This window comes from Ambystoma mexicanum, chromosome 7q, assembly GCF_040938575.1.
Source record: "Ambystoma mexicanum isolate Mex_15411 chromosome 7q, UKY_AmexF1_1, whole genome shotgun sequence".
Lineage (NCBI taxonomy): Eukaryota > Metazoa > Chordata > Amphibia > Caudata > Ambystomatidae > Ambystoma > Ambystoma mexicanum.
In genome coordinates this window covers 52,714,818-53,003,175 of record NC_090941.1, presented here as the reverse complement: position 1 = coordinate 53,003,175, position 288,358 = coordinate 52,714,818, and positions in this window count along the sequence as shown.

Below are 288,358 nucleotides of genomic sequence, written 5' to 3'. Positions count from 1 at the left end.
GTATGTGGGACAGTTGGCCACCGTTTCTGTGAGCCCTGCCATCTGGTAGTTGTCCATAGAATTAATGCAAGGACCAGATGGCCGGGCTGCTCTGGAGTCCAGATGGGCGTCAATTAGCCTGGATGCTTTTACAAACAGGTACCCCTCTGTCACTGTTGGTACACAGATTACAAGAAAGCTTAGTCACCTTCCTACAGATTACTATAGACAGGGCGTGAGGGACCTGTCTCTGCTCCACTTGGCTCTCGCTGTCCAATCCAGGCTCCATGGCGAAAATACCCCCTGCCACCCGGGGCTGTGCCCCATTTAATGTCCAAGCAGAGACTGGCCTGCTGGGGGCACTCTATCTTCAAGGACTGTGTCCGCTGATTGGTCCTTTGGTCACGCATGATGTTAATACTTTCTCACAGGTCAGATCCCAGCTTCTCTCAAACAACGCATTGGTTGTTCCACTTTTGAAAAAGCTTTCTTTAGACCCTCAAGTACTGGCTAATTTTCATTCCATTTTGCTTCTCCAATTTCGTATGAAGCTTTTTGAAGCCTTTGTCTGCCCTTTCTTGAATACTCTTTCTTCTTCTACACTTCCCAATCTGGTTTTCGTCCAGGATGTGGCACATGGGGAGCTGGTCTCTAACGTTGACGAAGTGGTTCGGCTGCACGACTCGGGTGGGGTTGGTGCTTTATTGTTACTTGACTTATCTGCCCCCTTTGATACCATTGACCATGCCGTCTTGCTGGTCCGGGCCGGCCTTTCTGTTGCTGTTCTTTCCTGGTTTTCTTCGTTTCTCTCTGACCAACAGTCAATTTCCCTCCCCCTTTTCACTCTGTGCCCACTGCCTTGACATGTGGAGTCCCTCAGGTTTCCTCCATCTTCCAGGTTTTGTTTAACATATGCATGCAACCTCTTACCAATCCTATTTGCTCTCATGGCTTCCAATGTTATTCTTAACAGATGACACAGATTCTGGTCCGTTTAGATCTCTCTCTTGTCGAGACAGCGACCACATTTAAGGCCTGCCTCAAAGCTGTGGGTTCATGGATGTGTAATAGCTAGCTCAAGTTGAATGGGGATAAAATTGAGGTGTTGGTGATGGGCCCTCCTTCCTCTAGTGCCTTTTGGACCCCCTCTTTTTGGCCATCTTTAGGGGTAAATAAATTAGCTTTTCTGTCTGCAGAATCTCAGATAAGTCCAGTATGTCAAAGTCAAAGGGGCTATCTTCAACTGAAAACCCCTAGTATGGTTCTTTGTTTACTCCTCTCTCAGTTACGTGCCCCTGTGGTGTCCTCACTTGTTATGTAATCCATGGACCACTGCAACGCCCTATTTCTGGCACAACCTCTCTACCTCTTATGGCACCTTCAGGTCCTGCAGAACTATGCAGCCAGAGTAGCCACTTCCACACCTAATTGGGCTCACATTACTCCAGTTCTGTACCATCTTCATTGGCTACCCATGGCCAAGCGCATTCAGGTCAAGGACTAATGTCTAGTTCATCATGCCTTTTATGGAACTGGGGCAGAATATCTACAGGCCAAATTCTGTCTGTACATTCCTGCTCGCACAATCCGCTTGGCGAATGCCTGATGTTAAATACTGACAAAACTGCCTTTTACATACAAATCCATTATACATCCATATAAAAGTGCTGAGTGCAAAATGCGCCATAAAGTCAATGCAGAACCATATTACTTCACCAAGGCAAATCGTAAATATTAGAAATGCCCGACTAAAGTGCTAAGAGTATAACGGATTCAAAATATTGCCAGGTGCACTTCAAAAAATTGTCAAGTTTCTGAGTTCCTTCCACTCTAATCACATTTTTAATTTTAGGCAGTTTGAGTTGTTTTCATGTTATTTTAACTCACTGTCCTATAAATCCATATTTCGACTGACATTTTTAACTTGGAAATGTTCTTTCTGAGTTCTTTAGTTGTCTATAGTTTACCCCTACTTGTTCACACTACAGCACCATTATGCAAAGCAAATAATTTATAGATAAATAATTGCATCACAAACCTCTGGCACTCTGTATCAGTGTGCCCCCTGCTGAAGGTGTGAAGTTGTGATATCTGTTGAGCCCATACAGGAAATATTGTGACAAAAGATTGTGAACATTTGCAATAATAAAGTTTACTTTTTCTGTTAGCAAATTCTTGCAGCTTTTCATGGCAGATATGAGAACTGTTTTTCCACAAATGTTTCACTATTCGGCTTCTTTTTCTTCCAATCCCCCCACGTAAAACAGGTTCACTCCATATGGCTCCACCAATACGATCTTTGGTTTTAAAAAGGCAATTGCCAAACGTACTGTGTAATATACAGTATGTATCCAGTCTACATATGTATATGTACTATTTGTTGCTTTACCATGTAAGCACTTGTCAGAATAAAAACAATTTCCATTACCCAATTGTCTATTTGATTCTTTAAGCTAATGTGTTATTTGTTTTTAACCCCTTAACTGCCAATGGTCCCCCGACGCTAAGCCCTTTTTTGGTGGTTTCGGTATGTCGCCATTCAATCTCTTGTAACCTTTTTGTTACATGTGATATCTCAGCCAAATTTGGCCCCCTTTCTTCCCACATGTAGGTGGCCATAACACCACAAAGGAATCCTAGTTTGCTGTATGGGAGTGATAGAAAATAACCAAAAAGGGAGCACATTTCGCATTTTTTCAGACAACGCCAATAAAATGATGTGCAAAAAAGCCTGTGGTGTTTTCCTTGTAAGAGCTAGGAACAAATGGTTTGCTGTGATGAATTCGCCATTTAGCAGGCTTTCAAGAACAGGATGCGTGGAAACCAAAAAAAAAAAAAAGCATGTTTATAAGGTTACCATCAGTTTTATGAGAGGTAGGTGATTTTACCCTTTTTTCCCCAATAGTCCATGAGTAGACGGAATGGAAGAGGATGGTAGGAAAGCTGAACGGGAAGAAAGTAAGGCATACAAAAGTAGACAAAATTGTAAGTTTAGGAAAGGGTAATTTGCGCAGGTATGGCAACAACTATGTAGGGAAAATTCCCATAGTTTGGGGAAAAACTGGAAAAATGACAGATAAAAAATGGTATGTGCTGGACATAGTTGGATCTGTAAGGTAAGGGATTCTGTGAATATTGGGAAAAGCAATGCCCCACAACATTCTCCTGACTTTTCCAGTTAGGAAATCACACATTTTTTGTATTGTTTCACAAAGTATGCAATACCACAAGCCAAAAACAGAGCAAACATACACAGGATTTTTATGCTGACGGCCTAAACCGACGTACTTAGCATGTGTAAATAAGGAAAACAAATGTGAGGAATGGCAAGCATACAATTTCTGAAAGAGCACTGGCAGACCTTTTGAAGGGTAGGTGACTTGTGCAGGTTACAAAAGCATACAGTGCCTAAATCAGAAACTAAATGTAAGTCACATTTGGGAAACAAAAGGGTTGTGTAACAAAGTGTAGTAGCAAATGTATGAAAACCAAAAGAAAACAAATGTCCTACCTTCTCACAGGTGTCCCAATGAATACGGTACCTCACATGTGGGGGTGCACCTACCTGGGCGCAAACGGAAAAGGCTAAATCACTGGTAACCCAAGTGTTTCGGGGGGGCGCAGATTTTGCAGGAATTTGCTCTTGTGCACAACCTAGAGATTTGGGCCTGGGGTGTCACAGCCACCAAGGAAAACAGAGAACCCCATGCATTTCTGAAAAGACTACTTCAGTGGGAACCCAGAGAGGTCTGACTTGCGCGAATTGACCTAGAATTTATTACCCAAAAGCATGGCAAGTCTGAAATTTAGGGAAAGAAACACAATTTTCAGACATTTCCCACCTGGAAACTACTGAAACATACCGCCAACATCACATGTCCTACCTTTCCACATTTCCACAGGTGTCCTGATGAAAACAGTACTTTAGGTGTGGGTACACCTACCTGGGTGAAAAAGAAAAAGTGCTGACCGTCCCCAAGTCCAACGTCAGTCCCAAAGAGCCCTGGCAGGGTCCCCATCCGTTCCCCGAGGGAAATTCTGTAATGCTGCCTAGCCAGAGCTCCAGGATGGTCGGAGGGTGATGTCCCTGGTGTGGATGACTCTACCATGTGGGTCCACCATCCCCAAGCACATTGGCACTCCCAGGGAGTCCCGGTAGGGCCTCCCTAACCTTTCCCGGAGGAAGAAGCTGTAACACAGGCCAACCAGAGCTTCAGGTTAGTTGGGGGTAATGTTCCTGGCCTTGGGCAGCTGTCTCCCATATGGGGCGACCATCTCCAGTGCAGCGGCTGTCCCAGAAAGCCCCGGCAGGGGTCCCCTTCCCTGAGGGAGTGGGACCCTGCCTGGGCTTCCTGGAACTGCTCCTAGGCTGGGGGACGGTCAACCCACATATGAGACAGCAACCCAAGGCCAGGGATATCACCCTGTCCATCCTAGAGCTCTGGCTGGGCTGCGTTACAGCTTTTCCCTCCGAGGAAGAATGGGGACCCTGCCGGGGCTCACCGGAACTGCCCCTGGACTTGAGGACAGTCAACCCAAATGGGAGATAGGTGCCCAAGCTGGGGACATCACCTCCAACCATCCTGGAATTCTGGTTGGCCTGCTTTACAGCTTTTCCCTCTGGGTAAGGACCTCGACTCTGCCAGGGTTCTCTGGAACCGCTGCTGGGCTTGGGGACGGTCAACCCACATGGGAGACAGCTGCTGAAGGCCAGGGATATCACCCCCAACCATCCTGGAATCGTAGCTGGCTGCGTTACAGAATTTCCCCAGGGGAACAGCCTCTCCACTTAGGGATGGTCGCCCCATATGCGGGACAGTTTCCCATGGCCAGCAACATTACCCCACAACTATCCTGGAGCTATGGCTGTCCTGCGTTACAGCTTCTCCCTCTGGGAAAAGTCACGGACGCTGCTGGGGCTCCTCGAGACTGCCGCTGTGCTTGGGAATGGTCGACCCACATGGGGGACAGCCGCTCAAGGCTGGGGACATCACCTCCGACCATCTTGGAGTTCTGGATGGCCTGTGTTACAGCTTTTCCCCACCACGGAGCCCCAGCAGTGTGCCAATACCTCCCTGGAGGGAAAAGCTGTAATCCAGCCCAGCCAAAACTCCAGGACGGCTGGAGGTGATGCCCCTGGTCTTTGGCATCTCTCTCCCATGTGCGTCCACCATCCCCAAGTGCAGCATCAGCCGCAGGGAGCCTGGCAGGGTCCCCTTCCAGGAGCAAAATTGTATAATGCAGGCCAGCCCAGAGCTCCAGGATTCTCAGGGGTGCTGTCCCTGGCCTTGGGCTCCTGTCCCTCATGTGGTTTGACCGTTCACAAACCCAGCAGCGGTTCCAGGGAGCCTCGGCAGGGTCCGCGTCCTTCCCATAGGGGGAAGCTGTAACGCAACCCAGCCAGAGCTCCAGCTGGCCTTGGGCATTAGTTTCCCATGTGGGTCTACCGTCCCCAAACACAGCCGCTGTCCCAGGGAGCCCTGACAGGGTCCCCGTCTCTTCCCGGAGGTAGAAGCTGTAACGCAGGCCAGCAGAGCTCCAGGAAGGTGAGGGGTGGGGGGTGTGATGTCCCTGGCCTTGGGTGGCTGTCTCCCATGTGGGTTGACCATCCCCAAGCCCAGCAGCAGTTTGGGGGAGCCCCGGTAGGGTCCTTGTCCTTTCCCAGAGGGAAAAGCTGTAACGCATGCCAACCAGAGCTACAGGACAGTCAGAGATGATGGCTCCAGCACCTGTCTCCCAGGTGGGTCAACTGTCCCCCCAAGTCCAGCGGTAGTTCGGGGGAGCCCGGCAGGGTCCCCATTCCTCCCGGGAGGTGAAATCTGTAACAGAGCACAGCCAGAGGTGCAGCCTGGGCTTGCGGACAGTCAACCCACCTGGGAGACAGCCGCTTCCAGGGAAACACCAATGTTTTGCTGGCATGGGGGGCAATTTGTGGCCTGACCCTGCATTTGTGTCCCAGCCCACCAAAATACCTCCTCTTACTGCCCACTCCCACTCACACCACCAACAATCCAGTCCCAACCACCCCACTGACAATGGGCCCTGACCGTAGAATAAAAAATCTACTCTCATAATGTTGCAAATCCTCACGTAAAAAAACATGTAAACAAAACAAAAAACATTCATTACCTATGGTCAGCCCAGCAAAAAAAAAACATAACTATCACGATCCGATCACCAACCACCTTTCAAGCTATCCCTGGTGGTCTAGTGACTTGACCCCCCAGTAAAAACACATTTGCCCCTTCCTAGGGGCAGATTGGCAGATTACACTGCCAATCCGCCCACAGGGAGGTCTAAAATACATGCCCCATTCATTTGGGGCAGGGGCACTCCCTCCTAATAAAAAACATCTCTGGTGCGCTAGTGGCCCCCACACCTCAGTGAATACACATTTGCCCCTTCCTTGGGGCAGATCCTAGGGAGGGCTACATGAGATGCCCCCATATCCATTTGGGTTGGGGGTGGGGGGCAACCCCCTTTACACTAAATACATCCATGGTGGTTTAGTGTCCCCCCTCCAACAAAAACATGTTTATTTTTTTTATTTTTGTTTTGCCCCTTCCCTATGGGCAGATGGGCACATTAATGTGCCCATCTGCCCCCAGGGTGGGGAAAACTTACTGCCCCATGCTTTGGGGGACCATTGCATACTTTTCTGCTGGCCCTCTAACCTCACCACAAATGGATGGGGGGGCATCACATGTACCCCTTCCTAGGGGCAGAAATGGATAGGGCACTACATGAGATGCCCCCTATCCATTTGGAGTCAGGGGAGGGCCACCCCCCTTTTCATTAGAAACATCACTGGTGGTGTAGGGTGCCCCATCCAAAAACATTTATTTTTCTTTTTTTTGCCTCTTCCTAGGGGCAGATGGGCACACTAGTGTGCCCATCTGCCCCTATGGTGGGTAAAACGTACTGCCCCATGATTTGGGAGATGTAGGGGAGCCGCTTACTATGGAAGCGGCTCCCTCACCACCCACTTCAAAAACAGATCCCTGGTTGGCCAGCGGCATTGCTGGGCGCAGTTCGAGCGATTCGCGCCGAGCAATGCTTCAAGGAAGGTGTCATTGGAAAGGGGAGAGTCTCCCCTTTCTAATGACACCGCCCTTGATCTCAACGGCGCAATGATGCCAGAGATCGAGCGAGAAGAACTGCAAACCTACCTTCTCTTTCACCGCCGCAGCCGAAAATGGCTGCAGAGGTGAAATTTACTTTCAGTTTCACGTCAGCGTGCATTACGCACGCTGACGTGAAACGGAAGGAAATCCAACCCCCGTGTTGTGAGGAGGAACCTCCTCCTCAAATAGCACAGGGGTTGGTTTTTAGTTTTGTGCGATTGCTGCTTTGCAGCGATCGCACAAACAGCAGTGCCAAAACGGATGACCAATCTCGTCCTTGGAACTGCAAACGTAATGCTAAGGACAAGATTGTGCGTTCTTGGGACTTAAGGGGTTAAAGTTATGTAGATTTTTATTAAGAATATTAGTGACCATAACACCAGTTAACAGTATAATTATAGGTTTATGGATTTTGGTTGAAAACCCCCCAAACTGGGAGAAATTACCCTCCACCACCTCAATTTCTTAAAATGCTTTATGCCACCAAAGGTAGATGGTGGGTTGGGGTCAGGCCATATTGGATTGTGTAAGAGGTGGGTGGTGGAGGGGAGACCTACCCCACGATCTGACATTTAGAAAAAGTAGGTACAAAACATTTGGAAAAAATGCAATTAGTTCGGGTTCAATTTAAACACATAGATCCATAATTATGCCAGTGGCTAAGATACCTTACAATATGGTCCAGTTAAATGGTTATAATACATCTTGAATATGATAAATATGTAAGAACCATGAACTGATAACTCGAGTAATATAATCAATGAAAATAAGGCCTACTTTAACAATATAAATTCTTTCATGGAATAGAAATGACTGAAAATATGAAACCGTCAATGAAAAGAATTACATACTGAGTACAACAATGAACTGAGTGACAGCATAAAAAAGGAGAGAACTGTGACCATGTTTCTAGGTGGCCACATGGGAATGGAGCTACGAGACCCTGGGCGGGGGTTGTACCTTCAGAAAAATAACAGCCAGTATATAAGACATTCCCAAGGCGTCTAGCCTATCAACATTATCCTTTGCCAGGTACCAGTCTGTAATTCAAGACCTGGTAGAGTTTTGAAGAATGAACAACTCTGCATTAGAAGTCAAAAGGTCTGTGGATATCGTCTTTGATCCCTCTAAAAGTACATTTGAATACACAGTCTGCAGGATGGACTGTGAAAAAGACCTACTTGAGCTTGAGGGTATGCAATTAAGTTGGCAGATGAGGAGGTTCAAGGTTGCAGAGTTATTGTGCAGCTGCCTGCAGGAGGCACCATGGTGAGGTCAGGCTGCGGCCATCACAGCGCTGCTTAACTTCAAGTTGTCAGCTGACAATTTATAACTGATACAAATCACTAGATCTGAAGATGATGAGTTACTTCGAAGAGCCAATCACTTTGTCACATACACACAAGGACTTGGGCACATTCATTAACACCCTTCCTTTTTCAGTTTTGAAAGGGGCAGGACTATACAGGGAGGCTTGGATTGAAGGCCTAGTGTGAGAGTTTGGAAACAAGCATTGCAGTAAAGAGTGGAGTAAAAGAGGATGAAGGAAGGCGAAGGGAGTGGAAGGAGAGTAAGACTTAAAGAGAGGTGGATCGGAGAGGAATGTGAAGATGTGTCAAAAGAAAGGAAAGGGGAGAGCAGCGTGAAGAGGGCAAAACTAGCAAGGGGGAAAGGGAGAGAGATGGGAGGTGAGACACCAGAGAAAGGAGGAAATTACTTGGAGAACAGTTTGAAAAGTACAGACAAAATTGGTGTAGGAATATGAGGTCCACCGATGGAGGAACATTTAGGGAGATGTACTGAGGAAGAAGTGCAGAAGGTGAACCCTAAAAACAAGGTAAATACTGTGGAAGAAGGACAGTGTCTGTTAAGAAGCATGCTAGCTGGCGCCGGGTTGTACATCCTAACCTAATAACTAGCCCATCAAAAGTAGAAAGGTGTTCTGGAAAGACGAGGAGTGCAGTACCCTAGGTAAACCAACTTGACTGTTGTTTAACTCTCAACACCAAGGTGACTGCTGCCCTCTATGGTTTCTGGCCCTGCCGATGCATCTGGACCTGGAAGGGCCTATCTTTGTCTTCAAGCTCAGGAGTGCCAGCGCATCTTCCAGCCCAGGACAGACAAATGGTCTTTCTGGCTAGGAGAGCAAACAAATCTTCATGCCTAATAGGGCCAATGCATCGTAAATCCTAGGAGGGTAAACCCATGCTCATATAGAGCACTAGAGGGGGACTAACTGAACCATTCACACTTGGCAATACAACTCTAGTTGAGTAATATTAGAATACGGAAAGTGACCACGGGAATAAAGTCCTCTAGAAGAAAGGGGGCCTTCTTACAGTGTTAGGAATGTCAGCAGAGGGAATGTTATGGGTGTGAAATGCAAACAAAGAACACTATGTTAGCTTAATTTCTGGTAGCCAGCAGAGCCGTACCTGGGGTCCGCGGACCTCTAGCTCTCGGAAGGACCTAACTCCTTCCGCGTCCCAAAGAAGTAGAGGGTCCACACAAGAGCAATTAGTTACTGCTGTTTATTAGAAGAAACAAGCAGGGACAAATTCATAGAGCGTAGGTTCCAGGCAACTACTCATCCGAGTCGGGCTCGCAGGCCCGTTTTCAACCTGAATGACGTAACAGTGGTGGTAGTTGTTGGGGCATGGGCTGTAGTTTTGGTTGCTATATGGTTGGTTGTTGCTGTGTGAGTGGTTTGCGCTTGTGGAGCAGGGCTTGTTATTAGCGCTCTCTCTAGGGCGTATTTTGATAGTTTTTTCTGAACCAACTTTGCCTCATCTGCCTTCCTGTCTTCCTCTTTCTGTTTCATCTTTTCTTGCCATAGTCTACAATGGTGAACTATAGTCAGTTGAATCTCTGTCCACGCCTTCGCTTCCATCCCCACCAACTTTTTTATTTGTCGTTGCACAGGTTTGGGCAGTCCCTGTATCAATATATGATAGAAGATAGCTAATGGTTTGTTCCACGGTTCCCGCGTTTCCAGGCACCAAATCTCCTGAATTTCTTGGATGTAATTAACACGATCCTCATGTTTGGGCATTTTGCATGTTATAATCGCCCCTATATCTGATGTGCCAGGGTATTGTACCCTCAATGTCTGCCATACCGCGTGCCTACAGTTTGCAAATAGCGACCCGTCGTGCGATGTGTAGCTGATTGTCACCCCGGGAAACCCTGCCCTCTTCCATATGTCATCTGCAGCGTCGCCCAAAATTTAAATCAAGAGGCCCTTGACGTCACCAACCTCTAGCCTGTGCCCTGCTGTCAATTTTTCCATTTCGTATATCCATTTCCCCACCCCTCCACTCAAGGAGGACAGCCTACACTTGACGTTCTCCCTGTCTGCATGCTTCCAAGGCACATATTGTGGCTTGTCCCTCTCCTTTCCAATAAGGGCATCTGCGTTTATTCGGCTATCTCCTACGGTGTGCGCTTATGCTGTGTTGTCTGTACATCTTCCATGTCATCCTCCATATCGGAAAATTCGTCAGGGAGGTCTATGATGTTGTGTGCATGAGACGTATCCCCTGTTCCCCTCTGTCCTTCCCATTGGCATAAATGACCCTTGTTGTGCGCTATCACTGACCCCTCCCTTTGGCGGACCGGGAGATCTCTGAGCCTGTTGACATATGGTGTGTGTGTCGCTGACGATGTTACTGTCTGCAGTGTTTCCTCCCTCCGTGCGCTTGTACCTTGCTGTCCTGTTGTTTTCCCTTCTTGTGTTCTGCATTCCCATGATGACGTTGTGCCTGTATGTGTGATGTAGAGTTTGCTGAGCCCCTCTCAGTTTACATCGCCTGGTCCTCTGCACGTTTCTTCCTCATCCTCATCACTGCAGAACCCCCCTGAAAATGTGAGCTTCGTGCATGGGCGTGGGTATCGTACTGTTACTGTTTGCAAATCTATATCCGCACACTTACCTGCATCTTCAGTATCCGCCCCTATCTTGTTTGCTGCCAGCAATTCACTACCTCGTGTACTCAATTTACTCCCCATTTCCCTTTCGTTTTCCTTTCGCGCTCGTTCACCTGGCCGCTCGTCCTGATTTTCCGCGTCCGCTCTGACCCTGCTTAGTTCCCTCATTATTGCGTCACTCACTTTGCTTAATGCCTTTGCATCCCGATCCCTCGTGCACTGGTCTCCACTACCCCTTGCTATTATGCTGTCTATTATCCGGCCTTCTTCATACTTACGTGTGCTCTGTGATATGATCTTTTTCTTCCAGAGTGTCATTTCTCTGTCAGCTTTGTCCCTCTCTTCTTCCCTTCTCCTATTTTCTCGCTGTTCCATACGTGCTGCCCTTCCTGTGATGCCCTGTATGAGTGCCTCCTCCCGCTCCCTCTCTTCTTTCGCTTTTTGCTCTAGTTCTATCCTCTCTCCTCTTTCCCTCCCTAGCTCCACCTTCCTCTCTAGTTCTTTTAGATCAAGCTGCTTAATGGGTATGTTTCTTTTCCTCTTTAGTTCTGCTATCTTCGCTTCTAAATTTGCTTCTTCCTCCCTCGTTGAGTTCCCTTTCTCTCTGTTGCTTACCTCTTTCTCCTTTCATGTTTCTTCTGCTTCCACTCTTTCTATTGCCTTGCTCGCCCCCTCCTCCTTCCCCGTTGTTGTCCCCTGTAGCTTTAAAACGACCTGTGCTGCTATCCATTCATCTGGCCCTATCCCTACTAACTCAAGCTGTGCTTTCCTTATGACGCCATCATCCACCTGTGTCCCCTCCATACCTACCGTGGTGGGTTGTATGTAGGGTTTGAATAACCCTCTGCGGCTGTCAACTCTCGGGGCTGGGCTGCTTCCTTTAATTCTCTCATCGGGTACAGACCCTCGTTCTCTTCCTCACTCTCCTCAGCACTGTCTGCAACTCCCCTGGGAGGGGCCTGAGGCAGAGCACACCCCTCTCCCTCACCATCCTTTACTTCTTGTACGCTCATCATCCCAGGGCCATATCCTTGAAACATTCTCCAAACCTGAAACATTTCCAAATGGTTCTCCAACATCTTCCCTTTATATGTGTTATGTGAGTATGCTAGCAATGAATGCTGAGTTTCCTTGCAAAAACAACCATTAGGCGGACAAGCAATTCTTATTCTTTCGTCTATTCCTTTAGTCCATTCTACACTGTACTTTACTATCTTATTTTTGTAGGTGGGCAAAGTTTTACAAATATATTGGAGTGGTGTTGTCAACGTGTGCTACCCCTGCTGGGTCCCTCCCACATAATATGTCATTTTCAATTCGTACCACTTTTACCTGGCCCCTAATTGGGGACTTTCGACTCTCCGCTGTTAGCAGGAAAGAAAACTGTGCATTAAAATCCTCTTAATTTCTTCAGCGTCTATTTCTCTGTTGTCTTGCACTGGGCTGCCGTCCTCCAACACGCCCCTCTGTGCTTCTAGGGCCCCCTTTGGCCCGTGGCATACGAGGTACCCTGTGACCCCAAACCCGCCCCACCCTTCTGGGGTAGCCGCTGCTCGGCATGCCCTTGCTACCATTCGAGCCCCTCCTCTCCTCTACTACCTCACAGCCTGCGCTGCGTATTCTTGTACCGTCCAACCCACACGGGTGGTACCGCTACCCGGCACACCCCCCTCGAGGACATGTCGGTGTTCTCCGTGCGTGGCCGCCTGCTCACCTGCACCCCGTCCTAGCCGTTAATCGTGGCTCCAATCCTTCATAAAAAAATGCAATGTCCTATGCAATACTCTATGGGTGACGTCACCGGCTGACCACAAACTACTACTTACATACAGTTTGGACATATAATACGCGCCACTTTTCCCTGTAAGAAAACCTCACAGTCCTCACAGCTGTCTTCCCACTACGCCTGGAGTAGAGTATACATTAATCACCTTTCTCAATATAGTTAGTCTGCACACGCTGCGTCGCCTTGCATGCGATACATTCCCTCACTTAACCAGCCAACTATCTTCCGCAATCTGAGGGAGACTCTAGCTACCTCCTGCGGGAATCCATCATCTATTCACCGAGCTAAAACACACAATTAATAGGAATCCTCATCTACTCATCGAACTACAACACCGACTCATAGGAATACCACACCCCCATACATTGTTCGCCATCCAGACCAATCAGAGCAGCCCTCTGTCCAACACGTGTGGACTCATTACCCCGCCCAATAGGCTCATCAACACAAGAAGGGACTACCTCCACTCCGTTCCCTACTAAAACTCACATGCCTTTCACCACTGATACACCAAATTTTGCGACAATGTAAAACCACCCGCCACCCTATTTACAATTCCTCCCCCCACCCGCCCCACACAATATTGCTTGTTGTGTGGTCCATACTCACATTAGGCTCACGTCTGCCGGTGCAGCTCGGCTGCGGGCACCCCTCCCTTTCGGCTCGCCACTTGTCATGACCCTTGCCCCTGGCCCTCACCGGCAAGTAATCCTTCCAGTTAGGGCCAGGTCAAAGGCCTTAAAACATCATCCAAGACTCTCTTGGAGTCAGTGCTGGCGCCTTTGGTGCCAGGCTCATGACCATCATGAAGACCAATATTAGAATGGTACTATTTACTTGGAACTATTTAACTTGGGGGGGCTTCAGCCAACATGGAGGCACACACACAGCTCAGTTACAAGGAACTGAGCTATGCGGTCTAGTCTTTTGGGTGTGGCAGGCCTGGGACTACTTTATCCGGACTACTTTGGGTGTGGCAGGCCTGGGACTATTTACCTGGACTACTTTACCTCAGACTATTTAAACCACACCCAAACAGCAGAACATGCTTTGCGTTATTCTGCTGTGGGCAGCGTGACGCTCACCGTGTCCAGTTCTTTGATGGCAGCTTACCTGAAACCAAGGACCTAAAGAGAGAGAAAGAACACTACGAAACTTACCTGGAACAGTATCCTGTCTTCAATCCATCGCTGACTTCAGTTCCACTCACCTGAAGGTACGAACTCCATCATCCGGCACCACATGCATCCTGGAATACCATAACCTGGAAAGAGGAGAAAGAAAGACAGCATTAGTAGCGTTTTCTCACGTTTCCTCCCGAATGAAGAAAGCCACACAATTCTTACCTGGGTAGTCATCTCCTGGTCAGTATCATTGCTGGAACATTACGGCACTCGGCGAGGAACATCGCAACCTGCAAGGAGAGAAAAGACTCAGGTTAGCAATATAGAAGGCAAAACAGCACCGTGCATCGTGCTTTACTCACCGGACAGCATCGCGCACACCACGCTTTCGCCTACCGGCCCATGTTCATTTTCAAACTGCATGACAACACCAAAATAACTTTACATACCTAAGAGGAAAGAAGTAAGACATTATTATTCGAACTAAGTGGAACATAAGAACTGCAGATAAACACTGTAAAGTAAAGCAGCAAACCTACAGAGTCGTAGCAGGCTTGGATTCCCACAGGGGGGCTTGCACCAGTGAAGTAACTTGGTCGCTGCTCGCCCCCCACATCTACGTGCCCCTGCCATGAGGAGCAGGACAGAGAATCCACCTCTTACAATAATAAGGTGAGGAGAAGGCCCAAGGGGGAGGAAGGAGTTGAGGCCAAGGGAGGTGGGAAAACATAAAGACAATCTGGTATTGAATCAGCTCTCCTATATTGCAGACCCATCTTTAACCAAAGGCCTTACCAAGGGACCGGGAGAGGGTTCCAGAGTGCAAATCATCCAACCAGGGCTGGGTGGCGTCCCGTGGATACCAGGTGAGCGTAACAGAACACAAAGCCTCAATAATATTATCCACCTGGGCGTCATGGAGACTTCAGAGACTGGCCAGTTAGTTCAGTTGTTGGGACAATTACGCGCTGAAGTACATTTAGCCAGGCAAGAAACCAACGCTCTTAGGAGGGATTTGATTGTTACTAAGGATCGTACCGACGAAATAAGTAGACAATTGCTCCAATCACAATGCAGGAGAGACCCCATTGCCAGGTAACATTCTGCCAGCACCTGTACCAACTTCTTCCACCAATCCAGTACAAATAGCACTTCCTGGGTCAGTTCCTTTAGCTCTACCTGAACGATTTACAGGTGACCCCAAGAAGTATGCAACTTTCATGAACCAGTGTCGTCTTCATTTCCTTTGTAGACCTGGGGCTTTTCCTAACGACCAAGCGCAGGTTGCTTTGTCTTGTCATATCTGAGTGGCAGTGCTGCGGATTGGTCGGTACCACTGGTAAGTCAGGATAACCCGTTGTTACATGACTTTGGGGGTTTCCAGATGGAAATGAAAAAACTCTTTGCTTGTCATACCCAAGGCCAAGCATTAGACAACGAACTTTTGTCACTCCGTCAAGGAAGTCAAGACTTGCTTACATATATAGCAACATTTAACAGACTAGTCGTTGAAGCTGGGTGGCCTGAGGAAAAAAGGACCACACTATTTCATCGGGGTCTACGAGGGGAACTAAAGGATGTCCTTGCTAAAGTGGTTAACCCACCTAAAGACTGTGGAGAATTCATCAACCTTGTGGTGCAATTAGATCACAGATTACAAGACCGAAAAGCGGACCGGATAAGGTTAGACACTCAAGCTGGGTATGTCCGGTCAAAGGATAATGTTCCACATACATTGGGAAACACGGTAGAACCCATGCAAATCGGAGGTGTACGGCCCCCTTTAACTAAAACTGAAAGAGACAAGAGAAGGCAACAACAATTATGCTTATATTGCGGAAAATCAGGCCACTTCCTCAAAGAATGTCCAGTAAAACCACCAAGGAGAACTGTTGGAGACACAGAGAAGGAAGATAATAACAAGGAGTCGGAAAACTACCAAGCCCGGCAAGCGTAGAGGTCCGCTTGTCGAGCGAGAAGCATGAGCCACAGACCTCACACTTTGCATTACCAGTAATTTTGATCAATCACCAACAACCATCTCGGGTGCATGCTGTCGAAGCATACATAGAGAGCGGAGCAGTTGGGAATTATGTAGACCAAGATCTGTCAGCAAAGATGGGGCTTCCCTTATGCTCTAAGTCGACTACTGAAAAAGTTACTACTGTTGATGGGACAGAAATAGCTTCCGGACCAGTAACCCAATGTACAGCAGCACTAACCCTACTGTTCCAGGATGGACCCCCAGAATCTATTGCATTCAATCTCATCAAAGCTCCTCAGTTGCGAGTAATTTTAGGGATACCATGGTTGGTAGCTCACAACCCTCTAATAGATTGGCGTGCCAAGAAGTTGGCCTTTTCCGATGATTGAGCTCGCACCTGTTATTACCAAGAAAAGGGGAAAACAGATTTATGTACATCTGCTACTCCCAGTACGGCAGAAATTGTACTAGGTGTGACTAGTACTCTACCAAATGAATACCAAGATTTTCAAGACGTGTTCCAGAAAGAACAAGTCAATAATCTACCACTGCACAGGCCCTACGATTGTCAGATCGACCTCATACCTGGTGCGCAAATTCCTTGTGGTCGAATCTATGCACTTACTGACCAAGAAAACCTCCATTTGAAATGTTATCTTGATCAGTACCTGGCAAATGGATTAATCCGCCCATCTAAATCACCGGCAGCCAGTCCCTTATTATTCGTACCAAAGAAGGAAGAAGATTTGAGGACTTGCATCGACTATCGTGCATTGAACCAGATCACAGTAAAAAAACGTTATCCACTGCCCCTTATTCCTGAATTATTGGATCAAGTCAAAGATGCCCAAATCTATACCAAACTGGACCTTAGGGGGGGCATACCATCTTGTTCGAGTGAAGAAAGTGGACGAATGGAAAACCGCCTTTCGTACCAAATACGGCTTGTATGATTACCAGGTAATGCCTTTTGGACTTTGCAGTGCTCCTGCTGCATTCCAGTAATTTATGAATGATGTTTTGCGGGAGTTAATCGACATTTTCGCCCTGGTCTACATTGATGACATTTTAGTGTATTCTGCTACAAAAGAAGACCATGTCAGGCATGTCCGCTCCGTCCTTACTAAACTCCGCCAACATAAACTGTATGCTAAACTTGAAAAATGCTCTTTTCATGTCACCGAAGTGGAGTTCCTTGGTTTTATCCTCATACCAAAAGGTATCAGAATGGATAGGCACAAGGTAGATGCCAGTCTTAACTGGCCGTCACCAACTTCATTTAAAGGAATCCAGAGTATGTTGGGCTTTGCAAACTTTTACCGCCGATTCATTCCAGATTTTTTCCAAATAGTGCATCCAATTACATCACTATTGAGAAAGAACAATAAAAAGTTCCATTGGACCGAAGAAGCAGAGAAGGCCTTTCAAGAGCTTAAGAAAAAATGCACTTCTGCTCCAGTTCTGTGGCATCCTCGCCCAGACCTCCCTTATATAGTTGAAGTAGATGCCTCTAGCATGGCTATGGGAGATGTTCTCTCACAAAGGGACCCAGGAACTGGCCAGTTACACCCTCTGGCCAGGAGTCCGAAACGGAAAGGCTAGTGCCTTGTCCCACATGGGTGTTGATGAAAAGGTATACATAACTCCAGATCCAGTAGCCAACATTCCAGAAGACAAACTCCTGGGTTTTATGACAACATTGACACAGGGTGAACTCCAAAACAAGATCCAACTCTTAATGGATCCCACTTTCTCACAAGAGTGGTGTACTCAAGGAGAACATTACACTATTAAAGACCAGTTACCATATTTTAGGAACCATCTATACTTGCCAAGTAAAGATTTACAAGAGAAGGTTATTTCGGGTTATCACGACTCCCCGATTGAAGGTCATCCTGGAATTGCCAAAACTCTAGCTAAAGTAAAACGAAACTATTGGTGGCCCACATGGCGTAAAGACATCATACAATTTATCCAATCTTGCGGTGTGTGTGCATAAAACAAGTCCCAAAAGCAGAAACCAGCTGGTCTTCTCCAACCATTGGAAATTCCTCCCGCACCATGGCACACACTGTCCCTTGATTTCATTACAGATCGACCTCCAAGTCAAGGATTCAACACCATCTTAGTCGTTGTAGACTTGTTCTATAAAATGGCACACTTTATTCCTTTTAAGGGTCTTCCAAATGCATCCAATTTAGCAAAAGTATTCCTGGAGGAAATCGTACAGCTACATGGCTTTCCATCGGTCTTGATCTCAGATCGAGGTAGGCAGTTTGTATCCAACTTCTGGAGGAAATGCTGTTCAATGGCCCAAATTGACATTCGACTATCCACAAGTCACCATCCTCAAACAGATGGCCAAACAGAAAAATCAAACCAAACCCTCGAGCAATACTTACGTTGCATGCTACATCAAGTGGAAAGAAATTGGAAGGACATTTTATGGATAGCTGAATATGCCTATAGTAATTCATTACACACCAGCACTGGACAAACCCCTTGCTACACTATATATGGTAGACATCCACGTACTTCAGAATTGGATCTCCCAACCCCTTTGGAAATGCCAGCGGTTAAAACCCTACATACGACTATTTGCCAAGCCTTCAAAGAAGCAGCAGAACATTTACTCCAAGCCAAGAACAGACAAAAGAAATTAGCTGACCAACATCGTAGTAAAGCCCCCGACTATCAAATTGGAGACAAGGTCTGGTTAGCATCAAAATATGTGCCCATAAAAGGGACTCAGACCTTTCGTCCCCGATATCTGGGACCTTATTCTATTGAATCCATAATAAATCCAGTGGCAGCTAAATTAGCACTACCACCCACTATGCAGATTCATCCTGTGTTTCACGTATCACTCCTGAAACCGGTACAACCCGGTACTCAGATTACAACACCACCAAAACCAGTATTAGTTGACGGAGAACCAGAGTTTGAAGTAAAGGATATCCTAGACTCAAAATACACCAGATTCAAACTATACTACTTAGTTGATTGGAAGGGATACGGCCCTCAAGACAGATCATGGGAACCTAGTGAATACATCCATGCACCTCGCCTGATTAAAAAGTTCCATCAGAATTACCCAGCCAAACCAGGACCAGGCAGAAGTGCCACCGTGAGAGGGGCCTTGGAGGGGCATTGGGGGGGGGGGTGCTGTCATGACCCTTGCCCCTGGCCCTCACTGGCAAGTCAGCCTTCCAGTTAGGGCCAGGTCAAAGGCCTTAAAACCTCATCCAAGACTCTCTTGGAGTCAGTCCTGGCCCCTTTGGCGCCAGGCTCATAACCATCATGAAGGCCAACATTAGAATGGAACTATTTACTTGGGACTATTTAACTTGGGGGGTTCAGCCAACAAAGTAGGCACACACATAGCTCAGTTACAAGGAACTGAGCTATGCGGTCTAGTCTTTTGGGTGTGCCAGGCCTGGGACTACTTTATCTGGACTATTTTTGGTGTGGCAGGCCTGGGACTATTTAACCTGGACTACTTTACCTGAGACTATTTAAACCACACCCAAACACAGAACATGCTTTGCGTTATTCTGCTGTGGGCAGCGTAACGCTCACCATGTCCAGTTCTTTGATGCTAGTTTACCTGAAACCAAGGACCTGCAGAGAACGAAAGAACACTACAAAACTTACCTGGAACAGTATCCTGTCTTCAATCCATCGCTGACTTCAGTTCCACTCACCTGAAGGTACGAACTCCATCATCCGGCACCGCATGCATCCTGGAATACCATAACCTGGAAAAAGGAGAAAGAAAGACAGCATTAGTAAGCGTTTACTCACGTTTCCTCCCGAATGAAGAAAGCCACACAATTCTTACCTGGGTAGTCATCTCCTGGTCAGTATCATTGCTGGAAAATTACGGCGCTCGGTGAGGAACATTGCAACCTGCAAGGAGAGAAAAGACACAGGTTAGCAATATAAAAGGCGAAACAGCGCTGCGCATCGCGCATTACTCACCGGACAGCATTGCGCACACCGCGCTTTTGCCTACCGGCCCATGCTCATCTTCAAACTACATGACAACACCAAAATACCTTTCCATACCTAAAAGGAAAGAAGCAAGACATTACTATTCAAACTAAAAGGAACATAAGAATTACATATAAAGACTGTAAAGCAGCAAACCTACAGAGTAGCAGCAGGCCTGGATTCCCACAGGGGGTCTTGCACCAGTGAAGTAACTTGGTCGCTGCTCGCCCCCCACATGTACGCGCCCGTGCCACGAGGAGCAGGACGGAGAATCCACCTCTTACAATATTAAGGTGAGGAGAAGGCCTAAGGAGGAGGAAGGAGTTGAGGCCAAGGGAGGTGGGAAAACATAAAGGCAATCTGGTATTGAATCAGCTCTCCTATATTGCAGACCCATCTTTAACCAGAGGACTTACCAAGGGACCGGGAGAGGGTTCGAGACTGCAAATCATCCAACCAGGGCTGGGTGGCGTCCCCGTGGATAACAGGTGAGCGTAACACCACTACCCTCTCCTGGACCGCATCTGTAGACTCACCAACCGCGGGTGGGAACATTTTGAAGTTGGCTCCCAACGACCAATCTCTGGTTGCACAGTCCGGTTGTCTCACAGTTCCACGATGGTCCTGCAATCCTCTAAGGGGTCAACGGCATAGGGGGGCGTGTTGCCGGGCCACCTTATCACAGACGATGTCGCTGGGGCCTCCAATGTGTTAGGGTAATTTCTGGTGGTCGACAGAGCCGTACCCGGGGTCCACGGACCTCCAGCTCTCGGAAGGCCCTAACTCCTTCTGCATCCCAAAAAAGTAGAGGGTCCACACAAGAGCAATAAGTTACTGCTGTTTATTAGCAGAAACAAGCAGGGACAATTGATGGAGCGTAGGTTACAGGCAACTTCTCATCTGAGTCGGGCTCGCAGGCCCGTTTTCTACCTGTGTGATGTAACAGTTTGCATCAAATGCAAAAGCTCATCCCCAAACCTATCGCCACTCCGGGTTGGTTCCCCGAGTGGTAGGTTCAGTATAGGACCATATAGTGAAACAGGTTATTGGTGGATCAGAGGTCAGGTAGTTCGCTTGGTTCGTCCCTAGAAATTGTTACTCCAAAAATGATACATGGAGAGGGTTAGTGATTGGTTATGTGGTATTGTCGTCAGTGGTTAGCCCCCCGTGTCCTAATTGGTCCATCAGCGAGCCCCCAAGCCTGGGACCATTGTTGGTCCCAGCCCGCGATGCACCTGGTGCTGGCAACAATGTATGACTATGTGTCAGTGAGAAACAATGGACAGGTTCTGCTGCTGCCATTAGAGTGCTCCTTTCCCATCGCTGCCTGTGTCTGAGTTGTTATGACTTTGTTGCAAGAGGGGTCCCAGACATGGGACACCAGTGCTTCTTCAGTCTTCTGGAATTGGCATTGTATCAGGTCGGCCTGGTCACGTGTTGGTAGACCATGACTGAGGCAGAATTACGGGGGTTTAATTTGTATTTTGCTTCAGAGAACCACAGCGTTGGCGGGTGTCACTTTGGCTTCGAGAGTGCGGTAAGTGGATTGCAACTTCGCGACTTTGGCTACGGTGGCTCCAGCCAGGGGCTGTTCTGTATGCTCAGCATCTTGTAGCTCTGTAGTGTCTATGAGCTGCTTCTGGCCTGTCAGCTCTGTTCTGAGACCTACTTAGGCTTGGGCTGTATATCATGGCATAATGTCTATAGGGCAAGGAGGTGTGGTGCATAGTGTAATTCCTTGTGCATCGGTCCATCTATAGGGTCTTGTCCTCAGGGTTAGTAGCATGAAGCCTCTGCAAGCATATACCCAAACTCTTCCGGCGTCTTGCGTTTCTGCGATGCGGTTGCTGGCCTATGTGGAAAATAATAACAATGCACGTCTGTGAGTGTGCATGGTGCGCTAATTCATAGCACTGAACGTGTTCTTCGTGTGGATTGGTGTGTGAATGATCCAGGTGTGCGACAGTACATTTGTTTTCTGTCTGTCGTGGCTATGTCGTCATGTCATCTTTAACGATGGGCGCTTAGGTTGCGAAGCGTTTAGTTGAGCTTGTCCATGCGATCGTTCCCAGCTCCGTCTTTGTTCCCGCTGCGTATCTTGTGCGGAATGCGGTCTGGTTTCGCAGGTGGAGCATGGTCACGGTGTGTGTTGGCATTCGGGGCAGTGGGCAGAGCTGCAAACTTGTGTGTCCGGTTGTTCTTTGGCCGTGACGTCCTCTTCCAAACTTTAGGCGTGGCTTGAGGGAAGGGACACTCCCATTTTTCCTCTTCAACTAGAAGAGAATACAAGGCTAGTAGTGCGGTGGTTGGTGTAAGGGTGAGGACAGAGAGAGTTGTTACTGCATAAAGATGAACTAAAAAGAAATGAAGTCACACATACTGGTTGTGTCTTAGTTCACTTCCTTAACTGGTGATGAGTTGCGGCAATGACAAAGAGCCTGCACTTGTCATTGATTGTGGTTGCCCTGGCTGAGCAGGTACAGGGTTAGTTGCATAGTCGAATGATGGCTCATTGGGATTCTGCAGGCCTGTATTGGGGGAGTATATGGGCTGTGCGTGAGCCTATGAGGACACAGGAAGTCCCCTAGCAGCATAGACATGAATGCACACAACAGAACACGTGATTCAAGGACGCATCGTCCGGTGTTGCCAGTTGTTACCTGGCAATTTGAGACATCATAAGGCGTTGACATGTCTGTTGCTTAGCTATGAAACAAGTTGAAGGCCTTAACTGCGGGCACTGTGGTCTGTGCTCTGCCCATCCCACATGCAGTGTAGCGACCGAAATAAACACTTGCACACACAAAGAAGGGAGCATGCCTTAGCACAATTTGCTGTTATTCTGAGAGGGTATTTTTCATTGTACCTTAAAAGGGATATTACAGACATTTGTCCCTGTGCACAAGGTGCCACATACCAAGGGCACGGAAATAGGGAAGCAACAGAAGCAAATTCAAATATAATAGGCATTGGGTTATTCATAGGTTATTAAATGGAAACCAAGATTCCAGAAGCATATGTTCGCAGTATATGGTCCTAATTATTTGAGTAAAAAGAAAGAGGCACTGTTTCATTGTCAAGGTCGGGCTGGACAACAATTTCTTAAAGCTACCTGAATGCATCGAGATGGGCAACTGACTCAGTTTGATATATGCATAGCCAAGATGGACAAGCATTACGAGGTGAAGGGGAATAACATTTTGGCTTGTTATTAATTTGACAACAGACAACAGAAACATTGTGAGACCATTGAGGAGTTTGTTACAACACTGTGAGGGTTGGTTATAAAGTGTTGTTTTGAACATTATCAGAAAGAGTATATTCGGGACAAGTTGATGATCAACAGGAGAGCAAGAGGTCCCCTCGTTGAATGGGAACTAGCCTACTCACACTGAAGCATCTATTTCTCATTAGAGAAATGGCCCTCCAACCTGGAGAGGCAGAAAGTTCCCCTCATCTAATGGGAATTAGCCTACTCAAACTGAAGCATCTATTTCCCATTAGAGAAACGGCCCTCCAACCTGGAGAGGCAGAAAGGTCCTCTTGTCTAATGGGAACTAGCCTACTCACAATTAAGCATCTATTTCCCATTAGAGAAATGGCCCTCTGACCTGGAGAAGCAGAAAGGTCCACTCGTTGAATGGGAACTAGCTTACTCACACTGAAGCAGCTATTCCCCATTAGAGAAATGGCCCTCCCACCTGGAGAGGCAGAAAGGTCCTCTTGTCTAATGGGAACTAGGCTACTCACAATGAAGCATCTATTTCCCATTACAGAAACGGCCCTCTGACCTGGAGAGGCGGAAAGGTTCTCTCGTCTAATGGGAGCTAGCCTACTCACAATTAAACATCTATTTCCCATTAGAGAATCAGCCCTCGGACCTGGAGAGGCAGAAAGGACCTCTCTTCTAATGGGAACTAACCTACTCACACTGAAGCATCTATTTCCCATTAGAGAAACAACCCTCCAACCTGGAGAGGCAGAAAGTTCCTCTTGTCTAATGGGAACTAGCCTACTCACACTGAAGCAGCTACTTCCCATTAGAGAAACGGCCCTCCGACTTGGAGAGGAAGAACAGTCCTCTCGTCTAATGGGAACTAGCCTACTCACACTGAAGCAGCTATTTCCCATTAGAGAAGCTGCCCTCTCACCTGTAGAGGCAGAAAGGTCCTCTCGTCTAATGGGAACTAGCCTACTCACACTGAAGAAACTATTTCCCATTAGAGAAATGGCCCTCCGAATTTGGGAGGCAGAAAGGTCCCCTTGTCTAATGGGAACTAGCCTACTCACACTGAAACAGCTATTTCCCATTTGAGAAACGACCCTCCAACCTGGAGAGGCAAAAAGGTCCTCTCGTTTAATGGGAACTGGCCGACTCACTCTGAAGCAGGTATTTCGCATTAGAGAAACGTCCCTCCAACCTGGAGAGGCAGAAAGGTCCTCTCGTCTAATGGGAACTAGCCTACTAACACTGAATCAGCTATTTCCCAATCGAGAAATGGCCCTCCCACCTGGAGAGGCAGAAGGGTCCTCTCGTCTAATGGGAATTAGCCTACCCACACTAAAGCATCTATTTCCCATTAGAGAAATGGCCCTCCAACCTGGAGGGGCAGAAAGGTCCTCTCATCTAGCATCTATTCCGCATTAGAGAAATGGCCCTCCGACCTGGATAGTCAGAAAGGTCCTCTCGTCTAATGGGAACTAGCCTTCTCGGTGAGAATAATCTAAAACCCATCATTATGCAGGACTTTAACACTAGGGGTAAAAAGGGACATTTCTCTAATGGGAACTAGCCTTCTCAGTGACAGTAATCTAAAACCCATTATAATGCAGGGCCTGACCACTAGACAAGTAAAAAGGGCCATTTCTCTAATGGGAACTAGCCTACTCACACTGAAGCAGCTATTTCCCATCTGAGAAATGACCCTAGCAACCTAAGGTCCATGTCTCAGATGGGAACTAGTATCCTAATAAGATACGCATTTCAGTGTTGCCAGGTCTGCTTATTTTAAGCAACTTTGGGCTTTTTTCTCACAAAGTGGCTTTTAATAATTGGAGGTCGCTTGGTGTTGTTTTTGTTTGCGTATTAGCCCAATGAAGAGCATACTGTTGCGCTTATTTTTATTATTTGTCAAAGTGCTGACATCACTAATTTCACACACCGCTGTGGCCCTGCCTCTTCATCATAACATGATCATTCTTAACTGAATCATTCAAAGTCTCTGTGGTGCCGGGGTGGTCACCTGGACGGTTTAGGGGACGAAGAGGCTTGCACTGTGTGGGCCGTTAGTGCAAGGAAGGGTCCCGATAGAATTACTTTGTTGATACATTTTGAATTCTGATAAGTGGATTGCCATGAGGGTGATAGCTCAAGCGTTGGCCTCTGACATGCGGCACACCTGACAGTTTTCAAAAGTCTTGGCAAAGCCACCACAGCCATTCATCCTTATGAGGTTGGTAACTTTTGCCATTAAATGGGGCGATAATATCAGCTGTATCAGTGCCTGATTTATAAAAGCGTTTCAATGGTGCAATTCCCCAAAAATAAAACACTTGGTAAATCAGTCCCATCTACTGCTTGTAGGCTGTAATGAAGGGCTAGTTAACAGCTTAAACGTATTGCTATCAAAGGGCGGTTTTACAGGTGCCATGAAGTAATTTCAGGTCAGAAAACACACCCCACCATTTCCCCTTCATCTCGGAAACATGCCAGAGAGATTGATGGGTAAGGGAGATAAATTGTGTGCTGATACAAAGAAATGGCATTCCAGGCGCCTGCCCCCTCTCATAAAACACCTGTGTGACAGTGACACCAGGGATGATGGTTAATCCCCCTCACTAACGTGAGAGGGGGGCTAGATTTATGCATTCATACTTCTGACACTACAGCAGCAAAGAAAAATAAACTTTACAAACAAAAAAGCTTGTTCAACAGAAAGCAGATAACATAAGAGTCAATCAAGGGGAAAAAACCCCAATCCAACATGGAGGCCAGGTCATGCCCTGTAGGTAACCAATGGACAGGGACCCGCCCCCATATAGGTCCTTTACTACAATCCCAACTCCTCTTCTTGCAGCTGCATCGCATCGGACGTCAACCCTGAAGATGAGACTTTGTAGCGCTGTATTGCTCGCCCAGAGTGCACTGACAGTCATTAATCACCAGTGCGATTACGGAGCCAATACTTTAAACGCAGGTAGACGCAATAACTTGCAACCACACACACTCTTAGAAAATAATGAGCACTTATACGGCTATTTATTCAAAGCTTGGAAGCAACAAGTGATAACATAGAAATAAATCACAGAAGAAACAGAGAGTTCAAAAGAAAATACATCACCGTGGGCGTAACTGGATCCCTCATCTCGCCAGAAGCGGCTGGAAGACCCCAATGACAGCCAGGCCAAGAGCACAACAGCCCACAGGTATGCCGGACGAAAGCGTCCTCCCTCCGGCTGAGGTCTCACCTGACCCCTAAGGGGTTCCGCATATATGCACTCCTCAAAAGAGGGTTGGCAATTTCTCGAACCTTCTGGCAACGCACTTGTGCATTGATGAGCAGCCGTTGGTTGCCAGCTGCGTCAACCGACATTAACCTCAAGGACCAAAGTGCTTCCCTCCTCTAAAAACAAGCACCACGGAAAACAGTCCCGTAACTCATAACAAGACATAACAAAGCTAGCTTTCCCAGCAGAAATGTCCTTGACTGCATACCAGGTTTGGAAAGCATGTTTTCTTCAGCATTGTGAATCTATCTCTCAGCAAAATGAGTACAGCTTTTCACTGCGGCATGAAGTAAATATCCATCATGGCTCTGAGTGCTCCCAGAATACACTGCGCACCAGCGCCATGTTTTAGCTCAAGCATAACAATTCCACCCTTGGATATTTATCTTCCATAGCCCAGTGGCAGAGGAGCCGGTCTCTGAAACCGACGAAATATTAAAACTAAGCTGGGAATGCATTGAATACAACAACAACAAGCTATTATGATAGCTAATATAATGCAAATACAAGCAAAAGCATAACGCAGTGTACCCCCAACATCAGGTATCCATGAAAATAACCAATCCCACCAATTCCCGGTATGATCTTGGGACATTTGAGAAATGAGATCCCTCAAACCTCGAATATGACTTTCAATGGATTGTGAATGGTCACTTAGATTGAAACAACACATACCTTCAACTGCGTTACAACCTAAATTATGCTTTAGCAATAGATCATCAACAGCAGCTCTGTTTTGCAAAGTTGCTTTTTTAATAACTTTGCTATCAAGGAGTAACTCTTCTAATGCTTGAGAAGCATGATTAAGTAAACATGCTAATTTGATCAAAGTTTTGTAACCCCCACCAGCTAAACCCCAAACTCCCACTAATGAAAAGGTTAATGCTAGAACCTCAGCTTCTGATAGCAAATGCACATGTGAATCACAATCGGGGGATAGACCCACAGACTCAAAAGTTGACCTTTTGCTTCGAGATATCGCTGGGTGTAAAGGGAACATCATTAGTCCTAATCGAGTTAAGGCACATGGACCTCCGGAAATGTTAGCTGGAATATAAGTGTATGTGATGTTGCCATATGAAAAGAGCCATCCTGTTGGAAGTTTCACATGATTCAGATGACTGGCAGCTATCACTGTATGATTACAAGACATAGGCCCTCATTACGACCCTTGCGGAAATCGGAAAACGATGGCGGAAATGCAATACCGCCATCGAATAGCGCTCGGTGCGACTATGACCCGTCACCGCAAAGTACGAAGCCATTAGCGACACCGTAGTGAACGCCAACGCTAACTGCACCAAGCACGCGCGCGCGCGCCATGCGAAACCGCAAACACCACCATGGCGCAACGGTACGCCAATTCCGACCCTAGCGGACATGTACCTAACGCCATCAGGCATGGCGTAATGTACCATTCCGCCATGGTGAGAAGTACGGCATCGCGAATCAACCGTAAACGGCCCCACTGAGTGCCTGTACACCGCTCCCTGCCCACAAAGTACAACTCCCCGTAGGTGCAATGAAGCCACAATGCAACCATTGAAATGTACAAGTCACCCATGCATGGCAACGAACAAAAGAAACACAAGAGGGGCCAATGGGAGCTGCAGGGCACAGATGGCACGAACACAGAAGCCATCCCAATGGACATGACCACAGTCCCCCACCAAGAAACGCACGCAAACACAGGCACCTGTGACCAGCCATATTCCGAGAATCACATCATTCCACCAGTCCACCTGGCTGACCGGCATCTGTTACACAAAACCCAATCCCCCGCCCCTGAGCATGACAACATTCAAACTGTCATATTGGCAGCCCCCATCCCTGACCTCACGGGCTTAGTAGGCAAACGCGCCCAGTACAGTACCACGCAACTAAACTCCGAAGCTGGAACCCAATGCAGATCTCCTCACAATACATCGCCCCCCAAATAGGCATATGCCACATCACTTGCAAAGAAAAACGCTACACGGGCCAAATCAGAATAGAAATTTAATGCACATCAAAGTCACCAAGCCCATACAGCCATCAGGCCATGAACTCCTAAACACCAATCACCATTGTGGGCTGCATCCGCAAGAAATGACCAGCCACTACTTGTGTGTCGTCCTGTTCCCTCATGGTACACAGAGCCACATTCACGTACGAAAAGGCAACATGGAAGCGCACAGAACCGCAGGGCCGTCCCAATGGGGAGGCACTAGTCCAGCCGAAAGGCCGAAATGTTGCTCCGAGCCACCAGTACAGCGTAAGGGCATGTGGGCCATTGGCGATCGTCCCATAAGATCGTAATGCTGCTCCACTGATTAACACGAAGCAGCAGGTGTCGGGAGTAAAACCCATCTGCATGAGTGGCATACAGATGGCAGTGGCAAAAGGGGAGGAGATACCTGTCAACCAAAAGAAAAGAAAAAGAACAGAATGGCCATCAGAACTACATTCCAACAACTCACTTCAATGATCACACGAAATCCACAGCCATATGCATGCTAGCCCACTCCAAAGGATCATCACCACCCCAAAACCACTTGCGACTCCTAACCATCTATATCGAGGTGCAAACACCATCACAAACGAGTGTACCTGTGCATGCGTCTGTCAAAACAGAATCCATCAGATGGGAATGTTAATGTGCATGGACACAAGTGTCTGAGGGCGTGTCGAGACAGGGAGGGCTCAACAAGGCCAGATAGACGATGGTCCCACCATGGCAGCCCTGCATCACATAGCGTAGGGGAGGCGGATAGATCCCAAGAAGCCCTGTACATGGCAAACTCTGTATCAAATCACCTGCCCATGCATCCATTCATCATTCCCTCATCCCGGAATCAAAACGCCTGAATAATTACTCACATAACATTAGAAACATCCATTGAGTCTGTGCGTTATGCAGCCTGCAAAATCCACAGTGCCCCAGCCCGTAATTCCGGTGTTGTGAAGTAACATGTATCTGGGAACGGCCGGCCTCATCGCCCACGTAGCAATTGCGCATCCCAAACTATTCATATCAATCATTGCTCCCTCGCCATGGGCCCTGTCTCAAGGACATTGAACAACAGAACGTTATATTTGCAGTCAGACCTGTGGGCATCTCCTCGCCGCTAGCTGGAAACCGAAAGCGCCGCCCTTGGAATTCCACATTTGCAACATCACGCCGAAAAGGCATCTGTGGCCGTTTGAAATCACTAATTATTCCATCGAGTGCGGCTGTGTGTGAAAATGGCAACTGCCTTCACCCACAAATGGGACGCCCCGCCCGTCATTGCAACTCGGTAAAGTGATGCATGAGGGCCCACCGTTACTCGAGTACTACGTTCCACTGACCCTTCACAAGTCTGTTCGCGACTGCACAGATAGTATGTGCAACAATGGGACCACAGCAGAATGAACATGTCAACCAATGTTACACGGCCATCGGGTACAAATACATGATTGCAATAGCAAGATGCCATTCCCAGATTTGCAGCGTTGTGCGCGGGACGTGCTCGGCCAAAGGGGAGAGCAGCTTGCACAGGTGGAATTAATCACCACAGGTGGAGGCCATACAGCCTGAAAACACATAAATTGCACAGCCAGTCTCCTCCCACAACCACACCGAAATGCTACCGGCAGGACTCGCGATGTTGGCCCTGGTGGACATGATAGCACTGCAACTACTCCAACTCCAAGAAGAAGACGAACACCAACTGCAACCGGCCGCACGAAGGAGACGCAGGAGGAGGAGGAGGGCAAGGCAGGGCCAGCAAGGGCCGCCAGCACAGCCACTACCACCACGCAGGCAGCCCGCAATCCCACGCCTCCGAACACATCCGTTCAACCTCACTGATGAGCAGATCCACACCCTCTACCGTCTGGACCGGGACACCATAGCCGCCATTGTGGACATGACACAGGCTGACCTTGTCAGCATGATAGATAGCCCAACCGCCATCCCACCCCTACTGAAGGTGGTGTCTGTACTCCACTTCCTGGCCACAGGCACCTACCAGCACACAGTCGGACAGTTGCATGGCATTTCTCAGCCACTGTTCTCACGGACACTATTGCAAGTGCTCGATGCCCTCCTGCAGCACGCAGACGACTACATCTCTCTACCACGCTCGGAGCAGGAAATTACCAACACAAAAGTGGGATTCCATGCACTTGCCGGCATACCGGGTTGCATTGGTGCCATCGACTGCACCCATGTGGAATTGGTCGTCCCACATGCAATGGAGGCCCAGTACCGCAACAGAAAACAATTTCATTCCCTGAATGTACAAATGGTGTGTGACTCCAACAGGATCATTACACATTGTTGTGCCCGATTCCCTGGATCTACCCATGATTCTATGGTCTTGAGGAACTCTACAATACCACGCTACATGGAGCGACACGCAGGGAACAGATCCTGGCTACTCGGTGAGTCTCATTACATGCATGATCATGTGGGGAATGTGATTTGGCAATGACCTGGCAGGAAGGGGGGGGGTGTGCGTACGTAGCAATGGCATTCCACATCATAGGTTTCTCGTCCACATACAGGTGATGCTGGATATCCACTGAAGAGATGGCTCCTCACACCAGTCCGGAACCCACGGGACCAGCATGAGGAGGACTACAACCATGCCCACTCACGTACCCGTGTAGTCATTGAACAGGCATTCGGCCTACTGAAGACTCGTTTCCGCTGCCTCAGCAGGTCGGGCGGGGCACTCCTGTACCGCCATGAGAAGGTTGCAAAGATGGTGATGGCATGTGTCATGCTCCACAACATGTGCGTACGTAGAAATGTGCCCATGCCCCCTGACGCAGAACTGCAAGCACCTGATGATGGTCATGATGAGGGTGGGGATGTGGCAGCACCTCATGGAGTCTGCGAGGCACCGGAGGCCCGTGACATTCGTCAGCATCTCATTGATGTATGCTTCTAGCACTCACGCCTGGTGGCTGATACATGGACACGGGACTCGTGGCACTGTGCGTGTCTGGGACATGCACAATATGGACTGTACGCCTATGATGGCCTAGTACACAAAAATCAATGTCCACACATCTCATTGGTTGATCGTGCACTTTATATGGCATATGTGATGTCATGTTGAACACCCTATCGACCCGCCACCCAAGTGAGCCCAACACACCCCCTCCACCCTCCTACCTCCCCCCCGAACCCCAGTGTCCAAAGATGCTCATTGTCAGTGGGCTGTCGCTATTGCAAGCCCCCTCTGCGGGTATCAGGGGCACCCCTGCCTGTGGAGCGCAGGTTCCTTCCAGATCTACGTTGGGGGCTGCCCTGGACGGAACTTGCAACGGATGATGTGTCTGCCTGCTCACGTCCATGCATGTCCCTAAGGGTTTGCGAGAGCTCAGTGAGCACACGGCGCACTGCGGCAAGTTCGGCACATACGTCTTTGGACGTCGCATGCAGTTCCCCCCTCAGGCTCTCGGTGCTTCTCTCCATTTGGACTCTCAGGCTCTCGGTGCTACCCTCCATTTGTGCCCTTAGCGTCTCTGTGCCTCTCTCCATTTCTGCCCTAAGTGTCTCAGTTGATGTTTCTATGTCTGCCTTAGTGCCCCCACATTCATCGGCATGGTCCTTGAGGAGCGTGGCCATTTGCTGCTGTTGCACGATTAACTTGTCGAGGGACTGTTGCCTCTGCTGGGCCATGCCCATTTGCGGGGGTGTCACAGAGGGGCTGTTGTCCTCATGTTGCCTTGCCACAGGGCTTGTGGGGGATGGCCAGTCGTTGTCTTGTGGGTGCCCCTGCGTGGTATCCTCATGTTGTACGGGATGGGACAGACAGGGGGATTGGGACAGGTCATGGATGGATCTGACTTCGACATCCCCGTCTTCTGTGTCGGAGCATGCTGCCATCAATGGGGTGTCACCTATGGTGCTGCTGCCACCAGAGGCAGTGCCTTCTGTGGCATCCATTGGGGGGACCTGTGGTGGTGGTGTTGTGGGCATGCTGGCTGCTGGGGTGCCTGTTGATGTTCCCTCCTCTGTGCTGCCACCTGATTTGTGCTGCTGCCGTGTCTTGATGCGTGCAGCTGAGGTGGAGGGTCTCTGGCCGTTGGTCTTGGCCCTCTTTGCAGGTGTGCTGGTAGGGGTGTCCTGTAGCTCGTCGTTTGGATCGGACCCTGTGGTGGAGTAAAGGAGGGCGAGGGTTAATGATGGGTCTGTGGGAATTGGAATGGCATTGTATCACATGCTCTGGGGTGGTACCTGAGGGTGATTTGGGTCGGGTCCTTGGAGGTGCTTTGATTTGTGTGTGGAGTGAGGGTGCAGTTGTTTGGCAGCCTGCAGTTAGGGTGTGCCTGCTGCACGTGTAGTGCGTGTATTAGGGGTTTTTAATTATTTATGTATTTATTGTGGGTTTTAACGTGCGCTATCAGGCCGATGTGTGTGGCCGTTCTCCTGGACATGTGTTTCTGTTGCACTATGTGGACGCATGGTACTTCACATGGATGGACTGTGTGGATTTGGCATTGTTTTATCTGGTACACCTACCTGAATCTTCGGATGTCTGCACTCCTTTCTCCATCCCTCCGACTCCCTCTATGCTCTCCATTCCGATGGTGGAGGCACAGATTTCTTCCCAGGGGGTCAACTTGATGGGTGATTCAGGACCTCCCCCGGTGGCTGTGGCAATGTTGCGGTTGGCAGAGAGTATGCTGCGGACGTCCCATCGCTTGCGGCATTGCTGTGGGGTGCGGGGTGCGGTCCCCACCGCACTTACCCGCTGTGCCACCAGAGCCCATATGGTCTTCTTGTTTGCAAGTGCCGTTCTGGTCATTTGCGTGGAGAAGACGACGGCAGCATTCTCCTGGAGGGTCTCTGTTAGCACGGTGAGTTCCTCGCGGGAGAAGTGGACCTGCCGCTTGCGGTCGCACGCTTTCTTCGCTACTTTTCCCATTTGTCTTGGTTTCGCTAGGGTGGGTGACGGGTTGGGGTGTGTTTCAGGGTAGTGATTTTGGTGGTTGTGTGGTTTTAGTGGTTTTATAGGTGTACGCCGGGATGTTTCACGTTCCGGCCCCATGTTTTAACTTCCGTTTCCGTATATTTCCGGTCACCGTACTTTCCGGTAGGCGCACACTGCGGTGACCGCTAAGAGGGGTGGCGGTATTGCACCTAGGGCGCCGTACGGCGGCGGTGTGGGCCGTTTTGGGGTCATTTCCGCCATCGCGGACTTTGCACTTCCGCCGTGGCGTGGTGCTCGTGCCCGATGGGTCGGAATGGGCCGCACTTTGCTCCTTCGTGCAATGGCGGAAACGCTATTTACGCTGTGGCGCTCCGGTCAGTCGCTTTCCGCAAGGGTCGTAATGAGGGCCATAGTGTTATTCACGCTGGTACATGTGCGTGGAACTCGCAAACACAATTGTTGCTCGAACACAGTGTGATTTTGCTGTTTGGTTAAATTGAGCTGTTGGCATTTGCCAATTTCTTTTGCATTGCATGTCATAAGGTAACACACATCGCCTTGGGTTATATTATAGGTTATAATACCTGTCAAATTTCTCCATTTGCTATCTGTTTCCTGGCAAAACCTGCAGTACTCATAGACGGAAAAAGATTGCCTGATATCGGAACCTTGAACCAAAGAATCATTGTGCGTGACGCCAAAAATATGCTTTAGAACCGGAACTGGCGTCGGCACTGCTACTAAGCACGTAGTCAATAAGGCTTCAGCATTGGGCACGTAAGTAAGGCAAAAGTGCGGAATGTTGAGCACCTGTTGTGCCAGGTATATCCACATATTCTCCGTTTGGGTGATTATGGGAGAATGTTTTCGCCGTCCTGCAGATCCCTCTCACATGACTGGCATCAATGTTGTTTTCACTTGCGCCTGACGTGTTTGCTGCATTTCACGAATCCATGTCTTCGGTCTGGCTGGCTTTTCGGCATCGGTATAAGGCTGCTTTTGGACATCATTACTCATCATTATCAGTTTCCCCTTGATCGCTGGCACAGATGTGACATTTTTCGTTGGTAGCAGCATGCCGTTTAACTCTCCCAAACAGAGTCCATTTAGTCCCACAATTACACCAGCCAGACACAGGATCTACAAGGCAAACCCAGAAAAGAGATATCAGTGTTGTACATCACTCTCTCAGGTAACATTAGTCTGCGGGCACATATTGCCATTTCTTTCTACCGGGCTCCATTACTAAAACTACTTGGTCTTTGCCTGATGCAATGACATCTGCGGGCACTGGTGGGCCACTTGGCCTTTCCACCCACACCTTCGCACCCAGTACCATACTGTCTGAAGAGCCAAAACCACGATCCCCACGGGTAGTTAACACTGTACGAGGCTCCCCCTTTTTAATCATGGACAACTTAACGGGAATGATAATCAATTGGGCCACCCGATCACCCTTGTGGATCAGTAACAATTGGTCCCCACTATTCATCAGGATGACTTTGATCTCGCCTTGGTAATCAGCATCAATTACCCCTCCCAATACTTGAACTCCTTTCAATGCTAAGCCAGATCTAGGGGCAATCCATCCCATTTGCTCTGGGGGAATGTGTACTCCAATCCCTGTTTCAATTACAACAATCCCTCTTGGGTCTAATCTGATTTCCTCATGGGAATGCAAGTCTACCCCTGCTGACTCTGGAATCGCCCGATAGGGAGCTAAAGAACCTGGGGTAATTTCCCAGTACAATAGGGTTTCTCTGACTGAATTGGGTTGAATCTGTAAAGCAGGCGTCATTAGCCGCATCAAAGGAGTTTCATGCTCATTCACAGGCCTATTCTTTAGCACTTGCACCGCATCAAACACACGATCACGCCAGCCTGCCAAATTGCCATCTCCAGATTTGCGCAGCTGTTCTTTCAACAACCCATTCATTCGTTCAATCAGCCCTGAAGCGGCAGGGTAATAAGGCACATGGTAGAGCCACTCAATGCTCTTTTCCTGACAATATTCCTGTATTAATTTGCCTTTGAAGTGTGACCAATTGTCACTTTGAATCTGCAAAGGCACTCGTTAATGCAATATGATCTGATCTAACAACCTAATGGTGTTCAGTTGTGTGGCCCGCTTGCACGGCAAAACCATCATATATCCTGAGTATGTATCCACAATAGTGCATGCATACTGACAACCTTTACTGATTGGCAGGGGACCGATATAATCAATCTGCCAAATTTGACCTGGTAGTTTTCCTCTTCGCAATGTACCCCGAACAATCTGAGGGATAGGCCTATGCTGTTGGTGTTGGCACACTGGACATTGCAAAATGATCGTTTTCACTACCTCTAAAGGAATACTGATTCCTCGAGCTTGTGCCCACCTGATAGTAGCCTTTTCTCCAAGGTTCCCACATTTCTGGTGAGCCCACTTGGCCAAATCCTCCAAACCGTCTTCCTGAGCCTCTGCATCCACAGATGAAATCTTGGTGTGTTCATGTGCAACAGAATTAAACCAACATTCTAATGAGTCTGTGGCACAATGCGCGTCCACATGATACACAGTGACTTCACTTTGTGATAACATTTCTGCAATATCTTGCCACAGTTCCTTTCCCCACAACTCTTTTGAATGAATCTTCCACCCATTCTTTTGCCAGGTTGACAACCACACCAGCAACCCATTCGCCACTGACCATGAATCCGTGTACACATGACATCGACCAGGGGTCTCTTGTTTCAATGCCAGGTAAACTGCGTAAAGCTCTGCAAACTGACTGCTCTTCCCTTTCCCTGACGTTGTCAAAATCTTTTTAGTCTTGGGATTGTACGACACTGCTTTCCAGTATCGCTCAGTTCCCACATATTGGGCTGAGCCATCCGTGAACCAGGCATGCTCTGTCTGCTCCACGGTCAAATCGCCGTACGGTACTCCCCATTTCACGGGAGACTCGCGTTTTTGAGGCACTTCCGGTGGTATGTAATCTGAGGGCGGTATGTTGGCTACTTGCTCATGTAATTTCGCACCTCCACCCTTCCCTGATTTGGCTCTGTCTCGAATGTACCATTTCCATTTAATTATGCTGGCTTCTTGAGCATGTCCTAGTCTATGTGTTTTAGGAGAACTCAGTACCCATTGCATAATTGGTATTTCTGGCCTCATCAATACATCATGGCCCACCGTCATCTGCTCGGTATCAACAAGGGCCCAATAACATGCTAGCAACTGCTTCTCAAACAGAGTGTATGAGTTACCAGCATCGGTAACTTACGACTCCAGAACCCCAATGGCACACGTTTCCTGTCCTGTTTCTGCCACACACTCCAGTTAGCATAATTGTCTTGTACAGGCACATTCAATTCCACTTCGCCTTCCTTCAATGGGCATAAATCAAGCACCTGCTGCACGGTGTCTTTCGCCAAATCAAATGCTTTCTGCTGCTCTTCCCCCCACTGAAACTCATATTTCTTTCGTGTCACTTTGTAGAGGGGGGCCAATATCTGCCCTAAATGGGGAATGTGCTGTCTCCAGAACCCAAACAGCCCTATAAACTGTCAAGCTTGCTTTTTGTTCATTGGAGTGCTGAACTCAAGAATTTTCTGTCGGGCCTTCGGCACCATTTCTCGATGCCCATTATGCCACTGAATCCCTAGGAATATCACTGTTTCAGCTGGGCCTTGAATTGTATTCGGGTTAATCTCCCACCCTTCCTTCTTCAATCCTTCCATAATGACATCTAACTGGTTTTGCACGCTGTGCTCATCCTTGCCCTGAATCAAAATATCATCAATGTAGTGAGAGATTTGTATGTCAGGTTTACATGGTATCTTGTCTAAGTGCTCTGCCACCAGCCGGTGACAGATAGTCGGGCTATGTATGTACCCCATAGGTAACCTTGTAAAGGTGTACTGACGCCCGCTCCAAGAAAATCCAAACTGCTCTTGACACTCTTGAGCAATTGGCACAGAGAAAAATGCATTGGCTAAATCTACCACTGCATTCCAAGTCCACTCAAACTTTTGGACATTCTCAATCAAGGTAATGGCATCTGGGACTGCGGGCACTAAGGGAGGAGTGTGTTTATTCAACTCACGGTAATCCACCGTCATCCTCCAAGACCCATCCCCCTTTTTAATAGGCCAGAGAGGATTGTTCCATGCGGTGGTGATAGGGCGTAACACACCCGCCTCCACATACTCTTTGATGGTGTCTGAAATGTCCTTGTGCCCCCCCCCCCAGGGTATTGCTTCATTGCTACCCGCTTGGTTGCCACAGGCACTTACACTGGGGGCATCTTCAATTTGCCTACGGTTGTGGGTGTGCAGGCCAATGCACTCACCCCAAACTGGTACGTTTTACCTCCAAGTCCCAAAGTCAACCCTTCCAGAATGTCAAAGCCAATTATATACTCAGGTATCGGGACAATCAACACTTGGTATTTCTGCCTATTCAAATTGCCTACTTTCATCTCCACTTTCGTTTGTACTGCGGGGGTCTCCTTTCCCCCGAGACCTGTAATAGTAAATTGTCTGCCTTTGAATCGTGCTGGATTGCCATGAATCAGAGAGGCCTCTGCCCCGGTGTCTATCAATGCTCGCACCCCTTGCGTATTTCCTGGCCCCCAAAAAATCTTAACATTAACATGGGGCCGCCTATCAACTTTTATGCGAGCAGGCGCTGCCGGAGCTTGGCCGTAGCCCTAGTCAAATTTCGAATGAGTGCGTCTTCACTCTGCTCTAGCATTGCACTCACCACCTTCCTCAAATCAGCGTATGTTGGCTGGTACGGGGAACGTGTCCCCATAGACCCTTCTTCTTGTTCTTCCTCAGGAGGAGCGGAAGGTGAGGTGTCCCCCTGTGGCTTGGTTACTACATGTTTCTTAACCTGTTTATAGCGCTCTTTGGCTGCAAGTCCTCTTTTTTTGTATAATTCATACATTACCCTAGTTTCAATGCCATCAATTTCTTCTCGTGGCACATCATCTTTTAACAAAGCCAGAAACATGTTCTTTCTGGACACTCGGGAGTCTCTACTATCTTGCCTCCTGCCTTCAGTTCTTCTCTCACTACGCCCCACTCTCTCCCATGGCTTGTCATCACTCTTGTCCCACTCCCATAAATCTGCCAATTGCCAAATGGCATCCACTACCTCATCAGTGGGTTTGCCCATCGTACCTACGAGCAAAGTCATAATGACACTTTTTTATGCGGGTGGTGCAGTTCTGATCACCATGTTTCTAGTTGAAACTGAGAGCGGCACGGCCACCATGTGTCCTGGAGCATCTACGTGAATTGCCTCTTTCATAGCATGCTCTCTGACCTTTTGAATTGCCTCTTTCAAAGTATACCACTTTGTTTCCTCACTAGGCCAGTCTGTGGTAATGGGGTATTTACGGTTACATGCTTGGGCTGCTAGGTGCAACAAAGACACCTGTGAATCGTGACCATTCTCATCAGGGGTCGGCCCTGCCCTTAAGACCTCCTGTACATTGGTGTCAGTTGACAAGGGTAGAAAACGCAGTGAGTCCGTGGAATCTACCAACAACCCCGCAGCGCCCCCATCTAGCAACCTCACCATCCATGTCAATAAAGGTTCCCCTGATTTTTGCCTCAAACGGGTAATAATTTCCCCAACCTCCTGCTGGGTGTAATCCTCCAGCGTGGTTAAATCCACAACCCTGCCTGTAGGATTCTGCGGGTGGGGCCCAGCTCTCCGTCTTCTAACTGGCTTAGCAGCCACTGTCTTCTACTTAATTTCCATTTTGGGGTCTGACTCATTTGCGGAACTACTCTCTGTACTGGTTGAGTCAAAAATATCACCATCCCAATTATCCGGGTCCCAGTCCACACCAGCGGTAGCGATTACAGCTGCCACCTTCCTTTGGTTGACCCCTCCCCGTCTTTTCCTATACTTATACCGGGCTACTCTGACTGCTGCCCTCTCAGCCACAGCCTGGTATGTGTCAGCCTTATCTTTAAAAAGTTTCATTTGAATCTGCTGCATTAACACAGTCTGCCTTTCTGCAGCCAGCTCTCTTTCCAATCGTAAAACCTCATTTTTCATTTCCAAATACCTTTGATGTATTTCCTATAGGCATGCAAGAGGACCCAACCTCGCCTACCTAGTGCAGCGCATTTTCTGCCCCATTCCACTGGAACTTGATGCAAGCACAACATTACATCAGACGGATCAGCATCTCCCAATCCCTGATCCCATGTTTCACTTAGCCCTGCGCTGCATGCCCACACCTGGGCCAATTTATCATGTGGGCTCTTAGTCCAGCCTGGAATGATAACATCAGAACATTCACCGCCAGTGGGAATGCTCTTTTTCCTGAATAAACTATTCATTACTGCAAAATGGTACAAAACCTCTTTATATCTATATTTTTTTTCTTTCCACACTGCAATCACTCACGCAAGCACGCACACACCAGCAAAGAAAAAAAAACAGCTTAACACAGTTCAACACTCACTGTCAAATTACTTTTGCTTGCAAGGTAAACAAAGCCTATCCTGGTTCTAACAGATTCTTTAGTATTTGGAACAATTCATCACAAATACCCTGCTCACAGCGTCAAAATGTATTGCTCACCGAGAGTGCACGGACAGTCATTAATCACCAGTGCAATTACGGAGCCAATACTTTAAACGCAGGTAGACGCAATAACCTGCAACCACACACTCTCTTAGAAAATAATGCGCACTTATACGGCTATTTATTCAAAGCTTGAAAGCAACAAGTGATGACATAGAAATAAATCACAGAAGAAACAGAGAGTTCAAAAGAAAATACATCACCGTGGGCGTAACTGGATCCCTCGTCTCGCCAGAAGCGGCTGGAAGACCCCAATGACAGCCAGGCCAAGAGCACAACAGCCCACAGGTATGCCGGACGAAAGCGTCCTCCCTCCAGCTGAGGTCTCACCTGACCGCTAAGGGGTTCCGCATATATGTACTCCTCAAAAAAGGGGTGGCAATTTCGCGAACCTTCTGGCAATGCACTTGCGCATTGATGAGCAGCCGTTGGTTGCCAGCTGGGTCAACCGACAGTAACCTCAAGGAGCAAAGTGCTTCCCTCCTCTAAAAACAAGCACCACGGAAAACAGTCCCGTAACTCATAACAAGACATAACAAAGCTAGCTTTCTCAGCAGAAATGTCCTTGACGGCATACCAGGTTTGGAAAGCATGTTTTCTTCAGCATCGTGAATCTAGCTCTCAGCAAAATGAGTACAGCTTTTCACTGCGGCATGAAGTAAATATCCATCATGGCTCTGAGTGCTCCCAGAATACACTGCGCACCAGCGCCATGTTTTAGCTCAAGCATAACAAGCACGGAGACAGGATCCATAGGATCCATGAGTAGTTCAAAGGATCTCAAACCCCCAGCATCTTGGAACTGTGTAGAACTCTTCCTGAACGGACCACCTCACCCTGAAGCTGTATGCATAACAAAAGACAAAGGGTGGGCCGGTGGGATAATACTCGCTTCCTTGTCTTTAATAGACTCTAAACCCCCTCTCACGTTAGTGAGGGGGATTAACCATTCTATGTCAAGACAGGAGGCTTCATATTATGCAAGTTTAAAGCCCTTGCATCACATTCATTGCAACATAATTTAATAAATACAAATACGTTTGTGATAAAATGTTTTGAATGTTGATTCCCTAGACCAATGAGCTGCTTTCAAAATGTGTTCAAAGCTACCCACAGAAAAGCCGCCTTAGAGGCGATAGCTACTCTAACTGAATGGGAACCAAAAGAGGAAGTGTCCACCCCCGCTTCTTTCATAACCCACTTAATCCATCTGGCTAAAGTGGCAGGAAACACAGGTTTTTGGGGTTTCCTATAGGAAATGACAAGCTGAGAGGTATTAGGAGGCCAAAGAGCCTCTGTCTTCAACTCAAAACATTTTAAGCATTGTATCACACACAGCTTAGAATCTTCTGGAAAAGCTGGATTAGAAATGGAGGACATCAAACACATAGTTCTCCTGGAAACAAAGAAGGTAACCTCCTATGGGGTGAACACCCTGTTATCCACATCCAAAACCCTAATATCAGAAACCCTCTTAATATAAACAAGGCATAATAACATGGTTAATTTGGAAAATAGTTGTTGCAAAGACGAATCTTCATTAGCAGGCCAAGAGCGAAACAGATCCAGCACCATATTAACATCTCATAAAATAGAATACCTAGCTTTAGGCGGATCCTTGATATGTATAGATTTGAGGGCTTTGCGCACCACGGAGTGTCTACACACCGCTACACCTTTAACCAACACATGCCCCGCTGAAATTGCAGATCTAAAACCATATATAGTTCTTTAAGCCTTGCCTTTCTTAAACAACTCCACTAAGAAATTAACCACTTCTACTGGAGGGGCAGGAACAGGATTGAAGTGTTGAGCCACAAACCAGCTTTCCCAGTGGTTCCATGCTGAAGAGTAACCTGACTTGGTAGAGGCCGGACAGGATTCCTTGATAATACAGATGAGTCTTGTGAAAGTCCCTGGTAGCACCAGGGGGATTTGAAATCTTCCAAACCATAAGGGAGAGATGCCCCTCGTGAGGAAGACCTGATGGGCCCGTTAGGAGTCGTGGGTTGAGAGGGAGAAGATGAGGAATATCCACTGCCAACTCCAACAGGGCTGGAAACCAGACCTGGGAAGGCCAAAACATGGTTACCAACATCAGTATCACCGCCTGTCTGCGCACTTGAACTAGGAGCCTGGCTATCATGGCAAAGGGAGGGAAGACATAGGAAAGTGGCCCGACCAATCCTGGAGGAACGCGTTGGTTGCTAGCGCCCTGCGATCCGGTCTCCAACTGTAGAACCGGGGAACTTGACAGTTGAGTCTCGAGGCAAAGAGATCCACCTGAATTGGGCCCCAGAGAGACAAGATCTTGGCAAAAAAAGCTTTGTACAACATCCAGCCTCTCCTGTCCTGGAGATGTCTGGAATTCCAGTCCGCAATAGCGTTGCTGACTCCCGGAAGATACTCCACTTTCAACACAATGTCCTGTTGCAGACAAAAATTCCAGAATTCCCTCGCTAGAACTGCTAGGGCCTTGGACCGAGTTCCACAGCAATTCCCCTGATCCTTAACAAGACTCTTGACTGTAAAGGAGCCCGCTAACAACTCCAGACAGTTGTTATGCAGCCTCTTTTCTAAAGTGGAACACTTTCCGCTCATGGACACTTGCCCTATTCTGGCACCCCAGCCCGCTCTGCTGGCATCTGACTCCAGGATGACATCCGAAGAGGGACCACAAATAGCTCTGCCATTCCAGACATACATGTGTCTGAGCCACCAAAGGAGTTCCAACCTGGCCTCGGGAGATAGAACCACTAACTGTGAAGGTGTTTGGCCTTGAGGCATTGTAACGCCCTGTAATGGAGGGGGACCGGAAAAATGGCCTGAATGGAGGCTGACAACATCCCCACAACCCTGGCAAGCTGCCTGAGAGAGAAACCCCACCTCTTGACGAGGAGACAGATTTCCTTCGGTATCTTGGAAAGCCTGCAGTCCATAAAGAGAAGGATGCACAGCTTGGAATCTATATTGAAGCCCAGAAATTGGATACATTGCATAGGTTGGAATATGGACTTCTTTACATTTATAACAAAGCCTAATGTTTGTAACAGAGACACTGTTAAACCCAGATGAATGTGAAGAATCTGAGAACTCTGAGCCAGAAGAAGCATGTTGTCTAGATACATTATTATGCAAATCCCTTTGGACCTGAGGTGAGAAATCACTGGCTTCATTAACTTTGTGAAGCACCATGGTGCTGACGAGAGTCCAAACATAAGGGAGGCAAACTGCCAAGTGTGAGACCCCCATTGGAACTGTAGAAACTCCTGATGGGGAGGAAAGACTGGGACTACAGGTACGTATCCTTGATGTCTATCTTGACTATCCAATCTGTTGGGAGAAGGGTGTCCCTGAGTAGGTGAATTCCCTTCATCTTGAAGCGATGATACACTTCAAATGAGTTAAGGGCTCGCAAGTTTATGACTGGGCGGAAACCCTCTTCGGGCTTCGGGACTAGAAATATCATGCCAGGAACTGGGGGGCTGTGAAGGAAGCCGGGACAACTTCTCCCTTGAAAATGAGGTCCCTGACCTCTGCATCTATCCATTTTTGCTTGTCTTTGTCGAACATGATTGGAAAGGGTAAGGAAAGCTGACAAGGGGGAGAATAAAACTGTCACACTCACCTTTTCTCCACGGGGGCTTTGCACGAAGCTGCACGAAGGGTGTCTGCACGCGCGTTGCACTAGGCTGAGTGATGATGCTTGTGTGGACTCCCTCACTATCACTTCCCAGGAAGCGTTTGCCTAAAATGTCGAAATGAGATGTTAGCCAGTCGTGAGGAGCGGGTTTAGTTCCCACCTCTCGTAACCTCCCAGTGCCCCTATCCGTTAATGCCTCACCTTGGGTTTTTAAATAGTGGGCTCTCCATGCGGATGCCTTCTTGTCTGCAGGTGCGGCGATCCGGAGAGTAGCTGCAGGCGCGGCCTTTCGGATGGACAGCTTCAGGTAAGGCCTCAATCACTGTTCTAACCCTGTTCTTTTCCTTTCCTTCTTCACAGGTGCCGATGGATCGTGATCCCAGGACAGGTGTGCGCTGTTGAAGATCGGGTACAGGAGCTGAGCAGACACAGTGAGCGTTACGCTGCAGGAGTGCAGAATAACGTGAAGCATGTTCTGTCTGTAGGGTGTGGTTTAAATAGCCTTGAAAGTAGTTCCAGGTAAAGTAGTCCCTCAGCCACACCCTGCACAAGTAAACCCAGGTAAAGTAGTCCCTCAGTTCCATTAGGCTGGGCTGTATGCCCCATGCAGTTTACCACCAGGGAAAACACTATGCCAACAGCACCAGGACTGAGTCCAGGAAGTTCCAAGGCAACCCTTAGGGGGTTATTAGGTCCTTATGGGTACCAGCAACCGGGGTAGGCCAGTCAGCTCCCTATGTCTGGGAGCATGCACCATGACAGCAGCCCCCCTCAAGGCCCCCCTAACGGTGGGTTCTCTCGTTGGTCCAGGTTTACTTGGATGATTATGATGGAATCTCTTTAGCAATCGCGGAGCATGAATGTGATCACTAGGTTCCCATGATCTTTCTTGTGGTCCATAGCCTTTCCAGTCTATTAGGTAAAACAGTTGTGACTTGATAATCTTTGAGTCCAGAATATCCTTAACTTCAAATTCATGTTCCCCGTTCACCATGCTTGGTTTTGCTGGTTCCTGTACTCGGGTCCCGGGCTGCACTGGTTTTAAAAGCGAGACGTGAAACATGGGATGAATCCGCATATGTGGAGGTAAGTCTAATTTCACAGCCACCGGATTAATGATGGCCTTCACGGTGTATGGAGCTAAATATCTCGGATTGAAGTTATGGGTTCCTTTCACTGGTATGTGCTTCGAGGCCAGCCAGACTTCATCCCCAACCTGAAACTGTGGAGCTTCACTTCAATGTACGTCTGCCGATTTCTTGTATCTTTCCTTAGCTGGCCTCAGATGGTCTGTCGCCTGTTTAAAGGCTTGAATGATGGTAGTATGAAAACTTCTTACAGCTGGCATTTCTAGAAGTTGAGGCGGGTCAAGATTGGAGGTTTGTGGATGCATCCCATATATTTCATAGAAAGGACTCTGCCCAGTGCTGGAGTATAAGGAATTGTTATGGGCATACTCGGTTATCCACAAAACATCTTTCCAACTAATTTCCGTTTGGTGTAAAATAAATCTTAGGTACTGTTCCAAAGTTTGGTTGGTCCTCTTAGTCTGACCATCGGTTTGGTGATGATGGCTAGTGGAAAGTCTTGCATCGATTTGAGTTAACTCGCAACATTTTTTCCAAAAACGTGAAATTAATTGACTGCCACGGTCTGAAATCAGGATAGAAGGACATCCATGTATTCGGGCACTGTGTTCAAGGAATTCCTTTGCCAGGATTGAAGCTGAGGGTAAGCCTTTTAATTGAATGAAATGGGCCATTTTGGAAAACAAATCTACTACCACTAAAATGGTGTTGAATCCATTAAAAGGAGGGAGATCAGTGATAAAATCAAGAGATAACGTATGCCAAGGTGTAGGTGGAATATCCAGAGGCTGTAGTAGGCCTGGAGCTCTCTTCTTTTGAGCCTTGTGTTGTGCACAAATACCACACGATAGTACAAACTGCTTGATGTCTTTGCGCCATGTTGGTGTAACGCTCACCTGAATCCCTCGGAGGCGCGGGTCTGGTCTGGGCGTTCTCCGAACCTTCCAGAGTCACTCGCAGGTCTTTGGCACCACGTTATTCTGCAATAGGGACTGGGTCCCTTTATGAGCATGAGCCTGGCGCCACTGGCGCCAGGACAAGGTCCAAAAGGCCCCTACGGGGGCCGGCTGGTGCCTGGAATGAGGATCATGACCCTGCTTCCAAGGATGTTGGGCTAGGTCTGACACCTTGGGGCCAATGGTCATGACAGCACCTTCCCTCAAGGCCCCTCCCAAATTGGTCTTCCCCGGAGGCTTTGGTTTGTTGGGGAAGGTCCGATGAAATTTTCTGATTAGACGAGGAGCATGGACATTTTCTGAAGGTTCCCAAGATCTCTCCTGGGGGCCATACCCTTTCCAATCAATCAGGTAATACAGTTTTGACTTGAAAAATTTAGAATCCAAGATGTTCTGAACCTCGTATTCGGTTTCTCCGTCTACTTGGATGGGCTCTGGAGGTTTAGTCAGACGGGTTCCGGGTTGCATAGGTTTCAGGAGTGAAACATGGAATACAGGGTGTATTTTTATTCGAGTGGGCAATTCTAATTTAACTGTCACAGGATTTATCACAGCCGTGATCGCGTAGGGTCCTAAGTACTTTGGGTTAAAGGTGCGTGGTCCTTTTAGAGATAGATGTTTAGTAGACAGCCAGACTTGGTCTCCTATTTGGTACTGAGGGGCCTCTTTCCGATGTTGATCAGCACCTTTCTTATAAGATTCTTTGGCTCGTTGAAGGTGTGCGATGGCTTCCTTAAATGTTTGAGTTATGGTCGCAGGAAGATGGTCCACAGCGGGTGTTCCTAGATCTTGAGGCGGATCTAAATTAGAGGTCCGAGGATGAACCCCATACAACAGGAAGAAAGGGGTTTTACCTGTTCCGGTATGTATTGAGTTGTTGTACGCATATTCAGCAATCCAAAGAATGTCCCTCCAAGTACCCTCTGATTGTTGTAACATGCAACGAAGATACTGTTCCAGAGTTTGGTTAGTCCTCTCAGTCTGTCCGTCAGTTTGAGGGTGGTGGCTGGTAGAGAGTCGCACGTCAATTTGTGCAAGACAACAACAACTCCTCCAGAAATGGGAAATGAATTGGCTCCCTCGATCAGAGATTAGGACTGAAGGGAACCCGTGCAAGCGAACGATGTTTTCAAGGAATTCTCGGGCAAAAAAGGAAGCTGTGGGTAATCCTTTCAGTGGAACAAAATGAGCCATCTTTGAAAAGAGATCGACAATTACTAGAATTGTATTATATCCGGAACAAGGGGGTAAATCCGTGATAAAATCCATTGAGAGGGTGTGCCAAGGGCACTGTGGAATGTCTATCGGATGCAGTAGCCCGGCTGGTTTTTCTCTCTGGCTCTTGTTTTGTGCACAAATGCCGCATGAGGCCACAAAGTCTTTGATATCCTTTCTCCAGGACGGCCACCAGAAATGCCTTTTAATTTTTTCGGAGGTTTTGGCTACACCCGGATGTCCCTCTATTAAGGCATCATGATAGCAGGTGATGACCTGTTTCTGTAAATCATCACACGGTAAATAAAGTCTGCCTTGGAAGTATAATAGATCTTGTTCTATCGTAAAATCCTTTCCTTTCTGCAGCCAAGTCAAGGAATCTTCGGGAGTTATTACTTGCTTGATCTTCTTTTTTATGTCGTCAAGAGACATTGGGCCTCATTACACGGTAGGCGGTGAGCCATGGCGCTAATAGCGCCATGGCTCATGTCGGCAAAATACCGGGACCGCCTTGGCGGAAAGGGGATTTACCGCCCCATCCCAAGGTTGGAGGGGCGGTAAATCCCCCTTCCGCCATTGCCCTTCCCCATTCCCATTTCTGCCCCATAGGGCTCTATGGGAATGGGGAAGGCGCTAATTACGGCACCGCAATTTTGCGGTGCCGTAATTAGCTCCGAGGTCCCTTAGCGGGTTGGTATTTAACGCCTGCAAAAAGCAGGCGTTAAAACTCCAACCCGCTAAGGGACCTCGTAGTAAGGCGGCAGGGATTTACCGGTACCGGTATTTTACCGGTGCCGGTAAATCCCTACCGCCTACCGTGTAATGAGGCCCATTGTGTTGATGACTCCCAAAATCTTTTGTTCGGGGATTATGGGTACTGGTTCTGGATTAGCTGCAAGTTCGTTAACACCTATTCGTGAAAGGGCATCCGCTTTTCCGTTTTTGACGCCCGGCCCAAACGTTATCACAAAATCATATTCCGCGAAAAATAAAGCCCAACGGAGTTGTCTTGAAGATTGGGCCTTGGCTGACTTCAAATATTGGAGATTACGATGATCAGTAATTACAGTGACAGTGTGCCGGGCTCCTAGGAGATAATGCCGCCAGGCCTTAAAGGCGGACTTGATTGCCAGAAGTTCCTTGTCCGTGATTGTGTAATTGATTTCCGGGGCCGAAAATTTGCGGGACCAAAACGCCACAGGGTGTAATTGGTGTGTTTCAGGATCTCTTTGTGACAAAACTGCCCCCATTGCAAGGCTAGATGCGTCGGTCTCGACGATATAAGGAAGGTCTGGACGAGGATGTTTCAGGACTGGAGCAGAAATAAATTTGGCTTTCAAATCTTGGAAGGCTTGTTCGGCCTCTGGAGTCCACTCGAATTTTTTGTTCTTTTTTAGGAGAGCCGTGATAGGTTGGACTATTCGAGAGAATTCGGGGATAAACCTTCGGTAAAAATTAGCAAAGCCCAACATGCTCTGTACTCCTTTTACCGAAGTCGGAGACGGCCATTTGGTGATAGTATCCACTTTTCTTGTGTCCATGTGAACACCGTTGGGTGATAAAATGAACCCCAAAAATTCGACTTCCTTTACATGAAAGGTACACTTTTCCAACTTAGCAAATAAACGATGGTGGCGAAGCTTCTGCAAAACTGCGGTGACATGTCGTCGGTGTTCAGCTTCAGAGGAGGAGTATACCAAGATGTCATCAATGTAGACGACTACACAAACATCAATAAGCTCTCGGAGAACGTCATTCATAAAGAACTGGAAGGCGGCCGGTGCATCACATAGTCCAAAAGGCATTACTTGATACTCGAATAATCCGTATTTTGTGCGAAAGGCCGTCTTCCATTCGTCCCCCTCCCTGATTCGTACCAAGTGGTAGGCTCCTCTGAGATCTAGTTTTGTGAAAATGCAGGCGCCCTTTACTTGGTCCAATAGTTCGGGAATCAGAGGCAGCGGGTACCTGTTTTTGACTGTAATCTGGTTCAGGGCGCGATAATCTATACACGTTCTCAGGTCACCTTCCTTTTTCGGGACGAAGAACAAAGCTGAAGAAGCTGGAGATTTTGAGGGACGAATAAATCCGTTAGCCAGGTACTGGTCCAAGTATTGTCTGAGGTGAAGATTTTCTGGCTCAGTAAGAGCATATATTCTACTGCACGGTGGAGTGGATCCGGGTATCAGGTCTATCTGGCAGTCGTATGACCTGTGCGGAGGCAAGGTGTTGGCCTGATCTTTCTGGAAGACATCACTAAACTCTTGATATTCAGGAGGCAATTGGAGGTTCTCGGAAGCGATGGCTGCCAGCCTGATGTCGGGCCGAGAATAACAAGTTTGGGCGCACTCTGGAAACCGGATTACCTTGGCTCGCCAGTCGATCGGAGGATTGTGTTTTTCCAACCGAGGAACTCCTAGAATTACTTGAAACTGCGGGGCCTTGATTACATCAAACACGATTCCTTCCCGATGTCCGTCCTGGCAGAGCAGCGTCACTTCCACGGTGGTGTGAGAGACTGGTCCGGAAACTATTTCTGTACCATCCACTGTAGTGATTACATCTTTTACCAATTTAGGACACAAAGGAAGATTCATCCTAGCTGCCATATCTTGATCCACGTAGTTACCGATTGATCCGCTATCAATGAATGCCTTAAGAGCATGCATACGATCTGGTTGGTCGGGGCTTATGAGGACCATAGGCAGTACGAAATGCGAGGTCAAGGAACTGGTTTTTACGCTCGGCAAGCGGACCTCTACGCTTGCCGGGTGAGGTCGTTTCCCGATTCTTGTTGTTTTGCATCCTTTTCGGAAGCTCCCAAGGCTTTCTTGACCGGTTTCACTGAACAATCTCGAAGGAAGTGTCCAGACTTCCCACAGTAGAGGCATAGCTGTAACTGTCTTCGCCTTTCTCGTTCCTTTTGAGTTAAAGGTCCTTTCACGATGCCTATCTGCATGAGTTCCACGGAATCATTTCCTTTAGCAGGGTTTTGAGTCTTTGAGAACGCCCTGGTTTCAAATCTGGAGCGATCGGCCTTTCTATTCTGTAGTTGATACTCTAATTGAACTACTAAGTCGATATAATCGGAGCACTCTTGCGGAGGATTTACCACCTGTGCTAAGACATCTTTAAGTTCTCCACGTAGCCCCCTGTGGAAAAGCGTGATCCTCTTGTCTTCAGGCCACCTGGTTTCAACCACCAGTCTGTTAAAAGATGCTATGTACGCCAGGAGATCTTGGTTACCTTGTCTTAGCGATAGGAGTTCATTGTCCAAGGCCTGCCCTTGTGAATGCCGTGCGAACAACTTTTCCATACTGGCCTGAAAGTCTTGGAAGTTTTGGAGGATCGGATCATCCTGTGTCACTAAAGGAATGGACCAATCAGCCGCATTGCCACTAAGATAAGAAAGTACGAACGCTACTTTAGCTTGGTCAGTTGGGAATGCAGCGGGTCTACACAAAAAGTGCAAGCGGCATTGGTTGATGAATACTGCGTAGCGTCTAGGATCACCTGAGAAACGTTCTGGTGGAGCCAGGGGCACGTTCCCTGGCAGATTAATCTGCACCGGATTGCTTGAGGTTGTATGTGGATAATTCCCTCCCGAGGTAGGCAAAGGTGCTTGCCCAGCTTGAATTTGTAGCAATTGCCTGGCCAGGTCGTCCGCTCGCTCTTTGGAAACGATCAATTCCCTTCGTAAGGCATTTGTTTCTTGACGAGATGCATGTACCTCGGCCCTCAGCTCCCCAAGCAATTGGGCCAATTGGTCTGTATCCGAGGTTTCCATTGCGCCTGGGTGGGATATTTGTGGTAGGCTTCGCGTTCTGTAACGCTCACCTGAATCCCTCGGAGGCGCGGGTCTGGTCTGGGCGTTCTCCGAACCTTCCAGAGTCACTCGCAGGTCTTTGGCACCACCCTGGAAGGGCCCCCTCCTTACTGTGATCTTAATCCGGAGAGTGAGATGTCTGCGGGCAGAGAGGAAACAGGGGTTAACGTCTGCCTGACGGGATTTCGGCCCTTTCCCCTTCCTGACACTCCTACGACTCCCCTAGGCCACACGTGCTCACCTTAGGTAAGTAAATGCGGCGCTCTCCATCCTGCGTCTGTGCAGGGGCGCTGTAGCCAGTTACTTCACTGGACGATAGTTAAGCCTTTTATTGCAGAGGTAGAGTCCAGAAGGCAAGACCGTCGTTAGCTGCACGAACGGTAAGTGCCTTATTTGAGTCTTTTATTGTCCTTTCAGAATCTTGCCTCTTTGCAGGTCCGGTATGTTGATCCGGTAAGTGGAAAAGTCCGGAGTTTTTTGCAGGCAAGCAAAAGGTTCATCTGAAGTTAAATGCACTTTTAAATGTCTTTTTCCCCTTTTCTTTCAGGTCGCGGTGCAACCGGCGATGAAGACTGATGCCGAAGGATCGTGCCGGAGGACCACTTGAGGCACGTGAGTAGAAATGGAGTCCTGAGCTCTAATAATGTCCTTCTTGTATTTTACAGGTGCGGACAAATGGCGCAGAACGGAGCTCGCGGAGACCGTGGCACAGGTAAGCAGATATCATGGAGTTATCGCTAACCTGTATTCTTTGTTGTTGCAGATGGCTGGAGAACGAAGAATCGCGGCACGGGGCCTTGGAAGGCGCCGACGGGTGGTAAGAGCAGCTCTGGTATTTTCTCGTGCTACTCTAATGTTCTCGTTTTCCTTTTCAGATGTCACGGAAGGCTGGAGCTGGATTTCAGGAAGGTAAGTTGAAGATTGTCCTGTTTTCAGGTGCAGAAGAAGAAGATCAGTTGGAGCCGACACGGTGAGCGTCCTGCTGCTATTGCAGAATAGCGCGAAGCACGTGAAACCAATCGGGTGTGGTTTAAATAGCCTTCAGTAGTGCTTAGGCGTCTTCTTCCACAGCCTCCAGAGGTAAGAAAAGAGTTCCAGTATGTGGTTCTTGGGAGTGGTGCTGGCCCCACCCAGCAGTTAAAGTAGTCTCAGCAGGATTGGATGAAGAGTTCATCCTGCAGGTAGGAAGGCAGCATGGTCTGCAGCAGGTAAGTCCACCCAAGCACCAATCCCTTTTATATGAGCCCGGCGCTTCCAGTGCCGGGACTGGGTCCCTTTATGAGCATGAGCCTGGCGCCACTGGCGCCAGGACAAGGTCCAAAAGGCCCCTACGGGGGCCGGCTGGTGCCTGGAATGAGGATCATGACCCTGCTTCAAAGGATGTTGGGCTAGGTCTGACACCTTGGGGCCAGTGGTCATGACAGTTGGCCACCAAAGGTGTCGCTTAATCTTGGCTTCGGTTTTAGCAATCCCTGGTTGGCCTTCTACCAATGATTTGTGGTAATTCGAGATGAACTTTTTCTGAAGTTCCTTGCTGGGTAGAGAGAGGTGTCCTTGAAAATATGGCAAATGATTTGAGACTGGGTGGTGAGTACTTTTGGTTGGCCATTCCTGCAGAGTGTTGGTATCGATGAGACGTGCGATTTCCTAATGGATGTCATCCAATATCAGAGACGTCCTTATGCCACGATTCTACTTCCAGGGATGATGGGTACTGGGTCTGGATTTGGGTATGTGTCATATACTCCTATACGGGACAGGGCATCCGCTTTTCCGTTTCGACAACCAGGTCGGTAAGTAATTACAAAGTAAAATTCCGCAAAAAACAACACCCATCGGAGTTGGCGCGAAGATTGTGCTTGTGCCATCTTTAGGTATTGTAGATTGCAGTGATCTGTGATTACCGTGATGGTGTGTCTTGCTGCCAAGAGATAATGCCGCCAAGCCTTGAAAGCTGCCTTGATGGCCAAAAGTTCCTTGTCCGTCACGTCGTAATTCAGTTCTGGTGCCGTGAATTTTTGTGACCAAAAGGCCACCGGGTGAAGTTGACCCATCTTGGGGTCTTTTTGGGAGAGGACCGCTCCCATTGCCAAGCTGGAAGCGTCGGTCTCAACCACGTACGGGAGATCTGGGCGAGGGTGTTTCAGGATTGGAGCTGAGATGAATTTTGTTTTAAGTTCTGGAAGGTCTTTTCCGCTTCTTCTGACCATTGAAAACGTTTATTCTTTCGCAGTAAAGATGTGATGGGATGCACTAGTTGCGAAAAGCCCGGAATAAATCGACAATAGAAGTTTGCGAAACTGAGCATACTCTGGACTCCTTTGATTGAAGTTGGAGAAGGCTAGTTGAGGATGGCATCAACTTTTCACGAATCCATACGCACACCACGAGGGGTTAGGATGAATCCAAGGAACTCGACCTCAGTAACATGGAAGAAGCATTTTTCTAATTTAACATATCATTTGTGTTGCCGGAGTTTATTAAGAACAGCACGGACGTGTTTCACATGTTCTTGTTCGGAAGGGGAGTACACCAGAATGTCGTCAATGTATACTACAACACAGACATCAATCAATTCTCGCAGGACGTCATTCATGAAATATTGAAACGCTGCTGGGCCGTTATAAAGGCCAAAGGGCATCATCTGGTATTCAAATAGCCCATATTTGGTACGGAAGGCGGTCTAACATTCGTCCCCTTTCTTAATTCGCACAAGATGGTACACCCCTCAGAGGTCTAACTTGGTGTAAATCCGAGCGTCTTTAACTTGATCCAATATTTCAGGAACCGAGGCACGGGGTACCGATTTTTAACAGTGACTTGGTTCAATGCGCGGTAGTCGATACAAGTCCTCATGTCTCCTTCTTTTTTCGGCACGAAGAACAAGGGTGAAGCCACTGGGGACTTGGACGGACGGATGAAACCGTTTGCCAGATATTGGTCTAGGTAGTTCTTTAAATGCAGGTTCTCAGGCTCAGTGAGCGCATAGATTCGGCCGCATGGGATCTGTGCGCCGGGTATAAGGTCGATCTGGCAGTCGTATGGTCTATGGGAGGGAAGTGTATTGGCTTGATCCTTCTGGAAGACATCCTGATAGTCTTGGTATACCTGGGGTAGCGGATTCGTTAGACTCATGATCGTTGTCACTTCTTTGGTCAAAGGTTCTTCTGCTTGATAGCATGTGTGAGCACATTCGACTGAGAAGGTCAGCCTCTTAGCACGCCAGTCGATGCAAGGATTGTGTGACTCTAGCCATGGCATTCCAAGAATTATCTGGAATTGTGGAGCCTTGATTAAATCAAACACAATGGCTTCTAAATGCCCATCTTGGCACAAAAGCGTCATCTCTGTCGTTGAATGTGTTACAGGACCTGAGGAAATCTCTGTTCCGTTGACAGTGGTGACTAAGTCAGTTGTTGCCTTCTCACAAAGAGGAAGATTCATCCTTGTAGCCAATTCCTAATCCATATAGTTACCAATGGCTCCGCTGTCGATGTATGCTCTGACTGCGTGCATCCGAGATGATTGTTGGTGACTGATGAGAATCATTGGCAAGGCTAGGTGCAAGGTCTGGGAGTCCTTCTTTTCGCTCGACAAATGGACCTCTTCGCTTGTCGGGCGTGGAAGTTTTCCGGAACTGGCACTGCCTCAACCTTGCCGGCAACCTCTACTGCCTTCTTGGGTGGTTTTACCGGGCACTCTCGAAGGAAGTGGCCGGCTGTTCCGCAATACAAGCACAACTGTTGCTGCATTCTTTTGTCTCTTTCAGCCTTGGATATCAGCCCTCGCACTCCTCCAATCTGCATGGGTTCTGACATGTCGCTGGTTTTAAAAGCATTTTCCTTTGGGCGCACAAACACCCGAGTATCCATTCTAGCTCAGTCAGCCTTACGGTTCTGCAGTTTGTGATCAAGCTGGACCACCAAGTCTATGTATTCAGCACAGTCTCTGGGTGGATTGACCACTTGAGCTAAAGCGGCTTTTAACTCGCCTCTCAATCCCCGGTAAAATAGCGTTGTTTTGTCATCCGGCCAACCGGTTTCCACTAGCAGTCTGTTGAAGGTTGCAATGTACGTTAACAGGTCTTGGTTCCCTTGACGTAGGGACAAGAGTTCATTATCTAATGCTTGACCTTGGGAGTGCAGGGCAAACAACTTCTCCATATCCTGTTGGAACCTCTAAAAGTCTCATACGAGGGGATCATCCCGATTGACTAGTGGTACCGACCAGTCCGCACAAAGGCCACCTTCAACTGGTCATTTGTAAAGGCTCCCGGCCTGCACAGGAAATGTAGACGGCACTGATTCATGATAACCACGTACCTTTTTGGGTCTCCTGCAAAGCGTTCAGGGGGTGCCAAAGCTACGGCTCCTGGCAGGACCAACTGTACTGGATTGCTTGGTGAAGTGGGAACTGTTGACCCTATTCCCGGTAGTGGTGTTTGCCCAGCCTGTGATTGGAGCAGTTGTCTGGCTAGGTCATTTGTACGATCCTTGGCTACGATCATTTCTCTCCTTAAAGCATTGGTTTCTTGCCGAGAAGACTGCAACTCAGCCCTGAGTTACCGCAAAAGCTGGGCTAGCTGATCAGACTCTCAGGTTTCCATGACGCACAGGTAGAGGTTTTGTGTAAGGCATCGCGTTCTGTATCGCTCACCTGGTCTCCACGGGGGCATCGCACAAAGCTGCACGAAGGGCGTCTGCACGCACGTTGCACTAGGCTGGGTGATGATGCTTGCACGCGTCTTCTCCCTCACTATCACTTCCTAGGAAGTGTTTGCCTAAAATGTCGAAATGAGATGTTAGCCAGCCGTGAGGAGCGGGTTTAGCTCCCACCTCCCGTAACTTCCTAGTGCCCCTCTCCGTTAATGCCTCACCTTGGGGTTTTGAATGGTGGGCTCTTTGTCCTGCAGTCTTTCACAGGGGCGCGGTATATTCAGCCTCTTCCCTGGATCAAGTTGCTTCACTGATCCTGCAGGGCTGTAGCGGAGTCTTGAATGGCTTGACTCGACAGGTAAGTCTCTATGCCAATAGATGCTTGGTATAGTTGCTTAATGTGCTAAATGTCCTTTTGCCCAAGTTCTCACTAGTGTTCTTAATGTCTTTCAGGTGCAGCATTTTTCTGATGAAGGTTTGTCTCCTCCTACGATGCTGAGCAGATTTCCTGCGGGTGAGTATTAGCGCAAGTGCATGGCGCTGAATGTCTTTAAATGGTTTCTTTCCCGTGCACGACTAACCTGCTGTTCTTTTCTTCTTCTGCAATGCAGGTGCGGCGTGGCTCCGGAGCGGCGATTGGAAGAACCGCTTCAATGGAATCCAAGAAGAAAACAGCCTCCGGGTAAGTATTGCCTCTCCATGCGGATGCCTTCTTGTCTGCAGGTGCGGCGATCTGGAGAGTAGCTGCAGGCGCGGCCTTTCGGATGGACAGCTTCAGGTAAGGCCTCAATCACTGTTCTAATCCTGTTATTTTCCTTTCCTTCTTCACAGGTGCCGATGGATCGTGATCCCAGGACAGGCGTGGGCTGTTGAAGATCGGGTACAGGAGCTGAGCAGACACAGTGAGCGCTACGCTGCAGGAGTGCAGAATAACGCGAAGCGTGTTTTGTCTGTAGGGTGTGGTTTAAAAAGCCTTGAAAGTAGTTCCAGGTACAGTAGTCCCTCAGCCACACCCTGCACAAGTAAACCCAGGTAAAGTAGTCCCTCAGTTCCATTAGGCTGGGCTGTATGCCCCATGCAGTTTACCACCAGGGAGAACACTATGAGCTTGGCGCCAATGGCAACCCTTAGGGGCTTTAGAGGTCCTTATGGGTGCCAGCGACCGTGGTAGGCCAGTCGGCTCCCGATGTTAGGGAGCATGCACCATGACAAAAACTCTATTTGAAATCCCCTCACCGTTTGCAGCACCCAGGTATCTGAGGTGAGTGCCTCCCATTGAGGAAAGAACTTGGCCAACCTGCCCCCTAAACCTCTGTGAGAAGAAACATTTAAAACATGTGGCTTTACCTGGAGCTGCCCTCGCTCTACCAGCACCTCTGCTGGTACGTCCTCTCCAGTTGAAACCCCTCTGGGGATAAAACTCGAGCAGAGGAGGAATTCTGTGCACCTCTTTATGCGTATTGTCGGGGCAGGTAGAGCCCTGGGAGAAACAGCCAGAGGAGCGGCCTCTACCTCTTCCAGCCCTATCAAAATCTTGGGGGCTTCTCTGTATTGACCTGATCCTTATACAAGGCCGTGAAAGTGCACACATAGGCAGATAGGTCATTGATGAAATGATCACCAAACAAGTTACCTTGGGCCTTAGGACCCGCCTCCCCTTCTGTCATGTCCGCCACATTGGAATCAAGACGCATAAGGAGTGCCTTACGCCACTCCTTAGAAATGGCAGTGTTAGCGTTGCCGAGCAGGCAAACCGTTCTCTGCATCCAGCCCCAAAAGGCTTGCACATCAATAGGGGAATTGGAAAGTGCAACCTCCTCTGCCAGTTCAAAAATCTGCGTTACCGACCCGAATACATCCAACAACTTGTCCTGGCAGCTCCTCCAGGCTTTATCCACCCCCTTCCTGGGTCTTTCCCCTTCTGGGACAGAAAAGAGACCATAGACTGGTCGATGTCAGGAGTAAATGCCACCTTGTCCGGAACCACAGGTCTAGGGCACTCAGAACGTAACTTGTTCCTGTCTTCTTTGGGTAAGGAGCATCTAACCCAATAATTCAAAAAGGCAGACACCGCACCCAAGGGGTGCCACTCCGCTGACCTTGTATGCTGAATCAGGGATGGGTCGAAGAACGGGATCACACTAAAATCCAAAAGGTGCCCTTGGGAAGGAACCATGGGGTCATCCTTTCTCTTGCACCTTTTTGGGGGAGAGTCTGAATCCTCTGAACTGTCCTCCGTCAAAATGGGGGCTGCAGGGGCATTTGCGGGAAGCTGAGAGTTACCCGACCAAGTGGGGACTGACTTGGGCTGATGGGACCCCTTCAACTTACGCTTCTAAACCCTTCCTGGGGGAGATACCTGACCAGGGGAGCTGGACGGACTGAGTTGTCCTTGTAAATGTTTGGATTTTCTTGTACACTTACGGGGAAGCAATACCGGTATCTCAGAACCCTCCTCAGGTGAAGGAAGAAAATCAGAAATCTTATTAATAAACATATCAAAGGCTGAGGCCAATGTAGAATTGAGATCCTGAAGGGCCGTATAAGGAAGTCTGTATCACTTGAGCCACAGAGGTCTGGTTGGGAAGAGATGGATCCCCTGAAGGCCTGTTAACTGCATCCTCCCCCAACATCTCACTTTTTTTGGAAGGCCTAACCTGTGTGCTGGCATCAGCGGAAGTTGGCCCCTCACACCCTCTAGTAACCATGTCGGCACAAGCACCCAATGTGGGAAACGGTAAAACAAAACACAAAATCACACTTGACAGAAACATATGTTTCAGTATGTATTTAACTGCAACCCAGCAGGCAAAGGGTTAATGGAGACTTGATGCATGGCCTACATGCTGCCGTAACAGAAAAAACTCTGAGCAGGCGAACTCCAGAAAGCTGCTCACCCCAGTAGGGTGTGACACTAGCAGTACACGAGGGAAATGCCTTGCAATATCACCAGGCAAAGCCTGAGGCTGAGAAGGCTCTGACACGGTAGCAGCGTGGAGGGCAGCCAACGCTGTAAAGTCCCTCTGAGGCAAGGGCTGAGCGTAACAGAATATCAATAATAAGCCTGCACGCATCGGGCCTGAATGATAGAATTAGTCAAACAGGCTTGCGCGGGTCTGGTCTGCACCACAGGAGTCCCCGCCTGAAGGCAGAGCCCGTCAAGTGTGGGACTGTTACCGCTGTGAAAAAATAAAGCGGCAGTCGCACGCTATACAGAAATACAATTTATTACAAATTAATTTATAACAAAGTAACCGCAATAACCCTTTACAACAATGGGGAATTCTAAAGAAAGGCAAGCATGAAGTGACTGCGTCACTAGTAATGGAAGAATATACAGTGCTACAATGGAACCAAGCACTGACAAACTACTGACTAGCCATAAAGTTCACAACTAGAAGGAGTGACTTAGCTGGTGGCCGCAGCAGCAAAGAAAAGGAGTTGTGATTGGAGTAAAGGACTTATACGGGGGCGGGTCCCTGCCCATTGGTTACCTACAGGGCATGACCTGGTCTCCATGTTGGATTGTTTTTTCCCCCCTTGATTGACTCTTAAATTATGTTTTCGATTGAACAACATTTTTTGTTTGTAAAGTTTCTTTTTTTCTTTGCTGCTGTGTTAGAGGTAAAGAATTAATGCATAATATGAAGCCCCCTGTCTTGACATAGAATTTGCACGAGGTACGGTGTGGGGGATGGATGCTTGCTCTGTGCAGGGGCCGGTGGTTCGAGGAAGGGAGCTTGGGACCTTCAGTTGCTGGCACGCAAACAGGGTAGTTGTTGGTCCCAGGGTTTGGGGTTGAGTTTGGAGGGTTTAAAATGGTCATATGATGCCACGAGTTCCATCGCGACATCCAGAGTAGAAGCTGTGTAGGTTTGTAATGGGGGCAGGGAAGGTGACGTTAGGAGGAACATGAGGCGATTTAAACAGCGCTAAATATTCAGAGTGGGATCATAATTTATTGAGTAGATTTGTGGGTCTCGTGTCCGGTTTGCTGGGGGTGCTGGCCGGAGTGGAAGTATCGTGGTGGAAGTGACATGCATTCTGGGACTTGTAGTTTGCCATTGGACGTGGGGGAGGTTTCGCCCACAGTGAGATTCATGTGGCTCGTGTGTTGTCATGTGATCTTGGGATGCAGTCTGTAATGTTGGGGTGGAACTCGATGGGACACTGTTGTCAAGGACCTTTGTGGTTCAGGCTGTGGGTGGCCTGCGGAGCTTGGAGGGTGCGTGGCATTGTTTTAGGCAGGGGAGTATTCAACATTGCAAGCGTGGGGAGCTAGCCACGAAAAAAGTCCTGCTACTTTCCCCCCAAATGCAGTGCACGCAATTCCATATGGTCTCATTTGTGCCCACAAACCTCCCACCCCTGCTACAATCGACTTTTTTAGTAACATTAGGTGTGATGTTTGCCCTTGTGCCTGGCCTCAGGCAGTGAGCGCGGGCGGGCCTGCTGGGTGCGCTGCGCGGGAAAGGCCGCAGCGCGAAGAATGACACAACTCGCTCGTGCGGTGCTTAAACCCAGACTGGCGCTCGCACGCCAGTTCCGGTGATTCCTTTATTTCTCCCGTGTCACGTGACCCTCTGCGTAAGGGCACGTGACACCACATTCCTCCCCAACTTGGAGGTATTTATACGGTAATTGACAACAACCATTGTAAACTGGTATGACCTACAAAGTACTACATAATCGTAATGCACCTGTTTTCATTCGCTGCTTTCGGGGTTCATCTTCGCGTGTGTGTCTGACGATAGACTCCGTCTACTACATACCCCTGGAGGCGGCACGACGGTTTGGGTTTCTCTCTCAGACGGTAGCGGGTGTTTCTTTCCTTGGGAATGTCATCTTTGGTGGCTTCTGCTTCGGTTCTCTCGTCTGGCAGGTATGATCTGTCCGGATCTCCTGATGTGGCCAGACCACCCAGTGGTGTCGGTCCTTGGGGTGTAGCCGGCATTTCTCCTCCGTCTCCTCTCGGGGGCGTTAACGGTTCTTCCCACATTTCTGGGGGTACTTTCCTGAAGTGTGACACATTCCTTGTCACGGTCTCTCCCCCTCGGGTGGCGGTAACCATGCTATGGTTGGTTGTCCTGACTGTCCATGGTCGCACTTCGAAGTTGAGGGACATTTTCTTGGGTGGTGCACGGTTCTTGACAATGACGGTGTCTCCTGGGGTCAGTTCTCGGTGGCAGGCTCTCCTGGCGATGCTCTCTTGTTCGTTTCGCATTAGCCGCCTGGCGTCAATTGCTGGGATGTCAGGTTCTGGGGCTGTCCAGTGGGGGTGTATGGGGAGTTCTGCTTGTATGGGTACCCCGAACATGAGGGATGCGGGGCTGATCCCGGTGGCTGAGTGCGGGGTTTGTCGGTGTGTTCTCAGAAACCGATATACTGTCTTCAGCCACGGGTGTTCTTGTTCTTTGGCAATTCTGATGACTTTGTTGAGCGACCCCATGAATCGCTCAGCATCTCCATTTGCTTGGGGCCATCTCGGGGTGATCCGCTGGTGTTTGACGTTCACTTCTTTAAAGTATTCGCATAGCTCCTGGCTGGTGAAAGAAGGTCCGTTGTCGCTTTTTACTTTCCTCGGAATTCCATGAGTAGCAAATATCTTCTCCAGTGCGAGGATGGTGGTTTCGGCGTTGGTAGAGGCTACATGCTCTACTTCCGGATATCTGCTAAACTCGTCGATTATCATGAGCAGGTAACCCTTGCCGGCAATGGTGCAGTGGTCCATGCTGACTGCGTCCCAGCGTGTGGAGCTCCTCGGGACACTGCTGATCGGTTCAGGGTTTTCGGGCCTCCTGGATGCTTGGCAGGCTGCGCAGGATTCTACTAATTTCACCACCCTTTGCTGCATGTTTGGCATCCACATCCTAGATTTAAGGTATGCGGTTGACTTTACGATCCCTTGGTGCCCGCTATGGGCTAACTTGAGAGCTCTCTCCTCCAGAGATTCTGGTAGTATGATTTGGTGCCCTTTTAACAGTACTCCTTCCGGGGCTATTGAGAGTTCGTGTCTGATCCCGAACAGCGCTCTGAGCTTGGTCTGCGCCGATGTTGTGCGTTGGGCTATTGACATGAGATAGTTTTTCCAATTCCCGGAATGGATGGCTGTGGCTGTGTGCTGTAGGACGGTGTCCTCCTCTGTCTCGCGCACCACTTCCTGCAGTGTTAGGGCTCGCGGCCTTGCGCAGGCAACTACGTGGCAGACATGCTCGTCGGTCTCCACAGCGTGGTGTTGTTCGCTGTCGGTAGCTGGCCTCGGGTGGCAGGACAGATAGTCTGCCGGGTTGTCCGATCCTGGGCGATACTCCACCTCGATGTTGTACGGCTGTAGCTGCAGCATCCATTTTTCAATGCGTGCAGGCGGGTGGGGGGCAGAGCCTCGGAAGATCGGGATCAAGGGTTTGTGATCTGTGAAGACTTTCGCCTGCTTGCCTAGCAGGTACACTTTGAAATGGCGGCATCCCCACAAGATGGCTAGGGCCTCCTTCTCTATGTGTGCGTAGTTTTGTTCGGGTTTTGTGAGTGCCCTGCTGGCAAATGCGATGGGGAACACTTTGCCTTCGTTATCTGTTTGGGTTAACACCGCCCCTAGGCCAACTGGGCTGGCATCGACGAGGCGTTCAGTCTGCCTTTCTATGTTGAAAAAGGCCATGGTGGTGGAGGCGGATAGAGTGTCCTTGATTTGTTGAAATGCTTGTTGATGGGCTGCGGTCCACTCCCACTTCTGGTCTTTCTTTGTCAGCTCCCTGAGCGGGCTCGCAATGCTTGCGAGGTCGGGGATGAAGCGTGCGCAGTAGGTTGCCATCCCCATGAAGCTTCTCACTTCGGAGGCTGATTGTGGTGCTTTGGAGTCCTTTATGTCCTGCACTTTCGACGGGTCGGGGGATACGCCTTCCGCGCTGAATATGTAGCCAAAAAAACATAGTTCGCTTCTGCTGAATTCACACTTCTCTGCGTTGAGTGTCAGGCCTGCTTCTTTGAGTCTTTTCAAGACTGCCGCTAGACGCCGATGGTGCTCACTTTTGTTTGGGGCGTATACGAGGATGTCGTCGCTGATGTTGGTGGTTCCTTCTAATCCAGTGATGACCTTGCGGATTTCATGTTGGAACACTTCTGCGGCCGAAGATATTCCAAAGTTGAGTCGTTTGTATCTCATCAAGCCGAGGTGAGACGAAAAGGTGGTAATGTATCTCGACTCCTTGGATAGCCTTAACTGGTGATAGCCTGATCTGAGGTCAAGTTTACTGAAGACTGTTGCTCCGGTGAGATCTACGATGAGTTCGTCGATCGTGGGGGTCACATGGCGTTCTCTTCCAATCGCTACGTTGGGAAGCCTAATATCTATGCATATTCTTACTGCGTTCGGCTGTTTGGGTTTTTGGGCTACGACCATGGGTGAGACCCACGGAGTCGGTCTGGATGTTTTCTCAATGATCCCTTCTTCTTCGAGCTTGGCCAGTTCTTTTTTTACTGCGCCTCTCAGGTGGAATGGGATCCGTCTGTGTCGAACTGCTTTCGGTTCAATGGTGGGGTCTATATGGAGCTTGATGGGTCTCCCCTTGAGGCACCCGATGCCCTGGAATAGCTTCCTGTGTCGTCTTAGTAGGTTGTTGAGTTCGTCATGTTGGAGGCCGAATGCAAAGTGTATTAGCTTTAGCTTCTCTGCTGTTTTGCAGCTCAGTAGCGTCTCGCAGCCGGCGTCCACTACGTATATGCGTGCACGGCAGTTGGTGTTCTCGTGGGCAAAGTTTGACTTGAACGACCCTCGCACGGGGAGGGGTTTCTTACATCCGTATGCATATAGTCTGACTTTCTTCTGTTGAAGGTCGGGTTTCGGGCGAAGTCTGTTGATTGCTGCCACTGGCATAACGTTTACTGTTGCGCCAGTGTCAATGACCACCTTTAGTGGTTCTCCGTTAGAGAGAACGGTGCACGACGTTCTTTTCCTCTGTCGTGACCGGTGTGGTTCTACTGCAGATATTAAGTGTATGCGATGTACTTGTCTGCTTCCCTTTTTCCGTCTTCCTTTGTCTCTCCTTTCGGGAGATGTGCTGCTGTCGCTGTCGTCGCTGATGCTCGAGTCTGGGGACCTCTGGGATTCGTCGACGGCTCTGGCTTTTCCTTTGCGTGCTTGTTGGCGGGAGGATTCTCTGGGCGCAAACTTTTTCCGGCGTTCTTGCGTCTGACGCGGAGCAGAGTCTTTGTCGGGTGGGTTCAGGCAGACTGCGGCAAAATGGTTGAGGCGATTGCATTTCTTGCACATGGATCCCCACGCGGGACATGAATCTCCTTTGTGCCACGGGCCTCCGCACCACTTACAGCTCTTGTCCCGCCCCTGTGACGGGTGGGGCCTCAGATCCTGCTTTGTGCGACTGTTTTGGCGTCTGGAGATGGCTGCTACGTCTTCTGTGGGTCCAGGGTTGTCCAGTGGTAATCTCTGGATTGGCGCTTCCATTACCGCTACCTGGTCCTCCGTCTGTTCTCGGAGGCGTGCCATTTCGAGGATGCGTGACAAGCGTATGTTTCTTTCAGACAGTATGGCTCTTCTCAATTTTTCAGAGGATATTCCGTTGATGATCTGGAGACGGATGGCAAATTCTTCGTCCGGGAACTCACAGCCTGCTGCCATTTCGCAAAGGCGAGCTTGAAATTTGTCTACTGTCTCTTTCTCCCGCTGCCTCGCCATGCAAAAGTGGAAGCGTTCGTAGTCTTGGTTAAGATCGGGTTTGAACATGGTGGTGAGTGCTGATCTCGCTGCGTCATAGTTGTCTGCTTTACCGCGGTTCGGTGTGGCGTTGAAGAGGCGCAGGGCCGCAGCTCCGATGTTGAGTAGGAGGAAAGTGCGCATCTTCTTCTGCGTGGTAATGTCTCTGGCTTCGAGGTGCATCTCAAACTGTTGAAGCCAGATTTCCCACCTGATGGCCGCACCCTTGGTGAATGGGTCGAATGGCGGCATGAATGTCGTCTGTGATGGGTCGGGGTGTTCATTGGAGAGATTCCTCCTGGAGGATGAGCCCATGCTGGTCCTCACGGGGCTGGTGCTTGGGCTGGACATGTTGGTACTCTGCGTGGCCTCCCTGGCGTTGGGGCGTAGGCCTTGGGTGGCGGTGTTCAAGGTGTCACTTAAAAGTCGCAGGGGCTAATGTAACTGGCATGTACGCAGCTTCGCAGTACCTGCTCTGGTCCGCCAGACTTTTCTCGGAGGTGCCGGAGGAGCGTTGAGTGGCCTTTCCTTGCTGCGTGTGGGAGCCCTTGTCATTAGCAATTGCAGGGCTTCAACCAACTTATGTGCAACGTTATACACGGCCGCGTGATGTCCACGGCGTGTGGTTGTGTCGGAGGCGGTGCGCCGTTGCAGGCGTTGGGGCGCGGCTCTGCTTGAGGAGTAGGCGCGGGTCCGCGTCGGGTTCGTAGTCGGCTTCGTCGCCAGTGTGATGTTTGCCCTTGTGCCCGGCCTCAGGCAGTGAGTGCGGGCGGGCCTGTTGGGCGCGCTGCGCGGGAAAGGCCGCAACACGAAGAATGACACGACTCGCTCGTGCGGTGCTTAAACCCGGACTGGCACTCGCACGCCAGTTCCGGTGATTCCTTTATTTCTCCCGTGTCACGTGACCCTCTGCGTAAGGGCACGTGACACCACATTAGGTGCAGATGGCATTTTAACACATGAAAAAAATGCAGCAAACTCATCTATTACAGCTTTGGCCAGGCCGTCTGTGGCAAAATACATGCATACCTCCAAATGTGCATATGGACTGCACCAACAGAAGTGACTTCACAGAAAAGTACATTTCAAGGAGTATCACCAGTCTTTGATACTTGGAGGCACCATGGAAGCGACTTTAGAATAAGTTGCCATAAGTAAGCCAAGTGGCAAATAACTTTGTGGCACAAAATACCTAAATTTCACTATTTAAGCATTAGGCCCCGAGCAGGGCGGGCATTACCACTTCAGGTAATGGCCTGGTACCCATAGTTACAGGCCCAAGCAAAGCAAGGGCCTTAACGAAGGCCCCGGGGAATTACTTGAAGTGGTAATGCCCCCCCTGCAATGGGCCTATTGCTACTAGTACCCCTGTCCGTAAAACCGGGGTACTAAGAGCATCTTGTTTCTGTTCCAAAATGCTCCGGCGTTTCAGAACAGAAAAAAAGAATTGTCAAAAAAATGCCCACCAGGGAAGGGAAAACAAAGTCTGTTTTCCCTTTCCATGGCGGCCATTGAAAATGTTTGTAAAAAGGTAAACAAACAAAATGGCCAGCGTGGAAAGGGAGAAAGGACTACAAGTAGTCCTTTCTCCCTTTCCATGGCGGCCATTCAAAAAAATAGGGAAAAATTTAAACAAAGGAAATGTCCGCCATGGAAAGGAGAGAAGTGACTATGTGTAGTTCCTCTTCCCTTTCCATGACGGCCTGTCGAGGATCGGGAGTGAATGCGCTGGGGACAGAAGTGTTCCCAGCGCGTCTGCTCCCGAAATGGAAAAAAAAGAACGTAAGTGGGGTTGGGGGGTGGGGAGGGGATTCTTTGTTTGGGGGGGAGCAGTGGGAGGGAACAACACTTACCTCGGGGGAAGATGGCAGCCTCCAGCTGTTTGGTGGCTCAGAGTGGGGATTACCCTGTTCCAAGCCTCCTCATTGACTGAGTGGCTGCCAACCCCCTGCCGGGGAAAGAAAGGAAGGAAGGTTATGGGGAGAGGGTTTCCCAGTCGGGTAACGTCCCAGCAAGGGCCAATGAGATTGAATGTGACAATCTCATTGTCCCTTGTCTCGTACTAATTAGGCAATATGCCCCGAGACTGCAGGCCATTACCGCATAAGGTAATGCCCCGGGCCCATAGTTACAGAAGGCAACGGGGGCATTACCTTATGCAGTAATGGCCCGCAGTCGAGGGGCATATTGCCATTAGTACTCCGACCCGTTAGACTGGGGCACTAATGTTTTTTTTCCCTGTCTCACAGCCGGAAAAACGAAATTAAAAAATGGAAAGAAATGTAGTGTAAGGAAAAAGGGCCTGATGGGCTGGAAAGGTCGTTCAGCAGGGGTGTTTTGCGCAAAAGAAAGGAAAGAACTGCAATTGCCATGAGCCTTGGGCGGCAGTTGCCGGAATGAGGCAGGTGCAGCCAACTGCTACTTAAGAGCTCCTTTGGTCCGTGCTGTCTGTTGGTGATTGTTGTTGTGGCACGTGCCGGAGGGAGCAGGTGCTCAGTTGGAGCACGCAAGGAATCTTGGCAGGCAGGACCGGGTCCAGCAGTGAGTTCATATGGACCGGGCAAGGTGGTGAAATGCTGCGACGCGCAGCAGCTCTTCCAGAGAGAGGAGCAGTGCACGGCAGGAGCCCGTTCAACGTGGGATATTCACTGCCTGGGGAGGTGCCGGTGAGGCCCCCCCAGGCCTCAGATAAGGGCCTGCATGAATGTTTCATGACTTTTGACGATGAGTTTTTGAGAGGATTGCATTCGTCCTATTCAGTAAACGCTTGCTATGAAGTACGCCCAACTGTGCTGATTTGGGTGCGGTTAGGAAACACACATGGTTTACCTTTTTGTTGAAACATATCCGCTTGTGAGAATAACGCAGGTATTTCCAGAACAGTGAAAGACACTCGGTAGGGTGAAAGCAGGGGTTTAAGCATATTGTGAAGTAACGCTATGTTTGTTCGTGGCTACTCCTTGTTTCATTTCATGTTGTATTAATTCATCACATTTCAAGTCCTGTTCTGTGTCACTAGGAGGATCATGAGCCGTGATAGGAGCATTAAGGCACACATTGGGGGCATTACTAAATAAGAAGTACTTGCCTGGAAATATCCTCCTTGGTTAATGAGTGTATATGTGTTACGTTACCATTAATCCATGCTTTATGCGCTTATGTTTGTGGCTATCTCAGGAAGTCTGCACAAGTGCAGGATGGAGAGTTGGTATTCTAAATAAGAAGGATATTAGTAGTAGGTGTCAGGAAGCAAGACAAGTTATGTTACATGTTCTTTGTTTGGTATGTTATCCAACTCCCCTTTTCCGATTACCCTAAACATGCCCTCCCTATCCACAACCTCTACCTAACCTGCGTCCTCTCTTCGGCTGTCTCTGGGTACCTGTGTGTATAACAATCAGGAGCCCGTGCCAACCAAGGTGGGAGTGGTCACTACATTTTGCTTCCGTGGCTATGAAGGAGTTGTGTATACTCCAGGGGTGTGACACGTAGTCCGTTTTCTCTTTCCGTGGCGTCCATAATAAACAAAGAAAATGCAGCGGCCTTTGAAGTACATTTAAAAAAAAAAGTAAACATAAAGAATGGCCGCCATGGAACAGGGAGAAGGGACTATACGTAGTCACTTCTCCCATTTCATTGCGGCCAGTGGCGGGAAGAACTCTGGGCGTGCTGAGCCCCGAGCCTTCTGGGGCAGGTAAGTCTCATTGACCCTCGTCGGGTACTAATGTTATATATGGAGCAACTCTATAGTTAGGCTTTTTTTAAATAGCAGCATGATATAGTAACATAAGCTCTGAAGTGAATCACTTACAGATCTGCAGATAAGACTGGGCCTCATTACGAGTCCGGCGGTAACCGCAGCGGTAAAACCACCTGGTTACCGCCGGACTCGTATTACCATTCCGCCTCCGTGATTTCCGGAATTACCGGGGCATTACAACCCCGGTTTTCTGGGAATCACGGAGGCGGAATGGTGTTAATCCCCATTCCCATCGAGTCCTATGGGACTCGATGGGAATGGGGATCATGGAAACACCGGCAGCATCTCGTAATGCTGCCGGTGTTTCCTCGTCCGCCTGCAGGCAGGCGGTGTTAAACCCGCCAGGTCAGACCTGGCGGGAACATCACCTCCCGCCTGCAGGGGTCAGACTTAGGCGGTCCGGAAACAACGGTGGCGGCGGGTTTACCGCCACCGTTATTTCCGGACCGCCTGGGTCGTAATGAGGTGATTAAATGATCTGCCCAGGATCACGCACTTTGGTTAAATGGTGAAACTGGGATGTGGACAATTTAAGCAACTGAGCACATCTTCACAGGTTTAGTTTATATAGATATGTATTAAGGTTTCCCTTTGCATTTCATGTGCTTCAACTAATACTTATTTATAGCAATGCCTTGGAAGCAAAGCACAATGCACAATAAACTATCCATTCATAAGTAACTTTACATTATATATATATCATCGAAATATATTGAGCAATAAGGAGCTGGCTTTAGTGCGAAGGGGATGTATTTCCTGCTACACTATTCAAAGAATAAATTACTATCCTCGCCCCATGGGTGACTACCTTTATTAATCAGTCTTTCCATGAGTCTTTCATACCTGAAAACATAAAAGAAGCATGGGTTACACCCTTGCTTAAAAAGGAAAATCTAGATCCAGCAGAGGCTGGCAACTGTCGGCCAATCACAAATGTTCCTTTTATCCTGAAGATTTTGGATAAAATTGCCTATAGTCAATATCAGATGTTTGTTGAAGAACAAGACATACTAGCTACACAACAGTCCTGATTTCGGCCCAATCATGGGACCGAGACTGCACTGCTGGATTTAAAATCTTATATTGCCGGCATAGTCGATGAGGGTAATACGGCTTTGCTACTGCTTTTGGATCTGTCCGCCGCATTTGATCTTGTTGCTCACCAACTTATGGCGGACAGGTTAATGTCAGTTGGCAAATGTACCAAAGAAGCAAGGACCTGGTTTAAATCTTTTCTAGTCCCACAAATTATGAGAGTAACTAAGGACAACGCCTTTTCCATTGCCTCTGCCCTGTTATGTGGTGTTCCTCAGGGGCCATGTTTATCACCCCAGCTATTTAATATTTACTCACGTCTTCTCTGTGCTCTTCTGTCGGCCATGGGCATATATTTTACCAATTATGCTGACGATACGCAGATGTTCATCAAACTCATTGGTGAGTATCAAAAAGATCTAGAGGGTATCAATCACATCTTTGTGAAAATTCCGAAGTGGATGGGCTTGAGCTCTTTGGCCCTTAATAATGCCAAAACTGAGTTGCTCATTTTGGGCACTCAGCAGTGGCTAAAGAAGCTGGATGTGAAATATGACAACTTCCTGATTGGTCAGCATGTTATTTACATATCAAAAAACGTAAAAACTCTTGGGGTATTTTTTTACCCTCAGCTGTCTTTCACCCGACAGACTAATTACCTTAAATCTTCATGCTATTTTTACATTCAACTCCTATCGCAGATCCGGCCCTATCTGTCCAGAGAACATCTTACATTGATAGCGGCTGCAATTGTGAACTGAAAGCTGGATTACTGTAATAGTCTTCTGATTGGTACATCCCAGGCCAATCTTAGAACATTGCAGGTGATCCAGAACAGCGCTGTACGAGCTGTGCTTGGACTTGGGCGTAATATGCATGTCTCCGTAGCTAGGCGCAGTCTGCACTGGCTGCCTGTTCAACAACGGCTGCATAACAAGGGGCTATCCATTGTGCATAAATGCTTACATGGCAAGGCCCCGTCATACCTTAAGACCAGGTTAAAAAAGAAACCTGTTGGTCGTTTATTACGATCAAATGGCAATATCTCTCTGATCCAACCCCTGTCTATTTTGAAGGGGTTTGGAGGAAGCTTTAACTCCTGGGCCCCACCCTATGGAATTCTATGCCAAAACATCTGGCCAATGGCAGTTCAGTAACCGTTTTTAAGAAACAACTGTCCTGTTTGATATAGGCCATGGGTAATGCTCCCTCTCTATTTGTTACTGATATTATCCCCATTGTGTCACATCTGTATAACATTTTATGACTCCTCTTTTTCCTTGTAGGGTGAGGTTGGCCCCCTAACATCTTGTCCTTCTCTAATTCCATGTTTTCTGTTGTCTGTCTCTTCTTTTCCGTCTCCTGTGTGCGCCCTGAGACCTTAGGATTAGTGGCGCAATATAAGAACACAGATAGATAGATAGTGTTATTCTCCCCATCCTGCATGCAAAGTCACAATAGCATCATGCAGATTAATGTGAGCCTAACAAATCCCCCTTGGGTAAAGCCATAGTAATTATTTCATAAAGACTGCAGCATTATGCACCCTTCTCACTGCTGATCACTCCCTCCCATGCACATTTCTGAAGGGACAAAAGTCCCTGCTAATAGCCCCCCTACCTCCCATCAGTGCCTAATTCCTCACAATCGAATGCTCTGTTTTCATAGAGCAGCGTGTGAGAGCCGCTCTGCAGGCCAGAACTTGTTGGGGCATTGTCCTGGCAGCAGGACACCTCACCTGTTCGGAAAGGATAAGGTGTCCTGCTGCCATGCCTACAGGCGTTCTCTCAGCGCGTAGGTGGGGGACAGTGCCACATGCTCTGGTTCAGGGCTGGCCATTCTTGAAGACCCCCTTGCTGGGCCAACGGTCTCTTCATCCCATTCCTGGCTGCTAGACTGCCGTGGCATCATCTAGAGGTTGGCCTGGCCTGCGGCTGGTGGCGCTGCTGGAGAGGGACCTTCTTCCCACATGGTAGCCGGCACTTACCAGAAGTGGGACACGTTCCTCGTTACCGACTCTTGTTCTCGTTGGACTGTTACCATTCCGTGGTCGTTTTTCGTGACTACCCACGGGTTCGATTCATATGGGAGTGCTAGCTTAACCCGGGGCTCTCCGTTCTTCACCTGTACCATGTCCCCTGGGGCGATATCACTGGTGATGGTTCTGCAGGTGCGGATTTCCCTTTCATTCCTATCTCTCCGGTCTTCCTCTATGCGCTGCTGGTCTGGCTCAGGGGCAGTCCAACTGTTGTGTACTGGCAGTCCAACTTGTGCTGGGAATCCAAACATTAGGTCGACTGGGCTGACCTGGGTGGATGAGTGTGGCGTATGCCGGTACATGTGCAGGAACTGATAGACTTCTGGCAACCACGTGTTCTGTTGCTCCTTCGCAATGCAGATCACTTGTTCAAAGATGCCATACAGCGTTCCACATCCCCATTTGCCTGAGGCCAGTATGGAGTGATATGATGGTGTTGAATGTTTAGGTTGTCTAGAAAGTTCTGCAGCTCTCACCATTTGAATGGGGGCCCGTTGTTGCTTTTGACTCTGTTAGGTATGCCATGCACTGCAAACATTTTCTCCAATGCTGTAATGACTGAGGCTGCGTCTGTTGATCAGACTTGTTTGACTTCGGGGTATCTCCTGAACTCATTGATGGCAACCAGAAGATATGCCTTGTTGGCTACCGGACAGAAGTCCAGACTGATCGCGTTCCACCTCTGTTGGCTTCGAGGGGGGCAGGCGATGGGTTCCGATGAGCTTGGTCGCTGCGTTGCATGGCTGACTGCACATGCGCTTACTAGTGCTATTACTTTTGCATGTATGTTAGGCAGCCACACTCTTGACTTGAGGAAGGCTTGAATCTTGGTGATGCCCTGATGCCCTTCATGAGCTAGCTGCAGGGCTCTTTCCTCCAATGCTAAGGGTAATACTTTTTGGTTCCTCAAAAACCTTGGCTTGGAAGGTTTGGTCTAACTTGGCGACATCTTATAGTAGTGAACAAACAAAGTAGTTGGTACAATCAATACATTAAGTCCATGGAGTCGCGTCTCACCAGGTCTGGGGTTTAGCCAAGTACAAGACCCCTTGCAAAATAGTGTAAGGTATAAGTAACCTGGAAAGAGACTGTGCCTAATTTTTGCAAATTAGTTTTATTTCTCAGAAAATTGCCCTTGTAGTTGATGACACGTGTTTCGGTCCTCCAAGGACCTTTTTCAAATCAGGGCTATTGATTAGTCTTAACATTATATAGTCAAAAAAAAGACAAAAAAATGAAAACATAAGCAAATAGTCACATTGGTAGGCATGTGTATATATCCAAAAATATAGATAATAAGATTAAGTATGCATTGAAAGAAAAAATCCATAAACACAAAAGTGCATGGATGTTAGAAATAAAAAGCCAGACAATAATTGGAAGGGGAATAGGGGTTGGAGAAAGCAGGGGTGAGATTCGGAGAAAAATAGATGCAAAGTCTTTGTTAGTTATGATACATGATGCATTTACAATAAAAACATTGTTATGGTCATTCATATTCTTTTATGTCACAGAATAAATGGAGAAGCGTGTTACCTTGTAGTCATGTAAGATGCCCCTGTCACATAATGTGAAAAATGAGCTTCCATATGTCAAAAGGGTAAATCCCTGTAAGTAAAAAATCATATCATAAACAAACTCTTATCTTACCCTAATATGAAAACTAGATAGTGAAAAGTGCACTTAGTATTCGGTTTCCAACTGTAAAATAAACGTAACCTGCATATGAAGTGTGCCAAAGTTGCACGTATTCTTAAATATCAAAGTCTGTTAAGTGAAAACTACACGTAAAAAAGTGTTCGCACTCCTAATAACTCAAGGTGCACTTTCGCATATGAAATTACACGTGGAAAAGCGTTTACACGTACGAAGACTCGCAATGCACTTTCGTGTGAAAAAAGACACGCATAAATGGAGTTGCTGGTCTGATCCGTAAAAGACATGCACATACGCGTGCGAAAAATATGTAATCATTAAAATAACTGGATCCTGATACTTTAAAGCAACCGGTAAGTAATAAGCGCACGTACGCGTGCACAAACTAGTGGGTGACAAAAGATAGTCGCATCTTAGCTAAACGTGTGAATGCTAAAACGCATGAAATCGTAGTGGTGGGTTGGCACGTATTCTATACTGGAGGCGCACAATCGCGTGCGCGATATTACATGTTAAAGCGTTTAAGTGAGTCTATGCAAGTAACAAACGCACGTTCGCGTCTGCGAAAATCGCATGAATCTTCGGATACGTGAAAAGTCAGACGCTCTCTTACCTGCTGTTCAGAATAAGCACGTACGATCGCAAAGTTGCTACAAGTCTCGAGGGGGCGCCATTATGCGTCCTCTCTGTCATTATATCTGTTGCTAAGGTAGCAGATACCACAGTCTGTCCTTTCTCCATGTTTAGTCACGTGTTCACTGGCGGCCATATTGTAATGGAGTAAACATACCATAAAGATATATGGTGAGTCACATAAAGTAAAGTAGTACGTTTGAAAAAAGGTCTGCACATCAAGGACTTTTAATGTTAATGTATTAGAAATGTCAGCAAAGCGGAATTGAAGAGAAATGCTTCTGTGTTAACATCTCGAATATTGTCATAGTCGGAAAGGCCTTAGTGTATGATAGTGTGAATGAGATGGAAAACATGTTTCTAAACACTATAGTTACAACTTATTTATTGTTATAAAAAGGACACCATTTCATTATCAGTGTTAAGTCGAAGTACTGTGGAGTTGCTATGGGCACTAAATATGCCCCAGCCCTAGCAAACCTCTTTATGGGACTTTTTGAGGATTCAGTTATATACAAGGATAAAGTGTATCAGAAAGATCTTGTATATTGGTGAAGATATATTGACGATGTGTTGATACTATGGAAAGGCACAGAATTAGAATTCACGGCCTTCCTAAACAGAATCAATGTTAACGAAATGGGTATCCAATTCACTGGTGTCTGCGATGCAAACAGCATTGATTTCTTGGACCTCACCATATATATTGAACAGAACCAGATAAGAACACGCACATTTCGTAAACCTCCGGAGGTCAACGCTACCTTACATGCTACTAGTTGCCATCATCGAACAACGATTCTTAACATACCAGCAGGAGAATTTACAAGAGCAAGAAGAAACTGTCAGACCAAAGAACACTTTGAGAAAGAATGCAGGCTTCTACAATCGAGATTTCTGGCAAGAGGATATTCAAAGAAATGTTTTACCAAGGCATGGATAAAAGTTTGCAACTAACACAGGAACAGACTCTGGCTGTTAAGAACAAAACTTTGGAGCCACCTACTATTGGATTCATCACTAAATTTGGAAACGATCATAAACATGTGAGAAAGATTTTGGCCAAACACTGGCATCTTTTGAAATTGGATGACCACATTCCCAAGTTTATTGACAACAAACCAAGAATCATCTTTAAGAGAGCACAGACACTAAAAAACAAACTAAGTCCTTCAGACTTACCAGACCTAACAGAGGGAACATCCAATTGGTTACAACCCACTAATGGCTTCAGGAAATGTGGAACATGCACCATTTGCAAACATGCACATGAAAAAACTGATTGTTTCAAGAGCAGCAACAATAAGACTATAAAAATCGAGCAACCCATAAATTGTAGGACGAAATATGTGGTTTACACGATTATATCTGTATGCAAATTAGTCTACATTGGGAGCACCATCAGGGCACTCAGGACTAGGGTGCGTGAACATCTTGCTAAAATTGGAAGCCAGGACCCTAGACTTCCTCTTGCTTGTCATTGGCAAGAGAAACATGAATTGGATAATAAAGCTGATATTAAGTTCATTGGCCTTCAAAAAGTAACCCTCGGAAGACGTGGAGGTGACAGAGAAAAGAGACTCAGACAAACTGAGGCGAAAATAATTTGCAAACTCAACTCCACAGTACTTGGACTTAACACTGATAATGAAATGGTGTCCTTTTTATAACAATAATTAAGTTGTAACTATAGTGTTTAGAAACATGTTTACCATCTCATTCACACTATCATACACTAAGGCCTTTCCGACTATGACAATATTCGACATGTTAACACAGAAGCATTTCTCTTCAATTCCGCTTTGCTGACATTTCTAATACATTAACATTAAAAGTCCTTGATGTGCAGACCTATTTTCAAACTTACTACTTTACTTTATGTAACTCACCATATATCTTTATGGTGTGTTCACTCCATTACAATATGGCCGCCAGTGAACACGCGACTAAACATGGAGAAAGGTCAGACTGTGGTAACTGCTACCTTAGCAACAGATATAATGACAGAGAGGACGCATAATGGCGCCCCCTCGAGACTTGTAGCAACTTTGCGATCATACGCGCTTATTCTGAACAGCAGGTAAGAGAGCGTCTGACTTTTCACGTATCCGAAGATTCATGCGATTTTCGCGCACGCGAACGTGCGTTTGTTACTTGCATAGACTCACTTAAACGCTTTAACATGTAATATCGCGCACGCGATTGTGCGCCTCCAGTATAGAATACTTGCCAACCCACCACTACGATTTCATTCGTTTTAGCATTTACGCGTTTAGCTAAGATGCGACTATCTTTTGTCACCCACTAGTTTGTGCACGCGTACGTGCACTTATTACTTACCGGTTGCTTTAACGTATCAGGATCCCGTTATTTTAATGATTACATATTTTTCGCACGCGTATGTGCGTGTCTTTTACGGATCAGACCAGCAACTCCATTTATGCGTGTCTTATTTCACGCGAAAGTGCATTGCGAGTCTTCGTACATGTAAACGCTTTTCCACGTGTAATTTTATACGCGAAAGTGCACCTTGAGTTATTAAGAGTGCGAACACTTTTTTACGTGTACTTTTCACTTAACAGACTTTGATATTTAAGAATAGTAAAACTTTGGCACACTTCATATGCAGGTTACGTTTATTTTACAGTTGGAAACCGAATACTAAGTGCACTTTTCACTATCTAGTTTTCATATTAGGGTAAGATAAGAGTTTGTTTATGATATGATTTTTTACTTACAGGGATTTACCCTTTTGACATATGGAAGCTCATTTTTCACATTATGTGACAAGGGCATCTTACATGACTACAAGGTAACACGATTCTCCATTTATTCTGTAACATGAAAGAATCTGAATGACCATAACAATGTTTTTATTGTAAATGCATCATTTATCATAACTAACAAAGACTTTGCATCTATTTTTCTCCGAATCTCACCCCTGCTTTCTCCAACCCCTATTCCCCTTCCAATTATTGTCTGGCTTTTTATTTCTAACATCCATGCACTTTTGTGTTTATGTATTTTTTCTTTCAATGCATACTTAATCTTATTATCTATATTTTTGGATATATACACATGTCTACCAATGTGACTATTTGCTTATGTTTTCATTTTTTTGTCTTTTTTATGACTATATAATGTTAAGACTAATCAATAGCCCTGATTTGAAAAAGGTCCTTGGAGGACCGAAACACGTGTCATCAACTACAAGGGCAATTTTCTGAGAAATAAAACTAATTTGCAAAAATTAGGCACAGTCTCTTTCCAGGTTACTTATACCTTACACTAATACTTTTCGGTGTCCCTTTAGTATGACTCTTTCTGTGGACACTGATAGCTTGTGTCGCCCCCCAGTAGGTGTTGCAGTATCTCTTGGGCTGCCGCCGTCCGGTTTGTTGCTCCAGCTAACAGATCCTTCCAGTTTCCTGACAGAATGGATGTCTTGACTCGCTGGAGACATGAGTTCTGGTCTGTTTCTTTGATGATCTGTTCCAGTTTCATTGGTTTTGGCCTGGTGCATGCGATTACGTGGCACACGTGCTCGTCTGCTTTCTGGGTGTCATCTTGTTCCACCGGCAATGCTGGCCGGAGGTGCTGGGTCAGGTAGTCCGCCGGGTTGTCGCTTCCTGAGTGGTTTGCTACATCGATGTTGAAGGGCTGAAGTTGTAGCATCCAGCGCTAAAGCCTGGCTAGTGGATGCAAGGCAGAACCCTTGAATATGGGGACAAGGGGTTTGTGGTCACGGTGCACTGTTGAGCGGTTCCCCAGCAAATATACCTGGAAGTGGCGGCACTCCCACATGATGGCCAGGGCTTCTCGCTCTGTATAGGCACACCTCTGTTCCGTGCTGGTCAGCGCCCGGTTGGCAAATGCTATGCAGTGTGTGTTCCCCTCTTGGTCTATTTGGATGAGCACGGCCCTTAGTTCTATCGGGCTGGCATCGACTAACAGTTCTGTTTTGCATGCAGTGTTGAAGAATGCCATCGTGGTGTTGGACAGCAGGGATGCTTTCATTTTATGGAATGCCTCTTCTTCTTCTGGCCCCCCAGGGCACGTCCTTCCATGTCAATTGTCGAAGTGGGGCTGCAATGGTTGCCTGGTCTGAGATGAAGTGGCTGCTATAGGATGCCATCCCATGAAGGTCCGCACTTCCAACACAGTGGCTGGTGGTTAGGCGTTCAGGACATCTGCGACTTTGGCCGGGTCGGGGGACACTCCTCTCGCGTTAAAGACATAGCCAAAGAATGAGAGTTCTGTTTTGCCATATTTGCATTTTTCGGCATGTACGGTGATGCCGGATTCCTCTAGGCACACCAGGACAGTGGCTAGCCGTGAGTTGTGCTTTTCTTCAGAGGCACCGTTAACCAGGATATCATCACTTACGTTTGTTGTCCCTGTCAGGTCTTGCAGAACTTTTCAAATCCCATGCTGGAAGACTTCTGCCACTGATGAGATGCCGAAGTTCAGCCGGCGGTATCATCTGAGTCCGAGGTCCGACTAAAAAGCTAGTTTATATCTGGATTCCTTCACCAGCTGGATTTGGTGTTAGCCAAAGCGGAGATCCAGCTTACTGAACATCATTGCCCCAGTTAGGTCGACAATCAGTTCATCGATTGTTGGCTTAATGTGACGTTCACACGCGATGGACAGATTTGGGAGTCTCATGTCAATACAAATCCAGACTGCATTTGGCTGCTTAGGTTTTTTTGTAACTACCATTGTGGAGAGCCAGTGGGTCTGTCCTGAGGTCTTTTCTATGATATGGAGGACATCCCATTTTTTTAGTTCCTCCTCGACGGCCACATGGAATGCCACCCTCCGATGCCGGACTGCTTTTGGCTCGATGGTTGGGTTAATGTGGAGCATCACTGTCCTGTTTTTCAGGCAGCCCATGCCCTTGAAGAGTTTCGGGTGTTTTTCAATGATGTTGTCTAGCTCTGGTTGTCAGAGCTGGAGGGTGAAATGGATGATCTGCAGTTTCTCCGCTGTTCTACAGCTTAGTAAAGTCTTGACGCCGGGTCCACTACATACAATCTGGTTCGGCAGGCTTCACTATTGTACACAATGTCCACCTAGAATGATGCTTTTACAGGGAGGGAGGTTTTACTCCCATATGCGTACAAGAAAACTGTCTTGCACTGCAACATGAGTTTCATGTGCATGGTCGAGAGTCTGGTGAGCGGTATGACGTTAGCTGTTGCTCCAGTGTCGATGATAACTCTGGTCGGCGTGCTGTTTATGAGCACCGAGCAGGTTGGCTGGAATTTCTGTGTCGTTCTCTTTGACTTTTTGTGTGGCACCACTGCCGAAATGATGGGTATCCTTTCAGTGCACTGTTTGCAATAACGCCCGTGTGCCGTCCCTCAGGCGATTCGCCCCCCCGAATCCCTGCTCGCTTCACTTTCACTGCTGCCTGTGCACGCTCTCTGCTCGGTTATTTTTGCTTTGCCTTTGTGATTTGCTTGCCGACTGACTCTTGGTCAATGTCGCTCTTGCAAGGGGGTTTCTGGGCCATCTCTTTAAGGGCCGGCGCTAAGGCTGACTGAGGCACAATTGTTGAGTTTTCCACACTACCGGCATGGGGCTATGACAACCGGGCAGGGTTCATCGCGTTGCCATGCTCCTCCACACCATTTGCATGATCTTTGATTGTGCGCTGACTGTGCTGGGAGAGTGGGGTTTCCCCCCGGTGGACGCCTTTTTGTGTCGACTGCTGCAATGGCCACTGTTCCTGGCACCACGTCCAATGTCAGATGACTGATAGCTGCTTCCATTGTGGCCAGCTGGGTTTCTGTTCACTCTCTCTGGCACCCGATCTCGAGAATGCGGTCAAATGCAATGTTTCTTTCAGATAGAATGTCTCTCCTTAGCTTCTCAGACAGGACTCTGTGGATGATCTGCTGTCTCACGGAGAATTCTTCATTGGGTAACTCACAGCCTATGGCCATTTCATGAATTCTCGAGTGGAAGTCGTTGATTGTTTCTGCAGGCCGTTGCTTTGCTAAACTCAGCTGAAACCACTCATAGTCGGGATTCTGTTGTGGACAGAATTTTCCATTCAGTGCATTTTTCGCAGTCTGGTAGTCGTCCTCCTGGCCCCTGGTTGGTAGTGTGTTGAAGAGCTGCAGTGCAAGCGTGCCTATATTTAGCATGAGGAGTGTGCGCTTCTCTTCCTCTATGATGATTCTCTTGGATTTGATGTGTAGCTCAAATTGTTGCAGCCAGAGTTCCCACCGAATGGCGGCCCGCTCCGCATATGGGTGAAATGGTTTCATGAACGCTCCTTGGGCAGAGTCGTGCCACATGTTTCTCTCAGGTCTTGCAGCCTGCAGGCTGGCGGCATTCTCCTGAGGCCTCGGGCTGGGTGAGATAGCAGCCTGCTGTCCTTCCAACATGATTTCTACTTGCAGGCTCCCCTCTTTAGTTTGTTGCCTGGCGCAGTTGTGGTTGTGGGCCTTTTTGTGGCGACTATCTAGTGCTGTTGTCCCTGTTTGGGTTAATGTATAGTGCGCTCCTCCCTTCTTGCTACTCTTGTGGGCATCAACGTTCCTGTGTTGTGGTGCACATAGGTATTTCTCACCTGGCCAGGGGGTGGCTTCCACCTGCTTTTTGCCTGGGCCAGGCGCTCTGCACCATACTCCTGTTCTGCATGTGTGCTTGTTTCAGGCTGCTGTGTGGGTGGTTTTTTTTTTTTGGGTGCAGTGCCGGGTTTTCAACACTAGGTGATGCGCTTCCAATGCTTCTGCTCCTTCACATTGCGGTGGGTACCGGGCCGTTTCCGCCTCGTCGCCGAATGTGGTGATCACTGTGTTAGGCCCAGGCGCCGGCTGGGCACAGCATGGAGTGTTGGGTGAGAACAAACAACACAGACCCACTGTTAGCTTCACCACTCCTGACTGTCCCGTTTACACGGGCAGTTGGGGCTTTTATTTCTTATCCTTGCGTCCTGACGTTGCAAAGTCAGGACGCCTCTGGGGCCTTTTCTCAGCATACCACAGATGGAGGCAGATAAGCTGAAGCCGGGAAGCTTACTGTGAGTTTAGTTACTAGAGATGTGCTGCCCAGGCCCATGTTTAATGCCTGCGGCAGAACCGGGGATGGTAATAGATTTCAGCTGGGAGCTGTGTTTATTGTCCGGTTGATTAAACCCGCACGTGTGCGTTGTAGCCAGTGCCTAATGGCATGTGCCACTAATTAGTGCTATGTAGGGAGGTAAAGTCTGGTCAATAAATCAAGTATCATTTTTGTGTTCATTATGTTTGGAAAGGCCCAAAAATAGAGACCCGTGATGCGGTGCATCACGTGCCTGTAATTGGCAGAGGGCATATGCAGTATGGTCTGCTCGATCAGCAGGCATTTGCAATGTGGCTTGCTGTTTAATTAAAGGGCCTTTATGCGTTGCTCCAGCCCGTGATTTTACTTGTGTACCACTGAGTAGCGTGATAACTAGTTGTCAATAAGAAGGCAAGCTGGTTGTAGTTGGCCCAAAATGAGTACACATGCCCAGGGACGTCATTTCACCGAAATGCCAGGGGTAGCAGAAGTGACATCACATGACCCTTGACCTCGGATTACATCACATGAAGTGCTGTCATTTGTCCCACACCCCAAAGTGACATCACGGGAAGCGATGGAACACAACCTTTCACCCCTTGACATAAGAGAAAGTGGCATCACAAAGCATTGTTCCTAAGCACACTTCGAAAAATATGGTCATGGTATCACTGTAATGAGAAATACATTTCATACAAGAATGGATAACCATATTTATCGTTAATATCATGTATAGGCCCATATTACCAAATTACTGTGAATGCAAGCAGATGTCGAAGGTTAAAGGATAATGATGTGTTATTATATAGGACTTACGCTTACATGCTTTATACAGAACAAATATACATACAATATCACCCAACCTGTGTTGGTATACATTTATCAATCTCAGATGAATGAAAGGCTGAGTTGGCTTTGCCCGGATTCGAACCAGCAACCTGCCGATCGCACCCACATCGCTGCAGCAAGCGCTCAAACCACTGCGCTATCTTACCGGCTATAGCTACCTTACCAGCTATAATAAAATGAGCAATTACATGGGCCTCATCAGGAGTCTGGCGGTAGCCCAGCGCAAATAGCGTTACTGCTACTCGGTCCAGCGCTCTTAGCGCCAGATCACGAGTTGCGGTTGGGTGGTTCTTGCCCATTCTCCAATGGGGTTGGTAATTGCACCGGCGGTAATAGCACTGAAAATGGGCAGTAAGTGAGAATTATTTCCTCCCAGCTTTTTGCTGGAGGTAAAACTCCAACTTACCGCCCGACTCGAGATTGGGCCAGCCCTTAAATGCGGCGGTAATAGCATTACCGCCGCATTTAAGGGCTACCGCCCAACTCGTGATGAGGGCCCATGTTCTCAACATCAGAAAGCAAATTACACTCTGTAGTGGATACCATTAAACTGGTAACAGATTAAACAGCAAGCCAGTTCATCTGCAGGTATGGTGCTGAAAGGGGCCCCTAGGGGACCCTGACGTCTATAGAAACAAGGCAAGTCACCACACACGATAGAGACGCCAGACACAAGGTTGGATTCCCAAAGCTAGGGTTGTATTGCAAAGCAAAAGTCTCAGTTGGCCAACTCGGTCTCACTCCCCGGTGTATCTCTAGACCTCGAGGGACGCAAGAGAGTGAATTACGTACATCAGTTACATATATACAAAATGCATATCAAACAATCAGCTATGACATGTATAACACCCCTCTTCATTGGGTTTCTTTGAACTTGGTGTGATGATGGACATCTCCGACCACTATGACACCATCAAACATCTATTCTAGTAACAATTTGCAATTTGTGAGTGCATAGGCATCTTTCGGTTATTGAATAGAACACAGCGCTTCTGTTCTTGGAAGCGAACTACATACAGGGCGGAGTTGCATTCCGGACCTTGCTATCTATCAGGTGCTATTTGTGTCCTGGAAGCCGACATGCTCTTAGTGGGCTCAGCAAAGGGGGGCTGTTAGAAAAGCATAATTCAAGCCTTTAGCGGTATTATTCTAACATATTCTACCATATAACAAGACTGTCTGGCAGCTGTGAAATGATTAAATGCCCTGCGGCTCTGCTTCAAGGCTACATTAAGGAGGGAGCCGGGCATTCTTCCTGGCGCTGCCTACGTTTGTGTTTCAGCGAAACTCTTGTTATCCTTTCGGCCCTGTGGCCTTGTCCTTTTCATATACAGACAATGTTCCACAGTCGAGCAGTGTAAGCGGAAAATATACTGCAAAGCAATAGGAACAGAAAGCAATGAGCAATGGTTAGAAAACAAAATGGCGATTCTTGTTACATCAAAATGGCCGTTCATTGGAAAACTCGGAAACCTATATTCTGTCGTATCGTGCATGAGACGGTTGGCCCACGGCCACCAAAATGCGTTTGCGGTCTCACATTGGATTTCTAGACTGACAGTGCAAAGTTGGCAACGTCATGTATGCGTGGATCTACTTTTCAGGCTTCAGAGTTTGGCCTCTCACGACATCCCATACTCTGGGCACTCGTTACCTCATACATGCCAACAAACACCCTGAACAGCATGCCATGCAGATAATAGGAAAGATAGACACATTACAACAAGGCATTAATTGTGGCACAATGAAATCAAGGGCCATTTTATGAGCTATGGTCAAACATTTCTACACTGTACACAAGCTTTTAGGCACAAGGATTTTGCCAAGTGACCGAGGACACTGAGATGGACGTCTTGTGATGATCATAACAGAGACAACAGCAGAAAAAACATGGTATAACTGCAACTTGCAAAAAGCAAAATACATATTCCGAAATGGATGCTTATTCTACTCTAAATGCTTTTTGGATGTTTTTTTTCTGCATAGTGAATTTGAGGTGTTTATGGCCAGACTAAATCAGTGACTCACCCCCTGAAGTGTGCCTGAAATGAACCTTTAAGGAGCCTTGCAATTAGTGTATAGAATGCCAGAAAGACAAATTACTTGTTATTCCTATTCTTTCTTATGTAGGGCCACGGTTCAAAATGGTACACTTGTGGAACACCCTGTTTTTTTTTAGCAAGCTTGAACAAGAAAGCTAGCCATTCAAGAAACAGTGGCTCTGCTCCCTCCTCTGTTCTGCACCTCGCACTTCTCCCCGCTTGCATGCACTTTCCTCCTTTTTCTCTTCTCCATGTACTTGCGCTTTCTCAATGTCACTGGGCCTAGTAAGATTGTTGTTTTTGTTTCTCCCTTGTTCCCCTCCCTTTGGCTGGATGCGCTCTGAAACACTTTTGTACGAGCATGATACAAATAAAATATCATATCATATCATAAAAAGCCACATGGTGCTGGCCCCATCCAAGGAGCTTCCATAAAACAAAAAAAGCATATTCTTTGTAGGGATAGCAAGGGAGATCACAGGGTAGCAAGGGAGACCTCAGGGGTTGCATGTGCGACCCCTAGATGATGTCCATGCACATGCCATTGTGTTCCAAATAATTGAAGATAATTATCCATTAATTGCCAGATCGGAGAGATAGCTGCTCTTTTAGTGGCAAGCTGCTTGAGCTCGAGCCATTTGCATATGTTGTTGAATGGGCCGTTTGTGTATGGTTTATCTAATAGTTGAATTTCCCATAGATTCCATATTAGGTTAATGGTTCTGTCCATATTGATGGTCGCCCAGCCCGCTGAGACCCCCACTGCAAGCCCAACCAGGCTCACAGGTAAGCATCTTAAAGAACCAGGCACTTAAACTTGGAGTAGTTAATTATGGACTAGGACCGGATTAGGCACAACCGCACTACTTCAGGCACTAAATGTTATTAATATTTGTAACCTCGCTTTGCACATCCCAGGTCCTTTACTGGGGACCAGGCATCTATGCATGCCCTCCGCCAACCACAACACTCCCCCAAGAAAGGCCATGTTAACTTTGAACAGCTCTTACAGCGACGCACACAGGCTATACTTATGTAATGACACCAAGATGTAGAACAAACACTTTGCACATGCCAGTTCCCTCACAGGGGACCACGAATCATGGCATGCCCTCACCCAATCAGAAGACTAGCCAAGCCAGGCTATGCAAAGCTTGGTAGAGCTTATAAAGTTAAGCTTAAACTTCACAATTAGGTAGGAAATGAAATTGCACTAGGACCAGCTCCCATGCCATAGGCGCCACCTATAGGGGAAAACAGACACAGTTTAATAAACAGCCTTCCCACATGCGTCAGTAAAGGCATTTTGCCCGCCAAGTACATATATGGCGTCCACTCCGTGGCCATGAACTATACAGATGTATCTCTGGACGCACATTGTGTCCTACAAACGTATTTACAATTTTAGCAATGTGCAAGTATGACCGAGCCCATCTACCGACCAAGCCCATCTACCGGGGTTTACTCTTATCACCTCTGACTTCCGGCACCTACAAGCACCACAGCAGGACAACAGATCAGAACTGTAGACAACCTCCACTCCACCCAGACACTAGACAGGGCCACACCCTAATTTTATATATTGATACAATCACGCTCAGTAACTTAATTCTGCCTGAGCCGCTGCTGGCCCATGATTCCTGATGGTCAACGCTTTCTCTTTAGCTTTGCTTACTAACAAACTGCTGAATAGCATGCTACATTGGGCGTCAGCTGGGACCGCCATCCCCTTTTTCCTAAACAGGACTATATTGGTAACCAGACCATACCGGGGCAAGAACAGGACAATGGACCCCGGACCTCTTTCCACTACCCTTCAGCAATGACTGCACCATCACACCACTCTGTAAGGTCATGAGCTTACCATTACATGTTTACGAAGCAACTAAAGGCCAGAACTCTATCCTCTTAGCTAAACAAAACCTTTTTTTCCATGGCGCATTCCATCTTGAACAACCAATATTGCTCATTTATGTATGTATTAACATGTTGAATCAATATGTTCCGATTTCGAAACACCTATGACTGTACATCACATATATGTATCTAAAACCATCTATTATGAATGAGTATATGTGCATTATGCTCGCCTGTTACCAAATATGATGCAACTGTTATCTTCACAACAATTTGGGAATCACTGATTCTGGTGTTCAATGTATGCACATACACATGTTACTCTGTCACTATATGAATCAGAGCCTTCAGAAACACCCCTGAGGGTCGAACCACATGTCGGTTGACTTCTCATAAATATAGCACCAACAAATGGGCTTAAATCCATCATTTTGCAAATACCTACTGTTTGAAAGATCTCAGTAACCCAGCGCTCAGCTGAACAGGGCTCAATATCTTTTTCGCAACATACCTTTTGGAGAAAGGAGGGCACTTTCTCATTGGAACCCCATCACTGGCAGCAGGATAACTTATCAAGGACCAAGATCAAGCGCAGTGATCTACCTTTTCTAGTGCCCCACAACTACTTCACAGTCTACAATTTGGTGGAGTTCCACTTTCTGCAACATCTTCATTGTCACCAATTTAAAACCACATTGGCTGTGAGAACGCTTTAATTCCAATACATGTGCATAGTATGGCAGCAGGAAATCCCTGCCGTCGCCTTTTCCAGCGGCAGAGCAAAGCAACCGTTCGGTTTGCACAGCAAATGTTCTCACCAGCAGGCTGGGTCCCCCTGGAAATCCCACTCCATTTAAAAGGATTTAAACTCCCAATCAGCTAGCTTTAGCAAACTATTGATTCTCTTAGAGCTGATGCACCAGGCCATAGTGATACACCCAATTCTCCAAGCCCACATTCTAAAGATTAGTTTCACTTTCCTATCCTTTTTTCAACATTAAAGAAGGATCCCCTGGGAGAGACCTCCTGTTTTGCAATTTTCAGGTTCCACATTGTTCCAGGGTTCTCAGCCTGCTGTAGAAGCAACCGCTGTGGCTCTGTGCCTTTATAGCAAGCCAGGAAGAAATCGAGAGGTCTTTCTCCAAACCGTGCCCCAATCCTCAGACAAAACATCAGCCTGGAGGATCCCTATGTCCCCAGTTTATACTGCCTTAATGCCCATGATGATGAGGCCTACAACCTCTCCCAGGGGCTGTCTTCAAATACCATATCTAACAGCGAGAGGATACTGCTGGCCTGTCTGCACAGGTTCCGAGATGAGAAGAGACCTGAAAACGAGAATTAACAGCACAGAGGCACAGCAGTGTAGAAGAAAAAACTGCCTGGAACGGGGCGATAGCCCCAAAACTGGAGAGGCGTTCATTGCTTCCAGGTCACCTTCAGAATCTAGCTCAGTTTCAGAAAAAGTGGTTGCATCCTTGGTTGTGTACATGTCCACTACAGCAGCTAACCTCACTCAGTATGAGAGGGATTTATTGGATAAGGTGTAGCCCCTCCTTGAGTTTCCCTGTAAGGAAAGTAGAGGAAGGCATAGGACCTGGTCCATGAGGGGATGCTGACCTTACACAAAATCATGCAGGCTACTGTTGACTCTGTTGATGCTAGTTTCTGTGGAATTAACACCAGGATGGTGCTCAGGTGGCAACCCTGGTTGAAGCTGTCGGATTCAGGCAAGAGGTGCAGACTAAAATCTGGGAGCTCCCCTTTGACGGTGTGCAGCTGCTCTGGAAAAGCAGTGAAAAGGTGCTCACCTCGTTTAAGACTGAGCCCAAGATGACCTCATCTGCAGGGTGTCGTTGGCGAGGCGATCATCATCATTGGCTGGCACACCAAGAGGTTGGGGCCATTCATCATCATCTACCTCCCACCAGTTTTCAGTCATAGTACCTGGCGTTCACAGCAAGGTTCGAGCATCACCAAGTTTAGCATGGCCAGAGCACTTTTCGTTCACCAAAAAGAGCCCACAGATGAGGTAATTAGGACAAGGAGGGCCAGCCTCAACACTCTAACCAGAGCTTTTTTTCCACTGGCCCTTCCAACCCACAACACGCTGTTGGGAGGAAGTGTCTCAAGCAATTTTAGATCTTGGTAGTTGATAACTGGTGTCAGACATTGTGGCAAGAGCCCATGATTTTGCATTTGATCAAAGACCTCTCCACCCCTTACACCACCAAGGGGGTGAGCAGTTCCTAAAGAACCCTGAGTTCTTGGAGTAAGTGGTGCAGATACTACTGAAAGGTGCCATCCTGGTGATCCCAGAGGGAGAGAGGAGATAGGTTGTCTACTACAGCTACTTCATCATTGAAAAGAGAGACAAAGGCACAGGTCCGTCATGGATCCCATGTGCACCCTGAACAAGTTAGTTATGGGAAAAACATTCAAGATGGTAACGCTACAGGAATCAATCCTGCTGGTCTGGCAAGGAGCATTTCTCTGTGTCCTGGACCTAAAGGATCCTTATTTCCATTTTCCCATCCTATAAAAGCCCCCAAGAGTCCTATGGTTTGAGTTCCTGGGTGCACATTACCAATTCAAAATTCTTCCATTTGGACTCAGGTCAGCGCCCAGGTCTGGCCTGGAGGTAATTCCAGCACCCCACCTTCATAAACTGCCAGTAGTACCGGCACCGGTAATACCGGCAAACTCTGAGTCCTATGGGACTCCATGGAAGGGGGAGCAACTGCCATTACTGGCACTTGGAATCCGCCAGTGATTCCTTCAGACCAAGTGCCAGTAACGGTATTACCGTTTGGTGGTTTCCCGCCAGATTTACCTGCGGGATACCACCAAACATCTAATGAGGCCCAATGTATTGCTGCTGAGGACTAACCCTAGCTTCATCCCTAAAGTGATGTCAAGTTTTCACATCAGCTAGATCATCTCTCTGCCCGTGTTCTTTCAGAATCTGGCCAGTACAACGGGCAGGGCATTACACATGGAGGATGCCAAGATAGCTCTGAAGTTTCACCTAGCCAGCACTGAATCCTTCACACAGTTGTCGCAACTGCTGATTGCCTACTTTGATCAGAACAAGGGTCAGGCCACATCGAAGTAAGGCACTGCTCAAATGGATTATTTATTGCATCAATTTCTGCTCTGAAATGGCCAATCTGCCATTTCCCGGGTGGGTCACAGCACACCCAACATGGGGCAAGGCACAACATGCACCTTGTTTGCTAACACCCCCCTCCAAGACATCTGCAGTGTAGCCACATGGAGGAGTGTGCATACTCTCAGCCAGCGTGGCCGAATACTATTTGGTGCAAACTGATGCTTGCATTCAACGGCTGTCCAAGATGGGCCTGTCGGCCAGGCAGTGCTGAAAAACCTATTCAGTAAGGGGTTTCATACCCTCCACCCAAACTACGGAAGCAATTGTTGTGTTTTACCCTCTCTTCCTCCTGCATTGTGTTCTCTCTTTCCATGCACTTGCATAGCTTCCTTATTGGCTGCTTGCTATTCTGCATTCTAAAGTATGTTTATCTAGAAAAAGATCCAATACCGTGGTGGATATGTTACTGGCTTGTAAGTGTAGATCCCCAGTGTTGGTGCTTTTTAGAGATTTACATGTCTGCCCTCCTAGGAGATTAGGGTTATTGTCGTAGTTATAGAAAGTGCATAAAGAATCTGAAAGTGAAATTGTCATCTGTAGAATATGTTCTGGCAGCACTGGTTGTGTCACAGTGGCCTGACCGTGCATGAGTTCTTAAATGAGTAGCAGCCTGCTAAGCTTTTGATTTTAAATATATGTATCTACAATGGAATATTTGGGGGTTCCGGGCCTACGGGTGGGAATATTCCTAGGTATGTTTATCTATAAACGCCCAATACTGTGGATTTGAGGAGTCACAGCTGCCGCTACCTTTCTCCTTTCTTCTCACTAGGAAAAATGGGATTCATGGGGGTTCCCGTCCTACTGGTGGGAATATTCTTAAGTATGTGTATCTATAAACGCCCAAAACTGTGGATTTGAGCAGTCACAGCTGCCTCTACCTTTCTCCTTTCTTCTCACTAACCCTCCCCTTCAACCCCTGTATTTTCTAAAGTGACTCTGCCAAAATGGAAGATGTTGTGCTACATAAGACCACATTCAATTACATTACATTAGGAGGCGCATGAACATCTACTGAAATAATTTTGGAGATAGAATGTGGTACTTTAAATGAGATGCTGGAAGCACTGAGGGCAAAGAGAGAGAATACCTTGTTGCTGATGTTTGAGGACGCAGGTCTCCTGGGCAGGGACCGTTGAGTAGAATATCCTGTCACCCCACGCCAAAGTGCTCCCCACTTTTCCCCACTTTTCCATGATTCCAGATATGATGCCCCCGAGCCAAATTGTCATCCCGTCGTTCATCTCTGCTGGTGGTGCCCTGGGAAACTGCACAGAAATACCTTTTTGGAGAACTGTCCATGGTCCTGGATTAACTGGTCCATGGTAATCAGGTAACCCTTTGCTGCTCACATAGCAACACATTCACTGATGCAAACAGGAGATGGCATCTCAACCTGAGAAGCAAACAAATGTCTTTGAAGAGAGGGGAGGGGTGGTGGAGGTTTTTGTCTTTCAGTTGAAGTTTCTTGGAGCTGTTTCTGCTATTTTGAGATTTACGTTTAGCTATCTGCTGAGCTTTGATAGCCTTAAAAGCTAGAGACAGCTTCTGAGAAGGATTGGACAGTGTCTGTCATCATTTGGCTGTAGTCATATTTTTTTGGAATGTATTGCAGAACATAGCACTTACAGTTAACTATGACATTTTGATAAAAACATCAGATTTCACATCAAAGTTCCATTAGTCTCTGGTATGCACAAGTGTGAATCGCAACTGTGTTAGCTTCTTTTGGGGCTTGAGATACATTTTTGCTTGCTATTTAACATTTAACATTTTCTTGAAGTCAAAGAAGGTTTCAAACAAAAACGTAAAATAGTTACAAAGAAGAAATATACTCATTGCAAAAGGATATGTTTAGCTTGCACTTTTGAAACCTGTAAAAAGTTGTGAGCATGCCTACTTTTAAAACGTGCAGCAAATTCCTGGGGGAAAACAGCAGTCAGGAGGACCTCAAGGATCATTCAGAAAGCTAAAGATTTACCTGATTCCAGACAGTGGTTTACCTTCAGGTGACCCTTCCACACTGCCAAACCTGTAAAGAAGAAAAGGCAAGACAAGGGCAGACTTGGCAAGTGGCGTGGATGAATAAAGGGCAGAAATCAGTTGACTGCAGGCCTACAGGACATGACCAATTTGTGACAAATCATGTGAGAGGTTGAGACCCTAACAAATAGCAAGCACTGTTGTAAATGATCATCAACATTGGATACAAAGTATCTGCATAACTGAAGGGGTGGTTGAGCTTGTCAGTGTTCAGTCAGTAGCACTTGGGTTCCTGTAGAGCAGTTAACTATAGATTAGTGCCTTTAGTTATTCAAAAGGCAGAAGGGTCCTAGTTGCATCCTTTCCCACCACATGTTTATCTGATCCAGTTCTTGTGCCTCATTAGGGGTTCAGAGTCCTGTGATGGGCGTACCTCTCCATCTGTCCCTTCTGTACCCTTTTCTTATGTTCTGAGCCAGCAGTCATTGGAAACTCAACAGTTGGTTGTGTTCTCCACTTACCAATTCTCCATGGGACCCAGAGAGATCTATCATACCATCAAGGTGGTGAATGTCTCCAGAGGACTTCATGCCACTTCTATGGCGGAGTACGAGGGACCTTACAATACCCTACCATTGATGAACACTTGTCACTTTTCTTGGTCAAAAATGCCATATCAGCTGAGCAAGTATTTGTTCCAGTTTTTAACTATGATTAATTTGGTAAAGACCTGACAAGGCACGTTGGGATGTGGAAATGTAGGATTACATATGGAGTATGTTAAAGGATCGATGGATTTGAAGAGGGAAAATGGAACGGTCCCTTTCCCAGACCCCCATACAAACTATGGCAAATGACGGCATGATCCAAGCACCCGCAGGGGGATGAGTTTGACCTTCTGTCTGCTGCCCCGGACGTCAAGGTCCACCGTGGCCACGCCCCACCTCCACAAGCCAGCCACACCCCATCCAGAGCACGAGGTGGGAAACAAGGTGGAGCTGAGGCCGACGATATGGACCAGCTCGACTAAAATGTCACCAACCAATACCGCCATCATTAGAGATGACATGACGACCTAGCCACGATGGATGGAAACACACATGCTGCCAGGCACCTGGATCAGACACACACCAACCCACATGAAGAACACACTCAGTGCTATGACTCAGCGGACCGCACACACTCACAGGCATGCATCGTTCTTATTTTTCACATAGGCCAACTACTGCATTGCAGAAACGTAAGATGCCAGAAGAGCTCGTGTACATGCTTGCAGAAGCTTCATGCTACTAAAACCCTGAAGATAAGACCCTGTAGATGGACTGATGTATAATGAACCACTCTGCACCCTCACGACCCTTGCCTTATGGCCACATATAACCAAGCCAAAGGTAGGCTGCAAACCAGAGGCCCATAGCCGAAACAGCTCAGACGGAGCTACAAGGTGCTGATCATGCAGCACAACCCTGACTGGAGCCCCACAGCCAAGATCGCAAAGTTGCATTCAACATGTCACGCTCTCGACGCCACTGCTAAAGACTCCCCGGAGCAGGAATACAAATCAAATCCCCGTAATTCTGCCTCAGCCACAGTCTCTCAACACGTGACCAGGCCGACCTGATATGATGCCAAGCTCTACGGACTAAAGAAGCTCTGGGGTCTCACGTCCGGGACCCAGCCTGCAACAAAGAAGTAACAAGTTGGACACCAGCAGCAATGGGAAAGGAGCACTCTAACAGCAAGTAGCAAGTTCTATCCATTGTCCTCCACTGACACATAGTCACACATTGTTGCCAGCACCAGATACATCGCAAGCTGGGAACAACAATGGTCCCAGGCTTCGGGGCGCGCAGATGGACCAATCAGGACACGAGGGGCTAACCACTGACGGCACCACAACATAACCAATCACTAACTCTCTTCATGTCATTATTTTCATGTAGCAATTCTTAGGGACGACCCAAGCGTATCACCTGACATCTTCTCTACCAAAACCTTTCCGTCTATACTGTCCTATACTGACCCTACCACTCGGGGAACCAACCTGGGGTAGCGTTAGGTTTGGGGATGAGTTTTCACAGATGACACACATTGTGGCATCACCCAGCTAGAAAAAGGGCCTGCGAGCCCATTTTGGATGAGAAGTTCCTGGGTACCTACGCTCCATGAACCTGTCCCTGCCTGTTTCTATGCAATAAAGAGCAGTAACCCGTTGCTCTTGTGTGTGCCTTCTACTCCTTTGGGGCCTTCCCATCTCTGGGGGTCCGAATTACCCCAACATGTTGGAGGCACTGCTGAGATAGATCACAGCGAGACCGTTTGCATGAAGGTGGACCGGCAATGTAGCCCCCTCTGCCGTTGCCCCCTTTGGAGAACTGCAGGACCATCGCAGAACTGCGAGATGACCGGACGGCGCAATCCGGAGATTGGCCATCGGGAGCCGACTTCAGAAAAAGAAGACACAGTTAGACCTGGCGGGTAAAGGACCAGACGAATGGATAGCAGCACAGGTGTTATTGAAACTACGGGGGACGGTGACAGAATAAGAGGAGGAGGTGATTCAGAAAATAGACAAGACAGAGGTAGAACACACTCAGAGAGAGAGTGAGGTGAGTTACCAGGGAAGCAGGGAACATAGCAGAGGAAGCAGTGGCAGTGCTGTAACGCTCACCTGGTATCCATGGGGACGTCACTCAGCCTGTTCTGAGCTCTTACGACCTCAAACCCTTCCCTGAAGTCTACTTGACTGAAGACTGGGCCTGAAACACAGGATTGGTAGAGTTTAACTCCCTATTGTCTCTGTGTGCTTGAACCCCTTCTTCCCCGGGGTCCAACCCTTCCCTTTGATCCACAGCTCACCTTGTTTTCTTGGAAAGTGTGCTCTCCGTCCTGCTTTCAGTGCAGGGGCGCGTTGATTGATGCGGGCTCGTTGCTGCCTAGTTACTTCACTGGCAAGAGTCCGACAGGCAAGTATAATGAGTCTTTGAACAGTTCTCTAACTTCGTTCCTTTCCTTCCTTAGATGATGGCCAGCGTCCGGGGATGGCGACATGCTCCTGAGATGAGTAGAGCTGAAGGTGAGTGAGCGCACGATGCGCGATGCAACCCTTTCGTATTTGTATTGAACTGAGTTCTTTTTCTGTGTCTTTTAGGTGCCGTGACATTTTCGGTGTGGATGCCAGTTATGAAGAAGAAATGCGGTGAGTAAGCGCGGTATGCGGCGCCTCTAGATGTTTCCACGCTAACCTGGAGTGTCTTTTCCCTCTTGCAGATGGATGAGAAGTTCCGGAGACAGAGTTCCCCCAGAGTGGCTGGGATTCAGGTAAGCGTTTGACGCTCGTACAGTCTTTAAAAATAAACGAAGATTTGCTGAATGCTTACTAATGCCTTTTTTCGGTTCTTTTCCCTTTTCCTTAGGAAGCGGCTTGCCGGGATGGGAATGACACCGCCGAAAATGCCCGCAGAACAGAAGGAGCGATGAATGATGGGCAGGAGCGCCGCAAGGTAAAGCTGTTCCTAACGGTGTTCTTGTTCTTGCAGGAGCTGGGCGCAGAAGAAAGATGCAGGCCTACTGGAGACCGATCCGAACACGGTGAGTGTCACGCTGCAGGTGCAGAAAACGCAAAGCATGTTTCTCAGCCTGGGCGTGGCTTAAATAGTCTCTGGGTATCCCAGGTGTCTCTGGGCTGAACCACACCCAAAAGACTAGACTGCACATGCAGTTCTGGGAACCAAACTATGTGGGGGCATCCATCTTGTCCCCATCAATGCACTACAAGTTCAATCCCCAATTTTATCCTATGGGAGTGAGTGAGTCTGGTGCCACAAGCACCAAGTCTGTCTTCAAGTGGGTCTTTGGAGGGATGGAGAGGCCCTTGAGGGCCATGTAGGTGATTGTGGCCTGGCTCCAGCCTGACATCTTGGAGGGGTGGGGACATGAGGGGCAGGAATCATGACAGCACTCCCCCCCAAGGCCCCTCTCAAGGTGGCTCTCCTGTCTGGTCCTGGTTTGTTTGGATGATTTTGATGAAATCGTCTAAGCAAGCGAGGTCGAGGTGCATGGATGTACTCACAAGGCTCCCATGTCCTGTCTTGTAGACCATACCCCTTCCAGTCTACTAAGTAGTATAATTTGGATCTGACGACCTTTGAATCCAGGATGTCCTTTACTTTGAATTCTGGCTCCCCGGCGACTACTACTGGCTGCGGTGGCATTGCTACCCGGGTCCCAGGTTGAACAGGTTTAAGGAGAGACACGTGAAACACAGGATGAATCTACATGTTTGACGGCAAAGCTAGTCTGACCGCCACACGATTTATCACGGAGGTGACGGTGAATGGACGCAGGTATCTTGGATGGAAAGTTCTGGTTCCTTTAATGGACACGAGTTTAGACGCCAGCCAGACATTGTCTCCCACTTGGTAGTTGGGGGCCTTTGCTCGGTGTTGATCAGCAAACTTCTTTTGGCGATTCTTAGCTTGAAGTAGGTGTTCAGCTGCCCTTTTAAAGGTTTGAGAAATGGTCGTCTGCAAGGTTTTGACTGCTGGCATTTCCACGGTTGTAGGAACGTCCAACTCAGAAGTACGTGGGTGCCTGTCATACATGGTATAAAAGGGTGTCTGCCCAGTGCTGGTGTGTAGGGAATTATTATAAGCATATTCAGCTATCCATAATAGGTCGAACCAGCTTCCTTCAGCTTGGTGTAACATGCAATGCAGATATTGCTTGAGCATCTGAAATGTCCTCTCAGTTTGACCATCCGTTTGGGGATAGTGACTGGTGGATAGCCGGATGTCGATCTGGGCCATGGAGCAGCATTTTCTCCAGAAGTTAGATATGAATTGAGTATCTGGTCTGAGACCAAAACTGAAGGAAACCCATGGAGCCGTACGATGCCTTCAAGAAATACCTTTGCCAGAGTGGAAGCATTTGGGAGCCCCTTAAGAGGAATGAAATGTGCCATTTTTGAAAATAGGTCCACAACCACAAGAATAGTGTTAAACCCTTGACTGGGTGGTAAGTCAGTAATAAAATCGAGGGACAATGTGTGCCAGGGTGCTGGTGGGATTTCCAATGGTTGTAATAGCCCAGTCAGTTTCTGCTTGGATGACTTGTTTTGAGCATGCACTCCACAAGATAGGATGAATTGGATAATGTCTTTACGCCACGTGGGCCACCAATAATTTTGTTTTACCTTGGCTAGGGTTTTAACGAATCCGGGGTGGCCCTCGATCAAGGAATCATGATAACCGGACATGACTTGTTCTCGTAGTTCTTGGTTCGGTAAGAATAAACGATTCCTGAAGTAGGGCAACTGATCTTTTATCATGTAATGTTCTCCTTGTGCACTCCACGCTTGTAATTGCTCCGGACTCATCAGGTTTTTGGATTTCTTTGTGTAATTCTTTCTGAGTTATGATTGCTGTGATTCCTAGGAGCTTGTCACTCGGGATGATTGCTATTGGGTTCAGGGGTCTGATACCCTTGCTCTTCCACCCCCCATACGGGAAAGGGCATCGGCCTTCCCGTTATTCACCCCTGGTCGAAATGTAATCACGTAGTCATATTCAGCAAAAAAAAGAGCCAAACATAGTTGTCTTGAGGATTGGGCCTTTGCTGTTTTTAGGTACTGGAGGTTCCGGTGGTCAGTTATTACGGTGATTGTGTGTCTGGCGCCATAGAGGTAGTGCCACCATGCCTTAAAGGCTGACTTAATGGCCAGGAGTTCTTTGACTGTGATATCGTAATTGAGTTCAGGGGGAGTGAAATTACGCGACCAGAAGACAACAGGGTGTAACTGGCCCGTTTCGGGGTCCTTTTGTGAGAGGACGACTCCCATAGCCATGCTTGAGGCGTCCATTTCCACCAGGTATGGGAGATCAGGGCGAGGGTGGCGTAAGATTGGGGCAGATGTGAATCTTGCTTTGAGTTCCTGGAAAGCTTACTCGGCTTCTGTTGTCCACTGGAACTTTTTGTTGCTTTTCCTTAGCAATGACGTGATGGGATGCACGATTTGCGAAAATCCTGGGATGAACCGACGGTAGAAGTTTGCAAAACCCAGCATACTTTGAACCCCCTTGAATGAATTTGGGGATGGCCAGTTCAGGATAGCATCTACCTTGTGTACATCCATTCGGGCTGAGAATAAAGCCCAGGAATTCCACCACAGAGATGTGGAATGAGCACTTTTCGAGCTTGGCGTAGAGCTGGTGTTGACGGAGTTTCTCCAGTATGGATCGGACGTGTTTAACGTGGTCCTGCTTTGATGCGGAATATACTAGAATATCGTCGATGTACACTAGAGCACAGACATCAGTCAATTCCCGTAGGACATCGTTCATGAAGTATTGAAATGTTGCAGGCGCGTTGTAAAGGCCAAAGGGCATTACCTGATATTCGTACAAGCCGTATTTGGTGCGAAAAGCAGTTTTCCATTCGTCCCCCTGTTTTACGCGAACAAGGTGATATGCCCCCCTCAGGTCTAGTTTTGTGTAGATTTGAGCATCTTTGACTTGATCAAGCAATTCAGGGATCAGTGACAGGGGGTAGCGGTTCTTTACGGTAATCTGGTTTAGTGCGCGATAGTCAATGCACGTTCTCAAGTCCCCCTCCTTTTTCGGTACGAAGAATAGAGGACTTGCTGCTGGAGACTTCCAGGGACGGATGAACCCGTTGGCCAGGTATTGGTCAAGATAGGCCTTCAGGTGCTGGTTTTCTGGTTCCATGAGTGCGTAAATTCACCCACAAGGGATTTGTGCGCCGGGTATCAGGTCGATTTGGCAATCGTATGGTCTATGTGGTGGCAGGGTATTGGCCTGTTCTTTCTGAAAGACATCTTGAAAGTCTTGGTATTCACTTGGTAGGGTGCCGATTGCCACAGTCGCATGCATGGAGGTTCTGGTGTCTATTGGTTGTTTCTCTTGGTGATAACATGTGTGGGCGCAAGTCTCGGGAAAGGCCAATTCTTTTGCTCGCCAATCGATTCGAGGATTGTGAGCTACCAACCATGGCATTCCCAAAATCAACCGGAACTGTGGGGCCTTAATGAGGTCGAAAAACGATAGATTCTTGGTGTCCATCCTGGCACAGAAGGGTTAAAGCTGCAGTGCATTGGGATACTGGACCAGAAGCTATTTCCGTGCCGTCGACAGTGGTAACAGGGTGGGCGGTTGATTTAGGGCGTAACGGAAGCCACATCTTTGCTGCAAGATCCTGGTTGATGTAATTCCCAACGGCTCCACTGTCAATGTATGCTCTTACTGCGTGCATCCGAGATGGTTGTTGGTGATTGATCAAGACCACAGATAGTGCAAAATCGGAGGTCTGTAGTTCACTTCCTTCGCTCCACAAGTGGACCCCTACACTTGCCGGGCTGGGGAGTTTTCCGATTCCTTGATGGTATCTTCCTTGTCCGTGGCCCCTACCGTCCTCCTCGGTGGCTTCACAGGGCACTCTTTAAGGAAATTACCTGACCTTCCACAGTACAGACATAACTGCTGCTGCCTCCTTTTATCCCTTTCCGCTTTAGTCAAGGGGGATCTGACCCCCCCGATTTGCATTGGTTCTTCTGAAACTTCCGTTATGCGGGCAATATTGTCCTTTGAACGCACATACATGGGGCGAGGGTCCTGCAACCTATGATCCAGTTGAACAACAAGGTCAATGAATTCTGAGCAGTCTTTCGGGGGTTCACTACTTGTGCGAGAACATCCTTGAGCTCCCCCCGCAACCCCTGATGAAATAACGTGGTTCTCTTCTCCACTGGCCATTCTGCTTCAACTACCAGTCTATTGAACGTGGCTATGTATGTTAGTAGGTCTTGATTCCATTGGCGTAGGAACAGAAGTTCGTTGTCCAATGCCTGCCCATGAGTACGACGGGCGAACAGCTTTTCCATCTCCTGCTGAAAGCCCCTGAAGTCATGCAGCAAAGGATCGTCTTGGGCCACAAAGGGTACAGACCAGTCCGCGGCACTACCACTCAGGTAGGATAGCACAAAAGCGACCTGTGATTGGTCATTCGGAAAGGCCCCTGGTCTACAAAGGAAGTGCAGGCAGCACTGGTTCATGAACGTTGCAAACCTCTTGGGATCCCCGTAAATCGTTTGGGCGGGGCCAAGGGATCTGCCCCAGCAACAGTTATCTGAAGGGGATTGGCTGATGGTGCTGGCATCGAGGGCACGCTTCCCGGCAATGGTGCATGCCCTGCTTGTGACTGGAGAAGTTGCCGGCTTAAATCATCAGTGCGTTCTTTGGCTACTATCAGCTCTCTCCTCAGGGTGTTGGTCTCCTGCCTGGCTGCATGTACTTCGGAACGTAGCTGCCCCAACATGTGGGCTAACTGGTCGGTTTCTGACGTTTCCATGACGCCCTGGTGGATTTTGATGTGAGGCTTTGCGTTCTGTAACGCTCACCTGGTATCCACGGGGACGTCACTCAGCCTGTTCTGAGCTCTTACGACCTCAAACCCTTCCCTGGAATCTACTAGACTGGAGACTGGGCCTGAAACACAGGATTGGTAGAGTGTAACTCCCTATTGTCTCTGTGTGCTTGAACCCCTTCTTCCCCGGGGTCCAACCCTTCCCTTTGATCCACAGCTCACATTGTTTTCTTGGAAAGTGTGCTCTCCGTCCTGCTTTCAGTGCAGGGGCGCGTTGATTGATGCCGGCTAATTGCTGCCTAGTTACTTCACTGGCAAGAGTCCGACAGGTAAGTATAATGAGTCTTTGAACAGTTCTCTAACTTCGTTCCTTTCCTTCCTTAGATGATGGCCGGCGTCCGGGGATGGCACGTGCTTCTGAGATGAGTAGCACTGAAGGTGCGTGAGAACACGATGCGCAATGTGACCCTTTCGTATTTGTATTGAACTGAGTTCTTTTTCTGTGTCTTTTAGGTGCCGCAACGTGTTCAGCGTGGATGCCGGTTATGAAGAAGAAATGCGGTGAGTAAGTGCGGTATGCGGCGCCTCTAGATGTTTCCACGTTAACCTGGAGTGTCTTTTCCCTCTTGCAGATGGATGAGAAGTTCCGGAGACAGAGTTCCCCCAGAGCGGCTGGGATTCAGGTAAGCGTTTGAAGCTCGTACAGTCTTTAAAAATAAGCAAAGATTTGCTGAATGCTTACTAATGCCTTTTTTCTGTTCTTTTCCCTTTTCCTTAGGAAGCGGCGTGCCGGGATGGGAATGACACCGCCGAAGATGCCCGCAGAACAGAAGGAGCGATGAATGATGGGCAGAAGCGCCACAAGGTAAGGCTGTTCCTAACAGTGTTCTTGTTCTTGCAGGAGCTGAGCGCAGAAGAAAGATGCAGGCCTACTGGAGACCGATCCGAACACGGTGAGTCTCACGCTGCAGGTGCAGAAAACGCAAAGCATGTTTCTCAGCCTGGGTGTGGCTTAAATAGTCTCTGGGTATCCCAGGTGTCTCTGGGCTGAACCACACCCAAAAGACTAGACTGCACATGCAGTTCTGGGAACCAAACTATGTAGGGGCATCCATCTTGTCCCCATCAATGCACTACAAGTCCAATCCCCAATGTTATCCTATGGGAGTGAGTCTGGTGCCACAAGCGCCAAGTCTGACTCCAAGTGGGTCTTTGGAGGGATGGAGAGGCCCTTGAGGGCCATGTAGGTGATCGTGGCCTGGCTCCAGCCTGACATCTTGGAGGGCTGGGGACATGAGGGGCAGGAATCATGACAGCGCTGGAGAAAAAACTAGCTGAATAAAGTGATGCGCGAAACTTGCTCACCATACAGCTCCAGCTAAAGGAACTGGAGAGGAGGGTAAAGCTGCAGGAAGGGAGGGAAGAGCAAATGGATTCGAGACAGCAGGAGGAAGAATAAAGGAAGAAAGAGGAGGGCCGTATACAGAGCATTGCAGAAAGAGTAGCACATATGGAGCAGTGGGAATTTAGGAGAAAAGAAGAAGAACGAGAAGAGAAGGACAGGGAAATGATGCTCTGGAAGAAAAATATTCTGTCAGACAGCACACGTAAGTACAAGGAAGGGAGAATAATAGAGAGCATACTAACAAAAGAGGGCGGGGAAGGAGTGACAAGGATAGAGATGAAAGGGTGTTAGGGCAGGTAAGTGACATAATACGGGGAGATGCAAGGGTGTTAGGAAAGATAAGCAATGCAATAATGAAAGAACTTTGCACAGCAAGAGCGGAGTTAGAGAGTGAGGATGAACAACCGGGCAACCAAGAGCTAAGAGAAGGTAACAAAGCAACAAGAAGTAAACCGAACATAAGCAATGGCGAAGTGGCCGCAGCACCCCAAGTGGGGGCAGACACAGAGGATACAGGTAAGTACACAGACATAGATTTGGAAACAGTAACAGTACAATACCCCCGCCCAAGCGCAAAATTGACATTCTCTGAGGGATTTTGTAGTGATGAGGAGGAGGAAGGATCGTACGGAGGACAGAGTGATGGGAGCAGAGAAGGATTTAGCAAACAGTACAGGCACTGGGTCGTCATGGGAATGCAGAACACAAGAAGAAGACACAGCTGGACGGAAGGAAGGGACACTACACACGGTAACACCGGCTACCAAGCACACGCCATATGTCAGCAGACTTAGAGACCTCCCGGGGCACAGAAAGGAAGGATCAACATTGGCACATAACAAGGGCCAGACGGGTCAGCGCGGGGATAATAAGGGCATAGGGGACACACAGCATCCACGTCACGTTACTGACTTTTTCGATGATTTATCTGATATGGAGGAGGAGGGTAACAACATACACATCACATCACATAGACGCACACCAGAGGAAATAACAGAATACACACAGATGCCACTCTTGGAGAGAGGAGGGACGATGTCACAATACGTCCCATGGAAACATGCAGACAAAGACAACATTAAATGTATACTACCATTTTTAAGCAGAGGGGCAGGAAAATGGATATACAAAATGGAGAAACTAACTGCAGGGCACAGGCTAGCGGTTGGGGATGTTAAAGGGCTATTAATTTCAATTTTGGGTGACGCTACGGATGACATTTGGAAGAGGGCGGGATTCCCAGGGGTGACCATCAGCGACACATCACACAACAGGTCGCCCTTTGCAAACTGCAGACACATGCTTTGGGAAGCACCAAGGGTGCAATACCCCGGCCCCTCAGACCCTGTTAATTACATCCAGGAAATTCAGGAGAAATGGCGCCTGGAAACGCGGGGGCCATGGGACAAAACATTAGCTATATTTGACCACATACTGATACAGAGACTCCCAGAACCAGTACAGAGGCAATTGAAAAAATTGTTGGCGATGGAAGAAAAAGCATGGCCAGAGATACAATTAACGATAGTACACCATTGTAGGTTATGACAAGAAAAGATGAAACAGAAAGAAGAAGATAGAAAGGCAGACGAGGCAAAACTGGTCCAAAAGAAGCTGTCAAAATATGCCCTAGAAGGGGTGCTAGTAACAGGCCCGCGCCACCGGTACCAGCTATTGCACAACAACAACCACCAGCTACGCCGCCACCGCAAGTACCCATTATGACACAGCAGTTACCACCTCCACCCCCATACACGGGACAACACCTATATGTAACACCCATGGGGAGAGGATACACGCAAATGGCTAATGGCTACACAAACAACTACAGCGGTAGGGGAGGGTTAACCAGAGGAAGGGGGTTTGGTCCAGCAGCACACCAGCAAGGAGGAGGGTTCAGAGGGTATTCCCAAAATGGACAGCAGGGGTATTTGGACAGCACAGAAGGGTACCCATGGCAAGCTCGGGAGCCGCCCAAGTGCTGGACTTGTGGATTAGTAGGACACGTATCACGCACATGCTGGGCAATGCTGACACAAGCAGCATGGGAGAGCAAGGGCCACAGGGTAACAACGGGGGACCAAATAACTATCACCAACCACAACTACCACAGGTGAATGAGGTGCACATGGAACAGCAAGGCGGTCTGACACAACCACAGCCACAACAGCAACCTTATGTGCCAACCACCACACAGCAGGTACAGCACCAACCAGCCCAACACCAAGCACAGCAGCAAATGTCAGCGGCACAACAACACATCCACAAAACAGCTCACACAAGTACAAGACAGCACACAACAACCCATGGACACACCAATACGACAGACACAAATGGGGAGAGTAACAATACTGGGGCATAACTCCTACACAGGAAATGGACAATCATTGTAACCCCAAAGGACAGCCCACAGACCTCCTTGTTGTGTCCCATCCTGTCGATAACACCTAACCCTGCGGAGGAACCACATATAAAGGTGGCGATAGGTGACAAAACATTTTCCTTCCTAGTTGACACAGGCAGGGACGTCTCTATGGGGGGGCAAATGGGGCACGTGCCCCGGGCCCCCCATCCTGGTGGCCCTGGAGGGGGCCCCAGAATGATCCTGAAGAGTGCTGAACAAGTTTTTTTGTTTTTTTTTGGCAGCGTGGCAGCAAATGAAATCAATGTGTACAATTATTTATGTATATATATATATTGAATACATCTGTCTGTTAAGGATATTTATCGATGTATCAAAGCGCATACGTTGCCTTAAAAGTCAGCCCTTGGCAGCAATCGTGTCCCTCGTCCGTTCGCGGATCCACTTTCAATATGAGAGCTGCGGTTTTGTGAGCCGCCTATGCAAAAAGGCTCAGCTGGAATAAATAGTTTTTGTTTAAAAACACCACAGGACACAGGGGCCACTAGATCCTGTATTAGGGAAGGGAAGTCAGGTGATGCCATGCACGCTCAAGGATTTTCTGCGGCTCGAGGGTTGGTTCCTTTTACTGATAACATCTCCTTATCTGTTGGAGATCACGACCTAGCTCTGTCCTTGGTTTACTCAAAACAATCGCCAGTAAATATACTATGGTGAGACATCATGAGCAAGTTCAATATGACCATTTCTTTCACTGACAAAGGAATAGTATGCTTGATACCAGGCATACACATGCTCACAGCACGACACATACTTCAGGCTTACTGTGGCAAGACAGTGGCGAGGGCAGAACCCATGGAAGGGAGATCTTCCAATATGGGACATACATGGCAATGGCATGGCTACCGGGGTTTGAGGGTAAAGTATGGAAGTGGCCAGCAGCCTACCTCTTCAGAACAGAAACACCCGTGAGTGAGGAGGAAGGGGCATTAATATCAGTATACATCGAAAGTATTGTAGCAAACAAAGATTGGATTGCGGTTCACGCCCACAATGGGGAAGGAAAGGCATGGAGGGCGGTGATAGCACTGGCAGAAGGATGCAGGCTGACGCAGGTGTCAGACGAGGAACTGTTCTCGGACGAAGCAGGAGATGGAGAGATGGTGTTCCAGATGAACGTCTACGTGTGGTTAAAGGTGACATACCATGAGGTGGCCCAGAAAATAGCAATGGCGTTAGAAACGCCTGTCCCCACACAATCAGACTTATCCGAGGAAGACTTGGCCGCTGTACCTGCCTAACTATGGACTACAAGCCCCTATGATGTGGGGTGCATACAAAATATTGGAGGGGTAAAAATAAAACTAAAGAAGGGAGCATGCTGCCCACAGTGAAACAGTACACATTATCCAAAGAAGCTGATGAAGCGATTTATGAGACAATAAGTGCCCTAGTGGAAAGAGGAATATTGGTGCCATCAGAATCACCATGCAACACTGCAGTATACCTTGTGCGCAAGGCTAAGGGAGGGTCTTGGCGTTTCATACAGGATTTGAGGCCACTTAACCACATTGTAGAGGCAAAGTACCCGGTAGCAGCTAACCCCGCCACAATATTGTGTGGAATACCAGCAGAGGCATCATGGTTCACCGTGATCGACCTTAAGAATTAGTTTTTCTCAATACCGTTGCACCCTGACTCGCAAGACATGACGAGTTTCACATACTGCAACACAAAATGGAAACACACTAGGTTACCCCAAGGATACTGCGAGTCACCATCCATCTTTGACAGAGTCATACAGATGGACCTGGGGAATGTCGAGCTTGAAAGCACGGTGTTGCAGTATGTAGATGATATTCTCATCTGCAGCACCACTGAGGAAAAATGCAGGAAAGACTCTGTGAAAATGCTCACAGTACTGGCAGAGAAAGTGTACAAGGTTAACAAGGAAAAACTGCAGTACTGTCAGGAACAGGTCCTGTATATAAGGCAGATTATCTAACAGAAAGGAAGAAAAATAGCACCACAAAGGGCACAAGCAATAAGGAACACACCACAGCCACAAATGATCAGGCAACTGTAACAATTTCTTGACATGTGCAACCACTGCAGAGCATGGGTTTTTGACTACGGCACATACATAGAGCCCCTACTGGAGGCTCTCAGGGAGGCACAGAGGGGGGCGAGAAAGTTGGGGTGGACAAGAGAAATGACTGATGCCTTCAATGATCTTAAAGAGGCCATTTCCATGGCACCAGTTCTGTGCACCCCAACTCTGAAAATGAGTTTTACATCTTCTCACATTGCGATGGTGCAGTAATGAAGGCAGTACTAACACAAAACACAAGCATGGGACACAAACCAATAGCATTTTACAGCGGACACCAAGACCCAGTGATGATGGGGCACTTGCTGTATGAACAACACCTGGCTGCCGCAGCATTCGCAGTAGAAAAATCATCCTCAATAACTATGGGTTGTTCCACCACACTATACGAGGAACACGCCCTCTTCGCAATCCTGCACAAATCAAAATCCACACTGACTACCCAGAAAGCAACAGGGTATGAAATTATTTTGTCAAGACCTGAGTTGAAAATAGTAAGGTGCAACAATGTTAATCCAGCACAGTTCATAGCAGAGGAAGTGGCTGAAGGAGAATACCCACACGATTGTACATATGCAATTGAAAACTTCTCATCCACCCGAAGGTAGAAGAAAATGCCCTAGAGGGGGGTGAGGTACTATACATTGATGGGTCATCAACAATTGATCAAAGTGATGGTATAAGGAGGACAGGAGCAGCTGTAGTGTGATTAAGGGAGGATTGGACATATGTACCTGTGAAATGTGTTAAACTACCCCAACAATATCCAGCACAAGCAGCAGAATTAGTAGCTCTCATTTTAGCTTTAGAAGAAAGCACCAGTAGAAGAGTAACCATATATTCAGACAGTGCCTATGTCACTTCTACAGTACACTCTGGACTAATAAGATGGCTCAGAAGAGGATTTAGGAGAGCAGATGGTGCCTCAGTGCAACATGCTCTCCTTTGGGTGAACTAATAGAAGCAATCACATACCCACTCGAGTTGGCACTGGTGAAGTGCCAAGCACACACGTATGGTGAAGACGCAATATCCAGAGGTAATGAAACAGCAGACACACATGCAAAACATGCTGCACACTTTGGTGAAATGTGGGACCTCCAAGAAAAACAAAAAGATAAGGGGAGGGCAAAACAGATGATAATGAAAGGTGGGTACACACACACCCCAGAGACACAGATTATGGAACTGCAGGCGGCAGCTCCAATGGCAGAAAAGGAACTGTTGGTAAAAAGAGGATGCACTATGTCCCCCACAGACGCGCTATGGATACAGAATAACACAGGGAAAGTTGTGATGTCCCTGGCCCTACTGAAAACAGCTCTGGCCCACCTACACCATCCCACTCATACAGGAAAGGAAGTAATTGCAGCAAGAATAAAAGAATCATGATTCTGTCCCGAACTAAACTCACACGTTGCAAATTTCATCAGCAACTGTCTCACTTGCCAAAAATGTATGGCTGGTCACACGCTGCAAGTGATCAAGGGTACAATACCACGGCCTGAAGGACCCTTCCTGCATCTGTACATTGACTACGTCGACATGATCAACGTGTGTCAAGGATTCAGATACATGATTGTAGTAGTATGCCCCTTTTCGAGGTGGATTGAGGCTGGCCTGTGCTCCCATGCAGATGCGTTTATGGCAGCAAAATTCTTAGCAAGGGAGGTCTTCCCGAGGTAGGGAGTTTGCGAAGTATCAAAGTATTGAGATCAGATAACGGACCCCATTTTGCAAATGAATTATTTCAGCACATAACTGCCCTGCTCGGGATCAAGCACAAGTTCGTCTGTGCGTTCCACCCACAAGCCAACGGAATCTGTGAACTCCTCAACGGCCTCTTGAAAGAAGCAATAGCCAAGACACAGCAAGCAACCAAAAAGAGTTGGCTCTATTGCCTTCCTCTGGCTCTGTTTGAGTTGAGAAACAAACCTGGTTAGGATCACCACCTCACACCCCACTAGGTGGTGACAGGACACCAAATGCACCTCCCACTCACCCCACCCACGAGAGCAATGTATGACTGTGCAGGAACAGATACTGTTTTTGGTGAAGAAATGTATGAGTATGTCTCTTCCCTGGTTACTAGTGCCTCCTTTATCTCTCAACAGATTCAATGGACACGGGGTAGGTCAGAGAACAATCAACAGGAAGCAACCAGCAATGAGGAGCAGACTGGACAGTGGGCAGTGAAAGAAGGAGACACAGTTCTCCTTAAAAACTATTGAAGAAAGTGGAACGCCCCTAGATTTACAGGGCCCCAGACTGTTGAAAAAGTGGCCCCCAGAGCCATTAAGCTAGTCGACAAAGATGTTTGGACACAAATCCACGACATTAAGCCCTACAAAGCACAGACCGTGCTCCACCACTAAAGCGACAAGGCCAACACTTCGGCAACAGCAACAACAGACGACGAAAGAGACACACCAAAGGTGCCAGATACACCCAAGGACATAAATGAACAGCAGCCCGCAGCACACTCTATGATACGGATATCTCATACCCAAAACTGCCCCCACCACTCTAATTAACAATGAATTAAAAGCGAATGGCGCAAAATAAAGAAGAAATACAATAAACTGATACAGTACAGGCGCCGACCAGCTACTGGCGGACGCACACAACACTGTGTAAACACGTACATGTTCTCTTCTCTTTTTGTCTCACACATGCAAGCATCATGCATTGTAATTACTGTATGTAAATATACAATACAAAATGGTCACAACTGCCCAGGCTTAAATGCTACCTACAGACGACTACCCGGAAGCATTGTCGCACCAATTTGTATATATAATTAAAAGGCCTAAGTACTTAAGGCCCAGACGGATACACGTTTACTACAACACGTTTCTCCTACTAATATTACGCTCATATCCCCACCTCCACACGGCCTTACCTGCTCTGAGAGACAGAACGATAAGGAAAGCATGGGAGGAGCTTTTCGCCTGGGCATTGAATGATCACTTGATACGCAGGGCTTGAATAATAAATACTAACGGTTATAACCAGAATTTTAGACATTTTCAGGCGGGCACCTATACCATCTAAAGTAAAATAGCTGCAGGACGGAAGCACAGGTAAGGTAAACATGTCAATGGTTATAGCAACTGTAATAAAAATGTTAGGGATATTTTTGACAACTGTTCTGATAACTGCCACTGTCTGGCAGGCCTACTATGCTTTACATGTGACTGAAAACTCCAATACTAACATTTTCCATACCCCAGCTGCCAAGAGCATGTGTCAGGTGGTACGAGTACCACAGGACTAAACGTAAAAAGAGGTAAACGTAGTGTTTCCATCCATGTACAGGGGGTGGACACATAACTTACTGAATCCGCACACGTCTCTAACAATATGTGGTATAAACACATGTTCAAAATTGGTAAGGACACAACAAAGGACAATTGCTACATGTGCTCATTGATCCCATATGCCATGAGCGCCACCAGAACATTTATTGCAACTGAGGTGCCAGCGACCACAGCAAAATGTTTCCTTTATCTGGCACTGTTTCAAACACGAGGACGATTCCAAGAGAAAACTGCAACACTAAGATGGAAGTCAAGGTCAACGTACCCATACAAAGACAACTTCATCAAAACACTACCGATGTTTGACAACTATTGGCAGCTGACCGAAGGGCTGCAATACGTAACTGACGGACCAGACAAAGGGGAAACAAAAGAAGTAACACTGAACTACCTGCCATGTAAATGGAGCATAAGAGAGATTAGAGGTGAACCGGGATGCAGGGAAAGGCTGCTGATACTGATCTATGGCAAGGTATATACGAAGAACGGATGGGCGGATGGAGTTGTGGGAAGCAAGGTAGTGACGTTGGCAAAATCCACAGTAATAACTGTACAAGAAGAAAACGATAAATGCTACAAGGAGTGAGCAAGGAGTGTCTCAGGCAACACAAACTATTGTTAGAATTCCGTAACGCGATGTACATATTCAGTGAAACCAGATATTTAATGCTATGGACTTGTTTTAAGAAATACATATAACTATAGAACATACTGCTTAAAGTTGTACTAGGTTGACGTGTTTAGTCAAAAGGATACTTTCACCGTAAGTTCATGGAGGTCGATCTTCAGTTAGCCTTATGAAAGTATGGCTTTGATTGAAAAATGGCTTATACTATAGATTGAGTTTCATATAATCTCGACTCTAAAGTTGTCTTAAATCCGTCAAAAGACCACGGACTAAGGTGAATCATGTGCCTTTGCCTGGTTTATAGTTGGCTGAAAGGCATTAGTGTGGGATTGATTTGGGGTATTTGGCAATAGACGTTGGGCCACATGCTGGAGTAAACAGGAACTGGCCATACACTGTTCTTGTGATCTGTCAATCTGACTATGGATTGTAGCCAATTAGGAAAATTAGATCCACAATGCTGAAATGCTGCACTGTGTATGCATCTGGCCGCTTGTACCGCAAAAGTATATGGCGTTAGAAGTGTAGTTGCACAGTGCATTTTGTGGGAGGTTTTCAGGGGGACTAGTGGGTGAGATGGGTGATAAGGTTTGATGTAAATATTCTCATCGGAACTGCATATAAACCCTCCAGTTACATGTGGGATGATGTATTTTCCCTTAAAATGAATAATGTATTTTGTGGAGAAATTCGGGTTAGACTGTCTGATTGTGGGGAGGTGGGGTTATTTTATTTGATAGGGTTATTCATTTTAGTCAGTAGATGGGCAAAGGGTCCTGTTAATTTGTAACTCAGATAGGAGGCTTGGAGTTCTGGGGGGCATGTATAGAATGAAGGATTCTATTGTGATGTTTGAAACTTACTGGCTGCTTGTATTGTCACAGCCGGTAGTGTTTTTGATATTGTTTGGTAGTGTTGATTTGTGTTAGTTTCTCTTTGTTTGTGTTGTCAGTGTGGTGTATGGATGTAGTGCAATCCGACTTTCTCTATACTCATTCGACCAAAACATTTACAAAGCAGATTGTGCTTATTCGTAACAGGTTCAAATGGTGCTGTCTTGTACTGAGAATGATACCTGAAAGGTTACTTGAGGAAAATATAAACTGTTTGGATTATAAATGAGACCTTTCACATTGTTCACCTGGAATGTGAAAGGTCTGAATTGCCCCCAAAAAAGGAAGAAGGTATTTGCTAGGATTTGGAGAGCTAGGGCAGATGTGGTCTCATTACTTAGAGACACACTTAATAGATCAGGATCAGATTTGCTTGAAAAATTGAGAAATATTTGCAGGAACTGTTGAATAGAAATCTAGAGGCGTGTGTATTCTGATTTGCAAGTGGTGAATGCAATTGTTGAAAGAATGTATAGAGATGGAGAGGGAAGGATATTGTTGGCGAATACCTTATTTTATGGGGTGTTATTTATAATTGGTTCTGTGTATGGACCCTGTACACCAGGAGGAGATTTCGTTTCAAGATCTGTCGGCTTCGCTGATGAATCTTCAGGGTGAGAGAGTCATAATTGGGGGAGATTTTAACTGTGTTCCGGACTACAGATATGATTGTTCAGCAATTTGTAGATATACCAATTTAAAAGCCTGTAAGGCACTTAATTGTTTTATGGAGGATTTTAATTTAGTTGATATATTGAGGTCACTAAATACTATGCACAGAGCTTATTCCTTTTATTAACCAGTTCATGACTCATATTCAAGGTTGGATTTATTCTTCATAACTGACAGACTTATAGAGAAGGTTGGAGAGTACAATGATTAAAGAAAGAGGAATTTCGCATCATGCATTGGTAGATATGATGAATAATTTGGAGCAGGGAAAGGGAAATTATAATAGATGGAGAATTAAATCAGGCATTCTGAAAGATCAGGAATTGGTGGTACCACTTACTGCATTCATAGAGGTTTACCTTGTAGAGAATAAAGATACAGCAGACTTACTGGTGGTTTAGGACAGCTTTAAGGCCACATTAAGAGGCAATCTGATTAATCATATATGTCATTTAAGTAAGGTAGGGTTAGCAGAGATTGGAAAATTGGAAAATGACCCAGCAAATCTTCAATATATGTATGCTCTGACTGGTGACCGGAAAGATAAATTATCAATGCAGACTGTATCTGGCTCATTGTGAAATGTTGTCAATAGAAAGATGGAGAAGGGTCTTTTCTATCAAAAACAAAAGAACTGGGAGAGGTGAGATAAGTGTGATAGGTTACTGGCAAGCAAACTAAAGAACATGGCGCAAAGGACCCTGATCAAGGGACTGGAAAGTCATAGGGGGGAGTTTGTAGTGAAACATTCAGAAATATGTGAGTGTTTTCGATTGTTTTGCGAGACTTTGTATGAGGAGAAGAATTCACCACAAGATCAGGATATCGATAACTTCTTTCAGATGATTGAGTTACTTAAACTGTCTGATGATAGTAAAATAGTTTTCAAAGTGACGATCACAGACATGGAAGTTTTAACAGCTATTTCCCAATTACAAATTGCTCAATCACCAGGGTTGGATGGGTTACCAGGAGAGTTTTATAAAGCCTTTCAGAGTCAATTGTCCCCTTTTTTGTGTGAATTATTCAATTTTATACTTGAGGGTGGGGGATTGTGTCCGTCTAGACAGGAAGCTTTTATTACAGTGATCCCAATGCCAGGCAAGGATCCTATATGAAATGCAGCAACTACCGTCCGATATCACTACTTAATGTTGATCTGAAAAGAATTACGAATATTTTGACAAACAGGCTGGATAGATATACAGGGGAAATCATCAACCAAAATCAGTCTGGATTTATGCATTAGCATTTTGGCTGTGATAGTATTAGAACATTGATTGACATGTTGGGACTACAAAAGAATATAAGAGAAGGTGCTGCAATGATTTTATTGACCCAAAAAAGGCTTTCAACTGAGTGAAGTGGACCTTTTTGAAGCGTACAATGAAAGAGATGGGGTTTGATGACATTTTTCTTAGTGCAACAGATTGCTTGCATGTTGGAGCAAAAGCTAAGGTTTGGTTAAATAGTGTACTTTTGAATGAGATTACCATGTTACAGGGTACCAGACAAGGTTATCCCCTTTTCTCCGTTTCTCTTTACTATAGCTCTGGAACTGCTTACAGCTAGAATAATGAAGGAGGTAAATATTCGCAGCATATGTGCAGGGAAGCAGGAATTTAAAGTATTGTCCTATACTGATGATATTGTTGTACTTTTGTCAACACCTAGAGAGGGTATTACATTGCTGAAGAGGATTTTCTATGAAGTTGGGTGACTATTAGGGTGCAAGACAAATTGGGACAAGACTGACGTTTTTCCATTACTTCTAATTGTACTTGAGAACATTTAAAAACTTGGGATTGTAAGTGGGCATATCAATATGTGCCGTATCTAAGGATTTACTTATTGAGAAATTTGAATATAATTGTGGATTTTAATGTGGATAGACTGATTGGGGACATTTTATAAGATGTGAGGAGATGGGGTGGCTGCGGTTGGGTATTTGGGCTAAGGTTAATACAAATAAAATGACGCTACACCCTAAGGTGCTTTATGTTGTACAATCTTTACAACTGAGACTTACAAAGAAAATTTGCAGAGGATAGATAACATTTCTCAGGAACTTCTCTGGAGTAGTATGAAAAATACAAGATTCCTAAATTCATCTTGTCACAGGGTTTTGATGAAGGTGGATTTGGCTATCCTGATCTGGAGAAATATTGGAAAGGGTTTCTGTTAAATAAATCAGCATATTACTTTAGTTTGGTAGAAATTATGATGCCAGGGTGGATGGAGTTGGAGAGGGAGATTATGCGCCCCCATTATTTAGATAATGTTTACTCTCTCAAAAGAAATGCATTTGGATGCAATAGCTTGCTTTCGATGGAGGCTTCACGTGTTGCATTAGTTTCAAGGTTTGAGAACAATAAACAGGATTGATGGGTAAAATCTGAGGCTGGAAAATTGATGAGTTTTACAGCATTGCGACACAAGTTTCATTTAGGGTCTCAGGTACTTGGTAGGTACAGGATACTCAGGGGGTTACTGGTGCACAGATTATGTTTGCTGCAATCTCCACTTGAGTAGAGGGCCTGTTTATGTACTATTTTTGACAACCCACCCTGTATGATTTCATTTTTATTAAAACTGATGCCTACACCACCAGTGTATTTGGGATAAATTACGTCAAGAGTGGGAGGCAGAGTTGTAATGCCAGGTCTCATCTGATGATTGGGAGTTTGGGAGTTTGTATTGAGAGCTGGGTATAAAGAAAAGTTAGGCCTGAACTTGAGGTTGATTCATCAGAAATTTGCACTGGTATGTGATAACATATGCTGGGGTTGTGGCTCGGCAGAGGGTACTTCTCGGTGGGAACGTGTGAGGGTGTCTGATTATTGGAAATACATTTTGGATAGGGTATATTTGATTATGGGTATGTAATTTTCACGTTGGCCGTTACCAGCAGTGCTACTATCAAAGGCTGGTAGATGCGCTGTGGCACGGGTAATTAGCTGTTGGATAGATAAGTCATTGGTGAGGGCTGGTAAGCAAATAATGAAGGTCTGGAAGATGCAGGAAAAGCCGCAGGTGGAGGATTGGGTTTGTGTGATGCAGATTTTATCTAGTTTTGAGAAGGTGTAGTTGGTTGAAAGGATATGACAAAGATATCTAGAAATGTGAACTTATTTTTGTGTTTTGTCTTTTTGGGGGGATTGGTTATATATAATTGTGATTATTTGTTTATTGCTTAGCTGACTATTTGCAAATGCACATGAATTTCCAGTTATCATTGTCTTTAGTGTTTATTGATGCATGCTATATATTATTCTATAACCACTTGTTATGTTTATGAAAAAAAGAAATAAATATATCAAAAAAGAAAAAAATAATAATTCCAGAACCTATTGTTCATAGAACAAACTCCTCTGTGCCTGTAACCTTATTTAGGAGACTTCATCAAACTTGGTGGTGTACTGAGTCTCTAAAAATCCTGAGATCCACAGAATCACAACCAGCTAATAAAGGAGTCATTTGTTCCATTTATTGCAATCTATCCAGAAGGACACGCCAGCTACACTCAAGAGCTTAAAGGCTTTTTTGAATTTGTCAAGGCGCAGTGTTGGCGCCGTAGGTGTTAGGCGGTGAGGGTATGGCGCCCCGAGCCCAGTTACTAAGATTGGATGTCCTTGGTCCAAGAAATGCCTTGTGACTGGTGATTTAATGCACTTTGTGCATATTTTGGAGCAGGGTTCAGTCCACCTGAGTCTTGCCTTCCTTCCCCATCAGTTGTTTCAGCAGCGTGAGGTTCCTGCTGCCTCGGACTCCTGGCACCTTGTATCTCTCTTACCATCTGAAGATACCGGTGATCACTCCACCTTTGTACTTGTGCCTTGAGGCTTTCCACCTCTCGCTGCTGGAGCAGCACAATAACCCGTTTTCAGCAACCCATGGGACATCTCGTACACCTGACTCATCTGTGCCTGTCTTGCTGCAAGGCCGCCTGGTGAGTTGGTCGTGCATTGTGCAGTTTCCTCATTTTTGTCTCTCCCCCTTTCCATCTCTCTGCTCTCTCCCTCCATGGTACTCTCCATCACCCCTATTTACTCTAACGGCTTATCTATCACCTATTCTACCTCTATTTCACATCCTGGAAGGAAAAAGTTAAAAAAGATCTCCTGGTCTCCTATCCAGGCCTGCCCATCGCTGACACCTACGTCAATGCTTCTTCCAGGCAAACTGTCACTGACAACCTCTTTATCGCTCCCCCTTGGTCTGTAACGCTCACCTGGTATCCACGGGGACGTCACTCAGCCTGTTCTGACCTCTTACGACCTCAAACCCTTCCCTGGAGTCTACTCGACTGGAGACTGGGCCTGAAACACAGGATTGGTAGAGTTTAACTCCCTATTGTCTCTGTGTGCTTGAACCCCTTCTTCACCGGGGTCTAACCCTTTCCTTTGATCCACAGCTCACCTTGTTTTCTTGGAAAGTGTGCTCTCCGTCCTGCTTTCAGCGCAGGGCACGTTGATTGATGCGGGCTCATTGCTGCCTAGTTACTTCACTGGCAAGAGTCCGACAGGTAAGTATAATGAGTCTTTTGAACAGTTCTCTAACTTCGTTGCTTTCCTTCCTTAGATGATGGCCGGCGTCCGGGGATGGCGACGTGCTGCTGAGATGAGTAGCGCTGAAGGTGAGTGAGAGCACGATGTGCGATGCAACCCTTTCGTATTTGTATTGAACTGAGTTCTCTTTCTGTGTCTTTTAGGTGCCACGACGTTTTCAGCGTGGATGCCGGTTGTGAAGAAGAAATGCGGTGAGTAAGCGGGGTATGCAGCGCCTCTAGATGTTTCCACGCTAACCTGGAGTGTCTTTTCCCTCTTGCAGATGGATGAGAAGTTCTGGAGACAGAGTTCCCCCAGAGCGGCTGGGATTCAGGTAAGCATTTGAAGCTCGTACAGTCTTTAAAAATAAGCAAAGATTTGCTGAATGCTTACTAATGCCTTTTTTCTGTTCTTTTCCCTTTTCCTTAGGAAGCGGCGTGCCGGGATGGGAATGACACCGTCGAAGATGCCCGCAGAACAGAAGGAGCGATGAATGAAGGGCAGAAGGGCCACAAGGTAAGGCTGTTCCTAACAGTGTTCTTGCAGGAGCTGAGCACAGAAGAAAGATGCAGGCCTACTGGAGACCCATCCGAACACGGTGAGTGTCACGCTGCAGGTGCAGAAAACGCAAAGCATGTTTCTCAGCCTGGGCGTGGCTTAAATAGTCTCTGGGTATCCCAGGTGTCTCTGGGCTGAACCACACCCAAAAGACTAGACTGCACATGCAGTTCTGGGAACCGAATATGTCGGGGCATCCATCTTGTCCCCATCAATGCACTACAAGTCCAATCCCCAATGTTATCCTATGGGAGTGAGTGAATCTGGTGCCACAAGCGCCAAGTCTGACTCCAAGTGGGTCTTTGGAGGGATGGAGAGGCCCTTGAGGGCCATGTAGGTGATCGTGGCCTGGCTACAGCCTGACATCTTGGAGGGCTGGGGACATGAGGGGCAGGAATCATGGCAGGTCTCAGTCCTCTCCCTTTTCTCTTCTTTGCCCATTAATGGTAGAACCAAATGGGAAGTGCTCTTGACATACTTCCCATCTACTAGGTGCATCATTAATGTCTACCAGAATGGCACTGCTATGGCACAGGGCTCTTAGCCCAACCTCCACCTTCTTGGTAGGTTTCTTCTTCTGTGACTCACCAACGTCCTCCCATCTCCTGCCACACCTCCTTCTGTCACCAACGACAGGCATATCACATTCCTGTACCCCTCCTCCAAATACCTTCAAAGGTGGCAACTAGCTTCACCTAGCTACTGTCAACTCTCACTCTACTGTTAAACACTCCTCTGACATCTGTCTCCTCCTTGAAGACTTCGACCTTGATGTTCTCGCTCTCACTGAGATGTGCTTCACTGTCACCGTTTTTTACACACTCCTGCCTGAGTGCTACTATATCCTCTCTAAGCCCAGACCTAACTGGTCTGGAGGCAGAGTGTCCCTTATCTTCCCTGACTGGGTCCCTGCTACTATCAGATCCACTCAGTCCTACTCTTCCTTTGAATGCCTCATCTGCAGGCTTGTTGTCTCACCAACCCTCCCACTGACCCTTGCCACCATCTATAGGACTCCTGGTCTGGTCTCCCTCTTCCTCTTGGAGTGGTCTGACCTCACCTCTTCTCTTCTGGCCTCAACTTCCAAGCTGCTCTTCCTCAGAGACTTCAATAACCTTGATTCTCCTGAATCAGCCACTGGACTCTTCCACAGCCTCCGTGACTCTTTCCCTCGCCATTATTCCATCCGGTCTGACGTACTCAGCCGGACACAGTTTTGATGCTCTCATCTCAGCTGACATCCCCATCTCCAACCCTCTCACTACACCTCTCTCCTGGTCTAACCATACTCTCCTGTTCTCTTACCTGGATCTCTTGGGTACCCCGGCTAAGCCTCTGCCCGCACTGCAAGTCTCCTTCTTCGTTATTCGACCAATGAAGTGAATGTCAGTTGCTGCTTTTGCCGCCACTTTCATTCCCCCTCCCACTCTAGCCACTGACTCTCACACTGACACAGCCCTTGCTAACCTTCACCTCTCCATCTTCAACACTGTGGACATCCTTGCCCCTGTCATGAGGATCTGCATGAAGCCTGCCTCTAAGTCCAACAGCTCGTATGACTCTAGCCTAGCCTATCTGAAACGCAAGTGCAGTATTGCTGTGGGGAAGTGGCAGGCTTAAGGCACTTCCTCTGACAGACTAGCCTGCCGCCTGCTGCAAAGCAGAAGGGGGCCTATATCCAAGCCTGCATCTCTGGGGCCACTAACAACATGGGTGAACTGTTAAAAATCTGCAAGGGGCTTGCCAATCCTATTGCAGTCTCCACCTCTCCTCTGCCATCCCTGACCCTCTGCACTGCACTGGTCTCTCCATAACCAAATCTCAGTACATCCATTTCCCACTCTCCTCTACACCCCTCACTCCTCCCTCACCCACTCGCAGGCCTCCTTGGCTCCCCTCTTCCCTTCCCTCCAAATCTTCTCTTTTTCGTCTTAACACTGGATGAGGTCTCTAGACAAGTCCTCTCAATGAAAGTCTCATCCAAACAGATGCTCTCCTGCTCCTCTAGAACTATCAAAGACAACATTGCTCTCTTACTCCAGCCTTGACTGATTTCTGCAATCACTCCTTGCCACTTGCACCTTCCCGCTACCCCTCAGGAACTCCCTTTTGCACTCTCTCCTCAAAAAGACTTCTGCCAACACCACTTGCCTGGCTAACTACCACTCTAATGCCCCCTTCCTTGACAAACTCTTGGAGAAGCTGGCCATCTCCCAACTGATCCACCACACTGAATCTGTTGGTTCTCTCCACAATGACTAGTCTGGCTTCAGAGCAGCCAGAGTCACGGAAACTGCACTCCTGAACACCCATGGAGACTTGCTCTCAAATCCTGATTCCAACTCTCCTTCCATTCTCATCCTTCTTGATATTTTCTCTGCCTTTAATACAGTCAATCATGTGCCACCCTTATAAAACAGCTCTGTAATACCTTTGGCATCACTGACCTGACACTGGACTGGCTGACCGCCTTCCTCTCTGACCGACCTTCCCAGGTTCAACTGGACCCTTTTCTCTCCTCCATAACACTCTCAACCTGCGGCGTGCCTCAGGACTCTATCGTCTCACCGATACTCTTCAACATCTACCTTGCCCCTCTGGCCGACTCGATCTCTGCCTTCTCTCTGAACTTTCAGTGTTATGCAGATGACACACAGCTCTCCTTCAGGCTTCCCTTCACTGCCTCCTCTTCTTTCAATCTCAATCCTGACTCTCTGACTGCTATACAGGCATGGTGGGCTGCTAGCAATCTCTTCCATAATGTCAGTAAGACTGAGATCCTTCTCATTGGGACTGCAGCTCCTTCCTTCCCTCTTACTATCTGGTCGTCCTACATGGGTCTCCTCCCCTCATCCTCTTGTGAGGCATAAAAACCTTGGTGTCATCTTCGACTCCTCTCTCTCCTTCTCTCCTCACATCACGGACCTTGCCAAGAAGGCCCACTTTCAGCTGCACCTCCTCAGAGGCATTCTCCCTTTCCTCACCTTCCCCCAGAAACTCAGTGTCTCCAGAGTTCTGGTCCTATCCAGGCTGGACTAATGCAACAGCCACTTCCTCAATCTGCTTTTATCCTCCGTTCACCCCCTTCAACTAATCCAGAATAGTACTGCAAGACTTATGCTTGGCCTCAAGCACAGGGACTGCATCTCTCCAGCCCTAAAATCTCTCAACTCACTCCTGGTTGCAGCGAGTATCAAATGTAAGACCCTCTGCATCATCCACAAGGCTTTCTGGGGCCTGGGACCCTACTACATCCAACTCTATCTCCCTAAATACCCCCCTGCTAGAGCCCTTCAGTCTTCTAACTCCAACTGTCAAGGCAGATCAGTTGCTTTTCCAAGCAGAGAGTGGGGGATAGATCCCTCTCTTCCACAGGAGCCGCCCTCTGGAATGTTCTCCCTTCCCCTCTCAGGCTTGAGCCGGATCTCCTTAAATTCCGGAATCTCCTCAAGACCGTCTTTTCTTCCTCTTTCTTCCCTCTCCCCCTCCCCTGCTAATGCCCCCATCTGCCGCATTTGACTGGCTGCCTGTTCTTTCTGAGTACTATAGGGCACTAGGCCCTCCTCCCCCAGTCCACCCGCGTCCTCGTACTTAGCATGTTGACCTTCACTCCCTGCACTTCCTGCATTCCCTGGCACTCGTCCATCTGGCCTCCCCTTAGCACTTGTCTGTCCCCTGCACCCCACCCAAGCACTTGCAGTTCCCTCCTACCCTAGCATTATCGCATTCCACTCTGACCGGCACCCCCCCTCCTCCCTGCCCCCGCCCCTCCCTAGCACTTCTTATTACTGCACTTGCACGATCCGAATAACAAAAGGCCTAGTAGAACCGTTATTGTTATTTTTCTTCCCTGTTTCCCCACCCCTTTTTTGTCTTGTGGCGCATTGAAACACCATTTGCTGTATAGGCGCTTTATAAAAAAAATACCCAATACATAAAATTGAAAATAAATAAACTCTCAACCACATTTCTGAAGAACGTTCTACTGGTGGTGTTGCCTCCTTTCCATCTGAATGGGTCTCCCTCACTAGTGTTCTTCTGATATGTTGAATTTCGTCTGGATTACTCATAGTATCATTAATTGCCAAATTTAAAAAATGAGGGCAAAGTGATACCGCCATCTATTCCATTTTCACTTACCTGGGTGTTCAGGGGAAGCAGAGACATTTCTTGGACAGAGTAAGGGTTAAAATGTCTTGAACAATTTTAATGTTGTGGCCTATATATTCAAAGTCCTTGACCCTAATCTTGTTTAGTCTTACATCTTGGACACAAAATAGTGGCATGTGACCACAACAGTACACGGCCCATTAGTGGTTTTCCTCCTCAATGAGCTGTGCCCAGAAGAGATTTCAGACCTTGGACCTCTTAAAATTTGGCATTCAACATGTGTCATGCTGCGCCCATGGAAACTCTGGCAACGGTGGATGTTCCAGCATTGAGTACAATTGTTTTCCTTCAACACAGGTCTACGGTCTAGTCCTCACTCAAGATGACCGCCGCAGGTATAACTCTGCACAACCAACCCGGAACGGTGCGTTGTATCCGTTTCCTCTAGGACATCACTGCTGTAGCTTGTTGCAGTTCCCGCAGTGCTTCTTTGAAGCGACTATTGCCCTCTCTGGTACCCAGTTGGAGCCCCTTTGCTCTCTTTTCTTTCCCATTTCCCATGTTATCTCACTGTCCTTCACTTCCACGTTCTGTGGATTCCTCCCCAGTGTTGTGGCATTTAGCCAGGCTTTCATATCCACATATCCGTATCTTTGCGGGTGTGCTGTCTATTTTCTGGTGCTTCGGCCACTTGTATTTTCTGTATTCCGGTTCTAACTCTTCCCGTTCTTGCGGTAGGCGTTCTGACTATCCTTTTTCTTCCTGTACTGCCTGCGCTCTAGCGCGCCTCTCCAGCATTCTCAGCCTTCACTCTTGCTGTCTTAGTATCCTCGCTGGTCTTTCTCGTTCTCGCTTACCTTTCCTCTTTTTCACGCATTCCGATCCGGTGGCACTTTCTCTGGATGGAACTCAGATTCTCTCTCTGACCCATTCCAAGTATTCTCTATGTCAGTTCGCTCCAGCCTCTGTGAGCAGTGAGACTCTACTTACTCAGACATATACTTCTGGTGGAGTATCCACTCCTCTTGCCCAGTATACTTCCTCTGGGCTAAACCAGAACTGGAGTTGTCATCCCTCGCACCTGTATTACAAGTGCAACACATTTCGCTCACCAGTGACTTGCAAGATCCTGCATCTACCCCGCACCTGGATTACAAGAGCACCACATCTTGCTCACCAGTGACCTGCAAGATCAGGCATCTCTTGCCTGCAGAACATTTGCAAGACCTCATACTCATCTACCAGGTTTTGTGCACAAAGGCCTTTTCCCGGTTTTGGGGGATTGCTCCTCGGGGTTCCCTTTGGCTCGGGTTTTGTTCAGGCCAAGGAGGCCTATGGGGCAGCTCGGCCCTACCTCCACGATAAGAAAGAAAAGAAGACTAAGGAAAATAAGACCAAGGAAGCAAAGAAGTGACGAAAGAAGAAGCTGTCAGAGTCCCGTGACAGCTCCACTGACAACACAGGGGAGGAGGTGGCAAGGGAGGGTTTGCCGGTGCATGATAACATGTCCTTAAAGGTTGGATCCAACTTGAGAATTGCACCAACTATGTCTGTTTTCCATATCACCCTCCTTCATTTCAAATTTCCATTTATTTTGTTGCCAGTTGTTGCCAGTTCAGTAAGATATGGTTGATATTTTAGCTTAAAAAGGTCTGCACTCAACGGGCTATCCTCTAACGTGTCCAGCCTGCCATCCACTTTCATCGCCTTTCATGTGAGCTTACTTGATAGAGGCCTGATCATTTGTGTGTAGTGCCTGTGATACTTTGCTCCTTTCTGACCTGCCTGCAGGTGCCCTAAGTGTGCTGAGTTTATTAACTGCATCGACTAGCTTTTCAGATTGCTTGTCTGCTGGTGGGCATTCTTTGCCAGCATTCAGCATCTTTGTCCTCATATCAGAGTGTTAGTATTCCATATGCTGATGTGGTGTGATCTTGGTGCGACTGTCCGTCTATGGAGTCAGTAAGCCATCTTCTTGTTCTGTAAACTCAGTGAATTCTATAAACTTCTAAATATCCTTTGGATGTGGATGATCCTGTCGACATTCAATGGACCGCCGCATGACTAATAAACACCTTACACGAACAAATTAACCAGATTTCGATTTGAACTTTTCTGCCACGACTTTTCCTTACTGGGTCCAATGTGACTCTGGCAGTAATTGTCTCTTTCTTACTTGTCCCACGTGATTGTGTATATCATCGATTTTAATCTAACTTTACTTAAACATTTTCACAATTATTCAATGGACCTGATTTGGATCCTGGAAACAGAAAGCTTGGAATAGGTGGGCCTGCCACAACTGTTTGAGGATCAACGTAATTTCATGCTAACTATTCTTGACCAGGCTCCATCACCAACAATAGGCAGCACCTTAAGCCACTGGGGCATTTCCTGCTGTGGTTTAGGATATCAATATGAAGGATTATGATTAGTTTTACCGAAAGGGCAAATGAAGGAAAAGTATTCCACATTGCCTACAACTGTTACAGATTGTTCTGTGAGTTTTTAATGGATAAAACATGTTGGGCCTCATTACGACCCAGGCGGTAAGGGGTTTACGGCAGCGTTAACAGCGCCGACCCTTACCGCCTGAGTACGAGGTCCCTTAGCGCCATGGCGCTTTTAACACCTGCTTTTAGCAGGTGTTAAAATCCATGGCGCTAAGGGACCATGGAGTAAATTACGCCACCGTAATTTACGGTGGCGTAATTAACGCCTTCCCCACTCCCATTATGCCCTATGGGGCAAAAATGGGAATGGGGAAGGGTAAATGGGGATTGGGGACTTACCGCCCCGCCAAGGTCGGAATGGGGCGGTAAGTCCGCCAACCACCATGGCGTAAACATAGTTTACGCCATGGTGGTAAAGTCACGGCCCAGGCGGTAACTTACCGCCTGGGTCGTAATGAGGCCCGTTGTTTTATTTTATTAGATGTTACGTTATGTTAAAGGATAGTTCCGGGACTTTTTTTTTATTGTCCCTACGGTTCAGCCATGTGTTTTTAAGCATAAATCGGTAGATCGTAGAAAACTTTCCTATGGACCTTACCCGACTTTTCGTCCATTAACGCACTCGAAATCAGCCGCCATTTTCTGATAATCCTATCATTTCCCCCCATCGCCCTGGCTCACCTGCTTTTGCGGCACTAAATCAAATCCCCCGCCCCTGAGCCTGACATCAGCAGACGCGTACCGCCCATTTCCCAACGCCAAAGCACGTTTCGTGTCAACAATCGCTGCGCCTCAGCTAATGAAGTGTCGCCATGGAAATGGCAGGACGCCTCTTTCCTCAATAAGTATAAACACACCGTTTCACAACACACAGCAGCAGATTTTCGATTCCATTACTCTCTCTGTGTTACTTTGAGTATTCTGTGACTCGTTTCTGTGCTCTGGTCAGCTACCTTCGCCGCTTCTAGGCCTTGTGAACACCTGTACCATCTCTGTAAATTATTTTACTTTCTTTACCACACAATGGCTACAATAATGCCGTATATGTACGAGCCCGAGTACACCGAGGAAGAACTACTGGAAAGGCAAGCACGCGAAAACGATGGGGATTCGGACGGCAGTTGGGTGGACCAGTCAACGGATGAAGAGCCTGGACCATGTCGCATGGACGGCGTCTCCACCTGGTGCACGTGCAATCGGTGCGAGCTAATGCCAACTGAGGAGGAGAACTGCTGCTGCCGTGAAAATTCCGGGTGCTTGGCCTACATTTCGGAAGGCGAGCCAAGTCCGCAATGCATCACCGAGCTGCCAGAGTTCAGGGAAGCCTGCCTCTCACGGACCGTGTTGAGGATGTTGATGGTGCTTATGCACGAACTTCGCGGCACTGTTCGTCCGCGTAATCCGAGTAACAAGTAAGTATACTCTGGTTGTGATGTCAGTGATGCCACTACTATTTCATGGTCGTCTCCCACATATAAAATTACATCTACATATCATTCGAATGCATGTAAATTGGTTCCATATTGTGCATTTTCTAGATAGAATTTTTTTCAAAGCAGAATGACATTTTTTACCTGAATCGACAGTGATAAGAAAGTTTTGTCATTTTAATACAGTTTGCATCTTTCATTTTCACAGGTGGTACAGGCTGGTGGCCTATCGTTGCTTCACTTGGTGGCTTCACGGGAGGCTCGGACACCGCGTTCGGAGAGTAATACCTGCCTGTGCGGTACTTGCCATTAGACAACATTTCCCCAGCGACAGTGGACAATACAGCGGATTTTCCCTGGATGTGCTGCAACCGGAACGTTACAATGGGCCTCATTACGACCCTGGCGGAGTGGGTTTACGCCAGCGTTATTCGCGGCGGACCCGTCCGCCCTACTACGAGTTCCCGTAGCGCCATGGAGCGTTTTCCGCCTGGTTTTTCCGGGCGGAGAAATCCATGGCGCTACGGGACCTTGTTGTTAATTACGCCACCGTATTTTACGGTGGCGTAATTAACGCCTTCCCCACTCCCATTATACCCTATGGGGCAAAAATGGGAATGGGGAAGGGTAAAATGGGGGATGGGGATTTACCGCCCCGCCAAGGTCGGAATGGGGCGGAAAATCCGCCAACCCCCATGGCGCTATCGGCAGCTTTCCGCCGTGCTCCATGGTGCATTTTGCACCGCGATTTCCGCCAGGGTCGTAATGAGGCCCAATGTGTAATGTTTATTATTTATGTTCAATTGAAATTAAGATCTAAAATAAAACCCAACATATATTTTAACAATGGTTGTTTTGATTTTTTAAATGAATCTAGTGTGTCTCCATTGAATAGTCTTCCTGTGCCTTGTCTTGTCACACCACATGTCTCCGGCCAGCATCCTCCCTCACGCTGGCCGCCCACCTTCAATCCACATAACCGTTGAACCCATATGCAGCAGACATACATATGTTATTTTGCGGGTTGGCATCAAGCCTCCCGGCCTTGCCTCCTCCCCCAAAAATACTTACCACACCACTTTGTTCAAGCGTTGGCAATAAAAGGCCGTTGGATTTTATTGATACAAAACATGGTTATAGGTAAATAATCAATATGGTTGATCATAATAAATCATCCTTTTGGGCACCGGGTACAGAGATGACCCCCTCTGGCCCGTGCCGCCTTGCCACCACAGGCCAGCCTGCTGCTGACTAACTGCCTAGGCATCCAGGGTCTCCAGGGTGAACTGCACCCATATATTCTCCTGGGAGGGTGAGGTATTTATAAACTCACCCCCCTGCCTTCCATGTACTAGATCCTGCAGCCTGCCTCTTACATGCAGTTAGATGGCCTCTCCTTGGTGAGGCCCTGCGGCAAACGAGTCTTGTCTGCACGACCACCGCCCCAATCCACCCCCCCCGCCCTATCAAAGGCAGTTCGCACCGGGGTACTTGTGCTGGCAAGTGGAGCTGTCAGGGAGCGATAAAGGCCAAGAGGTGCCAAAGACCATGTACACTTCAAAGTGGTCTATAGAGCATGGGTTGTTGTTCCCATGTCTACCTCCAGACCCCGTGTCTCCTGCCAAGCATCCCCCCTCACGCTGGACGCCCCCCTGCAATCCACATAAGTGTGTCTCCATTCACGAGTCTTCCTGTGTCTTGTCTGCACGACCACCGCCCCAATCCACCCCCCGCCCTATCAAAGGCAGTTCGCACCGGGGTACTTGTGCTGGCAAGTGGAGCTGTCAGGGAGCGATAAAGGCCAAGAGGTGCCAAAGACCATGTACACTTCAAAGTGGTCTGTAGAGCATGGGTTGTTGTTCCCATGTCTACCTTCAGACCCTGTGTCTCCTGCCAAGCATCCCCCCTCACGCTGGACGCCCCCCTGCAATCCACATAAGTGTGTCTCCATTCACGAGCCTTCCTGTGTCTTGTCTGCACGACCACCGCCCCAATCCACCCCCCGCCCTATCAAAGGCAGTTCGCACCGGGGTACTTGTGCTGGCAAGTGGAGCTGTCAGGGAGCGATAAAGGCCAAGAGGTGCCAAAGACCATGTACACTTCAAAGTGGTCTATAGAGCATGGGTTGTTGTTCCCATGTCTACCTCCAGACACTGTGTCTCCTGCCAAGCATCCCCCCTCACGCTGGACGCCCCCCTGCAAACCGCATAATGCCACGACATATACACGTCATTCACAAACACACCCCTGTTTCGAATTCTTTATAACCCACTTCATATTTCTAATGAGAACTTCTTTGCGCTTTGCTAGTCAACCTGTGAAGGTGCTGGTTATCTGCTCTTCGTCTCTGTGAACTTCCGTGACCACTTCGAGGAAACTCGTCAGTTTGCAACCTGTGAACTGCTCCCTGTTCTACGACAAGAAACTACTCTGATCCCTGCATCTAACTGTTTGTTCGTCAAGGTAAGGCCATGTACCATAATCATTTTGCGTCCAATTTCTTTTCGTTCAAGACAGTACATGCAAGGAACTAGTCACATGTTCTGAGTTTAGTGAAATTATTTTTCTATTTTTTTAAAGTTATTCAAATACTTATCCGCATGTGAATAACGTGTATAGTTCCAAGAACCAAAACGAACCTTGCATTGAACCTTTTATGTGTCATTTAATTTTTTAACACATTGGTATTCATAGAGAATTGTTGATCTTTACTTTTCAGAACTTTCCACAATGCCTGCCAGTTCCATTGGCGGTTGCCCTTCGAAGACTCATAGTAAATCTGAAGGTACTATAATGCATGTTTTCCCTAAGACAATAGATCAGATAAGAGAATGGGTCCGATATTGTGGATATCTACCGTCTGAGCTTGAAAGTAGAGTCCTAGAAGTCTTTGCGGACAAGAGGGGTGATCGATACCGCATCTGCAGCAGGCACTTTACCTCTGACATGTACTCCACATCATTGCTAATAAAGAAGAACACACCGCGAGCGAAGCGAAAATTGCTCTCAACCGCTATTCCCACTCTATTCGTCCACATCCCTCCACTGGTGAGTCAAGTTTACGTATTTATCTCTCGGCCTTGCGGTAGTGTGTAGCATTAGCTAACAATAATTTCCCCATTTATGTATCCACTCAATATGAAGGCAGAGGATTCTCCATCCGTGTCGTTATTGCAGTCATCAGCCACTTCAAGCGCCTATCGGGTAATCTTACTTAGCTATTCTGCCACTGACTTGTTTTAGGCATGTAAATCAATAGTTTTAATTTATCGTGTGATTATTTCACCTAATGGTACACCCTTGTACTCGTCCTCTAGTCTTTGTTTTCAGTTATAATTATTGTTATCCAAAATAATGCAAGTACTGTCTTTCAGGGAGATGCTGAGGAGTCCAACGCATTGACGACAACCGTTGATGTCACTCAGATGCTCGAGGTACGTTTCCGGACAGTTCCATCGATGGAGATCATCAGATCTTGCATTCTTGTAGCGTGATTGTCGCCCACACTGTGTTTCTTTCGTTTTTAGCCATTGGTATGTCCTTCTGTCGTCGCCCTCCTATGTGTCTTCATTACTAATGAAAGTCCTATGTTTCAGGGAGTCGATGGAGCATTAGTCCAAGAAGAAGGGGGGGCATGCAGTTACGGGTCGGCGCAACAGCTTGCAGAAGTGTGCACCACAGTTACATCGTCCCTTGATGTTCTTATGCATTTCGAGGTATGGATACTGACAGTTCGATCAAGCGAAATCATATGACGTGATTACATCCGCTATACTTCCTTCTTTATTAACGCAAGTACTATGTTTCAGGGAGATGACGGAGCTTCTTCTACAAGAACATCACCCCTAGTAGTTGATGCAGATCTCTGGGTGGTGACACTTCCAACGATCGAGCAAATCGAATCATATTTAGATATCCATTATTTATTTTAGACAACTGATCATTTGTGCAGGTCTATTTAGATGAGCCGTTGACGCCTGCACAAAGTTTATGTTCTTTTTAACAAAATAGAAAACCATACTAATGCAATTACTGTGTTTCAGGGAGTTACTGAAGCATCATCTTCAATAATATCATCAATGGAAGTCTATGAGGAGCCCGAGGTATGGATCTTGACAGTTCCATCTAACTAGATCAACAATGCGTGAATAATTGTCGTTTGAATGTTCTACACAAAGCGTTCATTCGTGTTTTGCTATTGAGATGTACGTGGGTATTGGTCCCCAAGTACATTTTGTGTTTTCAATATTATTATACATACTAATGAAAGTTCTATGTTTCAGGGAGTCGATGGAGCGTCAGTGCGTGATGGATGTGCTTATCATGAAAATATAGTTGTTGCAGCGCAAGAGGAAGTGGAGACATGCACACACGAGTCGGAGCAACAGCGTCCCGATGTTGAAGTTCGAGGAAAGAAAGTTTCAAAGAAAAGAAAGCAAAAGAAGGTTAGTGTCCTGGTCACTATATTATGTTGTTTTTCACTGTTAATAGTTCAATACTGTAAGTTGTGTTTAAACTGAACATCCCTTTTCCAATCTGTCCTCTAGTTGCGAGTGGGTGTACGAACTAGATCTACACAGACAGTGAAGCGAACGAGAGATGTTGCTTGTCAAACCTTTTGGCAGGGACTTGAGACTGGAGATGCATCGTGCCAATGGGAAGAATATGAAGTGATTGACAACGGAGCTATACCACATCCAGCCATTGATAGTGAATGTCCTCCTGGTAGTTCGGATGCAGTCGGAGATCAATTCACAGAATCCACACCCGCAAAAACTAAGACCGCGAGAAAGTTGAAGAAATTGTTTTATTCACCCATCGCCGGAGAAGGAACAGATGTTGCAATGGAAGAGAATGAAGTGGACGACAATGAAACACCATCAATATCACTGAACATAGCGGAAGACGATATCAGAGATTCTACCTTTCATGTGAGTGACATGTTCTCAACGTTACAGGCCGAACCAGCTGGGATGCAGAGTGACAGTATAAGGAAAGAGGCCAAATTCATTGTATTCGATAGTTGTTTGATTGATATTATTATTCGGATGAAATGTGGGCATTCGGTTGGTGGGGAAGTATGTGGGGAGCCATTGATTAATGTGACTCGTGCAATTCGAGGCACTAACCTTAAAATACATGCCACCTGTACAAAATATCATCCTTTCTCATGGTCTGCACAACCCATGCTGGGGCAACTGCCAGCAGGCAATCTACTTTGTGCAGCGGCTGCACTTTTTAGTGGTTCAAGTTTTAAAAAGTTAGAGTCTTTCTTTCAGTTTGTGGGAATCCATTTCATTGCGAAAACTCAGTTCTACAAATACCAAACCAATTATCTATTTCCAGCCATTAGCGAAGCTTGGAGAATGGAAAAAATGTCTATTGATAGTACATTCGCGGGCAAACGGTTCAGGCTAGCCGGTGATGGACAGTGCGACAGCCCAGGATTTTCAGCCAAGTACTGCACCTACCACTTTCAGGACATGGAAAGTAAGAAAATTGTGAGTTCGGTGGTCGTGCAGGTGTCACAAAGTACATCCTCAGTGGCCATGGAGAAAGTTGGCTTTGTAGCATCATTGCAAGAACTACAATCGCGGGGAATGGTGATCGACCTGATAGCCACGGACAGACACGTTTCAATTGCCAAGACAATGAGAGAAGAGTACAAAAATATAAATCACCAATTTGACGTTTGGCATCTTGCATAAACAATCAATAAAAAAATGTCGGCTGCAGGTAAAAAAAAGATATGCAAGGTATTTCACAGTGGTCCAAGACAATCAGCAACCATCTTTGGTGGAGCTCAAAAACATGTGGAGGGTCGTTGGAAATTCTACTGGAAAAATGGCGGTCAGTAATGCTACACTGTAGCAACGTTCACCGCTGGACCACAAACCAACATTTCCACAATTGTGAACATGGCCATTTGTCCACAGAGGAGGCACGGAAGAAGAAGTGGTTGATTCCTTCATCACCCACTCACAAAGCCATTGAAAAGATTGTATTTGATAAAACTATAACAAGAGATTTGAGGGGACTCACGGAATTCTGCCACACAGGAGATTTGGAGGTGTTCCACAATATGTGCCTAAAGTACAGGCCAAAACGATTGCATTTTGGCATGGAGGGCATGATAAATCGGACTCTTCTAGCGGTCTTGGCACATAACCATAATGTTGGCCGTCAACAAAGTAGGACGACCGGAACTTTAGGGACGCTTCGCTACAATAAGGCCTTCACTAAAAGAAGTAAACAATGGGTTATCAAACCAGTGTTTGAGGATATGCAATATGACTTTATTGAGAGACTTATTGTTGATGTCCTAGATAGGCACATACACGGAGTTGTGAACGAACCCGTGCAGGGGACAACTGCATTGCCACCCAACATTGCCTCTGTTCCATGTCCACCTAAAGAAGAGCTCATTGAGAAATACACATCACGGTTTAAATGATTGTAATTTGATTGTCTGTTCTCTCGAGTCTCCTCATGTCGCAGGCCCATTGAATATGTGTAGCTATGTATTGTGTAAATAAAAGTGATTGCTCTGTGAGTCCTGTGAGATGGCCTTACACTGAATGTAGCTAACTAGGAATGTGTGCTCGTTCAAAGTGAAGGTCAGCTGCTTTGATTTTTTTCTCGGGTGCCGGAATGGCCCACGACTCAGTATAAGGTTCTATTGTTATTTGACCTTGACAGGCCGGGACCATCCCGAAAGACTTCTTTTTGGGGGTGTGGGGCAATAACGTAAGAAACGATAATGAATATAATTTCAGAAACGAAAGCCATTTAATGTTCGTTCATTAGAAGAAATAACGTCGGCATAGAAGGAGTGGTATTTCGGGGCTGCCCTACGCACAGACACAATGGAAAATGCAAATATAATGTAAGTAACTCTTTAGATGAGTTTATACCGCAATTTAATTACTATACAGTAGCTTTAAAGACGGGTTAAGTTGTACTTGTTCGTTCTATGTGGCATATTGTTTTGTACCGCGCACTATCTTGAGGAGAACCATCTCCTTTTACGGAAGCACCTCAAAACCTTCCTCTTTGCTTCTGCTTTCTCTCTCCCTCTCCCCTGCTACAACTGGTCCACTGTCTGCGACCTCGGTCCTGGGCCCTTCCACTCTCCACCTGCACTGCCTCCCTGTCAACCCCTGCACTGGGGGACTGTCTCAGTATCCTACAGCCCCCCCTTGACGTATAATACCCAGTTGCACTGTCCTAGCTATGAAATAATTTCCCGACCTAATATATAAAATGAATAATTTTAATAAAGATCTGATGGTGAGACTAATTTCATTTTTTATGTTTTTAAAACAGGTACATCCTTCATTATTGTATGTGTCACGAGTACCAGACACCGGTGGATGGCTTTTATAACCGCCAGTTGCTTCTCCGCGTGAACAACGTTACCACCCTGACCATTTTATGGGACGATCGCCAAGTACAAGTATGCCCTTACGCGGTACTAACGGCTAAATGCAACATACAGACCGTTGTGGTGGCCTAGTGCCTCGTTGTTGGAACAGCCATGCGATTATCAGTGCGACCGAAGAGCTTATTTTATCGTAAACCAACACCCTGTGTACTGCACACGAACATCGCTTGCCTCAAGACGAACTATTTTGGATCGAGAGCAAAGAAAAATGCAAATCGCAGAATATTCTCTAAACATTTGATGTCAAATAAATGTACTTTACCAAATTTACAATCTTGCGGTTTGATTTAAAAGTACAGTTTCATATTCCGAATTGTGGCGCGCTGTGTTGTGAGCTAATCTGTGTTGGTTTCCGGGTTCTGTGTGGAGTCGCGTAGAAGACGCCTGGGCGCGTTTGCCTACGCAGCACAGTCACGTCACGGATAGAGGAGGGGAATATGAATGTTTTGATAAAGTCTGTTTCAGGGGCGGGGGATTTGATTTAGTGCCGCAAAAGCAGGTGAGCCAGGGCGATGGGGGGAAATGATAGGATTATCAGAAAATGGCGGCTGATTTCGAGTGCGTTAATGGACGAAAAGTCGGGTAAGGTCCATAGGAAAGTTTTCTACGATCTACCGATTTATGCTTAAAAACACATGGCCGAACCGTAGGGACAATAAAAAAAAAGTCCCGGAACTATCCTTTAAATTATACATTCATTGGTTATGTACATTTCTGGCTTCCTTATTTGGAAGGAACCAGCCTTCTCGGTTGTTAGGAAAGATTTCATAATTGTATGTAATTTTCCCTCCATGTGTCAACCCCCAAACTTTTGCTGCTGTTTAGACACCATTGACTGACTTTACCAGAGAAGCACAGCCTTCAGGTGAACTCCTCTGGGCTTTTGCATACTTTTTATGGGGAAACTGACATGCCCTTTAAACAGTCAGTACTGGGAGACTTTGTTTCCCTTAGTCCTTTCCTCATGTTGCAGCTTTTGTGCAACATGTAACAAGTGTGTAATGTATATTACCATACAGCACGCCTGGGTCTATAGTCATTTCAAAAGGCCCTAAATACTCTCGCTGGACTTTTTATGAACTGTGCAGATGTGTCATGGGCAGGACTGGTGGCAGCTATCTTTTCGCATTATTTTTAAGCCTTTCCTGCCATGTTAACCACGTTAACTGCGTTTGGCATGAATATGTGGCCTGGCTCCAAAATGGCCATGCCACGAGGTTCTTTGTCCTGTCCTTTGGCCATCTTGGCCCTTTACCTTGCCCAGGTCGAGTCGACCCAAGTTAGTCCGTTTTTGGTCATGCACTGCTTTCGCGGGCTTCTGCATGCCTTGTGTGTGTGCCTCCAGGATGTGGGCTGGGCTGGAATGTATGAATTCAATGGGTGCCAGAGAGTCTGGAGGGCCATGAATTCCTGGGACCACCGTGGTCTGTGATTGGTCCACGTATGGAGTGTGTGTTTGTGAATAGATCTCCCATTGGGTCCTCTCTGTTTTGGCGCAAAGGGAAATTTGGATAAGAAGAGGCTGAAAACACCACTACCAAGTCGATCTCCTGAGTTCTCACTGAACAAAGGATGTACCAAGTATCCTGCAACTATGAAGCTGAGTCGAGGAACCGCTGGTGACCCGCTGGAAGGTTTGGCACCATGAGCCCGCTGTCATCCCATGGGACCCCTCTGCATCTGGTCGTCCTAGAAGGTCTGCAAAGACGCTTCAACCCATTGGAATAGTGGGACCAACTATTCTCGGCACCTTCATCAAACCCTGCAAGTAAGCTTTCTCAGAAGTGTCCTGAGCCAAACAGTGGACAGCGTACCCAGTTGCTTTGCTCTGTCACCGGTGCCGTTTCGAGGAGGCCCTTGAAACTTGGTATACTGCTAGCTCTGTGTCACCGGCACCCTCTCACCGAATTTTGTTGCATTGTCTCAGACAGGCCGCAGTATCGAACCGGGTTCTAGCTGAAGTTATTTGCAGTTCTAAGCAGCGTTCGAACAAGTGCAGATTTTGAGGGCCACCAGGGTAGGCTAAACAGTTAGTTCAACTGTGAAGATGCTGATGACTGGATGCTCAGTTCAAGTCCGGTGGTTCAGTGAAGCATTCGATGGTCGGGGTGTGATGGGATCTCCAGGGTAGGTTTGACTGTCGAAGATCATCAACGAAGATGCTGTCTGTTTGAGAAGCGGTTGGAAAGCTTTGGGTGCAATGATGAGCTTCAAGTTCGAGCAGAAGCAATGACATGCTTAGCTGGCATGGTGCAGAAGCAAATTGGTTTAAGAGTGTGATCCAGCGGCTCAAAGAGCGCTCAAGTGCCAAACGTAGCTCAGGAGGGTCCTCATGGTTCAACGAGGTCAAACAGGCTTGAGTCACGGTTCACAACGGATTTGCAGTGAAAACACAGGGATTCTAAGGGCCAAGTTTAGTCGTTGTTCTCGGACTCACAATCAAAGGGGAGGCTGGCACATACACAGGGATCCTTCAACACAGTTAGTTCCTGGGAAACAGGGTGGCTGGTAGAGATGCAGCTCTTGCTCCAGAACTAGGTCTCCTGCAATGTGCCCTAGAGATGGTTAGGGAGCAGCGCTTGCCTCTGTCTTCGACACTCAGTTTTCACCTCAGTGGCTGAGGGCTTTGGAAAGTCAATTCTCCCAACTGTGGTCCAATTAATTCTGCCTCAGGTGTTTGTTCAAGAGTGAATCCAAGAAGGAGTGAGAGACCCATGATTGGATTACAGCAAGCCTACTTTAAGGGGTCCAATTCCTATTCTTGAGACAAGCTGTCTGCCATACCCAAAGTGCTTTGGAAGTGGAGGAGACAGGGAGGAAAGAATGGGATAGACGGAAACAAGATGGTTGAATCTTCCCCCGGCTATGCTGAGCTACCACAGTCTACGCTAACTCTACCCATTTTCCTTGTCCACAGCATCAGAGGCCCATTTGGCATGCAGCACCCCGTTGTGAAGCACATTCTTTGGGGAGTGGCCCTTTAATTCCTGTTTCCCAAGACAGTTCCTGTTGTGTGGCTGTCCTCCTGGAGAGATGTGTTATCTTGCCTCACAAAGGATCAATGCAGAGGCAGAGACAGGCATGCAGTCTCCTGCCCAGCAAGATGGTAGGGCCAGGCTATCTGACCAGAATACACATACTCCTTCCATAGCTGGGGTGGGCTCACAGTGCTGACAGATGTATAATATTATTGTAATGTGGCTTTGATAATTATGAGAAACTCGCTAGAACAAAAAGGGGGAACTATGCCTTATCAAACATGGAAAAGGCTTGGATGTTATACCACCAGAGCACAAGCAGAACAGAAGTGCATGATTTAAATGCAACCCTGCGCTGAAGTGACTTGGCTGTCACTGCAGCTGTCAAGAGGGCACCAGTGCCTATTTAATCTGCTCTGTTCCACTGGCGAGTAGGTACTGCCGAACAGGATGCTGATTCAGCAGGGCACAGGTGAACACTATGCTTTTGGCATGGAGTTGACTAAAATGGGTCTTGGTTAGTAGTCTATCAATTGTGGGATGGATTTACCAAAAACCTTCATTTAACTCAAATGTCAAGTAATGCAGGAAATTCTCGCTCTACCACAACTGAGTCTCAAGGTTCTGATCACCAATATAATTAAGAAAAAACAGGCAGTAATATGCTAATTGACATTACTTCTTGGATAATGACAATTCAACATGTTCATACCAAACTTAAGGGTTATGGACTGATGGTAGGAAGATTGTCATGGCTTTAGCCAACTAAGCAGTTCATCTTATTTCTTCAGCAATAAGAGATGGCTTCTTTTGGACATGTCTCTATTCAGCTATTTCTTTGCTAATTCATGTCTCTGAAGTAGTATTTCAGAAGATTGTGAAATTGTGCGCTAAGAAGAAAACAGTATCTAGTTTAGTCATACATTCACCCAGTCAGAAACGGAGAAGAGTGTTTATATGGCTAAATTGCTTAAAAGCTTGTCCTGTCTGGGGTTTACCCGATCCTATGTTTATTTCATCAAGAAGTCCTGTACTATTAAAATGGCCAAGGTTAACTCTGATCTACTAAGGGGATTTTTCTAATTGCAGACTTATGGATAAGGACCTCTGCATTCACATTTTAGATCTGCCCCAGAAGCTTCTCTACTTGTAGGTGGACTAGCTGAAGTTCCTGAGCCTGTTCCCATTGCAAGAGGAAACACGTTAACTTTTATCAACAAGGTCACTCATTGCATAAATACCAGCATAAGGAAATTGTATCAATCCAGGGGAGGTACTTATTCTAGCTACGTGTCTTGAGTGGGTTGAATAGTTAAAACCCTTAGTGGTGAGTCCATTGTTATATCTTATCTCTTAGAAGTCCTGAAGTGGCAAAGTATTTGTTAAATTCTAACGTGACCTCTTAGCATCTCCCAACCACATTTTGCACTCCCTCTTCCATAATTTTACTCCAAGTGAAATACATTTGAGAGGCAGCATCCTTTTTAGACAGGTTCTACTCTTCATTGTATTGAATTGTTTTGCATTTATTTACTTTATTGGCTGGTATCCGAAAGCATGCGGCCGAGGTGAGTGGAACTCATAGCCCGACCCCTGTGGCTGCCCAAATCAGTTCGGTTGCCTTCATTTCAAAAAGCAGGCACAGGCAGCGCGTTCGGCGCTTCGGCTCCTTCTCCCCCCACCCTCCTCCCAGGCAAGCCCAATCCCGCCACCCATCCCTCCCAAGCGCCCTGATTGGTGGAAGCAGACCTTCCACAAAAATGTCCCGCTGCGCGGTGTCCTCGCCGGCACCATTTCCAGAAAGCATGCGGCTGAGGTGAGTGGAATTTATGGCCTGACCTCTGTGGCTGACCAAATCAGTTAGGTTACCTTAATTTCAGAAAGCAGGCACAGGCAGTGTGTTCGTTGCTTCGGCTCCTTCTCCCCCCTCCTGTCTCCCTAGGCAAGCCCAATCCTGCCTACCATCCCTCCCACCCGCCCTGATTGGTTCCACCTCCCCTTATCACAAATCCCCCTAGGGCAGCCCCCTGCCTGTTGCAGCCCCTGCGGCTATGGGCCCCAAGGCAAAGGGCGGATCCCACATTGGCGGCTCCAAGACGTGTCTGCAGGTGTCCGCAGGGGAAGCCAATGAAGCCAGCAGTCAACAGACACCAACAAAAACTATAAGTGTGGCATGGGTGGGGTGTAGAGCAATTACTCTACTCCAGAAAGCTCCCACCACTCTACCTTACCTTTCCATAACCTAGACTGCCATAGGCTTACACCATGCATTCTTAGAGAGATTTGTGACCACCAGCCTAAACCTATTCATTGCTGGACAGTAAATGTTGCCTGCATTACATAGCAACATACTTGACAATGTTAACTAGTACCACACCTAGAGAGAACTGTGAAGTTTAGCCTGCTCCACATCTAGATAGATTTATAAATGTTAGCATTTGCCAAACTTAAATGGAATCCTCAACCTAGCCTGCGTCACATCTAGATAGAAATGTGATTGTTAGCATATGCCACACTTGGATGGAATCCTCAACCTAGCCTGCGTCGCATCTAGATAGAAATTTGATTGATAGCATAGGCCATCCTTGGATGGAATTCTCAACCTATCCTACGCCGCATCTAGATAGAATTGTAAATGTTAGCATTTGCCAGACTTAAATGGAATCCTCAACATAGCCCGCGTCGCATCTAGATAGAAATGTGATTGTTAGCATATGCCACACTTGGATGGAATCCTCAACCTAGTCTGCGTCGCATCTAGATAGAAATTTGATTGATAGCATAGACCACCCTTGGATGGAATTCTCAACCTATCCTGCGCCACATCTAGATAGAATTGTAAATGTTAGCATGTGCCACACTTAGATGGAATTCTTAAGTTTAGTCTGCGCCACATCTAGATAGATTTATATATGTTAGCATGTGCCACAATTAGATGGAATTTCCTAATTTTGGCATGCGCCTCATCTGGATAGAAATGTAAATATTACCAAATGCCTTAACTCAGATAGAATCGTGATCGCTGGCCTTGCCTCACATCTATAGGATATTGAGAATTAGCAAGTGCCACACTCGATGGAATAGTGAATGATAGCAAACATCACACCTAGACATAATTGCAAGTACAGCAAAGCCTATTCACCAATCCACTAACAATCTCACCCCTCTGCTTACACCTCTCAAACTCTAATCAAACACAACCACAAGCCTACAACACAGCAATCCACACAAACTTCACTACACTGCAACAACAAAACAAACCACACATAGACTCGCACAACAGCACACAACGTCTACCGATCGTAAAACACACCAAGCTCAGCCAACGGACCCACCGGGCTGAAGCTGCCAACAGCACATCACTGCTCTCTTGCACTTTTCCAGCTTATTCCCACTAACTCAGCCCCCTCCCTTTTCAGAGCCGCCAGTGTGCCAGGGGACCACTCCGGTGGTGAAAGTGCGCAGTACAAATATCCTTTAACATTAACATAACATTAACATTAACTATAGCGCCATATGCCAAGGCGGTTTACAAACGTTAACATCAAGTCATGATGGAAGAACAATAACAGATAGATAATAGAAAGAAGAGGAAAAGAAGAACAGAAGACCTAGACAAATCACGAGTTTGGCGGTAACCCTTAAATGTGTCAGTTAAGCTATTACCGCCACATTTAAGGGTCTGCCAAATCAAAGGCTTGGCGGATTTTCCCCTAGCTCTGAGCTGGGAGCAAATACGCAGCAACTTTGCCTATTTTTGGTGGTATTACCCACCACACTAATACCACCGGTGGTAGTAGTGCCAGAAATTCCCCATTGAGCCCAATGGGGAATGGGGAATTCCCAAATGGGCCCAATGGGGATTGGGACCTTACTGTTCTGCCAAACCCGTGATCCGGCGCTAATTGCGCCGGGGGATTTGTCAGTAACGCTAATAGCCCCGGCGGTAATACCGCCAAACTCGTGAGGAGGCCCAAAGAATCAAAAATGCGATGGAGATCCGTAAATACAGCTAAAAACAATGAAGGTCAAAAAAGTTAATGAACTCTGAAGGACCACAACAAGCGACACTCAAAGCATTAGGAAAGAGAGAGGGGGCAAATCCTAAAAGTCCGGCAGTTCGGGTGAGCGACATACCACCTCACCCCAGGGACAAACACCACCCCCAGAGTGCAATGACTCACTGCATTCAGCAATCAACTGCATTGCGGGTAAGCGTTCAACATTCTTCTAAATGACTACCCCTGTCCAATAAAAATTTTTAGCAGTCACCAGTGCTAGGAAGGAAGTTGGTCCGTTGGCTTCTTTTTCCCACTGCTGCTGATGCGCCTGGAGCAGGGGAATCAGCAAGAGGAAGCCAGTCCTGCGTTGCTGGGTGTGGGGAGTGTTAGGGGGACCAGGAGGATAGGGGAGTACTTTTGAAGCACAGTTAATGGAATAAAGTCTGAGGATTTGCTTAAAGATTTGGCGGCAGTGGTAAAACCCCTGGTAATTGCGTTCTCGACAGTTTTACCTTTCCCTCACATTATTAGTTTCGTTATCAAAACTCACTTTACTGGCTGGGTTTGAGTGGTGGATTTGACTGCTGTCTGATTTTAGTGGAATGGAGCAAGAGGAGGTTTGAGGATGATACCGCAGATGTAGTTACTGAAGTATTAATAGAAGCTTGATCACCTTTGTAAAGTCTCTTGAAATAGTCTTCCTGTCGCAGGTCACAAAGCAAATCATATAATTACATGGCATCCAAAACCGCCAGCCCCATCATGTCTGCATGAGCACAACCTGTCTGCAAGCCCACTACAAAAGATAACAGTGTGGAAGGACTTTACAAGAATAAGTAGCCACTGAATATGGCCACTTGCACGCTCCGCCACAAAGCAGTATACCAAATGAAGGCAAGATCAACCTGGGTACCACATCTATACGTTTCCGTATCCTGCGGCACCATACATAGACATGGAAATAAGTCAAACGATCTAAGGTGTATCCCTACTCAAACCATCAGATAAGCAGCATACATCCACCAGTCCACATAAATACCCCTGAAAATACTAGTTTTATTATTCCTTGAGAAAGGGACAGCAAGCTCTCTGCCTATGCGCTCCAAGCAGTGGTCTCCTTACTGTCAGGCCAGTGTTGTGGAAGTGTTAGAGTGTGGAATATCACATGACGGACAGCACCTGCATGGTGATAACCTGGATATATGGCTTTTAAGAGATCTCTCGCACAACTATTTTGCGGACAACCCTGGATTCCAATGGCTTATGGGAAAAGTTGATCACCAACGGTCCCAGCCAAAGGTGTTTTATTTCACACAGAGTAGTTACTGAATTTTACAGGGAGGTTACAGATACAGTGAGGTGGGTACTACAGCAGTCCACGGGATCAAAAGCCCACTTCACAGTGGCCATGTGGTTCTGTAGACAGAGCATTGACATCATAGCTGTCAGGGCACAGTGGGTGGCCTCTCTTTCCTCTAACCACCAGAAAAGGTCCAGGAGTAAGTCAAGTGAGCAGCAGGTGTATCCAGCTAACTCCAGGCAACGTTTGTGCATCAAAGGATTTCAAGGAAAAAGCCACAGTCTCTGAGAAAATGGAGTAGGTAAGGCCTTGAAATTTGCATTTAGGCCTTTGTGCGGTAGACAATTGATTAAATGTCCTGTCCTTGCTGCTTTACAAATAGGCAAGACAATGCATGCCCCTACAGTGTGCATTTCCTTTCCCTCGTGCTCACCTGTTGTCTCATTATTTGCGAGCCTGAAAAGGGTTACTGTTGCCTGGAAAATCAGCTCCCATTTCAGCCGTTTACTACACCAAAAATGCACTGAGCCAATTGCGGGTGCGCCACAAGTTGCTATTACATAATCTGTCCTCAGTGGCCACCGTTTGGAACGTCTACTTCGTACATGTTGGACAGGCTATATGAGCAATGCAATTACATCACAGATTACTGCAGCACTCAGAGCAAAGCACTAGATGGGGCATTTTTAACACTGCGGCAATGACAACTGCTGTATAATATCTTCTCCACACAACAACCTTTCAAGTAGGCCACTAAGTGTGTTAGTCATCAAAATGCAGGTCTGAGTGAAGCTCCTTTGCTCAACCTAATAAAATTGGTGAGGGCCGGTGCCTTGGCAGGTGATGGCGTTGCAGCACAGCTGCTAATGGACTAATTGTTTCACCTTGAATGAGAACCACAGGTAGTTGGATGTAAAGGTAACACCAAGTATCTGCTAGTGTTACTTATAGAATCCCGCTTCAAAGTAAAAGTGGCTGCCTTTCATCTGCATTTCTCGGGGGAGAAAAACACTCAGTAAGAATAAAAAGGAAGACACACTGTGCAAATAGGAAAGGATGCTTTGCAACAGAGCCAGCAATATTAATTGGAGAAAGAATGCAGACTGCGCGAGTAGAGGGCGCCGGTTTCTCTGCTGTTTGGCTGTGTACGTTTCTGTGTACGTTTCTGTAAGTGCAGTGAACGTACCTAAAAACAAACAACAGGAAGATAATTTGTTGCAGGAATCGCCTGCTTTCCTTTGAAGTTTGGAGTTCTTCCCGTGGTGATCCGCCCTGCTGGCCCCGCCCACCAGGAAGTGAAGGCTTAAAAGTGCGCCCCAGCCGCCCTTGCGGCGTTGAGCCCGCGCGAGTAGAGGGCGCCGGTTTCTCTGCTGTTTGGCTGTGTACGTTTCTGTGTACGTTTCTGTAAGTGCAGTGAACGTACCTAAAAACAAACAACAGGAAGATAATTCGTTGCAGGAATCGCCTGCTTTCCTTTGAAGTTTGGAGTTCTTCCCGTGGTGATCCGCCCTGCTGGCCCCGCCCACCAGGAAGTGAAGGCTTAAAAGTGCGCCCCAGCCGCCCTTGCGGCGTTGAGCCCGCGCGAGTAGAGGGCGCCGGTTTCTCTGCTGTTTGGCTGTGTACGTTTCTGTGTACGTTTCTGTAAGTGCAGTGAACGTACCTAAAAACAAACAACAGGAAGATAATTCGTTGCAGGAATCGCCTGCTTTCCTTTGAAGTTTGGAGTTCTTCCCGTGGTGATCCGCCCTGCTGGCCCCGCCCACCAGGAAGTGAAGGCTTAAAAGTGCGCCCCAGCCGCCCTTGCGGCGTTGAGCCCGCGCGAGTAGAGGGCGCCGGTTTCTCTGCTGTTTGGCTGTTTGCTGGGTGCAGGGTGCTGGAGCCAAAGACTGACACACTGTATCAGAAAGCGGAGTGAGGTCCCTGGGCCCCTGGGAGCAGCGGGAGCTGTGACACTGCTACGATGAGAAGATCTGGTGTCCCGCAGACCCGTGCACAGCTGAGGCGAGCCGCACGGGACGAAATCATGGCAGGGAGAAGAACACTACAATCTTTGGACAATGCAGTAAGCTCGCCTACCCCCAGCTCCCTTTTCTCCCCTACTGCCTCTAGCCCCAAAAGCAGCAGCATACCACAGACCCCGCCTCCCCTCAATACGATAGAGCATGCTGAGGAGCGGTTGCTGCTGCAAGAGTGTGAGATGAGCACGGGGGACAGCCCTCCTGGAAGCAATAGAGAACGAGCGCTCACTGGTGGAGTAGAGCGTAGAGATCTGAATAGTGGAGCGACTAGGGGGCAAGGGGCCGAGGACGCTGAGGAGTGGCTATCATCCCCTGAGCGCCAAAAAAAGCAGGCCAGCCCCCGTAATCAGTCAGGAACGGTGGAGCAAAATCCCACCATCAATGAGACAAACACCACCCCAAAGATCATCCGAGCAATGAGTAAGCTACGCAAAAACAAAAAGCTGGGTGATGATCCCACCCCGAGCGTGCTGACGCCTGAACAGAGGCAGCCGCTAGGGGAGTGGCGTAATGTGGATGGGGAGGTGGGCCCCAAGAGCGGTGAGGAGGGGGTCTCTGATAAGTCAGATGAAGAGTCCGAGGACGAGGAGTTAGAACAAAGGCTCAGACCTAACTTAAGACCCAAGGAGGCTCCTCGGGGTAGTGGAGACCTGCCAGACAAAATAAACGTGCAAAGACCGACCGATGTGGCAAGCCGCAGCTCGAAAGGTGGCGAGTCTTCAGATTCCAATGAAGTAATAGAAACCTCCAATAAGCTTGTGTGCCAGCAAAGAAACATTTGTACATTGAAAATATTAGCGTGGAAGAAAGTAGAGGACCTAATTAAAAAAGATATGGGAAAAGTAAAATCCATTATACCCAAAGGCACCCAGGGAAGATGCCACATCACGCCTCGAAACAATCAAGATAATTCTAATAAAGGGACAGGCCTTCCCAATCAAGCGCTCACAAGCGCGCAAAAGAGCTTGGAAACAATTGAAGACTGTTCAGCAAGGACACAAATACAGTCCAAAGGTGAAATGCTAAACCACATGAACACCGCATGGGCTCCATGGAGACGAAACAAGTTTGCATGGAGACGGAATCAAGCACAACTGCCAACAGAAGAACTAGAAGGGTCATGCTCACCGGAAGAGGGTGACTCCACAATGCATGAACAGGAAACTACAGCTCCTGGGCCAGATCAACCTGAAGAGGAAATCTGGGACCCAGCCCCTGAAGCCTCCTTTAACCCTGAAATGGAGAAAAATCTCCACCAGCATCCGCGAAGAGACTCAATTGCCATAGCGGATCAGCTAATCAGGGACCTCACACATCTAAATGCCAAATTGGCAGTATCTGGCTAGGCCTTACCGCAAAATAGCCAGTAAGATGGGAGGGTGCCAGACCAAATGCGTCGCACTGAGAACAACGCAGCATCAGCATCCTGTGAAGTCGCAAGACACCAAACGTGGAAGAGGAAAGCGACAAGGAAGGAAGTGCAGCTTAAAAACTTCCCTCAAGCAACCAGCTCTGAGTCTGGATTCTACCACTCTCAAAAACGTTTAAAAAATAAAAGGCTAAAGACAAATAGCGATCCTGCCTCCTGTAGCAATGAACTAATTAAATCTAGAGTGCCCGAGCAGGAGACCCTTGCGTCCTCTCCAGGATCCACTAAGATTGATACAGAAACTGGATGGAAGCCCAGACAAAAAACAAAAATATTAAATTACCTCCGAGAAAAGCAAGAGATGGAATTCTGACTTCAAAAGCGGCAATTGAAAAAGTGGTGAACGAACTCAGACCAATTTTGATGTCGGCTACAACTATAGCTGTAACACCACTAACAAAGCTCTATGAGCAACTTAATGACACGTGCAAAGATCAGAACACATTGATTGCACTTCTAAATACAAAAGTGATCAAAATGGAAAGCGACATGCTTGAAATGGCCCTCCAAAACAAAATGACATGTCGCGGATACGAACATGCAACCACTTTGCTGAAAGAAGCCTTAAAAAATAACGCCGAGGACAAAAGGCTGCTAGCAGAGGTTGCAAAACAAGCTCTAATAACCTTAAATAAAGAACAAGATAGAAGATCTGCGTACACTAAAACACAAGTACAATCACCATAACCATGCAAAGCGGCCCAAGTAGAGCAGGAGTGCCAAACTTCTAAACCTGCCAGAGCAAATAAAGGAACAAATGTTATCAAACAAAAGCAGAACAGCTAAATCTGACAAAATAAGATCCGACAAAGGTCTCATCTCTGAAAACACTGAAATTGAGAAGCCAGAGCGAGAAGAAAGAAGGCCTGGTATCAAGGCAAAGGAAGTGCAGCAGGTGTCAGATGACAAGAGTCCCGATAACGCAGAGAACAAAGTGCAAGGGTCTCCCAAAGGATGCCGTAGAGCTGAAGACAAGAGAGAGGGCCCAAGAAAAGAGGGAACCCCGTATCAGCCGACACTGCAACCCCCGTGATAATCATCGCCGAGTGTGAGGACAACAAGGCAAGTGGTTCGTCACCAAAGCAGAGCCTATCCAAGGCCAGGAGTTCCGATCAAGAGTGGTTCGAGATATTTGAAAAACAGCAGACATCAAATTCTAAGAACAGTGAAAATACCCAAAAAAATTGTAACATCAGACAAGGGAAATGTAAAAAAAAAAAAAAAAAATATGGCTGCACCAAAGAACAAAAATGGCAAAAGTTCTGCAAATTTTTTCAGAAACATCAAGGCCTTAAATCTGACAATAAACAACACTGAGATGCCCAAGGAAGTTAAAAAACAAACAGGACCTAGTGAGCTAAGTGATAAGCAAGGAACAACTAACTTAAAAGAAAAAGGGCAAAAGAATAACCAGCCCACAAATGAACAGACCCAAGAGTGTGACGAAGATGAACTGATGAACATGTCAGTATACAGCATACAGGATGACAATGAAGATGGGACGGCAAGTGTCGTAGAGATGTCCCCAACGAAAAGGGTTGAGGGATTAAAAGAACATACACCAAAGGTAGCGGAGAAGGAGGGCCAGAAGGAGGAATTGACAAGTAAGAGAGTCATCCGCTTAATTAGATCTCCGGAGAAGCAAAACAATGACCAAGCAAGTCTGAGCGAAGAAGACACAGTGCAGATTAAACCCTTCTATACCATAGAGGAAAAATTGAAAATCAGCCTGATGAAAAATAAATTGGAGCAAGAGAAGAACAGAAAACTGATGCAGAGGGAAGCTAAACCAAGACTGAATCGATCAGAGTGTAAATCTCCAATGTTAAGAGGGAGTAAAAACTTAACAACTATGGAAGAAACAAGTGCAAAGAATAAGAGACTGGATAACAGCCCAAAAAACAAAACTGGACAAGTCCAGAACTGTGCAAAGGAGGCTACAACACATTTCAGATTACTGATTGAAAGGATTGAACCAAAAAAGAGCGACAAGACGCTTAACCGAAACACCGTATTAAATCTTTTTCAATCGATTGCGATTCTTCGGGCAATCAGAAGTGCAGAACTAAGTCGCGTGGAATTGATAAACGAACATGGTCGATCAAGCGCATTGCTACATACAGAATCGATAAAGATAATTCAACTGATCATGAGGTGTGAAAGAAAAATAATGGATGCGGGTTTCCAAATTTACGAAGTAGACAATCTACTCGCAATAAAGGAGTGTCTACAGATGAATAGCCCTCAGCCTTCCATCCACCCACCCAAAAAAAATGTGAGTGAGGAAAAATCATCGGTGGCTGAAGAAATCTGGAGAGACTCGTCATTGAGAAGTGAAGAGCCAAAAGGAGCAAAAATTGAAATCACAGTATCTAACGTACAAGCAAAAGCAGGCCCAAGTAATCAGGACTCCAATGGAAACAGTGAAAGTAGTGTGGAAGAAGAACATAAATGGGCATGGTTAGCAAAGGCCCTAAACGATCCATCGAGAAGCTAACGCCAAGAAGGACGAAATAAAGTAATATGGGCAACATGCAATACCAGAGGTTTTGCCCATCTTGCAAACAGTTCAAATTAAATGTTAAGAAAATGTGACATCCTGTGTTTGCAAGAAACTTGGCTGTCGACTTGCCCGTGTATTGATGGGTTCGAGGTGGCCATGAACCCTGCTATAGTCAAGAAAAAGGGTAGACCCCTGTCAGGCCAGTTAATTCTGGTGAATCGCAGGCGTGGTTTTGAAATCCGAGAGATGAGAAATCATTCAAGCAGCATACAATACACAAAAATAGAATCAAAAATAGCAAATGGAACACAGAAAAAAATAGTACACATATTCAATATCTACTGGAATCACCAAGATCCAAAACAAGGAAATCTAATGGACGACCTGCTGGATGCGGTAGACAATGTGATGTCGACTGAGAGAGAACTGAACATGGTGATATGTGGAGATCTCAATCTAAAATTACTAGAACTACACGGAAAAAAAACTGGGAAGACAAAAATATCAATAAATGAAGTAAAAAAAAAAAGAACATGGCTGGAAGAGATGGAGGATCGTGCATTGAATATGATGAACGGGAATATAATGGGCGATATTCCAGCAGTGGAGACATGGGAGAGAGGGCAGCAAAAGTCAATCCTTGATTACTTTTTTGTAACCGAGGGAATGGCAGAAGAAATATCAACAATGAAGGTGATAAAAACCACCCGTAGCGATCATAATTTAGTCTCTCTCACCTGGAATCAACCCAATCTCAAGAAACAGGCACAACCAAATCAACCATTTGAATTGGAGCTGGGCAGAACACGGCTGAGAATGATAGCCAAAGATATAAAGACACTGACAGATGGCATAAAACCCCACCCTAGCGCCCTGAATGACCACTTAATTGAATATAGAGAATTTATGGAAATTTACAGGCTGAAAGTCAATTGCCAGGGGAAACCGTTCTACAAGAAACATATGTATGATATAGAAATAGCTGGAAAAAAAAGAGCTCTAAGGAAAAACTGTAGAAAGATAGGAAACGTAAACGAGGAAGAACAGAAGCGAAAGTTGAGATCACTGAAAAATAACTACAAGAACTGGGTGAAAATCCATAGAGCAGTGCTGGACCAAAAGGATGCTGAAACCATGTTGAAGACCATAGGACAGCGAAATACCAGAGGTTTTTGGTCATTAATAAATGAGGTGGACAATCCGCAAAAGGCAATGACCAAAAACATGGTTACAGAAAGCCAATGGGAAACACATTACAGCTCCTTATTTGAGAAGAAAATGGCATCCAAATCACCAGAGTTTCCCAAAATCCAACCATGGGACTTAAACTTTGAACATAAGGAGATACACGACTGTATAAAGAAATGCAGTGAGTCAAGGGCAGCAGGGCCAGACGGACTATCAAATCAGATGTTGAAAGAAAACATGGAGGAATGGTCCTTATTCTGTGACAGGCTATTTCAAAACATTATGCAAGAAGCAAAAATACCACTGACATGGAAAGAAGGTATAATAGTACCGATCTTTAAAAAAGGATGTCGGCTAACAGCAACGAATTACCGGCCAATCGCCCTGTTGGACGTAGTGGGGAAGATCTTCGCTACCATGTTACTACAAAAGTTGAACACCTGGCTGAAGGAAAGTAACTCAATTGACATCAGACAGACAGGCTCTGTTAAGGGTGTAGGGTGCAGCCTAAATCTGTTAATACTAAATTTGCTCAAAATGGAAGCGATTAAATCGGGACAGAAGGTGTACCTAGCCTTTATAGACCTGGCCCACGCGTTTGACGGAGTAGATCGCGAAACTCTTTGGCAGAACCTGAAAGATCGAGGATGCCCCATGAGTCTCATCTTGGCAATAAGAGAATTGTATTCGGAAACAACAGTTAAAATACGGCTAGACACACAAGGCAACTATTCAAACGCAATACCAACTGCCAGGGGAATAAAGCAAGGCTGCCCCCTAGGCGCAACACTATTTAACTTCTACATATCCGAGGTGGGAAAAGCATTTGAAGAAGTGAGACGTACCCCCCTACATTGAATGGAACTAAAGTCAGCTGGCTCCTATACTCAGATGATATTGTGATATTAGACCTTACTCCAATAGGCCTGCAACGCAAGTTATCGGCTCTGAAAGAATACACGGCGAAGATGGGCCTAGAAGTCAACACGGCAAAATCAGAGATCCTGACCTTTGAAAATCTAAAAGGGGCAGCTCCAAGAAAACGTCAAATCCAGTGGTCAATGGGGAAAGAAAAAATCCAAAAAGTAAAGAGCGGTAGATACCTGGGAGTACACATTAATTCCAGCTTGCGTGACGATCCAATGGTATCTCAAACGATAAGTAAATGTAAGCAATTAACGGCACAAGCATGGGCAGTCCACAACAAGTATGGGAAATTCTCTTTCAAGCCTGTGATAAATTTCTATAAAAGCAAGGTAACTCCAGCCCTTATATTTGGAGCGGAATGCATGTTTGGATGCTCAAGCGAAATATGGTCAAGGTGCGAGGGGTCGTTTTGGAAAAAGATTTTGCAAATTCCAACAAGCTACCCAACGGCATGTGTACTTTATGAAGTAGGAGTACCAACCCTGGATGCAAAAATCACTTGGAACATGCTGACCCTATACAGCAAGACAATTGAGGTCTCAGCTCCACAGTTCAAAATACTGGCAGAGCATGAAAAAGAGCAGCCAAAGCCGATACTCCAACAATGGAGACTGAATTGCAAAAAGATACTACAAGAGCTAGGAGCAGAGGAGAACCAGTTGACCACCAATCCAAACGCTGTGAAAAAGAAAGTAATGGAACACGACTGGATCAAAACAATTGAGAAAAGAAACTCCCACAAATGTATGACAAATCATCCTGGCGAAGCAAAGGGAAGAATGCAGACATTACAATATCTGGAAATGTTTCCATGCAAAATTCTAAGAAGATCTTACCTAAGATTTAGGTTGAACTTGTACGAAACAAGAGAAGTGGAAATGCACAGAAAGAAACTGCTGAACAAGGATTTAAAATGCCGCTTCTGCCAAATAGAGAATGAATCGCTGAAACACTTGATCCTGTATTGCAGTGAACTCAAAGCTCTGAGAACGAAATATTTGGCTACCAAAAGAGATTTAGTCGCAACATATAGCGAGGAAGAGTGGTGGTGCCGCTTACACTGTAGCGCCCATAAAAAATTGTTGCTGGCACTCACATTGTTTCTACAACAGATGGAAATCAAGATGCGAGAAATGGAGTAAGAAATGTAGGAAATCGCATGTTTCCACAAGAAATAGGTTGAAGCAGGCGAGATCCCCAAAAGGGCAAAGCGGCCCTAGACAGACTATGATGGAGTGGAGTGAAAGGGAGCGACTTCCGATGAAATTGCAAAAAGTTTTAGAAGAAATATATACTTAAAATTTTAGAAACTAAGTCTGCTAGGGAAGAGCATGATAACGATAATGTAAGAATTTTCTTTTTTCAAAAGTTTGTACAAACTAAATGAAAAAAAAAAAAAAAGAATGCAGACTGCAGGAAGAACACCAACCAACCCACATTTTGCCAAGTACACCTGAAATGTTGAGATCAAGGTTTCTGTCAACAAACGTCAATACATCACTGACAATTGTTGAAAGCTTTGAGAGCAATGCTGGTGCAGCTTACAGGAAGGAGAAATTGTGACACATCATCCTCAGTGATAGAGGCATTTTGAGTACTGTTGGGCCATCAATAGGAACACATAGCTGATCGTCAGCCGTACAGATGCCTGATTCCATTCAACTGGACACATCACCTGTGAAAAGTTATGGGGACGATACTAGACAATGTCAAATGTATTGCCACTTTTAACAATACATATGCAAAATAATGTTAAACCATGTAAAATGTATTGCAACTACAAACAATACACAAATATTGTTGATCACTATGCTTACTAATCCACAAATATTGCCTATTACTATGTGTCTAGTAATGCTTTCTCTCTTTTTCCAGCGCCGAGGCGCAGTGTGTTAAATTGCTTTTGTTCTCTGTTAATGTAAAATAAACAAAACCCTTTTTCTTTGTGATTCTCCACACTCCTGGGTCTTGTTCTCTGTCCCTTTTTTGAGTTAGTATTTACCTAGCTCTACTGCAAAAACTAGGTGACCCTATGTTACGCCTTTAGTCTGGGTAGCTTTTGACTCAACCCCCTCCTCTCTATATTATTTACCCTCCTGAGTCAAGCCCCCGCACAAAAAAGAGGGCCCGCCCTATTATTATTACTTTGCTTTGCAATAGAGCCAGCAATATTAATTGGAGAAAGAATGCAGACTGCAGGAAGAACACCAACCAACCCACATTTTGCCAAGTACTCCTGAAATGTTGAGATCAAGGTTTCTGTCAACACACGTCAATACATCACTGACAATTGTTGAAAGCTTTGAGAGCAGTGCCGGTGCAGGTTACAGGAAGGAGAAATTGTGACACATCATCCTCAGTGACAGAGGCATTTTGAGTACTGTTGCCATCAATAGGAACACATAGCAGATCGTCAGCCGTACAGATGCCTGATTCCATTCAACTGGACACTCCACCTGTGAAAAGTTATTGGGACCCTTTACATTAATGGAACAACAAGTAGTCCGTTTGGCCAGGAACACTTGTGTGAGTGGCTGTTGAAGAGCTAAGCTGTCACCCACTAGTGGGCAGTGAAGTGTTTAGTTTGTCCAGGGTTACTGCCTCTAACCATAGGAGATGCCTCGTAGTGGCACATGGTGAACAATTGGCATTTATAAAAATGAATCTTCACTTCATTGTAAACTATGGAACGGCATCCACCCATAGCCAACACACCACATCAGATGATTGTGATGGTTTTCTCCTCTGTAGATGTCAGACACTGAAATGTTAAGCAAGGTTGTTCCGAGCTCATGTGGTTCGGAGACAGATAGTTTCTGTAGTGACTTTTACACATGACATTGCCTGTTGTATGAGTAATGTTTTCTAATCCTTGTGTGGTGTGACACTGATTACACCACTTGCACCACTATGCAAAAGGTCTCATGTCCCTGCATAGGGCACACCTTATGGGTAAAGTTAAAGTTCTAAGGTTTTTACTGGCTGCAGTCACCGTTTAACCCTTCTCTTTTCTTTTCTTTTTTTTAAAAGAGCACAGGCGTCTACTAACATTCTTGGGTTTTTTCCCTCAGGTGCAGCCACAAACCAAAGTACTTGGGATTTTTCACAGTGGAACTCAGCTGCCACTAAGGGTCTCAGGTTTCTTCACACTTAGATTTGACAAATATTAGCTGACCCTGAACAATTCCAATTAATGCTGTGGGGTTATGCGGCTAAGGCTAGGTCTTGGGTGCTTTATGGTTCAAGGACCTGGGGATGTGATTTGGGTGTGTGTGATGAATCCAGTGGGAAACGTGCAGGAGATCTACAATCAGGCGCTGGCAATTTAATGACAAACCGGACAAGCCGGGTTGTCAAGGGTTAACTGCAGAGGTTCGCTGGAGACAAAGTAATGGACAGTGATTACAGCGAATCCCGGAGGTCTGACGCTGTTGTTTTGTTTTTCTGGTTGTCTAGGGAACGGAGGAGGAGGAGGACGATGGTTACAGCTGGGCCCACTGAGGTACGGGACGAGGGCAGCTGAAGTCCGTGATCTACGCAGCTGAGTGTGTCAAAAAAAGTAAAAGAGAGGAAGGAGAAAGAAAATTCCGGACGATCGTTATCGTTCTGGGAAAAGCAGAGATTACAGACGCCAGGTTGACAGTCTGAGCTACGAGCAGGATCGCTGGAGGAATTAAAGCGAGGAGGCGCATCGGATGAAGGAGGCGATCGTTATCGCCAGGGGCGAAGGGCAGCGCCGTCGCATGAAGGCGAACAATGCTCATTCAAACCGGATATGCAAACGCTTGCGTTTGAATGAATGAGGAGCAACGCAGTTCTGCCTGATAGACCAATGTTTATGAGAACAAGCTCAGCCTAATACTGAGGCATTACAGTTAAGATAAAGGAACGCCGTTGCTTTCTTGTGAAGAGGAAAGTTAAAGTGAAGAGGCAAACGTTGGCCCCTAGAGTATTGGAAACAAAGCGCCAGTGCGCTGTGAGTTATTTACCTAGCGCCGTTGCGCTATTTGGACATAAGAATACGCTGAGTGTTAGTAGATAATAACTTGGCATAAAGCAAGGAATGTGAGACCAATATAAAGAAAAGAATTTGAAGGGACTTAAAATCGAGGATGATATACATGTGGCTAGAAAAGAATAAAGAGAAAGAGAGTCTACATTGAAAGTGCTCAAGAGCATCTGGGGAAGGAGAGTGTGTCAAGAAATGTTCCCAGTTATAACAAGGGCCACCTGTGAAATCTAGTTGAATAAATAGCAGGGACTGACAGCAAAGAACAAGTCTGAAGAGATTAGACAATAAGTAAATAAATAAAGAAAAGATAAAGAGGGAAACAGAAAGTAACAACTAGAGGAGAAAGTTATTCTTCAAGACTATAAAAATTAAAGCCGCATAGAAGGAAAAGAAGTATAGAGACGAGAGAGAAGACGTTGTTTAAGAACTAAATTGACTCTTACCTGAATTACCTCAAGCCAAGTCTGGTTGGAAGCTGAAGAGGTTTGAGAGAAACTGTATCCTTTTGTTCTTGTGTTCAAAACAAAATACCTAGAAGAAAACAAATAATTATTAAATAAAGAGTTGGGTTTACGTTATAATCCAAACAATCTACTTACTGGCTCAGAGTTTTATTAATGTGAACCATACGAACTGCTACATTTTGGTGTCAGAAGTGGAATCGATCGAACACCATGGAGGAACTCATTAAAACTCTGAGTGAAGGGCAGCAACTACTCCAACAGGCCTTGCAATTACAGAACCAGCAAGCGCAAGCTGATAGACAAGCATTTCAGCAAGCGATTCAAGTCCAACAGGACCAAATACTGGAGGCGACTGCCGTACGTAGACATGCTCAGGTGCCAGCTTCCGTACTACAAAAATATTCTGTGGGAGAGGACCCCGCTCATTTTTTTGTAAATTTTGAATGGGTGGCGAGGAATGCACAATGGCCTAATGAAAGCTGGTGCCATTACATTGCGCCACTCATGACAGGTGATATGCAAAGTGCCTATCAGGCCGCCAATCCTACGGGAGAGACGACATATATGGATATGAAGAGAGTGGTATTAGAACGCTTGGGACATGATGAAGAGGCCTATCGGCTAAAGTTCCGTGAGATCTAGTTGCAACCAGAAGAGACACCCCGACAACTGTTTTATAGGGTTAAAGAACTGGGGAATAAGTGGTTACAAACACCAAATACTACAATTCAAGAAATGAATGAGAAAATTGTCATGGAACAATTCATTGAAGCCCTACCCCTCCCTATGCAGCGCTGGGTCCGTCAACATCATCGACCCAGCCTGGTGGAGGCAGTTAACATTGCCTCGGCTTATCAAAAAGCGGGACAGGGACGCTCAATGAATTCTATGTCCCACATCAAGCCAAATGTGAGCTTAAACAACGCTTCTGCCAAAAACCTAGGCCCAGCAAGATGGCCCAACTCCATGCTCAAGAAACCAGATTGGGAACCCAACCGAGTCCGGCCCAGTAGTGAAAGTCCCGCAGGAATACGAGCACCAAGTACAGTTCCCAAAGGCATACAATGCTTTGAGTGTGGAGAATGGGGGCACTTGGCGAGGATGTGTCCCAAAAGGGTCAAAACAGAACCTATGGACGTGGGAAACATGGAAAGCATCAAGGAAGGCGAGTCATCTGAGACGGCTATCGGGACAAGATCCTCGTACACCTATACATGCGAAGCTGAAGTCGATGGAAAACCCACAAGGGCCATGATAGATACTGGCAGTTTACAAACCGTAGTAAGTACCGAACTAGTAGACAATGTGGAACTTTCGAATGCAAAGATTCCTATTCGATGTGTACATGGGGATGTGAGATCTTATCCAACCAAGGAAATGAAGGTAAAGGTGGCAGGAGAGCAGATGGAGGTCAGGGCCGCTGTGATGCCGAAATTGCCAGAGCCACTCCTGATTGGGTCCGATGTGCCGAACTTTGCCAAAATAGTGAGGAAAGTCGAGGAAAGTTGGTTACAAGACGCTCCGTATGCTCATCAAGAAATTCCACTAACTTTTACTAGGGAGAAGAAAACCAAAGCCACCATAAGGAGGTTGAAGAAAGACTGGGGGGCAAGAAACGTTTGGCCTATGGTAGTCGATTGGAAAATTGATGAAGGTGGTGACAGTTTTCGCATGGCCCAGGAATTGGATAACTTATTGGCGAATGCTAGGGCCAAGGTTCAAGACGAAGTGTCAGGCAAATAACCTTTCTTTATTAAAGAGAAGGAGTTATATTATAGATACAGTAAAGATGAGAATGACATAGTGACCAAGCAGTTGCTAGTACAGAGCAAATACTATCAGACGGTTATGGAAGTGGCCCATGTACAGTTGGGCGAAGGACATTTGGGAGCGGAGAAAACTGTACAGAAAATCTTGGGGAGGTTTTACTGGCCAGGAATATATGCTCAAGTTACTCGTTTCTGCCAAGCTTGCCCCGAGTGTCAGAAGGAGAACCGAGCCAATGTAAGAAAAGCTCCACTCAAGCCCATGCCAGTCGTTTTTGAACCCTTTAGTAGAATCGGGATGGATATTATTGGTCCTCTGGAGCCCTCTACCCGAGGACATAAATAACCTCCTAGTGGTCGTTGATTACGCAACCAGATATCCGGAGGCTTTCCCTCTTCGGTCTACCAGTGCACAAAACATTTGTGACGTGTTGATCCCGTTTATCAGTCGAGTGGGAATACCAAGAGAGATCGTCACAGATCGTGGGACTAATTTCATGTCAGCTGTCATGGAGCAAGTGTGTAGAATACTAAAGATAGACCATTTGAAAACGGCTGTATATCACCCACAGACCGATGGGCTCGTGGAGAGATATAACCAAACAATTAAGCAGATGTTGCGTAAGTCCATGGAACCTGGAGAAAGAAGTTGGGACCGAATTCTACCATGGATCTTACTTACACTCCGCAACACACCCCAATCCTCGACGGGATTTTCACCCTTTGAACTGATGTTTGGGAGACCCGTGAGAACCTTACTGGATATTCTAAAAGAGAGTTGGGAGGAAAACCCAGGTCAAGAGATTTCTTTAACTGAATATGCCTGTCAGCTTAAAGAAAGGGTGGAGAATTTACAGAAGATTGCAAGAGAACATTTAATAAAAAACCAAATCAAACAAGAGTATTACTACAACCGGAACACTCAGTTAAGAACCTTTTAAAAAGGAGAGAAAGTGTTGGTACTATTACCCACCTCTGAAAATAAGATGTTGGCTACTTGGAGGGGACCATATGTGATCGAAGAAGTCTTGGGACCGTTGACATATAAAGTGAGGCAAAATGATAGAAGATTTCCGACGCAAACATATCATGTAAACCTGCTTAAAAAATGGTCTGATCCGGTGACAGCTATAGCAATGATTAACACTAAAGAAATACCTATGGAACAATTTCCTCAGTTAAATGTAAAACTGGGAATGGAAGCATTAAATATAAATGAAAAGTTGTCAGAACAACAGAAAGTGGAACTGTTAGAACTTAACATGAAATATTCAGAAATCTTTTCCATTTTACCAGGAAGAACAGAACTAGCCTATCATCGCATTGAGACCAAGCCTGGAGAGGTAGTCAGAATCAGACCTTACAGGATACCAGAGACGAAGCTGGAATCAATCAATAAAGAGATCCAAGAGATGTTGGAGTTAGGGGTGATAGAACCCTCCAATAGTGAATGGTTGTCACCCATAGTTTTAGTCCCCAAAGCGGATGGAACAACTCGTTTTTGTTTAGATTTTCGGAAACTAAATGAGATCTCAAAATTTGACGCCTATCCTATGCCTAGGATCGAGGATTTACTGGATAAACTCGGAAAAGCTAAGTTCCTGACGACCATAGATCTTACAAAAGGATATTGGCAGATACCGCTACATCCAGAGGATAAAGAAAAAAATGCCTTTGCCTCCCCCTCTGGATTATTTCAATTTACAGTCTTACCTTTTGGGTTGCATGGGGCCCCTGCAACATTCCAAAGGTTGATGAACTCAATTATTAGAGGACATGAAGGATATGTTGGAGCCTACCTGGATGATATTATTGTTTTTAGTCAGACCTGGAGTGATCACCTTGTACATCTAGAGACTGTATTGCAACTACTACGTAATTCAGGACTACATGTAAATCCTAAGAAGTCCTTTATGGCTAACTTTCATACAAAGTATTTGGGTTATTTTTTTGGCCAGGGCATCATAAAACCCCAAGAGGAGAAATTGGTGGCCATAAAAAACGTATAATTTCCAGTAACTCCCAGACAAGTGAGAGCTTTCCTGGGTTTTATAGGCTATTACAGAAGATTTATACCTCATTTCTCCACGTTGGCTACACCTTTGACAGATCTTTTAAAGTCTTCCGCTCCTCATAGAAAGGATTGGTGTACCCCAGAAACAGAAAGAGCTTTTAACGACTTGAAGAATGCTCTTTCGGAATAAGCAGTTCTCCATTGTCCTGATTTCTCTGCACCATTTTATCTACACACAGATGCATCAGGTACAGGCCTTGGAGCAGTGTTGTACCAGAATAAAGGGGAAGATGAAAGACCTGTGGTGTTTATAAGTAGAAAACTGCTTCCCCACGAGATGCATTATGCCACAATCAAAAAGGAATGTCTGGCGGTGAAATGGGCTATAGAGGCTCTAAGATATTATCTATTAGGTCGAGAGTTCACGTTGGTAACTGATCATGCTCCTCTAGTATGGTTGGCACGCAATAAGGACACAAATCCCAGGGTACTTAGGTGGTTTCTTGCTCTTCAACCTTTCACTTTCAAAACCATTCATTTACCTGGAAAACTGTTGGCCCAAGCTGATTTTCTATCAAGGAACACCGCCCTTCCCGAGCGTAAGGGCCTAGAAGAGAGGGTGTGTGATGAATCCAGTGGGAAACGTGCAGGAGATCTACAATCAGGCGCTGGCTCTGGCAATGTAATGACAAACCCGACAAGCCGGGCTGTCAAGGGTTAACTGCAGAGGTTCGCTGGAGACAAAGTAATGGACAGTGATTACAGCGAATCACGGAGGTCTGACGCTGTTGTTTTGTTTTTCTGGTTGTCTAGGGAACGGAGGAGGAGGAGGACGACGGTTACAGCTGGGCCTACTGAGGTACGGGACGAGGGCAGCTGAAGTCTGTGATCTACGCAGCTGAGTGTGTCAAGAAAAGTAAAAGAGAGGAAGGAGAGAGAAAATTCCAGACGATCGTTATCGTTCTGGGAAAAGCAGAGATTACAGACGCCAGGTTGACAGTCTGAGCTACGAGCAGGATCGCTGGAGGAATTAAAGCGAGGAGGCGCGCCGGATGAAGGAGGCGATCGTTATCGCCAGGAGCGAAGGGCAGCGCCGTCGCATGAAGGCGAACAACGCTCATTCAAACCGGGTAAGCAAACGCTCGTGTTTGAATGAATGAGGAGAAACGCAGTTCTGCCTGATAGACCAATGTTTATGAGACCAAGCTCAGCCTAATACTGAGGAATTACAGTTAAGATAAAGTAGCGCCGTTGCGTTCTTGTGAAGAGGAAAGTTAAAGTGAAGAGGCGAACGTTGGCCCCTAGAGTATTGGAAACGATCGCTGTTGCGCTGTGAGTTATTTACCTAGCGCTGTTGCGCTATTTGGACATAAGAATACGCTGAGTGTTAGTAGATAATAACTTGCCATAAAACAAAGGAATGTGAGACCAATATAAAGAAAAGAATTTGAAGGGTCTTAAAATCGAGGATGATATACATGTGGCTAGAAAAGAATAAAGAGAGAGAGAGTCTACATTGAAAGTGCTCAAGAGCATCTGGGGAAGGAGAGTGTGTCAAGAAATGTTCCCAGTTATAACAAGGGCCACCTGTGAAATCTAGTTGAATAAATAGCAGGGACTGACAGCAAAGAACAAGTCTGAAGAGATTAGACAATAAGTAAATAAATAAAGAAAAGATAAAGAGGGAAACAGAAAGTAACAACTAGAGGAGAAAGTTATTCTTCAAGACTATAAAAATTAAAGCCGCATAGAAGGAAAAGAAGTATAGAGACGAGAGAGAAGACATTGTTTAAGAACTAAATTGACTCTTACCTGAATTACCTCAAGCCAAGTCCGGTTGGAAGCTGAAGAGGTTCGAGAGAAACCGTATCCTTTTGTCCTTGTGTTCAAAACAAAATACCTAGAAGAAAACAAATAATTATTAAGTAAAGAGTTGGGTTTACGTTATAATCCAAACAATCTACTTACTGGCTCAGAGTTTTATTAATGTGAACCATACGAACTGCTACATTGTTCCCTACAGAAAATAAATCGTTTTTGCAGAATGCTATTGGGTCTTCCACAGTAAACTCCAGACGAGGCGTCCCGGGCCCCGGTGTGCACCTTGCGAGTGCATCAAGTCACAAATCCAAGTTCCCTCCCGGAAACCTTTCAGACATTTGCATTGGTCAGTTTGGGTAAGTTATATATAAACAATGTATAGATTTGGTTTATAATTGGTTAGCCATATCCAGTGGCTTCTCAAGGACCACCATAACTGGCACCTGTCTACAATATTGCAGGGTCACCAAAAGACCATTGGCCCTTGCAACAAATTATATCCCCGCAAATTTGGATTGGGCAGAATGTGTCCTCTCAGCCCTGGGACCCTAGACAGTTCTAAGACGGAATGTACCTTTTCAAGGTAATGAGAAAGAACCATGGAGGTAAGAAGTGTTCTCTAATGTTGCTATTCTCTGATCACCCAATCCTGTGAGAGTGCAGTCAGTTAACAAATCATGGGCAGCACTTGTATCTTCTTCCCTCTGGTTCTCAGGGAACAGTTTTCTCCATCTCGGTGACATGTGTCGAGACCATGAAATTAAGCACTTGTCTAAAATTTTGAGTATTTTACCCTGAATTTCTGCAGGTGGCTCACTAACTCGTTAGCTGGAATTTTCCTGCTTCCACTTTGTCCTTGACTTGGTGTCCTGTTTCTGCTCGCCTCGAGTTGCGGCGATCATGCAGCTTGTCTGTGTTTCCCACATTTTCCTCTCCTTTCTTGCTTGTTTCAGAGGCCTATAACTTCTATAGTGTTCCTTATGACTTTTCCATGTTAGTGGCAGTCAAGCATGTGCAAGCTAATCTTTGGTGAAAGATATAAATATAGAGATATATTTTTGTGTTCATCCTCTGCCTAAGTGGGTCATAAGCTTGTGCTTCATGCCTATATGCAATACATTATTGCAGGTCTGTGTAGCTTCATGAATGGATGAATATGTTAAGAAAAGCGTCTTGGGGGCGCTGGGTACCTGAACTCCCAGTTGATGGTTGCGGTGAGGTAGCCAGGCTGTCTGAAGAACTGCTGACGATTGAGTGACGCGAGAAACCAGCCCAACACCCACCCATGAGAACACTGAGTGGGAGGTGAACCGACTCCCAATTCCATGGGTTTGCACTTCCCTGATTTACATGGCGTCAGGACAGTGCAAGCACTGACAGGGAAGGCGAGTCTTGGCTGAAGCAATGATCTGTATTCGGGAAGCCGATGAACCCAGTAGACTGTAGGATCCTCAGGAAGGGAGCAGACTGGAGAAGCAGACAATGTCCACAAGGCAGAGTACCCAGGCAGAGGCAGGCGGCCAGGCACCAGAACCCAATTAGGCAAAAGGGAGAGCCAAGAACAAGGACCCAATAGGCTAGTGAAACAAACTGGGTGGCAGGTGAGATCTCCAAAGCTGAGCACCAAGGCAGGAGCAAGGGCCAGGCACTAGAGACCACAGAGGCAAGGAGAACCAGGGAGCAGGAGGCCCAGAGGGGAGACCAGGAAGGGGACCCTACCCAAGGAACTCGAGAACAAGAAGGAGGAGCCAGGAGTCAGGGAGTAGGGAGCCAGAAATCAAGTCAGGACAAAGGAGGAAGCAGGAGACTGCTCAGGGGAGCAAATCCGGCAAGAACACGATCTGGAGACAAACCACATTGAGACGCAGTTTGTTCTCATAGTCCGGCCCCTAATAAAGGGCAACCAGCACCCGGGAGGCTTGGAACGCACTTTGTCAGCCTGCTTTTTCATGCGCTCCTGTGCCTCTGCAAGTGTACTGCATGCCAAGTCGTGTTGTTCCTGCATGGCGCTGACCAACTGATTGGCAGACGGGACAGCACTAGGCTGCATATAACAAAAAGGTACCAGTTTAGGATGTTGTCCGGATGAACAGTAGAATGGGCTGAGACCGGTGGCGGTGTGGACCGTGTTGTTATAAGATGTTTCTGCTAGGGTGAGATTCGCTTTCCAGTTGGATTGAGTGGCCTTGGCATAGCACTGTAGGTAATGTTCCATAGTCTGGTTTGTTTTTTCCATCTGGCCATTAGTGTGAGGATGGTAACCCGAACTCAGGGCTCTATGGATGCCAAGATGACTACATGCCCGCTCCCTGGTCGCCCATGCGCTAGATATCGCAGACTTCATCTCTGTCAACAATCTACACTTCCTGGCTATCACGGAAACTTGGCTGCACCAAGCAGCAGGCCCAGCCTTATCCCTCGCCATCCCAGAAGGTTATTCAATACTAAGGAAAGACCGGGACACAGGCAAAGGAGGAGGAGTAGCCTTCATCGCTAAAACATCCCTTGGACTTAGATTAATCCCGCCGCCTAGCTTCCGTTCTGCAGAACTTCTGTCAGCTAAGCTCCAACTCTCTGCCACACAAACCATACTATTACACCTCCTTTACAGACCTCCAGGCCCCATCACCACATTTGAGGAAGAGATATCTGACCTCTTGACCACCAACACCAAAACAGGATCTCAAACTATCCTTCTTGGTGACCTCAACCTCGGTCTCGGCGACCCAAACGATACCAATGCGCTCTCCCTGGAAAGCACCATCTCCCAACTAGGGTTCAAGCTCAGAATCACAGACCCTACCCACAACAAAGGCAGGACCCTGGACTGGCTAGCGGATCTCAACTGCTCTACGACCATTACAAAAAACGAGCAAACTGCTTGGTCTGACCACCACGCCATCTCCTTCTCCATACAAGGGAAATCACAACCAAACTTTCCAACCCCTACCATCCCCCAAACCCTCACCAGAAACAACCGCAACATTACTTTACAAAACCTCTGCCCACTTATAGACAATATCTGTACCCCTACAAACTACGCCAACCTAGATGCAGAGAAACTCGCTGACCTCTACAACAAAACGTTAGAATCAGCAATAGACACCATCGCCCCACTCAAACTCACCAAAGCCAAACCGGCAGCCCATATGAACAAATGGTTCACACCAGAGCTAAAAATCCTCCGAAACTCCAAACGAGCCGCAGAAGCCACCTGGAGAAAAACGCCCAACCTTTCCAACAAAACTCAACTCTCGATAGCAGCCACCACCTACAAAACTGCTATCCTTAAGGCCAAAAAAGAGACATACGATAACAGAATTGAGAACGCCAAATCTAAAACAAAAGAGCTCTTCAATATCCTTAGGGAACTCGAATCCCCCCCCACTCTGGCTGAAACCTGCGTGAAAGATGCAGACTGGTGTGAGAGGATTCAAAAAGCCCTTGCAGACAAAATCACCATGTTACAATCCAAAATCGAACAGAAAAAGCTCAGCCTATCCAAAAAAACAAACCGCCCTCCGCCCACCACCCCCAAAACACCTACCTGCCCCCCCTTCTCCTTCTCACCAGTTTCCACTAAAGAAGTAGAAAGCATCATTAAGGGCCTCAAGCCCTCTAGATGCCAAGGGGACTCATGCCCAGCCCCCATCATCCAAGAAGGCGCCAACACTCTGGCCCCCTTCATAACAGCCCTCATCAATGCATCCTTCAAATCAAGCTCAGTGCCCAGTAGCCTCAAGGAGGCCTGGGTCATGCCACTTCTAAAAAAACCTAATCTAGACCCCAATAACCCAACTAATTACAGGCCAATCACCACCGTTCCCTACATCCTGAAGATCCTAGACAGAGTGGCCTACCTGCAAATACAGAAGCACCTGGAAGACAACAATCTCCTGGGTCTCAGACAATCCGGCTTCAGGCCAAGGCATGGAACAGAGTCAGCCCTACTGGACCTAAAAATCCAGATGGACGAGGCAAAGGACAAGGGTAATCTAGCCATTCTCCTACTGCTAGATCTATCAGCTGCCTTCGACCTCGTCGACCATCAGATCCTCACAGAACATCTGAGGACCTCAGCGGCCTTCTCTAACCAGGCGACTGCCTGGATCCAGTCCTTCCTAACCAACCGAACCACCCGGGTCTTCTCCCCAGGGGCATCAGCACTCCCTGTCCCCATCACCTGCGGCGTTCCTCAAGGCTCGTGCGTCTCGCCGACTCTATACAATATCTTCACAAAGCTATTGTTTGACCGCCTAGATAATCTAGGTGTCACTTACACAAACTATGCTGACGATACCCAGGTTCTCATCACCCTATCAGGGTGCTACGACGAGGACTCCACCAAAATCAACAACCTTTATTTAGAGATCCAAGCCTGGATGGCAGAGCACGGCCTATGCCTCAACGATGAGAAAACTGAGCTCCTCATTGTCGGCTCCCAACCGCGGCTAAACAAACTAGACCCCCGTTACGCGTCCATCAACATTGACGGTAACCTAATCACAGTAGCCAAAGAAATTAAAACCCTTGGGGTTTATCTAGACTCCACTCTCTCACTCAAAAGACAGGTGAACGCAACTGCCTCTTCAACAGCTTACACCAATAAGCTCATCAACGCCTGCAAACCTTTCCTATCACCCTCTAGCTGCATTACACTAGCCAGAGCGTTAGTGCTCTCAAAAATTGACTACTGCAACACCCTCTTTCTTGGCTCATCAGAACACAACCTGAACAAACTACAGGTACTGCAAAATAATGCCATCAGAGCAGCCCGCAGTATCCCACGAAACGCCCACATCTCCAGCTTCAGACAAGATGCTCACTGGCTCCCAGTACGAGACAGAATCTCCCTCAGATCCCTCGTCATCGTCCATAAATGCCGCTCTAACGACGCACCCAAATACCTGGCAGACAAGTTCCACAATCACACCTCAACTAGACCAACTAGAACACCATACGCACACTGCCTCTCCGTTCCCAAATTCTCTCTAAAAAAAGCAGGCGGCGCCAGCTTCCCGGTCCTAGCTGCCAAACTATGGAACGCTTTGCCACCACACCTTAGAGCAGAACCCTCATTTTGGACTTTTAGAGCCAAAACAAAAACATGGCTTTCCAACAAAAACGCCGCTTAATGCACTTCCTCTCTGCTTGCCTCTGTTGACCACCTGTAACCCGGTCTACTACACCGTTGTTGTTTTATCACAATCTGTACTGTATATTTTTGCCATGCTGTAACTGTTTTTAAGTCTCCGGCGCCCAGCTACCCCAGGGTTCGGTGCGCGGTACAAATAAATAAACTAAACTAAACTAAACTAAACATAACTGACACCAAAAGGAGGACGGAAACTGGGAACCACGGTCAGATATGATCTTCTCCGGTAAACCATGTAGCCGGTAGATGTTGTGCAAAAATGCCAAGGCCATCTGGGATGCTGTGGGAATCCTGGGAAACTAAATAAAATGTGCTGTCTTTGTGAAACAGTCCACAACCACCATGATACAGATGTATCCCTCCGATAGAGGAAGCTCAACGATGAAATCGGTGGTGATGGTATGCCGTGGGTAAGGTGGTATTTCAGTGGGATGAAGCAACCTCAGAGGCCTCCTTCTCGGTTTGGGCACACACAGGACAGCTCTCCACATAACGCTTAATTTCCTCGGCCCAACCCGGCCACCAGAACTGTCTGGATATCAATTCCTGGGTGGCCTTAACGCCAGGATGACCACTGACTTGAGAATCATGGAACCCATGTAGAATGTTCATCTGAAGGGCACCTGTGGGGATGTAAAGCCTGTTCTGATAGAAGAGCAAAGCATTACATGCCGTGATCCGTGAACGTTTCAGGAGGTGCGTACGACCTGGCTCTGCTAGAGGTTCCTGTAGAACAGTCTGGAGATGGGGTGAGAGCGTGAGTAAGAAATGTGTGGGGGAAATCAGTGGCATATCTGGACAGTTGCCCTCATTTTCATTCCCCAAGGAACGTGACAGAGCATCAGCTTTCAGTGATGGGATGTGCGATATCTATGAACCTGGGTATAAATCGCCTGTAAAAGTTAGACAATCCTAAGAAGCTGTGCACTGTTTTGACAGATGTGGGTGAGGGCCAGTTTAAGATCGCCTCCACTTTCCTGTTATCCATTGGATACCCTGCATGGTTAGTATGAAAGAGTGGAACTCTACTGTGGTCACCTGAAAATAAAATGTCTCCAATTTTGCATACAAGTGGTGTTTGCAGAGTTTCTCTAAAACAGCTCTAACGTGATGCACATGTTCTTCTTCTGTGGCTGAATAGATCAATATATTGTCAATATAGACCCTGGCAGAAACATCCAAAAGCTTGCGCAGGACATCCGTCATGAAGAACTGGAAGGCCGCCGGCGCATTGCACAAGCTAAAGGGCATTACAGTATATTCAAATAGCCTGTACTTGGTATGAAAGGCAGCCTTCCATTCATCCCCTTCCGATATGCAGACTAAATGGTAGGCCCCATGCAGGTCCAATTTGGTATATATTTTTGCATTCTTTACTTGGTCTAGCAGCACTGTGATCAAAGGTAGCAGATACCTGTTCTTTACCATGATTTTATTGAGTCCACTGTAATCGATGCAAGTTCTGAGGTCCCCTTCCTTCTTCGGTATGAAAAAGAGAGCTGAGGAAGCTGGGGACTTGGACGGTCGAATAAATCAGTTGGCTAGGAATTGATCCAGATACTCACACAGATGCTGGTTTTCCTTTTCTGTGAGCGCATATATGTGGCTTCATGGAGGTTGTAATCCAGGTATCAAGTTGATTTAGCAAGTCATATGGCCTATGCGGTGGGAGCCTATTAGCCTGTTGCCTTTGGAACACGTCCTCAAATTCTTTGTATATGGTGGATAGTTGCTCAGTTGCACTAGGTGATACCGCTGCTCCCAGTTTTAGAGCTCTATGTACTGGAGGTGGGAATGGGTTACAAGTCGGCAATCTCTCTGATGGGAAGATTACTGCATAGGTTTTAAAGTTAATTACAGGATTATGGTACTCCAACCAAGGCATGCCGAGTATAAGTTGGAATTGCGGGGTGCTAATCAGGTCAAAGGTTATGCGCTATCAGTGCCCGTCTTTGCACAATAGTTCCACCTATTCAGCACACTGAGTTACAGGCCCTGATGACAACAGCGACCCATCCATCGACACAATATTGTCTACCTTCCATCTTCGTTGACCCGGTATGCCGATCCTCTGAGCTATGTTTTGTCTATATAATTGCTGATCGCTCTGCAATCCATATAGGCTTCCAAAACGTACATTCCGCCCTGGTTTAGTGAGGATTACCGGTAAGGTAAGGTGTCAGACTGTAAACGAGGTGCAAGTGACCCCTGACCGGCCCATAGAGTCAGAGCTCGCCCTGAAGTACTTTAAGACGAGATAGCTGCACTTTGAGGTGGATGGGGTGCGGGAATCTTACTCCAACACCAATCAGTAAGGACAACTCAATGGTTTGGCAAAGGGGAGTCCGTTTAATGACAAGTACAAAAAACGGGGAAACATGTAGATCGACAATGATGCAATGGTCCGTCTCGCTTCAACTCCCAACAATCTTCATTCAAGCAGCAATAGTTATAGTCAAAATTCGTCATTATTGACGTGTAACACTCAGAAGTTTGTCATGCAATTCTATTGTTTGAAAAGGTAACTTAAGTATAGGTGCTATATCTGTATATGGTAACGGAGTGTGAGGATTGGATAACTCTTATCGGGTGGGCATCTACGCCCTTCCCTCTACATTACTCATGCAAAACGTCACTAAAAGTACGATGTCTCATTGGTTCTACTATGTATAGGACCTTAGATTATTTGGCCCACTGTAATTGGGCTGGCTACAACCCTAAACTTAAATCTCCACTTTAATTAGCAGCATGCAGAATGGTCATCCAGATGCAGTATGCCCCAAGATTCATCCAGCCTCCCTTCCATCAATCAGTACTTTAGGGCTATGTGTCAATTATTCGGCTGAGGTTGGCCTCGAAACTGTAGCTTCTTGTCAGAAAAAGTTATGATATCTCCTTCTTTGGGTGACATCAGACGTTGGTACCTCTTCATGCTTGCATGGTCACGTGTTAGCACACTGCGAATTGGCTTAGTTTTCCTTCTATTATTGCATTTATTGCTCCTTTTCGGCCACCACCTGCCTAGGCCCCCTTATCTCGACCTTCACGGAGCAGGCTGCTCTGTTCTTAAGTTTTGATTCACTGAAGTTAATGTCCGCCTCCTCTCTTGGTTTGACCTCGATTTCCCAGGCACGGCCTGCTCCTTACGGAGTTTCGATTCCGCTGTCTCTCTTCTTGTTTTAGCTGGAATAAGAATCCTGGCCTGTTTGACCCTTAGTAACCTGGGTTAATTCTGCTTTTGTATAAAGTAGACTGCACTTATATAATGTCCTTCGTTGAGGTAGATATATGGTTGGCGCTTGCCGCTCTATTCTTCCACTAAGCATAGCAAGCCACACTGTTTTCTTAACTCCTTGCGTTATAAGCCTATGTACAGGCGTTAACTAGTTGAAAACTTTCATCCTGCTTTACAGTTATGTTTCTTTATATTTCAACATCGTCTCTTCTCCTGTGTCTGTGATATTCTTATCCATGGTGTTTCGTCTTTGTGTGTCATCTTTTGGTTGTCGTTTTTTATCTGTACGTCTGTCCGGGCACTAGTGATGTCATCATTCATCTTCCATTAAGGCCTTTTGAGTTTCTTCTGGGACAGTTTTTGAACAATCTTCATTTCTTGTCATCTGTTGGTATGGTTGTCTCAATGGATACCTTACTGCCCATGGTTGTCTGGTTATTGGCGCTTCAATAGGTATTGCTCTTCTGATTGGCACTGGGCAAAGCCCTAGTGCAGCTCTCTGCTGGTTTATTTGCTCATCGTACGTCACATATCTCGGTTTGAATGTTCGAAATGGGCGACTGGAGTGCAGGCCATATTTGGGACCTCCTCTACAAGACTGTGGTTGCTTTCTCTTCCCTCGACAAGCCGATCCCAATTCTTGTTGAGTCCTGGAGTTTTCCGACGGTGGTTTAGGATCTTTGGAATTCACCACTAATGCTTTAGTTGCACCTAAAGTTTGCTTACTTGGCTTGCTGGTGCAGTCTTTCAGGAAATGCCCTGCTTTGCCACAATATAGACACAACTGTTGTTGCCGACGTCTCTCTCTTTCTTCTTTGGATAGTGGCCCTCTCACACTTCCCAACTGCATGGGTTCTGGGGTATTTCCCTGAGAACGGGGTTGTACTTCGCGGGGATGTACGTGCAAGGGTCGCCCCTCGGACTGTGCATGATCTGTCTTTCTTTCTTGTGAACGGTGGTTCAACTGTATCACTAAGTCTATATATTCAGAGCAATGCCCTTGACTTCTGCGAGGAAACAGTTTGTCAAGCTCACACTGAAATTCACGCAGGATATGGTTGTCTTGGTTTACCAAAGGCACTGGCCAATTGGCTACATGACCACCCAGATATGACAATACAAAACCACCTTGGTTTGGTCCATGGGAAAGGCCCCCGGCCGGCACAAGAAGTGTAATCTACACTGGTTCATCAAAATAGCATACATCTGCACTTCCCCTAGAAATCGTTTGGGAGGGGCAGGGGACCAGTAGGTGGAGCGGTCACTTGGATATGAAACGGTCCCGCTGCTGCCCTGTCGGTTGAACCGGGCAGAGGAACCTGCCCAGCGTGAGCCACCAATAAGCGTTTGGCCAAATCTTCGGTTCTTTCTCTATTGACTACCATTTATTTCATAATAGCATTTGTTTCTGAATGAGCTGCGTGCACATCTACTACCAACTCACCCAAAAGGGCTGATAACTGATCCACCCTGGATCCCCTGACATTCAGGCTATTATCTCTGGTGCCCTGCGGGAGTGCCTGGTCCGGTCTGTTCTGAAGCATTACCCCCTCTCAGAATGACTTTGCCCTGAAGATTGCACCGGCCACTCCTTTCCCAAGTGGTTTGCTGGGGGTAAACCTCCAGGGAACCGTGAGGTTGGGAGGGAACTAGGTGGACTTGGAACCTCTGGGAATTGGTGTTCTGGGGTTCTGGATGACCTAAAGGTAAGTACAAGAGTTACGTGTTGATCACTTTCGGCTTCTTCCTCCCCCTCTTCTAACCCCCCTGTCCTTTCTAATGCTATGGCTGGCTGGCTGGGGCATAGCGACTGCTGCTCACCATAATAAACTGAAAGCGAGGATCGAAGCTCTCTGGTAAATATCCAACTCCAGTTACTTCACTGAAGATGTGTGGTCCAGGCCGGCTGTGACATACTGGATACTAGCAACGAGCAGGTGAGTCATTGTAGAAAACGTCACTCCAGCTCTTGGACTTTTCAGCATGATGTGTGCTTGTGCACTGCGTTCGTATTGATGCACTGGGTTTTTTAATAGTCTCTTTCTCCTTCCTCCTTTTAAGAGTGGATCAGCTTGGTGTCGTCACAGAAGTCCGGGCGCCGAAGAAAACAGGGCCGCTGATGGTGTACAGGTAGGTGAAAGTTGCACAGGGGTCTGGAAAAAGGCTCAAATGGGATGCAGTCTCTTACGATTGTCTTTCTTGGATTTCAGGTTCTTCGGAGCTGCTGACACTGTGAACCTCAGGCGGAGGCGAAACTCAGGATGGCAAGAATTAAGTTTTGGGATGAGTGGCTACAAGTCTACGAGGATCCAGGTAAGAATCTGGCCTGAACTGGAAAAGGATGGTGTGCTAAGCAATGCTGATCCCCAATGTGGGTAAGTATTCTGCAGACTCTCGTTGAAGTTGCCCACACGTGGGGAATAAAACAGGAGCAGTAAGCGTGACACTGCTCTGGTAGGTAGCAGACGAAACTCTAAGTACAGGGTGTGGCCCGGGGAGTGGTTTTATAACCTCGGCACGCACCCTGTCAGCACTAGGCCACCAGGGATGTCAGATCCTTGCCTTGGCATGGCACCATCTTGTGTTCCATGGTGGGTTCGTCCTTGGGGGCCATGTTGGTGTGGGTTGAGACCCTGTTCCATGTAGGTTTATGCCAGCCAGCCACCCTACACGTCCACCTTCTCCCTACACTATCATGAGGGGAAACACTCCTAGTCCTGACCCATTTGTCCTGTGCCCGTGGTGAAATCGTGACAGTTGAGCCCTATGATGGTTGAGTTTATTGTCTGAATCAGCCCCCGATGATCTGTGTGATCTGGAGCCATTTGGAATTTGTTCTTGTCTGGATTGCTGGAACAATAGATGCAAACAACATCTCAGTTCTGCTGAACAGCCTGTGCTCTGGTGGTATCACATCTAATGCCATCTCCATGTTTGATAGGGATAGATCCCTCCTTTTGTTCTAGTAAGTACTGCAAACCTCTTCTTTCTTTTGTTGTTTATCTTAGGGATCCCTTCAATGTGTATGTCCTTCTGAGGCACTACTAATGCTGTGGTATCCAGATGTATCGGTGAGCATTTTCCCCCCCAGTTGGGTGGCAGCTGCAGGTATGCTTTCGACCCACAGGTACAGTAGTGGTGCATGAGCACTGCTGTTCCTACCTACATGCCTGGTATCTTCAAAATCTGTTTGTATCCTTCATTCTCCACAACCTCTACTTCTCCATTGTTCTGGAAACATAAAGCAGCTCCCTTGAGTGGTATGATGGGCATGAATCCTCATTTGTTTTCGACCCATGTGAGCAATTTGGCGCTTGCTTCCCATTCCTTGAGGCACTGGTCATTGTCGCGCTGTACTGCTTCCACTGTAACCATTAGGAGAGCATGTGCTTTGCTCCCAACCACTCCATCTTTCCATCCTTCTGAGGTGTATACCTGTCCATACACCAGGATATGTGGTCTTTCTCAACATCCTTGCATTCCTCCTATCTCTAGGTGCCCTGTCATGGAACACTGCAACTCTTTCTATGTCAATGACTGTACTTCTCCTTTGCGCTGTCCTTCTGTAATATATGTATACTTTTATCTATATTCCAGTAATCGTCTAACATTTCCTGAGTCTTTATGTAGTTATCTTTGTACGGGAAAGTTTCTCAGACATCCACCTTAGTGTTGCTCACTTCCCTTGAAATTGTTCTCTTGTGGTGCAAAATGATAGATGCATGAGGCATTATGCTCTTGCCGCTGGAATTTCAGTTGTCACAAACGTTCTGGAAGCACTCATGGCATAGGGGATGACAGAGCAGACATAACAGCTCAGTTTTGTTATTTCTTTCCACACCTTAGCCATGTGGCTATACTACATGTTATTTCATATATGGGCCAAATTAGTTTGCATGAATTTTCCTGATTGAAGTCTACCTCTTCACTGTGCCTAACTCTTTTGACCTTGTCAGCAGTGCTTCTTTCCTGCCGGGACATGGCTTCCATAACAGTATAGACTGGGGTTACATTAGTAAGGGTCAAAGCTTGTGCATGTGCAAACAACAATCTCCCCCCAGGGCAGGACAAAGACTATTATGTTTTGGATATTTCTCCTCTGTAAAAGGTAGTGAGCTAAAGAATCTGGGTAAGGCTCTCGTAACCAGGACTAATGTCTGTCAGAGGGACTCCCAGGACCCCTCGCCCCTTCTTAATTGGCATAATTTAAGTAACTTTGGCTCTCACCCTAAGTTACTAGGAGAATCCAGACATGGACCCCTTGCTCACTATTCTTATAGAGGCACACCTCCAACCTACTGATGAGGTCCAACAAGACTGAAAAACATGTCTGGGGTTGCTGTTGGTACTTTTGTTCAGTGGAGAATTGCCTAGCATTTTGGTGCTGTACTGCCCCAGGGCAGAACAAAGACTAATATGTTTTTGTTATTTCTCCTCTGTGAAAGGTAGTGAGCTAAATAATCTGGGTAATGCTCTCGTAGCCAGGACTAATGTCTGGCAGAGGGACTCCCAGGACCCCCCCATCTTAATTGGCATAGTTTAAGTAACTTTGGGTCTCACCTTAAGTTACTAGGAGAATCCAGACACGGACCCCTTGCTTACTATTCTTAGAGAGGCACACCTCCAACCTACTGATGAGGTCCAACCAGACTGAAACACGTATCTGGGGTTGCTGTTGGAACTCTTGTTCAGAGGAGAATTGCCTAGCATTTCAGTGCTGGACTGCCCCAGGGCAGGACAAAGACTGATATGCTTTGGATATTTCTCCTCTGTGAAAGGTAGTGAGCTAAAGAATCTGGGTGAGGCTCTCGTAACCAGGACTAATGTCTGTCAGAGGGACTCCTAGGACACCCTTGTTAATTTGCATAATTTAAGTAACTTTGGGTCGCACTCTAAGTTAATACGGGAATCCAGACATGCAGCCCTTACTCACTATTCATAGAGAGGCACAGCTCCAACCTACTGATGAGGTCCAACCAAATCGAAACACGTGTCTGGGGTTGCTGTTGGGACTCTTGTTCACATGAGAATTGCCTAGTTTTTCGGTGCTGGACCGCCCCAGGACAGGACAAATACTTATATGTTTTGGATATTTTTCCTCTGTGAAAGGTAGTGAGCTAAAGTATCTTGGTGAGGCTCTCGTAACCAGGACTAATGTCTGGCAGAGGGACTCCCAGGCCCCCCCCCCCCACTTCTTAATTGGCATAACTTAAGTAATGTTGGGTCTCACCCTAAGTTACTAGGAGAATCCAGACATGGGCCCCTTGCTCACTATTCTTAGAGAGGCATAACTCCAACCTACTGATGAGGTCCAACCAGACTGAAACACATGTCTGGGGTTGCTGTTGGTACTCTTGTTCAGAGGAGAAATACCTATCATTTTGGTGCTGTACTGGCCCAGGGGAGGACAAAGACTGATATGTTTTGGATATTTCTCCTCTGTGAAAGGTCATGAGCTAAACATTCTGGGTAAGGCTCTCGTAACCATTATTAATGTGTGGCAGATGGACTCCCAGGACTCCTCTTGTTAATTTGAATATTGGGTGAGAATACATTAAAGGGAGATACCACAGGGAATGGCCTCTTTGCGAAAAGCACCACCACAATTTTTCGAGGAAGATTTGGGGAAGGTACCCAGTGTTTTATGGACCAATAGTCACTATGACGTGGGATTATTACAAGGGATAGGGTTGTTAATATAAAGATTATACCAGGAGAAATTCTACCAATGGCAAAACAATATCCTTTATCCAGGGAAGCAGATGAGGGCATCAATGAGACCATTACCACCCTCGTGAAACAGGGCATTCTGGCACCATCAGAATCACAGTGCAATACTGTAGTGTACCCTGTGAAGAAGGCGACGGGGTGATCATGGCATTTCATCCAGGACTTGCACTCTTTCAATCAAATTGTTAAGGCAGAATTTCATTTTGTTCAAAATCCAGCAACAATTTTATGTAGCATTCCCACGGAAGCTACCCATTTCACAGTAATAGATTTGAAGAATGCTTTCTTCTCTATACCACTCCATGAGGAGTCTCAGGACTTGACTTCCTTCCTATATAGAAATCGGAAGTAGAAACACACGAGAGGACTACAAGGTGTCTCTCGATCTTTAACAGAGTCCTCCAGATGGACCTAGGTAACATACAGATGGAAAGCACAGTAATACAATACGTTGATGACATTTTGATCCGTAGCAAATAGGAAATGCAGTGTAGAAATTACTCAGTACAAATGTTGACAGTACTAGCAGACAAGGGATACAATGTGGACATGGTCAAAGTACAGTATTGCCAAGAGGAAGTGCTGTACATTGGACAGCCCATATCACATGAAGGGCGGAAAGTGACACCAGAAAAGGCAGTGGTGATCCACAGAATGCTGACACCTAGGGCAGTGAGGGAAAAGCAACAATACTTGGGTCTCTGCAATTATTGCAGAACTTGGATGTTTGACTATAGAACATATAAAAGACCTTTGCTAAGTGCGCTCGGGGAACCCCAGAGAGAGGTGGGTACACGAAGATGGATAGATGAGCTGCTGGATGCCTTTGAGGAGCTAAAGAAGACAATAGTCACAGCTCCCATGTTAGGGATCCCAGATTACCAGGACAAATATTATTTGTTCTCACACTTCAATGGAGTAGTGAGTGGAAAGTTAGATCCAGCAATGAGGAGACATTATCCTTGTAGGCAAGCAATGGCGGCTGCTGCTTTTGCAGTAGAGAAGTCAGTGAGTACTACAATGGGGTGCAGTACCACGCTTTACGTAGAGCATGCTCTCTTTGCAATTTTCAAATGACCCAAGAGTACATTAACCACCCAGAGGGCTTTGGATTATGAAGTAATTATCTCAATTAAAGGTAGTAAGATGCAGGATCATGAATTTGGTGACATTTGTAGCCAAACCAGTAGAAGAGGGAGACTACATGCATGACTGCACTACATACACAAAATTCCTAAGGTGGGGAAAAGCCTCTTGAGGGGGAGAAGTGCTTTGCATTGATGGATCTTCGACAGTAGACCAGACAATGGGGGAGAGACACACGGGCCTACCAGTGGTAAGGATAAGGACAGATGGAACAGTAGAAGTAGTAGCAAGCTCAGGGTTGCCATTCAATTTTTCGGCACAACTAGCAGAATTATTGGCTCTCATATTGGCATTAGAAGCAAGCAGGAATCAGGAAGTGACAGTGGGCCTCATTACGACCCAGGCGGTAATCGTCCGTCATTACCGCCATGGCGTAATGAGCGTTTACGCCGTGGGCCGATGGCATAAAGAGCGCCACATTACGACCCATCGCGCACGAGCATTACGCCATGGCGGTAATGCAATTAACGCCATGGCGGAAAAGGCCCCTACCGGCATCGTAAAGCGAGCAAGGTGCACTTCCGCCACCGTAAGTAGCGGCCACCGTAAGTAGCGGCCACCGTACGTAGCGGCCACCGTAATTTGCGGCGGCCGTAAAAAGCAGAACCGGAAATAGCGTCATCGCGCCGGAACGGGAAACAGCCCATCGGCCATCTTTAAAAACACAATCCATTGCCATCCTACCGAACAACACCAGACCCAACCCTGACACCTGTCCCAACCAATCACCCACCCATCCAAGTACCCGAAAATGCCTAAAGCTGTGAAAAAGGCATGTGACCGCCAGCGCCAGGAGAGATTCAGCCGGGAGGAACTCTGCATGCTTGCGGAGACCCTGCAAGACAACGCAGGTGTCGTTTTCTTCCCGAAAATGACCAGGACAGCGATAGGGAAAAAGAAGGCCATCTGGGCCCTGGTGGCTGAGCGCGTCAGCGCGGTGGGGACCGTACCCCGCACCCCACAGCAGTGCAGGAAGCGCTTTGATGACCTACGCATACGGGTCAGAGCCGTCATCTCTGCAAACCGCAACCTTGCCCTGGGTACCGGTGGAGGGTCGGAATCCCCCCTAAAACTCCAACCGTGGGAGGAGATCTGTGCAACCACGATTGGCATGGAATCCATTGAAGGCGTCGGAGGGATGGAAAGGGGAGCTCCGACATCAGGCGATGAAGGTAGGTGCCTCAAACAAGACATGCCATAGTCACTGCAGTCCAATCATGTGTAGCACAAGGTTGCCCTAGAGTGTAAATGCAACACATATCAACACTGCCCATAGCCACATGCGAGCACCACCCTGTATACACTGCTGGCACCAGCATACCTGCATCCACATTCCCCACTAAAAGGAGACAACCTGCATGGCACTGCCTGAAATCTGCCTCATCTACTGACCAGAATAATGTCAATCATTGTCATTCCAAAGTCTGCAGACCCATCAATAACGCCCTCCCTCCTTTGCTCCACCACAGGCACAGATTCACACCCAGAGGACCAGGACACCCCTGCGCCGAAGAGAGCCAAGAAGGCCATCAATAACGTCCCTGCACCCTCAACCTCAGCTGCAGTGAGGCAGACCCCACAACAAGCAGGTCCCACTGCAAGCATACCGGACGTCCCACCGGCAAGCACCCCTGTAGGCAGCAGGCCAGCAGCAGCTGCTCCACCTCCACCGACATTGCCTGCCACAGAAGGCACGGGGTCAGCGGCCAGCAGCAACATCGGTGAGACAGCTGCAACAGCTGCATGTTCAGACTCAGACATGGAGCACGAGGTCAGAAGCCCCACTGACCTACTACATTCCCCCTGTTTCTCAGACGCCAGCCCCCATGAGGATCACACACAGGGGCACACAGAGGTAGAGGAGTGGCCTTCCACCCCATGCCCTGTCCACACTCCACAGGAGGGGAGCAGCCCCTCCATCACTCCACCAGCACTGGCCATGGCCCAGCAGGGCCAGCAGTCCCTCGAGGACATCACAGAACGGCAGCATCAACTGTCCACGATGCTGAATGAGCATGCCGCGGAATGTGTGGGGGCTAGGTCTACCATTGAACAGGCCACGGAGACCCTAAGGGCCGAAGTAGCGCAGAGCACTGCCACCCTGAGGAATGCCATGCAGGCCATGTCCAGGGACATCTGTGCTGAACTTGCCGGCTTGCGTCGTGCGCTCACTGAGCTCACCCACACCCTACAGGACGTGCATGCACAGGGGCAGCCAGGGACATCCTCCACTGCCAGTTCTGCACAGAGCAGCCCCGTGCGACGTTCCGGACGTAACCTGCGCTCCACAGCCAGGGGTGCCCCGGGGGCCGGGAGAGGGGGCTTGTAACAGCCTGTGGCCACTGTCACAGGCATCTGTTGACACCTACATGGGGTGTGTTGGGGTGTGCAGGGGGGAGGTGGGAGGGGGTGTGTTGGGGTGTGCAGGGGGGAGGTGGGAGGGGGTGTGTTGGGGTGTGCAGGTGGGAGGTGGGAGGGGGTGTGTTGGGGTGTGCAGGGGGGAGGTGGGAGGGGGTGTGTTGGGGTGTGCAGGGGGGAGGTGGGAGGGGGTGTGTTGGGGTGTGCAGGGGGGAGGTGGGAGGGGGTGTGTTGGGGTGTGCAGGGGGGAGGTGGGAGGGGGTGTGACACGACATTTCATAGTTTCAATACACTTTTTTCTTTCAAAAAAAGTAATGTGTGGACATTTTCATTGCGTATGTGTGCTTTATTGGTGTACAGTCCACAGTGTGCATGTCCCAGAGACACACAGTGCCCCAAGTGCAGTCTCCATGTGATAAACACCAGCCGTGTGTGCTAGAAGCAGTGGTCGATGATACTTTGGCGCATTGCACGCCCCTCCTGTGCATCGCCTCCTCCATGGGGTGCCGCCCCATCTGCACCCTCCTCATCCTCATCGTCAGGTGGTTGCAGTTCTGCGTCAGGGGGCAGGGGCACATTCCGTCTGACGCACATATTGTGTAGCATGACACATGCCATGACGATCTTTGCCACCTTCTCATGGCCATACAGGAGTGCCCCACCAGACCTGCTGAGGCTTCGGAACCGTGCCTTCAATAGGCCGAATGTCTGCTCTATGACCACACGAGTACGTGTATGTGCACGGTTGAAGTCCTCCTCGTGCTGGTTCTGCGGGTTCCGGACTGGTGTAAGGAGCCACCTCTTCAGGGGATAGCCTGCATCACCTGTATGTAGGCGAGAATGTATGTGTCAGTCATGTTGTCTGATCAGGAACATGATGTTCCACCATGGCTCGCATCCAACTGTTACTTTGGCTCACTTCTACATGCACTAATTGATTCACACAATGCAACCAGTATATGCTCATGGCTCCCATGGCCTGTTTTGCATGCCATCACCCAATGTATGCAGAGGGGTTGTGTGCATTGTGAGTGCCCATCCTCTGTCTCCGTTCTCTGTGTTACTCACAGCCAGGTGGAGTATGCATCACCCCCCCCCCCCTTTCAGCCAGGTGGAGTATGCATCGGTACGTCATTCACCTGCCCACTTCCATGACATTGGACTCACCGAGTAGCCAGGATCTTGGCCCTGCATGTCGCTCCATGTAGCGTGGTATTGTGGAGTTCCTCAGGACCATAGAATCATGGGTTGATCCGGGGAATCGGGCACAACAATGTGTGATGATCTTGTTGGAGTCACAGACCATTTGCACGTTGATTGAGTGGAACTGTTTCCGGTTGCGGTACGGTACCTCCATGGCACGTGGAACCACCAATTCCACATGGGTGCAGTCTAGTGCATGGAAACCCACTTTGGTGTTTGCAATCTCCTGGCCAGTCCGTGGTAATGAGATGTGGTCGTCTGTGTGCTTGAGGAGGGCATCGAGCACTTGGATGAGTGTTCGTGAGAATAATGGTTGTGAAATGCCATGCAGGTGCCCCACTGTGTGCTGGTAGGTGCCTGTGGCCAGGAAGTGGAGTACAGACACTACCTTCAGTAGGGGGGGGATGGCGGTTGGACTTTCTATCATGCTGACGATGTCGTTGTGTGTCATGTCTACGATGGCGGTGATGGTGTCCCGGTCCAAACGGTACAGGGTGTGGATCTGCTCAGCAGTGAGGTTGAATGGATTGGCTCTGATGCGTGGGATTGGGGGCTGCCTGCGTGGTGGCACTGGCTGTGCTGGTGGGGCTTGCTGGGCCTGCCTTGCCCTCCTTCTCCTCCTGCGTCTCCTCTGTGCTGCCTGTTGTTGTTGTTGCTGTTGTAGCACATGCATTGCTATCAGGTCCGCCAGCCCCAACATTGCTAGTCGTATTGGTATCATTGTGGAGTGTGACTGGGTGTGGGAAGGGGTGGGGTGTGCTCTTTTTGTACTTCCCTGAGTCTGTATTGCCTTCACCTGTGCTGTTTCTGTGCACCTGTGGCAGCTGCATTCACTTAACATGGCCCTTTACGGTTGGTTCGCGATGGCGTTATTTGCACCATGGCGGTAAGGTACTTAACGGGCTGGGTGATGGCGTTAGGTGCATGTCCGCTTGGGTCGGCATTTGCGTACCTTTCCGCCATGGCGCTAAGTACGGTGTGGGCGGTCACGTGCGCGCACCTTTAGCGCAGTTAGCGGCAGCGTTAACTACGATGCCGCTAATGGCATCGTAGTTAACGGTCACGGGTCATGATCGGACCTGGCGGAAAACGATGGCGGTAACCATTTACCGCCATCGTTTTTCACTTAGCGCCAGGGTCGTAATGAGGCCCTATGTGAGGTCCTGTGGTCTGCCAATGGTCCTCACTTTGCCAACAAGGTATTCCTAAACATCACAACACTACTGGGTATACAGCACAAGTTTTCCTGTGTCTATTACCCGCAAGCGAATTAGGTGTGTAAACGTTTAAAGGGCCTGTTAAAGGAAAAGTTGCCCAGATAAAGGTCACTCTAAATAAGGGAAGGCATCATTGTTTGCCCTTAGCATTGTTTGCATTGCACAATCAGCCTGGGTCTGACCACCATTTAACGCCAAGCGAGGTGGTAACCAGTCGGTGCATGTGAGTCCCTGGCCCCTCCCATTAGCAGATGCACATGCTGTTTCTGAGATCTTTGGAAATTAAATGTATGATTACGTGGCTAGGGCGTCTTTTATTTCTCGCCAACTGCAGGCCCAGTGAGAGAGGTTGAAGAACAGAGAAGAAGACAACACTGCAGATGTAACTGAACGCCATTTGATGCCACCATTACTTTACGCAGGGGGCTCCATCCTACTGCGCAACTTTGTGCTCCCTTAGAACAAGCGCAGGTTCAGTGGCCCTATATTGTGGAAGAAGCAACTGACAAAGAAGTGCATTTAGAGGGGAAGAAAACTTGGAATTACATTGGAGATGTGAAGTCTTGTGAAGCATAGACCTCTTCCTGCTGAGAAAAAGAAGAAGACAAATTGATGCAAGAGGAAGAAACCAATACTGTGCAAAGACAAAATAAAGGAAAGAGTTGCAACCACGACTGATGAGATCGAGAACTAGAGAATTAGGGCAAGGACTTCACACACACCTAGAATAGGCACACTTTCATTTTCCTCATATTTAGCAATTCACTGTGAAAGCAAAAGACTTTGGGCCTCATTACGACCCGGGCGGTAAGGGATTACCGGTACCGGTAAGGGCACTGGTGCCGGTAATCCCTTACCGCCCAATTCCGAGGTCCCTTTGCGGGTGCTCCCACCACAGCTGGTTTTACCAGCCTTTAAGGACGGGACCCACAAAGGGACCTTGGAGGTAATTACGGTACCGCAATTTGCGGTACTGTAATTACCGCCTTCCCCATTTCCATTGAGCCCTTTGGGGGCAAAACTGGGAATGGGGAAGGGCCAATGGTGAATGGGGAATTACCGCCCCGCCAACCTTGGAATGGGGCAGTAATTCCGCCATTCACCATGGGGGAATCGGTAAGATACCGGTGTCAACCATGGCGCCAATAGCGCCATGGTTAATGCCTGGGTCGTAATGAGGCCCTTTGTGTTTTTGCCAATCCCCATGAGTTCTTGCAGGTCTCTTAGCTTTCAAGAGTAGTTTATTAGATTCAAGGTGCAATCTGAATTGGAGAGAAGTATCCCTCCAGGTCTTTATTTTCATGCTTTTGTACTTTATTGGTCCCAAATGTATCCACGTCTTAACTGTGGAAATCCCACTATCATTGATGTGACAAGTGATTCCTGGATGTGTGTTGTGTGGGAACGACTGTTCTTCAACACACTTGCACAATACTACATTCGTAGAGCTTGATCTAATACATACTAAACACATAATCACATATTTTTGAGGAATTCTAGGCGGATCTACACAAAGCATTTGGAGCAATGCAAGAGCATACTGAAGAGGAGTAAGTCATGGGTAATGTGATTAGAACTGGAATTGTGGTATTTTGTGCCTTCTGCTGTCTCTACTTCTTTACCCTCATTGTTCTATGAAGACAGTTGTTCAGAGATATACCAGCTGTGACCCCTACTAACATGATCCCAATCCAGGCAGGTACGGCTTATAAGGTCTGCCGATATGCACTGACAAGCTGGTAAAGAGAAGCAGATACAGTGCAGACTTAGACTTAAGTCAGGTTGATTCATACCTAACTGATTCAGTCTGAGTATTCAATAATATGGGGTACAAGCACATGAGTAAAGTAGGTTAACAAATTACTGGAGAGAGCTTTTATGTCTGCTCTCTTATACCCTATGCCATGAGTGCATCCAGAACATTTGTGGCTACTGAAATCCCGGCAGCAAGAGCACAATGCCTCATGCATCTATCATTGTGCACCACAAGAGGACGATTCCAAGGAAAAAGAGCCACATTGAGATGGATGTCTAAGACGACGTTCCCGTACAAAGATAACTATAGCAAGACACTAGAAATGATGCATGATTATTGCAAACAAGATAAAGCCATAGAATATGTAGGTCCACAGAAGGGAGAAACAAGGACAGTGACACAGAAGGAGTAACAATGTCCCAGAAAAGGACCAGTGAAAATAGGAGGAGTTCCAGGATGCTGGGAAAGGCCCCAGATGCTGGTGTATGGACAAGAATACACAACTAACAGGTGGAAAAAAGGCATGGTTGGTTGCAAAGCACATGCGCTCCTGTCATGCACCACCCTTGGAAGTATTGACATCAATGGAAATACATGTGGTCCGATTCCTTGTTCACCTGAAGGAACGGTCTAGACTCCTTCCAACATGGCCACTGCCTCTCTATATAGGTTGGTGAAGCCCCAGTTCCCTGCGTTGTATCCGTTTCTCTTTTGGAAAGATGCTTGTGGGATCTGTTTTGCTTATGAGTTCCAGCCTACTTTGTTCGCCTTTAGCTTCAGCCCTGCCCGGCTGCGGTCCTCCGCCGCAATCCTTTTCTCTGTTCCTCTATTTCCTCTCTTCAAATTCTCTTTTCTCTTTCCTTTGGTGTACGCCACTCAGTTATTCCGCTTTTTCCTTTCAATCTGCGGCTTTCGGTGTACTTTCGTTTACAGTTCCTGTCCTTTTTTCCTTAACCTGCTCTGCTATCTGTTTCATTTCGGAATTACATCTGACTATCCTGTTTAACTTGGCCAGGGTCTTTCAGCTGTCAGAGTTTCACTGCGTCCTGCGCGGCATTCACTCTATTAATTTGTGCAGCGTTCTTGCTGCGCTTCTTATATTTCTGTTACGTTTGATCTGTTTCGTCTTATTTTCCACAGTCTCTGCCTATGCTCTGCACATTGGACCTTCCCTTGACACACTTCAGGTTTATCCTGTCCTACACTTGCTTAGGGCTTTACTGTATCTTGGTAGCACTTAGCTCATACGTTCAAGTGCCTTAGGATCACTTTGCATTTGTGTTCCAGAACTACTTTCTTGTCATTAGTGGAGTCCTCTGTGCTCACAAAGGAAAGAAGTCTTCATTCCACCAGGGACCTTGTTTAGTCCTTACCCTCTTACCGTCTCAGCTGGACCAGTCTCTCCACTCAAGACCTGAGGAGGAGGACTTTGACTTGTTTATCATCAAGGATTTTGTACATCAAGAAGGCTTTTTCCCTGCAATTTTGGGGGTGTAGCATTCTATGGTAGAATGCAGTCCTGCACTGCGACCAACATGGAATGTTTAGGTTAGAAACAGCCAGGGTTCCAGGTCAGTTGTTTAGGTTCATATAGGAGGTGGTCGCAGTGCGATGCGCCGGTTCATTATATATGTATAAAATAAACTTACTATTAAAAGAAGTCCTCCCGGCTCCAGAGATACTTCAATTGGCGACGAGGACACCGGCGCCTGGTGACCCACGCAGCACAAAGAAGACGAGAGCGGCTGCTCCGAGCCTGAGCGCAACACTGCACTGGCTTGTGCTGTTATAGGCCACATGGCTTATACGTGAGACTGAAGGAGAGCAGATGCTCCGAACCAACGCATTACAGCGTTGGGTTGTGCTGTTTTTGGTGGTGGGGGCTGCAGTTTAGAGCAGATACTCCGGGCTAAACAACCACTGAGGCTGCGTGGTTTGTTTGGAGCTCCGAGCATTCGCTGCTCATGCTCGTTTGAAGCTCCCAGGCCCCACATAGAGTTTTAAGTGAATTTTATCTTCACTTCCCCACAGACTCGTAACGATACACCCCTCACATCGCACATGTTAGAAAAAAGGACTTTGCAATAGATCGCGATCACGTGGGCCTGCTGGACAAAGACCAGGAAGTCTGGGGAGGGTGAGGATTATACATCCGTATCCTCGTCCCAGTTCTTAAAAATAAAATAAAAAAAAGAAAAAATGTTTTTCTTCTTTCTCTGTTTAAATACACAACCATAAAGGAACGCATAATAGTATATGCAAGTTATAAGACTGTGTTAGGATACCACAATGCAGGGTATCAGTATTCAACCTCCTGCAAGCTTTTTGCCGACACCAGGTCAGCCAGCAGTGGTCTGGTCAGAATGGAAAGAATTTTGGCTGAATTATATTCAAGCCGTGGATCAAGAAGAACTCACATCCAGAAAAAAGAAACTATTATTGTTGCATGCACTTGGATTAGAGGGTCAAAAGAAATTCAGGGAACTTCCAGAATTGACAAGAGATGAGGCTGGAGATGCCGATGAACATGACAGAGCCATAAGACAATTGGACAAATATTATGCGCCTGAAACCAACGTGGCCATAAATAGATATAAATTTTACACCAGGGTGCAAAAAGAAAGTGAAAGTATCGAGGAATATGTTTCAGCATTAAGGGTTTTATCCAGAACCTGTCAATTTGGCAATGGCATCACTCTGGACGAATTAATACGAGATCAAATCATAATTCACTCAAAGCATAATATAGTTCAAGACATGCTGTGGATGATCGGTAATCCATCACTACCTGAAACTATAGCTATTGCCAAGTGGGTGGAGCACAGTCAATTGTGCTCTAAGGAAATGAAGGACAAGAAAGAAGAAGCTGTACAGAGCATGCAACGAAACACTACAAAGATAGTACAGGAGCAAGAAGAGCAAAGCCAAGTTAATGCACTGCGAACTAAAGACAAGCCGGAAGCTGCTCCAGGGAAGAGCAACAGAACAAAGAATTCAGAATACAGGGGAGGTTCAAGTAAAGTTCATGGAAAGATTTGGGCTAAGAATGAACCTCACACACAAAATGATCATAGATATCAGAATTACCAACCAAGGGATGGAAATAGATGCTACAACTGTGGCAGATTTGGCCATTACGCAAATGCAAAACAGTGTCCTGCTCTAGGACAGAAATGTGGAAATTGTGGTATAAAAGGTCATTTTGCAGTGGTATGTAAGAAAAAGAAAATAATTTCTGTCATCGTAGACGAAGAGGAAGAATCAGACGAAGAAAGGGTATTTTTCATACAGGAGCCTCCAGAAGGGGAATTTAAGTGCCCGAGTTGCGAGGTGATTCTAGACAACTGGAAGCTCAGGGTGAATAAATCATCAGACATAAAAAATCCGGGAGGATTTGAGGGGTCAAGGATAAAAATGATTGGGTGGTTTCCCAGTATCATACAATTTAAAGACAGACGAGCCCAAGTCAAAGTTTATGTAGCAGAAAAAGGCGTCAACATCATAGGATGGAGAGATCAAGCTGGTTTGAGAATCAGGTTAGACCCATGTACGGAAGAACAGATTCTGTTGGTCAATAGTAGTCAACAACAACAAAGAATTGGTCTATCAGCGGAAAAGAATGAAGTCAAATCAGAGTTAGGTTTATTAAAGGATTTTGCACACAGAATTCGTCTGAAGAAAGGAGCTGTACCGGTTAGACACACGAAGTCAAGACCGGTTCCATTTGCCATTGCTGACAAGGTTGAACAAGAGTTGACATTGTTGGAATCAGAAGGGATCATAGAGAAAATTGAATCTCCGGAGTGGGTGAGTCCCATCGTGGTGGCGTTGAAGAAGAATGGCAAACCCAGGATTTGCGTGGACTTAAGAGACATCAATAAGAACATAATAATCGATATATTTCCTCTTCCGATTATTTCTGAGATGTTAAACTGTATTGGTGATGCAGATGTATTTTCAACACTAGATCTCTCGAAAGCATATCATCAAATTACACTTACTGAAGATTGCAGAGACATTACAGCTTGTATTACGCCACATGTTTTATATAGGTACAAACGTATGCCATTTGGTTTAGCCTCAGCGGCGGCTGTATTTCAGAGGGTAATGATGCATGTCCTCAAAGGAGTAAAAGGAATTTTTGTATATCAAGATGATATTATTGTATTTGGTAAAAGAAGGGAAGAACATGGAAACAGGTTAAAGAAAGTGTTGAAAAGATTACAAGATGTGGGTTTGAAAGTTGAACAGAGCAAGTGTAAAATTGGAGTAGACGAGGTAGAATATTTAGGACATACTGTAAATGGCAAAGGGTATAAACCAAAGAAGGATGCCATGGAAGCCATCAGGGAGTCACCTGATCCAAAATACAAGGATGAGTTAAGGTCATTTTTGGGATTGTGCGAGTATTACAATAGATTTGTTAGAAACTTTGCGAGTATCACAGATCCTTTGAGGAAACTGATGAAAAAGGATGCTAAATTTGTGTGGGATGATGATTGTGACAAGGCAGTAAAATACATCAAAAGTGAAATTTGCAATTCATTGGAGCTAGGAGGGTTTGAGTTTGATAGAATGACGAAAATTACAGTGGATGCCAGTGGTAACGGTTTGGGAGCAGTTTTATCCCAGGTAGATGAAGATGCAAACGAGAGAATAATCAGTCATGCATCGAGAGCCATTTCAGACACGGAAAATAGATACTCAGTGATCGAAAAAGTGTTGTTGGCTTGTTCTTGGGCAGTAAATTTCTTCAGGAAGTATGTGTGGGGAACTAGATTTGTTATTCAGACAGATCATAAACCTTTAATTGAGGTTCTTACAGTCAAAGGAATGTGTAGGGCCTCGCCGAGATTAGCAAGACTTAGTCTTAAAATGCAGGATTATAACTTTTCTGTGAAGTATGTGCCTGGCAAAGGGAATGTTGTAGCTGATTTTTTGTCGAGATTACCACTAGGAAGTAAACAGATGGTAGTAGAAATGGATGATGAAATGGTAGCTGTTGTGTTTGCGGTCACATCCAAGGATGATTGGATTGAGGAGTTGGGCAAGGATGATGAGCTTCAACAAATTGGCGAATACATAAAGTCTGGATGGCCTGAAAAGAAGGCAATTCAGGAAATGTGTTTGAGATTTTGGGAAGTAAGGGATGAATTGTCTATGGAGGATGGATTTTTGGTAAGAGGAGACAAATTGATTCCACCACGCAAGTTATATGATGAACTTATTGAAAAAGCACACCAAGGTCATCTTGGTATTACAGGCACGAAGAATAACATAAGATTAAAATATTGGTGGCCAGGTATGGATCTTATGGTAGAAAGAATGGTTAGGAATTGTTGGCCGTGTCAGAACAGCAATAAAAGTTGTAGAATTGTAAAGTCTAAGCCTATTGACATTCACAAAGGTGAAGCACCATGGGAAATGGTAGGTATTGATATTGTTGGACCTTATGGGAAATTAATCGATGAGAAGAAGTTCTTGATAGTATTAGTTGATCACTATTCAGGGTGGCTGGAAATTAAAGCAGTAAATAAGATTGATAGTCATGAGATTGTGAAATTCATAATGCAAATTTGCAGGAGGGAAGGATTCCCCAAAGTGATAATGAGTGACAATGGAGTTCAATTCAAAAGCAAAGAGATAAGAGAATTTGCCAAGAGATCAGGAATTGAATGGAGGTTTTCAGCTTTATATCATCCTCAAACTAACGGGTTAGTGGATAGATGTAATCGTGTAATTGTAGAAGCAGTAGTATTGGCTTTGAGTAATAATTTGCCAGTGGATGAAGTACTAAAAGAGAAAGTGTGGTGTATCAGAATGGCTGTCAAGAGGGGAATGAATGTTTCACCCTTTGAATTGATGAGAGGAAGGGCTCCCAATACTTTGCTTAATCCGGATTGGGTTAACCGTAGGAAATTGGTGAAAGATGGAAAGGAAAGGTTGTTCAAGCATCAAAATGAATACGACATATCTAGTGGAAAACCGTCTATCGGTGAACCTAGGTTCAGAATCTCACCGGGAGACTATGTGAGAATTAAGTTTGGTCGTAGTGTGAGGAAGGGTGACTCTAAATACAGCAGACCGATTAAAGTTATACAGGTGTTCAGAAGAGCGATTGGAGTTGCTGGGGGAGCAGTATGGAATTTGGATAGAGTAAGTAAATGGAGATGGGGAGGCAAAAAAGAAGGATTTCGGCGAAATGGGAAAAGGGAAGAGCAAATTATTTATTTGGAGATGAAACTCTATGTAGAGGGGAAAATGTAAGTGAAATAGGCAATGATCATAGAGATGCTGTGAGACAAAGTGAAGAAATGGATGTGAATGTGCGACAAAGTAATGATGCATCTGGACATAAATTGATACGAGGTTCAAGAGAAAGAAGGTTACCATATTGGTCCAGGGATTATGTGATGCATTGGTAAATGTATATTGTACATTTTGTTAATTTTGCCTATTGCATTCACAATCTATTTCATGCAATATGTTAATATGTGTAAACATACAAGTCTTCTAAATGTTAATTATCGGTTAAATGAGAATGTGTTTTAAATATCGGTGTTTCCTTTTATTTCGTTTTTTTAATGTATTTTATTGCTATTTAAATGTTTTCATTCGATATTTATGGGGGGAGGATGTGTAGCATTCTATGGTAGAATGCAGTCCTGTACTGCGACCAACATGGAATGTTTAGGTTAGAAACAGCCAGGGTTCCAGGTCAGTTGTTTAGGTTCATATAGGAGGTGGTCGCAGTGCGGGGCGCCGGTTCATTATATATGTATAAAATAAACTTACTATTAAAAGAAGTCATCCCGGCTCCAGAGATACTTCAGGGGGCTTGCTCGTCAGAGTTCCCCTGGACTTGGGTAACTGTTCAGGCCAAGGTGTCCTCCGATGGAGCTCTCCCCCTTACCTACATCAAAAGAAGGAAAAGAAGGTTAAGGAACCTCAGAAACCTCATAGAAAAAAGATTCTGAATCACAGGGCTGCTCAGTGGAAGACACAGGTGAGGAGGAAGCATGGGAGGGATCCCCAGGGCTTGACAGTATACAACGCCTAACCATTCCAATGGCCTCGCCTTTTTGTTTTGCTAAAGTCACCCCGAGTGGGATGGGTATGCCCAGACGTGGGTCCCAAGTCTGCTGGGCATAGAGACGCAAGCTACTCCTCACTGATGACTCCCAACAAGGCTGAAACATGTCTGGGGATGCTTGTGGTCTCGTGCAGAAGGGATGTGATCTAGCAGTTCGGGCTGGACTGCCTCTTTTGCGGTAGGACTAAGCCTGATTTGCATATGGTTTTTCCCCTTCTGTAATGGATTGGCAGGCTGAAAAACGATGGTCTGGAGGGTGGCCCGGAGCTGTGCCTGTGGTTATGATTTATTGAAAACCTTCCAGCCATCACCTTTTCATGTTGCTAAAGTCACCCCCCGAGTGGGACGGGTATGCCCAGACGTGGGTCCTGAGTGTGCTGGGACTAGAGACCCCAGCTACTCCTCACTGATGACGCCCAACAAGGCTGAACCATGTCTGGGGATGCTTGTGGTCTCATGCAGAAGGGATGTGACCTAGCAGTTTGGACTGGACTGCCCCTTTTGGGGTAGGACCAAGCCTGATTTGCATATGGTTTTTCCCCTTCTGTAATGGCTTGGCAGGCTGAAAAACAATGGTCTGGAGGGTTGCCTAGAGCTGTGCCCGTGGTTTTGAATTATTCAAAACCTTCCAGCCATCACCTTTTTGTTTGACTCATTGGAGCAATACCAGGAGCTTGTCAATGCAATCCAGAGGTTAACACTGGAGGATCAGGCACGTCGTTCAGAAAACATAGCCCTTCGCCAGCAGGATGTAGCCAGAGAAGACAACAGAGGCGATCTTCCTCCTATGCCACTTCCCTGTGGTAAGTACGACGGTAACCCTAAGCTGTTGAAGGAGTTTTTGGATGCCTGCTCGGTGTACTGTACATTTAGACCTAAGGCCTATGAAACCAGCCGGGCCAGAGTGGGATTTCTGATCTCCATCTCGTGGGGAATGTTTTGGCCTGGGATACCCCTCTGGTTATCCATTCGGACCCTTCTTTGAATTTTGACCAATTTGTGCTGAATTTGAATTCTCGGTTTGATCATCTAGAGGTCCATTTCTCCTCTATGAAGCCATGTTGGACATTAGGCAAGGAATACAGGACGTACAAACTTATGTCTCTCATTTCCAGAAGTTATCTGTTCATGCTGGTTGGCCGGATTCTGCACAACAAACATTGTTTCGAAGAGGGTTACATAAAGAGATCAAGGATGAGTTGGCCCGGATTGCTCAACCCAACACGTTCCAGGAACTGGTGACATTGGCCTTGCAGATAGAATTTAGACTCTCAGAAAGACGACTAGAGAGAAGGAGAGGCCGCAGTTACCTGCCATTACCCCTCCTACCCTCTGTACCCAAGGTCTGAGGAAACCACGAGGAACCCATGTAGATCGGCACAACCAGAGGTCTGTTGACACCGGAAGAGCAGAAGAGATGCCGGGAGATGGGTCTCTGTATGTATTGTGGATCGTCCAAACACATGTTGCGTACCTGTCCAAAGGTGCCACCAAAACGCCAGAGAAATACTCCATCCCATTCCCACGCACAGGAGTTAATGGGAGGAGCCAGAGCAATCTCTGCAACCCCACCCACCCAATAAAAAAGGAAGAGGAAGAGGACTGTTGATTGATGGTATTTCAGATAGATTTTTTGATCCCTTCCGGTCCGAACCTGAAAGTCCGAGCCATGTTAGATTATGGAGCTGCTGGGAACTTCATCGATGTAACCTGGGCAGAGGAGAACCACATTCAGCTACAAGAAAAAAAAAGACCTCTACCTGTTGAGGGAGTGGACGGGAAGCCCTTGTCTTCAGGACCCATAGTAATGGAGACCAAACCAGTCCAAGTCTCTATGGGAGACCATTAAGGGACACTTGTTTTTGATGTCATCAGGGCGGCCCACTTCCCTGTTATACTGGGAATTCCGTGGTTGCGCCGCCACAACCCGCAGATTGACTGGAAGGCCAGCATCCTAAGATTCACTTCCCACTATTGTCTCCAACAATGCTTGAAGGTCCCGGAAGAAGACGCTCAGCTCGGCAAGTCAGTATCCTTACCTAATCCTACAGTGTTGTCTATTCCTGGCCAGTACCTGCCTTTGCTGAGGTGTTTAAGGATAAACTCCCAAGACTACTCCTGCCACACATACCCAAAGATTGCGGCATAGACCTGAAGACTGACACCCCTGTACCCTTCGGTAGGATATATCCTCTTTCCCTGCCGGAAAGAAGGGCACTGAAAGAATACCTGGTGGAAGCTAACTTGCAATATGGACTGAGCAGAGAGTCCAAATCTTCAGTAGGAGCTTCTCTGTTCTTTATAGCTAAGAAGGGGTCTACAGAGCTATGTCCCTGTGTAGATTATTGGGGACTTAACCAGATAACCCTAACCAGATAACCATACGTGACAGATACCCTATGCCCCTTATAAGAGACATCCTTGAGGCAGCCCGGGAGTCCCAGGTATTCACTAAGCTAGACCTTAGAGGGGCGTACCATCTGTTACAAATAAGGAGGGGGGATGAGTTGAAGACAGCCTTAGGACTCTGCTGGGGCTGTTTGAATACCAGGTCATGTATTTTTGCTTAGTTAATGCCCCAGCGGTGTTCCAAAGGTTTGTGGACAAGATGTTCTCCGACCTCTTGTTTGTGTCGGTTGTCGTTTACCTTGACAACATTCTCATTTTATCCCCCACTCTGGAAGAACATTGCAGACATGTTATGGAGGTACAGCAGCGCTTGAAGGAAAATCAGCTATACCCAAAGTCTGAGAAATGTATATTTGAAGTCTCAGAGGTTTCGTGCTTCCGCTTTATTCTTTCCTCTGAAAGGTGTAAGGATGGATCCTGAGAACGTAAAGGTGATTCTACGCTGGCCCGAACCCACTACAGTCAAGAAAGTTCAGAGATTCTTGGGTCTAGCTAATTTGTATTGCCGATTTATCCCTAACTTCTCTGAGGTAGTACTGCCCATAACCTCTTTGCTCAAAAAGGGGGTGAAGTTTGCATGGACCAAGGAAGCACAAGGAGCATTTCAGAGACTTAAGACTTTGTTTACCACTGCATCTATACTAGTACAGCCTGACCAGTCACAACTCTTCATAGTGGAGGAAGATGCTTTGGATGGTGCTTTAGGTGCTTTCCTTTTACAGAAGAACAAGGACAATCTGGAACATCCAGTGGCTTAGTTCTCTAGAACTCTCAGCCCTAGCGAGAGAAACTATTCTGTTTTAGAGAAGGAACTACTGGCCATTGGACAAGCCTGCGAGGAGTGGAGGCATCTACTCCAGGGATCTACCCAGCAGATTACAGTCCGCACAGATCACCGGAACCTAAAGGTCCTCCAGTAGATGGAGTGTAGAAATTCACAACATGCCAGATGGGCGTACTATTTTTCACTCTTTGACTTTGTCGTTACCTACATCCGGGCATCCAAGAATATAGTGGCCGATTCTCTGTCACGCAGTATGGGTGAAGATTCAGGTGGCTTTCTGGGGGGCGAGATGCTGCTTCCAGACAAAAGAGAACTGGCCGAGATAAATCTGTTTCTCCTGGAGGTTCAAGATGAGACCAAGGACAGTAGAGAAGCTGACATCCGAGACACGACCTAAATCAGAAAGGTGGATTCCTTTTCCATAAACAGGCCATTATCTGCCTAGCCAATCCTTACAGAACCAAGCATTAAGATGGTGTCATGATCTTCCCATGGCCGGTAATAAAGGGCAGAAGGGAACCTTGGAGCTCATCTCAAGAAGGTTTTGGTGGCCGTCTCTCAGTCGGACGTCAAGTCCTATGTGTCATCTTGCCCCACTTGTGCATTTAGTAAGGTGTCACGACGCAAGTCTTTGGGTCTACTACAACAGGACCAATTACCGTCGAGACCTTGGCTTCACATCTCAACGGACTTGATTGTGGATTTACTCCCTTCAAGAAACAAGACTGCCATAATGGTTACGGTAGGCATGTATAGTAAACTGGCACATTTCTCGGTCCTTTCCGGTATTCCTTCTGCTCCTGATACGGCTAGGGTGTTTCTTAGAGACATGGGCCTCATTACGAGGTTGGAGGTAGTCATGGTGCTATTAGCGCCATGACTACCTCCAATACTGGTACCGTATCCGGTCCTGTTCAATGGGGACTTACCGGTCTACTCTGACCTTTGCGGGACCGGTAAGTCCCCATTGAAAAAGCCATTCCCATTTCCGCCCCCATAGGGCTCAATGGGAAGGTGCTAATAATGGTTCCGCAAATTGCGGTACCGTTATTAGCTCTGAAGTCCCTTAACGGGTCCCTTCCATAACGCCTGGTAAAACCAGGCGTTAAGGAAGGGACCCGCTAAGGGATCTCGTAGTAGGACAGTAAGGGGTTACCGGCACCGGTGCCCTTACCGGGGCCCGTAATCCCTTACCACCCACCTCGTAATGAGGCCCATTCTGATACTGCATGGGTTGCCCCAAACGATAGCGTCAGATCACGGAACCCAATTTACCTCCAAATTTTGGGCTTCGTTATGCGATCAGCTGGGAATCCATAGAGCATTATTTTCAGGATTTCACCCGTAATCAAATGGGCAGACAGAGCGATTGAACGCCAAATCTCAACAGTACCTCTGAGGATTCTGTAATCCGGAACAGAACGACTGGGTAGACTACATACCGAAGGCAGAATTCGCCTATAACAACTCTCACCACACCGCTATCAAGATGAGTCCCTTTATGTGTACCTACGGGTATCATCCTCAGCATATCCCTTGATCAGACTTCTCTTCCTCTAAGTCACCTGTGGTGGACAGTCTCTTGTCAGGTCTTAGGCAGGTGCATAAGGATGCCCAAAAGTCCCTGGAAGACAACCGCAAGATGTATAAGAAAAACGCTGATCTCAAGAGAAGCACCAACCCGGATTAGAGTCCAGGAGACGGGCTTTGGTTATCAACGAAGTTCTTACCATGATGGACCCATGTTGGTAAATTTTCCCCCCGGTATATAGGTTCATTTCGGATCCAGTCTAAGATCAACCTGGTGACGTTTAAACTGTACTTACCGCAAAGCCTTAGTAGAGTGCACCCCGTGTTTCACTCCTCTCTGCTAAAGGAGCATGTAGAAGACCCCTTTAGATGAACTGTCAGAAGATACAAGAGCAATACACCCACAGAACTTGAAGAATATGAAGTGGTACATCTCGTGGACTCCAGATACCGGAGAGGAGTTTTGGAGTATTTGGTGCACTGGAAGGGGTATACAAGTGCTGAGAGAACCTGGGAGCCAAAATCCAATATTCTTGTTCCCAGACTGGTCCAGCGCTTTCATAGATTGTACCCGGGCAAGCTGGGGAGAGGTCCATATGGAAGGGGACATACTGTCATGCGTCACCTTTGGAAGTATTGGCATCAATGGAAATACATGTAGTCTGATTCCATGTTCACCTGAAGGAACAGTCTAGACTCCTTCCAACATGGCCGCTGACTCTATATTGGTGGGCGGAGTCCCCAGTTCCCTGCGTTGTATCCGTTTCTCTTTTGGATCTCTGTTTTGCTTACGAGTTCCAGCCTACTTTTTTCGCCTTTAGCTTTGCCCTCCCTGGATCTGGTCCTCCACGGGAGTCCCTTGCTCTGTTCCTCTGTTTCCTATCTTCAAATTCTACTTTCTCTTTCCTTTGTTGTACACCGCTCATTTATTCTGTTTCTTCGTTGCAATCTGCAGCTTTCGCTGTACTTTCATTTTCGGTTCCTGTCTTTTTTTCCTTAACCTGCTCTGCTATCCGTTTCATTCCAGAACGGCTTCTGACTATCCTGTTTAACTTGGCCAGGGTCTTTCAGCTGTCAGAGATTTGCTGCGTCCTACGCGGCATTCTCTCTATTTATTCGTACAGCATTCTTGTGCATTTCTGTTACATTTGATCTGTTTCGTCTTATTTTCCACAGTCTCTGCCTACGCTCTGCACATTGCACCTACCCTTGACACACTCTGGGTTTATCCTGTCCTACACTTGCTTAGGGCTTTACTGTATCTTGGTAGCGCTTAGCTCATATGTTCAAGTGCCTTAGGGTCACTTTGCATTGGTGTTCCAGAACTATCTTCTTGTCTTCAGTGGAGTCCTCTGTGCTCACAAAGGAAAGAAGTCTTCATTCGACCAGCGACCTTGTTTAGTCCTTACCCTCTTACCATCTCAGCTGGACGAGCCTCTCCTCTCAAGACCTGAGGAAGAGGACTTATCCTCCTGGGTTTTTTACACCAAGCAGGCTTTTTCCCTGCATTTTGGTGGCTTGCTCCTCAGAGTTTCCCTGAACTTGGGTAACTCTTCAGGCCAAGGTGGCCTCTGAGGGATCTCACCCTTAGCGTCATCAAAAGAAGGAAAAGAAGGTTAAGGAACCTCAGAAACCTTGTAGCAAGAAAGAATCTGAAGCCCAGGACAGTTTTGTGGAACACACAGGTGATGAGGAAGCATGGGAGGGATCCCCAGGGCATGACAGTTCCTGACAGCTCCAGCTCAAGTGGCGCAAGAAGAAAATGACAAGTGCCTGAAGGAATGGGATGCACGTGCAAAACTACTCACATGGGTGGAAAACGAAGCTGGACCAATGCCCATAATACCAATCAAAGGAGCTTCCTTATGCCTCCAGAATGATAGTCCATTAAAGGTTGGAGTAAATGGGTGTAAGCAGATATCAACAGTTCCAGGTATGATGGTCAGAACAGCAAGACTAATGGACACTAGTGGGCCTGTGGATCAAAGCACATATACAACTAGGTGCTCACTGGTGCATCTGAACATTCTAGCATTAGTAGTATCCCAGTACTATCCCAGAAAGACATCAAGGTAGATGGATTCACCAAGATGGAGGCACGCACATGAAAGAAGAGGTCTGTAGAGCTGACAAGTGTGAAGAGGGGAAACTATGCATAATTGAAAATGGACAAGTCTCTAGATTCAATACCACGAGAGCATAGGCTGTTTAGCAGAATCAAGATATTCTTTGCATCCATTATTCCAGCAGTGCAGGCCAGCATGAATGTGAAATGGCTCCAGATCTGGAGGTGGGAACTGATGCAGACAATAAACTCAACTGTCAAGAGGTTCAACGCGATCACAGAAGAGCTCTGAGCAATCAGGTTAATGGCTCTCCAGAATAGATATGTATTAGACCTACTCACAGACATGGAAGGAGGCGTGTGCTCCCAGATAGTGTCCTCTTGCTGTACATTTATTCAAGTTAATGATGAAGACAATGGGACCCTTACAGAGGCTGTTACTAGGTTATCAGAAATACATGCTAAGATGGAAGCAGAGACAAACACTGCAGGAAAGGTTGAAGGTTGGCTGTCATATATTTTCTCATGACTATCAACATGGCTGGCCAATGGACTAAAGGTGTTAACAACAGCTTTAATATTAGTATTGATGACTTTCTGTGTCATTAGAATATGTACCACACAATGCAGAAAGACGACTGAAAAGACTCTAGGGATGAAAGTTCGGGTAGACCTAGAAGTGGAAGAGGACAAGATAATCATGGCACGAGACATGCTGAGGGCTCAGATCACAGATTACCTTTTGTTTCCAGCAGGGGTACTGTTCGAGTATGCCTATGACATGAAAGACTATTGGGGAAAATTGGCTTGGTGCAACCCTGGAGGAGATAGCTGTTACGGCACATGGAGTTTAGACGGCAATGCTAGATTCTATGGACACCTAGGAGGGGTAACCAAGATCTGACTCCCAAAGCTGAAGGTGAATAAAGCTCAGGAATGGCCCTTATGACCCATATGTGTATGTCAGCCCCGCAGAATGAGGAAAGAAAGGTGTAACTTGCCCTTTGGCCTGTCACTGACTACACCTTTACCTCACAGATATGAAAAGCGCTATTCACTCAGACAGCCCTTCAAACCACATCCTGTAAAGCCAGATATCAAATATGTAATTAGTGACATCATGACGTAGTGACGTTTAGACATGAAGCAAATATGCATTCTCTCATGAAGATACATAAACATGCACTAGTATATATTGCAACTAACCATTAGAAGACATTAGTACACATAGGCAGACTATGGGCCACTGGAGTTAATGATAAAGCGGAGCAGGCCTCATAAGGCATGGAAGGGGAGACATGATTCCTACAGCCAGACACGAGGAGAACAGGGTGCCCAGCCAAGGACACTGGCAGATGGAAAGTTCCTGATTTCCAGGGTGGCAAGCCACCTGCAAGAATTAAAGCTAAATATCTCATAATTACAAGCAGAAGAGCTCCAGTTTGCGGTCCTCTCGCACGTGATCTAGCAGAATGGAACAATGCCCGTTTACTTGTGGTGGGAAGAGGAACTGTTCGCAGAGAAACAGAGGAAAGGCTGATATAAGTGTTGCCAACTGAATTGCAATCTCTTCGCACTCTCTCAGGTTTAGGTGATCAGACAGTGGCTGCAATACAGAACACACAGCCCTCCAGGTTCATTCCCATCACCTTGTAAAGGTGTGCTCCACTCTGTGAACAGACAGGGTCCTTGACCGCAGAGGACCCACCCTAGCCAATCCAGAAGCTCCCTTTGTGAAATAAAACAAAATGTTGCATAGGCCAATGCTAATCCTGCGACCCTGTAACAGTGTAGTTCGCTAAATTTAGAGGTTGTCCCAGAAGGAGCCACCTGCCATCGCTGGCCATTGAATGTGGTTAACCCTATAGATTGTGCATATGGCCAGCATAGACTGACCAATTGTGGTACCCATAGATTTTCGGGTTTGAACTGATTTTGTGATGTCACACCTATATAAAACCTTGTGACATATGCTCAGAATTTCAGAATGCTGGATAATCTTCATTTTCCTGTATGATGCCTGTCTGCTTTGGATAATAAAAGAAAGTAAACTCTGCCCAATGGATAAGTCTTCCGTTCTTTTGGGTGGGGAGTCTTCATTGGGCCCTGGAGTCTTAGCAAGTGTTGGGCTATAACTAATGTGAGTCCCCAATCGTCTGGTCCTTGACACTTGTCTTCCACAAAACCAACAAACTATGGTCCCCCCCTATTGGTCCTTGCTGTCCCCCTGGGCACCATCCTGTGTTCTGCTGCATTGGGTGTCTGAACCCTCTTCCCTGAGGCATCCCTCCTCGTCCTCTTGACCACTGGTTCATATCCCCTTATCCAGCGAACCCTCCCTCTGCCATCTGTGGCTTGTCCTGCACGTGCCAAGTTACTACTCCTTCTCTGCTTGTTAACATCACCCCTTCCATTGTATATTTGGATACTTTTTTCTGCACTCATTTTACATTCCTCCTGTTTCCTCTCCTCCTGCTTCTTTCTCACATTCTCTTGCACTCGTCTGCAATAGTGCACTATAGTTAGCAGAATTTCTGACAACGGTTTAACCTCCATCCTACTAGCTGCTTAAGCTGATTTTGCACTTGGTGTGGTGGCCCCTGACATAATAAATGATAAAATAAACCCACTATTTTTTCCCATGGATCCCTCATCTCAATACACCATCTTTCTTGAATCTGTTGAATGTATTGAAGTGGGTCTTTGTCCTCATGCATTTTGCCTGCCATAATTGCGCCTATATTCAAAGTGTCTGGGTATTGCAGTTATTGAATGGCATGCCATTGTGTGCTGTGTTTTGTGCTGGCACTCCAGGGTACCCTGCTCGTTGCCATACATCATTAACTATATCCCCAAGAATAGCTGAGAGTAGACTTTTCATGTCTTCTACTTCTAATGTCATACCTGCCGTCCCTCTTTCTATTTTATAGAACTACTTGCCAGCCCCGGTCATCAAATAATGCAGTTTGCATCTTAAATTGTCCTTGTCCATTTGCTGCCATGGAATATTCATTCATAAAACTTTATTTCTGTGAGAAAAAAACATAAAAGTAAATATAAAATACAACAGCGTGAGATAAAATGTCCCCCTACAGATACATAACAAAGGATATTAGTTAGAAAGTTTAATTAAAAAATATATTAATCAGAAAAATGGAATATATTGAGGTTGCCCATCTCCCTTCTCTTTTATTGGGAACTGTGTTAGTCTCACTCCTCGGTCCTGTCCTCCTATGTCTTTCGTGGCTGTAAATGCCCTTGCAATCCCTGTTCTTTTCCGTCCTGGCCGCGCCCTAAGCCTCTACACATACAGAGTGATATCATCTGTGTCTCGCCCCCCCCTCCCTTGTGGGACGTGATAGTTGCCCCTCTATGTCTCCCTCTTCTCTGCCCATGCCTTCCTCATCGCCCCATACTGTGTCTCTGTCTGGTACTACTTCCCTGGAGCAGTGACAGTGTTTTCCCTCCTCATCGTCCTCACTTCTTTGTGAGTCTTTGTCTGACCTATGGTTCTGATACTACTGTTACTGTCCCTCTGTCTATCGTCACTGAAACATAGTCTCCTTAACATTATGTTGCCCTGCTGCTTTTCCTTCATCCGATCTGTAAATTCCTGTTCCCCCTCACTGAGGGTTTAGCCTCCCATTTGCCCGCGGGACAGCTGTGCTGCTTCTCCTGCCCCTACAAAGTTCCACTATCCTTTTCCGTATACCGTCCACATCCCCATCATTTAAACGTGCCACATCAATCTTAATCCATACTACTTTGGTTGAGCACCTCTCTCTGCTCTCGCCCTGTCTCAGCATTCTTAAATGATCCGCTCGACTTCTGACCTCCTTTTTTACTTCTTTAGCTGCTCTTGCCTTTCCCGCTCTTCTTCTACCTTTCTGTTTGCTATGTCTTCTAGCTCTATCTGTTTCCTTTTCTCCTTCTCGCATTTCTGCTTGTTCTCTTTCCTTTTGTAATCTCTGATTTTCCTATTTTTCTTCCTTTTCTCTCCTATGCACTTCGTCCATTATCTCTGCCCATTGTTTAGTTTCCTCCTGTTTGTCTTTACTTTGCAATGCTTCCTTTTCCACGTTCTCTGTTTCGCTTGCTGGTTTTCTGTCTAATTTGAGCAATATCTGTTCATCTATCCATTTGTTCGATTCTACTAAACCTTGGCCCATAGAAAGTCCTGTCTTTCCTGTGTCACGCTCCTGTAGCTTTGCTTGTATATCGCTGTTCTCCCTGTGTTCGCTGCTACTGTCCCGGGTTGCTTTATTTGCTTGCTTTGCGCTATCAAATGTGTCCACGCTACTTTACACTGGTGGCACAAAGGGAGGATTTGTGTATCCTGTGCTGCTTTTAATTCTTTCATGGGGTAAAATCCCTTGCTCTCTGTCGCTGCGTCTGCATCTACGGTTTGAGGAGGAGGAGGGGGAGGGAGAGGCAAGGGCTGTTTGTTCCCACATTCAGTTGGCTAAGCGTCCAATGTTGCTGAGTCAAATCCCCTTCTTCGTCCCGAAACATTTTCCACATTTCTAGTATAACCAGGCGTATGCTTAATTTTCTCCCCTTCTATGCTGTCTGTATATAAGTGACCATTTGTTGCTGCACACATTTGAAAAAGCTTCTGTTATTTGGGCCATGGCTTTGCCAGCTTGCCTTCTGTGTCGAGTTCCATTCTGCAATATACGTATGTATTTTGTCTGGATATCACAGAAGGGACTTGCATAAGTGTTCAAGAGGTGTATCCCCCATTGTGTTACCTTAAACAATACTTTTGTCAATACTTACCTGACCTCATATCAAGGTTTTCAAAATGTTTGATTTTAATCAATACAATATAGCATATCTTTTCTCAGCCTCTCTGGCTCAACACCATAAACACAGGCATGCTTTGTGCACCGCTCCTTTGCGGCTCTCCGTCCTGAAAGCTTAATTCACAATTCCACTTTCACACTCTGCCTCAATGGCACAACCGTGGTTCTCAACCACAATCGGCAAACCGCCTACCAAATTTCACCACGTTCTATACGCTTCAAACCCTATTGAACAACCTCATCTGTGACATCACCATTACCATAGAGGAAGGATTGTCGCAATGCAACAACAAGACACGACATAACATATATACAGCTTCCTTCCTGCTCTTTTAACATGGAAACCAACCAATCTTGTGGTCCCTCTTCTGTAGCGTCGCCTTACAGGATTACATCTCAGAGAGAAACGTAGGAAACCACCTTCCATAATATAAGGTAGCCTTTTCATCTAACCAATATACCCAGGTAAACTACCATATACTTTTTTTCTTCAAAGTGTTCTTCTTCCGCAAGCTAAGCTGAATGCCTAAGTGTACCGCCCAAACTGATCACTCGCCAAACAGGTATCCTTACAGCATCTCAGAAAAAACTTCACCCAAACCTCTGAACAGAACTGTTTTCACCACATTTGTCATATAGCTGAGTCTATACTTACATTCCGTAATCCGCTAAGGTCTCCGGGCACTCTACTCTCCGGTCTGATAGGTGTTCCACGGGAAGCAGGCAGGAATTTCTCTCTAAAAGCTACCTCTTCTCCACCTTTTTGCATACATGCGTGATTATAGGTGTCGTTTTTCACGGTTCACCGCACAGCCCCTTGGGCATGCGGCGGGACAAGACGTTTTCTTGCCGAAAGAACCTAGCAACCTCCTCTGCTACAACTTTGTATAGCGTGGTAGGAGTCCTCTAGCAGTCACCTCAATTATTGGCAGAGTACACTTGGGCCCCTCAAAACCTCCTAGCCACAAGAACGGAAGACTCGGACACGGGGAAATGTTACTGTCATGTATTAGCTAATAAATATAACAGGGTTCACACCAGGAAAACAAGTTTCATCTAGAGCTCTCAGCTTCCAAGCATGTGTCACCCCGCTTTTATCCCGGTATGACGTCACAAATACAGCCTCGCTGCTTGAAACTTATCAGACTTTTGCATTGGTCAGTTTGGGTAAGTTGTATATAAAGGATAAATAGGTTAGTTTTGTAATTGGTTAGCCATAGTCAGTGGCTCCTCCTAGGACCACCTCTACTAGCACCCATCTACAATGTTGCAGGGTCGCTGAAAGATCATTGGCCCTAGCAACACATTATATCTCCACATGAAAGGTGAATTTGGTTGGGGCAGAATGTGTCCTCCCAGGCCTGGGACCCTAGAAAGTTCTCAAACTGAATGCACCTCTTCAAGGTAATAAGAACATGGAGGTGCGAAGCATCCTCTAATTTTAACGAATCATGGGCAACACTTTTATCTTCTTCCCCCTGATTCTCTGGGAACAGATTTCTCTGTCTGGGTCACATGTGTCGAGACCATGAAATTCAGCCCTCTCGTCTATAATTATAAGGATTTTTGCCTGAATTTCTGCAGGTGGCTCACTAACTTGGTAGCTGGAATGTTCCTGCTTCCACTTTGTCGTTGGCTGGGTGTCCTGTTTCTTCTCGCCTCTATATGTGGCTATCATGTTAGCTTGTCTGTATTTCCTGAATGTTCCTCTCCTTTTTTGCTCGTTTCAGAGGCCTATAACTTCTATAGTGTTCATTATGGCTTCACCATATTAGTGGCAGTCAAACATGTGCAAGCTAAATTTATGGATTCTTTGCATTTTACAGTTTCAGCTTTGGCGAAAGATATTAATACATAGATATGTATCTGTGATCCTCCTCTGTCTAAGTGGATCATAAGCATGTGCTTCATGCCTATATGCAATAAACGATTGCAAATTTGTGTAGCTTCATGAATGGATGAGTATGCACTTCATGTACAGGCATGGCTATGTCGTAATGTCAGTGATGATGTTATTGGTGTCTGATTTCCCAGTCAGTCGACCTGATCGATTGATGTCAGTTCCATATCATCCAGATCCTCATTTGGGTATGGTCTGAATAGTTGTCTAAGGGAATATCGCTTTTCACACGTGCGATACATTGATGATTTTGGTGATTGGCCTAAGAGTGGGGCACATCTATCGTTATTCTGTCTTCGTTTAGAAAGTCGTGTGGGGGCATGATGGTCAGATTTGGCCCCTCATCTACACTTGGAGGGGCACATAAATGCCCTCTGCGGAAGTTCCCAACTTCGGAGGGCATCCGAGAGACCAGTGGAGGCGAGAGCGACTGGAGTGCGCAGGCAATTGTTAAGGAGAGGGTCTGTGGAGTGTTTGTATGAGAAAGGGAGAGTGTGAGTATTAGAGTTAGAGTAGGAGCAGTGGCAGACTGTAGTTGTGGTAGTGTTAGAGGTGGTGGTAGGTAGGAGGTGGTGGTGGTACCAACTTAAATTAAGTAAAGGATGTGATGGAGTAGCGAGTGAAGGAGATAGGTGGTAGTGGGTAGTAGAGGGGTGTGTAGGGCACCTTATCCCTGGGTGTCCTTTGTGGTCTGACCAGGGGCTACTGAGTGAGATGAGCAGGGCACGATATTCCTGGAGGTCCAGTGAGAGGAAGACAGTGGCAGCAGAGAGGTGGTGGTAGTAGTGGAATAGGAACAGTAGTAGCGGTACAGCAGGAAGAGCGGCCGTGAGTGGGAGAGGAGGAGTAGCGATTGGCATTAAGTTATATAGAAATTATAATGCGAGGAATAGAAAAAGGCAGGGAAGTAGCGTGAGAGGAAGGAGGGAAAAGGAAACAACAGATGTAAGGGACAGTTGTAGTTACAAGTGGGAGCAATGATTGGATTATAAATAGGAGTGTGAAAGGAAGTAAGATCAAAAGGTGGAGTGAGAGATTGGAGGACAGTGACGTGGTGGGAGGGGAACAGCTTAAAAGAATAGTACAACAAAGGGTCAAGTGTGAGAGGGTGTGAAAGGTGCGAGCCAGATACTTCCCTGAGTACTAACCAATGACAGGAGAGTGAAAGTTAGAAGATCACTAGGGAGTCAGTTAGTTATCATCTAAGGGCAAACACCTAAAGTGTTAAGAGAAGAAAAGCAGCTAGGAGTTACCGATCATAGAATTACTAACAGCCTGCTAGGGACATCTGGACAAGGGAGGCGCAAACCAAACCGGGAAGTTGAGAGAGGAAAGGGCCAGCCCTAGGGCCAAATTTCCCCAGCCCCATTAGGCCCCAAAGAACCTTGCAAATCAGCCATGCTGACAATCAAAAGTCTTCAATAAACACCATTGAATGTTATTCTAGGAGTCAACGTGTTTTTTTGTGACGGGCCGCCCTCTCACATATACAATCGAGTTACAGGCAACTTTAAAACAGGGATATCGCCTGGGGCGCATACACGAAATATGGCATTTTAAAACAATCACCATCAAGCTCTTCTGTGGCTATATCGGGATGTTCCTACAACAGAAACAAAAAGCCTAGATTCACGGCATGGTGTGTGGACGATGTCTCCAAACAGGCCTACATAGGTTATTATTATAAACATCAGGGCATTACGCTTGGCGGTTGTTGGAAGAACTATGCCTTAATTTGTTGTGGTGTAAGTATGCGTAAAGCGTTAATTTGCCAAACACAACCATCATCACAGACCCTGATGTTCTCCACACTTATTTATTTTATCATTCTTATGATGTGAGCCGCTACATCTTCACAGACGATGAAACAGCTCTGCCATGGAGTATCCAACAACTTCAGACAACACCAACATATTCATAGCCGTGTTCACAATCGCTCACGCTCGATTGAAGCTGTACGCTATGATGGAGCAATTGCAAGAGCGGGTTCTGTATTGTGACACCAATAACGTTATGTTTGTCATCTGCCGCAGGGTTGTCAATTCGCCCACCAGTGACTATCCAGGGGATCTAACTTTGAAGCCAGCTCTCTGCAAGTGCATTGTGGAGTTTGTATCCACAGGGCCCAAAACATACGCTTTTTGCACATCGTTAGGAACCGTCAGTATGAAAGTGAAGGGTATAACCTTGAATGTTAACAACACAGCCAAAATAAATGTTGACAGTTTAAAAGATCTGGTACTGTCCTTTGTAAAGGGAGATGTGTGTAATAACACAGCATGTATCATTGTTACACAACTGGGTATAGTGCGCAATAATAAACGAAGGGAAATTAGCACTGTGACTCTCCAGAAGACACTCGTTGTGTTTGATAAGAGATCACCAGCACCGGGCGGCTTGACGCACCCCTATAGCTATTAAGTATTTTGATGTTAATCTTCACCCACCCCGCCCTCACTATGCCATGCTGCCTCTGATGCCTCCACCGTTGAATCATCGAGGCTCCACATGAGACACATCCCTCCTAGTTTACTGTCAGAGAGTTGGGTGTTTGAATGTATATGTTTATTTTTCCTTTTACATTAAATTGCTTGTGGTATAACCCTTATGTATTAAATATGTATTTATTTTCTTTCTGCATTGAACTGTTTGTGCAAGTGTAACCTTTTTGCTTTCTGTATTAAAATATGTGTTTTCATAAATACATATTTTTTCAAATTCATAAAATGGCTTGGTTCTTTAATTGATTGTCCTATTTATAATGTATAACAACACACATCAATTGTTGATTTAAACAAATATATATTTTATTCAGATGTGTAACTCTTGGGTGTGGTGAGGTCAACAACTTGATATGGGGTATAGAAACAGTTTCTATGTTTTTAATCACACTGCATAAGTTAAGACACAAAGTAGAACTATCACTACGTTGTTTCAAATGTTGGCTTTTTATTTTTACAGTTTATGCTACAAGTTGTTAACACCCTCTATACCTACCAACACCCCTTTGTCATGCTATATTTTTGACAGCTTCATGCCCTGACATGTACACCCCTTAACCGCTGGATGAAAAGACATTACCAAGTATTATAAACAATAGGTTTTTATTAACATTTTAAACAGCAATTTGTATTCAGATTCTATTCAAATGAAATAGTTTGGATTATCAGATGCTGCACGATGATCCTTCGACTACAAATTCTGCAGTATCAGCAATTACTTCATACTCAGACTGTCTTTCACTGCGTCGATAAGCAAACCTGCATAACAGAGAGACGGTTGACAGAAATTCAAAAAGCTTCCTGTCATACAGCCACTGTCCTTTAATACATCAGAATCTCTGCATCATGTTGGCCGCCATAAATCGTAATGAGGGGCCCACAGTAAATCGCCAAAACCCCCTTTGTGATCCTTTTGCCAGTAGTTGTCCATTAGTGGGTGGCTGCTGTTGGAACATATGTTTGCGATACATAAAAGATTGTTACATTCATGTCTGCATACCTGTGGTGGTGTTTCCAGATAACACAACATCCTTGGACATATAGTGCTCAGATGCTCTTTATGTAAATCCAGCATTTATTGTTGTACACATTCAATGGCGGGTAGCACATTAAATTGGTTGCTTTCCAGCAGGTGGTCATTTTTTATTTCCTGCAAATAAGCGTGAATACATTTCAAAACATCTACATTCTCAATTGTCGTAGGTCACTTTACAGGGCCCCATGCACGTTGCTCTACCATACTGTCTTTTATATACTCTATCCCCCCACTTCTGAACTGTTCTCGCAATGATGCTTCTAACATACATCAGACACTCACCATCTAAACTGCTTCATTTTTAGAAGGGGGTTATTTGCCGATTTTGTGGCGACAATATTTTAGATACACTCCGCCCCATTCTCAACGCTTACCTGTGTTAGCGGCTGTATCAGTCGCATCATTTCTACAAGGTGTTTAGAACTCAACATGTGATATATTTTATGTAGCAAATTATCCGTGGAAGATATTGCCAAACAATCGTGAGCATCCTGTTGGGGATCATCAATTTCATGTCCGGAGAACCATCTGTGAAAGTGTTGTTTTAAACACGTTTTCCCTACTGGCGGTAAAGCGCTGGATAGCCAGGATATCAATGCAGGTCGCATCTGATGTGGCCGTATCTTCTTTAATGCTATCAGTCTCCATTAGCAAAACACAGGCCTTACATAGGCTATTATCCCGATTCCTCAAGATTTCAATTTGATTTGACCAATATAAATGATAGACTCTGCTACAGCTTGGCTCTCGTTACCACCATCCACTTTATAAGTTAGAAGCAGTAAACAGAACAAAGACGTTAGGTTTTTGTCTGTGGCTAGTTCTTACACCATACAAAATACACATGCTTGCTTTAAAATATACCCACCGGATAACAGGCCGTCCAATATCCTGGCCTCATGGACCCCCATTTTCCCAAGGACCCATCAGGGCGGGGTCACTCGCTGTCTTCATAGCCGCACCCTACTGCAAAACCATAGATTCATAGTCAGAGTTCACTTCGCCCTTGGATGGTCGTCCAGGTACCACAACCCATCACCCCAGGTATCCCTTTCCAGATTAGCAACAGTTATGGGCACATGCTAATTAATGTTTCAAATGAAATCACCAGGCCCATACCCGTGAAAGTGAGCAGCGGCTCACTTTCAACAGAGAGTGTAGCCATGTTCTTGCAGAGTTTCCTGACCTCACGATCTGCCATAAAATCCTGAGCATCCTCCAGCTCATAATTCACAATTAGACAATAAGGGGTATAACTATCGTCGTAATGCCCATGGCTTCCAGGAGGTGTTTCCCCCTCGTGATAACTGTAGCGTTTCATAATTGTTGTTTCCTGGATACCATGCCTATTAGCCCCTAGGAAGCTGGACAAGCGTTCGTGTTTCCCTGGCCTACCACAACAGCTACTATAGCAACATTATAAGGCCCTGCCCCAGTGTTGTCATATCCTTAGAACTGTCCCATACCTATTTATAATTAGATCAATTTATATCCAATTTATATCGAATTGACATACATTTACATTAAAATGATACAAAATGTATATCAACATTTATATTAAAATGTATAAAGTTTTATTTAAAATTGATAGCAACATTATCGGGGGTCTTATCAAATGTATATAAAATTCTGGGGTTATTATGAAAGTTATATAAAATTAATATAAAATGTATATAACATTGCTATAAAAATAGTTGGAGTCAATAAAAGTGATATAACAAATGCTGGGGGGTCTTATCACTGTATATCAACTTGATATCAAAGGGGTGGGAGGGCGAAAAGGGGTGAGGCTAAGCCCGGAAATGGGGACTGGGCCACTTGTCAACATGGATAATTGAAAGAAAGGGTACTCCCTTGTACTAATCACACCCTCCTCCTTGCCCCCAGTCGCAGGGGCAGCAACAGGGCTGCCTCGCAGTTTGGCAACTCATATTGCATAACGTTGCAAAACACTGCATCACACTGCATACCAATATATGGCATTTGGTCACACGACATTAAATGGTGTCACAGTGCATCACATTGTGCCGCTTTCAGTGACAATGCATCGCACTACATCAAACTGTATCACTTTCTGTCACACTTCCTTACACTGCAGCACATTGCAGAAACAAATGAATGCTACAGGGTAGTTAGCCACTTGCACCGCGTGCATAGTTCCACTAAAGTGCTTGTGTACATGTTTAAAATAATGTCGTTTGGCATCCTGACGTACATTATAATGTCCATAAATACCTAATTCTAAATTCCTCAGGAAGCAAAGTATCAACTTCGTAAACCGTGTGTTAGCTTTCTCATACATTGAAGTTGTTCAATGGCAGTCAGTAGCAAAGTGATACACTATGACAATTACACTAATTAATGTGATCCGTCTGTACTATATTGAGAAATACCTGCACATTTCAACTACCTAATAGTCACTTTTAGCTTAACATGCACTAGAAACAGAGATTCCTGTATAGAAATGGAGCACTGTAGTGCAATACTGTATATAAAATGTATTAGACTCATTTAGGCATTAATATAACATTGCATGTAGAACAGCACACAATGGGCCTCATTACGACCCAGGCGGTAAGTTACCGCCTGGGTCGTACCTTTACCACCATTCCATTCCGAGGTCGGCGGGGCGGTAAGTCCCCAATCCCCATTTATCCTTCCCCATTCCCATTTTTGCCCCATAGGGCATAATGGGAGTGGGGAAGGCGTTAATTACGCCACCGTAAATTACGGTGACGTAATTAACAACAAGGTCCCTTAGCGCCATGGATTTTAACACCTGCTAAAAGCAGGTGTTAAATCCTCCATGGCGCTAAGGGACCTCGGAATCAGGCGGTAAGGGTCGGCGCTGTTTACGCCGCCGTAAACCCCTTACCGCCTGGGTCGTAATGAGGCCCAATATCAACAGACTTATCAGGCCATGGCCTTTCTGGTACCTGTCAGTATGGCAATGCCACAGTTGGGATATTGTGTGTGGTTGCCCATGTCAGTTGCAGGTGTGGTGCCACAAAGAAGAGTGCTCATGAGATGTCAGTGGGCATTAGGGAGGAAGTCTACTGACAATTTGCTACAAATTGCTGAACAGTATTGGCATGTAAAGAGGATTTATATTACACCTCATATCCTTGCCTAGCTGAACGTGCATCACATTGCACTGCATCACTTTGAGCCACACTTCATTAAAGTGTGCCACTGTGAGCCACATTGGCAACATCAAATCAAACATCTCACTAACGCCATGGTGCACTGTAACCTGTACATAGTCAGTCCGCGCTCAGAATACTGTCTGTAAATGTTGTGTTGTGGAGCTGGCCAGGGGACATCGCACCAGCTCCACCGTTGGATGCTATGGGACACCAGCATCAGGAGGATCATGGCCCCGGAAGTTGCAAGGGCAGGGGCTGGCCATGGACATCGCACCAGCCCCACCTTACAGTGCTATGGGACACCATCACTGGGGAGGCTTCATAGCCCCAGTGATCGGCACAGCTGGCCGTGGTCCTTCCTAGGACCCTGCCGCAGGCTAAGCAGGGAACTTCATGGCACAGTGGCCTGCAGGCCCTGTGTCTTCAGGGCGGGCCTGCAGGCCACAATAAAAGACACACACACCAGTTAGTTGGTCATGGTTCCTGCGGCCGTTCTGCCCACACGTGCCTGCAGGCTCCCTTTTATTATCTTGGGCCATGACGTAGTCATGGCACCTCTTAAAAGGGTAACACCGTACCAAGGTACACACCCCCTTAAAGGGGAAATACATATCGGAGGTCCACTCCGTAACATCCCTCCTTTTTCATAGGGAACAAACATGTGTGATTCCAACATAACGATTAACCATTGTAACCACAAACATCACTGACTTCATAAATGTCACCATCTGTCAAGGGTAACACCGTACCAAGGTACACACCCCCTAAAGGGGAAATACTTATCGGAGGTCCACTACGTAACATCCCTCCTTTTTCATAGGGAACAAACATGTGCGATTCCAACATAACGATTAACCATTGTAACCACAAACATCACTGACTTCATAAATGTCACCATCTGTCAACTCATCCCCTCTCCACAAGTGCCAGTCGCCGTGGGTCCCTCTCTGGTGGATGGTTGGCGTTGTACCGCAAATTACAGAACCCTTTATTAACCTCGGGTACGGAACTGCCACCATTTTCGGACACTCCACCTGACTGCCGGAGCACAGCTTCACATTGCTGTCCTCTACTAAAACCACTTTAACCATGTACATACTATGCCGGTTCACGGCATCACAACGCAGTCTACTGAGTCCTCTTAACGCTGAGTCGGGACTGCAGGAGACCAATTCATCCTTCATGAGCGTTAGTTCCGGAGTCACTTCCCGGGTCCGGCTCTATTGACAGTACAGTTCACAGCCGGCAAAGCCACACCTGGTAGGTACCAGGGGCCACATCGGCATAGTCCCTTGATGTGGGCAGGGGAGCGATCTGCGTCCCTCTGGGCATCTCTGGGCTCCAGGCTGCTCATCATGCTGATGACAGGGTGTGGGGTGGCTGGCCATCACTCACCCCTTTTCCGGCTATGTTACCCCCCAGCTGGGAGTTCCTCTTTCCTTCGATGGCACAGGAGGGCGCACAAGCACTCGTCATGAGCTGTAACCCAGTTCCTGTCGGCCGCGCTGCTTCTTGGTGATAGCTCTGTCTTGTGACGGTGTTGCATGTGGCCGGCACCAGTGGCCGGTAGTCAAGGAGTCTTGGTGGTTAAACGTCACCACCACCTGTTGGTCAGCCAGGGTGACTGCAGTGGCCTGCATGATGTTGGAGACATTGTTGAGCAGTCATTCGGGGTGGCTTCCCTGGTAGGGGGTCTGACTTCTTTGTTCTGGTGACCGGGGCTCCGTTGCTGTCTTTCTCCTTTCACGGCCAGTCCCCACTACTGGGCCCAGGAACTGCAGTGTCATCATTGTCGCTTTTCAATCACAGCTCTGGACCGGAGGAGGGTTCATGTGTCGACTTGGTGTTGGCCATATTCGTGTGTACCACTTACACACCAGTAGAGGGTGCCTGATTGGACAGCCACGAAGGGGTGTTGCATTTCTAAACCCCCGGTGATGCAAGATGGAGGACAGCACTTCACCGTCCCCAGGAGCCCGGGCCCACCATGGGCCGATGCCCATCGCATTGCTCCAACAAAGATCGGGTCTCTGCAACCTGTTACTGCTCCGGCCCGGAGCAGAGTAGCACTTCCCGCCGGTGGCTTCGTTATCCGCTCTGCTCTGGAACATACCGCGGCTCGTGCCACTTTCCTTCCGGCTCGTGGTGCTGGCAGGCATGCAGGGGAGGGACAGCTCACCTCTCCCTGCGGCGGGAGCCGCCTGTGTAGGCGCTTCATGTTGCGCGGCTCGCGGGAAGGGGAGGGGCAGCTCCTCTTCGTTGCTCTTCCCCTCTGCGGTGGGGCGGACGGGCAGCTCACCTCTCTCCCGCGAGTGATGCCTCCTCTGGGGTTCTTCCTTGTTGCGGCGTACGCCGCTTCTCCTTCACGGCAGGTGTGGGAAGGGCAGCTGTGGCTTATCCCCACTGCAGCTCGTGTCGCTTTCCCTCCATCCCGACCCGTGGTGCAGGCATGCGGGGGAGGGGCAGCTCAGGTCTCCATGCGACAGGGCCCACAGGCAGGCCTCCTCATCTGGGGGGAAAGGAGAGGGGCGGGCAGCGCACCTCCTTCCCGCGAGCCGGCTTCCTCTTCTGGGTTTTCCTTGTCGTGGGGGACGCTGCCTCCACTTCATGGCGGGCGGGGGAGAGGCATCTTACTTCTTCCGTGCAGCGGTTGCCGCACAGCCTCCCCTTTTGCGGCGGAGGCCGCTAACTCTTTCATCTTCGTGGCGATCACGCCACTTGGGGAATCTCGGTGCGGCACTGGCCACCAGGCATCTTCCTTTTCAGGGGTAGCGTTTCACTCCCACACTACGCGGGTGACGACCCGCGTCGTCACAGTTGCGGCGGAGGCCGCAGGACCTTCTTTACAGTTCTTAGAGGGGTGAGGGGCTTCGTGTGGCTGACCCCGTACTTCACACTGTGTGGGCACAGGGCCCTTCCTCCCTGGCTTGCGGCGGGTGCCGCTGGGAAAGGGGGATATCCCTTTCTTCCCCAGGAACCGCCACTTTCTTTGCGGCTGTGGCCACTCCACTTTTCCCTCCTTCTTGACAGGCACCGCAGGATGCAGCTCACTGCAGGGTGGCCTGGGCTCTTACCGTAGTACGTGTAGTGGAGCGCGGGTCCTTCCTGGCTTGCACTTCGTGTGCTCGTGGTCCTCTCTCTCTCTCCTTTTCCCTCTTGAGAAAGAGACGACTTCCTCCTCGTCGCCAATGTTGTGTTGTGGAGCTAGTCAGGGGACATCCCACCAGCTCCACCGTTGGATGCTATGGGACACCAGCATCAGGAGGCACATGGCCCCGGAAGTTGCAAGGGCGGGGGCTGGCCATGGACATCGCACCAGCCCCACCTTACAGTGCTATGGGACACCATCACTGGGGAGGCTTCATAGCCCCAGTGATCGGCAAAGCTGGCCGTGGTCCTTCCTAGGACCCTGCCCGGCAGGCTAAGCAGGGAACTTCATGGCACCGTGGCCTGCAGGCCCTGTGTCTTCAGGGCGGGCCTGCAGGCCACAATAAAAGACACACACACCAGTTAGTTGGTCATGGTGCCTGCGGCCGTTCTGCCCGCACGTGCCTGCAGGCTCCCTTTTATTATCTTGGGCCATGACGTAGTCATGGCATCTCTTAAAAGGGTAACACCGTACCAAGGTACACACCCCCTTAAAGGGGAAATATATATCGGAGGTCCACTCCGTAACAGTAAAGTCTGTTCGGTCCCCGGTTTATTTGCCAGGCACGACCCTTCATGCATTGAACATTTTTCTGGGAGAAGCACCTGCTATCCACAATTAATAAATACAGATAACAATACAAATGTGAATAAATGCATACTTTTAAAGATAAGCCGAAGAAAAGATTAACTTTGCCAAACACCTGTTGGCTGACTGATGGATTGATGTTGTTAGAAGTCAATGAGCTATCATATAAGACATACATGTACATTTGAGCTTACTAAGATTGAACCATGGTTCACAATATGCCACACAGAGAAGCCTGTTCTGAAACTTTACAAGTTTAGAATTGTTGTCAGTCACCTGCAATCTCGTCAAGTAGGTGGTGCATATACTATGGATGCAGGAATGTTATGTTATAAATACATAGGAATATACACAATGTTTATAATGCAGTCGATCATGGTGAGGAGCGTGCTGTAGGACTGCTGGTTGTTTAGAAGATCAGACTGCGGTTAGTAGACTGTGGTCCCACAGAAAATAAAACTGTGTATGTGTAGATGTGGCATGTGTAGTCATGATACATATATGATTGGGTGGGTGAGGAGGGATGAGGTGGGCGAGGGAGGGATTTATGGATGTGGAGGTGAGGGAGAGTTGATGATGTGGTAGGGCAATGAGGAGAGAGTGTTGCGAGTTGCAGAGCGAGAGGGTGGGTATGTGGGGTTTAGAATTTGTACAGGATGGGGTGGTTGAGGTTGAGAGGGGAGGCAAAGGGGCAAGGGATGTGAAGATCAAACAGGCGAGGAATGTGTGTGGGATGAGGAAGGGAATTTGGGGAGTCAATAGAAGGGTAGAAAGAAGTTGTCTTGCAAAGGGTTATCATTAACAAACAGTTGTCTGACAGGTTGGTATTTATTGTAGGTGAATATAAATGGCAACAATAAGATTAATTATCAAAGAAAGAAGAGAGAAGGGAATATATATGAGTATTCACCTTTGTATCTGTTTTCATCCTGCACGGTATGTTATAGTCACGTTGCCAAACAAGTGGCTTCCAAACAGGCAGCGTCTCAAAAGCTGCTGATCCAGTCCCAGGTGGTACAAGGAGAGCCAACAAAATAATGCACACCTTATCGTGGAGTATACTTCACCATAACATATATATGAACCAGGCTTTCAAGGCTCCTTGACTCCTACACATTGATTTCTTATCTCCATGACTGGTGGCACATGTGACAATAATAACAGAGGAGGCCCAAGAATAGGTACATCCACATGTCACTGTGCCTGGAAGCCCAAAACCAACACGCCCACTCAGCCCCCTGTGTTTCTTTTCTTTGTTCTACTTGGATGATTTACACACAGAAATACAATAGATCGGACGGTGATATGAAGAAGGCAGCAGAAGGAATAAGGGTACTTCTGTTACTCAGTTGAATTACTTATTCTTACCCCTAAATCCCAGTTCATTTGCCTATACATCTGAAGAGTAGGTAAGGATAGATCAATGAGATCTGAGCAATATCTCAATTTAAATGTGCATTAAGAGCAGAGGCCACAATAAACACACACAGAAGAAATAAGGATTTTGTTTATTTATCACGGGTACATTTATCATGTTCCTAGCATTAGAAATACACACTGTGGGTTTAGAAAATAACTAAGATTTGGAAAATATAATGAAGGGCAGTCAGAGGGTGGAGCCAACGGGTCTTGGAGTAAGATGGGTTCTCTGAGAGCTCTGGCATGGGCTGCAATTTCGGGGGTGGATATTCTGATGAGAGACATGGTATGGCACTGGCAGATCTGTTAATTAGAACCATAGATCTCCTTAAATATGAGCCATGAGGAAACAGGAGGAAACAGGAGGTTTTTGGGAACATATTATGAAGAGGACCCCATTTCCACTTGGCATGCTGCATAAAGGGTTCAAGATGGTTTCACTGAGTGCTACTACAGCGTCCCTGTGAGAGCCTCCTATGACCAAACTCTTGCATGGCAGAAGGCGCTACTACTTCTCAACAACAGGTAGTGGGAAGATAAAGTCCAGCATAGAGGGGATTAGAGTTTAACCAGGTTTGGTGTGAAGTCCTACAGGTCAGGTTTTCCATAGTACAGACCTAGCTGGAAAGCAACAGAGTTCTGTACAAGCCAGAGAGGCTACAATAAAGCAGGGTCTGAGCTATGGGCATAGGACATGTGGGGGATACAGTGGCATTTATCCCCCCCAGAATTCCCTTCCTTCCTTTTCCTTCCTTCCTTTTCCTTCCTTCCTTCATTATTTCCTTCATTCCTTTCCTTTCCTTTCCTTTTCCTTCCTTCCTTCTTTCATTTTCCTTCCTTACTTCCTTTCCCTTCCTTCCTTTTCCTTCCTTGCTTTCCCTTCCTTCCTTTTCCATCCTTCCTTTTTTCTTCCTTCCTTTTTCTTCCTTCCTTCCTTTCCCTTCCTTCAATCCTCCCCTTTCCTTCCTTTTCCTTCCTTCCTTCCTTTTCCTTTCTTCCTTCTTTTCCTTCCTTCCCTCCTTCCTTCCCTCCCTCCTTCCTTCCTTCCTTCCTTCCTTCCGCATGTCAGCTGCACATTAAAAGAACAAGGCACACGTTAAACAGCCATTGGGACTTCTTTTTGTTCACCATGCCAAAAAATCCACAAACCCCTATTGGCTGCTAATGATGGTGACGAGAATGGTATTTGCATCGTTCTTACCCAAAGAGAAACTCGACAGTGCCAGAAAGGCGATGACCAACATCCCCTTCATTTTTCCCCGCTCTCCTTGTGGGCATTGGATGCCCTGATGCCCCTTGCTGAGGTGTCCTCAGGCCTCCCCTCCTTTAGAGAAGATGACAGTGGTTGGCAAGTAGAACCCTGAATATCTTCTCTGGCACAGCTGTGGATGGGATGAGTATTGAGCTCCAAACTGGGTGTTGAAACAGGCCTATGCCCCGGTGGGTTCTGCCCAGAGTCAGGGTTTGGCTGAACCCTGTCCCGCCTGTGCTTGCCTGTCCCCCCACACTACAGGCCCGGGACCCCGGAACACTGAATGCTGAAGGCTGGCTGAACTGTCGCCCATGCTTGGCTGTGAGCCGCTTCCAGGCCTCGCATTTGGGCTGGGAGATGAGAGTTTATGGGAGGAAGACATTCACCCACCAACAATGCAATGTCCTCTGCTTAGGAGCAACCCTTGGCAAAACAATGTCCCATTGCATGAGTCCAGAAGTTCTGTTCTATATACTAGAAAGACCCCTGCCCCACTTTACTTAGGGCACTGCGCACAGTGTAGTCATGGTTTTTCAATCTGCTACTGGCTAGCGACGAAGCAAAATGTGATTGCTTACATTCTGATACATGCAAACGTCATAGCATGACTGATCATGTACAGGGTCGTCATGAGGTTGTGCCAGACGGCAAACTGCCACAGGAGCCTTGCACGCTGCGGTAGATGCCTTCCTACCGCTCTGGTTGCAGTCACATACGTGTGCTCCCTTGAACATGTGTGTTTTGCAGCACGCACCTTATGGGGAGGAAGTAGGGTGATAGCTGACTACAAAATGGGTGTTCCCATTGTGACCCCTCCTCTTCATTCAGGACACTGAACTTGTGCAAGCCATAAGTCTATTGGACTGAATACACAGAGATGTTGCAACCTGGTAGAGGCCCCTCACCTGGCAGTGCCCCCCCCCCCCCGACCTGGCAGAGGCCCACTCACCTGGCTGTTACATCCAAAGATGTGATCAAACTTTTTTTTACAAGACTTGCACAAGTCATGTTATTGTGGGCTGATGAGTCGATGGCAACTAAGTTGAAGGAATTTCATTGAGCGTTTATGACCTGCAGGCCCACTGCATTGCACCCCGTGCATCCACTCACTACAGCATGTAGTGAACTATTTATATTCAAATCTGTGTAAGCGAGAAATACATTGTGAACTTTCATTGAAAAGCTTTCTGTTCAAGTTACACAGTTCAAACCCATTAAGCAGATGTTGCGCCGCACACCAACAAACCTGGGTTACCACAACAAACATCAACACAATGCTGCGTGTTTTCAGATCTTTTCAAGATGTAATTCTGCTAAAAGGGCCATTCTCCTGGCAGGTTTAAGACTAGATGGATCAGCGCAGACCACAATGAAAGACCAGCATCAGTCAGAGTTTTACATTAAGCATTCTCCTCTCAATTTTACTGTTTACTGTTTCCACTGGCTATTTATTTGCCTGCACATACAGGAAAATCTATCACTAGGACAAGGCCTAACATTGTGCTCTGTCATTCCATCGGTGTATCATGTTTCTAAAGTTTGTTAATAGTTCAGCTCAGTTAATGGCCATAATCGGAAACGCTGAGTCATGCCTCAGAGTAAGGAGTTTGTGTATGGTATCCTCGCCAGAAATGGTTGCCTCTTATTGTGCAATATGTTAAATAGTAATATGCGTTTCTTAGGTACTGCTTTGAAGCTTTCAAAACTTTGTATGTATTGAAACCAGGAGTGTTTCCTGATTGGGGATCCCCTACCATTAAGAAGTCTTAGATACTCCCAGTCAGTAGCACATCCGGCCCATATCAACTCAACAGAAGCCAAGCGCGCACAGACTCTATATTCCAATCAGAATGTACACAGGTTTTGGTTTTGTTATCTAATTGCAGCAATGTCAGGCGAACAGGCACTGAGAATGCTGCTGCGCAAGTGCAGCTTTTTAAGTATCAACAGGAGACCTTGTTTGCTTCACTCCCATGGTTGATGATTCCAATAGGGATTTGGAGACCTTAAATATATATATTAGAGCTTAAGTATTGGTGTCTGCAGTGGAGCTTGTATAGAGGCTCCCACCCTAGTGTGTGAGCATGGAGTAATAGGTGAGTGCAGAGTTATTGTGAGATGCGACTGAGGCCAATAAACAAGTTGCTTGTTCAGGTATTTACAGGAAGATGGGCACTTCAGGGAAGGAATCCTGGCTTCTTAAACTGTTTAATGAGTTGAGAAACTTGAGGGGCGTACCCTTGTTTCATTTCATGAATCATGATAACAGGAAAAGACAGTGACTGTGGCTGAGGGGAAGTGTGTGCATTACCTTTAGTTGGAAATTAGTTTAGGCCCATTGGAGGCAGATTTGTTCCCGCGACCACTAATACATGTTGAAAGCAACTTGTCCTTTTTAAACGTCTCCTACAGTTTTTTTTGTGCAATGTTCGCCTGCGCTTTTTAAAGTCCATACAAGAATTCAAGTCGTTTTACTGTCGTCACCAGATGTAAGTAACTTACTGTTCTTGGTAACGTAAGGGGATCCGTGCAAGTCACATTTGGCTGGGTGGCTACTCCCGCCGTGGCAGATGTGGTAGCTGAGACAGTCCCTCCAGTCCTGTGGCTGCAGAGACTGCTCAGAGGAGCACAGCAGACAGAGCCTGCCCCCCTCATCGCGCAAAATTGGCTGATTTCCCCCTAGCTTGCGCCCCAGTGAAGGGAGCCTGAGAGCAGGTGTTTTCGAGGAAGACATAAAAGATCTATTGATCATGTGGTCCACAGGTTTGATTGCGAGTGGGATAGAATTGGTGCTTTATTCCTGAGGTTGCCCAAATAAACTTACTTTTCTTGGTAACGTAAGGGGATCCGTGCAAGTCACATTTGGCTGGGTGGCTACTCCCGCCGTGGCAGATGTGGTAGCTGAGACAGTCCCTCCAGTCCTGTGGCTGCAGAGACTGCTCAGAGGAGCACAGCAGACAGAGCCTGCCCCCCTCATCACGCAAAATTGGCTGATTTCCCCCTAGCTTGCGCCCCAGGGAAGGGAGCCTGAGAGCAGGTGTTTTTGAGGAAGACATAAAAGATCTATTGATCATGTGGTCCACAGGTTTGATTGCGAGTGGGATAGAATTGGTGCTTTATTCCTGAGGTTGCCCAAATAAATGCCATTGTGTTATGTAATTTTTTTTTTTTTTTTTTTTTATACGGTTTATACAAACCTTTAAAAAAAGACTAACGCAAAGACCAAATCAAACAGCTCATAGTGCTATCCCCCCTCCGCATTTTAGCGTACACTCTTTCCCCATGCTGGTCCTTCTCGCAACATACTAAATCGCATTGTTGCTCAAGGGACCGAAGTGAATTCTGTATCGATGAGTCCTTAAGTGCAGGATTCAAAGGGTACTATGTTCTTGTCAGTTTCGCCTTCTTTCAGACATTTTTTTAGTTCCTCAAGAAATGTTACTAAGGCAAACATGAGTCTTCGATCGGATCCCTCAAACATCCGTTGCCACCATTCCGCAGCACACAGTGTCTGCAGTTTCGCAAATACAGGACCAAAAGTACAAGTTCTCAGGGTGCGTAGATTAGGACAAAAAAGAGTTAGATGTTTCAGTATTTCTTTGCAGGATTCACAGAAACGACAGAATAACTCTATTTTCGGATTGTGTATACTTCGACGTTCTTTAGTGTCTATTAGGTTCAATCTGAACTTCAAGTATGTGGATCTAGGTGAAGGATCCAGAAACTGGGTCAAGTAACCTTGAAGGTTCCCGTGTGCTCTTGCCTCTCCTGGAACCTCGGCCATCATTCTAGTGTTGCGTCTTTGTTCGCAAGTTAGGTGCCAATCCACACTCCACACTTTTTTCTTAGCTAGGTCAGGATTTTCTAACAACGTGGATAGCTTGATGTCATACAGTTCCAGGATCTCAATGCAGTATTTCTGCCACATTGTTAAGGTAGTGCAAACAGATTCCTTTTTGGGTTTGAGTATCTCATACTGCAAGACGGGTGTAATTGCATTGCTTTTCCTGAGCAGGCATAATATATTCCAGCTCACTTTGGCATGCATAGATGTTAGCCGCAGTTCATATCTGATGCAAGCAGTTGACGTTCCACGAGGCAAATGTAGCACTCTTACCCAAAAAATATTTTCAAGCGTGTTCCAAAGCTCGTAGGAGCAACCCAATGCATTTTCAGCTCCATAGATTATTGCTGGAACTGCCTTTTGTTGGTAAAATGCGATTGTGGGTTTTAACGAGAATTTCCCGTACTGCCTGTTGATAATCGCTGCTTGGCACGCCAGTTGTCGACATTTGGATTTCGCTAAATCAGCCCATGGTGCATCGTATATATTTGAGCTTATTCTCATGCCCAAATATCTATTATCACATACAGTGTTTATCTTCGTCTTTTCAAGAAACTAAGCTTGTTTCTTCTGGTTTTTCTTCAGAGTCCGTAGATTTTGGTGTTAATGTCTCGCATTTTTGTTTGTTAATCTGCAGACCATTTATATGCACCTATACTTCTAGGGCATCCAATTTACGCTGCAAGCCGATAGATGTCATGTCTAATAGTATGAGGTCATCCGCATAAACAAGCCAATTTACATGAGTGCCATTCATCTTCGGTGGAAAAGAGGAAACTTCACTGAAGGCTTCTCCAACATCAGATAACAACAAATTAAAGATGATAGCTGCCAGCAGACAACCCTGTTTCACGCCCTTGAATGTGTCTATAGGCTTTGAAAGAGTCCCCTGTCGATCCAGCCTGACCCTGATGTTTGTGTTGGAGTGCAGCTCTTTGATAGCTTCAACAAGACTTGTGGGGCCATTCCATGCTCTTAGTTTTCTCCATAGGATTCCCCGGTCAACGCTATCAAAAGCGTGAGAGAAGTCTGTAAGAGCTAGATGTATTTTTGTATTTAGTCTTATAGCTTTAAACTTGAAGAGATTCAGTATTAGCAGGTTAAGACCGCACTCCACACCCTTCACAAACCCAGCCTGTCTGGGATTTATGTGGTTACTTTCACTCGCCCACCTCAGCAGCATCTGTTGTAGTTGGGTCGAGTAGATTTTGCCTATGACATCTAACAAGGCAATGGGTCGGTAGTCACCTGGGTTTGCCCTATTGCCCTTCTTGAAGATCGGCACTGCAATGGCGCTCTTCCAGGATGTTGGGGACGTTCGTTTGTCAGATATTCTTTTGAAGAGTGTCATGCAGAAGTCGGACCAAGCCCCTGGGTTGCACTTAATGGTGTAATTCGTAAGGCCGTCAGGGCCTGGAGCTCTAGATGCATTCGCTCTTTGAATTGCAGTTAGAATGTCCTGACGGTCAAACTTTAAGTCCCATTTGGGCAGTTTCGAAGAGTAGAGGTCTTCTGTGCATCCATCGGCACTAAACATTTTGGTGTAAAAGGCAGTCCATGTTGATGCGGCAATTTGGTTTGCCTGTAGAGAGTCTTGCGGGGCAAATTTGTTATTAATGACTCTCCAGAAGTCCACTGAGTTTTTGTTCCGTAATTTGGACATCATTCTCTCCGAATCGTTCTGTAGCATAATGGCTTTATAGGACTTATACCAATTTCTGAATGCTTGTTTGATTGTTTTTTTCTTTAGGACAAACGCAGAATCATTTTTGCCCTCTGTGGATAGCATTCGCAATTCATGTCGCATCAGTCTTTTGCGCTGTTGCATCTGTAAATCAAAACTGTGTTTGTGAACACATTTTTTATGTTTTAACCCTTGTTTGTGTTCTGTAAAGTCAGTCAATAAGTGACAGTATTCAACCTCATTGTATGCTTGATTTAAGTTGATCACAATTGTGTTTACTTCTGCATCAGCAAGTTCAAGGCATATTCTGCTAGACCGAACAGACACGCCATGAGGCCAAGATGGAAAAGGTGTCGCACCTGATGCATTTAGGCTCAATATCATCATGTCGTGGTCACTATGGGTCATTATTTTAACATCAAACATAAGTGCCCATATTTGTACCACATCTGGCACAAACATGTAATCCAAGACAGAGTGTTGGTTCATTCTTCTCCATGTTGGATTGGCAGGGATGTCGCCTGTCACGTTACCATTCAGCATCAACATACTTCTCGCTTCCATTTCCTAGCACCATTTGGAGGCCGCTTCTTTACAGACGAAGGTTAATGCTTCCCCACTTTTCTTATTTTCATACTTCGTGCACTCAATGTTGAGGTCTCCACAGATGATCAAGTTAGGAGATTCTTCGTCTTCAAAGAGTGCATCTATTAGAGTGGTTATTTGATCAATGAAGAGTGTGGTTGCTATCGCAGAATGATTCCAATAGACGTTAATGATGTTTAGATCATCAGGGTCCCCGTTTAAAGCATTTGCAGTACGAACCCTTGCTGTCTGAATACATGGAGAGACGTTAGAGGATGAAAACATTATAAGGCCAGTAAATTTCTTTGCCGCAATCATCAGCCCAGCCATAGGTTTTCCTTTTGGTTGTTTTATGGCAGGATTGAGGACATTTACGAAGTCTTGCAAAATAGGGCTTCTAGATAGCCGTGTTTCCTGTAAGCAAACCAAATCCATGTCTTGCAGCTAAAGTGTATGAAAAAGGTGACTGAATCCTCTTGTGTTCCACGAACCCAGTTTTATTAGGGTTCGTTTGTTCGACGCCTGACATTATAAAGACGGTTTACCATTTAGTGCAGCAGCGATCCAAGCCCAGTCATTCGTCGCGTTTGATTTGTCTTAGTCGGCATCCGAGGTGCTTGATAAAGATGACAATATGTTAATGATTATTTGTATTTGATCACCGTATCTAGAAGGTGGGTCCTCCTTCTCGATGACAGGGTAAACTTTCATCTGCGCTTGTTCAGATTTGTCAGTTCAGCTAGATTGTTCAGCGATAGAATTTCTGCGTACCAGCTTAGAAACAGGCGGCTGTGAGTGGAACTTCTCTTCCAGGCACCTGTCACTGCACTTGTAAATGTCAAACCCGAGAGATAGCAGAACAGGATTTGCTTCTAATATAGTTTCAAAGATTATTTTTGAATTCATATGCAGAGTCACTTTGTCATCTCTTTTGTTGTCACAAAATTCAATGATTCTCAGATCGTCGGATACAATTGTTCGTAGGCTTGGAATTAGTTGGAGCAAACGCAGCACATTATGACGATTTAGTATCAGGTTGTCTGCATTATCTATTCTTTCGAGAGTCACTTTATAGAGGGTTAGCATCTCTTTTTTGTCTGTTGATAACTTCACACATTCTTCATTGATCGTGAGGGGCTTTTCCTGTTACAGTTTAATGTCTTTTTGAAAATCCTTACAGGAGACTGCATTTTAGCTTGTGTCAATTCTGCATGCTTTCTTGAGTTAGTTATAGGTTGAACATTCTCTCTGCTGTTCGGATCGCTGCAAGATGTCGATAGCAGCGTTCCCTTTGATGTTTACCTAGAGTTTATCGTTGTGCAAGACTTAGTTAGCTGCTTCCATTTGTCCTCCATTGTTAGAAATATAGGGGAACTTGGCCCTTCATTTACTGTAGTGATGACCACGTTTTTGAGCAACGTACATATGTGATGGTTATTAGAGATTTTCGCTGCATCAGGGAGGACAGTTCCGTTCAGTGATGCAAACTCGCCTTCCACCGTTTCGATGTTCATTTTCTCTGCCACCAAAGTCTCTTTGACCTCTGTTCTTTCCTCATCATCATATGTAGATAAATGTATTAAGTCGATCGACTCTTCCCCCACCACTTCTTCTGCGTCGACATTGTCCACAAGTGTTTTTGTGTCTGTTGGCACTTGTGCTTTTCCTTTCCAGTTATTTGTTTTGACTGTTACGTTTACAGTTTTTAAATTGCGTAAAAGTTTTCTCGAGTTGTTTGCCTGTCTCGATTTTTTCAGTGGTTGATTTTTTGATTTTTTCATCATCACACTATTAGAAACAGGATTCCCTGAATTAGAGTGTGCCTGACCAGGAGCACTCTTAAAGATGTCGAATAAAGAACAGTGCTCTGTACCAGCCTTGGGCACTACTTGTGACTGACAAGTTGCGGTCATAGACATGACCTTTAGGTCCGGAGACAAGGTAAGGGCTGCCGGTTTAGATGCACCCACAATGTTTGTGGGTTCCTGCCTGTCATCAGAGGTTAAGTGCCCACCTCTGTGTTCATTGAAGATGAAGCTATCTGGGGGTTAGAGAGCGCCAGATTGAAGGTCTCCAAACTGATTTTCAAAGCTTCAGCGAACAAACTAGCTTCAGTATTCTTTTGAAGTGAGGATTCCTCATGCCGGTCGAGCAGGCTTTCACTTGTCGAGGGTTTTCTCTCCCGTTCGCCCACTTTCTTCGTCTGCTGTTCTCTGCTCACATTGCAATCTTGATTGGATTCTAGAACGCTAGAGGCATTGGTTGTTTTAGGGAGAGAGGTCTCAGTGATCGCCAATTCCGCTTGGCAGCCCAAACTAATTATAGGGGGCTTATGTGTCCCTTCCTCGTTAGAGTTTCTATGTTTAAAGATGCTCAGCGCCTCCCTTGCTACTTCCGCCAGGAGTTTTTTTTATCCATATTGTTGTTTTTTAACTGACTAGTTATAGTGTCCAACATGCTATCGTGCTTGAGAGATAGGATCTGAAGAGCATCTTTGAGTAGATTACAGTTTTTTTCGAGGTCAACGAATTTTGTGTTCAATATGGCTACCAATGTTGTAAGATCTTTAGTGTTCTCGTTTAGATGGTCGTACAGTTTTGTGAATGGGGCGAGGGTAATAGCCATAGATTATATTATTGTGGATTGAATCTCACTTAACCAGTTGGCGTTATTGGTATATGTCGCTCTTTTGTGACCCCAAACTCGCCTTTCGTGCATATGCGTTTTGACTATGCAAGCCTTTGAGTGGAGCTGCTCCATCTGAGAATGCTCATCCGAAGAGTAATCGGTGCGTATTAAGGTTCATATTGGGTATTGCGTTTGCCTTTAGCCTCTCCTCTTTGTGAACGGACGTGTTTGAAATATCGTCCCATTTAGATTACTTTCTTTGTGAGCATCTGAGCTACTTGCGACCATTTTTCTTCGTTTTGTAAGGGTCGTTCGTTGAATCATGTTAAGTGATGGGACATCTTCATGTGTGAAATTGTCATTGCATTTATTTGAAAACCGTGCATTAATTGTTGAGGTTGCATTAGTACTAAACTTCAGAGCACGTGCTTTGTTGATGCACGTTAGATCAGACAGTAGCTTATTTACCACGTCGAGGGAGTTGCAGCGATTTTCAGTTGGTGCATTTTTGCTTAAGACGTTAACAGGCAGTAAAAACACCTCCTCATCTGCAGGAGGTAAAAAACAGTCACTGAACGCCTGATTTGTTGCCGCATTACCACTCAGGATCTCAATTGCACTGTGGTAAGTAGATCTCGTCCCCACAGTGCCTGGGGGCAACGGGTCGGAACAAGGGTGTTGCCCGAGCCCCTGCTTGAACAGATCATCGTGACCCTGTTGTAGTTGAATAGCAAGGTCATTGCGTTGGACACTGCTCTTACCCAATAAGGTTTTAAAACGGGACCACGCTAGTTCCTGTAACAATGGAACCTGGCGTTGCCCCGGACGCAATGATGAAACAGTGTCAAGTCTGATATTGCCGTAGTTGGTAGGGAGAATACTCCTTCTGGCGTTTATCAGACCCGACACGTCAGCTTTCTCATTGTTCGCAGTCACAACCGCACGAGCGACAAACGGAGGTTGGGAGCACCTTTGTGCGGTGAGTGGCGTAACCGTGTCCTGCAATGACTCGCACAAAGCGGTCCCATTCGCAGAGTCCCATTTCTGCCCACCCACCACCATTGTTTGTGCAGAATTAACTGTAGAAGCCATGAGTTACACGTTTGCCTTTAGGCTTTCGTTGGGCCCAATGTGAGACGTGACCGCACAAAGCCCCCCATAAGAAGCATCAGTTACACTAGTAGCATCAGCATTAGGACCGGGTGCTAAAGGCTCAGTAAGTAACGATTCCACATTGTTTTGGTGGCTTACTTGATTTAGCGCCACTTCATGGAGCACTAATGGGATATCCAGGGCATCACTCGGTCCTTCAGGAGGGGTCCAGTTCTTGAGTTGGGCTCATGTTTTTGGCTGTTTCGGGTAGCAGACGGCAGCCGTTTCAACTCGGCGACTCATTTCCTTGGCCATTGCTGCACAGCAGTGCGAGGCGACTACGCACAACAACACAACAGTAGCAGCTCGCCCTTTCGCCGAGGGCTTCCTTGATAAGGACAGCTGTAGAGTCAGCTGGCTGTACTGACTCTACCCCTTAAAGGCACACGCACCTCGTGTTCGGCTGAATGGGTGAATGTGCAAATGTTCTGATGTTCAGATGAGTTACGCTGAAGTGTCACGTTCAGCAGTCCTCCGCTTCTCCATTTCTCCGCTCTCAGCACAACAGTAGCAGCTCGCCCTTTTGGCGCTATTGGCGGCATGGCTTCCACCAAAATCGGGTCCGAGTTCCCTGAATGGGGAATTACCGGGCCATTCCGAGTTCGGTGGGCCCGGTAATTCCTCTCTCCAGGAACCCGGGCCCGGACCTTCCCCATTCCCATTTGAGCCCCCATAGGGCTCAATGGGAATGGGAGAGGGAGCAAACAACGGGCCGATTACGAGCCACCCGTTGATTGCTCCCTCTTCCCCTCGTGGGACCCGGTAAGGACGCCTGGTTTGACCAGGCGTTACTTACCGGGTCCCGCGAGGGGAGCTTGTAATGAGGCGGAATGGGTTTAACGGGTCCGCCTCCTTTAGCGAGCCCGTTAACCCGTTCCGCCTTAGTCGTAATGAGGTCCTATGTGTTTCCCCAGTGATGATAGTATCCAAAATTGGACTTTACTGCTCTAAAGTTGCTGTAATATGGGCCCTTGTTCTACTGCTGGCAGTGATGAGGATTCGGAAGGACTGCTCCATCCACCCAATCAGGGCTTTGGTCGGGACACCCAGGAGCTCACTGTCAAGTTTATATTAGGCATTGGTTTAATATATGTTTCCTCTTCGTGAACCTTCCCTTTATGCTTTTATTGAGCTTTTTATTAGACATTTTACAAGATCAGTCCAGCACAATAACATTAGCAATTCAAAAATGATGTTTGAACTCATACGGATTATATCTATGTAATTAGTATCACCATCAATAAAAAAATACCGTAAAGGGCAACATACGTTTGTTGATATATTTAGTTCAGTCATGGATGAATCATCATCTTGTTGATCATCTATAAACAATTACAAAACATGAGCTACACATGGGAGGAAATGATATGAATCATACCAGAAACAAAAAAAAGTGCAGTTCTGTGAAGGCTTCCCATATAGCCACATTCCATTACTATTTTTTGGTATGATAGGATACCACTTCCTATATAATGTATTTGTCATACAAAACCTTAAAACTCATAAATAGATTTTATTTGACATTTACTTTAACAACCTCCCTATTCTGCGCTCACTAATCTTAACATCCACAGTGCATTCCGCTCCCTGCCTGAGCGGGAAAAATAAAAGGCAACGGAAGAAGGCCTAAAATTACATCGAGTGCCAACCATAAGATTGTGTTGCTTCTTTTAAATATGGTTCATATTATTCAATTGTATCAAACAATGGTACACCAGAAAAGAATGAGAGACATGGGGATACCCCACAAACTGTTTGAGATTTTCACACACTCACCAGGAACATGTATACAAGCAAGCCCACATTAATGGGTTTGTAATCAACTTTAATTGTCCCAACAGAAGATTAAGAAAGCCCCTTGCATCCAAAAGCACAAAAGCCCAACTTCACAACGTGGCTAAGTGAGGAAATGATTGCCCTGTGTTGTGGAAATATTACTATTATTTATTTTACAGAGACATACTGCCTCATTACGAGTGAGGCGGTAGGGGGTAACGGCGCCGGCAGCATTACCGGCGCCGTCAACCCCGTACTGCTTCATTACGAGGGGCCCAGCATGGTAACAATGGGCCAGTCATTAACGGGCCCGTTGTTAGCATGCTCCCCATTCCCATTGAGCCCTATAGGGGCCCTATAGGGGCTCAATGGGAATGGGGAAATCGGGGCCCTCCAAAGTCGGAATGGCCCGGTATTTCCCCATTCAGGGAACCCGGACCCGAGTTTGTAGGCAGCCATGCCTTTATTAAGGGCATGGCTGCCTCCAAACTCGTAATGAGGCCCATAGGCTTTCCTAGGGTGTCCAATGCATTTCGATCCTAATGACCATCTTCAGGGACCAGTTCCTAGAAAAATAATAAATAAGCATATTGTAAGAGGTTTGTGACACATAATTCCTTTAAACATATTCATTCATGTGGTCATTCACATATTTACCAGTCTATGTATTAACTTTATGTCAATTTCTGAAAGGATTCACTTTATAGCAGTTGTTTTCTATGACCATAGGACCTGGTGAGCCATCTGAAATGTAAAGTATACAAATATCTAGGTTACATCTTTCCGCCGCTGGTCATTGTGGCAGCGCCAGCGGTTGTGCAATACTACTCTACGGTACTCACCTAACATGGCCGACGGCACTGTTGGCTGTACTACGAGCAACGGTGCTGCCGATGTACGCCTACTGGATGCGCACAGACGTTGTCACATGACTCCATATATGGAAACCAGGAAGTCAAGCAAATGCGTCGCTACTCTCCTACACGGCGCTTCGTAAATTTGTTCCTAGGAACAGTGGCTTTTTGTTGTCAAGTTGTGAATTTCCTCTTGTCTGACTTTCACTATTACTATTCTTTCGTCTACCATTTCCTCTGCAGACCTTTCCTACTCACTAGTTGTCAACCAGACCATCCCGCTCCTTCATCGCTCCATACTGCAGTTTCCCCTGCTACTGCTGGGAAGTGAGTCGCCCAGGTTCCTTGCCCATCCATTTCCATTCTATTTCTGTTCTTTTTCCAGTTTGATATTGACCTCGGGTCTTTTGGAATTCTATCCGTGTTATCTCCCATACTATTAGGTGTAGAGAACGCTTTACTCTGAAATTAAGCTCCACTCTAATTGAATAGGCCATCCACCTCAGTCCTGGGAGTAAGTTTTTTCCTTCCTCCCCTTGTAACTAACAGTACTTCACTTCCTCCCTCCACTGAGTACTTTCCTCTCCTGTCTCTTACTTAGGACAGCTCTCACCATCTTCATGCTATCCAGACTCCGGCGAGACATAACCAAGGGAGCGACCAACAGACCACTTCTTCCCTCCGCTTCTACTCAGGGTTTTTCGTCCGCGGAGGGTTTTCCCTGGGAGTTGTGCCCCTTCTTTCACCGAGTATTACTCGTTGGTGAGGAGGTGGCAGGATTTTCCAGGAGACCTTTCTTTTCTGCAGTGTTGTCTCCTCTGGACCCTGTTGACTGCCCAGGTTAGTGCTAAGTACGATTGTATTCGGTTTGGATCTGAATTCAAGTTGACATTTCTGCTGATTAAATTAAATATTAACAGATAGGCGTAACAGTTAGCGACGCCCAAAAAAAAAAAAAAAAGAATACTGGCCAGAGAGCGGTTTTCCGATGGAACAACAGATGCAACAACTTATGGCTGCCATGCAGTCGATCTCTTTGGAGATGCAATCCCTTAAACAGGATAACGCTCAGTTGCGACAACAAGTTGCCCGAGTATTTTCCGAGACCCCTCCGTTCACCTTGCATACTGGCAAGTATGATGGAGATCCTCACAGATTGAAGGAATTCCTTGACAGCTGTACGGTTCAATTCACGTTTAAGGCCCATTTTTTCCCTACTGATAAGGATAAGGTTGGCTTTCTGATCTCACATTTAACTGGCCCAGCTTTGGCTTGGGCCACTCCATCAGTGACTTCAGGGAATGCAATCCTAGATTCTTATCCAGCCTTTACCAATGTTTGGTCGACAAGAGATATCGGTTGCCACCCAAGAGAAACTTTTAGATTTGAGAAAGGACAATAAAGACCTTATGTCGTACTGTCATGATTCCTGCCCCTCATGTCCCCAGCCCTTCAGGATGTCAGGCTCCAGCCAAGCCACGATCACCTACAGGCCTCTCCATCCCTCCAAAGACCCACTTGGAGTCAGACTTGGCACTTGTGGCACCAGACTCACTCATTCCCATAGGATAACATTGGGGTTTGGACTTGTAGTGCATTGATGGGGACAAGATAGATGCCCCCACATATTTCGGTTCCCAGAACTGCATGTGCTGTCTAGTCTTTTGGGTGTGGTTCAGCCCAGAGACACCTGGGATATCCAGAGACTATTTAAGCCGTGCCCAGGCTGAGAAACATGCTTTTTGTTTTTTGCACCTGCAGCGTGACACTCACCGTGTTCGGATCGGTCTCCAGTAGGCCTGCATCTTTCTTCTGCGCTCAGCTACTGCAAGAACAAGAACACTGTTAGGAACAGCCTTACCTTGCGGCGCTTCTGCCCATCATTCATTGCTCCTTCTGTTCTGCGGGCATCTTTGGCGGTGTCATTCCCATCCCGGCACGCCGCTTCCTAAGGAAAAGGGAAAAGAACAGAAAAAAGGCATTAGTAAGCATTCAGCAAATCTTTGCTTATTTTTAAAGACAGTACGAGCTTCAAACGCTTACCTGAATCCCAGTCGCTCTGGGGAAACTCTGTCTCCGGAACTTCTCATCCATCTGCAAGAGGGAAAAGACACTCCAGGTTAACGTGGAAACATCTAGAGTGCATACCGCACTTACTCACCGCATTTCTTCTTCATAACCGGCATCCACGCTGAAAACATCACAGCACCTAAAAGACACAGAAAAAGAACTCAGTTCAATACAAATACGAAAGGATCGCATCGCGCATCGCGTTCTCACTCACGTTCAGCGCTACTCATCTCAGCAGCACGTCGCCATCCCAGGACGCCGGCCATCATCTAAGGAAGGAAAGGAACGAAGTTAGAGAACTGTTCAAAAGACTAATTATACTTACCTGTCGGACTCTTGCCAGTGAAGTAACTAGGCAGCAACGAGCCTGCATCAATCAACGTGCCCCTGCGCTGGAAGCAGGACGGAGAGCACACTTTCCAAGAAAACAAGGCCCAGTCTCCAGTCGAGTAGACTCCAGGGAAGGGTTCGAGGTCGTAAGAGGTCAGAACAGGCTGAGTGACGTCCCCGTGGATACCAGGTGAGCATTATACGTACATAACTCAATTCAAACAATTATCCTCTGAAATCGGATGGCCGGATGATGGTCTCCTTACATTATTTCGACGGGGGCTCTCCGAGGAACTCAAAGACGAAGTATCGAAAGTACCCCGTCCAGCCAATTTGGCAGACATGATTGCCCTTTCCATGCAGATTGATTATCGTCTTCACGATCGTTCCCAAGAAAGGAAGAAGGGGAAGAGCAGTAGACCCCCTTCCGATTTTCAGCCTGCCATTAATAAGCCTCAGTTAGCGGAAGAACCTATGCAGATAGGATTAGCCAAAGGCCCCTTGTCCGCTAGAGAGAGAGAAAGGCGAATGAGTTTAGTATTATGAATGTATTGCGGGGCTTCCTCTCATGTTCTACGGGATTGCCCTATAGTTCCTCCTCACCGGACACGTACTCCGACGCAGGGAAATGCCAAAACCCTATCGTAAGGGGAACCACGACAGGAGTTACTAGACAGAGTTCCCCATAGAGAGTGGGTTTTTCATTGGAGGTCAACCCGACTGAACAACCTATGTTGGTACTCTTTCTGGTTATTGCCCTATCCAACCAGGTGTTACAAGGAATTCCTGCTTTAATAGATAGTGGAGCGGCTGGTAATTTTTTGGACGATGTGTGGGCTGCTAAACACGGGGTAATCAGATTCCCCAAATCCTGTATCACTCCCATTCAAGGTGTAGATGGCAGCCCGTTGAGCTCCGGACCCATTAGAGAGCAGACCACACCCATAACCTGCTTAATTGCTTCCCATAAGGAAACGGTGGTGTTTGATTTAATAAAGACAGCTAATTTTCCCATCATTTTAGGGCTACCTTGGTTACGGACTCACAACCCTTTCATAAATTGGACTGTGGGTACTCTTTTTTTGGGCTCTGAATCCTGCATTTCCCATTGTCTTTCTCAAGCCTCTGTAGGTATTCAGATCCCCTCTATGGTGGATCCATCCATTGGACTGTTGGGCAATATTCTGGTATGTCACCAGCAATTTCAATCAGTGTTTTTACAACCTAAATTCCCTAAATTACCTCCTCATCGAAGGGATGATTGCCAAATAGACTTACTCCCGGATCAACCTGTACCTTTTGGTCGCATGTACATCTTGTCTCAGCAAGAAAAGAAGGCCCTCAAGGAATACCTTCAGACAAACCTGCAGAACAGTCTTATAACAGAATCAAAATCTCCTGCGGGCACCTCTTTGTTTTTATCCCTAAGAAGGACTCGGAGGATCTGAGACCATGTAGAGATTATCCAGGACTCAACAAGATTACTATAGCCGACAAATATCCAATGCTGTTGATCCCAGATATTCTAGAAGCCGTTCAGGGTGCTTCTCTCTAAACCAAGTTAGATCTACGTGGTGCGTATCATCTGATTTGAATCGCCTCAGGGGATGAATGGAAGACAGAGTTTTGGACCCCATTCGGACATTACGAGTATCGCGTCATGCCATTTGGGCTAATTAATGCACCTGCAATCTTCCAGCGATTTATGGATCATTTATACGCTGACTTCCTTCTTCATTTTGTCATAATTTACCTGGATGACATTCTTGTTTTTTCCTCGAATAAGGAAGAACACATCCAACATGTCAACCTTGTATTGGACCGTCTCAAAGCTAATCAACTATATTGCAAAGCGGCAAAATGTGAATTCCACAAAGAACAGTGACCTATTTGGGGTTCGTCCTGTCAGCCCAGGGTGTTTCCATGGACCCAAAAAAGGGATTGGCAATATTGGATTGGCCTCCTCCCACAAATATTAAGGAAATCCAACGGTTCTTGGGATTCACAAATTTCTACCGGAAGTTCATCCCATGTTTTTCGGAAATTATTCTTCCTATCACCAGACTTCTTAGGAAAGGAGTGACTTTCTCCTGGGATGACCTAGCTGAAAGGGCATTTACAGAACTCAAATCGCTTTTTACTTCAGCTTCCATCTTGTTAACACCTGATCAGTCACGACCCTTTATTGTAGAGACGGACGCATCCCACCATGCTTTAGGAGCTGTCCTCATTCAAAAGGACGATCCAGGTGAAAAAAGACTGATTGCTTACCTGTCTAAAACCTTTTCTTCTTCTGAAGAAAATTATTCAGTTCTTGAGAAGGAGCTATTAGCAGTCAAGAGAGCATTTGAAGAATGGAGGCATCTCTTGTTAGGTTCATTGCATCCGATTGAGGTCCATACCGATCATCGAAATCTCAAAGTGCTGCAACAAGCTCATACAACTAATAGCCGGCAGGCACGATGGGCCCTTTTTTTTTTTACCATTCCGGAATGAGTTTCCTTTCCTTCCTGGAAATCAAAATCTACGAGCGGATGCTCTTTCCCGAAAAGACCCACCGATTAAGAGGTTCCACCCGGAATTGCTATTCCCGAGAGCTGCATTTCTGGCTACTCTCACTGATTTTCTTCAAGTACTCAGACAAGAAATGGCTCGTCTTGGGCAGTTCTGTGAGAATCTGTCTACCACTTGTCAGCTTACCAAGGACAGAGGATATTATTTTTTCAAAAACCAGGTGTTCGTCCCGACCCCTGCTCTCCAAAAGGAAGTACTCCTGATGTGCCATGATTCAAAGGCGGCGGGTCATCAAGGTTATCAGACCATGCTTGATTTAATTACACAACATTTTTGGTGGCCTACTTTGAACACTGAAGTGCAAGACTATATATCAGCATGCACAGTTTGCTTGCAATCCAAAACTCCACGAAGTCCACCTTTTGGTTTGCTTACTCATATGCCCATTCCAGATAAACCTTGGCAAGTAATTTCTACTGACTTTATAGTAGACCTTCCTCCTTCTTCTCGTCACACCACCATAATGGTTACTATTGATTATTTTACAAAGATGGCACATTTCACCCATTAGTCAAACTCCCTGGAGCGGCTCAAATGTCAAAAATCTTCATCACAGAAATGTTCTCCCGTCACGGCCTCCCAAACACAATTGTGTCTGACCGAGGTCCTCAATATACCTCACTATTCTAGAAAGGTATATGCCATATCCTGGGTATTAAAAGAGCTCTCAGTTCGGGATACCATCCCCAAACCAATGGGCAGACGGAGTGTCTTAATCAAACACAAGAGGGCTACTTATGTTGTTTTGTCTCTGCAGCACAGGATAATTGGGTGGATCTGTTACCCATGGCAGAATACACCTACAACAATGCTAGACATTTGGCGTTGAAGACCAGCCCTTTTTTCTGTTCTTACGGGTATCATTTGTCATTTGAACCTTCTGCTTCCACGCCTTCCACCAACTGTCCAGGAGTGGACAGTCTTATCACTGATATTCAGAAGGGACATCAACTCGCTCGAGTTTCTCTGCAAGCTGCCCAAGATCGAGCTAAACTGATGCCAGGGCGAAGAGAGTGCAGGGGCAGAAGGTCCACCTGCAGAGCTGGATGGTATCAGAGGTGCATGCCCAGTCAGGCTAGTGAAGGGGGAGGGAGCAAAGGAGGGCAAGTGCAGGTAAGGGGGCTGGGTTCAGAGGAGACCACATGCAGAGGAACACTGGTGGGGAGAGCCTGGTTCCCTGTTACAATCTAAAGCAACCAGGCAGCCAGGCAAGAGACAGAGGGGGAACATTTGCAGACAAGGGGGAGAGGGAAGGAGGAAGAGAAAAGGAGGGTCTTGAGAAGCTAATGGGCCTTAATGAGATACAGCTACAGTCTGAGAGGGGCACAGAGGCCATTCCATAGGGAGGCACCTGCGGGGGAGAGAGATCTACCCTCCACTCTCTGCTTGGAGAAGAATCTGATCTGCTGATGGATGGAGCTAGAAGGGTGGTATTTAGCAGGGAGGTATTTAGGGAGAGAGAGTTGGAAGTAGCGGGGACCCAGGCCCCAGAAAGCCTTGTGGATGATGCAGAGGGTTTTGAACTTGATCCTTGTGGCAACCGGAAGCCAGTGGAGAGATTTTAGGGCTGGAGAGGTGCGGTCCCTGGCTTGAGGCCAAGGATAATCCTTGCAGTCCTAGGGAAAAGTTAGGTAGGTTGTGGAAGAGGCTTTTGCAGTAGTCCTGCCTGGAGAGGATCAGAGCTCTGGAGACATTGTGTTTCTGGGGAAAGGTGAGAAAATGGAGAATGCCTCTGAGGAGGTGCAGCTGAAAGTGATCCTTCTTGGTAAGGTCTGCGTTGTGAGGAGAGAAGGAGAGAGAGGAGTCGAAGATGACACAAAGGTTTTTTGCCTCACAATAGTGAGGGGAGGGCCCCATGGAGGCAGAGCTTGTTGGCAATGCACCATGCCTGAATAGCAGACATGCAGTCAGGAATGAGAGAGGAAGAGGAGGAGGCAGAGGGGGGAAGCTTGAAGGAGAGTTGAATGTCATCCACATAACACTAGAAGTTAGGAGAGCAGGCAGTGATCAATGGGGTTAAGGGGACAAGGTAGATGTTGAAAAGCCAGGGTGATAGAATAGAGCCCTGAGGGACACCACAGGTGGAGGGAGAGTGAGATGGAGCGAAGAAATGGGATCAGTTGAACCTGAGAAGGTCGTTCAGAGAGGAAGGAAGTCAGCCAGTCCAGAGCCATCTCTGTGATGCCAGAGTATCACAGAGCCTGTTTACAAGTGTGGCCTGATTGTGTCAGGGCTGGGGCTGGTCTGGGGGTAAATGCCCTTGTGGTTAATCTGGGGGGCGGGCAAGCAACCAGAAAGCGCCCCACCAAGTACTCCAGGCGTGTTCTCCACCCTTTCTGTAGGACCGTGGTCCAGGGATGGAGAACAGCCCGAGAACTTCATTTCCCAGCAGGCCGCTCGCCGCTTGGGCCTGCTCGGAGGAAGACTGCCACGCCCCTGACCGCACCCGCACCAGCGCGCATGCGCGAGCCGCGCCCGTTGGGAGCCGCTCGCAATACTGACCGGCGTCCTGGAAAGACGTGTTCTCAGGAGCTCCGGAGGCAAGCTTACGCGGGGCGATTCCGCCCGATGCCTCCAAACCCCAGGCCCAGCGTACAAGGCAGAGATAAGTATAAGCCTTACCTTGCATTTCATACCCGAGGGGGGTCACGCAGTAGAAGCGGCGCAGAGGCCCACCAGCCCACCGCGAGCCGGAGCGCAAAACTCCTGCAGGGAACGCTAGAAGTTAAAAACGTCCCTAATCACGCATGAGACTCGAACTAACAACGCCCGCATGTTTATTTTGATTAACAGTAAAGTCGCATGACTCCGGACCGGCGCTTCTCGCCGTGCAGGGTATTCCGAACCCACTAACCAATCACGCGCACAGCGCGCACAGATATTGACTCTAGTTTTGCTCTTGCAGAGAGACAGGAAATCGGGGAGAAGTACGTGGCCAATCAACACGAAAAGGCCAGAAAACTCATGCTGAAATCGAAGCTAAGTACCTTATTGCTTGGGGCAAGACCTATTTGGTACTGCATGAAGTGAATGCAGGTTTGGGAGGGCAGTTGGGCAATTGCTACAGATGCTGCATGAAGTAATGCAGTTTTGGAATTCTGCATGTTGTAATGTGGGGTAATCTGCAGTCAATGTGTTACTTGTGATGTCCTGGTTAGGGGCTCCAGTACAAAAGCCCGAGGTGAACTCAAGCATTCAGTAAAAGAGTGAGAGGTGAGAGCAGGAGTGCATGGGCGGAGTTTCATGGAACAGGAGCCGAGGAGCATGTAACCCAGACATCCCCCTTCCCATCCAGAACCTCTACCTAAACCTTTTTCCGGTGTTCCTAACTTCCTTACCTATCCAACCAACAGACCCTAACCCTCTTTCCCCGAAGGGTCAAGTTTTCCTGTGCTGTCTATCTCCAGGTACTGCGACCTAACGGGGAGGGAGGCGTTTTAGCTGCGTTTGTGCTGCCTCTACGCCTGGAAGGAGCAAGGTGTGACAGATTGATCGTATCAAAGGCAGAGGAAAGGTCAAGAAGGATGAGAATGGAAGGAGCGTTGGAATCGAGATTAGAGAGCAAGTCTTCACTGGTGTTTAGGAGTGCAGTTTCCGTGCCTCTGGCAGCTCTGAAGCCAGACTGATTTTCATGGCGACAACCAACAAATTCAGTATGTTGGATAAGCTGGGAGATGGCCAGCTTCTCCAAGAGTTTGCCCAGGGAGGGGGTAATAGAGATAGTGCTGTAGTTAGCTGGACAGTAAGGGTCAGCAGAAGGCTTTATGAGGAGCCGATGCACAAGGGAGTGCTTAAGGAGTGACCGGAAGGATCCAATGTATCTCTGATCAGAGTGTGTGTCTTAAATGTATTACGCAATGAATACGATAACGGCTTTAACTTAGGTATGTTCATGCTTACTGAGTGTGGCACTGCTTTTGCTGCATGTATCTTCCCAGGGTGATTATAGAATCTGAGAAACGTTGTAGAGCTCAAGCTATGCTTGTTGTTGTCGGTAACAGGTTAATGATTTTACCCACATTAACTATTAGCATGCTATTGGCATGCAGAGACAGTGTCACATCATTTTATTGACCTATCTGTGGCAGTGTAAACGTTATGATCTATTGTGCTAATAGTCAAAATGAATTTCTGAACATTTTACTGCATAAACTCACATTATATATTCGCATGCGGTGTACATGTTGAAGTACGTCAGGCTATTTGAGCATTGATTTGTTGGTTGGTTGGCTATAATTTGACCAAGAGTAGTAGTGTGGATTTCACCATATAGTTCATGGTTGTGTGCCTAAGATCAGGTGCTAAAAGTGTCTTCATTTTGTGACTGTTCAGTTAAGGAGCACATTTATATCATATAGTTCATTTTTGTGCACCTAGATGTAGATGCTGCTGGTGTCATAATTTTGTGATTGCTCTGATAAGGAATTAGTTTCTTTTTTTTCACCATACATTTCATTTTGTGCTTAGAAAATTTGGTGCTAGAGGTGTCAACATTTTTGTGGCTGCTCTGTTAAGGACTGAGTTTATTTTTACCATATAGTTCATTTTTGGGCACCTAAAATGAGGTGCTGTGCCATCAATTTGGGGTTGCTCTGTTAAGGAGTGAGCGGATGGGGATTGCCTGCAGGAATCCTGTTCTTTTACTGCCATTCAAGTTTACACTCTTTTTTTCCTTCCTGCCATATTATTAGGTGATCTGAGGGTTCCGACTTCTGTTCTTCTTTGTTAATGGTTTTGTTTTACCTTCAGATTAGTATCCTTGTTTTTCCTCCGTATTGCTTAGGTTTGGTAACCTATTGATTCCTACCATTTTTCTCTCTTGGTTAAATTTTTCTTTGGATCTGTTGAGGTGTTTTCATTACCTCTATTTTAACTTGCTCTCTGAAGGAGTGGGTCCCTCCTCTATCGTTTGCACCTCAACCTACAGTGATAGAACCCTATGTTATCGTACTGTTGTGTTTTTCTTTTTGCATTGTGAAGTTTATCTTATCCTTAAGACAAAAACACTAGCAGTACAAGCATCACTTTTGGAAAGAAATTTGGCAAATTCACAATCCTCCCAATAATAACATTTTTCAAAGCTAAAGCCACTCCAGCAATAACCTACGGGGCAGAAGCACTGCCACATCTTCCAATGACATTGTGGACAAAATTGGAAGGCGTTTTCTGGCGCAAAGTGCTACGATTACCGAACTCTATCCCTACAGTAGTCATCCGACGGGAACTGAGCCTTCAATCACTAAAATCAGTGGTAGTGAGAAACAGTCTACTATTTCTGGGAAAAATCCTAAGAAGTCTGCGTCCCATAATTTTGGACATCATCTATAAGGAGATGACGAGTAAAAAAAACATAATGATGTCAACGTGGTATAACAATCTACTAGAACAATCAGAAAAAATCGGATGCTCAGAATGGGACATAGAACGCATCCCAGGGAAAATAAAGAAAAAGCTAAAAATGTATGATTGGATTGAGACCCTAGACAAAGCAGAGAAGCATACATCCCTGACCCACCATACAATCAATACACAAAGGATTGTTGAGACAAGAAATTATCTAGAAATAATTTCCAGATAAACGTCTACGCACAACTTTCCAAAAAGCACGCTTGAACGTCTTGAAGACGAAAGACATTTTATTCCTCAGAAAGCAGGCGCAAGATAAAAACTGTAGATACTGTAATACCTCGGAGACCGAAACAGTGTGACATCTACTCCTTCACTGTCGGGGTACAGACAAATTCAGAACAACTTACCTGCGACCACATAGACTAAAACAACTTACCACAAGTGAAGAAGAGTGGTGGAACAGGTTAATGAGTGGAGAATCCACCACCCTGACTGTGGCAACAGCTAAGTTTCTTGAAAGCCTAGCGCTGGAAGACAAATCAGTTGGGAACAAACAGAAAACCGTTGATTTTAAAGAAGAAAACACAGATGGAAGAGAATTTTAATGGCACAAAACAAAACAGAAATATACTACATTCTCCTTCAAATCTCTAGCCAAGAGAATGATTTTGTAAAAATTGTAATACAATTAAACACAAAAAAAAAAAAAATTGTGAAGTTTACTTGACTTGTATATGAAGTGAATCATCACATAAAGCTTGAGGTTAGATGATGTGGCCAATCATCTGTGCTGTAACGCTCCACAACCAGGGGTGTTGCCAGGTCTGGACAAGATCCGGGGCCATGCTAATGTTGGGACTGTCAGGACTCTGGGCTAGCTAGCCTTTTGGTTGTTGGCCCCTGAGTTTCTATTCACGGCTACAACCAAAAGACCAGGGGCTATAGGCCCCTCAGCCCCCCCTCCACCTAGCAACGCCTCTGTCCACAACCATGTCTGTGATGTAAGTGTGGTTGTGTGCCATGTGTTTTATACGTCTGGACCTTCTCCACCTTCCGTTGCAACTATGTACCTGCTGCATTCGGCTTCCCAATTTTAGTTGGGATGTGGAGTGCGATCAGGGGGAGGAGTGTGGTGACCAGCTCAAGTCTACATCACGGTGGCTGGTTGGTGTCATCAGAGATGGAATTCAGAACGTGTGATGCGTGCTGTGTGTGAGTGTTCTGCTAGTGGCATTTGGAGTGTGAGACTGCTAATGAATGGATGCCTATTTACCTAAGGACCATTTCACTAGAAGACCATACAACTTAATGAAGAGTGGTCCTACGTGCCTCTACGGTCTCCAGCGTGCTTCGAACGTTACTTATATGCCACTCTATAACGCTATACATACCTTTTATTGCGTTTTCCTTTATGATATGGTGGGCAGTGGTTCCTGTGCACCCAATGCCCATCTGTCCACAATGAGAGGGAACAGTGCCTGCTCGTCGCACTCACGGCGTGTGTGTAGTCACAGAGATGTTGCCTACTCCTCTACTAGGCAGTGTCCCAGATTCCCCCGAGGTATACCAGGAGCTGAGAAACACCTGAGTCAATAAAGGCCTGGAATGGGGTAAGCGACAAGGAACAGGGGTGTTCTTCTCTTTTCTAAGCTGAGCCCTGTGTGCGCCCTGCTGGGATGTGGTGTAATGGAGCTCTGTGCTGGGGGGACCGAGGAGGCGGGCTCTGTATATGCGTTTCTGAGTCCTTGTGGAGTGCTTCAGTGAGCTCTCTCTGTGCTCTGATGAGCATTGCGTGTTTGGGCTGCCTGGGGTGCTTTGATGTTCCCTCTGTGTGCCTTTGTGTGCTCTGATGAGCTTCTCCTTGCGTGCTTTGATGAGCTGCCTTGCATTGCCCCTTATGGACCTCGTTGTGTGCTCTGAAAGGCTCAGCGTGTGTACTATTAAGATCTTGATGTGTTTCTTATGCGCATGGCGAAACTCAGTGTGCCCAGGAACCACTCTGTGTTCTATGGAAGTGCTGTTTGTGGCCAAGGCCAATCGCTGATTCTTTCTGAAGCTCTCATGTCCTCTCTGTAGCCAGTGCAATCTGTGTAAACCATTGCAGAATATTCATGATATGCAGTCGGACTCCCTATATTAAGTCGAATAGGTTAATCGGTCAAAGGTGAGGATTTTATTTTTCTAGTGGTGTTTTGTAAAACGTTCAAATACAAGGAAAGAAGAAACACGCATTATCAATGCCAATAGTTTGGGCGTTCACTGCACCATGGTGCATTTGTATGCACCAGGGTGCAAGGAGGAGAGTGCACAATTTCAAAGGAGGATGCGATAAGGGGTGCAGGCGTGCAATAGAATAAGAAGGGTAATAGAGCAATGGAGGAAGCGATGGAGAGGTTGCCATTGATGCTGAACAACAGAAAATATGGGTGAGAAAGAGTGAGAGGTTACGAAATAAAGTGCGAGCGTAAGAAGGACGAGGGGGGATAGGGACAGGAGGTAATGTGGCTGGAGGAAAAGAGGGGGTAGGGCGGGGTAAGGTGTGTAGGGGAATAAAGGGTGTAGGGTGGGTGGAGCCAGAGTGAGGGGGGCATGGCGCGTGGTGGGGGTAAAGAGAGAAGGGGACGGTTTAGTAAAGAAAGAGGGGGTAGGTTGGCTGGCAGTAGTTAGAGGGAGTAGGCTGGGTGGTAATAGAGAGAGAGAGAGGTAGGGTGAGTTGATGCTGTTAGAGAGAGGGTAGGGTAGGTGGGGTTAGAGACAGGAGGTGGGATGCGTTGGTGGGGCTAGAGGGTGAGGGTAGGTGGCGGTAGAGAGAGTTGGGGTAGAAAGAATGGGGGTAGGGTGGGAGGGGTACAGAGAGCGGGTGGAGGTAGAGATTGAGGTAGAGAGTGGGTTTAAGGTGGTGAGAGTAAAGGGAGTAGGGGTAGAGAGAGTGGGGTTAGGGTGTGGGAAGAGAGAGTGGGGGTACAGTGGGTCGGGGTAGAGAATGTAGGGTCAGGGTGGGTGGGGGTAGAAACTGGGGGCAGGAATAGAGAGGATAGGGGTAGATGGGATGGGGTAAATATTGTGGGGTAACGATGGTGAGGGTAGAAAGGGTGGGGTAAAGAGGGTGTGGGTAGAGAGTGAGTGGGGTGGTAGAGAGGGTGGGGGCAGGGCGGGTGAGGGTTGAGTGGGTGGGGCAGAGATGTTGAGGGTAGGGTGGCTGGATGGGGTAGAGAGAGTAGGGGTAGAGAGGGTGGGGTAGAGAGAGTGTGGCAGCGTGGGTGAGTGTGGATAGGGTTGGTGGTTGGTGGTAGAGAAAGTAGGGGTAGGTTGGAGGGTGGGGTAGAGTGAATGGGGCTTGGGAGGGTGGGGAGGAAAGGGTGGGGGTAGAGAGAGTGGGGATAGGGTGGGAGTAGGGTGGGTGGGCGGTCTGGTCATCCAGAGAGTGGGGGTAAGGAAGGTAGGGGTGGTAGAGACAGTGGGGGTAGGGTGGATGGGAGTAGAAGGTGTGGGGGTAGGGAAGGTTGATGGGGGTAAGGTGAGTGGGGGTAGAGAGGGTGGGGGTAGAGATAGTAGGGTTAGAGTGGGTGGGACCAGGTAGAGAGAGTGGGGTAGGGTAGGTGGGTGTGGTAGAGAGAGTGGTGATAGGGTGGTTTGATGGGGTAAAGAGAGTGGGTCTAGGCTGAGTGGGGTTAAAGAGTGGGGATAGGGTGGGTGGGGGTAGAGAGGGTGTAGTTAGAGAGAGTGGAGGTTGGGTAGGTGGATGGGGTAGAGATAGTGGGGGTAGAGATAGCGGGGGTAGCGTGGGTGGGTGGTGGTAGGGTAGGTTGGTGGGGGTAGGGTCTGTGGGGGTAGGCTGGATGGGGTAGAGGATTAGGGAGGGTGGTTGGGGGTAGAGAAAGCAAGGGTAGGTTGGGTGGGGACAGACAAAGCTCCGGTGGGGTGGGTGGGTGACGGTAGAGAGCCAGGGTAGTGTGCGTGTGTGGGGTTAGAGAGAGTGAGGGTAAGGTGGGCGCCTGCAGAGAGAGCAGGGCAGGGGTAGGGTGGGTCAGTAGGGGTAGAGCAGGTGGAGGTAGGATGGGTGGGGGTAGAGAAAGGGATGGTAGTGTGGGTGGGTGGCCATAGAGAGAGCAGGGGGCTTATGGTGAGTGGATGGGGGTAGAGAGAGCGGACGTAGGGTGAGCAGGTACGGTTAGAGAGAGTGGTAGGAGGGTGGGTGGGGATAGATAGAGCAGGGGCAGGGTGTGAGGCTGGGTATGAGTGTGGGGTTATAGGGAGTGGGGGTATGGTGGGTGAATGCCATTAGAGAGATTAGGGGTTGGTAGAGAGAGCTGTGGTAGGGTGGGTGGGGGTAGAGAGAGTTGTTTAGGTTGGGTGGGTGTGCATAGAGAGAGCAGTGGTAGGGTGGGTGGACCTAGAGCAGGTGTAGGGTGAGAAGAGGGCTAGAGAGAGTGGGGGTAGAGTGGGTGGGTGGGGTTACAGAGAGCAGGGTTAGGGTGGGCATGTGGGGATAGAGTCAGGGTAGGTGGGTGGGTGCCTGTAGAGAGAGTCAGAGTAGGGTGGGTGGGTGTAAGAGAGTGGGGGTAGGGTGGGTGTTGGTAGAGAAAGTGGTGGTAACTTGGGTGGGTGGGCATAGAGAGAACAGCAATATAGTGGGTGGGAGTTGATAGAGAGGGCAGGGGTAGGGTGAGTTGGTGGGTGTAGAGAGAGTGGGGGTAGGGTGTGGTTTGAGAGAATCATGGTAGGGTGGGGGTAGAGAGAGTGGGGGTAGGGCAGGTGTGGGGGTTAGAAAGAGTGCGGATAGGGTGGTTGACTGCCCCTGTAAAGAGATCAGGGTTTGGTAGAGCAAGTGGAGTTAGGGTGAGTGGGGGTAGAGACAGCTTTGGTAGGGTGGGCATTGAGAGAGCGGATGTAGGATAAGTGGGAGGCTAAAGAGAGTGGGTGTATGGTGTGCAGGGGTTCATAGAGCAGGGGTAGGTTGGCTGTGTGAAGTTAGAGAGAGCGAGGGTAGGGTGGCTTGGTGGTGATAGAGAGAGTGGGGTAGGGTGGGTGTAGATAAAATCGTGCAAGGGTTGGCATAGAGAGAGTGGGGTAGGGTGGGTGGGAGTAGATAAAGCAAGGGTAGGGTGGGTGGGGTCCAGAGAGTAGAGGTAGGGTGGGTGAGTGCCTGTAGAAAGATCAGGGGTTCGTAGAGAGAGTGGTGGTAGGGTAGTTGGTGGTAGAGAGAGTTGTGGTATGGTGGGTGTTTATAGAGAGAGCAGCTGTAGGATGGGTCGACGTAGAGAGAGCAGGTTTTGTTTAGTTTAGTTTAGTTCGTTTGTTTGTTTATTTTATTTATATAGCGCACCAGACCCAGGGGTAAATGGGTGCTAAAGGATATGGTTACAGGATATAGGTTATACATTTAGAACATTTTGTGCAGAATTTATACAATTTACAAAAAAAAGTGCGTTGTTTTGGAGGACCTGCAATTTGTTAATTATGGATTTGTTAGCGCCTGCATATAAGCCGTTGCAGTAGTCCAGTTTAGACTGTATAAGTGCCCTGGCTAATATGAGGCAGCTATTAGAGAATAGCAGAGGTTGGAATTGGCATCTAGATAGAAACTGAGGATTTTTACACTTTTAGCGATGGGTATAGTGTTTCCATCGATAATGATGCTATTGTAGCTGGGGCTGAGTTTCAGGAGGTTGTTGGGGGAGCCGACAAGTTCAGTCTTATCATCATTCTGGCAGAGGCCATGTGTGGCCATCCATGCCTGAATGATGGTGAAGACTTTGTTGATCCGGCCGACGTCAGAGCTGTAGTTACCTGATAGGGTTAGGAGTATCTGGGTGTCATCTGCATAGTTGGTGTAGGTGACACCCAGATGGCCCAGCTTGTCGAATAGTGGCTTTGTAAATATGTTATACAAAGTAGGCGAAACACATGAGCCTTGTGGGACACCACATGTAATGGGTATCGGGTCGGCCGCCGCTATAGGTGAGAAGACACGCATGGTTCTGTTTGCGAGGAAGGATTGGATACATGTGACCGCAGAGTGGGAGAAGTGTGCTGCTGATGACAGGTGGTTCCATAAGACTTCGTGGTTGACCAAGTCAAAGGCTGCTGAGAGGTCTAAGAGAAGAAGGATGGCAGCCCTACCCTTATTTTTGAGTTCATCGATCTGACTTTTGAGATCAACAAGGGTCGTTTCTCTTCCATGTTGAGGTCTAAAACCAGATTGACGGATTCCTAATAGTTGGTTTGTCTCTAGATAGTCTTGAATTTGTAAGTAAGCAACTCTATCTAGGATTTTTAGTAGGAACGGGACAGTGGTGATGGGTCTATAATTGGTGGGTATAGACAGGTCGAGTGTTTGTTTTTTTAACAGTGGTAGAACCCATGATTGTTTCAGATTGCTTGGGACTGAGTTGCTAGTGGATGACAGGTTTATTAGTTTGGTAATGAAGGGGGATAGATGCCTAGCTGCGTCTTTTATAATCTGAGCAGGGCAGCTGTCCCCTTTACAGTTTGACGGTTTCAAGGAGGCTATAATGTTTTGTACTTCAGTTATAGTTACCTTTTTGAATGTAAAGCCTGAGTTGATGTGAGTAGGCGGTGGTGAGGTTGGACTGGAAGTTATGCCATTGGTGAGTTGTTGTCGTTTGTTTTCTATTTTAATTTGGAGCCCAGTGATTTTGATAGTGAGGGCATTCTGGATGCCCGTGCACCCCGGTTTATCCTTCATACATGTGTCTGTGGGAGGATTAGGGTTTTCTAGTTCCTTTAAAATGTTGAATAGTTCTCTAGTGCTAGAGCCTGCCTGGGTTATCCTGGAGTTGAAAGTTTCTTTTTTGGCACGTATTATCTCATTTTTGTATAGAGCAGTGATATTAGTAAGGTTAGTTCTATTTTCTGAGGAGGGAGCTGTTTTCCACAGTGTTTCAAGTTTACTTTTTTTTGTCTGAGTAGTTTGAGTTCAGGGGTGTACCAAGAGTTCAAGTGTGCTTTGGGTATCCCTTTATGCATTTTCAATGTGGCAATGATGTCGATAGCTTTAGACATGGATTCGTTGTAGGTGTTGACCAACAGGTTCAGGTCAGCTGTGGCCGGTAGTGCGTTGGGAATAGGGACTACCAGGGGTATTAAAGCTTCAGCTGTAATGTAACGCTTGTTCCTGGTTTGGCAGGCAGGTGCATTAGGAGGCTTTTTGAGCAGTAGGTTGTTGATATTGATGTCTAGCGAAAGGAGATGGTGATCCGTCCAGACAAGAGGTAGAGGGTCCTTGAGGGTAATATTGCAATTAAGAGCAGCTACCCAGTCGAGAGTCCTTCATTTTGAGTGAGTGGGTTGAGAACAGAATTGTAGGAGGCCATGCTCAGCTAGTGCATTGGCCAGGGAAGTAGCTGGGGGGTCATTGGGGTCATTGTATCCGAGGTTAAAGTCCCTGAGGATGATCATTTGTGCTGAGGTTTTAGAGCTCTCGGCTACTAGGGATGTGATATCTTCTTAAAACGATCCAGGCGGACCTGGGGCCTGTATATTAGGTGCATCGTAATTGTGCTTTTGGGGGATGTTTGAAATTTAACTGTGAGATGCTCACATGATTTTAGTGGAGAAGAGGAGGCTAGTCTAATGTCAAGAGAGGATTTAAAGATGATGGCTACACCACCTCCTCGAGCGTTGGGTCTATCGGCTCTGAGGATGGAGTAGTTATCCGGAATAGCTAGGGTTAGAGATGGGCCTGCAGCGTCATGCAGCCAGGTTTCTGTCACAGCAAGGAAGTCAAGGTTGTTGGTCAGGATGATGTCAGCGCTCTCTGTGGAGTGGGCGACTAGGGACCGAACATTTAGAAGTGCTCCTTTTAGATGGAGGAGTTTAGAGTTGTTAGAGACTTGATTCTGGTTGTTGGTCCTAGTATGGAGTTTGACTAGATGGTTGCTGTTCTTGTGGGGGATTCTGGTACCTAGTATGTTGTTATGCTTGGTAAGGTCGAAGATGGCGGTGTGTGTGTCTTCTTGGACATTAGTTGCAGGGAGCTTGATAATGTGTGTGGGGTGGTTATGGTTGGGGCTGTGACCAGGGGCAGGGCATGATGAACTCGGACTAGGGCGGTGACACTTGGAACTATCAGTGTTACTATTGGCTAGGGTGTCAGCTAAGTGGTCGCTGCCACAGGTAGGATGGGAGTGGTGGGAACCTAGTGGGAGGGCAGGCGTGGAGGGCAGGAATGGAGTAGGGCAAGAGATAGGGTGGTGCCTAGGGCAGGCAAGTCTAGCTAGACCATTTTTGTAAGCTATGTTATTGTTGCCGCTGCAAGGTACACTATCCTGCATGACACAGAATAGGAACATGATGAAGGTGAGACAGAGTTGCATGGTGGGAAGCTGTAGCAATGTGGCAGAGGCACAGTGCAGGGATTCACAATATGGCATCAGTGGCATGGGGTCAGATTAGTACCGTGTGGCATCAATGGCATGGGTTAGGCTGGTACAATGTGGCATCAATAGTATAGGGTCAGACCGATACAGTGTAACATCAGTAGCATAGGGTCAAACCAATAAAATATGGCATCAATAGCATAGGGTCAAATCAATACAGTGTAACATCAGTGGCATAGGGTCAAACCAATACAGTATGACATAAGTGACATAGGGTCAAACCAATACAGTATGACATCAGTAGCATAGGGTCAAACCAATACAGTATGACATCAGTGGCATAGGGTCAAATCAATACAGTATGGCATCAGTAGCATAAGGTCAAACCCATACAGTATGACATCAGTAGCATAGTGTTGGGTGTCTTGACCCACGTTCAAGTTGTTATGCTGCAACATTTGGTGCTGTGGGCTTAGAAAATCCAAGATGGCTGAAAAGCCCACATTTGCGCCAGAATCCAGGAAAACCGTGCAGTTTTGCGCACGACCTGCTACCCACCAGTGCAAAGAAAGATGGTTCTGTTCAAAATCTGTTTTTATTAATGTCAAAAATTGCTAAGATCATGGCCACGAAACCACCAAACAAAAATCCAACTCTGGTTGAGTGTTCTACTTTACTCTACTGCAGATCCACATCAATGCCATGTCAAGCAAGGATCATATACTATCAAGTACAATCCTTTCTTTTTTAAATGTATTAATTCAAGACAGCTCCCAAAAATAGGTGCAGTACCGGCATTGGACATTAACCGGCGCTAGCGATCTAAACTCTGATAGGAGAACTGTATTTCAGGAGTTGCAAAGGGATCCTGAGCTAGCTGGGACTTCAAAGGCTTGCTGATTAATGAGAATTCTCAACCCCTGCTGTTCCCAGGCCCTCACAAAAAGACAGTCTGATTCAATTAACAGTTCAAGAGGCCTCTGTTCATGGGAAGCATTCACACCAGCCCTTACCAGCAACAGCCCAGGAGATCACATGGTCGTGCTAACCAGATGCAGAGTGGCCCCCTGGTCTGCTGACCTCAGTCAACACAATAGACTCTTTCTGCTGAATAGAATATGCTGATTTTGGGTGTTTACTGTCAACACTGCTCTTGGGGAAGGAGAGACATTTGATCTCTGAGTCAAGCCAAGCTTCTGGGGGCGGACCCAGACTCATATGTGAATTCAATTAAGGGCAAATGTATGTTTGATTAAATTGCTTATAAAATCTTGTATTAAGCTCACAGAAATGTACAATTTGGGGATCCTTAATATGAAAAATGCGCTCATGATTTGAGACCAAACTCCACTTTGTACAGTGTTTTGGGACCGAACCCCACAATTTATTAATGCTGCAGACACTGTATTTATGCTAGAGACATGATAACCTATATTAATATGCTCAGGGAGAGGGTACAGGTCTGTGTAAAGATTTGATGAAAAACCAATGTTGCAAAAGCTACCAAAAACGAAATTATGTTGTCATTGCTCAACCCAAGCTCTTAGAAACATCAGAGTTGGAACAAAGACCTACCTTAAGTAATATATGATGTGTACATGTAATTTCAACAAATTGTGTATCTGGGAAATATGTGTTTTGGGTAAAATTGATTTTCTAAGTGAAACCAAAGGGGAGGATCCTCTGACCCATAAACAGACCTCATCACAATGACACTCCATTTCCTTCCCCCAATCAAGGGAGAGAGGATAACTGGGCCAATGACAAGTTCTGAGGGGCAGGCTTAGTTATGCCCACGCACACACCCATTTTCAAAAGACATAAAAAGGAACACTGAAACCCAGGGAGGGGATTCTCTTTCCACTTTCTTGCAAAGCATTTGGCCGGACGACTTCAAAATCCAGACAATCTCCAGAGATCCAGAACTCAACTCCAGATAGATCCAGAACCAAGCCAGAAATTAAAGCAGAGAGGCCTAGTCCACAAGCTGAATCCTTATCAGAGGCCTCAGAATCCAGCAACCTAACCAAACTATTGAACAGCCGGGCGAGCTGTTGGAATCTTTGCCAAGAACTTTTGCCAGAACCGGTAGCAGACCCAGAAAGCAGTGCTGTATCCAGAGAGATCAGACCAGAACCAGAGATCCTGAACCGCAGACCATACCCAGACCAGATCGCTGTGAGCAGAACCGGTACTAAAGACGTCCGTGGCGAGAGAATCGCAGCCAACCTCACAAGATCTTGACGGCCTATTTCAAATTTATAGTGTGAGTACCCAGCCAGAACTGTGCAAACCAATCAGTCTAAAATAATCTCATCCCATCCAATTCAAACTATCTAGAATTGCATAGAAATTGTGTGTCCATTCTGCCATTTCAAAGCTGCAAAACTGTCATCTGTCATTCTGAAACTTTAATTTTACTTCTGAAAATCTACCTCCACAAAAACGTCCGTATCTTTTGATCCGTATTCCTTATAGTCTTTCCGTAATCGCGCTCGACGCACTCAGAAAAAGTGCCGCGAATTGGAATTTGACCCAATTTCGTTTTCTGTCAAAATAGCTGCTTTTGCTTGCATTGCTGAAATTCGTTTTCAACCTGATAATCCCTCATTAATCATTGTTAGGTTGACCTGAACTAATTCAAAGTAGCTATCACCTACCCTGAATCTCCTATCAGGAATTAAAATCATTTTTAGCATATTTTCACTTCAGTACAAATCACATTCAAAATATTTCTGCATATTTTAAAAGCATACCGGTTGCTCCAAGATTACTAGAATTTGAACTATCTATCTATCTATCTATCTATCTATCTATCTATCTATCTATCTATCTATCTATCTATCTATCTATCTATCTATCTATCTATCTATCTATCTATATTTTTGTATTGCGCCACCAACCCATAGGCCTCAGGGCGCTCACAAGAGGAGGAAAGGGACAAAAACAACAGAAAACAATATCAGACAAGGAGAACGAAAAGACATGAAAACTGGTGAAATCTAAACCTCATAAAGACCAGCAGAATGAGGAAGAAGATAACGGAGAACTGATTTCAAGTACCGAGAGAGCTACGCTAAGAGGACAGAAGAGGACCTATCCTTTATCAAACAGGAAGGTCTTCAATTTCTTTTTGAAGATAGGCAGAGACTCACTATTAGAGAGGTATTTAGGGAGAGCATTCCAGAGAGCTGGAGCCCAAGAGTCAAAGCTAATATCCCCAAATCTTTTCAGGATAGATGGGGGCTGAACCAAGACGGTGTTGCTACTTGAGCGCAAGAAACGGGTGACAGGTTTCTTTTTGATCCTGGTAGCGAGATAGGATGGAGCTTGGCCATGAAGGCATTTAAACACAGTAGTAAGGCCTTTGTGGTGTAAGCGCTGTTTCACAGGGAGCCAATGAAGGCTACGCCTGGCGTCAGAGACGTGCATGTTGCGCTTAAGGCCCATTACTGCGCGTGCTGCGTTGTTTTGTATGATCTGCAAGGTTTTGATGTTGGCCTGGGAGGTACCGATCATTAGACTGTTACAATAATCGAGCTTGCAGTTTACAATGGCAGGAGCAATCACAGCAAGGTTCTCTATAGACAGATAAGGACGGATCTGCCATAAAAGTTGAATATAATAATGACACGAGGATTTGAGATAATTGGCCTGACGGGTGAAAGATAGCTGCGGGTCAAAGTAAACTCCTAAGGTCTTTACGGACTGAGATACAGGGATTGTATGTTGGCCAATCAGAAAGTTGTCATATTTTGTGTCAAGTTTCTTCAGATTTTTCTGGGTACCTAAAATCAACAGTTCAGTTTTTGCATTGTTGAGGGCCAGTGAGTTTAGAGCCATCCACTTCTGGATTTCAGTGAAGATTGAGTTGATGTGCTCAGCATCTTTTTGATACTCACCAGTGAGTTTAATAACAACCTGCGTGTCGTCAGCATAATTGGCAAAATAAATGCCTAGGGCTGACAGAAGAGCGCAGAGAAGACGAGAGTAGATGTTAAAGAGAAGAGGCGAAAGACATGAGCCCTGTGGAACACCACATAATAGTAGGGATGCCATGGAGTGAGCATTATCCTTAGTAACTCTCATGTTCCGTGGTCCCAAAAAAGATTTGAACCAGGCAGAAGCTTCAGGGGAACATTTGCCAATTGTGATTAGTCTATCCGCCAGTAGTTGATGATCGACTAAATCGAACGCAGCGGATAGGTCTAATAATAGTAACAGGGCAGTATGCCCTTTGTCAATAAGGCCAGCAATGTAGGATTTTAAATCTAGCAGTGCAGTCTCGGTCCCATGATTGGGGCGAAACCCTGATTGTTGAGAGGCTAGAATATCATGAAACTGAATCTGTATCTCATGTTGATTGTATTCCTGAAAACGGTGTGCTTTCCTTCCATCTCTTTATATTACATAGGGGGGAGTGAATTGCCACAAGGGGAAAAGTGATTATATTATCCCTGGTTGTAACCATTTCAGTTTATTTCTGTGCTGCATTCTTTCCATCATTGTTTTTCCTTGAAACCATAAAAGTATTCTCTGCTACTTTACCCTTTCTATACCAATTCCTAAGCATACAATTGTCATATTATCGATTGTTGACCACGGTCATATTCATAAGTGTGCAATCAAATATTAATTTATTTATAAAATTGTGATATATATATATATATATTGTTTAATTTTCAATAAATCTTTTAAATTGCAAAACAAACCTACTTCTTGGCTCAGTGAGGTCAGGGGGATTCAAACAGAGGGGCATTATACAAGGGTTTATCATCCAGATTATAACTTGTCATAAAAATATGTAAATAAGGGCTACCCTTGGGCCTCCCAGACCAGGCATTGACTTAGTTGGAGTGCTGAATTGAAGTCTCTTAACAATAGGGTCAATCCAATACAGTGTAACATCAGTAGCATAGGGTCAAACCAATACAGTATGACATCAGTAGCATAGGGTCAAACCAATACAGTATGACATCAGTAGCATAGGGTCAAACCAATACAGTGTAACATCAGTAGCGTGGGGGCAAACCACTGCAATGTAGCAGCAGTAGCAGTGGGTCAGGCTGGTACAGCGTGGCAGCAAAAGCATAGGGCCAGACTAGCATCAATCACATAGGGTCAAGATAATACAGGGGAAAAACAAGTAGATTGAGTAAGATGGTTCAACTGAACATGCCCTGTAGTGGATAGGGATTTATGCAGAGCAAGGGCACAGGCATACAACTAGTTGAGAGCAGAACTGTTCTTTCAATGCATACGCATTTATGGAGGACATACTTGCAGCACATTATTGTATGGCATTGAGTATATATAAGATTTGGACCAGAATCTATCGTGTACAAATATAGTACAGTGTAGTGATTATAGTATACACGTGCACTACTGGATGGATACAGTGTAGTGATTATAGTATACACGTGCACTACTGGATGGATAGAGTTTGTGCTGTGCAACGTGCTGATGGTGGCAGCGTTGCTGTACGCATGTAAGGGTACAACACTTGTGATGTTAAAGTTAATGTAGAGTCAGAGTGATAATCAGTGTCAGTGGTTCACAATGGGCGTACGCTTATCGATGAACGTGGGCGGGCAGAGGTCTACGGCGTTCGGCTTCTTCGGCTCCGACAGGCTCGGGACAGGGGATGCCTTTGCGGGACATGCCTTAGTGGAGAGGGCCGGCTCATGCTTGCCGGTTTTGATTGGGCTGTAAAAGCGGTGCAGCAGCCAATCAGAAGCTGCAGGGTGCAACTGAGGAAACAAAGGTGCTGGTGGACATTAAATTCGGCGGGCGGCCATCTTGGAGCGAGAAAGCCTCATGGTAGGCTATGGAGGTTTACTTTTTCAGACCGCAGTAGCTGTTAGCAGGCGATCTTTAAAAACAGACTCAATTGCTGGTGGCATATGCCAGTAGAATCACGCTGAACCTGGCGTCGGGAGAATTCATTCTTATGCTTGTGCTTGTAGTTGTAAATAAGCCATTTGGCTTACCTTGCAGCAGGCAGATGCAATGGGCATTTTCCCAAAACAGTTAGTTTATTTGTATAGCGCAACCAAACCCTGGGGTAACTGGGTGCGTTCAATTTATAGAGCATAAAATTAGAGGGTTACACAACATTGAGATGCAGAGGACAATGATAAATACAATAAATAGCATGTGGGACCAGGTTACAGAATGGTCTGCGTCAGTAGATAGCAGTAGTTATTAACACAAATGACGAGGTTACAGTATAGCCTGAATCTAGGATAGCACAGGTGATACAAGAGGAGAGAGTTAGGTAAGCATACCTCCAACTGTCATAGTGCCTGTGCACGAGAATAGAATTACTGATTCGCCAGCAGGTCTTTCACCTTGGCTTTGAACGACCAGAACGAGGAGTCAGGTCTGAGGTCCGTGGGGAGTGAATTCCAACATTTCACTGCTAGCACAGGGAAGCTAGCCCCACCTGCTGTTTTCAAATTGAATTTGGGATTGTTTAGTTGGTACAGATAGGGGGATCTGGTCGGTCTGCAAGAACTTTGTCTGGTAAATTTGTCAGATAGGTAACATGGTGCTGTCAAGGAGAGGCATTTATGTGTAATGACGAGTGAGCGTAATTTAATTCTGTCACGAATGGGGAGCCAGTGGACTTCCTTTCTGAAGGAGAAGATATGTACTTTGCAAGGAATATTGAGGGCACATCTGAGGTCGTTGTTGTGGAGAATCTGTAGTCTGTTCAGATTGTGATTAGTGTTACCGAGAAAGAATGTGTTGCAGTAAACCAATCTGGACAGAATCAGAGCCCTGGCCATGGTGAGGCAGCTGTTGGAGGATAAAAATGGTTTACAGGCATTGATCAGTTTATTGGTGTATGCCATAGATGAGATAGTGGCGTTTATTTGTTTTTAACGGAGCGTGTATTTATTTTAGAGTTAAGTAAAATCATACTCGTCAATAATTATTTCAGACACAAAACCCAATATTATCTACAAGCATCAGGAACATCTATGGGGTCCTCAATGGCCCCAGCATATGCCAATCTATTCATGTACCATCTAGAGATGAATTGGATTTTAAAACCCACCAAATGGACAGATAAACTGATAACTTGGAAAAGATTAATCAACGATGTATTTGTAATCTGGAGATGGGAACGTACAGAACTGGACGAATTCCTACAGTACATCAACTCAGTCCATACTAGGATAAAATCCACCATGGAAGTTGGAACACCCAAATTACACTTCTTGGATGTGGAACTGGAAATCAAACAGGAAGGTATCACTACAAACATATATCACAAACCCACAGACGTTAACAATACTCTACATTTTCAAAGCCATCATCCGGAACATCTGAGAAATAATTTACCGTACAGTCAATTTCTTCGTCTCAAAAGGATCATCTCATCCACAGAAACACTTAAAGAGGAAAATATTCGGATGACCGAGAAATACAAGAAAAGAGGATATCCAGAATCTACGATTAAAAAAGCAGAGGAAAAAACACAGAAGTTGGATAGAAAGAATCTACTAATTGCAAAAAACAAATCCAAGGAGATACCATTCCTATACGCATTAAGATACTCGGCTCAAAGTCACCATATAACAAGAATGATTAAGAAGAACTGGAGAATTATAGAACTTGACCCGCAACTCAAGAGACTCTTTCCTGAACCACCCATAATTGCGTATAAACGAGGACGGAACTTCAGGGATCAACTAGTTAAAGCTGAAAGACCCAGATTGGACAGTCAACGAACATTAACAAAGAAAAAAGCAGGCACCTTTGCATGCTTAAGCTGCAGTAATTGCAACAATATAATGAAGGGCAGGTATGTGAGACACCCAAACAATGGTAACAAAATTCAATTACACAACTTTGCTACATGTGATACTAAATCCGTCATCTATGGACTAAGTTGTCCCTGCGGGATCTTCTATGTGGGCCAGACCCAGAGAAAGTCGAAAGAGCGCTGGAACGAACATAAGAGCAATATAAGGACTAATAACATACATTCACTAGTAGCCAGACACTTTGCTATGAAAAAACACAGCATAGCACAATTAAAGGTCATAATACTTGAAGTAGTAAAGAAATCCCAGAGAGGAGGCAACCATGGCAGACTGATGGACGAAAGAGAGATCCATTGGATCGAAAAACTAAACAGTCATGCACCAAATGGAATGAATGAAGACTATAGCTTGGCTTGCTTTTTGTAAATCACTAATGATGGACTTCTGGGGAGCCCTCCCCACTCTAAACACCATAACAACTGAGGAAACAAATATAATAAGAAAGATACAGGTGAAAATAACATAAAACCCCATTGGTTGGGCATCATCATCATGCCATAGTAAACCATAAATCCATTCCTCATAGATCTTTTCTCCCAATTATGCAATAGATGACCTCCCCTTTTTTCTCACAGCCAATGTTCCACAAAGTGGCGAACTAGGATGAGTAAGAGTGTAACAGATGTGTAAATACAAGACACTAATATGCTTACTAACGGTGCACTTTGTCATTAAACTGCAAAAATATGTGTGTTACAAATAGTTAAGGGATGCTATACAGCATTAGAAAACATGATGATTTATAATGTAACAGATATGTTATGACAGAAAAATTGTTTATTAATGTTGTTTTTTATTTTCTATACACAACATTGTGATACATGCATATAATATACAGCCTAAAACTTTAGAACGAACAACGCATCATGTGAGCATACTGTCATAAAAGTTCTAATGAACGCCTAGATGTTCCGATTTATTAGTCTCTCTGAACATCTCTCCTTAACATTTTTTACCATGGTACTATTGCCATTGTGGAGTGGCACCCACATGTTCTTGTAATAAGGATTACCTTTGAATATATTCTTACATATAGACACACATACACAGCATAAATCGATCTATACGCCACCGTCATGCGCAGACGTCATCACATCATACGCTGACGTATTGTGGACGTGACATCATCACGCCGTGACGTGATTTCGTCACAATATAAACAAACGGCCATTTTTTGGTTAATACGAACGCCGAATGAAGCGGACAGACGCTTTATCTGCTCTTTAAGAGGTGAGTCACATTAGATCTAAGGGGATGCACTGGTTGCATTCTAACTTGTATTTTAATTACCATGACATTTTGATACTTCCACACAGCATATAGAGAGTTCGACTCAACATGTGATTTGTTGATTATTCCTACTATAGATACACACCTGTGAGGGACTCCCCATTGAGTGGATTCTAAACCAAGCACTTGGATACTGAGTGGAACCACTGCACCGAGCCCAGTTATCCAAAATTGGATGTTCATAATACCTATAATTGGGGGCTTGGACCTGACACCTCGAGGTGATTACAATGTTGGTACAGTTCTCATGATTGATAGACTGCGAGATGAGATATTATAGGCACTATAATTCTATATATCCTTTCTTCCATTTTTTGTCAAAAATAAATTAGCTTGTGTTTTTTAGATGGTTTTTTTAGAATTGATTAAAAGTCACTAGATTTCTGATTGAAAGACACTTTGAGTAAATCTACCATAGAGAGAGGTGACCGTCTAGGCGATCATTACTTCTACCAGTGATTATGACAATATGACAGAGGTATTCATTACTAAAATACAGAATCTAACTATAGCATTATATGTTATAGGTGATTGAGAAAAAGTTAAAGAAAGAATGTTTGAAAGTGGGTGAATAACTCCTGAAGAAGGGGGATCAAACCCCGAAACGCGTCGAGTTAAAGCCACGAACATTGTTTAACCACGAGGACCAATGAAAGAAATTGCATAAACATCTTTTTTCAGGAACTGCATTTTTTCTAGTATGCTGAGAATACGGAAATTAATGTTTTGTTGAAATAATATGTGAAGAACAATTGGTGGACTACAGCAACAATTATGAAATATACAGAGAATTTTTTACAAAAAACTGGTTTCCTAAATTTTTGTGTTATGTATAATCAAGCCAAATGTTATAAATATTGATTGTATTTTCAATTCTAAGGGTGTGCAGGGGACGGGAGTGTTCCATAAGTGTATGGACACCTGTTGTTTTTTCATAGATTTATACAACCCTGTGTCAAGGTTGTTTTTCTCCCCTGCACCCCATAAAACTTCCTTTAAACACTAAGAGTAATTTAACTACTGGTGTGCACTGTACCATAATAGATTTTTACATTTATATTTCCCCTAGTATGGTCTAGGGTGTGACACAACAGCCACAGAAGCACCCAATCCACTTTAAATATCATTCAGATTAGGGATGTCATTCTCTAAAATCAATACCATTACAGAAAAGCACGCCACCACCTTGGCCTTTAATGAGGAAGAAGCGAAACGGATATTAGGTCTCATTAAGGAAATAGAAACTACGACTCCAACAACTACTAGTCCGGAAAAATTAATCACACAACTGGAGAGAGTGATCAGAAGAGAGATCTCGCAGAAACTGCATGCAACAACATTGGCGCAATACTATCGCGCACAACGAATACCTAGAGGATTAAGAGTCTATCTAAGACCCACATTGTGCAAGGAAAACCCAGACTTTGTAAAAAGGTGGGAGCAGATCCTAAATAAGTGTTCCCTGGATTTCATTTTGTTAACAATTGAAGAATTATCCAAATCGGTTAACACACTAGATCAAGAGATTGAGGACCTTACGGAACAGCTATCGAAATTCAAGAACAAGGAGGAACTTACAGCCCTCATAGAAGAAGTCAATAGATCTCTGGACGGATATAAGAAGGACATAGAACAACGAAAAGTCTGTAAATTTAGAAGGGATACACTAGACTATCTACAGGACATAGTGTATTCGTGGCAGGAATATTATGCACAACAGAAATCAGGACCAGATAGGAGACAACATCCAAACCGCAAACCAGCGGGACAAGAAACTAGTGGCTCTAGCAGCAAAATACCAACCAGTGGAGAAGAAGTGATCAATACAGTAACACCAGAGACAAGACCGATCATACACACATCACAAGAAGCCACAACATCAAAAGCGCAACCAATACCAACTTCTTTTTTAGAACAAAGACAGCGCGAAGAAGCAATAAGAAATCTAAGACCGAGGAACAAACAGAACAACTAGTAGTCAATATCTCCACGAAACAACTTACCAAGGATCAAATAGACACATTGAATTTGGGTTTATCCTTTATACCAACACAGAATTCTAATCTACTGGAAGAAAAGGTCAACCTACACAGACTGGCACGTAAAATGAGTCTGAAAGTTTTTTTTCCACACTCAAGCAACAGCGGACAGACAGGGTGAGGAGCATCAATATCTGGAAATAAAACCCAAGAGTCAATTCGACCCCCAAATTAACAATATAACCATCAAGATGTTCGAGGAACAAATGACGAAGGATCTCAGGAGAGTGAATTTTACTAAAACCAAAAATTACAACATTAGGAGACGCCAGAGTGAAATAATTAAAAATCTAGCAGATGACAGGAGCCTAACATTAAAACCGGCAGACAAAGGAGGAGCCATAGTTATTATGGACACTACATACTATGAAGAAAAGATCCAGGAGCTATTATCAGACGAAGATACATACATCAAGATTGATGAAGATCCAATCAAAAACATCTCAGAACTGATTGAAAGAACTTTAGAGAAAGCTATTGAGCAAGATTGGATCTCAAACAAAACTAAACAATACTTGACCAACACACACCCAATTACACCCATTTTCTATGGATTACCAGAGATCCACAAAAATCTGAGGACCCCACCACTCAGACCCATAGTGGCGGGCACGGATAGTATCTTAAACCCTTTAGCCATATATGTAGATAAGGCTCTACAACCACTGGTGCAGACTACATCCACATATCTGAAGGACACCACCGATTTCCTGAATCACCTAGACACCCTGACAAACATCAACAACGACGATCTATTAGCTCCCTTTGACGTACAAAGCCTGTACACCTCCATACCACACCAAGATGGATTGGAGGCTCTGGAATGGACACTACTACAAAGTGAATGTGAAGCAAATAAAATATTTATTTTAGAGTTAAGTAAAATCAGACTCGTCAATAATTATTTCAGACGCAAAACCCAATATTATCTACAAGCATCAGGAACATCTATGGAGTCCTCAATGGCCCCAGCATATGCCAATCTATTCATGTACCATCTAGAGATGAATTGGATTTTAAAACCCACCAAATGGACAGATAAACTGATAACTTGGAAAAGATTCATCGACGATGTATTTGTAATCTGGAGCGGGGAACGTACAGAACTGGACGAATTCCTACAGTACATCAACTCAGTCCATACTAGGATAAAATTCACCATGGAAGTTGGAACACCCAAATTACACTTCTTGGATGTGGAACTGGAAATCAAACAGGAAGGTATCACTACAAACATATATCACAAACCCACAGATGTTAACAATACTCTACATTTTCAAAGCCATCATCCGGAACATCTGAGAAATAATTTACCGTACAGTCAATTTCTTTGTCTCAAAAGGATCATCTCATCCACAGAAACACTTAAAGAGGAAAATATTCGGATGACCGAGAAATACAAGAAAAGAGGATATCCAGAATCTATGATTAAAAAAGCAGAGGAAAAAACACAGAAGTTGGATAGAAAGAATTTACTAATTGCAAAAAACAAATCCAAGGAGATACCATTCCTATACGCATTAAGATACTCGACTCAAAGTCACCATATAACAAGAATGATTAAGAAGAACTGGAGAATTATAGAACTTGACCCGCAACTCAAGAGACTCCTTCCTGAACCACCCATAATTGCGTATAAACGAGGACGGAACTTCAGGGATCAACTAGTTAAAGCTGAAAGACCCACATTGGGCAGTCAGCGAACATTAACAAAGAAAAAAGCAGGCACCTTTGCATGCTTAAGCTGCGGTAATTGCAACAATATAATGAAGGGCAGCTATGTGAGACACCCAAACAATGGTAACAAAATTCAATTACACGACTTTGCTACATGTGATACTAAATCCGTCATCTATGGACTAAGTTGTCCCTGCGGGATCTACTATGTGGGCCAGACCCAGAGAAAGGCGAAAGAGCGCTGGAACGAACATAAGAGCAATATAAGGACTAATAACATACATTCACCAGTAGCCAGACACTTTGCTATGAAAAAACATAGCATAGCAGAATTAAAGGTCATAATACATGAAGCAGTAAAGAAATCCCAGAGAGGAGGCAACCATGGCAGACTGATGGACCAAAGAGAGATCCATTGGATCGAAAAACTAAACAGTCATGCACCAAATGGAATGAATGAAGACTATAGCCTGGCTTGCTTTTTGTAAATCACTAATGATGGACTTCTGGGGAGCCCGCCCCACTCTAAACACCATAACAACTGAGGAAACAAATATAATCAGAAAGATACAGGTGAAAATAACATAAAACCCCATTGGTTGGGCATCATCATCATGCCATAGTAAACCATAAATCCATTCCTCATAGATCTTTTCTCCCAATTATGCAATAGATGACCTCCCCTTTTTTCTCGCAGCCAATGTTCCACAAAGTGGCGAACTAGGATGAGTAAGAGTGTAACAGATGTGTAAATACAAGACACTAATATGCTTACTAACGGTGCACTTTGTCATTAAACTGCAAAAATATGTGTGTTACAAATAGTTAAGGGTTGCTATACAGCATTAGAAAACATGATGATTTATAATGTAACAGATATGTTATGACAGAAAAATTGTTTATTAATGTTGTTTTTTATTTTCTATACACAACATTGTGATACATGCATATAATATACAGCCTAAAACTTTAGAACGAACAACGCATCATGTGAGCATACTGTCATAAAAGTTCTAATGAACGCCTAGATGTTCCGATTTATTAGTCTCTCTGAACATCTCTCCTTAACATTTTTTACCATGGTACTATTGCCATTGTGGAGTGGCACCCACATGTTCTTGTAATAAGGATTACCTTTGAATATATTCTTACATATAGACACACATACACAGCATAAATCGATCTATACGCCACCGTCATGCGCAGACGTCATCACGTCATACGCTGACGTATTGTGGACGTGACATCATCACGCCGTGACGTGATTTCGTCACATTATAAACAAACGGCCATTTTTTGGTTAATACGAACGCCGAATGAAGCGGACAGACGCTTTATCTCCTCTTTGAGAGGTGAGTCACATTAGATCTAAGGGGATGCACTGGTTGCATTCTAACTTGTATTTTAATTACCATGACATTTTGATACTTCCACACAGCATATGGAGAGTTCGACTCAACATGTGATTTGTTGATTATTCCTACTATAGATACACACCTGTGAGGGACTCCCCATTGAGTGGATTCTAAACCAAGCACTTGGATACTGAGTGGAACCACTGCACCGAGCCCAGTTATCCAAAATTGGATGTTCATAATACCTATAATTGGGGGCTTGGACCTGACACCTCGAGGTGATTACAATGTTGGTACAGTTCTCATGATTGATAGACTGAGAGATGAGATATTATAGGCACTATAATTCTATATATCCTTTCTTCCATTTTTTGTCAAAAATAAATTAGCTTGTGTTTTTTAGATGGTTCTTTTAGAATTGATTAAAAGTCACTAGATTTCTGATTGAAAGACACTTTGAGTAAATCTACCATAGAGAGAGGTGACCGTCTAGGCGATCATTACTTCTACCAGTGATTATGACAATATGACAGAGGTATTTATTACTAAAATACAGAATCTAACTATAGCATTATATGTTATAGGCGATTGAGAAAAAGTTAAAGAAAGAAAGTTTGAAAGTGGGTGAATAACTCCTGAAGAAGGGGGATCAAACCCCGAAACGCGTTGAGTTAAAGCCACGAACATTGTTTAACCACGAGGACCAATGAAAGAAATTGCATAAACATCTTTTTTCAGGAACTGCATTTTTTCTAGTATGCTGAGAATACGGAAATTAATGTTTTGTTGAAATAATATGTGAAGAACAATTGGTGGACTACAGCAACAATTATGAAATATACAGAGAATTTTTTTACAAAAAACTGGTTTCCTAAATTTTTGTGTTACGTATAATCAAGCCAAATGTTATAAATATTGATTGTATTTTCAATTCTAAGGGTGTGCAGGGGACGGGAGTCTTCCATAAGTGTATGGACACCTGTTGTTTTGTCATGGAAAAAGAACATGAAAAAGACGTGCGTGTGCGCATTGGCAACACCCCCGCCAAAAGAAGAATTGAACGCTGTCTGAGTATACAGGGAGTACGAACTGGAACCGTTGTGAAGTAATCGCGTGTGAACTGACAAGAAGTACAAGAATCACCCACTCGCTCTCCACAAAAAGCACGTACATGAAAATGGCATCCTATGCGTACCTTTTAACCCAGCCCACACGGGCAACATCACTTTTGCGCGTACGCACTAAGGGCCTTTCCTCGTATTACACGCTGACGTGCAGTTTTTTCACGTGCCAAATCACTCCGTGTCAAGCTGGCCACGCAACAACACACAGAAGACCACGCTCCTGCCCAGAAGGCCATTTTCCTGCCCCCCAGAGCCCCGAGCACGCTCCCACCTGCCATCTGCTGCTGCCTGCCTGCCTGCTGGCCATGTGCCCTGCTGTTTGGTGCCTGCACATCAGCCGTCTGCAGGGGTTCAGTTGCTGTGACCACCCCTGCTGGAACAGAAGACTCACGACTGGGATTCCATCGCTCCACAGCCCAGCCCCAGGATCCAGTTGCCCACCCACACCTGCCTCGGGGGTTGCCATGTCGGACACAACACCATATGGCACCAGTGGCAACCCCCTAGCAGAGAGGCAGAGGGCTACCAGCTTCAGTGCCAATGAAGTTGGTATCCTGGTGGAGCGAGTCCTGGGGCAGTATGATGCCCTCTTTGGAAGTTTGCGCACCGACAATGAAGGACGGAAGAGGATCTGGATGGACATTGTGGCTGCCATCAACGTGAAGGGGGTGGCAGCCCGCGACATTCAACACGTCCGGAGGCGCTTTGAGGACTTCAGATCCAGGACCCTCAACAAGGCCCGGTGCCTCTTGAAGACAGCGGTTGCTGAGGGGTGCCGGGTCCGCCTAACCAACAACCAGATGAGGGTCCTGGAACGTATACACACAGAGCTCCACCTCCAGGTCCTTGAGAGGCAGACCCGTCCGGAGTCGAGCGGTAAGTGTACATGTGTACTAATTGGACGCTCTGCATGTTGAGGTGTGTCAGGAGTGTGCAGGTTGCACATATGTCTTTGTAGGCCCATGTATGGATGTGTATGTACAGGGACATGAGCCTGCCGCATGTGAGTCCTGTCATGTGTGAGTCACAACAATGGTGTATGTGTTGAAATGCATGCTGGCCGAATGCATGTGTGGGTGCACACATGTTTAAATTTCTGTGTATGTACTGTGGCATGGTTGTGGTGTCACACATGGATGCTGGTTCCACCTGCATGTATCTGCACTATGTACATGTGCATGTGTGTGTATTTGACAAGTGTGCAACTGTGATACACCATGGATGCATGTAACACTGACATGTAGGAGGCTGATTGGCAGATGTGACATGGATGGCGAAGATATCACTGCGACAGGTGGTGGAGATGTACAGATGCATGTATGTCTGGTGGTGTGTGTGCATGTGTTCTGCACTCCCCGTGTTGCATGTGACGTCAGGCTAACCTTCGGCTGCTCATGCTGTTGTTTGTGTATGGATGGTGCTGCCTGGTGCAACATTCCTGTTGATTTGCACATGTGTGTGAGTTGAAATGATATGTGTGTTGGGGAGTGTGATGCCATGTGTGAAGTTTGACACTGCCACTCATGTGCAACTGTCATGTGTGTATCAGACCATTGTACAGTGCCTTGATGCCTGTGTTCTATCTCTCCCTGTCTGCAGCGTCAACTGATGAAGAGGGCGGAGACGGTGCTGTGGAGCAAAGTGGCAGGGATTGCACCGCCAGCCAGATGCACAAGGCCCGGCTCCCCTCCCATGTTCTCATCTCGTCAGGGTGTGAGGAGTCTGGAGCCGTGTCCGTGGCGGCAGCTGCCGAGGGTAGGTCCAAGAGGCGGAGGTCGGAGGTGGACTCCTCGGCAGCAGAAGGGGCAGCTGAGACCCCACAGGGTCCGATGGAGGAAGATGGCACGGAGTCATCCTGGTTGGTGGGGGGTTTGGTTGAGGAGGAGGCCGTGGAAGGGACACACACAGGGTCTGAAGGTGGGAATTCCACTGGTGCTAGTGGTGCAGTCCAGGGTCAGGGACAGGAGGCAGCACAGGCCGCCGCGGAGGTGCCTGTGTGTAATCCTGTCCCCGATCCTGTGACTGCATCATCCCGCACCAGCAGGGATGCCTTCGTCCAGACCCGTTTTCAGGGAGGGGATGAGCGCACAACAACTGGCCTTCCTCTCCCTGCGGACGTGGCAATCCGGGACCGTGTTGAGCCTGTCCTGGCTGGGATGGCGTTGCGTCAACGGGGCATCTGAGATAACATGCAGGGTTTTCGTGAAGACTCTGCACATTATCTGGGATGCCTCTTTGACCGCGTCGACCTACTAGGACGGGTCACCAGTGCTGGATTCCTCCATGTGCTGGACCTTGTAACAACCCCCTCCTCAACTGAACCCCCTATGCGCCAGTCGTCCTCCGTGCCATCTTCCGCCCAAGTATCACCTGGGTACCCTGGTGAGCTGCCTCTGACCCAGCGGCCAGGCTGGTGGAGGACACATCCTTGCCACAGTAGGGAGTCGGAGGTCCAGCATGGGTGGCCACCCCAACAACTGGACTCCAGCGGGAGGAGGACGTGCAGGCATCAAGAGGCAGGGCACATGCACAGCAGCAGCAGCAGGCTTATCGGGACCATCTACATCAGAGGGGCAGGCATCGGCCGGAGGGCAGGAGGACCCTGGATTGGGAGTGTCTTCTGTGTGGCAGCGGTTGGGCCAGCAAATAGATGTGGAGCAGCGGCGGGCGGAAGAGGCATGGCTCACTATGCTCAGGGTGGAGAACTCCATGCGCAGGGCGCTGAGGCGGGCTAAGTGCCTCGAGGCAATTCGCAGTGAGTTGGAGGTGGACATGGCTTTATCCCTGCGAAACCTCGGGGCCATGGAGCAGGCCCGCCTCCAGGACGTAGAACGGGAGTTCGATGATGCCCTGGCCCCGAGAAATCAACAAGTGAGCTGTAGGACTTGCTCGCCACCATTGTATATAGTTAATTAGTGTTATGTTTCCTTTCTGTTTTTCTTTCAATTGGGGTGCTTGGACAATGCCCCACCTTTTTATATATAATTTTTCATTAGGTAGGGTTTGTGTAGGTTTCTTTGAATGGTTGGGCTCATGCCCCTGGATTTGTACTTTGTATATAGTTGAAGACTGGATTTCACTTCATTATTCATTTTACCATGGATCAATTGATTTTTCTTATTTTTTACCTTTGGATTTGGTTTGAGGGACGGACACTTTGGACCCATGTTCATTCGGATTTATTTGGATTCTGCTTTCACACATTTTTTTTCTATTATTTTGGACATGCAGCATTTTTTTTGTTATTTCCATTATTGTGTGATTTCATTTCATTCCCTTGCTTTTGTGTTTAATACATGTTTATTTCATACTTCAATGTGTGGTATTCTCTCATTGGTTTCATGCATGTCACGATGTGGGTTTTCTCATTCACTTGCACCCATTGTGTGTGTGTGACGGACATGTATTGATGTGCATACTTGCCATTTGGGATGTATCATGTGATGGGGATTTCAATGTGGGGTGGATGTAATACTTGGTTGTGTGTTTGGACTGGGGTGGTGTGGGGTGGGATTTGGGTGGCCATAAGGGCCATGATTGTGGATCGTGATGACGTGTTGGGGGGGGACATGAGTCAGGGCCTGCTGGCAGGTGCCTGTCACTGCTGGGTGGGTGTGGGTTCAGGGGGACATGATTCGGGGACTGCTGGCAGGTGGCTGTCCCTGCTGGGTGGGTGAGTGGGTGGGGGCACATGAGTCGGAGCCTGCTGGCAGCTGCCTGTCACTGCTCGGTGGGTGGGGCGCAGGGGGACATGATTTGGGGCCTGCTGGCAGGTGCCTGTCACTGCTGGGTGGGTGGGGGTGCAGGGTGACATGATTCAGGGCCTGCTGGCAGGTGCCTGTCACTGCTGGGTGGGTGAGTGGGTGGGGGGACATGATTCGGGGCCTGGTGGCAGGTGCCTGTCAATGCTGGGTGGGTGGGGGTGCAGGGGGACATGATTCAGGGCCTGCTGGCAGGTGCCTGTCACTGCTGGGTGGGTGAGTGGGTGGGGGGACATGAGTCAGGGCCTGCTGGCAGGTGCCCATCAATGGTGGGTGGGCAGGGGACATGTGTGAAGTCTCCCAGGTGCATGGTGCCATGCAGCCTGCCTGCGGGGCATGCCCAGGGGTGATGGGCTGCCTGCAGGGCATGGGGAGGGGGTAGGGACACACCAGGGAGGGACCACACTGCCAAATCGCGTGTGTAACTCCCTGCACACCCCTTAGAATACACGTACCCCTCTCGCGCTAGCGAAAACGTGTCTGAAACTCCCCGCGCACCCCCAGAATACATGTACCCCACTCGCACAAGGCCTATCGCATGTGATACTTCCCGCGCACCCCTGAAATACACGTACCCCGCTCGCACAAGCCCTGTCGCGTGTAAATCTTCCTGTGCACCCCCGAAATACACGTACCCCACTCGCACAAGGCCTATCGCGTGTGATACTTCCTGCGCACCCCTGAAATACACGTACCCCGCTCGCACAAGGCCTATCACGTGTAAAAATTCCTGCGTACCACCAAAATACACGTACCCCACTCACACAAGGCCTATCGCATGTGATACTTCCCGCGCACCCCCAGAATACACATACTCTGCTTGCACAAGGTCTTTCGCATGCTAAACCTTCTGCGCACCCCTGAAATACACATACCCCGCTCGCAAAAGCCCTGTCATGTGTAAAACTTCCAGCGCACCCCCGAAATACATGTACCCCACTCGCACAAGGCCTATCATGTGTGATACTTCCCACACACCCCAGAAATACACGTACCCGCTCGCACAAGCCCTATCGCGTGTAAAACTTCCTGCGCACCACCAAAATACACGTACCACGCTCGCACAAGGCCTATTGCATGTGAGACTTCCTGCGCACTCCCAGAATACACATACCCCGCTCGCACAAGGCCTATCGCATGTTAAACTTCCCATGCACCCCCGAAATACACGTACCCCGCTCGCACAATCCCTATCGCGTGTGAAACTTCCCGCGCACCCCTGAAATACACGTACCCCACTCGCACAAGGCCTATCGCGTCTGATACCTCCCGCACACGCCCAAAATACACGTACCCCGCTCGCACAAGCTCTATCGCGTGTGATACTTCCTGCGGACCCCCGAAATACTCTGTACCGGCCCTGTAAACTGGTGCAGGGTTAGCGCGGCCCTTTGCGCTGCATTGGGGATTTCAATGCCTTTTCCTTGCGCAAGGGGCGTTCTTGGGGGCGTAACTGCCGCTGCGGGATGTTCTCTGCGCCAGCGCTCAAAATGGCTTTGTAATTCCATGAATACGCGGTGCGCCAGAATGCTGTTTAGCGCACACAGCTGGTGCACGCTCTCTCTCTGCGCTGCTTGCGTGAGCTGCCTCTGCGCTGAAATCTATGAATTACCCTGTTTATGTTCTGTTTCCATCAATACTATGACATCCGACCACAGAACTTGAAAATATCCTTAGCAAACTTGTGTGTGCGTACATTGAAATCAGGCAATGAGGTATGCAAAGGAAGTACAAACTACAAACACTAGGAAACTATGCAACATGTACAGAGGCCACAGCCTTTGGCCATGGTGAGTGGGCCACAAAGAAAACTACTGGTGCAACATGTACAGTGGCCAAAGTCAAAGGCCATGGTTGGTGGGCCCAAAATAAGTTTATTGGTGCGTCATGTACAGAGGTCATGGTCAAGGCCATGGCTAGTTGGCCCAAAAGAAGTCTATTGGTGCATCATGTACAGAGGCCACAGCCGAAGGCCATGGCCATTGGGCTTTTAGGAAACTATAGTATACCAAACCCCTCGAAATTCAGTGAAACAACTTTAGTTAAGAGAGTTTTAAGGTGATAAGATTGAATGCAACAAAACACTTGAAAATCAGCAGATATGGAAAGTTATGACTATCTTAACTCAGCATCCCCTGTTGGAAAGCCCAAGAGCATATACATATAATAACAGAAGGGATTTAAAATGACATACCAAATGGTATCATTGGGACATCGATGGGGGTGTGGGTGAGTGCTGATTTAAGATGGTCATCACTTCCCACATACACAGAATGTCAAAAGGTTTGTTGTGGTAAATCTGACCACCTTAACTCTCTCTTACCTAATGTTTTTTCACTGATAAAAAATATGTATACAGATATATTTCAGAGTGTGATGGACCTTCAGTTTACTTGTACTTGCTCTTGCAATTTCTAATTAACCTTTGTGTCCAAATATTGTAAGAGGAGATATAGAATTCTCTAACAGTGGATGTAGGTTAAAATCTCCGCTTCCATAGATGCCAAACACTCTTTCATCCTGGGCAAATAACCTTCTGCAATTCTGCAAGTTGAATGGTGGGTTGGCACCACTGCACAGTGAGCTTGGCCTTGCATCACAGGACACTATGGGCCTCATTACAACTTTTCCGGTCAGGAATGCAGTGATTCCGTGGCAGCGGTAATAAAGTCTCTGTGTCCGCAAGGTTGCGGAAAGACCGGCCGATTACGTGCTGTCGGTCGTGCGCACCACACGGACGCAGAAACGGTGTAACCGTCACCACGGAAACACCCACGGAAATGGACATAGCGGCGCCACAAGTAGCGTAAAAACCGTGTCCGCTGCCGTCGCCACGGACACGGAAGCGGAAATACCATGATCACCAAAACCGGAAACAGAGAGGCGGCCATCATATAAAGCACAATCCATTGCCATCCAGAGTCAGCACAAGCAGATTCCACACAGTGAGAAGCCAAAAAGGACCACCAGCATGTCTGCCAGGATTCCAGCCCAGAGGCAACGCAAACAGCGCTTTAGTGAGGCGGAGCTAACTGTTTTGGTGGACCATGTAGTGCAGCATACTGAGATGCTGTTTAGTGCTGAACAACGGCGTGCTACACAGCAGCACAGGAAGGAAGTGTGGGCGGAAGCAGCACGCAAGTGCACCGCTGTGGGCGTGACTGCGAGGAGTGTCAAGGACTGCCACAAGAGGTGGGACAACCTCAGGCTGAGGGTGCGGAACCTGATCTCTACACACCGCCAACGCAGCAGTGGGACAGGTGGAGGGCCCCCTTCCCCACTGAGGCTGCAAACATGGGAGGAGCGCTGCAGCAGTGTCCTCCACCTTGAGGGCATCCATGGGATCGGGGATGCTGAGGCAGGAGTGTGCCCACCTGCAGATGCTTGTAAGTGCACAAATATGAATGCCATATGAGTACATGTTGGGGCCAGGAGTGGCCAAAAGGACCCATTAACAACACCCCCCCCAGCCAGTGCATGAGTGGGCCAAAGGACCCATTAACAACCCCCCCAGCCAGTGTATGAGTGGGCCAAAGGACCCATTAAAAACCCCCCCAGCCAGTGCATGAGTGGGCCAAAGGACCCATTAACAACCCCCCCCCAGCCAGTGCAGAAGTGGGCCAATTGACCCATTAACAACCCCCCAGCCAGTGCATGAGTGGGCCAAAGGACCCATTAACAACCCCCCCCCGCCAGCCAGTGCATGAGTGGGCCAAAGGACACAATCAAGATCCAGATGACGATCCACATCACTATAATACATGTCCGTTGACGAGCACATGCATATAAATGCTACTGTTAACTGATCACCTGTCTGATGCATGTGATGCATCCATCAGGCACCACCACACAACTAATTGCATGCCCTCTGTGTCCCTACAGCCATATCAAGTGACAGTGACACCGCACAACAGCCCAGGCAATCAGCTCCTGCACGTGTGCAAGCCAGTGCCCCTGCCCAGGAGGATGCTGCCAGCAGTTCTGCATCTTTGCCTCCAGTAGCATCTGCTACACATGTGCCGGCCGCCATCACCAACATCCCCACCATCTCCACGCTGCCTGATGCAACACAGGTGCCACGGGCACCCATCATGCCTATCACAGAAAGTATCTACACTGCTAAGGAGGCAGCATTTAGCAACAACAGTGCCCCGGCACTGCAGTCTGATACAGGGCCACAGGGGGAGGTGGCCACCCTGGATGACTTGGCATTGTTCCATGAGCTGGAGTTCAGCCCCACATCACTCCACAGTCCGATGAGGTCACCTAACCCCTCAATGGCTGAGCTCAATTCCCGCATGCAGCAGATGGAGGAGCAGCAGGCTACCCTCACCCAGCTGGTGGAAAGGCAGCTTGAGAAATCCAGGCTGCAGAGGGAATGCTACAGCACATCTGTACGTCGCCTCTCAAGGTCCATTGGACGCTTCGCCAGCACAATAGTGACCCTGGCACGCCATGTGCGGGAGGGCAATGACAACACTTCGAGGATTGTTGAGTCCTTGTTGATTGGCCAACAGGCACACCTTGCACATTTGCCACAAATCCCAGCTTCAGAGCCATCCACTACTACCACCCCATCTAGCTCCAACTCTGCCAGTCCACGGAGGCGCTCGAGTCGGCTAACAGGGCCCTCAGGCAAGGATGCACAAGCGCCAAAGCGCACACGGAAATTATGGCATGTGTGTCAGGCACTGCAGGACACATGGGGACTAGAAGGGTGTGAGTGGGTGGGTACGTTTGGGTGGTGGAGGAGGTCCATTAGGGGGTTTGTGTATTGGGGCCTGGTTGGGGGTGGGAACGTTTGGGTGGTGGGGGAGGTCCATTAGGGGGTTTGTGTATTGGGGCCTGGTTGGGGGTGGGAACGTTTGGGTGGTGGGGGAGGTCCATTAGGGGGTTTGTGTATTGGGGACTGGTTGGGGTGGGTACGTTTGGGTGGTGGGTGGGCATGGGTGTACAGCTTCCCTAACCATTGCACCTCCATCCCTGTTGTAAAGTCATGAATATATCATCATTTGAAAAAACACATTGATGAGTGGACATCCATCATTTCATTTGCAGTACAACAATTTATTTACTGGCATCACCATATCCATGCAATGCTGTGAATGTGCAGTCTCTCAAAAGTAAATGTGAATCAGTGCATCCTGTGCTCGTCGGCCATCTAGTGGACCTCCAGGACGAGTTTGAGCCATCCCATCCCCATCCCCATCCCCATCCCCGTCTCCATCTCCATCTCCATCTTCATTCTCTGCGTCTGGGGGCATCGGAATGTTCCTGCGCAGGCACAGATTGTGCAGCATGGCACAAAGAAGCGTAATTTTACCCGTCTTCACTGGGCTGTCCAGCAGTGATCCGCCAGATCTGCTCAAACAGCGGAACCGGGCCTTCAGTAGTCCAAATGTCCTCTCAATCATGCCACGTGTGCAGACGTGTGCCCTGTTGTACGCCTTTTCATGCCTGTTCCTTGGCCTCCATACAGGCTTCATCAGCCATGGCGTGAGTGCATATCCAGCATCACCAACATGGGATGTAGATGTGGGGGACATGTCAGTGTTTGTTGTATCATGTCTTCATCAGATGCAGTGCAATCTTGTGGCATTGTTCATTCAAGCAAATGTGGCATGCAGTGGTTGGACCGGTGGGTGATTTCCATTCTTTGGTCATTGTAGTGGACATTGGCAACTGGACATCGACCAATGCATTGGTGTGCATGTGTACTTTGCCCTGCGTGTGACATTGGCTGGTAAGTATGGCATTTTGCAGTGATGTGCACACATGCCAGAGTCAATCAGTCGACTGTGATGATGTAGTCGATGCAGGATGTCTCATGTGCAGGCATCATGTGCATTGGGAAGGCAGTGCTGCATATTGTGGGTGGGGGTATGCAGTGGCTAGAGGTGTATGTGCCAGCAGCAGTACAGGCTGTGTGTGTCATGTGGCAGGGTGTGTACGGGCACACTGTGGCAACCTGTCATGTGTTGCTTTGTGATGTTTGGATTGTGCTGTCTATTCAGTTAATGGGCGGGGTGGTGATGCATGTGCAGTCGCAGCAGCCCACTCACATTGCTCATTGCCCTGGACACACACCACACCACTTCCACATGGCCGGTGCATTGGCAGCTGTACTCACCCAATAGCCATGTGCTTTGTCCAGCATAGCGTTCCATGTACCGTGATAATGTGGAATTCCGCAGTACCATTGAGTCATGTGTTGAGCCCGGGAAACGTGCGCAGCAATGTGTTATCTGTACATTCAGTGAGTGATACTGTTTCCTATTGCGGAACACCATATCGATTGCACGTGGTACTGTCAGCTCGATGTGGGTGCAGTCGACTGCACCTATGCAATTCGGCATGCCTGCAATGGCATGGAAGGCCAACTTGGTGGCAATGACCTGGGGAAGGGTACAGGGTAGGGCAATCTGTTCAGACACATGGCGCAACAGGGCGCCCAGTACCTGTACGAGGATTTTAGAGGAATAGGGTTGGGATAGGCCGTGCAGTTCACCAACTGTGTGTTGATAGGTACTGGTGCCAAGAAAATGCAGTACAGACACAACCTTCAGGAGGGGGGGCTGGAGGTGAGGGTGTCTATGTGGCTGCTGATGTCGTCCTCTATCATGGTGGTGATGTACAGGATTTTGCACGGTCCAGCCGGTATAATGTGTGGATCTGTCCTGGGGTAAGGTTCCAGGGTGAGGCCCTGATGCGTGGTATTGCAGGCTGCCTGCGCGGTGGTGCCGGCTGGACAATGGGGTTTGCCATGGGTACAGGGTAAGCTGGTTGCCGCATGCGCCTCCTACGCCTCCTCCTCTGCACCATTACTGCCATCATGTGCAGAGCTGCCTGTTGGTTGAGTAGGCCCAGCGACAATGCTACTAGAGCTGCTGCCTGCATGGTTCTGTTTTGAGTTGGCCTGGGTGTGGCCCTTTTGTAGGCTCCCAGTGGCCTGCTGGGTCCAGCTGGGCTGATTTGGTGCACCTGTGCCCTGATTCAGGTCACCAGGCACTGTTTAACGTCACCGTGGTCACGGTTTTAGCGACATTTTTGTGGCAGTGTTTCCATGTCCGTGCTACTTCTGATGCTCGCAGTGTTTAGTATGGCCGGTAACGGAGGGTTTTCCGTGCAGGCGAAGTTTACGGGTGCTTACACTCCGCGGTGGCAGTTTATGGTGATGCTATTTCCGGGTCCGCAGGTCATAATTTGGCGGTCGCGGAAACGGTGCCGGTATGGTTATACTGGCAGGGTTAAGTCCGGACTGGTGTACTTGTAATGGAGCCCTATGTTTTGATTATTCCTCCAGGCAAAACTGTGCTAGCCCTCCCTTGCTCACAGGATTTGCAGCTGACTTGTTTTTTAAAGGACTTCTGTTTCTCTGTTTACCCCTCACTTTTTCGACCTCCCTTTGTACACACAGATTTTCAGCTTCACCAGTAAGGACTAAGGCACCATGTGGGGCTGGGAAGCACTCTATGCACCATCATCCACGTCCCTCGCTTTCACCAGAGAGGCACCTCTGAGAGGCGACACCAGGAGTATGGTTTGCGCTACTGGAGGATGAAAGGGCATCCTTTAACCACCTGGCTTCTATGCACTAGAGGACATTTCCACGTGGGCTAGCGGATTTGCTGGAAATGTCATGATGGTGGGTGCGTAAGAGAATATGTATTACGCATCTACAAGAGCGCACTGTGCGTGTGTTTGCTAAACAGATGTGCCAACCGAGCCATGGAATAATAGGTTAAGAGAGGAAGTAAACACTAATTTAAAGATCTATGTTTCTGAGCTGAAGTAAAACCAGACAAACGGGTATCTGTACAATCGATACTAACAATGGAGCGGAGCTGAGTGTAAGCTAAGCCCTTGGATATCACCTAGTTCACCTCCAAGAAAGTACACAGCTGCGAAAAATTGTAACAACAATTGATTCACTTAAGCCTTTTTTTTACATTTGAAAACGATTGCATCTAACTGCAATGAGCCAGACGATAAGCTCACTTTTCAAACTAGTTTTCATGGTCCCATTCAGTTTTGCTTTTCTAAAGAGACAAAGTGGGTTTCGTCGTGATTCAAACATGATTTCTATTTGTAGAGCTGCCAGCAAAAGTGCACAGCTCCTGCTTCCCCTGCTTAATGTAAACTTTGCAGTTGCATCAGGCAGCCGTCTCTAGGAGGTTGGCAGGCTTCAGATGGCAGGAAGTTCTTTACGCTCGTGCCCATTACTTTTAATTAAGCCTCCAGCAGCCAGCAGGGTAGTGTTGGCTGCCTTTTCAGCTACAGAGCTCAGTTCACCACGCTCTGGTACAACACGATAATAAACTCGAAGCACAGTCATGCTTCTCAAAAATGTTGCAACTGAAAAATCGTTAGTTAGCGTCGACATAGAGTTAGCCCATGGAGAGAAAATTAAACATTGGGCCTCATTACGACCCTGGCGGAAATCGCGGTGCTAAATGCACCGCGGAGCACGGCGGAAAGCTGCCGATAGCGCCATGGAGGTTGGCGGATTTTCCGCCCCATGCCGACCTTGGCGGGGCGGTAAATCCCCATTCCCCATTTTACCCTTCCCCATTCCCATTTTTGCCCCATAGGGTATAATGGGAGTGGGGAAGGCGTTAATTGCGCCACCGTAAAATACGGTGGCGTAATTAACAACAAGGTCCCGTAGCGCCATGGATTTTTCCGCCCGGAAAAACCAGGCGGAAAACGTTCCATGGCGCTACGGGAACTCGTAGTAGGGCGGACGGGTCCGCCGCGAATAACGCTGGCGTAAACCCACTCCGCCAGGGTCGTAATGAGGCCCATTGTGTGTAGATAAGAAATGTATACACATTTTACATTGCTTTTGTTTTTTGAGTCCATATTATTTTGTACTGACCATTGCGGCTTTCAACTCAATACACTTAGGAAGCCCGTGGGGGAAAGGCGCGGGAGTTGCCGCGCTGACAACAGCTCAGCCAAGGTCCCAAGAAGCCTTGCAGCCAGCTTCCTAGGAGGCCACGTCCCCTCCTCAATTTTTAGCCTGGCCTCCCCCCGCAGGGTGATGCCCATGGGGAATGGGTGCGGATGTTGCGGCGCTGACACCAGCTGAACCCAGGACCTAGGAAGCCTTGCAGCCAGCTCTGTAGGAAGCCGCGCCTATGTGGTGTTTTTTTTAAGAGCCTCTTGACGTGTGAAGTCACAAGACCAAATTGATAAATGGGGGACATCTGACGCACGAGCGGGCAGTGCAGATGGAGACCTGAACCGGGCCTCATTACGACCCAGGCGTTAAGGGTTAACGCCGTCGTTAACGCTTAACGCCTGATTCTGATTTTAACGGCTGCTTTTAGCAGCCGTTAAAATCCATGGCGCTAACCTGCCATGATGCTAATTACGCCACCGTAATTTACGGTGGCGTAATTAGCGCCTTCCCCACTCCCATTATGCCCTATGGAGCAAAAATGGGAATGGGGAAGGGAAAATGGGAAATGGGGATTTACCGCCCCACTCACCTTGGAATGGGGCGGTAAATCCGCCATCCACCATGGTGTAAACATAGTTTACACCATGGTGGTAAAGTTGGCGCAATTAGCGCCTGGGTCGTAATGAAGGTTCACTGCTTCATCACCAAGAATAGAGGGCCTCAGGCCTCCAACCCACAACATTGGCGATGAGGTGGTTTTCCACGTCGGGTCATTGCCGGCGTGGATGTGAATGCGCTGACATGCTGTGACGTGGCCCAGTAACATCCATAAGCCAGTGAGGATCTTGAGCAGGCCCACACTGGCCACAGCGCTGTCTTGCGTGTGTGCCAGTAGCGGCCGATACCATCTGATCTCACCATGGGGCACCAGGGCCGCCAGCGGTGATCTAAGAAATTAAGTTTCTGTGCCGCAGGACCACCCACTGTACATGGCAGCAAATGTGAATTTCTCTTCGCAAAGCAGGAGCTCAAGGAGAAGCCCATCCCGGGGTGCCCAGCCCTGGATTTTGAAACGCGCGAAGCGTTTAGACCCACAGCATTCCACTGAGACTTTAACCAAAAAGGCACGGGAGTTGCTGCGCTGACATCAGCTGATCCCAAGACCCAGACCCAGGAAGACTTGCAGCCAGCTACGTAGGAGGCCATGGCCCCTCCTCTATTTTTATCCTGGCCTCCCCCCGCAGGGTGCAGCCTGCGGGGGAAAAGGGCGTGGGGTGTGGGAGTTGGAGTTCGCAGGGAGATAGCGGCTGCATAGACGTTTTTATGGGAGGGCAAAAGGGGCACTTGCCCAGGGCTCCCAGCTTGGAGGGGTGCCCCACAAGGCTAGCTGATGTAAGATTCCATTGTTCACCAGTCTTAAATAGCACACATCAGTATATTGTATGGGGTGCTGCTGAGGCTCTTATACCATTGCCTTTTTGTTTTGGCAAGTACATTCTGCCTTGATCAATTCATCATGTATTGATTTCTGTGTTCACTGTGGTATACATAGTTTGTGTGTTCCTTACGGCTAAACTCTGTAGCATTCTTTCCTTTCTGTGGCAATTATGTTGATCATGTGCAATAGGCAACCATGAAATGCATATTGATAAATTAAGTGCCACAATGGTTCAGAAGTTAGCACAGTGTGTGAAGCACCCATTGCAGAGATATGTGTTCATAGGCAAAATTAGAATATCACATTCCAGCAAAGCTGGCTGAGCCTTTCCTATGTCTGAAGTTTGTAAACCTGCTTGCATGTGTACTTGGTTTTGCAGAACAACATCTGCTATTATCCAATGTACCTGCACCAGATAGGGGTTGCTATAATATCTAACATATCATCTGTATGGCGAAGGTCTAGAAATGGGTTTGTTCAGATGGGGTGTTGTAAAACCTAGGCAATCGCCGCCAAAGATGGCATAAACTGTTAGTCCAAAAGGTGAATAAGTATCCAAATTCAAGACTATGGAACAAAAGCGTTCATGCTTGTATCCTGGATTTGCCAGCAGACGACACAGTGATCCTGGTCAAATCATCTAATAAACCTTACATTACTGTGTTGTCTTCTTTGAGGTTTGCCTTCTAGCATGCTGCTGGTATTGTTTAGCCCATTACTTGATCGTTCTTCTTATGCAGGCCATTTGGGTGGAAGGGATGGTAGACAGAAGAGAGCGGACGATATGTTGGAGGTCTCAGGCAAGCATATTTTAAGGTCTGCTTGTTTGACACAAACATCGGTTTGCTTTTTGGTAAAAGTCAAAGGTTTTTTATTCACGTTTATAAATGAAAATGTCACAAGCCATTGTTTTGGAAGTATTTAAAGCTTTACAATACAAAAGACAAACCGAGATCAAATTTGTTAGATCACATCGATTGGTAGGCTAGTTCTTATATACTTCCCTTGATGATGGAGAGAATGAAGCTAGAATCATTCCCATTTTGCATAGCACTCTTCTATAATATTTTCTTTAAAAATGGTCATATTTGGTAATGTGATTTGTGTACTTTCCAAGTCTGTTTTTTATACAATGAGATTGTTTTAGTTCATGGTAAGAACTGGAAAAGAAAGTGTTCAAATGCAGAAATTGCCGAGTTGTCACAAATCCCAGCTTCACCTCTTAACCAATGTGTGATCCTGGGAATCTCATTTAATCTTGTATTGCTTAACCTCTCAATATTGCCAGTCCCTAAACCTTTCAAAATTGTCAGCCCTTGAGAGTGGTTTCCTTCTCATGGTATGATCTTCATAAAAGCCTTATTCATGGTTTCACTATGTTAATAGTGAGCATATTTATATCGCACACCACAGGTATTTGTTCCTTTTGATATCTAATGGCAACACTGTTTGAAAATCGTATCCCACTTCTAATCTCAGTCTGTCTGGATAAAGACACCTTCCTGGTAGCTTCTAATCTGCCTCCACTATCCATGCTATGGTATGTGTAGCGGTCTCCTTCCTTCCAATTGGTGGTCTCTATCCATGCATGAGCACTTTTGCATTCTGTGAGGCAGCTAATGTGAGTTCTCTGTCTATTATGAGTTACATGTACCTTTTACATACGGTCCTGCATTAATAGTACAGGCTGCATACCTTCCTGGATGTTATTGATAACATGTATCCTGTATGTACTAGAACAGTAACCTCTTCGTAGACTGCTAATTTTGTTGTTCAAATGCTACTTATCATTCTGAATGAAGAAGGTAAGGGGACTTAAAGGAAGTAAACATTTTTATTATGCTGCGAGCTTGACGGGTGGGGGTCGGGGGGGCAGGGGTGAGACCAGTATTCTTGATCCCTTAATTCTTTTTGGTTTGGTGGGAGGGGCCCAAAGATGTCCGTGCCCAGGGCCCCAAAAGTGCTTAAGATGTCCCTGAGCGGCTTGCAGGCATTTAAAGATTCTTAGGGAGTGCCACCTGCCTACTGTCTACCATCAAGCTGCCGAACAGACTGTGCAATCCCCAGAGTCTACATATGTGACAAGTGGATCGAAGAAGCAGCATTTCCAAACAGGTGAGAGGCACAGTTGGATGATACTAGGCAGTTTTTAAAATCTACATGTGGAAACAATATGTAAATAGGGTGAATGGCTACTCTTGTCCTGATATTGACATTGATACTCTCTGAGATTTTGCAAACCTACACAATAGTTTACTTGTGCAGGGCTTTTGAGCACATTACTATCTCCACAAAAAAGACTGTTAGCTCATTTCTTATGCAGGGCTAAGATGGCTACCCTCATCCCTACTTTTTCCCCCACCACCTCGTAACAATCTATGACACCATTCCCAAAAGAAAATTGCTGTCCATAAAAAGGAAAATTCCAGCACTGGTGTTGGCCCCTCCATCCTCCATGTTATCTACTACTGAAACCCACGTGTTCCACCCATTTGGCAACCAGGAGGAAGCCTATACTCTCATCAGTGAGATAAAGCAATATTTGTGTTAATATAATGTTCCCGTTAGGTTGGATCCTTGGAGGGGGGCTATCATTTGCACAATACTCAGGTAAGGCAGAAGATCATTCCATAACTTGGGGGCTGTGTGGGCGAAGGAGTTCTGTGCAACCATGGCCAGTCTTGCCTTGGAGATGAGCAGAAGATTATAGTTGTTTGATCTCAGGACTCTTCTCTCTGGCAACCGGCCCACTTTCTGAGCAAGATATCTAGGGGCAGTTCTGTGGAGGCATTGGTGTTTAATACAGAGTGTCCGAAAGTTCACTCTCTTTTCCACCGGAAGCCAGTGGAGACCTTGTCTGGCAGCGGAGATGTGGTCTGATTGTTTGAGACCCTCCACCACTCTCAGCATGTTATTTTGCCAGTTCCCCATTTCCAGTGCCCTGAAGGAGGCTAGAGCAGTAGTCAATGCGGGCACCAATAATTGCTCTTGCAATTGCTGCACAGGTGGATCTGCTAGGAAAGGCCTAATTTGGGCCAACAATTTATAGTAGCCTGCACTGGAAACCTGGCCACTGAAATGCACTTTCACGAGTCAGCCCAGTGATTCTGGACAATTGGGAAGTGCTGATCATTACCCTTGCACACCTGCCCAGTCTAACATGCCTTCTACTAATAGCCCCGATTCAGTCTCTGCTGTTGTGTCTGCCACTTTTTCCGCTGTCACCCCCCCAGCCAGTGTAGACCTGAGCCGCCCCATCCACTGGCCACCAGCAATGCAACTCTAGATGGCGAGGAGGGTCTCAGATCATCAGAGCGAATCACTCCTGATAAGCCCTGTGATTTCCTTGAATACGATCAGGGTCTGCGAGGCACTGAGAATAAGGCTCCATTGGTCGGAGATATTTGCCTGATTGACTGCGAGAGGATGGTGGCTGGCAGCTGTGCTGGTTCAGATAATGCTTAAGCCACTTCTACCCTGCAAGCAATTGGCAGAATCTTCATCTATACAGTCTAGCTAGGGGAACGTACCACACAAAGAGTGCCAGTGCAGCTCTGTTCTCACCTAACTTCTTATTCTAAAAAAAATGGGTCCTTTTATTGGTGAATGCTGTTGGGAAAGGCTTGAACAAAGGGGAGTCAATGCTTCAGCAAGAGGATAGAAAAAAGGTCTCAAACACTCTGGTGGAACCGGCTAGACCCTGTCTGAAACTTGCCCCAGCATCATCTGTGCCACCAAAACGACCACATCTAATGAAGGTGGGAGGGGAATGACAAATGGGAATACATCTACTACTATCCCCAGACTTCCAACTGTAGATTAAGGGCTGTTACTTGTAATGGCCATAACTAGCCATATTTGCCACAGCAGTGCTCAAGAATCAACACACCCCAGCCCCCACCTGCATTTCCCCTGTTAAGCGACTTCAATTCAGCAATCCCATTAAGTCAGTGCCTGGTCTGGACGCCCAAGGGAAGTCCTTATTCATATCTTTTTATGACAAGTTATAATCTGGATGATGAACCCTTGTATCACGCCCCTCTCTTAGAATCCCCCTGACCCCACTGAGCCAAGAAGTAGGTTTGTTTTGCAAATTGAAAAGGTTTATTTGAAAAATTAAACAATATATATATATCACACTTTTATAATAAATTAATATTTGATATCACACTTAGACATATGACAGTGAGTGATCAACAATGGATGATGATATACTAGCACACTGGTTTAATTACTTAGGAGTAGTATATAGGATAAGGTAGCTGAGAATGCTTCATATGGTACAAGGAAATGCAAGGTGGAAAAGAAGCAACACAGGAATAAACTTGATATGATTTCAGCAAAACATAATATAATCACTTTTCCCCTTTTGGCAATTCACCCCCCCCCCCTCTATGCAATGTAAGGAGGTGGAAGTAACACACACAGTCTTCAGGAATATAATCACAGTACAATACAAATTCAGTTCCCCCCTAGCAAGCTTAGATCAACAGGAATGATTTTAAACACAGGCAAAGTACTTTAAAGGTGGTATGCAAAGAAGGGAAAAATATGCTAAAAATGATTTTAATTCCCTCTAGAGGTTAAGGGTGAGTGAGAGATACTTTAAATCAGTTCAGGCCAGCCCTATCAATGATTCAGGGATGGTTACCAGGTTGAAAACGGAATTCCGTAATGGAAGCAAAAGACAAATATTTGTACACGTGGCTGAAATGAAACAAAATGTCAAATTGCAGCAATTTAGTCGCGTGCGTCGAGCGCAGTTACGAAGGAACTATAAGGAGTAGCAAGTAGAGCTTGTTGGAAAGCTTAGAATCTCAGCTTTAAAATCAAAGTTAAATCTCGCTTCTATCACAAACGGTTCAAGAGATACGGACGATTTAGTGGAGGTAGATTTTCAGAAATGAAATTTTAAAGTTTCAGAATCACAGATAGATGACAGTTTTGCAGCTTTAAAGTTACAGAAGAACACACAATTCTATGATGTCGTTCTCAATAGGTTAAATAGTTTGAATTAGATTATTTTAAACTAAGAGATTGGTTTTGCACTTTTCTGGCTGAGTACTCACACTATATTTTGGACAGGAATGCAACTGCGTCACGGATCGGGTCAGGATTGGCTGCGGTTCTCTCGCCACTGGGTACTGGTTCTCTGGTTCTGCTCGCAGCGATCTGGGTCAGCTCTCAGCACTGCACAGCGATCTGGTCTCTCTGGATCTCTGGTCTCTCTGGATCTCTGGTCTCTGGAGATTGATGGATTTGAAGTCTGGAGTCTCCTGGCGAAGCGTCCCGCAAGAAAGTGGAAAGTGAATGTTCCTGCCTGAGTTCCAGTGGCTCTTTTTATGTCTTTTGAAAATGGGTGTGGATGCTAACTTTCTGTGCCCAACCCACTCACGATTTGATAGGTCAAGGATTTCTCTTTGAGCTGATTTGAGAAGGGAGCAGTGAGTCATCCTATGTCATCAGGTGTCATCTTTATGGCATACAGAAAGAACACTCCCCTTTGTTTTTACCTTAGAAAATCATTTTCATAACTAAACACATTTCCCAGATACACAAGTGGTTGACATTACATGTACAGATTGCAGATGACTTGAGGTACATTCTTGTTCGACTCTGATCTTCCTAAGAGCTTGCATTAAAAAATGAAAACTTATTTTCGTTTTTAGTTGGTTTACCAATATCGGACGTTTACCAAAAATGGCACAAATGTACACCGCCTTGCTACACATATTCCAGTAAATTTTCATTTTTCTAGCGTGCACCCCGTGTCTGCAATCTCCATAATTCATGGGGTTTTGCCTCAGAACATTGTATGGAATTGAGCTTAGACTCAAATTGTAGGTGAATTTTCCATTTTAAGGATCTCCAAATTGTACATTCCTGTCATCTGGTTACAATTAGTTATCAGTGTTTTTATAAAACATATATTTGCCTTCAATTCAGTTCACAAAAAGTGTCTGCCCCGCCCCTAGGAACTGGGTGAGTCAGGGATCACATGTCTCTTCTTCAAGGCAGAGCTCTGTTTACAGTCCACACCCAAATCAGCATACTCCATTCAATTGAAAGAGTCTATTGTGTTGACTGAGGTCAGCAGACCAGGGGGCCACTCTGCATTTGGTTAGCATGACCATGTGATCTCCTGGGCTGTTGCTGGTAAGGGCTGGTGTGAATGCTTCCCATGGACAGAGACCCTTTGAACTGTTTTAATTGAATCAGACTGCCTCCTGGGAACCAACCTTTGAAGTCCCAGCTAGCTCAGGATGCTGTTTAACTTCTGCAACACAGGTCCCCAGTCAGAGTTTAGACCGCTAGCGCCGGCTTGTGTCCAATGCCGGTACTGCACCTATTTTTGGGATCTGTCTTCAATTAATACATTTCCAAAAGAAAGGATTTTACTTGATAGTATATGATCCTTGCTTGACATGGCATTGATGTGGATCTGTAGTAGAGTAAAGTAAAACACTCAACCATAGTTGGATTTTTGTTTGGTGGTTCCAGGCCCATGATCTTAGCAATTTTTGACATTAATAAAAAGGGGTTTTGAACAGAACCATCTTTCTTTGCACTGGTGGGTGGCAGGTCAGGGGACCATTTTGCTGTGCGCAAAACTGCACGGTTCGCCAGGATTCTTGCGCAAATGTGGGCTTTTCTGCCCTCTTGTATTTCCTAAGCCCACCGCACCAAATGTTGCAGCATAATAGTCCAAACGTGGGTCAGGACACCCAACACCCCAGATGACTAATTCACAGGTGGACAAGGAATACAGGTTAGAAACAAAACCTGATAAGGTGGAGAGCCAAATAGCTCACGCTCACTACATCCGCCATGTAAATCATGGAAGGCTGATAGCTACTCAGATATCGTAGGGGGCTGTTCTTTTGCAGAGGGTATCCGTGCTGGCGTCAAGTGATCATGAATCGAGGGAAGCACTTATTAATAAATGTATACATTGGCATCAAGCTGTAAGAGGATGCCTATTTACAACACAAGAACACATCCTGAGCTGTACAAGGGTACGTGGGAGGGGTAGCAATGTTCTTTATTCTGTTAAAATCGACTTTAAGAGCCCAAATATTGCTAAGCACATGTGGAGTTTTGTGGCAAGATTTCAACCTCCCATGAACAGTGCAATCATACCCAATGTCCATGATTCGGAAAACTCAACAAGAAAGCCAGTGCTCTTGGGACCGAATATCATTCCCCTTGGCAAAAGGCTTATAGTAAATACCCTCCAGCCAAGACCCCATAGAAAATGTTGAAGTAATGTTATTGTATCCTTAACTATGTTTTTCCTGTGCTATGCTCCCAATTTCCTGTTTGTTCTGCCAGATTCCAACCTTTTAATGCCTAAAGACTCTGCTTATGGTCCTTTGCACAATTTGGTTATAAACTGACTGAATGTCCCCCTTTTTTCTTCTCCCTTCCTTGCAGCTTATGTTACAGCTTGATTAACATTTACGCCTATGCCAGCATAAAGGCGGGGTGAATATGCCCCATTTTCTACAATGTATGCCATACGCAGGGTTTCTTGGCAGAATGTTAGCTTTGCGATGAAACCACTCAGATGGCGTAAAAGCCAGGCACACGGCTAGTCTTTACGCTGTGTGTTGCAGCCTTGACACATCACATCAATTTCTGGATCTATGCAAACAGATGCGTATCTGGAAACAGAGGAAGGTGGCGAGGCTGCAACAGCAGAAGCCATCCGGCCCCCATCAGCACCCCAAAGCCCGGTCCACACAGGTAAGCCCAGACAAGGGTAACTGTGGGTCTAACATGTAACATGATTTAAAAAAAATAATTAAAAAAAACGCTCTGTCCATGCCCTGCCGCTGGGACTTCTAGCCCCTCCATCAGCAACTCAACCCCCCCGGACCCACACAGGTAAGTCCACACAAGGGCAACCGTGGGCCGGGGTTAAAATAAAAATACAGAACAAATATTTGAAATACCCTGACCCTGCCCTAGGACTCCCATAGAGCCCCTGCCCCAGGATCCCCATAGAGCCCCCGCCCCAGGACACCCAATTAGCCCTGTCCTTAGGACCCCAGAGAGCCCCAGTCACCAGTACCCTCACAGAGCCTCTGTCCCCAGAACTCTCATAGAGACCCTGACCCCAGAGAGCCCCTGACCCCCTGAAAGTCCCTAAGGCTAAATACCTCATTGCACATCACCTTCTGCTCCAGGCACCACCATCCATACACTGCCACCTACAACGTGCTTGGGTTACCCCCAGTGTTTTCACATCCTCAGTCACCCAAACCCCAGTCCATAGAACCATTCCCTGCTCCTGAGTCGACCACCACTTCTCAACACCAGGGCCATGCCGAAGCAATGCTGGACCAAGTTCACTGACGATGAGCTGAAGGTCCTGGTGGAGTGTGTCCCAGGGATGCTTACTGCTTTGTGGGTCTAAGACATTTCAAGGCCCCAGTACTCCAGCGCAATAAGATGTGGAAGGCCATCCTGTTCAATGTCAGTGCTGTAGCATTGACACCATGCAGGGTGGGCTAGATCCAGAAGCTCTGGCAGGGCCACAAGAGGCATGTCCGCAAGTTGTTTGTGAAACACTGCAGGGAGTGTCTGTCCACAGAAGGAGGATAACCACCTCTGGACCTGGAACCATGAGAGCAGCAGGCACTGGCTGGATCAATGTCAGCACCCTGGCGAAAATTAGAGGAGTAAAAACTGTGGCATAGGGTAAGTGAACAGCATGCACATTCAATGTGACAATGCTAATGCCCTTCGGTGAAGTGTGAGCCCAATACCATCGATGATCCAGAATGACCACACAACATGTCCCCAAGTACCCCCCATGTGTGTACATAAAAAGGGACACCTGACAGGAGAACAGTGCACATCCAAGACATTGCCCTCATGGTGCATTGTCCACATCCCACAATGATATGATATGATATGATATGATATGATATGATATGATATGATATGATGTGATAAGGCATTTATAACGCGCCTATACACAAGTGTTTCAAGGCACAACGAGGCAAGGGAGGGGGAACAGAGGGAAGACAGAGACAACAATCTTACTAGACCAGGTGACATTGAGATCGCGCAAGCGCAGGGGACGGGGGAAGGGAAAAATGTGGGGGAGATGGGGAGGTGGCAGTGCAGTAAATAGGATAACAGTAAAATAAATAAAGACAATAAATAAAAGCACGGCCATCTGGTGGCAAGTGCAAGGGTAAGTGCAGACATCAGGTATCAAGTGCTGGTGGTGGGCTGTAGGGATACCGAAACAGTCCCCGAGTGCAAGGGTTGCCAGGGGGGCAATGCAAGTGTGCTGCTGGGGGGAGGGGACCTGGGCCCGAGATCAGAGGGTAGCCAGGTAACCAGTGTAGTTTCAGTTTCAGCCAGGGAATCAGCAGGGGAGAGAAAGAGAGAAAGCAGAAGCAACGAGGAAGATCTTGGGGTGCTTCCAGAACCGGAGATGGATCTCCTCAAGTTTCAAAGAGGCAGGGAGGCTGATCCAGAGGGAGGCCCCAGCAGAAGAAAGAGATCTACCACCAACTCATTGCTTGGAGAAGCGACTGCCCCTGAGGGGGTTGGAGGCAGATGAGCGAAGAGCTCGAGAAGGAAGATATTTTAGGAAGAGAGAGTTGAAGGTATTGAGGCCCCAGGCCCCAGAAGGCCTTTTGGACAATGCAGAGGCTTTTGAACTTAATCCTCCCCCTGCCACTGGGAGCCACTGCAGAGATGTCAGTCCTGGAGAGATATGATCCCTGGTCTTGAGACCAATGACAAGTCTTGCAGTCCTGGCCTCACAATCACCTTCTACACATGGGGAGTTTGGGGAGATGGCGACTGCATGAGACAGAACATATTCATGTGCACACCTGAGCACACTCCCAAATGCACACACATCCAGCTGCACAACATTGACTAAGTGGCTCTCAATTGACAACAGGCTAGGTGTAACTAAAAGGACACATAGTTGACACATGACCCACGTGCCCCATGATGCTTCATAGAAGGCACATGCAAGTGTATCGAGAAGGCTTACACCTGTCCCATCAGATGGCGAAGGACCAATGTGCATCATGTCACATGACACACAGGCACTTAAACCATGGTTGAGATGGATGGTCTCCATACACAACACATTAACATACCCCGTCCATGCTACTTGCATGTGAGTACACCAGGGGAACATCACCCAATAGACAGTAAAGTGTAAGAGTGCAGAAGTAAGGCACATACACAATGGTGGAATATTTTTGGGTACAGACTTTTATTAATCAAGAAAGGGTTGGAAAAAAGCCTCTCTATCCCTAAAGCTAAGAGGAGTTCCCCTGCCTAAAAGAAAACTAGTGAAATCGAGAGGATGTCCAAAAGCAAAACGTCTGTCACTGTTGTGTCTGGAAAGGCTATTTCTATCCCTAACACTAACAACCTAAACCAACTGTGCAAGGATGATCTCTTCACAAAGTAAAGTGTTCCTGGTAGTTCCAATAAACAGAAACGCTCCCAGTCTCTCAGCCAATCAAAAGTGATAAAATAAACAATGTTAAAAAATATAGGTTTCCAAGACTAGGGCTGTACTCCTTTCCCCTAAACTTCTTCTACTTTCATTCCTTTTGGGCCTCTGAGCCCTGTATCCTTTTAGGTAAAATGTCATTATATAATTCCCAAGGTTATGCTTCCTTTTCACTCTTCTTTCATCATACCAACTTGGCAGATATCCTTATCAAGCATAGGATTCTGTCCTTGTCAGTCCAGGGTGCTTGACCCCCTTATTCTCTACATCTTGTATGGTTGCGGGTCTCAGACCAGCAAGGCTCTGAACAGCTTGGTTTACTCTCCTGCCAAGCCGTTGTACTCTCATGTAGTGTCTCTCTTTCATTTACAGGGTTGCATACCCTCTTGTTCCTTGTTACTTCAGGTCTCTTCCTTTCACATGGGCGCGGGTCCCAGACTTGCAATATAGAATTGTCTCTGCTTGGCTTGCTCTCCAACTTTCCCTTGTTTGCTCCTTTTTCGCTCAGGGTCCCAGACCCTCTTATTCTTGGCTTCTCAAATGGGTGTGGGCCCAGACTCGCAGTTCTTTGTCATATCTGTTTGGTTCACTCTCCTGCCAAACATAACATTACTCTCTCTTGCCTATTCACAGGGACCCAGACCCTTTTATACTTTGGCTTTGATACGGGTGCGGATTCCAGACTCACAATGCCCCTTCAGGTTCCCAAACGCTCTAGTTCCTCAAACCGTTCTGTCTCCCTCTGACTTTGAAAGGGATTTGGCTGCGAGTACCCAGACCCTTCTGTCTCCCTCTTTGTCGTTCAAAGGGATTTGGCTGCAGGTCCTTAGACCCTTCTGTCTCCCTCTGACTTTCAATGGGATTTGGTTGCGGGTCCCGACCCGCAGTCTCTTCCCAGACCCTCTTGCTCCAACTTCTATCATCACCCCCTCACTTCCCCAGACCTCCAATACCTCTTGTGTAACCTGCATACCTGTTAGCTTCTTTGTTGCAGATACTGGCGTTTACCGACCAGCTGCGTTTTTCCTCGAGGCTTCGGTAGCATTTGGATGTGCGGCAGGCTCTAAAGTGGCCCTGCAGACATCTGACTCTGCCTGGCTGCGCTTCCTTCCTCGCTTGCATTTCACCAGGGCCTGGTGTGCCCAGAGGTTTGTCACAGCAGGAGTGTGAGTGGTCTTTCCACCTGGGACCAGGTTCGCATTCTCCCCTCCCTCTCTTCCCGGCTTCCCTTTCGGCTCTTGTCTGCTCACCCAGTGCACAACTCCAGCAGTTCCTTTTCAGAGGTTTGTTCAATCTTTCTGTGTCCGTGCTGAGTTCATTTTGAACACCCGCACTGGTCTATTGCTTTTGTTCGGGCCAATGACAAGCTTCTAGAAGCTAAACCTCTCACTTTGACCCTCCAGCGTAATCTTGGTACTCTCATTCATCTTCTTCTTCACAGTACTTCTTTCAAAAGCTGATACAACATACTTACTTGGGATTTCAGTCCTGTCAAGTATATTAGAAATGGCTTCTTTGACAATGGAACTTTTTAGCTCTGGCTAGGGGGGAAGGAGAACTTACTACTTGAGAAGGGGTTGGTGGTGCTAAAGCAGGAGCATACCACATCTCCTGAGAATAGTCGTCCCCAAAATCCCATAGGAAGCTTCCCTTCCATGTGAGCCTCCCTCTGGGAACCACCCCCAGGGGGAGTATTCTAATGTGGATGCACTGCCCAGGCACCATGGGAAAGGTCTCCCAGAGGGGAGAAGAGATGACATCCTGAGATTCATCACAATAGTTAATAGAACTTGAGGGGCCACGTGCTGTAGTCAATCATGTAACCGAGTTACGTTGCCCACATGCCACACAAAAGTCAATGAACCCAGCATGCACTGCAGGATGTCTTTTGGAATATGACTGTAGAGGAAGACCATACAGACATACGTTGGTAACACTAATCAGCATTATACTCACCTGTCCACAAACCAGCATGCCAAAGGTGACCATTACACACAGTCGTACACCGCACTCCCCCATATTTGGCATGTGCTAAATGCCTGCACCACCTACTCAACTCCAGGCCCAGAAACACATGAAGAGACAGCCTGATGACTTAGGGCTGAGGGTGGTGAATGGGAAAGGGCAGGTGTTAGGCGGAGGGGAGTCCAACATCATTTTACTGCATCTATGCCTGCGTACACATACCAGGAATGCACTCTAGAGTATACAAATGTGAAATTGGGAATTGCCACCATGTGATGAGAGCAGAAGTAAATCAATCCACCCCACTCCATCCACCCCTCAAATGGTAAAAATAATGATTAGGCAGTATTTTGAAATCAGTCTCACCACTATAAAAATACCCCAACAGGTTACCACAATATATTGCCAAAATACCACCATAATAAAAAAACACAAAGTAATAGATATAATCCCAAAATATATCTAACATATTTGGTGCGTTGGCCATTGGTAAACTTTAAAACAGTTACTGGGCATGGCCTTGCATTCTAAAGCATAACCATATTGTGCGCTCATTAATTGAATTAGTTCTATGAGACAGTGCAGTGCTGTGTGCTCATTTGACTCATCATAGTGTCATTGGCAATAGTGTTGCCATGTCCCAGATCCAGGCTGAGTTTTCTGAATTGTCAAATTACCCTGAGGCAAAGCTTTATGCCCATGCAGTTCCTCAGAAAATGGGACAATATGGAAAGACAGAATTACCACAGAGGTAGAACAGGAGGCATTTGAAAACATTTTTGTGAAAGAAGCATTGTGCAGGTGTGCCTCTTTAGGCTATTCCGAGCACCAGAACATAAGGAGAAGCATAACTGCATCATCAGACCATGCACAAAATTGTGGTTCCTGCTACAAAGGTCCATAAAGATGCAAGGGAATGACAGTGAAGTCATTAGCAAGTTACAATCCATTTTGGATAATGAATGTGATCAGGTGTAGCAGTTAAACGCAGAATTGAAACAGAGGGAGTTAGACGCGGAATTGAAAGCGAAATGCAGCAATCTGGCTGCTAAATTGGCTCAGCGAGAGAAACAATTTAATGAGAGTGAGCAAGAATCAATCCGCTTAAAAACTATTTTAGATTAAATGAGACAAGACAAAGATGTTGCTCTTTCGGAAATACAAGACCTTAGAGTAGATGGCAAAGAGAAAGATAGAGAATTCCATGCAATGGAACAGGAGATATTTAAATTACTGGAAGAAAATGACAAAAAGGAAAAAGCACTCAATCAGTATCAGACACAAATCAATTCATTGAAAGCAATAATCAATAAGGTCAGCGATGAGAATTCTAATCTCTGTCATGAGTCAGAACAGCAAGAAAAGTGTGTAGAACCAAGAGGCACACCTTTGTACAATAGGTGTAGAGGATAGTATATAATTAGGTGAAAGTACAAGAATTAAGAGGTAAACTTGAGGTGCGGGGGGAAAAAAACTCAACCTTGGCAACTAGGTTGGATACAACAAGACAAAAAGTGGTTGTTCCCAAAGATTCTGGCAACGCCCGTCCCCTGCACACTATCAATCATCTGTAACAACAGAAAAATAACTTATTGGAGTTGTATATTAATTCCGTGGGTCATGTATATAACATTTTATAATCAATTGTTATGACAAAAACCATTTCTTTAAAGAGAGAATTTTTTCAAAATTTGAACTTTTTTATTGTACAAAATACATAATAGTACCCAACGCGTTTCGAGTTTTCTACTCTTCTTCAGGGGAGTAGCACAATTTCTTACTTTTCTAAAAAAATACAAAAACTTAATAACCATAACTTAGCATAATAGTCCATATGTGACTTAGTTGAAAACATCTTAAACAATCTAGTAAGCATAATCAGGATACAGGTACATTTTTCAGAACCTACGTAGCCCTTACACATTGGTAGTTGCTTGCTTTAGATCAGTCAATCTATGTTGAAGCTAAAACATAGCCCATTTTCCACACATTTTGGTAGATCTCCATCACACAAGGAAAATAATAAACCAGACAATAGAGTTAAAGTGGTCAAGGACTGTAAATCACAAGGGTATCAGATGAACTCACCATCTAGGGTATGTAGAAGGTGAAGGTTTAGAGTGGAGAAAAATACATTCAGTCTCCTCTATTAAGGCTTCAGAATAGTTGTCCCAATTTTTCAAAAGAGTCTGACTACGAGATGGGAAGAACACTATGGTAAATAAATGGGAACCCTAGCAAATTGCATATTAGTACTTCTGATCAAGGTTATAGTGGGGACTTATTGTGAAAGTCTATAATTCTCCACTTTTAAATATGAGTAATCAATGTCACTGAGAACTGATCTCTTTCAAGACTGCATACAGGTGTAATTCAATAGCGGAGGAAAGGTAAGAAGCCAGTCCTGCTGGGGAGCAAGAAGAAATAGTAAGATGCCCAATAGGCTAAGAGCCACATTGAGAAATACGGGAGAGTTTGCTCGAGAAACTTACTTGTAGTAGTGTATGAAGATGACCAGAGTCTTCACAGTGGGTTCATCCGCCAGTGCGAGGATGCGACTCCACTATGAGAACAGTCTTAAAGTACTGTATTCCTACAAATGCGCACGCGTGCATGTGCGGTGTAGAGAGTCGAGTGCGCATGTTCTAAAAGGGTGTTCCACGTCACTTTGTTGACAAACTCGTGCCCATGCGCAAAATACGTCCACAAAGGACGTCTCATTTGCGCATGCGCATGTTCCGACCAGAGTAAAACTGATCTCTCTCTAATTACCATAAGGTGAGGGGATGCCTGAAGTGCTATAATCTGCATATTATTGGAATATTATCGAAAAAGGATGTAAAGTGTATGCAATCCTGTTTCTGACTAAAGCCGTGCAAGGGCAGAGTTTTGAACAGGAACGAAAAAGTTATGACTTATATGGATCAGAGATAGAATACCAATGTGAGTCAAGAACATGGAGGGTGTTTTCCAA